At 38.8% G+C, this 288,358-nt stretch overlaps 2 protein-coding genes and 1 long non-coding RNA gene across 7 annotated transcripts in view; 2 read left to right on the top strand and 1 right to left on the bottom strand.

Moving 5' to 3' along the window:
* Window positions 1-47,125: 47,125 nt before the first annotated feature.
* On the bottom strand, window positions 47,126-132,635 carry LOC124163881 (cell death abnormality protein 1-like). 4 transcript variants are annotated; one of them, XM_046540986.1, is made up of 14 exons: window positions 132,499-132,635; window positions 129,612-129,752; window positions 119,495-119,635; window positions 118,789-118,938; window positions 111,906-112,055; window positions 111,314-111,454; window positions 108,847-108,996; window positions 108,255-108,395; window positions 105,788-105,937; window positions 105,196-105,336; window positions 102,730-102,879; window positions 102,267-102,410; window positions 50,667-50,813; window positions 47,126-48,344 (listed from the first exon to the last, which is right to left on the bottom strand). In XM_046540986.1, exons 2-14 carry the CDS (start codon window positions 129,700-129,702, stop codon window positions 48,139-48,141), a joined length of 1,902 nt encoding a protein of 633 aa, XP_046396942.1. In that variant the 5' UTR covers window positions 129,703-129,752; window positions 132,499-132,635; the 3' UTR covers window positions 47,126-48,138. The 4 variants fall into 4 exon arrangements, with proteins under 4 accessions (XP_046396942.1, XP_046396941.1, XP_046396943.1 ...); XM_046540985.1 differs by lacking the exons at window positions 47,126-48,344; window positions 50,667-50,813 and adding exons at window positions 96,412-96,865; window positions 98,810-98,956 and having other exon boundaries at window positions 132,499-132,633; XM_046540987.1 differs by lacking the exons at window positions 47,126-48,344; window positions 50,667-50,813 and adding exons at window positions 96,412-96,865; window positions 98,810-98,956 and having other exon boundaries at window positions 111,906-112,052; window positions 132,499-132,633.
* Window positions 132,636-141,013: 8,378 nt separating this feature from the next.
* On the top strand, window positions 141,014-210,519 carry LOC124164026 (multiple epidermal growth factor-like domains protein 10). 2 transcript variants are annotated; one of them, XM_046541180.1, is made up of 19 exons: window positions 141,014-141,148; window positions 150,995-151,116; window positions 153,571-153,714; window positions 155,459-155,602; window positions 156,784-156,924; window positions 161,680-161,823; window positions 163,525-163,665; window positions 164,100-164,234; window positions 169,568-169,693; window positions 175,949-176,095; window positions 178,717-178,863; window positions 185,128-185,253; window positions 186,980-187,126; window positions 192,631-192,777; window positions 196,588-196,716; window positions 199,537-199,653; window positions 202,002-202,124; window positions 204,530-204,661; window positions 210,014-210,519. In XM_046541180.1, the coding sequence occupies exons 2-19, from the start codon at window positions 151,026-151,028 to the stop codon at window positions 210,076-210,078; spliced, it is 2,346 nt and encodes a 781-aa protein (XP_046397136.1). In that variant the 5' UTR covers window positions 141,014-141,148; window positions 150,995-151,025; the 3' UTR covers window positions 210,079-210,519. The 2 variants fall into 2 exon arrangements, with proteins under 2 accessions (XP_046397136.1, XP_046397137.1); XM_046541181.1 differs by lacking the exons at window positions 178,717-178,863; window positions 185,128-185,253; window positions 186,980-187,126.
* Window positions 210,520-284,925: 74,406 nt separating this feature from the next.
* The window catches only part of LOC124164021, a 4,775-nt gene continuing 1,342 nt past the window's right edge, over window positions 284,926-288,358 (top strand). The window contains exon 1 of the long non-coding RNA XR_006865935.1: window positions 284,926-285,072. This is a non-coding gene — a long non-coding RNA (uncharacterized LOC124164021). The remainder of the gene's footprint in view (window positions 285,073-288,358) is intronic.

The raw sequence follows: 288,358 nt of genomic DNA, 5'->3' as shown, positions 1-288,358 counted from the left end.
CAGCATCTGTCCCTGACTCCTGCCTTTTCCCTATCCTGAAATAATTCTTTAATCAGACTTCTCTTATCAACTTCAGTCGTCAACACCCCACAACCTCGCTATTCTAATCCTCCCTTTTTCCGCTTCCAATTTTTTAACGATTTACTTATTGTTTTTCCCCCACGACCGCCATACTATGGATCTTAGAGTTATTATAGCGCTGTACTATTTAACTATGTATTCTAAGCTACCTACCGTCTGCCATCACCCTACTCCCTCTCCCGCCTGGCCCTCATTTCTCTCCCTTATTCTGGCGATGCCTTCACACACCTTGCTTCACCAGAGGTGCAACCCTCAAGCAAACCAGCTTTCTGATTGAGTCGTAGAGAGAGTGATCAATACTTACTGGGTAACTACTCCCCTGAGAAACCAGGAGAGTTAGGGCGTTTCATTTACTTGGGTATGTCATGCTTGTAAGTAAGATCAATCAATCTGGAAAATCATCAGCGAAATGCAAACTTCTCCTCAATCCGTTATCCTGCTATGTCTTTGATATTCAGGCATGCCAATCCCACCATGCCGTTGAGGAGGCCCTCTTCGCTCGTTAAATTGATATTTAAATGGTATTGTGAGCATAATTCTTAATATGGGTAATATTTATTTGCACACGTCAAATTATCTATGTATTATAAGTTTTGTAGTGTATCAGTCTCTCTAAGCATTTTGCGCAGTCACACCATAGGATCTATCTCAGTCGTACCAAATGCCACAGGGATGGTATTCGGTACGACTAATGGCACAAATTACCCTATTAATCAATTACGAATAAGCAGATTTTCAAGGAATGAACAGGGCTTAAAATAGAATTGTAAAAGGTCCAAATAAATCATTAAGGCGTCTCAGTTATGAAATGCATCGAAATATGTGTTTTTATAGCTTTTCACGGGGCTAGTGGGCAATTACATTTGTGACAGAATTACCTTAAGAGAAAATTGTACCGTAGGATATTTCGAAAAAATTGTAAAATACAAAAAATGACAAATTCTGACTAGGCACGATCATAAACATTTATGAAGGTGATTTTCATATGCAGAAACAAAATAAATTATCTAAATACCTTCTAAATATGTCCAAAATTAACATGTGACGGAAATACTGCCAGGTCAACCTCCTACGTGTCATATTTCAAGCATCTTCAAAACTCTGTCCATCGAAGTATAATTTGAAAACTTTTAATAAGGCTCTGAATAAAGTTTCAAATACATATTTCATAAAATAAAGTTATATAGCTGTAGATTTATCAAGGTAAAATACCTACAGCCTAAATATTAATTTGAGAGATAAAGTTGATATTTTATTGGAAATGCCCTAGTAACAAGCCAAATCATGTTTACGGCGTGAGCCACCAATCTAGGATAAAACCGGCAGTTCACCACGAAAATACTGGCCCGGCAGGAACGATGCATCTACATACATTAAGGCTGTCGCTTGTCAGTCTACCTGCATCTTGTGCAGTCACACTTTAGGATCTATCTAAGTCGTAGCATGTTCTACAGGGATGGGGTTTTGCGTCCTCGACGCAGATTCTCTACAAGCACATTTTAGACTTGGTGCCAACGCTGTAGCTTGACATTGCGTAAAGTTGCGGGCAAAAAAAGTGCAAAAAAGGACAAAAACCGGCTACCTTCTGAACGGCAGACAGACAGTGCAAAGTCATAATTAATTCCTGTCTCCCCACTGCAGTGGTTCTCCTGTGGAAAACTTTATCAATTATTTATGATAAATATTTATTTATGATAACCGTTTTTCAAACAGATTGTCCTTGTCATGTTATCTAAATGGCTTCAACTGAGCAGATCATGAGGGCACAATTATTAGATATTAATTGGAATTTAAACGACCGTAGTCATTAACAAGGAGCTCTCACGCTGTATTTAGCTAGTGAGACGGGCATGTCTTATGCTAATCTTTGCTCCTCAGTGATTGCAATCTAATTTAGGGTTAACATTTGTCTTATGTTTTGGAAAGATACGAAATATCTATGCTTAACACTTTAAAATAATAGTAAATAGTGAAGTCAATAGCATTTGTCACTCCCATTACAGCTAATCTAGCATATTTGTATACCTTATCTTCTCATAAACAAACACTAATTCGAAATCGTCGGCGTACTGCCGCCTTCACGCAGAGAAAATTCGACAGGCTCAGTTTTTCGGCGACGACGCAGCGAGCTGGAGACGTGACGTCATCAATCCTCAAAGACGGGATCTGATTGGCTCGCGAGCCGCGGCGTTAACGCAACGCCGAACTGTGAAGGCACCCTAAGTCTCTGACTTGTTCCCGGCCCTCAAGAGTGTACCTACCCCATGCGGGCCCACCCTGGGTTCCCCGATCCACTGCTAGTAATCATCTTTGACCCGTTATTACCCAGTTTTGCTTCTAAGCAACATCAAATGTGCTTCAGTTTTCAGCTCTATTAAGGAAAGATTTATACTATTTGTTCTTTCTTGCTGCAAATTTTAATGGCCAAGTATTTAGCTGACACAATAATTATGATCGAGGCGACATTTTGCACATTTTTAAAATTGAGAGGCATTGACATTTAATTTATTCCAGAAATATCTCTGAGTTACAAAGGTTTAAAGGAAGGCAATTTTGTCAAACGCAAAAATGCCGAGTGAGTTCCTGCGAATGCTCGGTATGGCCAAGGGAAAGGAAATGTGCTTTACAGTGTGAATGTGTGTTAGTCACACGCTTGGGCCTTTGTCTGAGGTGTGCTCTACCCTCGTCTATCGAAACTAACCGTAAGGTAGAGTCACTGAGTTAGTGATCATTAATAATAATAAAATGCCTTTATTTGGGTGAGGTTGAGACTAAAAAGTCCCCTCTTCCACCTAACCCCTTGATAACGTCATGCAAGCAAAATGGTAGGCAAACATTTACAATACAAAGAATATGCAATATACACTGTTTGTGAAATGTCAAAATATGAACAATTATAATATACAATTTGTGAAATGCATAAAATATAATAAAAACTATATGTGAAAATTTTGTGCAAAAAAGATTTCTATTTGTGGGAAAAACATGGGGATAAGGGTGTAGTATCCTTCAGCGAAAAAACCCACTGCAGGAAAACGCCCACACAAGAAGGGGGGCGTGAAAAACCTGCGAAAACCTACTGAGTGAAAGCTAATGTCATGTTACATGCAAAATACAACATACTTCATGAGGTACATAGAATACACAAATATTACACATCACTGTACCATTGAGCCCTTAAAGTTGGTTATCAATAGCAATAGACGACAATTGAGTGCAATTAACTACCAAAACCTACCTTTATATTATGCACAAATAAATAGGTTTAATTTTATTTGTACGATGACAAAATGAAAATTTTTGCATTGCCGTCTATGGTACGCATTATATACGTGCATTATGTGCATTCGTGCGAGGACAGCATTCGCCGATGAATATCGTCCGCTGTGTGACGCTCAGAAAAAATCGAAGGGGAGGAAGGCCCGCGAATAGTCTTTATCGCCTGCAAATAAGCGCTATCACTCGCGCCTCAGCGTTTTTCGATGATGGAGATGATATTTACTTTGAATGGCGTCGTTCACTCAGTCCAGTATTCGCAAACCATTAAGAGAATTCGTAAGATGGAAGGGAAGGATGAATGATGACAGGTGCAATTCCTCCTCATTCAGCCATTCTCTAATTAATTCAAAATAAAAAGAATGCCAAAGTTTTCGCCCAATTTTCATGAGTTTGTGATGTCACTAGAGTTCTAATTCAGTTACTTTTTCATGGATTAGATTTCATTGATGAAATGAATCGCAAACAAGGCTGTTAACGGTAAATAACGACTTTAGTGTAAAGCACAATCCCGAGGAGTAGCTGGGAAGCGGTGACACTCCCAGAATGATCGCCTGACGTCATCAACTTATCTGTGAAAGGGTTAGAGGCGATGAATTTTGACAGCGGATAGTTCAAGAAGTAGTGAAACGGATCGCAAATGGAAAACTTCTGGTTTATTTATTTTTCAAGCTGTATCAAAATGGACAGTTATGAAAAATGCTCTTTCCTGAGTGACCTTTGTGCGAAAAAGTTGAATATGTGTTAGCGATTTTTCACACTTTTTTGGCTATTTTTCGCGCAAGAAAAAAATTTTCTAAAATTTACGGTTGTATTATGAACCCTCAAAAAATCTCATCCTCAAATCATGTCACGAAATCCTTTTCTTGCCTCACTTGCAGTTTCGCCAGAAGGGATGTGAGATACTACAAATATTCCATTCTTTCCTAGACTTTATCTCGAGCGGGAGGCTTAAAAAACTATCAGACTACGTTGAAATGTATTTGCTGTCAAAAATTAAAGTCACCTCCGCGGAATAGTCCTTGATAAAGAATATCATAAAGATTGTTTCTCCAGATAACCGTTCGCATCGCGAAATATTCTTAGAACTCTTATACCTGCTTCTCAGCCAAGTCCAGCCCAATCAGTTTCGAGAGCAGTTTGGAAACGTTTATTTTCAATTTTAGCTTATCTAATTAGGTGGCGATCTTTCGATAAAAATCTTCTCCTGCCTATGATAACAGACACGTTTGAATTAGTTTTTAATTACTTTAAGCCCCAATTTCCTTGGTCTCTGTGGGCTTATCTCCATACTTTCGCGTCGAGCACTTGATGGAATTAATCTTCCACGGCAGGAAAACCTTTTGGATCGCATGTGACGTTGGGATGAGATGTCATCATCATTTTTCCGAAGATTGGTTTGAATCATCTCTCCATTCACTTATCCTAACGGCTAATCTTTTAGCAAGTTTCACCATGTGTGGCATTTGCCCTAAGATATTGTCGTGTCCTCTCGTGGACAGCTCGACAAGGGGCGACCAAACTAGGGATCTTGACTGACTCTTGAGGGATTCCGGACTGCGGTGGTGGTCCTCTCGGAGGGACAGTATCGGTGAGAAATGAAAGATACGGAGTTTGCCGCTAGGAGTGTATTTGGAGGCAGTTGGTTGTTGAACAAGAATGATCTCCTCCCTCGGCTACTCCGGGTCAATCGTAGAGCTTCCCTTCCACGGCCCTGTGTGCGCCCCCCCTCCGTGCGTTCTAGAACTTTCCACTGGTGCGCCATTCTTTTCTGAAAAGTGCAAACGCATCGGCAATCAAAAATACGATTCCCACTCTCAGCAAAATCAGCATAATACGGGCATCGTGGCTTTCCTTTGATAAAGGCCGTTTTACACGGTACACGGAATTGCGCAATCTGACATACGTGCGAAGGCGCAATCAAAATTGCGTCATGTAAAGCGGTGAATCGCTAGAACACATGCGAGAATGCGTGGATGCGAGACGGCAAAATAGCCCGTTCTAATTTCGTTCATGCATTCGCGCAATTGCGCACCATTTTAGAAATTAATGCAGCTCTAACCTGCGCAATTCCGTGCCCCGTGTAAAACGGCCTAAAAGGGCACACTATCAAAAATGCATTCTCCACTATCAGCACAGCACCGCACAGGCATAAAGGAAAGTTCCAGAGACTCACTTCAGTCAGAGGACGCATAGACCGGAAATGGAATCCACCAAAAGAATAGGCACGCATCAACAAAAAGAGTGTGAGAACTTAATGGAAAGAAAGATGAAGTATGGCTTAGGCGGGATTCAAATCCCGATACGTGTACTACTAGTCAAACCGCCGAGTCATCTTCTTCAAAGGTGAATTCAGACTGGGTTTACCCAGCTAGGCGTTGATCAATTTTAAGCACAATGTTTTAACACTTTCAATATTCTTCTACTCTACATCTTTATTTTCCTGTCCAATGTATCTCTCCCACCAGATGCCTACCTCTGCCATTCTTCCCATTTTCCTATCCTTAAACGGTAATTCCCTAATCCCTGAAGGGATATTTTTTCGCAGCGGAGACGAAACTCTTGGTGTGGATATTTTAAACGTGCCGTGGTTTTACCGGATGAAAATCGCTGAATCAATGAACCGGTTTTATTAACCCTTAATTACATGAATTTTCTAAACAGGCGCCAAATTTTTTAAATAAATTTTTCAAGAAACCCCTCATTTACTACATTTTAATAACTTTTTCTGCTATTTTTTTATTTTTAAGGAAACATTTTCATATTTATCAAATATGATAAAATATGGTAATGTACAACTTTTACATTAAATGATACTTCGACATGTTCCTCGACGAGTTAAATAAAATATAAATATCCCTGGTCGGGCAGAAACACAGGACACAAAAAAGATTTTTAAAAACACTTAACCGAACTAAATTTTTGGTGGCATGCAACCACCGAGGTGGTTGTTTGTGGTTGTTTACCACCGAGAATTTAGTTCGGTAAGTGTTTTTTTTTTCATTTTGTGTCCTGTGTTTCTTCACAACCTGGGATATTTTTATGTTTTTTTTTACATTAAATGAATATATATCAGAGATTTGGCAGCTTTACACGAAAGGTTTTCATTTTGCATACTCATTGATGACTTCTCATTGGCGCCCGTATCTTTGCCAATTAAATATCTATAGATATTTCTCGGATAAATCCTCTTATTTGTCTCTTATGTGGGGAGCTACCTTCCTTCAACATAATTAGAAGCTGATCACCTTTAGATCCGACTCACTGCTTCGGGAATTGCATAGTATAAAGATAGGATGTTTCTGATATACTTTTGATATACATATGTTTCAGATATGTTTCATATCTGATACACCATTCGTTAGAGAGGAAGAAATGTGCCCTTCAGAAATCACTTTCAACGAGTGCAGTGTGTATGATACAAAATGTAGCGAAGGGTTAGGTTCTCAACACATTTTCCTCTTCTTAAGCCTTAAGTTGCACTTACGTTTAAGTATTCAATCGAAATGAAGAACATGTTAGTGGACCGAAAAAAATAATTTTCCTGAGACCACATTTTAAAAATCTCCCTGCAGATGGAAAATATCAAATGAATCATATAAATTATAAGGGACAAACTTCTTTCACACTACCTTCCAGTCGTTATCTCTCTGAGAGATAGTTTTTTTTCTTTCAATAAGATGGCAAGACACATCGCTTCCTTTCACAATGTTCGAGAAAGACTTAAAAGATAGACTGTAGAACAGATTCCGACGAAGTTAGCCATGTCTCACGAACGACAGTATGCTACGGTAGATCAGATCATAAATAAATTAAGAGAGATAGACTGTAGAGCAGATATTTAGAATATGTTATAACGGACATTCAGAATGTGTTATTTCCGCGATTTATAATGGACTATATTGATATCTTTAGGACTTACAAATAAATTAGTTGACCTGTTCTGTAGACTACTAACTTATGTTTCCTTTGATGCATGTTTCTTAATTTTCCTAGTATTTCTAATAGCATGTTTTGCATGTTCTAGCTTCATAGGCCAACTGCCTTCATAAGAAGTTGGCAGGTTTTGCCTTTGCATGGAATGTGCACGTATATTTGGTTAGCATGCGTAGTATTTTTATGACCGTGTGGTGTGCAAGCGCGAATTCTCTTGCGTGCTGTATTCTGGTGATTGATCACCCCCTGCCAAACACTAGAGGTGGCTCATAGGGTGTTATGTAGATGTATATTTAAGTTGAAGAGTGTGTTGTTCATTTGGCATTATCCATCTATACAGGGAGATATTTTTATGTTATTTTTTACCGTTTTGGAAATGTAATTTTTTCAACACAACTGGTCGTTAGAGCTCAATTACCAAAGCTAGTCATCGCTGAAATTGATAATCGTTGAAGTTGCGGAAAATAGCCCCGTGGCAATTCACACCACCAAATTTGTAACATTCATCCTTGTGGTTTATTTTAATTAAGAGGAACAATATAAATATCTCGTTTGACCGATGTACCCTCTCGAGTAGTCCCCACCCGGAGATCCGAATGGGGGACTAGAAGTATTAGATCTCATTGAAGAAAGAAGAAAATACAAGGCTGCGAAAACAGAGGAAGGACAGAATCGTTACAAGAGGATAAGGAACGAAATATGTCGTAAAGCGCGGAAGGCTAGAGAAACGTGGATGAAAAGCATTTGCGAAGACGTGCAAAACAATCTTAAACATGGAAAATTAGAGGCCGCTTATAGGATTGTGAGGAACCACTTTAAGGAATGGGGCGTAAGATGTAATACCCTTAGGGACAAAAACGGAGAACTATTGATTGAAAACGAAGAAAAAGGGAAGAGATGGAAGGAATATCTGGAAGATTTGTACAAAGGAAGTCGCCTCAGAACGAATGCTATCGAAAACGAGAGGGAAGTGGATGCCGATGACATGGGAGCCCCAATTTTAAGATCGGAATTTGATGCGGCTGTAAGAGACCTCAGGATTAATAAAGCGTCTGGCATTGATGACATTCCTGCAGAACTAATAAAAAATTCAGGAGAGAAGACGTTGAACCAGCTATACAAAATCATTAGTGAAATGTATACGACAGGTGAGATACCAAAGGATTTCGAGAGGAACATTATAATCCCTATTCCTAAGAAGAAACGAGCGGAGAAGTGCGAAGATTTTAGGACCATAAGCCTTACTACATGCATCAAAGATACTGACAAGGATCATCTATGGAAGAATAGAACGAAAAGCAGAAGAGTACTTGGATGAGGACCAATTTGGATTCAGAAAAAACAAAGGCACAAGGGAAGCAATATTGGCCCTAAGACTGCTCATAGAAAAGAGAATGGAAAAGAACAAGCCAACATTCGTTGCGTTTGTGGACTTAGAGAAAGCATTTGATAACGTGGATTGGAGCACAATGCTTGGAATCCTAAAGGAAATTGGGGTTCTTCATAATGACAGAAGAATCATCCACAGTTTATACAAAAACCAAGTAGCCGTGAATAAATCAGGGCCCAGCTGTGAAGAAGCAAGATTTGAGAAAGGAGTGCGACAAGGCTGTACATTGTCACCCGTAATTTTCAACGTTTACATTGAAAAAGCCATTAAGGAAATCAAAGAAAAGGCATTGGGAGTGAATATCCATGGAGAAAAAATAAGCATGCTAAGATTTGCCGATGACATAGCCGTTATAGCAGAAACAGAGAAGGGTTTGAAAAATATTCTGGTTAATGGTAGGGTAATGAGTAGATATCAACTGAAAATAAGCACGAAAAAAACCAAAATCTTAGTATGCAGCAGAAGAGAAGAAGTCAAGACCAACATTAAAATAGGGAGGCAAAAACTGATAGAAGTGGATGAATTCTGTTATTTGGGAAGCAAGATAACTAGTGACGGGAGAAGCAAGAAAGAAATTATCAGCAGAATAGCCCAGGCGAAGAGAGCATTCCGCCAAAAGAGAGATCTGCTTACAGCGGGAAACTTAAATATGGATGTAAAGAAGCAATTTATAAGAACCTACATCTGGAGTATGCTCCTATACGGAAGTGGGGCATGGACAATGACCGCAGCGGAGAAAGCAAGGATAGAGGCCTTTGAAATGTGGTGCTACAGAAGAATGATGAAAATCAAATGGATCGACCGAGTTAGTGACGAGGAAGTCCTAAGAAGGGTAGGAGAGAAGAGAAGCCTCATGAAAACCTTAATAAGAAGACGGAACAACCTTATAGGCCACATCTTGAGACATGATGGCCTGATGAAGACAATCGTCGAAGGACAGGTGGAAGGCAAGAATGGAAAAGGAAGACCTCGAACAAAATATATGGAACAAGTAAAGAGAGATGTGAAAGAGAAGAAATACGTAGGAGTGAAAAGATTAGCTGATAGGAGAACTGAGTGGAGAGCTGCGTCAAACCAATCCTAGGATTGTTGACCAGTGATGATGATGATGAATATAAATATTTCCTTACATGGAAATAGAGTCAAGCTATATCAGACTTTAATTATCGCAGGTAAGTATATTGGTCCCCTATTGTAAGCGGAAAAAAACGACACCTTAAATCTAGCGGTTATTCCGTCTATTTCCCTAAACTAATCCTTGAGTTCGTCTCCACCATGAAAATTGAGTTCTATCAAAATAGCCTGAGCACCAGGCGAAAGTATTCTACTTGAAATTTCCTCAAAAGATTTAATCTAAATTTTTCCCTTCGATCGGGTAGACTTTCCCATTGTGAAGTCGTAATTAATTTAGTTACACTACCATTTTTATTGTATCAATCATTAACAAATTTTGCTGTTTCCTCTGTATTCTATGTCCGAAACCATTCCTATTTTTTTAAAATTTGGTTTCTACACCTTTGTTAATATGTTCAGGGTAGATAGAAGTAAACGAGCAGATGACACAACGGAACCTTTACGTGCAAGATTATTGATTCCTTTGACGAATTTTTGTCTGGAAATATCAAAGGGATGACAGCATTTCTTGAAGCATTCCATTTTCACCATTGTATCTTTTATTGTTATTTATCGATATTTTATTAGGAAATTACTGCTCGTTTTACTTCCCCAACGCAATTTTCATTGGCATTGGTTTTACGAAACCTTTGCAAATGCATTCTGAAAAGTGGCAGCAATATAAATGCGTCAGGTAATGATAAATGTAGATATTTGAGAAATCCGCTATCTCCCCAGCTAAGCACCGTAAAACAATTCTCCCTCTTTTTATCTCTTGCAAGGCAATAAAAAGGCTTGCTAATACATTGGTATCTGATGACTAATTTTTCAAATTCCTATCAGTCACAGATGATTTTACCGCTTATTATGATAAAGAAACTTGATCCTTCTCATTCTCAAAGTTATAAGTTTCCAAGTCTCTTATGCTGATCGCACTAGGGGTTGTGCTCGCATAGACGCTTAAATAACGAATTAGGTATACATTTAAAATTTTACAAATACATGCCATAGCCGACGCAGGCCTCTGGAAATATGCACCTAGCAATAGCCAAAAAGTGCAAGCGGATAGAAGGAAAACGAAACCATTCCCTTTACATACGGTTCCTATAAACTAGCGGCGTCCTCTAAAAGAGGTCTGAGAGAATAATATAAATCGATCTTTTTGTTTTCATCGCAGGAAAGAAGGAACAAAAGAGGACCTATAACGCTTCACTTGGGAACTCCTGAGGTAACTTCATTAATATCCGAGCGAACTCCACCCCTACCCTGTGTTCCCGATCTCTTTAGAAATCCTTGATCATATCTATTGCATTATCTACGAGGTATGCTTTCATCTTATAAATCAGTTTTGAATGAGGAACCTTGCACAATGCCTTCTTGAAGCCTAGAATAGGGTGGTTCACAATTTTTTTTTAAATTGCCTAAATCTAAAGATTATTACTCCTGGAGTTCGCATTTCACGCTTTTAGCCTTTAGCTTTAGGAAAAGCCTGTGTGACGTCATTTTGGTTCCGGCTGCCGCTGTGAGGCCACAATGAGCGCCGCTACAATGCAGGCTGCTAGTAGGTAGCAGAGTACCCTGCTAGCAGGTAGCACTTGGCTTAAGTAAGAGTTATTAATACCCTATAAAACGAAGGAAACTTTCCGGCCATAGGCAATTTTAATAAGTGATTATTAAGAGATTTTTCCCTGAGCTCTGTGCTTCGTGCATGCATTGGTTATCTCTGACGATGTAAAACTCCTGACTACTCGTACAGCATCTAGGTCCCTGTGACGTCACGTGGATTGGCATCGCATGGGCACTAACCTGGCCTTTTTCAAATGAGGTTAGAGTTGACCATTAACATTCGTCTAAACTAGGATTTTTCAAACCAAATAATTTGTATATTATGAATATACTGATGGTGGGTAACGAATCGCAATCAATGTCTTTCGTTTTCTTGTATGAAGGAAAATACGCTATTATAGCGTCAACTTGAAAATGTCTTCACCCGCGGCCAATATATCATCAACAAAGAGAGTTTGCTGGGTTTCACAAGACCTCATTTATCTAAATCCGTGCTGTTCTTTTGCTAACACGTTTTTGCTCGCTATAAAATAATATTTTCCAAGATTTTATAAGAAAATTAAGGTCGATGGGCGTGTAATCACTTGGCATTTCGCTATCCACACCATTAAATGCAGTGGTGACGTTCGCTGTTTCCTAAATTTTAGGGACAATCTGTTTAGTTTGGGATTTTTCAAACACTATCTTCTAGTAAGCTACTATCTCTGACGCTGATTCCTAATGTTACCGAGCAGGAATGTTATCAGTGCCTGCAGATATCTTTGGATTAATGGATCATAGTTTTTTTTACCCACTGCGTGAAACTCCGATACTCATTATTTGTTCTTGGTAGTGTGGAGGTAAAGGCGTTGATATGTTCGTCCTGAAATTAGTGTATACACTATGAAAAAAGGAAGTTAAGACATGCGCTTTGTCTCGAGTGTTGGTCACTATGTCTGAAGAGATCGTTACGCTATTTCCCTATACCTCGCTGACGTATGAATAGAACACCTAAGAGTTGTCGTATAAATATTCGCCCAACATTTTAGTTTTGCATTCATTCATTGCGTCCCTAAGAGTTTTCTTTGTCTCTTTTTTCGATTTGTCATACTTTTCTCGCATTTCCTGTATTTTTCTCGCAAGTAAAACTCGCATCTGCATTTTTCATTTAGTGTGCATTGCTCTCTGTCGTGGTAGAGCTTCACGGACTTCAGCTTTAACCTTTTCGGTACAGAATTCATACATTTTAACTCACTTGTTATCGTATCATCCCTGGCCTCTCGTATTATGTTCAAAAACTTTGTTCCATGCATCGTCAGCCCCAAGTTTGAGAATGGCGTCTTTGAAATCAGTGTATGAGGTCTGTAGATACTGCTTTAACCCTGAAACATTCGCATTGAGGAATAAGTAGACCATATTTACCGACGCAGGCTTTCTATCGCACGATATGGGAGTTTTCGGTCGCTGTCTAGTTGTCACTAATACTAGCCACCGCCACGTTGTCCACTGTAGCCATTTCGTCTCAGTGTTTTTACGAGGAGTTTTTTCTCCGACGATATGGACTCGGCGTCGGAGATATCGTAGGCTCGTCGCATTAGTGAGGAAATCACTGAGTGTTTCTGAGCTGGATGATGATGGGAGGCTGCGTGAAGATAGCGATGAGTGTGCGTATTCTTCCTAAAGACAGCGTGTCCCAGTTTTCCGTTTTTCTTCTTTTTGACTAGGAGGTCCAAAAATGGGAGCTGGTTGTTGTCCTGTACTTCCATCGTAAACTTGATTGCAGGATGTTGGGCGTTTAGATGTCGGAGGTAGTCTTGTAGGCATGTCTCTCCATGCGGCCAAATAACAAAGGTGTCATCCACATATCTTAACCACAGTTTAGGTTTTTTACTGTAGCTCTCCAAGGCTTCCGCTTCAAATTTCTCCATAAATAAATTAGCCACAACTGGTGATAGTGGAGAACCCATGCTCGCCCCCTCTCCTTGTTCGTATATTTGCTCGTTCCAGGTGAAGTAAGTGCCACTATTTTTATGAGGTCATTTTCGGCATTAAACACGTTTTTTAAACACATTTTAAACACTTTTTTGTTACTTGAATGGAACCTCTGACCCCATGACTTACTATCCCCATAAAAGTCCTACACAATGTGTTACTTTCTAGCACAAAAAGGCCTACAAGACACGAAGACTCTAAATGCCACACACCTAGCCGTGAAGTGAAGTTATAAAAGTGAACTAAGTGGAAATAGGACCTTCCTTGTGGGTTCAAACACCGTCCTAATTAATAATAATAATAATAACAGTCGGCCGAGTAATAAACTCCGGAGCTTAAAATAACCCCGCCTTTATGACATTGCATAATATTTTTCCTTGCATGAATGTACAGTGAAAAAATGGCCAAATACGGTTCAAATAAATACCGCTAGCGCCATGCAGCACTCCAAACCAATATTATTTTGTGAAGGAGAATTTCAAGGAGACTGTCTTCGCCCTTAGAATGTTTATGCGTCTTAATCCACTGAGTAAATCCCGTATCTCAAGGGCTATGGGTTCAACATTGCAACGACCACAAAAACCAAGAACTCTATCCCGAACCACCTGATATAAATGGACGACCTAATGTTGTATGCAAACTCACCCATTCTACAATAACAACACTATGCTAACAACTATGCGAAGGATATGAGGATGAAATTTTGAATTTGTAAATGCAAATACATTCATTTACAAAGAAGGAAATCAGGAATGGGAAGCCGAGAGAAGAAAAGGAATGAAAAACCGAATCAGCTAAATAAAGCTAGCTAATATAATTTGAATGCCATGAAGGTATCTAATTTGATTGGAAAAATGATATTGTAATTTAAAGGAAAAATAGGAGATTTTCAGCTAAATCATGTTTTATCATAAATATAAGAACTGTAAAAGGAAATGATTGAATGAATAATGAACTTAATTTATTCGGCCATCAAGAAAAAAATCACAGCCCTTCATCTTAATCGGATGCATGTACTTTTAAAGCAAATGATGTAACTGCTTAATTTGGGGCTACCAACCATTTGTTTCAACATGCTATCTGGGCTCCTGGAGCATAGATTTCCAAGCATGGGCCTTTCATTTTTCCCATTCATAAAATTACAGAAAGGCCTACGTTTCGAAACTTTATTTTTCCATCATCGAGGCTGTATGAAAACTTTATATTCATCGATGTAAACAATTTAAAAGGTTTTTATCGAGTTTTTTTTGCTACAGAAATATGAAACAAAATAGATATTTGCTATATTAAATTTTTCAGAAAAAAAACTTTTCGACCCATACCTTGCTTTGAAAGAGTTGCTACGTTTTTTTGCTAAATTTCTTTGCATACAATTAATTGAAACGGGCCATCGGGTCGTCCTACGGCAGTAAATTAGATGCAACAAATTAGCTAGGTCATTAACCTTCTCCTTGAAAAACTGCTTACATTTGCTAACTTTTATGCTTTCAGGTGAAACTATGACGGGGTCCATAAACCTTGGATAAACCTGTGTCCTATTATGTACATTAGGCCGGCCCTTATTTTTCAGAATAACGAAAAGTTATGTTTTCCTAGTCTCAAAAGGATCCAAATGAGGTTTATATTCACGTGTTAAATTTGGTTACTTTAAAATAACGGCAACCCGTGCCCCAAGGGCCCTAAGTACTGAGGACCCTCAATTGAGATTTTTGGGGCAGTAAAGGTACTTTCTTTATGTAAAACGTGAAAGTAAAGGTCTCTTGGGCCGAATTTCCGTTTTTTTTGACGTATCTATAAGCGTTTACGAGATATCGTCCATCGTAACGCAATCCACCCCCCAGGGCGCTACCCCGCACCGCGGCGCCGCTAAGGTACGGCCCGCACCACTTACTAGAGAATTCCCCACCACCCCCTCCCCTCTCTCGGCAAAGCCCTCAAGAAAGTACCTTTACTGCCCCAAAAATCTCAATTGAGGGTCCTCAGTACTTAGGGCCCTTGGGGCACGGGTTGCCATTATTTTAAAGTAACCAAATTTTAACACGTGAATATAAACCTCATTTGGATCATTTTGAGACAAGGAAAACATAACTTTTCGTAATTCTGAAAAATAAGGGCCGGCCTAATGTACATACAGATTGATACAGCTGCTAAGCTGCTAATTTCAGATATATGTCCCTTTCAAACTCACAAACTATTTGTAAAGTAAGTTTCACTAAGTTTGTGCCGTATTATTATAGTATGGTATTAGGAGGAGGCGCTGAGTTCATTCTCGCCGTGGGCAGAAGTGTAGGGAATGATAAGTGGAGAGAAACCCGACGTCGCCATTGTCCTGCTCTCTAAGAAAGGCTCCAAGGGGACCACGCCTTATCATCCTGTGCGACGGACGGTGTGCTGTGATTTAGTACCCTCCGCAAAGCACGTAAGCAGGGATCGGACATTTCGTGAAATATCTCCAACACTGTCGGGAATAGAACCCGGTCTTACTGGGTGGGAAGCCATCGCAATTTTGCCGCCACATCGCCCCAATCAATATATTACGTACATTTGTATTAATTCTTTTCAATCTCTGCGCTATTCCCCTAAGTAAGCCATGGTGCATGATATTTCGCTATTAATGTTCTTTTTATCGTAATTGCAAGTGTGTCTGTGATTGAGAAACTACAGGCTCATCAACTTTTTCAATGTTATCTTAGATTCAGAATCACTCCACGAAATGGTACGGAAACTGAAGGAGGAAAATTCGCTTCATAAATTCATTGACTGATTATTAGTTTGCGAAAGTAACTTCATAGATTTCGTTCGTATCCCTCGCGGACGTCAGAGGTGATCAATGGAATTAAGATTAGGCGACATGTCTGACAGTTTGGTCTCATACACTGGCTGCCACTTGACGCCGATAAAGAAACGTTGGAGAGAATTGGATGACTTAGACTTGACAATCGTCGAGGATAGTCCGTGATAAGAGATATAAAAATGACGAGTCCTCCAGATATCAGCCAGCATCGCAAATGATTCCGGGAAGTCAACTGCCCATCTGGGTCCCACCCACCTCGTTTGGAAGTGGGGACATCCGGCGTTGGCTGATCCGATAAGGCGCTCATGTATTGACAATACTCCTCCCGGGAGGATATCTCTGGAGATATGTTTTTTTAAAGAGATTAATTAATGAGTTGAAAATTCAATTTTCTTTGACCTCTATCTCATCATCTACACTCTAGCAAGATAATGAGTTTTTGCCACGAAACTAAAGCAGTTTTGGAAAGTAAAAATTACCCTCGTAGTAAATGTCATCATTTGTTATAAGGACAAGGCCTGAAGCTAGGTAGCCTGAAGATGCAAATATGTCAAATCTCGGATTGATTGAAAAAATATACCACAATACAGAACAATATATAAGTGCAAATTTTTCATTTTCCATAATTTAAGAGTATCGATGACAAGGGGAAGCTTGAAGTTGTTAGCTATATAAAGCAATTAAATTTGCGTGCAAGATTTGATTGTGCTTTTCTTGTAGTATTCAATCGACTAATTATATTAAATGGGGGCTTTCAATACGTTATTTTCCGGAAATTGCATGCGTAAATCATACTTCAGCGAAATTTTTTTAACGCCGATATTTCTCGAAGAATAGCGAGCATGTTGATTGGTTCTAAAATGTGCTTAACTACCATGGTAAGCTGGCATGAAGTTTTTATACCATGTGAATCGTGGTAATTATATGCCCCTATCAGAAAAAACTGTTTTACTGGAAATAGTCGCGGCACGTCGGTTAAGTCCCAAAATTTATCCAACAAATGTTATTTAAGTGTGTAATTTGATGAAAATGGCGAAAATTTATATTTTTAAAGCACGAAAGATCCGCTGGTAAAAAATCGACTTGTTTTCGTGCTTTAATCACTAGGAAGATTAGGTGAAACAAGATAGGAGCTATTTAAACCGTTATCACTGAAACTTTTCTTTTATTTTCGGCCTCTGCGAAATCATCTGTCTATGCATCATCATCAATTGGTTTTTTACCCACTGTTGTCTCACCTAAGTTGCCTCCACCTCCTACTATCCTCCACCTCCTCCTCTTTGGTTGCCTTGTACCTTATTTCTAACCTCGCTTAATCTGTCATCTTCATCCTTCTTCTTCTCTTTTCTCCTTCCATTGTTACCCCGACTTGTGCGAAAAATCCACAGGGGAAAAATCATTCGCCTTGACCCGGATTCGAACCAGGAACCCTCGATTACCGGTCGAGTGCGTTAGACAGTTAAGCTACTGAGACGTCATTTTCCCCCTGTGGAAATTTGTGGACTATACCGGACAAGGTGGTATGGACTGCCGAGCATAAATTTCTTAACGGGAGAAAGACGCCTCGGTAGCTTAACTGGCTAAAGCACTCGGCCGGAAATCGAGGGATCCGGGTTCGAATCCCGGTGAAGGCGAATGTTTAATTCCTCTGTGGATTTTTAGTACAATTTGTGCATTGCGGGTGACTCCGCAAAAGTTATCACCGCGGCTAGTCCCGGTACACTTAAGTAATTACCCCGACTTTTGTATTCATAAGTCTCTTGCACCTTTCAATATCCCCTATCGATTGCTCTTTTCTCTTCATTAAAATTCTCAGCAATGTTCAATCGTCCCCAACTCTTTCCATGACCTCCTCATTCCTCATTTTATCCACCCACTTCACTCTCTCCAGCCTCCTCCACACTCACATCTCAATACCGTTGATCCTATCCAAATTTTTTCTTCACAAGGCCCACGCTTCGCATTTATACAACACAGCACTCAACACAAATCATTTCACCAGTCTCTTCCTTAGCTTTAAGTCCATGCTGCTACATAACATCTTTCTCTTCTTATTTAAAGCTTCCTTTCCACTGGCTATTCTTATCTTGGTCTCTGTCTCACTCCTCCAGTCTTCCGTCTGCAAGCTTCCTAAATATACCTTCCAACTTGCTCTATATGTACCTTTTTGATCACAATATTCACATTTCGGCCATCATTTATTCTCATAACTTTCGTTTTCTCAACATTTACTTTTATTCCATAGCCTTTCATTCCTTCCTATGAACTTATTATCATTCCTTGAAGTGACCGGCTGTCATCGGCCTACCTGATGCATTACATAATAATACGTCATTACTCGTCTAGACGTTGAAAAAAAGCCAAAAGCTTCGAAAGCACCGGAAATAATTTTTCCTGTTTAAGTGTTCCTTTTACGTGTTTCGTTTTATTATGTGCTTCTGGATTACTTTTTTATTGATGAGACTATCTTTGGCGATTTTTATAAGTACAGTATATATAAGTGGCGATCATGTATCCCTGGCTCGATAATATAATTACGTTACTGTGACAAAATTATGCGGGAGTTGAGGAATTACGAGATTTTGATTATTTCTCTGGGTCAGAAACTGCGTAGCGTGCGGAGGTTCGCTTGTATTGTCATAAAGATTTTATTTTATTTATTGGAATCCAACGGGAAACTGCGTCAACAGTCAATCTGTGGATATAAATCTCTCTTGAATGCTGATCATTTTTTTTCAGTGCGAGCATTCGCTGGTAAAAAATTCTAATGTCGTCTAAGACTATTTATAGGAGAATGAAATTTATAATTACGCTGAAGAAAAAGAAAGATTATTGTAATCCAATAAATTACTGCATGGGTAAAGTTCTTTTTTGTTGAAAGTTGGTGCTGGACATTATTTCTGTTGGCGGAAAATTTAGCACATTCTATAAGTCTACAGGTCACCTTTCACACATTGTTTTCGGAAAGTGTTTTCAAAGTCATTCAATCGCAATATACATATAGTACTGTACTACGCATTGCATTGCTTGTATTCCGCTTACTGAGTGGATGAGAGAAAATGATGAAGACTAAGCATAGACGCAAACTGCTTCGGTGTTTAGATGCGGATGAGTTTGATAAGTAAATGTGTTTGTATTGAATATTATTTCCAAATGGCGGAGGTAAGCCCTGTATGAGACTATCCAAAAGCGTCAAAAAAAATAACGGCCTTAATGCCCTAACCTTGAAGGTACCTCTAGTTTACCTCTCTTATCGCAGTTTTTGTCTCTTATCTGAAATTGGCTCGCTGATGACATGCTGTTACCTTGGACAACTCCCGTCGCATTTTAACTTTTCAATTTTTACTCCTTTCGTGCGGAATTTGAGCAAAAACAATGTTGTGGGCGTTATGCTGAGACGTGGAGACGTGCTTCGCAGCGTATTGACTGAGTTGCCAATGTAATTAATTCCGGTAATTCGGGCATCTGGATTTTGATGTTAGCTGCTTACATGGAACAAGCATTCATTGATAGATGACAATGGAAGTACATCCCTCGAGTTTTCTCCGGTTTATAAGGACAGAAAGATGTTTCAAGGTGGCACGCATTGGTAGCATATACTTGTAGTCCATGAGGAAATGTAACTTTATCACCAACTAATTTCACTCTACATGCAGCTTGCTATTGGATGACCAATTGATTCAATAAATATTTATCACGTTCAATGAACGTACTTCATGCGGAATCGTGTATTTTCCGGGAGCAGATGTGCGAAAAGGATAATTATGCTAAGCCGCTATGATATACAGGGTGGTATCCAAAAGTAGTAGGACTGATTTTTTTATAATTTATTTATTGAACATTTTGATACATCGACACAATACTCTTCAAAATAGGCCCCTTGGGCATCCACACACTTCTTGCAGCGAGTCTTCCAGGTTGTGAAGGCCTTCCGGGAGTCGTCCTCCGGGATGCTGTTCAGCGCCCTCGTCGTCGCCGCTTGGACCGCTTCCACCTCATCAAAACGATGCCCTTTGAGGTGCCTCTTGATCCTGAGGAACAGAAAGAAGTCCTGTGGTGCCACATCAGGGATGTAGGGGGGTTGAGGCAACGTGGAAACGCCGAATTTGGCTAGGAGATCCCTCACAATCCACGCGACGTGGCTCGGTGCATTGTCGTGGTGGAGCTTTCAATTCTCCACCAGGTCTGGTCGCACGCGTGTGATCCAATTTCGCAGCCATGTGAGCACTTCCACGTAAAATCTTGCATTTACAGTATGTCTAGGAGGTACAAACTCCTTATGGACAATTCCACGACGGTCAAAAAATGCAATCAACATCGATTTCACTTTCGATTTCGAGATTGATGGATGCCCAGCGCGTTGGTCATCCTCGACGACCTCCCTGCCCTCCCGAAACAACTTGTGCCACTCAAATGTGGAGGAACTGCTCATAGTATCCTCCGTGTAGGCCTGCGTAAGCATTTTCTTGGTTTCAGTTGCCGAGTTTGTAGCAAAACTTGATGACGTACCGCTGCTCTAAATTTTGTTCCATCGCAACAAACGACGAGGCGTCAAAACAGGAGGTCACGAAAACTGTAGTCCACACTCAACTAATGCACACAGGTGAATGCCACACATCAAAATCTGTTCCCAAGGCTCCCCCCACAACATCCCGTCTTGCAGACCCCCCTCAATCTTTCAGCGCGTGCGGAAAAAAAACAGTCCTACTACTTCTGGATACCACCCTGCATACTCCAGCCACTTACAAGGTTCCAAAAAACATCAGTCGGAAAAGTGCTCCTTTTTAATTTAAATATTCTCCTGAACGAAAAAAATAGAGGTTTCATAGCTTCATTCCAATTATATTGCGATTAAAAAAAAAAACATTTTTTTGCATGTACTTCACTTACCATATCGATGCAGATTTAAGTGTTGGAACCTTTCAGCCAAGCAAAAAAAAAATCACGAAAGAGACAAAAAGATGGTGCAAAGTTTATCGATTATAATTTTACATTTTGTAATTTATCAAACTCATGCAAATTTTTAAGTCTATATGGGTCTAATACCTTTGATGCGTATATGTTTAAATCTATAATTAATTTGAAAGGGCAAACATATACCTTACCCTTTTTCCTGAGTCTGTCTAAAACTAAATAGATGGATAGGTGTTGGAAATACCTTAAGCAGACGTAGTTGGGTCACTTAGGACAAAATATGACAGCCCGTAAGTTGTTACAGTAGTTATAATTGTATGTATCGCCATTGGAATTGCAACTCCATCAATTTTAATGGCTAAATTATTCCACATTTTTACTGCATTACTTGACAGTTGTGTGATGGTCTCTAGAGTGGAAAATCTCGCAGGATGTAGATGTAATTGAAACTGCAGTTCTGTAATTTTACTGATAATTTATTAAAATCAGTAATTTGTACTCGAAATTTATTAATTCTTTTACGAAGAAACTGCAATTGAGCCCAGTTAGTTTTCTCAGTAGATTTACCAAAGCTAATCTCCAACCTGTCATTCCAGTGCATTAGATTACAAAATCCAAGGGGATGTTCTTAGTATTTGGAAATAAAATCTCTTACGAAGATAATAATTCATTTAAAAGCAATCAAGATAGAAAAAAATATGGTATGTTCGGGATGGTGTGGTGTCTAGAGTATTGGCTTCCCAACGTGTGGACTCGGGTTCAAATCTTGGCGGTGGGAGAGAATTTTCAGAGACTGCCCGATCCCTGCTTGAATGTTTCGTGGAGGATATTTCAAGCGCAGCACGCCGACCGTCGGATGGGACGTTAAGCCGTGGCCCCCTTGGCGCCTTTCGCTAAAAGCAGGCTAGTCATTTCGAGTTAGTAGCGCGGTCAGCATTTCGCCATTTTAGTTTGGCTAAGTTTTGTTCTGCAAATGCACTTTCAAGAGGAGTGTCCGAAAACCGCGTCTCAGATTTCAATCGAACTTTGTAGTGTTGCAGTCCTTCGGGCTGTCCACGAAGCTTCCCCCATATAGGGTTATGTAACCAATAGTTTAAGCAAAAAACGAAGCTAAACATTTAAAAGTCCATTATATTCCATTAAATCAAATACCCTTTGCTAGAAGCGGTCGCAAGGAGGTTACGGAATTCGACTCAAACCCGGAGGTTCTAGGTTCGATCCTCGGGTGTGGCACTCTTTTTCATTATTTGTTTCAACCTTTCATTTTGCAAAAGACTGCTTTTCGTCGTTATTTCCATGATTTTCACTGAAATTTTATTTGTCTTCGTGGAAATCCTTTTCTGAAATGCAGCATAGTCGGATGTTTTCCCACTTTTTTTACCGCAGAAGCCTAGTTTAGTACCAGATCACTGTTGACACGCTGCAAGCGCCTAAGATTTTTTTTAGATAAGAATGTCTTAGCTTTCCGCCAAAAGAAACTCAGTCACTGCCCGTTTTTTGGAATGCACCTCCTTTACAAACACCATTTTAGCAGTTCGGTATAGCGCGGTCACCTATAGGAAGTCAATGCAACTATACGAGACTATGCAGGAATGTTTAAGAATGTTCCATAAGAAATTCCAAGTTTTTTCAACCAAAATTGACCACGAAAAAAATGTATTGCATTACTTATTGAACTCATGTCGTTTAATTATACGCGGTAAATTCTCATGGAATAATCATAAAATCTAACAGAAATCGAAAAATAATGAAAAATTTGCAATGATAATGAAACTTCTCCTATTGAGCACCCATGAAGAGTGGAGATACATTATATCACGAAATTTTAGCCCTGGATAGCTGATGCCAGTAGAACCACACTTACCAATGGTGTTGGGATCGCAAATGCACCTTTTTTAAACTACAGAAACTTTTCACTAAGGGCTCCGATTGGCGATGGCGAAGTTAGCCCTGTTGCCGCATGCTCTTAATAACTCATTGCCTTGAATGCTCTGCCTGCCGGAGATGTATCCAAGGAGGCTTACAAAATACCGGAGGGGCCGCCACTGGTTTCAACAGTGGAATGAAGTATTGAAGGAATGGGGGTGATTTGGTGGGATAAGACGCCTACTTTGACCAAAATATGGACAAGTTCATAAGGGTTAATGCGTATTTTTTTTTTACTTTCGGTCATACCTCTGTAATGAATTGAAATAATCTATTGAGCGCAGACGACAAACTTTTCTTTTCTTTCTTACTTTATTGGTAGCCTTTGCGAAGTTATTTCTCGGACGTCTTTTCCTTGGGAAAAATTATTATCTATCACCAAAGATACGTTGTACAACTAGGGTAGTAGACAAAAACACGGTGAGTCGTTGAGCAACCCGAGTTTCATCATCGGCGCTGCGGCAATGGTGAAGAAGTTATTGATGCAGTACGACGATGACTTTCCCATCGACCAGTGGAATGGTACCGTGCAGGTATACAGGTACTCCCTTCAAGGCTGCGGTACTCATAGCATTGAATGGAGATTACGTTGAAACATAGTGCTGGGTAACTAAAAATTGGGTAATGACATGGTGTCTTTGAGTGCTGAATAAAATAACCCCTGTATCAGAAAAAAATGTTTTGTATTACTTATTGAACTAGGATAATAAATTTTCTCCATCCTCTACAACAAACAAGCTCAGGTATTACGCATGGACTGATAAATCCGATCTTTTCATCGGAATCAGTACGGACAATTTACGATAAGTGTATGCTTCTGTTTAATTATGGCTCAATTTCGAGTTTTTTCCTGTTTACTCATCGATATGACATTCATACAATCACGCACAATGTCCCAAGTCACGGAATTAATCGCTGCACGTAGTTGGACAGCTGGTTGCACATTTTTTTAGTTTTCCATTAGCATCTATCTCTTCTCCTTCTCATTGAAAATGCATTTTTTTTTATCTTTTTCCATCTTATCGTATTTGAGTATTGTTTGACCTTTATTTCATCGCAGTTGACCCTTTTTTTGTAGGCCTGCCTCACACGAATGAACTTATTTCACTTAGTTTTGCTTTTCATTTTGAGTGTAGGTGTTTTATGTATCCTTGTGCTCGATGTATCATTGGATGATTAGGTGGAGCTCACAAAGGTGCAGGTCTGACTATTATATTTTTTCTTTCTATAAGCATGAAGGTCGCATATTTTGCTTCGCATCGCTTACAGTGGTGATCACTCAGTCCGTGGCAACAGTGGTGCATTGAGGGGACGGACGTAATTTCTCTAAAAATTGAGAAGATGGTGATATTTAAACGTTCTTATGAACTCGTTTTGTTTTTATTCATCTTGTGCGGGTAAAATTTTGCAACTTAATTTTAACTCACTTAACTTAAAAGTGAGTTAAAATTAAGATTCGAAGAATATTCGATTAGTCATGAAGCTGAAATTCTCAGGATAAGTCAGAATCAGATGAAAATACAATTTTATAACAATTTTATTATGATTTTAACTGTATCTCGATTTTGATCTGAGGTTTCCGCGGCGTTTCTTCACATGAGTCTTGGCTTCCGGGCGTTCCTCCGCGTGTAGATGTCCATAATTGACGACAGTTTCTCCAGTCATCCTGCTGGCGTCTTTCAGACGAAGAAGACGCCAGCAGGATGGCTGGAGAAACTGTCGTCACTTATGGACATCTAAACGCGAAGGAACGCCCGGAAGCCAAGACTCATATGTATCTCGATTGCTATTCTGATTTTAAAATTAAATGTGTAGATAAGTTCAAAAATGCTCACCAAAATGTGATGGCTGCGCTGTGATCATTTAGAGCTGATTTAATAATGTCTGGTTAGCGTTAACCGGAGCATGGTACCGCCAAAACCTTAGCTGGTGAATGTTAGTATGCTAAAGCGAGTAAAAGTAGGTCAAAATAACGTTTCGTTGCACTCATAATCTCAAATGCAAGGATAAGTCAACTCCAGTCTTCATACTCCGCAAAATTTTAACCAGACATTACAAAACTGGCCGTTAATTTGTTCACATCAAAAGTCGATGGAAAAATTGTTGGAACACAAATTTACCAGCTAATGAAGAAGAAGCTAAAATAAAAAGAGGAGACGGATAAGGTAGGAAGTTAAAAATGTAATTTTTGAAAAGTCAAATACTTCATGGCTTGTGTACTACACATGAAAAATTCCACGCTGAATAATTTTAGTATTCCTTACTGTTTGCGATAAAAACGTTGAGTTCAAAAAACATTTTTACTTGGATTATCTATTTTTAGGATTGATCTCCATTGTAAATTTTTATTTCACCAGCTAAGCAATTTTTTAAAAAATTGATTAATATCTTGCAATAAATGATTGTTTTTGCAGTAATAATGAAATTTAAGTACACCGGGACTAGCCAAGATGAAAAATTTACGGAGTAACCCGCAATGCACAATTAGTGCAAAAATTCCACAGAAAAAATCATTCGCCTTGACCGGGGTTTGAACCTGGATCACCCGATTTCGGTTTCCACAGTTTCCGCAGAGCGTTCAAAACGCCTCGGTAGCTAAAGTAGATAAAGCACTCGACCTCAAATCAGGAGATCCGGGTTCGTAATCCCGGTCAAGGCGAAAGATTTTTTTAGTCCATGGAATTTTCAAAGTAATGTTCTTTAAAAATTCGAGACTTGTCCTATTTTCACTCCTCCCCCGATAACTCGAACATTCCCAAACTGAAGTCTACTCAAGTTGACTGTAGTTCCAGTTTGCAGGACTCTACATTATTGGAATCTGGGCATTAAGTAGATGCCATCCTCTCAAACATTGATTCCGTCACAACAATCTGCAGTTAATAAATGGAAAAACAAACAAATTTTAAGTCATATAATTTTTTTTTCATTTATTAACTGCAGATTGCTGTGGCGGAAAAGTGGAGACAAAAATGCTAACAAGAGGCATTGAATTCGATCCAACTAAACCATAGAGTTGAATAATTGTCACCGAACATGCCAACACTTTCGTAAAATAAATCATCACTTCGACGAAAGTTTCCAAACTCTGAAGCGTATCGAATTTATGCAGTTATTTTTACTACACTCTTTCGTACAAATAACCAAATTATGAAATATCGAAATGTTCGATAAAATTCAGCTAGAACGCTTGATAATATAAATCAAGCGCTTTACTACTTGCGTCAAAGTTAAAGTATAATTTTTGTAAATACTCCCGCCTATTTGATGGCTATTGAAAAATCTTTTTTCCGTGCAAGGTGGCTATAATCGCATTTGAAACGAGGCGTAAGCCATCTGAACCTCCCCTCCGTTAGTTCAATCTGTTTTCCGCATGTAGGCTACAAAATTAGCAGCACACGCTGACGATGGAGCGGCAAGCATCTTGTAGATCAAGCAACTTTTTTTTTGTTTGCACTTGAGGAGTGGATACAGGGTGCTGTTTCCACTGAATGTACCTACCCTTTGTTGTTCAGGAGACTGTAAGTGTCATAACTCAATGTCCAGATAATACGAATACAACGGAATAAAATTTCTCCCTCTCCACCGCCATTATCTAAATGAGTGGCCCAAATACGCAGCCGATCGGAGAAGACAATAGTTCGACGTTAATTACTGTGAGATAAATATCTCTAGGAGGAAGTGTCTGCTGACTTATTTACGATTTCTCTTGAAATTCAATTCGGGTGAAGCGCAGATAAGTAGTACCCGAAGCTTGGCTATTTTCAGGAGCAGCCAAACGTTGGCAGAAGTGGGAAGAATAAGTTGCAATTGTATTTTAGATGCGAAATATTTTTTTACTCTGAAAATTTAATTTAATTTTCAAAATATAAGTTACTCTAGAAATAATTTCTTTAAGTACAAAATGCAAATTACTTTCCTGTTGCGGAATTCAAAAATTTCAAGGCCACAAATTAAATTGTTCAATATTTAGCTCCATTCGTTATATTGTGGCGGGCAGGATAAAACTGCGTTCTGCAATAAGGTTTCTGAAGCGAACTCTTGTGCTTCCAGCTCATAGCTTGGTGGGTAACAATTGGTTCATTTGGAATTAGCGAAAAACATTTAAATGACTTAGTTCACTTCTTACTAGGATGCATCTAAAACAAAATAAAAATTTATATTCTAATTTTCGTCCCCTGGAGGGAATTATGAACAGATGGGGAGACGAAAGTAGGAACATATCACTTCCCGTTATGGCGGCTTCCTACACTAGGTGAAGTGAACAATTTACGGAAAAGCGCTCATCATTTGGTTTATAGCTTATCCTAACCATGTATGTAAATAAAGCGAAGTAAATGCATTAAATTAATTTGGAAAGAGCACTTGCAAATAGTGTTTCGACACCTCGCCTTTTCCAAAATCAGAATGAGTTTTCGTTAAGGTGAACGCAGTCGACTGGACGTGTGGGAATTTTCAGTACTAAGTGGTGACCATGAGCACAACTAACGCCAAATATCGCCGATGGCGCCCCTGCCGTCATAACAGAGAATCTTAGGGGGACGAAATTTGGCGCCTTTACCTTAATAGGTTTGTAGTCACACTCATGGGCGTACCCAGCAAGGGTAAGGGTAGGGGTGGGGTATCTGCCCCCCCCCCCCTACTTGAAGCAAAAATCGCAAAAGTCTTTAAGCAAAATCAGTACTGAATTAAAACGAAAGCATTCAACAAATTTTCTGTAAACCCACGCAAAATGATATGTATTAGTATAAGATATGTAACTAAAATGGAACTATTTTTTCAAGGAAATAATCTCATAAATTAATGTCACAACTTGGTTTGCCCCTCCCCCTCTTAACATGGCTTGCCCCCCCCCCCCCCTAGTTATTACCCTGGGTACGCCCTTGGTCACACTTCTGGAACAGCGATCTCTCCATGACTTCAGCCTGCAGAAAGACAAGTCTCTCCATATCTTAATAATTTCGCCCGTAGACTAATACGCCTCACCAATATGTGTAACCCTGGTAAAGTTTCCTTTGTTGGCAGTTTTACTGCCAATCTAAAAAGGACTTTATTGCATGGGTCGCGAGGTATGCATAATATAACTCTGCTACCTGGAAAATTACAAATCAAATGTGGCATATGGCTTAGTAATACCATGCATGTGGGGATTATGTTATAATATTTTGAATTTGGCATTTTTTTATTAATTAATTTTGGATTCCACATGGGTCTCAGTAATTGCCATGCTTGAGTGCTTTATTGGTTACACAGTTCGCATACCTCTGTTCATCCATTAATGACCTACACTCGTTTCTGGGTTTAATGCAATACCCGTTGAAAATATTAAGATAGCTCCTGTGCATTGTTATTATGCGTTTTATTATGCATAACTGAATATTTATAATAAGCCCAGAAATTGCTGATGATCATTATCCCGTAGTTCTTTCTACTAAATGTCTAACTACAGTATGTTAATGAGGTTTCTTTAAAGTCTTAAGATTTTATTCAAGGTGCATTTCCTTTTCTCAATCGCCGAGCCTACGAGGTCTTTCATTTATACCAATTTTTTTTATACGCGAAATATAAATTTTGCAACGCATTCATTTCCCTCAGGTGATATTATTTTTTCCTATTTGATTTTTATTTTTTCTAATTAGGCCGAATTAATAACTTTTTGTTCATCATTTTGATAGGTTCCGATAATCCTGGGCCGTATCAATGGATTACAAATTCTTCCAGCCAGTTTCCTTCATTATTACGCATTTGCATCAATACCTCTCATTCTATCCATTGTTTTGGTGTACACGACATCTATTTCGGCCAAATAAAAACCAATAGCTATTACAAAAACTGAAATAAATCTATAAGCTGTGACAAGTGTCATGCTGCATCGGACGTGACGTAAAAACTAATTAATGAGCAACTACAAATAAATGGCATGTTTTACATTGATGAGTTATCAAGAGTAAAACATTATGCATACTTAAACTTAAAGATCAAATTTTAGAATTAATAAATGTTTCGTACAAGGGTAGGAGTAAAAATTATACATTCTTGTATCACATGTTACATTGGAGAAAGAGTACTATCACAAGCAACATTAGCATTCCTCACCGATATAAACTTGAAGAACACCAGTTAAAACTGTGGTTGAGAGGATAATCTCAGAAATAATAATACGGGAAAATTACTATCTTCATCACCCTTAGTTATATGCTAAGAGTTCCGAAATTCGAAATTGCGTAATTCAAATACATGTATTAATGTATATATGTATTTCATACTGCTCACTTCTGAATGCGTAGGTAAACCAATGCTTCCCATCAGAGTGGTGTGATGTACGATTGTTCGATGCATGTACGTGATTTTGGTGCTATAACGATCTCGATTGAATCGACCACAAAGTTTGCGTTTTCGAGGCACCGTTAATCACTCTTTGCATACGTTGTTTTTTTTAAATTCTGGGTCGGAGTGATCATCCTGGTATTATTGGAATGGTTACTCAATTCTCGTTTTGCAAACTCCAGACTATTCGTATTCGAATTTATTAAGACACTTAGATATGAATTTTAAACACTAACCAGGTATTAAAAAAATGAGATTTTGTTCGTAATGGAACTGATAACCACAACTGGCTGTGTCATTTTTTAGTGCATAAGTTTGCCCATGAAAACTAAAAATCAGCAAAAACCACGCAAAACCTAGAATAAAATTAATGTTGCCTTCCTCTATGCTCATCTTAGGGAGTCAATAGATTATGTGGTTTTCAAGTAGGTAATTGCTTAAAAACTCCCTTTCTTGAGATTATGTCTTTACCAAATTGGAGGACCTTAACATAACCAACGTATTTATTTATACTAAGTACCTACTTGTACCCGTCAGGGTATTATTAAAGTATATTTGCGGTACAGATCGAGTGGTTAACTTATATTTTTGATCTGCAAATGCATATTTTTTCTTAGCGATGTTAATATTCTTTAGGGAACCAATTTTTTCTACGCACATGCAAAAATTATTAAGCATTCAGGAAATACAAATCATATGCAGGAATTTTTATAATTTTTGCTCACTGATAAATTAGTTAAATGTTAAAATTCCGTGTTTTTTATGACCAGAGACAATAAAAAAGCACATTTCATTGTTGCGCCGATCTGTATTTCTTAGGTAGCTATTCCGCGTTATCTCTCACTCATGTTAAATCTGTCATTTTTCGATATAATATAGCGTAGGTACTTATCGTATCACCTTTTTTCTCCTTGGATTCGATCGTTTTTTTTGCGAAACTAAGTCCGATGATTTCTAAAAATAAGGAAAACATTGTCAGCTGGAGATTAGAGTGATTGTTTCAGCAGCGCTCGCTGTCTATCACATTGAGCACAAGGAGAAAAGGAAGACACCATCTCGTACACGGTTGGCGATATCGTTTATAACAATGATAAACCCACGACAGGTAAGGTTTCATTTTTCTTTGATATATTTAAGACTGTTTTTGCTAATCCCGATTGGTTTGTGATGTTGCAATCTCTCGCTTCGATAACGAACGTCATATATAACTCAAAATACTCGAATATGTGATTCCGTTACGATAATGCCCCTATATAAATTGCCGAAGAAGATTAGGCGACGTTGTGAAACCGCGAAGACCTTAGCTCGATATTATTAAGCAACCTGCTTAACCAACAGTGTCCATTAGTATGTATTTGGAAGGTCGATTGACTTCTATGAATTTTACGAGTTTTAAGGATATTATTTGTTGCATACAAGAGTACTGGGCTGTCATTATTCGAACTGCGATCGAGTGCAAATGGACCAGTGAACGAGAGAAACATAAAGGATAAAAAATGCTTATTGCTTCAATTTCGAATTGAGAGGTTAATACGAAGGACGTTTATTTTCAACCTCCGATAGGTCATGAACAGAAGACAAAGTGATTGATTAAAAATTATTTCATAGGTAAACGTTGAGTACACTTGTGGTATTCTTTTGACATAATCGCCTCGGCGATTGAAGTATTGGTCGTGCCTGTGGACAAGCTTAACTTTACCTTCTTCATAGGATGTTGCCGCCAATGACTTCCCTACAAATTTTGCATTTGCCCTGAAGTTCATCGCCCGCTTCAAAACGCTTCCCTCCTAGCCACTTCTTCATTTCAGTGTTAGGATGGAAGTCACTCGGCACGATGACGGCATTGCAAGGCGGGTGATCGAAAATGTCCCATTGACATTGCTCAAGGAGCAGTGGGGCTGCATCAGCGCTGAGATGACGGGCGTTGTCATGGATCGGAACACTTCCAGAAACCAGCATGTCTCTTCATTTGTTTTGAATGGTAATGGAGGTAATTTTTCACACTGTTTCACACTCTAGCCACATTGCATTTCAGAGAAATTCTCTTTTTTTGGCATAAAGGTCAGGACATATCAATGCTGAAGCCATTCGGCGAGTTTTCTGGCTGTTACTCCGCAGTGCACACTTAGCGGGAGAATCAATTCAGGCAGTGTAATTAATAAGATTGCCACTAACATTTAACCAACAAATTAAGGTCTGAAATGACTTGAGGGTGTGGTACGGAGGACGCGCAATTGCACTACCTTCGATGTACCCACCTGTGGTTTGTATGGTGTTTTTGATGAGCGAAATGGGGGTTGAAAAAATAACCTCCTTCTTAGTTTGCAGTGCGATAAACAGTGAATTATGAAAAGAATTTAAGCAAAATATTAATAATGTTACGTAGGCTTCCGCAGTGATTAATTGATAATTATTTTTAGGGTTAATGCCGTGTAGGCTCATTTGGACCCGAAGACGGCAGCTGGAATGCTCCCGAAACTATTGTCCACCAAAAATGAGTCGACACGGCATCAACCCGAAAAAAATTATCAAAGTATTTATTAATAATGTTTCTAATTAGTTGCAATGTTGAGTCAGGAAAATTATTTTTTCAAACTGAGAATCACTTGAGAGGATTTATCCCCTCAAGAAAATATGTTCGCCCTTGCAAACCATAGCTGCTTCTCGGAGAAATTAAATGTCAAGATTTCTCATTTTGAAATTGTGAAATTATCAAACAGTCATATTTACTGTGGCAGTTGCATATTTCACCATTAAAATTTGCAGCACAAAACAACACTTAGTTTTTAACCTTTCATGTATACAGCTGATTATGTGTAAATTTTTGATTCTACTTAGAAACAACATTGAGTTACAATGGGTTAAGTTGACGATATTAAAGCTGCATCACCTTTTTTCGGAGAAGAATCATTTCGGACTGGACTTCTGGCGTGAAGTTCTCTCGGGTTTTTCTCGGTTCAGAAAATTGGTGGCAGCCGACGTTTTTAATTGCAGGAAATATTTGACAATATACAGCTAAATCTTCTTTATGGAATCATTGCAACTTAATAACAAAAGAATTAAAATCTTGGAACTATTCAGTCATTTACAAATAAATGGCAGTTTAGCATCTAAAATGATTATGTTAGTCTTCACATATACTATGTACTTAATACATCAGTCTACGTTAACAATTGGTTGAGAAGTTGAGTAAACATATCCAGTTATGCTTAAAAAGAATTCCATGAAAATATAAAGTCCATCAGGAGAAAGTCCAAAATTAATGCCCGCGCTACGTGTTAAGTATTTGATTGCTGCTGCTGTTCTGCTGAAAGGCGAAAACTCTTTTTTTCAGAGTGACAAACCCCGTGCTGACAATGTTTCCATTTTCGCCCGCACCAGGACTTATGTTTACAAACATATCTTAGCAAAGACATGCGATTAACCCTTTAACTCTGTGCGTTATCGCAGCTATCCGCTAAGAAGTCCTTCTTTTCACCTCTTTGTAACCGTATTCATAGTGCAATATGCCACACGATCCTCTATTAGTCTTTCTCATGCAATAACTGGGCATCTAAAACAAAAAAAACTTTTACTTGTGTTACAACCGTACCCATAGCACTCATCCGCAAAAAAACAAACGCCATGTCGATACAAAATAACTTACTTATTAAAATAGTAATCGCTAACATTAAACAAATAATGTGTATCTTATATTAAGGAAAAATTCTCAACAACTATCTACATTCATGTTACAAAAATTATCAAAAGAAATTGAACAAAAATAGTTACTTTTGACTGTTGAAAACCAACATGTGCCTGTGATAGCGTCCATGGCGCGCGGCGGTAGATACAATACTGTGACTCAGGTTCAGACGTGCAAGCTGCTCCTCTATCCCCTTGCATATTCCGCTATTCCCAATAATTTTGCAGATGAGACGACTCTCACTAACGTATCGTGGCACAACCATTCCACCTTGCATGCAAAAAGTTAGGTGTAGATAGAAAACTGACAAAACAATATGTCAATTGAATAAAAGTCGAAGACATTTTAAGGGACACTTTGCAGAAGAAGGAAAACGGCAAATATTATGAAGAAAAAAGTTACATTAATAAATTTCTATATAACGGCGTTTTGAGTATAATCAAACAAGATATATATGAAATTTGATTCATAAATATAGAGAAAAGTGAGTAAGAACTAATAGTTGGGTGGAGATCACATAAGTAGGTATACTGGATATTTTCGACGCCTTTTCGATAAGTTATAATTTAGGCAGTATTAGATCGTAGATAGAAATTTACTATCTAACTTTGTAATCATTTTCTGAATCGTTTTAAGGTTTTCAATTTAGATTTTTAGCCAAATTATTTCGTCATGTTATGTTCGACGCACTTAAATCAGGTTTAGGCAATATTTAGTTCCATCCATATTTTAACCGTAGCATTTTATTTTTGTCACATTGTATGCTTCGAATTTCGGCTTCCGTGGAGTAACGCCGAATTCTCTTTTCGAATTTTAACGAATTTTTCCTTAATTTCCCTATAGTAAATCCCTACAGGGAAATTCCCTACAGGGAATTGGCAATGGGGATTTTCCCCGCAGAGAATCATTCCCCGCTGGGAATCATTCCCCGCAGGGAATCAATCCCCGCAGGGAATCAATCCCCGCAGGGAATCATTCCCCATAGGGAATAATTCCCCATAAGGAATAGGAAATCCTGGGTACATTGTGTACAAATTGTATTCTAAATTTTCATTGCAGATATAACCGAGAGCAATGGATAAATACCCAATACAAGTATTACATTTCAATGACTTCATTGGAAGTTAATTTCCCTTAACATTCAATCACTCAAGCTTTTTTACATTAGAGGCAACACATACCTTTAAGTACGACTAATAGTGGAATAATTACTCCAAAATTAGTGGGCCAGAACCTGCAGGGAATCATTGAATTTTATAAATTTTAGGCATATCATTAGGCATATCATTTTAGGCCTAGTAAATACAAAAATACAATCAAATAATGAGGAAAATATACTGTAACCTAAGCATGGAATCCTCAAAAACAGAGTAGGATTTATTATAATGTAAAATATTGAGTGCTTTACACTGATTTCCTTCACTTCATTTTCTTAATGCTCTGAACAGTCTGAGGAATAACTACAGGCACTCTCTCAAAATGATTAATCCAAGTTTTCACTGGAGGTACTATCACAAACGTCACATTCAAAATTATTGGCAAGGATGGGTAAAGCAAAACACTTATTTGCAACTTTTATTGGAGAAGTTGCAATTAATCGAGAACAACCACTTCTTTTTTCGTGTTTGATCTTATACTTCATCTAAGTTTGTACCCTCTTTTCTGTAAAAGTGGGAGCCTCACTTGTGTTAGGAATAATGTGGTCCTCTAGCATCAATGGATACGAATTTTCTTCATCAGCCTTCTCGTTACTATTTCCGGGGAAAGCATGGTCCTTTTGCACCTCCTTGGGCTCTTCATGCTCCAGCAGGAGAATTTTTCTCTTCCTAATTACGGGACAGTCTGGAGAGACTGGGATGCTCTCATCCAGGCAATCTTATGCATGAGGCGTCACTGTTTTCTTTATCATCAAAGGACCTTACATCATTTTCCAGTGCATGTAGTTTTCTGCACTCTCTTCCAACTGTAAGGCATTAGTGAAAATTTTACTAAAGACACAAATCAATACCTAAATGATTATGATCAGTGAGAATAATACATGGCTATGGTTTGAACTGCTTATTATTAACTATAAGGCTTCGACATATTCTCCATGGCTATTCATTTTCAAGAAAACCCTTCGTGTACGAGTTGAGACTAATTCTTTATTGTCATAAAGAACTGCTAACAAAGAGGATTCTACTGCGAGAACCCTGCTATTTCAACTCAATCGGCCTGAATTGATTGTACTTTTACTATGCCAGCGAAAGCAATGATAACGCTAAATTGTAATTACAGTGAGAACGTAATAATCAATTCGTAATCTTAAATAATTATTGGATTGAAATTAGGGACTCATTAATAGTATTATTCGTGAAAGAGTAGATACACAAATTTGGTGATTTCTATCGAATAAAGAAAATGTTCCATTTACTTACATTTAAACGGTCAGCACTACAGAGATGGGTTGATGCTGAAAAAGGCACCTTCCTCAAATCTCATCGTGCTTCTTAGAGCCACTTTTTCCGGGAAACTGGCATACAAGAACTTTTTCCGGCGTTGATTTCATGGTGAATGAGACAGTAATCTTCCAATCCCTTTTCCTAGTCTCCACTGCGAAACACATATTATTTTCCTCTTCCACAGCGTAATTCGATGTAAATTTGCTTGTAAAAAACAAGATTTTCCAGCACAGATAGTTTCACTAAGTCACAAAATACAGTAACAACGAATGTAAACACAGTTTCGATAGTTTCGATTTTGTTTCGATAGCGATGGCTAGTAAGATGGCCGCCGGCCGTTCTGGCGGAAGTTTCGAAATACGAATTTTTATCCGTCATATTTAAATAAGTACGAGATATAATGGGCAAAAATTTGTAAATTAGGTGTATTATATGCCAAATATATATTTTCCGTAGTTATCAAAAGTTAGGCAAATACTTGGTTGTCCCTGTTTGCACATTTTGTAGCCTAGAACGATATATGGGTGACCACATACATACGATACATACCATTTTTCGAGTAATTGAATTCAATAATATAAAAATTATATATAAAGTACCCATCGTTAAAATTTAAACGGTAAACTCCTTTGACATAGATAACATTACATCATGGAATATGGATTGAATCCAAATGAATTCCATGGTACATTTCCTTGGTAGTTATGATGGAAACTTCTACATGAAATCCATCTATGATCCATGTGGATTCCATTCCTTATATCCATCATGGATACATCCATCACTTTTCCACCATGTATTCCATGAACGAGTGTTGTCTGGGCAGTAAGGAATTATAATTCCCTGCAGGGATTTCTATTTCCCTGTAGGGAATTCTAATTCCCTGTAGGGATTCCACTATATCATACAGGGAATCGATATTCCCTGCTGGGAATCACAACTCCCCATAGGGAACATCAATTCCCTATAAGGAAAAATAGATCCCTATGGGGAACTAAGAATCCCTGCGGGGAACTACAGGGAATTTCAATTCCCTGCGGGGATCAATGGGGCATTTTCAATAGGGTTCTACTCGCTCTGTAACGATATTACTTTATTATAAACGGAACAAAAATTACTAAGCATTTGAATACGGCTCAAAATATCAACACCACTTAAAAAATACCCTCAATGTCAGCCATTTTGCCCTTCCTATGACAGTATCCTGAAGACACTTTCCAAGCCTTGAATCATGAGCCGTGTCCCAACTCGTTAGCCATTAGGCATCATGTATTTAGCCAGCCAGATTCTGGGCAGCCAACCACAAGGGAGCATGAATTGGGACATCCTTACGCAGGTGCTGCCATCTACTGGGCACTAGGTCAATGCAAAACAAGAGATAATCGGAATGATTTGAACAAATGATGAACAAAACCCACCCTAAATTGTTAAAATCTCAGAGGAAATATATGAAGAGCGCTTGTTTTAGCTGCGCAGTAGCCGGGATGTGAGGACAAGATTGAAACCACGTGACTCCGGGGAAAAGTGCGGGAAATTTGAATACGCTAGAGCTACTTATAACACTACTACGTACGAATATGCATACGATTTAAAATTAAAATATGACGTCAAGTTAGCTCCACGATATTTTAAATGAATGTAGGGTTAAGATATTACGGTGTCCAACGTTTTTTTAACGTAAGATTCTTATCATTAGCATGATTGCTGAAGGATTTTTTCCCAAATGGAAATAAATATTACAGCAATGAAGTCGACGTACGATTGGACAACTCATCCACTCAGAGATATTTATAATTGCAATTTAAGGAACATCGAAAATATCATCACGGTCTTAAGAAGCTGGTATAGTTTTAAAGATGTAAGGTTGTCATGAAATTAAAGGTATTTAACATTTGACACAAGATTAACCCTAATCCGAAAAATATTACATTCAACTCGAAGCATTCAGCCGTTTAAGGACCAGGAAATTTTTAATAAAAATTATTAATTACAAATGAATTACATTAACTACATTAAAGAGAGGAAAAATAATTTCTGCATTGGTAAAAATTAATACGAAAAAGGTCAAGATTGATTTAGATGAATGTAGAAATTGAATAACTATAAGGAAACATTGCAGGGAAAGTGCAATTAACTATTCACAGAAACCTTGTTAAGTTAATCTAGGGAGGCATAATTTTGAAAGAGAACACCAATTAAAACTCATTAAATCATTTATTAAATAGCAATCAATCATCAGAATATAAAACATTAAGCAAGCTATGACCATTTCTTACAGCCACAGAAGCTCAAAAGTAATTTATTCACAGAAAGAATTTCAACTTCATAACTTCATTGACAGCAGCCCTGAAAGCGAACAAATTGAAATATTAAACGAAGTTCGTCATGGATAATCATATGAAGATTATGTTATAAGGATTTTAGAGTATGATGCTGAAGGTTTTATTATTCAAAGCCATTATGATTCATGGCACGTTTATGGAAATTATTCAGCATGGAAATTAAAATGATGAGTCAAAACATGAGCGAGGAAAAACATAACTGGTGAGTAAGTCAGGACAATATACTTGAAAATATATGCAAGAAATTATGCAATAAGCGAATAAATAATTGTCTGCGATATTATATACCTTGTACGGAAGGTATTGAAGAAGAATAATGTACCAAAAAAGGTTCAATTAAAATAAGAAAAATGAAGTTAACAAAAAATGATACTTGATACAAATCATAAAACAATAAAAACACCAAATAAAACCGTTACCAGTCATTGTCCACAGAAATAATCCTCACAGGAATACTGCAATATAAGGAAAGGGATTGAAAACATGAGGACTTGAAACATTAAGCTCAATAACATTACTACAAGGCACCTTAAAATCAAGTGTTATGACCATCCCCAAAGACTCTCAGTACAAAATAAGTAAAAGAAATATGGAAGTAGGCACTTCAGGTTGGATACTAAAAAGTATTTCTATGAGCACTCAAAACAATATTGAAACGCACTTATAAAATCATGAAGCTTCAAAGCAGATATCATGAGCATCAACCAATAACCAGCACTGAAAGAAGCATACTTGAGTCTTCAAGATTTCTAAGCAATATTCACAGGCCCTTATGAATCATATTTAAAATAGAAGCAGGCCCTTAAGTATGGATGGTTAAAAAAGTGTCTTTTAGCACTCAAGAACAAGGGCTAAACACAAATTAAACGAGCAGCTTCAAGCAATTGTCATAATAATCCCCTAATAGCCAGCACTAAAAGAAGCTTATTAAAAATAAGCACTAAAAAACTAAGGCAAAAGCACAAAATAACAAGGCAGCTTCAAAGCAAATGTCATGAGCATACCCCAATGCTATGCACTAAAAGAAGCATATTTAAAATAGAAGCAGGCACTTCAGGATGGATACATAAAAGTGTGTCTCTTAGCACTCAAAAAGAAGGACAAAAGCACAAATTAATCAGATTCTTCAAAGCAAATGTCATGAGCTTCCCCCAATACTCAGCAGTAAAAGAAGCATATTAAAGATATGAACAAGCACTTCAGGATGGATATTTAAGAGAAAATTTCTATCAGCACTCGAAAAAAATCCACAAGCAAGACATAATAAGGCAGCGTCAAAGCCAATGTCATGAGCACCCCAACTACTCAGCACTACAAGAAGCATGTTAAAAATAGAAGATGAACTTCTGGGTGGCTTTTTAGATTAAAAAAGTGTACAAGTATAAAATAATCAGGCAGCTTCAAAGCAAATGTCATGATCATCCACGATAATCAGAGCTAAAATAAGCATATTTAAAATAGAAGAAGGCACTTGAGGATGGATGTATAAGTGTGTCTCTCAGCAGTCAAAAACAAGAGCAGAAGCACAAAATAATCAAGTCTCTTCAAAGCAAATGTCATGAGTATCCCCTAATGCTGAGCACAAAAAGAAGCATGTTGAAAATATAAGCAGGCACTCCAGGATGGAGACATAAGTGTCTTTTAGTCCTCAAAAACAAGGTCAAAAAGCAATAATTAATCCATCAGCTTCAAGCAAATGTCATGAGCATCCCCAATTCTAAACACAAAAAAAAGAATGTTGAAAATAGAAGCAGGACTACAGGATGTACATTAAAAGAATGTCTTTTAGCACTATAAAAAAGGAACATTCAAAAAATAATCCCGGCAGCTTCAAAGCAAATGTCATGAGCAACCTCCCATGATCAGCAGTAAAAGTAGCATATTAAAAATAGAAACAAGCAATAAAGAATGCAAATTTAGGAGAGACAATGTCCATCAGCACTCGGAAACAAATCCACAAGCAAGATATAATAAGGCAGCTTCAAAGCCAATGTCATGAGCAACCCCTAATGCTCATCACTAAAAGAAGCATATTTAAAATAGGAACGGGCATTTTAGCATGGATATTTAAGAAAGAGAATGTCTATTAACACTTAAAAACATAGGCATAAGCAAGATGAGGATCCCCCAATATAAGAGTGTCTCTTAGAACTCAAAAACAAGGGCACGAGCACAAATTAATAGAGCTTCTTCAAAGCAAATGTCATGAGCATGCCCAATTACTCAGCAAAAAAAGAGCATCTATGAGCTCTCAAAAAATTTTTCATATGAACTAATAAAATCATGAAGGTTCAAAGCAAATGCCATGAGCATCCCTCAATACCCAACACTAATAGAAGCAAATGAAAAATAAGCATTCATAAACAAAGGCACAAGAACAATATAATAATGCAGCTTCAAAGCAAATGCCATGAGCATCCTCCAATTCTCAACACTAAAAGAAGTTCGAAGAAATATGGAAGCAGGCACTTCAAGTTGGATATTAAAAAGAGAGCCTATGAGCACTCTAAACAATTTTCACAAGCACAATCATGAACCTTGAAAGCAAAAGTCATTAGCATCCCCCAATACTCAGCAAAAAAAGAAGCAAAAGAGCGTCTATGAGCACTCCAAAAAATTTTCATATGAACTAATAAAATCATGAAGGTTCAAAGCAAATGCCATTAGCATCCCCCAATACCCAGCACTAATAGAAGCAAATGAAAAATGAGCATTCATAAACAAATGCACAAGAACAATATAATATTGCATCTTCAAAGCGATTATGTCATGAGCATCCTCCAATGCTCAGCACTAATAGAACCATGTGAAATAGAAGCACTCAAAAGAAAGGCACAAGAACAATATAATAATGCAGCTTCAAAGCAAATGTCATGGGCATCTCACCCATTTCCAACGTTTCTCACCCACTCCTTCCGTCGCTCCTCATTAGCTGGGAATCTGAAGATAGTGAAAGAGATACACAGCAAATATGTATGGACAAGTACGCAAAAAATCACACATTTGATTTCCCGACTGCGTGAAGATTTTCTTAGACAGAAAGAACTTACCGCATTTCATCGTTCAGCGAGTACGCATTTTTAACACGAGCCATTAATGATATTTACTATTTAAAAAGTATGTGATTTTTAACAGTGGTGGAATCGATTTAAAAATCAGCAACCAAGGATATGGACAGAAGCACACCTGTACATTATTAATCACGTGGTCTTTTCACCAACGTAGCTAAACATTATACTTCAACATATTTGTAGCAGGGTAGTTTAAGCGAATAGAAATAAAACACATGGCACAGATAAAAAAGAAATACTTACGAGTAGAAAGTAATTTTTTCACCTTTCACGTACGATTCCGTACAATTCCAAGCGCAGCAATACATAACCATCTTGCCGGTATATTTGAAGCTAATTTATGCAAAAAATAGGCGATGTATCGGCCCAAAGATTCTTCCGTGATAAAAACAATATCTCTTCTTTAACGTGAGGGCACTAGAATCTTCTTCATAAAAATATTTATGCCGAATTTACTGCAAAATAGCATACCTCGCACAGAAATCCCATGCATTTGAATAGGAGATTCCAGCAAAACGTACCGATAACACGTGACCTCCCCCCACCACGGCCCTTTCGATGTTGTCCGCATGCGCAGAAACCAAAAATCCCTCTCCCCTATCCTTACTCTGAGGTTAAAATGTGATGTGTCAAGTGATTTTGAGTATTAGATGTCGGAGAAGAGTATTTAATCATAATGTTAGTATCTTAGACAACCTTTTTGTAATAGCAAAGTAGCGGTATACTTTCAAATTCGTATTTTTAGTTCCGTATGGTTTTGTTAAAGGGGTTTTAGCTAAGTTTGTGGCGAAATGTTAGCGTACTTATATTCCTTTTAATTGGTTTGTAATATTTCAATCGTCTCTCAACCAAGTACTTTTTCGAATTTCTTATATTTTAGCAATTTAATTTCTAGTTTTGTATTACTTAGAACAGGTCTATTTAGTCTATTCAAACGGTTACCGTCTGACATCGGAATTATTTTCAAAATTGATTTAAAGTATTGTTTACGTGCATAAATCAGGTTTCGGTATCATCTTACAATCACTATAGATTTTAATTTTTATTACTTATTCCGATTCCAATTTCGGGACTTTGTCCAATAACATAATAATAATTGTTTATTCTTACGGGTGTTAACCTAATGTACAAAAAAGTAGAATAAGAATTTAGACGTAGTGTTACATAATTAAGTATATATTGGAAGCATATAAACATCAATAAGCATTATTTAACACGTTAAAAAGGTAAACGGTAGCAAAATATAACATGTGATCGGTATAAAAAGTTATAAAATAACATATACATACATAAGAAGCATATAAACATTAATTAGCATTAAAATTAACGCCGCCTTCTCTTTAACTAATTTCTCCGTAATTCTTACATTTACATTAACGCAATTTCATTATTATAAACAAAATAAAGTTAATAATTATTCGAACAAGTCTCAAAATATCAACACTACTTGCAAACAAGTACTCTTATTGACAGCCATGGTGCCCTTTCTCCTGAAGACGCTTTGCACGCTTTGAATCATGGGAAAAGTGGGGCGAAGGATGCACTCCTCGATGCCTAAATCTGGCGGCCGCGTTAGCTGCCTAAATTCCCTCCCTTATGCTGGCTAACGAGTTGGGACATCCTTCCAAGATGGCGTCATGGCTAAATCCTGGAATTGGCATAGCCAAATGGCCAATTGGGACACGGCTATGGTAAAAGGGTGCTCTCGTAGATGCCCGAATCTGGCGGCCAAGTTGGCAGCCCAAATTATGCCCTTATGCTGCCTAAAGAATTGAGAAATCCTTCCGACATGGAGCTCTGCCCAAATCCTGGGATTGGAAAAGCCAAGTGGCGAATTAAGACGAATGTTTAATTCTTGTCGCCTTTTGTCTTGGGTGAGCTGTGCGCGCAACGTACGCCATCTCGCGAGATATTGCCATAATTGCGTCGTAGATTTCGAAGTTCCATCTGCCCCCCCGAGATGGCGACACCTTATCTCCTCTATCGTGAGTCCTTCACGGTTGCGGTCCAAAGAACGCCACCACGGCTCTGAAGCGCCTCCAACGAGCTCCCAAGCGATCCGTTATTCGCTTTGGAACGCTCACGAATGATACAAAAAGAGATCCTCAAGTCGGCCTCTAAATTTGTTGTCACGTACCGCGCATTTAAATTGGTTTACAAAAGTCGCCCTTCGCGTCGCTGGTGAAGACAGTGATCCGAGTATCACAGGGAAATATGGTATAATTAGGGGTGTTAACCGAAATTTACATACATTATGATGTGTAAAAGTGGATGCAATCGCACTCAGCACTACACTGCGGACATTTTTGAAAACCGATTGAAATGCGATCGAAGTGGCAACAGAACAGCTGTCTGTTGGATGGGATTGGGCCTTCTCTATGCAGTTCCCTTGGGGGTGCTACTGGTTGAGCTGTGACGTCACGGCAAACGTCATACACCCTTTTACAGCCTCGCTCCAGACGCTCCTGTGAAAACTTGGGTCGGGGAAGGAGTGAGTCATTTTTTGGCGGAAATTCGATAGGAGAACACTGAGGAAATGGAGAGATTACTCATGTTGCAGATGCTGGATACCGAATCTGGATGCTTTTTACCATAAAGATGACTCCGGAAATATCGGAGAATGCGCACACAGGTAGGACATAACTGTAATTGTGTTTTAAATAAATATATATAAAGCACTATCTCTCCGTAAACATTCTCCTATCTCCACCAAAAGGAACTCAAATGTCTCTGGAAGCATCCTTTATGTTCATGAGGCAACAAACAAAGTTATTAAAATGGGCATGTATCATAAGAAACGGCTATAAGAACATTCTTCGATACATAAACTCATTCCACAGTTAAAATCTGAAGAAAAGTAGGATATGAAAATGATTGGAACGGATAAATGCTTTATAATAGCCGTTATCAATAATAAGTGAATAAGTTACAAGTGAGTAAACTGTAGAGTACCTTCTTCTTACTTAACTTGGTTAATAGGTTTCATTTTTATGCGGGGGTTGGTGTGAGAAATGCAGTCCAAAGTTGGTGGCTTTACATTGTGGAACCACGATATTGGAAAATAAAACTCATTTTAATATTCGACCATAATCATTGATATTTTATGACCATAATCGCATCAATTTCCAATTAACACCATTTCCTCGCTCTCATTAATACGGTTAGCCTGAAGGCTCGGTATGGTATTTGGAGGAGGCGAATCCTTTATGTTCACGAGGCAACAAACAAAATTATTAAAATGGGCAATTAGTATAAGAAACGATTGTTAAAAAATAAAATCTGAAGAAAAGTAGGATATAAAAATATTCGGATTGGATAAATGCTTTATAATAGTCGTTAGCAAGAATAAGTGTGTAATAATAAGTTAAAAATTATAAGTTACAAGTGAGTAAACTGCAGAGTACCTTCTTTTTACATTACTTGGTTGATAACTCACCCCTCTGTGCGGTATTTTCACGGCTGAATTGATTGCTCTGTGGATAGCCCTTCAGGGAATCCATCAAAATGACACACCTTATGTCATCTGCACTGACTCAATGAGCTCTCTGCAGACCATACACCGTTTCTCTCCTTCGCATCCCATTGCAAACGAAATTCATGTTGCCCTCCACTCCCTCCAAATGAAGGGTGTGAAAATCAGTTTCATGTGGATACCAGGGCATATGGGAATACGCGGAAACGAAAAGGCAGATGGAGCGGCGAAAGAGGCTCTATCCGATATAGAACGCAATACACTGCCAGTACCTGCAGGTGATCTCCAGGTAGCGTGGAAGAGAATCGTTTTAAATCAGTGGAAAGAACGCTCGTGTTCCCAAACGGGGAACAAACTCCGTAGCGTGAAACTGACGTGTCAGAGTGGGCCTCTTCGGTCAGGAATACTCGGAGAGAGGAGGTAGTCATCACACGACTGAGGATAGGGCACTGCGCCATAACTCACTCCTATCTATTCACAGAAGAGAAAATCCCGCCTCATTGTGAGGAATGTGACTCTATAATCAGTGTGAGACATATCCTGACGGAATGTGACCTATATCGGGTATTGCGATATAGGATGAACCTTGTTGGAGGACTAAACGACATGCTTCGTGACGACCCTGAACGTCTTAGTCGGGTAATAAAATTTCTGAAAACTATTGGTCTGCTGAATGAAATCTAACCTCGTTACACAATTTGTATTCACGCACTCACCTTTCTCACCTATTATTTTATATTCCGAGGAAATAAATATCCAGATTCCTTCAGGTTCAAGTTTATGACGTGATCCTCCCACAATGAATTTTTAAGAATGGAATGATGCGGTGCAAAATGACCTAAGATGTCGACGCACCCTAAAAATAACAATAACTAACTAACTAACTTGGTTGATAAATTTAATTTTGAAGTGGAATGTGGGGGTTGGTGTGAGAATTGCAGTCCAGAGTTTCTGGCTTTCCTTTGTGGAACTACAATATTGAAAAATAAAATTCATTTTAATATTCGACCATAATCATTGATATTTTATAACCATAATCGCATCAATTTCCAATTAACACCTTTTCCTCGCTCTCATTATTACGGTTTGCCTAAAGGTCTGGCATGGAATAGCTAAGGAAGGACTGGGAAGGAATGGTATGGTATTTGGAGGAGGCGACCGACAGCTGAGGCCATATGCGCCAAGAGGCAATGGTTTGGAAGGAAGAGTAGAGAGAGAAACCCGGCGTCAGCACAGGGCTACCTCTAGCGAAAGGCGCCAAGGAGACCACGGCTTAACGTCCCATCCGATGGACGGAGTTAAGGCCTTAAAATTTCCTCCACGCAATACTCAAGCAGGGATCGGGCAGTCTCTGAAAATTCTCTTCCACCGCCGGGATTTGAACCCGAGCCCACGCGGTGGTAAGGCAGCGCTCCAGCCACCACACCAACCCGATCCCCTGGATAGCCAACCCTCGTTCATTTCCACCATTTTGACTTCGCTCTTGACCGGTCCGAAAAGAAATTTTCGTAGCAAACGTAGCGTCTGTGGACCGGCACTCTGGAGCACTGCCGTCGGAAGCGTCTTGGAGCGAATGTAACGTTCTTTGGATCGCACCTATAGAGGTGTGCTTAGTACTCCACCCATTTCTTTCTATATCTTCCTCGATTCCTCCTGACGTCAAACTTTGTATTATTCTTCGGAACACAAATTTTTCGCAAGAATAACATTCTCTGGAATTCATGAGGGAAATTTAAAAAATTAAGCATCATAACGTTTCGTAATGGAAGAAAAATATTGTTCAAATCTTTTAAGTAAAACCGCCAATACCAATAAAGTTTTATGTATCGCAGTAAACTTATACACTTCTCAATTTAAATATGATGCCTTTTGTTTGTATTTTTGTTTACGAGCCATTTCTCGTCCGGCATTTGCCGGCCTCGGTGGCGGCGGGGTAACGTTCTCGCCTGCCAAACAAGAGGTCGCGGGTTCGAGTCCCGCCTGGGTAGGTTTCCCCGATTTAGGGCATGGTCGTTTGTGTACGTTTAATTATTACATTTGTTGAACACCCCAGTGTAAAATGGCCAATAAGAGATGTATCCGGTGGTTTGAGAATAAAATAAAATAAAAATAAATTTCTTTGAAGAGTCCTTTGAGTAAATTTTTTTCACGACCAAAATATTTGAATTTTAAAATCAAAATAGAATAAAAAAATAGATAAAAAATATTCGAAAATATAATTATCTAGACGTTGGTAAGGAACCAAACATTTTTAAATGGATCTATTCTGAAGATGGACTAAAAAATATTTTATAATCTCTGTGGAAATCACCAACCCTTTGGAAGCATCGGAAATTACGAAGGAAAATACTATGCAAAAAAGTTGAGTGATTTGGTTCACATTCTATTTGATAATAGCATTATATCCATATGTTTGTATATTTTTCTTCTTCTTACCTATTATTTACGTATACATTTGTTTCAGTTCCATTTTACCACCGAGCGATTGCCTGCTAGTAATCATAAGTAGTTTATGAATAAATAAATTTTGAAGGTATACGAAAATATGATTTAAAATATTATTTTAAGTCACAGCATATGAACGATAAACCATCCCGTATATTTCTGGTAACCTGAAAGGTAGAAAGTGGAATAATTTGATGAGCTACTTTATGAGACTCGAAGGTCTCAATACAATTATCGTCGAAGGACAGGAGAATGGGGATAACATTTCAGGTGGGCCTTGGATGAAATGTATACAGGAGGTGGGAGGTGACGAATGAAGTCCACTTTTTGTGGAGGGACATCGTGGAACAACAGAACTAATGAATGACAAAGATATCGTATCTTTCACAATTTTATTAACAGAGTACTACACGTATTTCAATTTTTATATAATCATCGTCAGGCACTAATAGAAGCTAACAAAAAATTCCATTTCCGACAGATGCAATATAAATTCTGAAATAGTGGGAGGGGGATAAAAGATCAGAAATAAGAATGTGGGGGGGAGGAAAGAGGAAGGGCGCAGGTAAAATTTGGTGGGGGGGGTTTGGAGGAGGCAAAGGAACAAAGCTGAGATATTACATCACACAGACAATCAAAAACTCGGGACTTGCGTTGGGCCACAAGGTGAGGAAGCGGCGTTACATCAGTTGGGGATTACATCAGTTAGGGGATTACGTCTACCTTCGGGGGAGACCACCGAATCTCCCAGTGACCCCAGACCGCCCCTGGGTATCTGTTTAATTTTATTAGATAAATTACAGTTATTTAGAAAATGTAAAAAAAGGAAACCGTTCATTAAAAAAATACCACTGAAGATGGGTCGGTCGTGAGGGACCAGCAGACGTGATCAAATTATTTATGTATATTGGATTGATGAATGGGATCACTACGACGAACGGCACAATACCGCCAATACCAATAAGGTTCACGAGTGTATTCGGTGACCGGTCATTGAAGTCAGTGAGAGTTGTTCGTGACCATGAAAAGATATCCAGTCATTCAGAACCGAGGAGGATCGACCGCGAATGAAATTCTCTAACAAATAAGACACCTCGTACAATGGTGTTTTTTCCTTTGACGGGATTTAGTGACTAATGATGGAGTTCTATTCAGAAAATTATTATATATATTATTCATTTATAGGAAAGAATAAAATAGATGCAGGAATATTAAGTGACCAACGAAGGTGGAAATCTATATAGCTCCTGATTGATTCAGTTAGTGACCGACAATCGACAATTCGCGATTGACCTACGCAAGTGAATAGTGAACGGTGGACGGAATCACTGAATCGTTCGACTTGGCCCGTCTACGAATACAAATACCAGTAGGGATACATATGGGTGTTTCTAAAATTTATCAATTTCAATGTCTATATCTTTTGCTTCCTCAACGTGAACGCGTATGTGAAGGCCGCTGTCCATCCTCTTGCAGATATTCCCGACGGCCTCAAATCCTTCTCGACATTGACAGGTGTAATCTCCCATTTGGTTCATCTTGCACTCAGCAGCCGGATCAAGGCATCCGACAGAAGGGTTGCACGGACTTCCTACATCTGGAACGATAACGTAAAGAGGATATAAATCATTAGTTTGAGCAATGATAGGCGTTAAAACGCCATATACATGGCTAAAAAGAATAAATGAGGTTTCTTAAAAGAAAAAGCGGGATAAATTAATTTTTGTGAACACGCAAAGATCTTCTTATAAGAAGATATTCTTTTCCTATTGTATTTTATATATTGACTCGCAATATAAAAAAACTGGCTTGTTATATTTATTGGTAGTTGCAACTGATTTTTTTACGCTTGATTCTCGTTAAATCCTGGGGTAAATGTAGGATTAATGATGATTATAATGAGAATTTAAATTTCCTTCATACATATTTCTGATATAGATTTGTTTCACCCCTAATATCTCGATAAAATTGAAGTACAGAGATGTCAACTTATCAATTACTGAGATACTAGCAACTAGATATAAGTGATTCAATAGACATCAAATCATTTATATCTATTTGTCTGTAATAACCAGCTGAAAGCACTTTCTTTGGAAGTTTCTGTGGTAGTCAGTGGCGGAGCTGAGGGGGGGGGCTTAGATACTTTGGGGTGCTCCCCTCCCATTGGGCCGAAACATACACTAGATACAATCGAAGTGTTTGGCGGTTACCACTTTGCACAAAAGTGATCAATTATATTTTCCTACATATTTACCTACTTAAACGAATTGAGACACAAATTAGTTCTTAGCTTAGGGCCTATTTCACAAGATTTTGGTCTGTTACAATCCATTGGGGGGCTAGGTAGGGCTATTGCCCCTCCAATTTGGGTATCCAATTTATACTAGATAGAATCGTAATCTTAGCCCCCCCCCTTGTCCCAATCCTGGATCCACCACTGGTGGTGGTATGTGAGAAATGAATTGGAAATTAAGTCGCTGAGACTGGGAAGTTAAACATACTTGCTGCCATGTAAAGTTCTTTTTCATGAGTACCTAGATTTAAGGGCCATTAATAGCATATTTGCGTGCGCCTGTGAATTATTCCAACTCTCCGACATTCAGTACTTCCAATATTTTTTAAACAATTTTTGTTCTTTCCTGGCGAACAATAGAAGTGCAAATAGAAAATGTCTTAAGTTACGGAGAATGATTAAAATCGCTCACAAGGGTATTATGAAAGAACTACACTATCTTGAAACAAGAGACTAAGGAGCCGAAGTGACCCACTCGACATGATTTCATGACGTCATCAACTTATCTACAAAATGGTCGCAGTCGAAAATTTTCTGATGAAGAATATGATCTCAAAGTAGAAAACGAATCAAGATTCAGAAATGTGCTGTTATCTTTACTTTTTTCAAAACTCTATCACAATCAATGATTTAATGAAAATGATGGACCAGCCCATTCATCCAATGGATGGGTATTTGTGAATATTAGTTAGTATGAAGGGTCAAGAGCCATAACGATTATTGTCGTACTTTTAAATGTCATTTTCACAAGGGATTTCATACCCTCCGTTCCTCCATGGGGTATTTAACCTAAGTCATTGATTTTTTTCAACCCATATTCTTTATTAATGGAATATGCCTCAATACTTATAGAATTTCCTTTATTATTGATACCTGCATACATATGATTACATTGACTGTTAACATATTATTAAGATACATTTTTGCATTCAAGGGCGAATCTATCCCAATGCGGAATCTGCTCTCAGGCGGTAAATCTAATTATTCAATCAAGTCATTTACAAAAATTACCTCTCAAAATACCACCTTATATCCTGGGATAATATACAAAATCAAAATGCTACTATTTAAAACTAATTCCAACATAGAGCGCGTTGCTTAAGCCTGAATCACACGATCATTTTTTTTCGTCGCGAAAGTGATCATTATCGCGATCACTGCGCAAAATGATCGTCGCCGGCAATTGTTTTTCACGATCGCGATCGCGATGAGGATTCCCATCGCTATTTTTCATCACTCGTCCGGTCGCTTTTTCCGTCGCTAAAACCGTCACTAAAACCCCATATCAGCCAATCGGAACGCATTCCCCTATGGAGCGATTGCAGCGCAACGTTTGACAATCGTGGGAACGACATAAATAAACAAACACGCTATATGATTTCGTGATGTGGGTCCTATGACAACGAGCTGTGATATTGGAAATGATGCGAAAGGCGACGGCGGGAGTGACCGTGCGATTCAGAAAAATGATCACTAGAGCGATTGCTTTTCGCGACGGGAAAAGTGACCTCGATAGTGATCACTTTCGCGACGAAAAAAAATGGTCGTGTGATTCAGGCTTTAATTCCACATTATCTGTACGCATTATCATTAAATAAAATGTATTTCACCTCCTTCAGCGATTACCTTGTACGCAGTTCCTTCCCTCGCCGTCAGCATGGAAACCGTCGTTACACGTGCATTTCCCTTGGGCGTCGGTACCATTACACTTCAAACCAGGGACTTTTTCACAGCCTAAGTTATGGGTGCATGCACTGCCAATTATAGCATCACCTATAATTAGAAATAAAAATTCAACGTTATGTAACTTTAATTATCATTAGACACCCAAAGGGCTTCAAAATTTGGTTTCATTTAATCATTGCCGCCTTGTGTATAACAAGCGTTTGTCTTTGTTTTGAATTAATTACTTTTTAGGGATAATGAAAGTAAAAGCATATTTTGTGTTTATAATTTTGGCCAAATTTTCGTTATCAAATGCGCCTCAACTTCGGAAGTGAATAGCAATATTTACAACGTTTATTCAGTACAAGAATTTGATAAAGATAAAATAAAATAAAAGTTCATTTGCTTTAAGAATGATAGAAATAGATCAGGGAAAACCAATAAATAATAACTAATTAGGCTCCATAGTATATTTTTCAGGTGATGCAATATAGTTCATCCGCTCAAGTTTAGACTACAGTAATTGCTATAAACTTCAATGAAGGAGTAAAAACCAATGTCGAATATGGATTTTTCTTTTGAAAAATAATCCACTATATATGGTGAAGCAGATGGTAGAGCAGATTAGAAATAAAGACAAATAGAGCGAAGAGATTCACGGAAGTTTGGAACTGCCTTCTAAGATCCATCGTGATAACCTTTCTTCAACACACGATAGATCATTTTTCAAAAGGTAAAATAAAATTTTAAGACTTGTCAAAGCTAAATATTTTTACATACAGAAAAAGCTTTTTTTTCCTCTTTTACTGAAAGCATAAGAATGATCCATTGCTCTGATTACCATCGATATTGGAAAGTTAAAAATAAAATGTGAACATGAACAAAAACTTATTTTTATATATGTAGTTAATAGTATAATTATGGAAACAGAGTATATTTTTTGCGGGGAAATTCTTTATAACAACTCACATGACAGCTTTCATAGACTGAGTATACGGAAACGTAACCAATAGAAATTATGGAAAATTATCTTGATGTGGCGCCCTCACGAAGTGTAAGTTATTTATAAGAAAATGTAGCAAGTGAATCTGAAGCATTTAAAAAATCTATCCAAGGCTGACCTACCATAGCGTTTCTAACCTTCTTACCTGCAGCGCACCTATTATTGTGGTCGCCGCAGGGTTATAGATCCATTACTGCGCTCTGTCTTGCCTTTTATTTCTATGGTAGGTTCCTGATGGTAAACCGTATTAACCGTAAGAGCATTAAGCATTTGTCGTATTGCGGCTATTCAATTACTAATGAAGATTTATTACATAAATTGTGGATCTGATTATAATTCCCAATGGTTATAGCTTTAAGGTATGGGAACGAATTAAAATCGTGAGAAGCCATTGGCGAATATATTTAAACCTTCCAACCTGCTACAAAAGATCTTACTTGAAATACATTTTTAAATCGTTGCTTCATTTGAAAGTTATATTCTTGGTTTATACAATCCAGCGATTTGATCGATGGATTTTTCTTCGTCATAGGAAAACCCACTAAAATCGCTGCCACATTAATTGCGTATGCTTGGTTTCGCTAATAGTAGGGCCCCCTTCGCTTCTATTGCGTTGGGGTGTTTTTCCCTCGTCCCGTCCCTTCCGTCCCTTTCCTTTTCCAGAGGCGTCGACGGGCTCCCATAGCGGCGGCGCCTCTTTCCTTTTTCCTTCCTCTCCAGCCCCTCCCCGGGTGATCGGGCGTATAAGCCACTGGCTTGATTCCCGGCCCCGGTGCGTTGTATCCTTCGAAGGGTTCGCCCTGAACCCTCATACTCTCTTGGTTTATACTTACTAAACAAATTATTTTGCACATGCCACATGAAAAAATACGGAAAACGTCTCAACTGAAATTGTTTTCTAGCATCAACAGTACTCCCGCAAACGAGTCATTGGAGGGTACAAATATGGCCTGACTGGGAATTTTAGGCCGCATTTTTGCCCTTTTTCTCTGGAGTTTTTCCATCCACAACAGCACCGTTGCATTCGTCCGTTTTCTACCATGCGTTAATCTTCCTTCAACTCTTAATGACCTTCGGCCGGGCCCATTGGATCTCACAGGCACAGCGCAAGTTTTTTTTAAATTTCTTCGTGTCACTACGTGGCATAGACTTTGGACGCATACAGTAGCTTTTTTTTTGACAGTTTTCGCATTCATCCCGATAGATCAGTGGTGGATTATTCAGCATAATTAAGCCGTAATAAAGAAACAATAAAGCGATATAAAAGCATACGGCATAGAAAAATAAAAACACTAATCTTATAGAATTCACATGCTAAAATAAATAACATATAATAATACTTTGATGAGCCTAGTGAGCACTTTGAATCGTACCTTGCTGGATCGGTCCGGGGCCATGTGAGGGCATGTAAAGGGGTATGTACATAGCATGAAAGACATCATGAAAGTGTTCAACTACACTAATAATGGTGGATTTAACGTTAAATGTGTCCCCTTCAGCCATGCTAAGAGTTAATAATGTATTTTTTTTTAATTCTGTACCTGTCAGGCACATTGAGCATGAACTCAGCAAATCCAATATTGCGCAATATCTCACATTCCATGCTCACTCTACTTTACAAATCGCGTTAGCATGGTCTTCTTGACATTAATTCTCACACCAAATAATTTCGTCTTTATTTCACAGGTGAAATTAGAACTACATAGTCCTCTCTTGCAACTAACTTGATTCACAATCGCATACATCGGTGTCCTGGGAGGTGGTAAACACACCCATGGCGGCATTCGAACTCGCGAACTCTTGGTTGGCAGTCTGGGACTTTACCCTGGTGCCACAGAGGGCGCCACGGTAGACCATGGTCCTCCCAACTTTTGTGCAAGGCATCCAATTGAGCCTGCAGCCCTCTCGCTGACTGGCTAATCGACGTCTGATCATCTGCGAACCTCGCACATCATTCCTTCCACTTTTTCTCCAGCTTCCAACTCACGCACGCCTCTGTTACCATGTACTTAGCGTGCACGTTAATCAGGAGCGGCGAAAGAGGCCGGCCTTCCTTACGCCTCGCCAATGCTTGACAAATGCGATTCTCCACCTGCTTCGCTCTCTTCATCTACATCTACATCTAAATAATACCCGCAAGCCGCCTAAAAGGCGTGTGGCAGGGGGTGTTAGGACACCAGCCGTTTACAGCTAAAAAAAATTAAGTGCTCTAACGAAGTTGGGACTAGCGTTTATTGAAGTCCTTTATGGATCGGGGGAAAAACGAATTCCGATATCTATCCGTTCGGAAAAACATCTCTTTTAATTTACCGCTTCTGTCGGACCTGGAAATATAATGTGACTCTAATATTATGTTCACTGTGTCGCTCTTAAACATATCCATTCTCAATTGTTCAAGCAATCTAAGCCTATCGCGCAGCTTCCAAGTATCCAGCGGCTCCCAGCCTAATTCTCTTAACATCTGGGTAACACTGTCTGTACGCCCGTAGCAGTTTTTGAGGGAACGCGCAGCCTTCCTTTGTAATTTATTCAGTTCGCGGATTAAATCTTTCTGCACCGGATCCCATACGCTCGCTGCATAATCAAGGTGCGCTTGGACGAGAGCGAAATAGCACCTTTCTTTACTTTCTTTCTTACTTTCTCATCCGAAAATCTTCCCACAAAACGCTTGACGAATCCTAATTTCTTCGGGGCTATGCCGCAAATATTCTTTATATGTGTTCCCCACGTGAGGTTCGAGGTTATCGTGACTCCCAGGTACTTCAATTCGTCTGTTGCCTTTATGTTAATACCATCCACTGCATAAACATGGTTAGAGTTGGACAACTTCCGCAAGAAATGTACCGCCATGCATTTGCTCAGGTTAAGTTCGAGTCCCCACTCTTGGCTCCACAAATAAACGTTGTTTAGGTCAGATGATAGAATTTCATAGTCAGAGTGATCACTAATTACGCGATAGATGACAGCGTCGTCAGCAAATAAACGTATTTTACTGCTAATGCGGGAGCAGAGATCATTAATGTATATAATGAACAACAGGGGGCCGATTACGCTTCCTTGTGGAACACCTGATGTAACTTTTACAACATCAGAGCTAATTCCGTCAAGAACTACTTTTTGTTTACGATCTCTGAGAAAGTCGCGTACCCAGTTTGCAACTGTCCTGTTTAATCCGCATGACTGTAATTTGTATAAAAGTTTGTTGTGAGGTACAGTGTCGAAAGCTTTCTTAAAATCTAGGAATGGTGCGTCAACTTGTCTTATTGATTCGCCAGATTTTAAAACGTCGTGAAGAAAGAGCGCGATCTGAGCTTCGCATGATCTACCTTTTCGGAATCCGTGCTGACAGTCATGGAGGAAGTTACGTCTGTCTAAGAAAGTCATGATATTGCTAACGATGATATGCTCAAGTATCTTGCCTATAATCGATGTTAATTAAATCGGACGGTAGTTGCCTGGGTCATGTCTGTTTCCCTTTTTGAATATGGGTGTAACGCTTGCAATTTTCCAGTCTAGCGGTAACTTCCCTTCGGAGAGTGACTTCTTGAATATGATCTCTAAGTAAGGTGCGATCTGTGGAGCTAACTCCTTGAGGACACGCGCGGGGATTCCCTCCGGACCCGGAGATTTACTATTTTTAATCGATTGTAGTTGTTTAGCTATCCCATCACGTTGTATAGATATTTCTTCCATCGATTCGTCAGTATGTGGGATGTCTAGATTGAATTGAGTATCGTCAGTAGTGTATACACTTTCGAAGTGGGAATTTAAAGAGTTAGCTTTGTCGATATTCTCGGGGACAAGTTTACCATCTTTATCAAATAACGAATCTACGGTTGAATGTTTTCCCTCAAGGTCTCTCGCGTACGACCAAAATGATTTCGGATTTTCTTCGAGTAATTCTCCAAGTACTTTTTTCTTAAACTTTCGCATTGCAGTGCGCATTGATTTCTTGGTTATTGAGCGTTGTGCTGCGTAACTTTCTTTAGCTTCAAGTTCCTTCAATTTATTACGCGTCGTATCGGACTTTCTATACAAGTTGTATAGTTTTCTCTGTTTCCTAAGTTCCCTTCTGATGTCGTTTTTGTACCAACGAGGTTCCTTATTATCAAATTTCAGTTTTTGCGGAATATGTTCGTTGAACCCTTGGCACAGAATGTCTAAGAAGCTTTTCCTTTGTTACGTCTGTGCTTTGGTCCTTTGATGTAACTACGAATTTTTTGTAGGAGTCATTAAGCATTTCAACACAGTGGACGGCGTTAAACTCAGTCAGACGTGGAAAACGATTTTCCGAAAGAGGAGACGGCGAATAAGTTACCAACAAGGTTATTCGCTAGATAAGAAGAGTCCGCTCGCCGCTCAAGGACAGGGGTGAGAGTTCTGCTGACGTCAGCTCCGCCCTCCTCCCCCACTACTCCGGTGGATGGGGGAGGTTGGACGAGTATATTAATTGACCACCAATTTCCGTAATTTCATTCATCGCCTGATGATGCGTCCTGCAACGGTCGCGAAAGCTTGCACGACAAAGCGCAACACGCAGCTGCACGCGGAAGCCGTTAGTGACGAGTCATTAAGCATCTCGCCAAATTTTGTGAAGTTGCATTTTTCAAATAAGTAAATATTGCGTTTTGGTTTTACGGCTGACACTACATCAATTTTTAACGTTGCAAAGATTACTCTGTGGTCGCTCATACCGTCAATAATATCGAGTTGTTTTATCAACTTAGGATGGCTTTCTGTTAAAAGCTCAAATATCTTATTTCCTCTCGTAGGCTTGTCAACTACTTGGGCAAGAGAGTGATTTGCAAGTATGTTGAATAATACTTCGCTGATTTCTCTATTCCTTGAATTCGGTTTAACGGTATAAGTATCCCAATTTATGGATGGAAGATTAAAATCTCCCCCGATTCCTATTACACTTTTACTATCCCTCTGAGTAAATGCGGATATTTGATTTTCTAGAAGGTACATAATATCGACTTCGGAGTTTGGCGGTCTATAAAATGAGCAAACATGAATACTCCTTTTAATTCGTTGTTTAATTGTACACCATACGCTTTCTATTTCGTTGTCAATTATTTCGTGGGCGACGCTGTGTAAATGTGATTTAACTGCTATAAAAACTCCGCCACCTGTTCTATTGCGTCGATCGCATCTGTAAATTTTATATTCTGGAGGAAAAACTTCGCTGTCGCTTGATTCTTCCGTAAGCCAACTCTCTGTCCCCATGACCACGTCTGCGTTCTGAAAAATATGCTCGATTTCGGCGCGCTTGTTTTTTACGCTACGGCAATTAACTACAACAAGGTTAATGTCATACTTTGTAGTTAGAGTTTCGGTTGCTTCTTTTCCAAGGTTTTGTATACTCAGCGAGTGAATTTTATTGGCAGTATTGATAATGTTTGACAAGTTTTCTTTCTCTGGAGCAGGCGTTTTGGGAATAATAACGCTATTTTCCGGCGTAACCGCTTCTAAGCTTACTTTCTTGTATCTTTCGCATTGCGGATTTCCTCGGAGGCTACGTTTAGTTAAATCATTCATAGTCCCGCTAGATGACCTACCCTCTAGTCTAAAAAATACCTACAGTGCTCAAAAATCCTACGAGCCACCCGTTCCGACGCCTCTTTGGAATAATTCACCCCAGACGAATTGAGGGGAGCCTGGGCACAATCTAAGCACCGGCCGAAGATCTACGAACTCTGCCCCAATGGGTATTACAGTTTGTCGATCAATGCTATTTTTCCACAAAGTATTTATCGTTAGGGACAGTATCGAAGGTTTTTTCCAGAAATGTATTTCGCATGAACGGTTTTTTAACAAACATAATGTGCCGGTCCCAGCCATATTCATTGAACTCCGTCATGCACGTCCTTTCACCACAACCCCCTCCCGTGCTTCTCAACATTTTGATCTCTGTACCAGGGAGAGAATTTTTGTGTGGTTGAGTGAATGCTTAGCTTAAAGGGGAGATGAATGCGGTTATTTGATAGAAGGTGTACCGAGTAAAGTAGTCCTGCTCACGGACATCCAGTGTTTCCTTCCTTTTTTTTCTTCAAACCCGGGAAGTTTTTTTGGACGGGTATACAAAGCATGTGACGGAACTAGAGAGAGAAGATTAACTTTGAAAGACCACGTTTGGGAGAGCATACATTTGGGAAGCAGGAAGACAGAAAACTACGGTGTTGTGCATATCACCGAGAGGCAGAAGCAGAAGAAAGTGGTTCGAGAAGGAGAATGCTGGACTCATAAGTTCCTGTTTCCATTAATAAGTTCACAAGGGGAAAATTGAAGCAGCAACCAGGCCTTAGATCCGCGTCCCGCGTTGAGAGGCTGCAGCTATAGGAGAGCCTGCAGCTAGCTCAAATCCCTTCAGCACGTGGAACAGTATCTTAGTTAATTAAATCCTGCGTCTGAGAGTATGACCCTTCAGATAAGAGTCCGAACATATTCCCCGTTCATGTCAGACTTCTTTTGTTCAAGTGGCATTTGTGATCGCCCTGATATCATCATTGATTCACTCCCATTACTTATTACCACCGGTGTAGTATGACATTTGCGAAGAATTAAAAAAATTTCCGCGTAACGGGAAGGACTCTTGTACTTTCCATAGATCCCAAAGAAGACGTGGATCTTCTTCAACTGTTGTAAATTATGATCACATGTTTAAAATGAGTGCCGCTTCACGGTACAATCGATGGGGAGTGTTACTTTAATTTAATTGTTAATGATAGCAATTTAACGATTATTAAACTGTTTATCTTATTTTATTTCGTATCGTTGCTAACGCCTAATAACCTTCAATAATCATTCATCAGGGTTTTATTTTGCTGTGCATTTGTATTTTTCATGTCTCGCTTTCAGAAAAGAAACCGTCAATAATAATGGACAACATGATTACTTTTCTGTAAGTTCTCCTGTTTCCTCGAGATTTACACCCTTTTTATACCAACCTTACCCCTGCCAGTCGCCGAATCATTTACTGTTAACACGAAATAGCTTTATTTAGAGGGGTTAATGGTCAATCAAAGACCTCCAAAAAAATTAACTTCTGAAAAGTCACCCTTCCCGACAGTTGGCCCCGAAAGTACAAGAAAGGATCACCAGTTATCGCAAAGTATTATCTTATCAGAAGATGATATGTGTTTGATATGATTGGAAATAAATTTCATGAAGGAATAAATTTATGTACTGCGGGGGTTATTACACCGTGTCATAAGCAAACGAACACTGAAATCTAAATTTAGAAAGCATGGTGCAGGGTCAAGAAGGGGTTTTGTTTTCCAAAGTTCTAAACTGTGAATTTTCTCACCGCTGACACAGCCGAATGTTTCGTCGGCGTGATATCCGTGCGTGCATGTGCAGAATCCCGCCGCATCCTTGGAGCTACATTCTGTGTTTCCGCTGCATCCAGATCCGGCAGTGCAAATATCTCCGACTTTGGACGCAGGAACTGTAAGAACGAAGAAAATGTTTTTCCTGATTATAATACAGTAAATGAATGATTTGATGACAGTCGCGAAAATAGTTTTATTTGGATCACATTTCTTAACTGACAAGGAGACGTCGCCAAAGTGATGTTCAGGATCTGGATACGAATGTTATTTTCTGTAACTATATAGGTAAGGTAGAAAAGGTATCACGGCTTTCTTTCACGTAGGCCCGGGTTCGAGAGATATTCGCTTGTAAATACTTCGCGCAACATGACATCCCTTGAGTAATCGCCGTGGTAAGGCACAATTCGGAGTTTCGTTTAAAATTCATAAGTTGATATTAAATTTAAAAAATCGCGAAGTTACTAAATAAAACGAAGTGGGATAAAATGTAACAGTGATTTCAAAAATTAGAAGAGAGAAAAACACGGCCGTAGTTAAGAGGTAGCGATTACTCAAGGGAAGTCATGCTGCGCGAAATCTTTACAAGCAAATATCTTTTGAACCCGGCCGATGTGGAAGAATGCCGTGACAATTTTTCTCTCTTACCTATATAGTTTTAGTTAATAACATTCGCATGCAGATCCCGAACATCACTTTGGCTGTGTCTCCTTGTGAGTGGAAATTTTGCATGTTAAGTACTAGTTAGTATTTGGTCATGACACAATGAGGCGGAAAATTATAATTGGACGTGGTTTCAATCCGTACCGTATTTGCCTTCGTATTATATGTGTCATTAGTCTAAAATATCAGTCTGTTGAGGTAATTAAATGAATCCCTTGGCCTGTTAGAGAAAAAAAGAGAAAATCTCTAATTTATTTGATCACGAGTAGATTAAAATCGTGGTGCTTAGAATCGCGTAAGAGGAGATCAATTATGAGATCCTTCTGAATGGAAACCATTTATATTATTGTTATTAATGATGTCAGAAATTCAGATCGTTCCGTTGGGGTACGTAATTATGAAATGTAACTCGCCTTCCGTACAGGTGCTGCCAAAATCTCCTTGAAATCCTGCTGAGCATTTGCATTCTCCTTTGTCATTTGCACTGCTGCATTCGGAATGCGGGAGATGCTCGCACCCTACTCCGTTTTTGCATCGACTTCCGACCACTTCAGCACCTGAAAGAAAAGGAATGTTTTACTTAAAATGCAACTTCGTTTTGCCTTTTTCCTCGGATATTATTTGTCTACTTTCACTGCTGTCATGATAATCGTCATTCACTTTCCGAATCAGCTTAAACAGTGGTCTCCTGAGTACATGAAACGGAAGAAAACTATTGAATCGGGGGCTTCGTTTTATTTCTGAAGACGTCCACATGATGAGCTCGCCAACTTTTCTCGAATATGCGTACAATAATACGTCTGTGAACATTGCCTTCGTGTAACCATAAATGTGATGTAGCGGAAATGAACCAAATGACAACGTTACCCTTTCTACCGAAGAGTCGAAATCTTTCGTATGAAGGTGGATATTTGTTAAGGTAAAGCTTTTACGGCTGTAATTATGCATAGTTATTAATGGTATATCCGTAGCATTAGAATGCACTTCGCCGAGTTCATTGTGAAATTTGGCAATAATTTACGCACTTGTTGATCGTAGTATATTTTTGTTAAGTTTTTGTTGTTGGGGATAGTCACGAAAGTTTGTCAGAGATGTAAAAATCATGTGCATTATTTTTTTAATATCAGGTTTACTTTTCACATATATATGCTTGGGCAAACAAGGCAGAGATATCGTATTGGTTCCTGTGTCATAATACTGAGTGTAACAAGTGCGGCAGTTTGTATGAAAGGGTATTCTAATTGCCATGGGAATGGACGAATGTCATATTCAATTGGTGTGCATGTGTATGGTTTTTATCCTCGCAAATAACATCTCGATATCAATTATGTGAAAGTCCTCTTTTATGGTAGTTGATTGGCAGATATTAGGCTTATGGCAGTAGAATCATCGTGAATCATTTTCACAATCTCCGGAAAAGAAGGGCTTACACGTTATCGTGATGTATTTTCATGTCAGAAGATTGATGTGTGTTGGATAAAAAATCATGAAGGAATAGATTTAAGAACTGCAGGCGTAATTGCACCGTGTCGTAAGCGAACGTGCTCTCAAATCTTGGTGCAGAGTCAACGAGGAGATATGATTTCAAAAGTTCTAAACTGTGAATTTTCTCACCGCTGACACAGCTGAATGTTTCATCGGCGTGAAATCCGTCTGCGCACGTGCAAAAACCCTTCCCGACGTAGAGATTACATTCTGTGCGCTCGTTGCATCCAGCTCCGGCTGTGCATGGATCTCCGACACTTGACTGAGGACCTGTAAGAACGTAGAAAATGGTTTTTCTGATTATAATTGAGTACATGAATGATTTGATGATAGTCGGAAAAATAGTTTTATTTGGATCTTGATTTTTAACTGAGTGGTTATTTGGTAAGAGTGAAGCTAGTAAGTATTCGTTCATCACATGATGGGTCGGATAAGAGAAATGAAATTAGGCTCCAGTCCTAATCATATTTTCCTTTTTCTTATGAGTCCGATGAGAGAAATGGTTGGTCCATGTGCGTCCATCGTCTGAATATTATGCCTGAGGTACCTAATTTGCCTATTAAATTTGTTCGAATTTTGAGTTTTCTGACTCGAATAAAAGTGTCGTTAATTAAACAATACATTTTCTTGTCCCTTAGGCATAAATTTGAACCGTTTCGTCCTGTCTTCCTGCCTTCATCCCGACATGCCGATACGAGAAATATGAGGCTTTTGGCAAGGTAAACTAAATATTTGCTACTGTGATGCCCATGAAGTTCGCTGCATGCCTTCGCAAAACCTACAATTTCGACTTATTTCTGCAGTGGTTTTCGATTCAAAAACAGGAAAATGAATGAATACAGCGTAAATAGTACTTGAAAATTATTTCTGCAACTTGCAAATGCATTTTTATAACCTTTTACCGATATGTTGGATCCCAAATCCGGCCGATTGGGGAAAACTATTTAAGTTCCGATTGCTCGGTTTCTAAGCAAACACATAAGATGAATTTTCAGCTAGCATGGATATATTAAAGCTTCCTGGATGATAAATATATATTTAAAAAATTTCGTTACATAATTTTTTTATTCGCTTAATTATTTACCTGCTCGCTTCTACTCCACACATCGCGATAGTTACGAAGCAATCACTTTTTCAGAAGATCAGCCGCCATGAGGACTTGACCAAAAGTTAACTGTCGTATTATGCCTTCGTAAATCCCTCCTGAGTCAATTTGTCCTTTGAGAAGCTACTACAAAGCTCGACGAGGACGACGACGACTTCGATATTTTGCAAATCAAATAAAGCTCCACCGCTCTACTCTCTCAGCGAAGTAAATGGTGCACTGTGCGATAACGTCAGAATGCGTTTCAGGTCATGTGACTTCAAGCGATTTTCCAGCACTTTTAATCGGCATTTAATGAGGTTTGTGCAATATTAGGAGAGATTTGGCATATATATCTAGACTCGTGTGAAAAATTTCATTTCAATGAGACTTACTAGCATTATGAAAAAATTTCATACATGTTACACTTTGTTGACAGCCTCCCATCGCCAAGTCACGGCATCTTCACTGGTTTAATGTATCATTTAGACGGCCTATATTGCCACTGGATAGACCCATACCCCTTGGAATACCGCCGCTTTTTGTCCACGACTGCTTATTGGACAAGTAAACTCACTTATATCACAGCTAACCTCTATATGTAGAGGTTGACCCACCATCCGCAACCCTGTGGACGCACTCAGTGGCTTAAAGCTCAGCCGCGTGTTTGACGTTCTTATCTCATTCCCTGTTGCACTGAATTGATCGGCACGTTTACTAAAACCTTTCCAAGGGAGGTAGGATTGAACAAAAAAACGCGAAATATAGCGCTATTCCCTCCTGATTGTCATCGATTAGAATTTTCTTTGATGAGTTACATTTTTAATCGAACTATTCCTTTACTTCAGGCAGGCTGAACGATTAGTCTACGTTAGCATCCTTCTAGGATGCCATTGATTATTCAGAATCGCTAGTTGCAAAAAACAAACATCAGAATAAAGTGCCAAAGAGCGAACTCCATGTTATGTGAAAAAGCTGTCTTCAATTATCGAAAAACATGGATGACATGTAATTGTTGTCGTTATTATTATCAATATAGAACCGCAAAGGGTGACCATATGTTTGATGAATTGTTGCAATAAATAGTACAGCGTTTGCAAGGCTGTTGGGGGTCTTCCTTCATGCTGCATTCTGGTGATGGGGCACCCCCTGCCAAGCTCATTGGAGATGCTTTCAGGGTATTATGTTGACGTAGATGTATTTAGGATGAGGGTGGGGGGAAACTATTTGGACAGCCATTAGAGCATCTCTTTCACATTTTTTTCAATGAGGCTGACTTACCGTACAGGGACGTTTTCTTGAGAAAGCTGGAACACTCACCTTCTCGTGCAATTCCCCGGATGGAATAGCCTGATCCCAATTGCAGTGCCAATGCCGAGAAGATGGCAACGAATGCTAAACTTGCGGTCATCTTCATTTTATCCTCAGTTCAATGGCTGGTTCACCCTGTGAAAATGGAGAAGATTGAAGTGGTAAGTGCCACATAATATAAACATTTTTTACATGAAGTTGCATTGTACCTCTCCATCTACATACTCTGCAATCTGCCTAAAAAGACCTGTGGCAGGGGGTGTTACGGAACCAGCCGTTTATTAATAATAGGAAGAGCAAATGCTCAAACACGATAACGACTACCATTTAATAAAGTCCTTTATGGCTCGGGGGAAAACGAATTCCCATATCTATCGGTTCGGAAAAATATCCCTCTTAATTTATCGCTTCTGTCGGACGTGGAAATATAGCGGGGCTCAAAGATGATGTTCCCTATGTATTTCCTAAAGATATCTACTCTCAATCTGCTCAAGCAATCTAAGCATAGGATAAGATAAGTATTTTGTAGGAAACACGCAATTCAGGAAAGTATTCATTTTTAGTTAGCGTAGAAAATAATAAATATTCAGGTCACGTTATTAAAATTCGAGCCGTAAAACTACCATCGTAAATAGATAAAATTTAAATGCTTAAAAATGAATTCCAGTGAGTTCACATAAATCTAGTAAATATAAATATTGTCCACCTGAGCCACTGGCTCGTCTAGAGAAGAAACTTTTTAGATCAAATTCATCAGAAGAGGGATACTTGGATGTGGTAATTGCCAGTATGTGGCCATAGCGGCCATAATGGTTTATCATGTTCTTAAATGACATTTCAGTTGATGATGATGCTATGAGTATAAATCTTGTTTGAAGTATTATATGAATGAAAAACTGACATTCTTTTCATTTCGAAGGACAAGGAAGGAACTACTGATCCAAAAATTCTAAATTTGACTTAATTGTGCCATTAATAAAACAAAACCTGTTGCTTATCATCGTTGTTACTCATAATAAGCGTGATTGCAGTTGCGTCTTTGTTAAACCAGTGCAACGTCATGTATTGTCGGCTATTGACTTAATACATAATTTGTTGGTATTCCGTAAAAACCTAAGCAGATGGCATTAAGCTTACAAAGATCCTGTCATAGTAAGTTTTGACTACAACTGGTGACAGTGCAGTGTTTATCCGCGAAGGAAGTGGACGCATTGCACTGCAACTAATTATCTTCGTTTAGTTAAGAAGGAAAGATTACGAGCGAACTATGAAATAAGTATCATCATATTAATTAAATAGAAATACGTCTAGGTATTGAGCTATGGTCAATGGTTAATAGAATGATGTCTTGGCTGGGTGGTGTGTTAATTTATGATAACTGACTAATTGAACAGAGAATTTTATTGTTAACTGGCATCTAAGAATAGAGAAAAAATTAAAACTTCCAAGTAGAAGACGCCGGCGATAAACCGGTCTCACTGTCCCTCATTTCGCTGTTAAAAATGGCTAAAACAGCTACCTAACCATAGAGGGCGTCGCAGAGGGTTGTTTAGAGAACCTGAAAAACTATTTTTTTTTAATCGAGGTACCATCTGACGTAATGTGAAACATACTATGAAAGCACAATCTGCGATGATTAGGCAGGATATCGAAAATTAGTGTTTCTGTCTGCTGTGTGTTTCTACATTTTTTCCTGCCCTACCCTGAGATTTTGGAGTTCAGTAGCCTACGTATCCGCCTTCGTAAACTCTGCCCTCATCCATTGAAACCAACTACTGTTGAAAGCTTTTGACTGAGTGTGGAGGCGTCTTTCCTCTGCGTCTAGAAGGGTGGAGTTACATACAGTCTCATTATGTTGGGGAAAGTTTCACGTTCGCCTATTTTGAGGAGATGTGGTGGTGGGAGGAATATCTTCTGCCATTTGAGGGCTTATTTAATGCTACCTGAGACGGTCTCAACTTCCATAGTTACATGTTTAAAAATCCTATTTTTAAATGGAGGGCCGACATTTCTTTGGGGAATTGGTAAATGCAAACGTGGGTAATAAGGACATTCTGTGTCTCTCACATTGGGATTGGTGCGTTGTACAGACAGAATGAATGGCCAATGACTGTAATTTCTGCTTCCACTGTAAGTTTATATGATTTGGCGATTATTATAGATAACTGATATCTGCAGGCTTTACTTTGTGAAACTTCTCCATATTGGAAATAAAGAAATAAAACTTTGTAAGGTTCACGATTGTTTAATAATGGGCACGACCCGGGTTTCGTAACTTGGTTACATACTGACTAAGTTTTATTTATTTATTTCCGATTATTATAGAGTTTTAGAAATAAATATACCAGCCGTAACCATATCGTATATAAGTTGATGACGTCACGTGCTAATGTCGAGCGGATAAATAAATAAGAATAGGGAGGACAGATACAGGGCGATAGTTCATTACATCGTCTTTTATGCTGGATTTTAAAATGGGAGTAACAAGTGCTGTTTTCCAGGTTGAAGGAAATGATTCCGCTGAAAAGAATCGGTTGAATAATTTGTGGAGAGTATCAGCGGTTCGGTGCAGAAAGAGTAAGCCGAGGCCGTCGGCTCCAGTGGCTTTGTTGAGATCGCTCAGCCCCCGAGAAAGGCCCTTGGTCTGATTTAACGATGGATGTTATTCGGGCTGATTTCCCCTTCGAGTTCAAGAGTGACGAGACTACCTAGCTTTCTTTCTTGATCAAAGTAGTACCGTTTTCTCATTAGTGTATGTTTCGTCACGTCATATAACTTCTGCGGTTTGACATCCTGCCGGGTAGGCACGCCTCTTGACACTCTCACAGGTGGAAAATCTTAAGGGATACTACGCTTTTCTATTCATCCTCTCGGTGAAAACCTTTTTAGTGGGGTTTGCGTTCATAAGGCAAGTCTTTGCACGTAAATACACACACAACGATCTATGCTGTAGAACGGGGTATAAGCTGATTTAATGTGCGGTACACGAAATCGATAGGTACCTATTTACCATTATCATACCTGTTTTTTTCCTTAAGGTACCGTAAAATCCTGATATATGGCCATGTATTCCAAGTTTCATACTTCTATTGGTAAAATACTCCCATATCAACGCCGGTGGGGTCAAGTAACCTCCGAGGGCCCTATGAATTCCTTGAAATTTCCGATATTTTGTATTCTTAATGCCAAAAGTTATTATTTTTCAAGTAAGCATTACTCTTGACTTGTCAGATTTTATAGTTTCAGCTGTACCCATGCCCTAGTTTCATTGTTGTTGCCGGCTTTAGTGAACAAATTTCATTTGTTTATAAAAATGGATCTAAGTGAGTTTCGTTCGTTGATCAAACACTATTTTTTTAAGGGTTAAATCCTAAATAAATCAAAGCTGAGCTGTATGAAGTTCATGTCACATCTGCTCTTGTGTTTGCAACTCTTTAAAATTGGATAAATGAATTACGTCGCCCGGTGAAGATGTTGACCATCAAAACGATTGACAAAATCCACGATATGGTTTTAAATGTAACACAAATCAAAGTGTGCTAGATAGTTGAAGCCTCTGGTAAATCACACGGCACAATCGTTTCAAGTTTGTGCGAAAAATTTGGCGTGAAAAAAACCTCAGAAATATGGTAATAAACTGGTATTATACTTTTAATCTGCTATCTGAATGATTTTTTTGCACGTTATAACTCGTGAATGAATCACTTATTACGCAAACTTTTCGTTTTTCAATTACTGACTAGTAATTTTATTTGCATGGTAGCATTTTCGTATCCTTAGCACTCTGCTAGTTTCTGGTCTGTCGTTGTCCTGTGTGCTTGGCCTATGTCCGGCGAACGAGTGCGTCTCTGATTAAGGCTAGAGTAAGTGCTGAATTCCTCGTGCCTAATCACTCCGTGCCACACATCCTGGTGGTGGCTTGCACAGCGCCTTGTTGATATGGACGTGGATGAAACTGCTATGGACCGCATGCGTTACTCGCTAGCATCCGTGGAAGATCAGGAATCGCGTTTTCTGTTTACGGCTCGGCGACGAACTGGCTCTCGATAACACAGGGCCATCCTCCAAGATCAGCTTCCGCTCGTACCTTTTCAATGCCTTAGGTCACCTTGGAACCTCACTCCGGTTTTCCCTGCCGCCTCCTGGACGCTTGGATGATCCTGTGCAGTGAACGGGAAGTGCAAGGTTATTCGCCGCGCAAAGAATTCGGATTAATAAGCATTGCTCCTGCGGCGAAGAATAAATAACGTTCATCTCCGCTTATCTCATGCATCACCCCTTCCCCTCCAGCCTCCCTTTCAGGCCTCGCTGCCCAATACCTTATCAGGTGGCCAAGGCCAATACCATATTTAGGGTGGGCCAACAAATTACTTTACTCGGCCTGCCCTAGTTATCAATTATTATTTAAATTACTTTTTTATTTACTTAAATTAATAACTTCACTTATCACCCTAGTTATGAAGCAATTACTTTTTCGGCCCAGCCTTTTCGGCATCAATTTACCGAGGATGGAAAGTTGTGTGATAATATCCGGGTCTTGTGTCCGGAGTTTATTTCTAAATTAGATAATATTAGATGCTATCGTGTTAACCTAATTTTTATAGTTCTGCGGATATTTAGGCGGATTTTTGGGTCACACATTGACAAGGGGGCACCTTTGGAGAAGGAATAATCGCAAATTAGCCCATTTTGGTAAAAGCCAATGATGACTTTAATTTTCGGCATTTTATTTACGGAGGTTAACGTTATCAAAAACAAAATGTGCTGCAACGCGTGAGAATGATCAGCAAATTTCGAGCGTAGGAAACCCGCGTACGACTAAAATACCACCACCTGGCTGCGTGTGTCATCGCTACACATTGCGCGTTTTGGTAGCCGAATGCGCGGTGCGAAAACCGCGTTTTCAATAATTATGATATTATAAGTACATCGCTGATCCTGTTGAAGGAAATAATGCCCAAAATGAAGCCTTAGTAATCGCTAACTTTGAAATTATTTTGCATGATTTGATATTAAAAAAATAATAAGTCGTGTTAAATGCTTTTGCTCGGATGACACGGGTACTTCTCATCATTTCTAATGTGATCCTATAAGAATTATTTAACGTAGTCTTAGAGTAGTCGACATTCAGAGACTCATCATAGTGACGTATTTTATGAAGCTACTTGTCACCCATCTTCAAGACAAGTGCCATGAGTACCTATCTACAACAGCGTAGTAAGATTGTTCTGTCCTCCACATCATAGACAATGATGCAGGGAGGCCGTTTGGTTGATGCAGCGTTCTTAGCTGTATTGCTGTTGGAGGCCGCGTTTGCCCTTTGGAGGGTCTCATTTTCCGCATTTAGTGTTTCTGCAGCCTCCATGTCGTCCACCGGTGGTGCTGCGTTGTCCGCATGGCCATCTTCCATTTCCGCAATGGGAGAAAACCTATTCGTAGCGCTTGGAATGAAGGCTTCATTTGAAGCGCGAATTCTCTTGACGATGGCTTCATCAGATGGCGTGAACGGCCGACGCCGGACGTTCACGCCATCAGCGTCGCGACGCTTCCTACCGATTCCTTCGGCCATTTAGGCGCTTTAATGTAACCACATTGTCTGCCATGATAACGTCTACGTCATAAAATAAAATAAAAATATTTTGATCCATTACACACTTTATTTCAAATAGTACGACCCGGGTCTTTGTCCTTGGAGGCAAATGCTTTCATTGCATGTCTTGATAATGCAGACTTTGATGATTTATTTACACTTGCTACCACTCTCACACTATTGCATTCATCTCAAACCAACTTCACAGCTTCCAGAATCGTAAAATTTGGTAATGGTACCATATCTTCACTTTTTCACTATTACCATTATTGATTACTTATTAGGCATAATTACCTAATACTAAAAATTAAAATGCCTTATGAAATAAAACAAAAAAATAATAGTGCTTGGGAAAGCGTGGAACATTGCCCCATTCCTCCCACATATCTGATTTCCCAGGCCTCCTTTAAGGGTCATTTTGTATTTCACATACGATTTAGGTTTTAAAAAGCATCTTAATGTTATTATAATTATCAGTTATAAACCTAAAGCACATGCGTTTTCATCAGTCCTTCCAGCAAGAGTAAGTCATTATTTAAATAATTGAAATTTAAAGTTAAAGCATCTCACGAAAGTTTCCAAAATTGTTGTGAAAACCAATACCCTCTTCTTATATCACAGTGAGAGATGTGAGCCAGGAGTCATTTAAGGAGGAAGTGCAGCTACTGCTCCTCATATATGTGAGAAAAGTAAGAGCTAAAAAACTTCAATCAAGAGAGAAATTTGAACTGTCCCATACCTCCCTTGTTTCACCTAGTCTCCCTAATAAGCAGTACACGCTGGAGTGGCTTTTATCTTGTAGATTAAACAACTTTTTTGGTTGCGCTTGAAGAGTGGGTACAGGGCGCTGTTTTCACTGAATATACCTAGCCTTTGTTGTTCAAGAGACTGTAAGTGTCATAACTCAATGTCCAGATAATAAAATACAACGAAATAAAATTTCTCTCACTTCACCGCCATTATCAAAACGAGTGGCCCAAATACGAAGTCGATTGGAGAGGACAATGGTGCGAAATTAATCACTGTGAGAAAAATATCTCTAGGAGGAAGTGACAGGTGACTTATTTACGATTTCTTTTAAAATTAAATTCGTGTGAAGCGCAGATAAGTCGTACCCAAAGCTTGACTATTTTCAGGAGCAGACAAACGTTGGCAGAATTGGAAAAAATACGTTGCAATTGTTCTTAAGATGAAAATTATCTTTTACTCCGAAAATTTATTATTATTTGCAAAATTTAAATTATTCTAGAAATAATTTCTTTAAGTAAAAAATACAAATTACTTTACGGTTTTGGAATTAAAAAATTTACAAGGCCACAAATGAAATTTCTCAGTATTTTACTCCATTCGTTACATTGCAACTGAGTAATTCCACATGAATATTTTCACTGTAAACTAAGTTTTGACATAGGATTGAAAAATTAGGTTCATATATTCGAAAAAAAATGACCAATTCTAACTTTAGAAGAAAAATACAAGATGCATGTTAATTTGGCGGCCGAGAGCCTACAAGGAGGCATAGCTATTTTTACAGTTTTTGCCAATTTATCCTAGAGGTCAGTAAAACTAACAAAAATGTTGTAATGATTTTTCATGTGCCTGGCAGTACTTTTCTTCAAGCGTTCTAATTTGTTTTCCCCTATCATGCATCAAATGCAGAGGTTTAAGTTTGGACGTATTTTCTTTATAATTTTATTTTATTTAAGGAATCGCTCACATACAGCATTTCTGCCAATTTATAGTGACGCAGTAACAAACATAAAATTTTAACATAAAAAATTTGGACAGAAAGCAGTGGCATAAGATAGTCGAGATCAAAATAGAAGGCACGAGGAAAGGGAGGTTGAGAGGGAGGTTTATTTATTAGCCGAGGAATGGGACATGGCAAGTTTGATAAATGAGTTTAAGGGCAGAAAAAACGGGTCAATATAGTCTGGTAATGAATTTAGCAAGGAGCCAAGGTGGTGTTGGAGTGAGCGCTTAGCGAGGGATAGTCTAGGGATAGGCGTATGGAGTAAGGAATGTGTACGAGTGGGTCGGCAAGGCACTCTGAAATTAATGGATGAAAGCAAAACAGGACAATCAATGTGTGAATTTAGAATATTGTGAATAAGTTTTAAGTCTGTTTTAATCCTTTGTTGGGAGAGATTAGTCATTAATAGGGAAGATAAGAGTGAGCTGGTGGACATGTCACGTAAGTGGGGAACTCTGCGTCTTACGATTCTGGCGAAGAAGCTTGTTATACTGTCAAGAGAGGTGAGGTTAGAGGGGGCTGCGATGGACCGTATGGGAGAGCAATATCCGGTGACTGGAAGGATAAATGCCGAGAAATATGATTTAAAAGCTGTGGGATCGGCTATTTCTGTGTAGCGGTAGCGGAGACCTAAAAGAAACATGGCTTTGCTCTTGATTGAATGAATGTGTTCCGAGAAGTTAAGTTTGGTGTCAGTAATGACGCCTAAATCCTTCACAGCCGAAACGCGTTGAACAGGCTCGGAATTAATTGAATATTGAAAAATAATAGGGGATTTTTTAAGAGAAATCGAAAGGGAGCATTTACTGAAATTTAAATTTAGGTTCCAAGTATTGCACCATTTTGCAGTCAGGTTTAAGGAATCTTGAAGGACTTTGCAGTCCGAGGCAGTATGAATTTGAATATTGATAAATAGACGTGAAAGTGGAGTATTGGAAGAAAAAAATTGTCATCATTAAAATTTCCCTTCAAAACTTCCAAAGGATCCGAATTTTCGAAAGTGAATAATAGAGCTCCACCCTCCAGTACCGCCAAGTAAAACAGGATGCATGAGAGTGAAATAAGTTGGAAATAATTCTCGTGAAGCTGTATTTCGTTGGTGTCAAATTCCCAGGCAAAAAAAAAACATTTTATTTCGGATTAAATTGCTTGAACGTGAATGGTCGCTGCGAAATCTGGAAAATCAAATAAAGAGTATAATTTTATGTTTATTCAGTATCATAAAATGCTTTGAATAGTGCAGCGCTCTAGAACCTCCGTATTGGTTCAGCTCAATTAAAGGTAGTTGAATCCGTGAAATATCTAGGAGTGAGATTCCAAAATGATTTATCGTGGAATAAACATATTCGGCAAATAACCGGTCAAACAATGTAAAAAGGACTTTATTGCATGAGTCGCGAGGCAAACTTAATATTAATCTATTACCTAGAAAATTAAAAATAAAATTAGGCATATGGCTTAGTATTACAATGCATGTGGGGATTATGTTATAAATTATGTACTTGGATTCTTTAAAATTAAATTTGGATTCCACATGGGTCTCAGTAATTGCCATGCTTGAGTGCTTTATTGGTTACACGGTTCGCATACGTCTGTCTATCCATTAATGACCTACAATTGTATCTGGGTTTAATGCAATACACGTTGAAAATATCAAGATAGCTGCTGTACATACTTATTATGCATGCCTGAGTATTTAGAATAAGCCAAGAATGGCCGATGAATAATATCCCGTAGTTCTTTCAACTAAATTTTTAACTGAAGTATGTTAATGAGGTTTCTTATAGTATTAAGATTTTATTTAAGGTGTATTTCGCCTTCTCCGTCGCCGAGCCTACGGGGTCTTTCATTTGTACCAAGCTTTTTTTTTTACGTGAAATCTAAATTTTTCAACGTGTTCATTTCCCTAAGATGGTATTATTTTTTCCTAATTGATTTTTATTTTTTTCTAATTAGGCCGAATTAATAACTTTCTGTGCATCATTTTGATAGGTTCTGATAATCCTGTGCCGTGTATATACATATATTACAAATTCTTCCAGCGAGTTTCCTTGATTATTTCGCGTTATCATCAATACCTCTCATTCTATCCATTGATTTGGTTTATACCACATCTATTTTGGCCGAATAAAAATCAATAGATATTACAAAAATTGAAATATATCTTTTAGCTGTGACAATTTTAATGCTGATGTGATATAAAAACTAATTATTGAACAACTGCAAATTAATAGTATGTTTTACATTGATGGGTTATCAAGAGCAAACCAATGTACGTACTTAAACTTAAATATCAAATTTTAAAATTAATAAATGCTTCGTACAAGGGTAGGAGTAAAAATTATACATTCTTGTATCACATGTTACATTGGAGAAAGAGTACTATCACAAGCAATATTAGCATTCCTCACCGATATAAACTTGAAGATCGCCAGTTGAAACTGTGGATGAGAGGATAATCTCAGAAATAATAATACGGGAAAATTACTATCTTCATCACCCTTACTTTAATGGTAAGAGTTTGGAAAATCGACATTGCGTAATTCAAATACGTATATAAATGTATATATATTTAATAATGTTCACTTCTGAATGCGTAGGTAAACCAATGCTTCCCATCAGAGTGGTGTGATGTACGATTGTTCGATGTATGTATGTGAGTTTGGTGCTATGACGATCTCGATTGAATCGACCACAAAGTTGGCGTTTTCGAGGCACCGTTAGTCTATCTTTGCATTTCTACGTTTTTTTTTTAAATTCTGGGTTGGAGTGATCATCCTGGTATAATTGGAATGGTTACTCAATTCTCGTTTTGCATACTCCAGACTATTCGTAATAAAAGTTATGAAGAAACCTAGAAATTAATTTCAAACACTGACCAGGTACTTTAATGTGCACGAGGTATAAAAAATGGCATTTAGTCCGTAATTGAACTGATAACCACAATTTACTGTGTGGTTTTTCTGTGCATACGTTTGCCCATGAAAACTTAAAATCAGCAAAAACTCCGCAAATCCTAGAATATAATTACTGTTGCCTTCTTCTATGCACAACTTAAGGAGTCAATAGATTATGTGGTTTTAAAATAGCTTATTGCTTAAATACTCCCTTTCTTGAGATTATGTCTTTACTAAATTAGTGGACCTTAACATAACCAACGTATTTAATTTTTCTTGCCTACTTGAACCCGTCTGGTTATTATTAAAGTATATTTGCGGTAAAGATAGAGTGATTAACTTATATTTTTGATCTTGTGATATAGCAAATGCATAATGTTTCTTAGCGATATTAATATTCTTTAGGGAACCAATTTTTTCTACGCATAGGTAAAATTCTTAAGCATTCAGGAATTAGAAATCATATGCAGGAATTTTTATAATTTTTGCTCATTGCTAAATTGGTTAAATTTAAAAATTCCGTGTTTTTTACGAGCATAGTTAATTAAAAAGCACATTTTATTGTTGCACCGATCTGTATTTATGAAGTAGCTATTCCGCATTATCTCTCCCTCATTTTAAATCTTTCATTTTTCGATATAATATTGGGTAGGTGCTCATAGTATCACCTTTTTCCTCCTTGGATTCGATCGTTTTTTTCGAAACATAGTCCGATGATTTCTAAAACTAAAGAAAACATTGCCAACTGGAGATTAAAGTGATTGTTTCAGCATCGTCCGCTGCCTATCATATGAAGCACAGGGAAAAAAGGAGACATCATCTCGCTCGGGGATGGCTATATCGTTTATAACAACTACGATGGATAAGGCTTAATTTTTCTTTGATATATTTGAGACTGCTTTAGCTAAGCCCGATCGGTTTCTGATGTTTCAATCTCTCGCTTCGATAAAAAACGTCATATATAACTCAAAATATTCTGTTACGATAATGCCCCTATATAAATTGCCGAAGAAGATTATGTGACATTGTGAAACCGCGAAGACCTCAGGTGGATATTATCTGTGGCCCACAATAAGCAACCTGCTTAACCAACTGTGTCGATTAGTATACATTTGGTTTATTGATTGACTTAATGTGGATTTTACGAATTATTTTTGAGAAGAATATTTGTTTCATGATAGAGTACTGAGTTGTCATTATTCGCCGTAGAAAAGCGGTGGAGTTCAAATGGGCCAATGAAAGAGAGAGACTTAAAGAATATAATTTACTGGTAATGTTTATTGCGTTAATTTTGAACTGAGAGGTTAATTGTTTGCAGCGCGATGGACAGTGAATTATAAAAAGAATATAATCAAAATATTTAAAATGTTACGGAGGCCTCCGCTTTGATTAAAATCATACTAATTATTTTTAGGGTTAATGCCGTGTCGGCTCATTTGGACCGAAGATGTCAGCTGAAATGCTCCTGAAACTAGTATTCACCAAAAAGGAGTCGACACGGCATCAACTCAAAAATCAATTATCAAAATATGTATTAATAATGTTACTAATTAGTTGCAATGTTGAGTCAGGAAAATTATTTTTTTAAACTAAGATTCAGATTGATCCCCCCCCCCCCAAAAAAATGTTAGCACTTTCTAACTCATAGCTCTAACTCATTTCTCGGAGAAATTAAATGTCAAGATTTCTTTTTTTTTTAATGTGAAGTTATCTAACAGTCATAATATTTGTGGCAGCTACACATTTCGCCATCAAACTTTGCAGTGCAAAAGAACACGTTGTTTTTAATCTTTTCTGAATGCAACTGAAAATGTACCCATTTTAGATGTTACTTGGGAGCAACATTGGGTTACAATGGCTTAATACGGCTAGATTAAACCTGAATCACCTTTTTTCGAAGAAGAAACATTTCGACTGGACCTCTGGCGTGAAGTTTTCTCGGGTTTTCCGTGGAGTTCAGAAAATTGGTGGCAGCCGGCGTTTCGGGCTCTAACTCGTCGACCGTTGTCAAGGTCACCAAGCGTTCTGAGAAGAGTATTGTGTCCGAGTCTTTAAAGCCTCGTCCCAACTCGATAGACAATAAGGAGCATGGATTTAGACGGTCAGATTTGGGACAGCCAACAACATCAATTGGGACATGGTAACGCAGCTTTTGCCATCTGCTTGGCTCGAAACCAATGGAAAACGAGAGAAATTCGGAATTATAGGATCAACCCGTAGACGCCAACGGGTGCCATATGGTACCCAGTGCAGTGCCGAACCAATACTTTTGAAATGCGTGAATATGTGAATGTGAAATATGTGAATTTTAGCGTACATTTCGGTGCAAATGTTTAGTAGAAGGTTCACTGTTTTGTAGGTGTTCACTGTGTTGAGGTCATATATATCATATTTTATGAAAATGATCTATGTGCAATAAAAAAAAAACTTTTGGCGATCACGGGTGAAAAATTTACCTCACATTCATCATTGTTAACGATTGCAAGTAATTTTGAGTTTTTGGAATTCGGAGATAAGCATTTTCTCATCTAGTCTGACCGGACGGCAATCGCCGAGGGCCCCGAGCGTAGGGAGATTCTACCTTTTTCATTACTTGCTTTGCACTGTATGCATACTCAGTGTCTTAAGATAAAGGAGAACCAGTTGATTTTTTGAAAAGGTTATTCTAAAATTTCATTTCATAGGTTTTTATAAATTTCAGCGCAGTTTCAATGAACAAATTTACAAAATAATGAAACCATAATGCATTATTAAATGGTTTAACCTGTAAAATTCTCACTTTTCATCGTATTTTTCTTCGAAATTTATTTCTCTTTTATATTAACTTTTACCAAGTTTTGTAAGAGCCAGAGTAGCGTCAAAACCAATTTCCGGGCATGTAATTTCCTAACATTTTTTGGGGTAAGGACACCCGAGGGACCCCAACCCCGATCTTTCCTTCCTCTCCAACTTCTACTTGGCCTCATCTCCAACTGGAGGAAAATCCGCTGGACGTTTGAACTCCCTAACAACACGATTCCCTAAAAAATGTTTAAGGCTAAATAGTAGGTTCTTTAAGGTTTCACTCAAAATATATATTAATCTCAAGAGGGCTCCAAATAGATCAAATAAAGCCTGCTAGAATTCTTCATATTATTTTTTGCACTAAAAATGAATGGCATCATCAATTCTTAATTTTAATATCCCTCTCTGAAAATCCCCGTTTAGGGCTCACCAGTAGCCTATAGATTCAAGTTGCATTTGTAATAAAAGCGTTATTTACCGTTAATTTAATGTAAAATTTAATGTAATGCTCTCTGTTCAGATTTTTTATGTTAAAATTTTATGTTTGTTACTGCGTCACTATAAATTGGCAGAAATACTGTATGTGAGCAACTCCTTAAATAAATTAATGAATAAATAAATAAAAAGGTGTATAATAGAATTCCGTTTATTTATATTGAAATATGAAACATTTTTTGAAATTTGTATCGGGACCAAATAGAGTATACCAAATAGCTTGAAAGGAAATAAAAAAACTGTTTACAAGACATTTGCATACTTATCACACTGGCCATCGCATTTTTTACCTGGAAAATTTTAGCAATGAATAACACGACAAAAAATTTTATTGTGCATAAACCCAAAATTGAAATATCTAGCCCGCCCCCAGGTCATAGAGCACAGAATTGACTCTGGTGGATGATGTCGGTGAGGAAAGGTGCTGATCCATGGTGTACATTGCGTTTTCATTGATGAATGGCCGGATATAGGTTGCTGCGAAATCACTGCAACTCAGATTCTCCGTTTTCCCATTAAAGGCCGTTTCTACATCTACTTTCCAATTCAGGCAACCCGTTCATCCAAATACTTGTGTGTGTCTTACTATTTCCATCGCGGCGGAGAGGGTGTCTGTCGGGGATGGATAGTGAATAAAGGGGGTCGTTAAAGAATTTTCAATGCCCGACGGTATCATATATGTCACTGCTAAATTTATACCGTCAGTTTTCTGGAACATTGCTGCTTCTTCCTCCTTCCCTTCATTCATACGTTTCACTTTGCGGTGAATCCCGTAGTCTCCATCTTCATGTGCCTTTCTCGCACAACATCCTGAAACTTAAAACAAATGTCTCAATTACGAAGGCGCTGAGATTTTTCTGGAGTTATTTGAATAAGATAATAAAGTTTACCATTTCAGTGGATAATATTAGGTATTATTGCTCGTATGATGGCGACGCGATAACCTTCGGAGGAGAAGGCATATAAGAAATTGTTTCGGATTGGCCCTGAAGAAATTTCAAATCGTCAAGCGTGAACTGTAAGGGTGGTAAATGTGGAGGGTTAAGGTAAAAGAAGTGCAACTTCACACTCGCCTTGAAACATTTATAATAACTGGGAAGACTATTGGGTCAGGCACAGGAATTTTAAACCATGAACTAACTAAAATTGTAAGAAAAAAGGGTGCTAGCTAACTTTGTGAGTGACAAACCTCAAACAGGAATTTGGCAGAGAGCCGCTAACGACTAGTTACTTCACTTAGATCGTTTGTAGAACAGAATTAAATTACCTGAAAACCACACTATATTTCCAGAATCGACAGAATCATCACTCAAAAGCAAACAAAAATTATATGTAACCTATTCATGTACTGATGAACTTTTTTGAAATAATACACGCCGAAAAATCGTCGTGGGTTCCGCATTTCCAATGTAGGCATGCCGCATATGAAATAAGTACTTATTATTAATATTTTACGATAATTTTGAAATAATAAGTAGATCTCATTTGGATACCCACGGTGTATCGTTGTTAAATTTTCATTCTCAGCAAGTATCAATGCCGTTACAAATTCAAGAAGTAATTAATATAGTATTTTTCTACGAGCAATTAACGTCTAATAGGTATTTAAATAAGGATTTTACCTAATTTATTTCTCTTATAGCAGATTATGATTCCGAAATATATTGCATCCGTTTAGAGACTCGACACGCATACCTACGCGAAAACTCTAACGCGTGTAATATAGTATTTATACTCAACTCATTTTCATTTGAGCATTTCTTCGTAATTGTAAAGGGCATTGCCGAGTAAGAGATTGAAAAGTCCCCCCTCACGGAAATTTCCCAGACGTGGGGCATAGGATTTGGGATCAAATAGGACTAACCTCCCCACACTTCCAGCCCGCTAGAGGCCCACCAGGGCCGGCTAACTCGAAATTTCGATTTCCACTCTTTTTTAAATATCTCGATATAGAAAGCAAAGGTTTCAATTCAATTTGCTCCATTTGATGGATTTTTTAATGGAGCATATGCCCAATTTTTTTCACAACTTTTCAGGGGCATAAGGAGAAATGGCGTCGATTTGAAAATTTCAAACGCTAGTTTTCATAAAATATTTTTGAGAGTGCCACACTTAAAAAATGTGTTTCGAAGGAGTATTTAAATACCTTTCGGCTAATGCAATGAAAAAAGAACATTTAGGTGGTGGAACACCCCGAAAAAAATATGCCATATTGGCCATTTTTTGCTGTTTTTCCCGTGACCTTTGCCCCCTTAACACCCGTTTCATACCATCTTGCACATATTTAGTCCTCTCACTAACGCTCAAACTCATACCAATTGTAATTCCAACCTCAAGGGACAGAGCTTTGTGGATGCTGGTGCCGAAAATGGCTTCAGGGCTCCGAAAACCTCCGAGTAAGCTATTTCAAATCAAAAGATTCCACACACCCTAACCCCTTCCCCACTCCTTCAAAGCTGAGAATAGATTTAATTTGTAAGTGTACGAGATTTATCCTGCGTCCTCGAGGACCTACTAGTCAGATATTCCAAAATGGAAAAACTCCTTGAGACTACTTTTTTTATCTTGATCATTTTTGAATGAAAATATTATAACATGCATTAATGAAGATTCAGAGGATAACGAATAAAATTGTTTAGTGAAAATTCACCAAAAATCGATGTTTGACCAGATGTTGCTTATTTTTCATAAGTTTTTTTGTTATTTGCATGCCAAACAGTAAAAAAGTTGCAAAATTGAACATTTTGTACTCTTCATTTTAGCACGTGCCTTACATTAACCTATGATAAAATCCCAAGGGTTATCGTAGTTGGGGTAGTCTCAAGGAGTTTTCCATTTAGGAATATCTCATTAGAGGACGAAATTTCGAGTTAGCCGGCCCTGGTGGGCCTCTAGCGGGCTGGATGTGTGGGGACGTTAGTTCTATTTGATCCCAAATCCTATGCCCCAAGTGTGGGAAAAATCCGTGAGGGGGGACTATTCAATCTCTTACTCGGCTATGCCCTTTAATATGTCAATAAACAATTTGCCGGTACTTGCAAATACCACCCATGGCAGCAGATTGCCCTTAAAATGCGTTAATACAACTTCAAGAGCTTCTAACTCCCTTCAAATTCTTCTAATGCACTTCAAATGTTTCGAACGTAATTCAAATGGATATAACACACTTAGAATCTGTTTTTAGCCTTGAAATTTATCAATAATTCTTAAAATGTTTGTTGCACACTTCAAGTGAAATAACCTGACATTCTTATAAATCACTTCAAATGATTCTAACACACTTCAATCAACTCAGCTTCGTAGATTTGCTTTCGCGATTTGTAGTTACCGAAGCAAAGTTATCAATGAGTCATTGGCATGCACCTCTTTAGAAGGTATTGAGCTGGAAGGCGATTTGATACCGTAAATACTGTATTGCATCATGCAATATTTATCGTAAATTGCTTAGGCATTAAATGGATTTTTAATTTGGTAAATTTAATGATACCATTGTGATAAGTGCAATTGAATTTTCGAAATGCAGGAAACCCGAAAGAAAACAAGGTGAACGGCAAATATATTTTCACATGGTTTTTTGACGCACATGAGTAGTTATTTAATGTATTTTTTGGAAAAAATTACGAACGATTCAATGAAAATTAAAAATATTTATTCTTATAGAAAAACAACAATGTGGGTTTTAATCAACTTCCCTCTTAGTCTAGGCCATAATCAATTTCCCTCACTCATATTAATTCCATTTTGGTTACGGGGGATCTTTTTTTCCCAAGCCACAGGCCTACAGTGCTGTCATAACCAATAAGAAAATTCAAGATTTGGGAACTCTTTGGCCACCCGCCGCACAGTCCTTACCCTGCACCTACGACTACTTCCTCTTCTTGCACCTGAAACAGTGGCTCGGCGGAAAACATTTTGAAACCGAAGAGAAAATGAACGGCGTTGTAAATTGGTCCAACTCAGAGGCAGCGAGCTTCTATGCAGAGGTGTTAAAGAAGCTAGTGCAGCGATACAAAATATGCTTATAAGTGAACGGCGATTATGTATAGAAGTAAAGTAGGTTGGTAGCCAACTAAAAGTGCCAATAAAATGTGTTTCGCAGGAGTATATTTTTTCCTGTTACTGCATGAATATGCCTCTTATATCCTCTGTACATTTTTCCTCACTTTGTTTGCGTACTCATGCTTTTTTGAAGGGCGTAATATTTTGATTCTCAATGGGCATTGTTTTGCACGTCACATGAATCACACACGGTCAACTTGCATAAGCTGGAAATGTCTCATTGCTCTGTTTGCTCTAACGATTTGATCGTTGGATTGTTCTTCCCCATAGGATAATCCTCCAAAATCGTTAGAACAGCAATGGCTGTTGCCTGGTTTCGCTGGTGGTAGGACCCGCCCGCCTTTGTGACGGTGCGGGATTCCTCGTCCCATCCTTTCCTTCCCTATCCATTTCAAGGAGGCGTCGTCGGGCTCCTATCGTGGCGGCGCCTCCTTCCTTTTTTCCTTCCAGTCCTACCCCTTCTGCAGTGCAGAGGTGACAAGCTAACGCTTCCAGACCCTGCTCCCAAAAGAGTAACCGGCGAGCCCGCCCTAGGGTTTCGTATCAACTGCTGTTTACTTCCTCATACCACACACGCCCTGCAGTCTCCTCATAAGTCACTAGCAGACCACCCGGCGTTGCTTGGGAAGGATAGCACCTTTTTGAGAATTAGGTAACTGAGAACTTGGAATTCATGGTCACATTGCATGATTTTGGGTGAAGGAAAAAAGCAGATATGATGATGGTATACATATGTAACAGCAACCAATGTAAAACAATGATTTTTCGTATATCGCACACGGGATCAAAAAAAAAAAAAAGAGAGGAGAATGGAATGTTATCAGATGTGAAGTCTGAGTTCCAGTCTATTCCATTCTCCTCTTTTCTATGCCTTTATTCCGTAAGACTTTTACAGAAATTGGGGTTCCTTTAAAATTTGACCCCCTATTAAATTAAGTTACAATTGCTTTAATCAAAAGAAAAATAATATGTTAGAGAGAAATTAACAAAATATTTTTTTTTTCCCTTTCTCTTTTTCTTTTAAGTTACAAAATTATTATTTTTGGACATTTTCATTCTTAAGAATGTAAGCGTTTATTATCCATTATCTTCAGCGTCTTCTATCTGGCTCGTCTTCTGTTTTTGGTTTACATGATTTCTGCATCTTCTGTCTTCTCTTCTTACTTGCTTAACAATTTTGACGTCTTCTTCTGTCTTCTTCTTCTTATCTTCTTCCTTCATCCTACCATTGGTCTTCGTCTCCATCTTCATCATCAGCGTCTCCTTGAATGATTTTGCGGTTAAACGCAGTAATAATTTTTGCATTATTGGGTATAAGTTTTCCAATTTCAGTCATTTCTGGTGGCCAATTTTCGAGGATTTTCCGTAGTTCAGCTCTTTCAGCCTGGTACAATGGACAGTAAGTCACTCTATGTTCGAAAGAATCGTCTCCTGTGCTACACTCGCATTCATCGGTCTTGCTTCTACCTATACGTTTTAGATACGTTTTGAAATTTCCGTGTCCGCTTAGAATTTCTGTTATTTGTCTGGATGCTGTTATGTTCATTTTTTGGCGCTCCATGATGCTGGGGAAGAATTTGTACGTTTGCCGTCCTTTTTCGCTCGAATCCCAGTTCTTCTGCCATTCGGTGATTACTAGTTGATTTATCCTCCTTTTTAATTCATACCTAGGTTGCTCTATGCTAATGTCAGTGTTTAGGAATTTCGTGGCTCCGAAGCGTTTTAGTTCGGAATTTGCTTTCCTTTTTGCCACTGCTAGGGCTATCGGAATTATACCAGTGATCACTGTTAGTGCGTCGACACTCATGGTGCTGTATCCTCGGGCAATGCTTAGAAGGCAAGCTCGCTGAGCTTCATTAAGCTTCCTTACAATGCGGGATTGAGTTAGCTTTTCACCCCATATTTCACAACCGTAGGCTAGAACAGGTAATGCCACTGTAGAATAAATTGTTATGAGATGTGAGTGATTAATGTTGTAATTAATTTTGCAAAATCTATGTAACGCATAGAAAATGGTTTTAACCTTTGCTGTCATATTATTAACGTGCGTCTGAAAAGTCATACGCTCATCAAACCATATTCCTAAATATTTAAACGAGCTTACTCGTTGAATGTTTTTCCCTTCTAACTTTATAGTTGGATTCCTAGACAGTCGGGTGTTGCCAAAGCAAACGTATTTAGTTTTTGCAGTGGAAATCTGTAATTTTACTTTGGAACTCCAGGCGTTTATGGTTGCCAAGCATGCATTTGCTTTATTTTCTAGTTCTCTTCTTGAGTTAGCAGGCACTACCACCGCCAAGTCATCAGCGTATGCTGTAATAGTGCAGCCATCCGGTAGGTCCATCTGCAGGAGTTCGTTCATGGTTATGTTCCAGATCAGTGGTCCCAGGATCGATCCCTGCGGTGCCCCCTTGGTAACGGTTTTGCTTACTTCTGCGTGTTTACTTCTTAGCACCGTGGTGCGGTTTGAGAAGTAACTCCTCATTAATCCGATTAAGTTTCTTGGAACTTTCATTCGTTTCAGTTGAAGAATACAATTTGGCCACCAAACCGAGTCAAAAGCAGCAGCAAAGTCTACAAATATGACTACGACGTATTTACCTGGGTAATTATTTATTTCTAATTGTAGCTTTCGTGCGGCATCAATGGTGCTTTTCCCCTTTCTAAATCCGAATAGGTTTGGATTGTAAAGATCCTCTTCAGGAATCCGCTCTTCTATCTTTGATTTGATCACTCTTTCGAAGACTTTTCCTAATTCAGGGAGCAGGGTAAGCGGCCGATAAGCTTTAGGGTCTGCAGGGTCCTTATCCGAGGATTTCAGTATCGTGCAGAGGAGTCCAGTCTTCCAGCAGGTCGGGAAATAGCCGAGACGTAGACAATCTTGAAAGATGCGTGTGAGGAGTGGTGTAACTATTGATTCGGAATGTAGAATCATCTCTCCGGGAAGTTCGTCAATTCCCGGTGCTTTCTTCTTTTTGATTCCATAAATTGCAGTGGCTGTATCTGTTTCATTAATTTCTACACTATCCGAATCTCCGTTTTCTTTCGCCAGTCGGCGGATTTCTATTTGAGCTTCAGTCTCGTTGCTTACTAAATCATTAGGAATGAGCGTTTCTAGTATTTTATTTAAAGTGTTATTCAAATTTTCCATTTCACCGTCTGGATTCATATGTGATACATATGTCGTTGGAATCCTTAATTTGTTACTTGCAAGTTTGTATACAAATCCCCAAGGATTTTGTTCCAAGTCGTTTTTAACAAAGTTTCGCCAACTTTTCTCTTTACTTTTTTTGATTTCATCCTTATATTTAGCGACAGAATCATAGTAAATTCGTTTTAATTCTGCTCGATATTCATTCTTACACCTTTGAAATGCCTTTCTTTGTCCTCTACACTTCGTTTTTAAGTATTGTAGTTTCAGATTCCACCATTTAACTGTGCTCTTTTTAATATTAGTAAGGGGGATTGAAGTTGAGGCAGCATTCCAGTAGTCCGTTATTAGTTGTTGGATTCGATTATCTACATTGGTAGTTGTTGGTTGCCAGAGGAGTTTTTCGGAGCGCCACCAGCTCTCGGTGGCGAAGTTTTCCTGGAAAAGTTTCCAGTTAGCTGCGCCCAGGTTGAATCGTCTTCTGGTATCATCTTCGGTGTTTCTCAATGGACCTCTGACATAGAATGCGATGAGGCGGTGGTCGCTGATACTAACATCTTCTCTCACTTCCCAATTATTAATATTGGGAAGCTTCGGACAGCGTAGTCCGAAGCTTCATGCGTCTACCCGCGAGCTACCCCATCGCCAGGGGAATTGGCACACGGGATCAGCTTATCCCCAGAACTAATTCAGACAATGCCATCTTATCACTTCTTGGTCCGTTGCCCTTTGCATTTGACTAGCCCCGGAGGCCGGCCATTGTTTAAATTTCTACCCAGAAGCTACAAGTATACCATTAAACTCACACAACTTGAGAACTTAGGCATTTTTTGGCATAAACATATACACGTTTTTATAATGAACATATATTTTTAATGCATATGTTTTTTTTTACTTATTCTATACAAGAACAATAACTTGGTCAAACAGTGGAAAATAATTCCGTAGAGGGGAGTGACAAATCATGTAACAAAAGCACGTAAAAATACGTGACCAGACCATTACCGCTGGATGAGGAAACACGTAATTTTACGTGAACGGACCACAGTGTGATATGATATGAAAAAGCCACAATTGTGGTTCTGCAATGAAGGGGGACCCCGCCTGGGGGGCGCTGGCACCCTATATGCATCCGCCATTGCATTGAATGCATAGTTTAAGCATGCAAAAGTGTTTCATGTAAATCGTTTTTATAATAAGACTAATGCCAATAGATAAACTTTTAGTTTATTTTTTGAATGATCAAACTATGCTGGTTTGTTTCTATTTGTTGGTATGCCATTGATTTCATTTTTCACGAAAGTTTTGCATCGTACCGGTAATTGTCAGAAATTTCAGCCACGAGTATCTGAGTCAATGTCACATGAACAACAGAAATGCCTTAGTCAAACCACTTTTGTGCAAATTCTCCGATTAGTATTCTTACCAAGTGTAAATATGTATTTTAACCATTTTTTTAGAGTTACCTCCGCAAGCATACTAGGCTAGCTACGATGCAAATGTCCTTACTTCTATTTCTCAATTACACGATACAGGAAACCCGCTCATATTTTTGCTGCCGAATTGTAACAAATATTTTGCTGAAGATTGCAATAGCTTCCGCTTATTAGTTTATTTGTGAAGACGGTCGAAATAAGCCCACATACTGAATATCACCAAATTATATAGGAAATGGCATAGCATACATTATTTAAATTTCCTTGGATCAAAAATATGCCTGCTCCGAAGCAATGGCGTAACCCTGGGTGTGGGTGAGGGGAAAGATACTCCCACCCCAAAGCCGCAGAGAAATAAAGAAATTAAAATTATTATCTCGTTTTGACATATAGTAACTGCATTTGCTGAAAGTTAAATATTTTAGAGCCAAAATGATGTAAAACGTATTTCCAGGCATGTCATTTTTCAGAAATTTTACCAAACACGTCCCCCCGTTACGTAGGGGTCGGTTGCTCCCACCCCGGGCCATCCCATCCCCCCCTAAGCATATTTCTAGCTACGCCACTGCTCTGAAGGTTCATCATTTCTATCCAGGTCACTCTTAGAAATTAAATCACTCGTAGATTCTGACCTTGGTACCACCCAGTGTGGCTATATGGCCACTGTTCATTCTGAAGGAACAAGCTGATGTCTCACCAAAATATTTCACAGGATTATTAAAGACGCCCGTGGAAGCAAAGTACCTAAATATTTTCAAAATCACTAGCAGAAAATTTTCAGGGCGGAAATAGTTTGGGTCGTTGTTTTTGGGGTTAGTGGAATTTATTTATTTCCGAGTCGCCTTATTGGTATGCAAATCATCTCAGAAACACAGGGTCTGATGTACCTGGACCAGGGGCTTCCAGGATATTATTAAGAGATCGCCAGTTAAAATGATGAAAGAAAACATGAAAAATTGAAATGAATAAGGGGGCAAGCAAGCCTCTCACTTGCAAAATCGAATATTTTGTCCACGAATGTCACAATAGAAGTGTCTCTACTTGGATACTAAATGTGTTTTCACATTTTAATTGCCATGTATTAGTCGCTAGCCGCGTCCCTGAATGGTCTGCATTTTAAGTTGAAATAATGGTACTTATTAAATTAAGCATTATTTAAAAATAATTAGCATTAAATTAATCATTAAAGCACAAAATTGATTAACATGGGTATTTTGCTGGTAGGCACCCCGAAAAAAACCTTGTGTTGGGGTAACCATCAATTTGTGTGCTCGACAGTAATATATTTTCCGGGAGACTGGTTACGGTTTGACAATTTTCATTCGATCGCACTTAGTTCTGTAAATAGGCTATTTAGATAAACAAGGAGTTTTCCTTAATGTAACTTGTCTCCATTGACACATTTGTTAGCTCATAGGAGCAAGTTATAAAAAAATGATAAGTGTCACAACCGACCACACCCAAAGGGCGGTTGTAACAGGTTTCCAAAATACTTTTAAATGGTCTGAAATCATTTTAATTGCAAGAAATATTTGACATAATACAGCTAAATCTTCTTTCTGGAATCATTGCAACTTATTAACAAAAGAAATAAAATCTTGGAACTCTTCAGTAATTTACAAATAATAAGGCAGTTAAGCATCTAAAATTATTATGTCAGTCTTCACATAAACTCTGTACTTAATACATCAGTCTTCGTGAACAATTGGTTGAGAAGTTGAGTAAACATATCCAGTTAAAAAGAATTCCATGAAAATATAAAGTCCATCAGTATAAAGTCCAAAATTAATGCCCGCGCTACGTGTTAAGTATTTGATTGCTGCTGCTGTTCTGCTGAAAGGCGAAAACTCTTTTTTCAGAGCGACAAACCCCGTGCTGATAATGTTTTCATTTTCGCCCGCACCAGGGCTTATTTTAACGAACATATCTTAGCGAGGACATGCGATTAACCCTTTAACTCTGTGCTTTCCGCTAGGAAGTCCTTCTTTTCACTTCTTCGTAACCGTATTCATAGTGCAATATGCCAAACGATCCTCTATTAGTCTTTCTCATGCATATACTGGGCATCTATAACAAAAAACTTTTACTTGTGTTACAACCGTACCCATAGCACTCATCCGAAAAAAAACAAACGCCATGTCGATACAAAATAACTTCCTAAAATAGTAATCGCAAATATTAAACCAATAATGGTTATCTTATACTATGGAATAATTCTCAACAACTAACTATATTCATGTAACAAATATTATCAAAAGAAATCGAACAAAAATACTTAATTTTGACTGTTGGAAACCAGCATGTGCCTGTGATAGCGTCCATGGCGCGCGGCGGTAGATACAATACTGTGACTCAGGTTCAGACGTGCAAGCTGCTCCTCTATTCCCTTGCACATTTCGCTATTCCCATTAATTTTGCTCATAAGACGACTCTCACTAACGTATCCTGGCACAACCATTCCACCCTGCATGCAAAAAGTTAGGTGTAGATAGATAACTGACAAAACTATGTGTCAATTAAAGTCGAAGACATTTTAAGGGGCACTTTGCAGAAGAAGGAAAATGGCGAATATTATGAAGAAAAAAGTTACATTAATAAATTTCGATATAACGGCGTTTTGAGTATAATCAAACAAGATATATATGAAATTTGATTCATAAATATAGAGAAAAGTGAGTAAGAACTAATAGTTGGGTGGAGGTCACATAATTCGGGGTACCCAATCAGAGACTGTTGAATCCGTGAAATATCTAGGAGTTAGACTCAATAATGCTCTATCGTGGAATAAATATATACGAGAAATAACCGGTCAAGCTAATCGTAAAATGGGTTTTGTTAAAAGAATATTAGGAAAGTGTGACGACAAAGTGAGAGAAATTAGCTACTTTTCCCTCGTTAGACCACATTTGGAATACGCTGCCAGTGTTCGGGACCCTCATGAAAAATGCTTAATAACAGAGGTAGAACGCGTGCAAAGATGAGCTGCCAGGTATGTGAAAGGTCGTTACGATAGTCTTGTTAGTGTAACCTACCTCTTAGATCAACTCGGATGGGAATCTCTGTCTGACCGTAGATTGAAAAATAGGCTTAACCTTTTAGATAAATTGAAGAGCAGTAGTTTTTCTAACGAAGTTAACCATATCTTACGGACGCCAACATACTACGAAAGATCAGATCATATAAATAAAATGAGAGAGATAGATTGTGGAACAGACAGATTCCGAATGTCATTTTTTCCACGATCAATAAGAGATTATAACGGCAGCGATGGAACTCATAGGTAGATTGCATGACTTGTAGTGTAGCCTAATAACGTATGTAAAACTTATTGCATGTTTCTCAATTTTATTATTATCTCTAATGGCATATAGTAGTTAATTTGTTAGTATACGTGACATTTTTGGACGGTGTGGTGTGCATGTGGGAGTCCAATTCATGCTGCATGCTGTTGATTGGTCACCCCCTGCCAAACACCCTAGAGGTGGCTAGCAGGGTATTATGTAGATGTAGATGATTTATACTGGATATTTTCGACGCCTTTTCGATAAGTTATATTTAAGGCAGTATTAGATCGTAGATTTAGTTCAATATTGTTACCTAAAAAGGTAGTAGCTCATTTTGTGTCGAAAGTTTAGTGTACATAACTTTTTCTGTACTTGATAGTATTTCAATCGCCTTCTTACCCATTTTACACTTTTTAAATTTCTTCATATTTTAGAAATTTACTATCCAGATTTGTAGTTATTTTTTGAATCGTTTTAAGGTTTTCAATTTAGATTTTTAGCCAATTTATTTTGTCATATTATATTTGACATACATTAATCAGGTTAAGGCAATTTTTAGTTCCATCCATATTATAACCGTAGCATTTTATTTTTGTCTATTTGTATGCTTCGAATTTCGGCTTCTGTGGAGTAACGCCGCATTCTCTTTTCGAGTTTTAACGAATTTCTCCTTCATTTCTACTCGCTCTGTAACCATATTTCATTATTATAAACGGAACAAAAATTACTAAGCATTTAATAGGGCTAAAAATATCAACACCACTTAAAAAAATATCCTCATTGTCAGCCATTTTGCCCCTCCTATGACAGTATCCCGTCAGTATCCTGAAGACACTTTCCAAGCTTTGAATCATGGTAAAAGGGTGCTCTCGTAGATGCCCAAATCTGGTGGCCAAGGTGACTGCCCAAATTCCCTCCCTCATGCTGCCTAACGAATTGAGACATCCTTCCAAGATGGAACTCTGCCCAAATCCTGGGATTGGAAAAGCCAAGTGGCGAATTGGGACCAATCTTTAATTCTTGTCGCGAGTTGTCTTGGGGAAACTATGAGCGCAACGTACGCCATCTCGCGATTGTTGCCATTATTGCGTCGTAAATTTCGAAGTTAAGTTCCATCTGCCCCCCGAGATGGCGACACCTTATCTCCTCTATCGTGAGTCTACGGTTGCGGTCCAAAGAACGCCACCACTGCTCCGGAGCGACTCCAACGACCTCCCAAGCGATCCGTTATTGGCTACGGAACGCTCACGAATATTACAGAACGGGATCCTCAAGTATGCCTCTAAATTTGTGGTCGCGTACCGCGCATTTAAATTGGTTTACAAAAGTCGCCCCTCGCGTCGCTGGCGAAGAAAGTTATCCGAGTTTCTAAAGGTTGAGCTGTGACGTCATGGCAAACGTCATACACCCTCTTCCCGTCTCGCTCCAGACGCTTCTGTGAAAACTTGGGTCGGGGAAGGAGCGAGTCATTTTTTGGCGGAAATTCGAAGGGAATGCACTGAGGTAATGGAGAGATTACTCACGTTGCAGATCTTGGATGCCTAATCTGGATGCCTTTTTCCATAAAGATGACTCTGGAAATATCGGAAAATGCGCACACAGATAGGATATAAATGTAATTGTGTTTTAAATAAATATATATCTAACACTATCTATCCGTAAACATTCTCCTATGTCCACCAAAGAAACTCAAATGTCTCTGGAAGCATCCTTTATGTTCATGAGGCAACAAACAAAATTATTAAAATGGGCATGTAGCATAAGAACGGATTATAAGAACATTCTTCGATACATCAACTCATGCCCCATATTAAAATCTGAAGAAATGTAGGATATACAAATACGGATTGGAACGGATAAATGCTTTATAATAGTCGTTAGCAATAATAAGTGAATAAGTCACAAGTGAGTAAACTGTGGAGTACCTTTCTTTTTACTTTACTTGGTTACGTATAAAATCGTTTGTAATTTTGTAAGGACTCGCCTTTGTTAAGCATTCCCATGATGTCAAAATCCTGACCTTCACTCCGATCCACTCGATGTATGTTTTCGTCCTTCACTCACTTGTTCACCAAAAACCGTTTCCCCTCCCACTCTCCCACACCAATTCCATGTGTCCTCACCTCCTACCGTGGCCTGGGTATATATACCGAGATTGTACTGAAATTTTCACCTTGATAATGACACTTACGTGTTGAAACCATGGTCGGTGCTGAGTTGTAATATTAAAAGTGTGGAAATTACCATTGTGTTCTTCTTTTTATCATGGATTTTACTTGGTTAATTGGTTTTATTTTGAAGTGATATACGGGGGTTGGTGTGAGAAAAGCAGTTCAAAGTTTGTGGCTTTACTTTGTGGAACTACGATATTGGCAAATAAAATTCATTATAATAATCGACCATAGTCATTAATATTTTATAACCATAATCGCGTCAATTTCCAATTAACACCATTTCCTCGTTCTCATTATTACGGTTTGCCTAAAGGACTGGTATGAAATAGCTAAGGAAGAATTGGGAAGGAATAGTATGGTATTTGGAGGAGGCTACCGACAGCTGAGGCCATATGCGCCAAGAGGCAATGGTTTGGAAGGAAGAGTGGAGAGAGAAACCCGGCGTCGGCATAGGCCTACCTCTAGCGAAAGGCGCCAAGGAGACCACGGCTTAACGTCCCATCCGATGGACGAAGTTAAACCCTTAAAATGTCCTCCACGCAATACTCAAGCAGGGATCGGGCAGTCTCTGAAAATTCTCTTCCACCGCCGGGATATGAACCCGAGCCCACGCGGTGGGAAGGCAGCACTCTAGCCACCACACCAACCCGATCCCCTGGGTAGCCCGCACTCGTTCATTTCCGCCATTTTGACTTCGCTCTTGACCGGTCCGAAAATAAATTTGCGTAGCAAACGTAGCGCCTGTGGACCGGTACTCTGGAGCGCTGCCGTCGGAAGCGTCTTGGAGCGAAGATGAAAGCTTCTCGGGTTTCCAACCGGGTCAGGGTCTGCATGGTGTAGGCCGACGTTTCGTTGGGAGACTTTCCCAACATCCTCAGGGCTGATGATGCCGATGTCGCGGTGTTTCGATATATATACCCTCCTCCTTCACCTAGGTGGTCTCTGATTGGTCCGGGATTTTTCCTCCTTCCTCGTCCTATTTAATGCCAGGTTCCAAGCGCTACTTAGTTGCAGTCCTCGATCTCTATTGATATTGTTGGGGTGAAGACGGATCTCGACGGCTTCTTTAGTTATCCGGTCCCAATAGCCTCTCGTTCTTCCAAGTTGGGCCGTTTCTTCCCAGTGGATATTGTGATTTTCTTGGACACAGTGTTCAGCAATGGCCGATTTTTCCAATTGTCCGAGTCGGAGGTGGCGTCGATGCTCCTTCACCCTCGTCTCAATGGTCCTCTCCGTCTCTCCAATATACACTTTACCACATTCACATGGAATGCGGTAAATTCCGGCTGTCTTGAGACCAATAGGGTCCTTGGCTCGGACTAACTGATCCCGGAGTTTGCCAGGAGGGAGGTGAATGCTATGAATATTGTGTTTAGCAAGAATCCTTGTTATCTTCCCCGAGACCGTGGAGACGTAAGGCAGGATGGCTTTTGATGCTGGAGGCCGTTCTTCGTTTTGTTTGTCTCCTTTGTCATGTCTAAAGGCCCTTTTAAGGGCCCTATGGACTTGCAATTGGCTGTATCCGTTGTTTATGAATGTCTTCTTCAGATGCTTCAATTCCCCTCGTAAATTATCTTCGTCGGAGATATTTTTGGCCCTATGAATTAATGAGGATAAGACCGCGTTCTTCTGCGATGGATGATGGTGACTTTGCCCATTTAGGTATAGATCGGTATGAGTTGGCTTCCGATATACCTTGTGCCCCAGGGTACCATCTCCCCTGCGGCGGATGAGGATGTCCAGGAAGGGTAACTCTCCGTTCGTTTCAGTCTCCATGGTGAACCGTATGTTGGGGTGGCGGCTATTCATGTGGTCGACGAAAGAGTGTAGGGTATCCATTCCGTGGGGCCAAATCACGAAAGTATCGTCGACATATCTGAAGAAGCACTTAGGGCGCAGTGGAGCCGAGTTGAGGGCGTGTTCTTCAAAGTCTTCCATAAAGAAATTAGCAATGACAGGCGATAGAGGCGAACCCATAGCCACTCCATCTGTTTGCTCGTAGAAGTCTCCGTTGTATAGGAAGTAGCTGGAAGTTAGGACGTGGCGGAAAAGTTCCACCGTTCTGCGGTCCAATATTCTTCCCAGCAAATTCAGGGTGTCAATAATTGGCACTTTTGTAAATAATGACACCACGTCTAGGCTCAGCATGATATCCGTCGACTGTACGTGGATGTCTTGTAGGGTTTTGACGAATTCCCTGGAGTTCTTCACATGGTGTTCACAACGTCCTACAAATGGTGCAAGTACTCCACTTAAGTATTTAGCCAGGTTGTAGGTTGGGGCTCCAATAGCAGAAACAATGGGCCTTAGCGGCATTCCAATCTTGTGGATCTTTGGTAACCCATATATCCTTGGTGGGGCTGGTGCCTTCGGTCGTAGATTCCTTAGTTCTTCCTCAGGAATGCCAGATCTTTTGATTACTTCAATGGTCTTCCTGGAGACGGCGTCAGTAGGATCACGAGGCATGACTCTGTACGTGTCATCTGTCAGAATGTCCAGAATCTTTTGGTGGTAATCTTCTTTTTTCATGAGGACCGTAGCGTTGCCTTTATCTGCCGGGAGTATCATGATATCCTTGCTGTCCCTTAATGTTTGGAGGGCCAGCCGCTCCTTCCTCGATAGATTTGATTTTGGAGGTATGGCCCTGAAAAGGACCATTGACACTTCATTTCGTATTTCTTCTGCTTCCTCCTCTGGTAGCTTCCGCACCGCCTGCTCTACTGCTCCAATGTATTCCTTGTGCGGAATATTCCTAGGTGCTGGTGCGAAGTTCAGTCCTTTAGAGAGCACTGTCATGGTGGTGTCGTCAATGGCGTGGTCAGTCAAATTCACCACAAGGCGATATTGATTCTTCGGGACACCACGGGTGCGGTTCCCTTGTAGTCGTTGGAATTTCTTCTTCTGCCTCTCAGTGTCTCGCTTGAGGAGCAATTCTGCCGTGGCCGATGTAATGCGGTCTACGAATTCCCAATCCAAGGGAGAGAGAATTGTAGAGAGTTTTAGATGAAGGGGTTTCAATTTCTTGGCGTTGGTATCAAGAACCTTTCTCTTATCGTGGATTCTTTCCCGGAGAAGTGCACGGGATGTCCGATGGAGGATACGGTCAACGGCATGTGACCGAATGGGTGACTTCACTGCGACAAAGGTTGGGATAGTGTCTTCGTCTCGGCATCTCAATAGGAAAGCGAGGCTGCTAAGAAGCTTCGCCTTCTCACTACGCAGCGATGCAAACTTCTGAATGCTGCGATGAGCCTCCTCCCCGTAAAGGCGAGTAATGAAGAATCTGAGCTTTTCCCGGTGAATAGCGTGGATGAAAGCTTCTCGGGTTTCCAACCGGGTCAGGGTCTGCATGGTGTAGGCCGACGTTTCGTTGGGAGACTTTCCCAACATCCTCAGGGCTGATGATGCCGATGTCGTCTTGGAGCGAATGTAACGTTCTTTGGATCGCACCTATAGAGGTGTGCTGAGTACTCCAGCCATTTCTTTCTATCTCTTCCTCGCTTCCTCCTGACGTCAAACTTTGTATTATTCTTCGGAACACAAATTTTTCGCAAGAATGACATCCCTTGGAATTCATGAGGGAAAGTTAAAAAATTAAGCATCATAATGTTTCGTAATGGAAGAAAAATATTGTTCAAATCTTTTAAGTAAAACCGCCAATACCAATAAAGTTTTATGTATCGCAGTAAACTTACTCACTTATCTCAATTTAAATATGATGCCTTTTGTTTGTATTTTTGTTTACGAGCCATTTCTTTGAAGAGTCCTTTGAGTAAATGTTTTCACGACCAAAAATATTTGAATCTTAAATCAAAATAGAATTTAAAAAATTAGATAAAAATATTCTAAAATATAATTATCTAGACGTTGGTAAAGAACCAAACATTCTTTAATGGTTCAATTCTGAAGATGGGCTAAAAAGAATATTATAATCTCTGTGGAAATCACCCACCCTTTGGAAGCATTGGAAATTACGAAGGAAAATATTATGCATAAAAGTTGAGTGATTTGGTTCACATTCCATTTGATAATAGCATTACATCCATATGTTTGTATATTTTTCTTCTTCTTACCTATTATTTACGCATAAATTTGTTTCAGTTCCATTTTACCACCGAGCTATCGCCTACTAGTAATCATAAGTAGTTTATGAATGAATAAATTTTGAAGGTATTTGAAAATTTTGATTTAAAATATTATTTTAAATCACAGCATATGACCGATAAACCATCCCGTATTTTTCTGGTAACCTGAAAGGTATAAAGTGGAATAATTTGTTGAGCTACATAATGAGACTCGAAGGTCTCAATACAATTATCGTCGAAGTACAGGAGGATGGGGATAACATTTGAGGTTGGCCACGGATGAAACGTATGGAGGAGGTGGGAGGTAACGAATGAAGTCAACTTTTTGTGGAGGGACATCGTGGAACAACACAACTAATGAACGACAGAGATATCGTATATTTCATAATTTTATTAACAGAGTACTACTACACGTATTTCAATGTTTATATAATCATCATCAGGCGCTAATAGAAGCTAACAAAAAATTCCATTTCCGACAGCTGCATATAACTTCAAAAATAGTGGGAGGGGGGTAAAAGATCAGAAATAAGAATGTGGGGGAGGGGGGAGGAAAGAGGCTGGTAAAATTGGGGGGAGGGGGTTTGGAGGAGGCAAAGGAACAAAGTTGAGATATTGCATCACACAGACAATCTAAAACTCCGGACTTGCGTTGGGTCACAAGGTGAGGAAGCGGGATTACATCAGTTGGGGATTACATCAGTTAGGGGATTACGTCTACCTTCGGGGGAGGCCACCGAATCTTCCAGTGACCTCAGACCGCCCCTGGATATCTGTTTAATTTTATTAGGTAAATTACAGTTATTTAGAAAATATAATAAAATTAACCGTTCATAGAAAAATACCACTACAGATGGGTCGGTCGTTAGGGACCGACATACGTGATTAAGATATTGTTGTATGATGGATTGATGAATGGGATCACTACGACGAACGGCACAATATCGCCAATACCAATAAGGTTCGCGAGTGTATTCGGTGATCGGTCATTGAAGTCAGTGAGAGTCGTTCGTGACCATGAAAAGATATCCAGTCATTCAGAACCGAGGAGGATCGACCGCGAATGAAATTCTCAAATACAAATAAGACGCCTCGTACAATGGTGTTTTTTCCTTTGACGGGATTTAGTGACTAATTATGGAGTTCTATTCAGAATATGTATAGGAAAGAATAAAATACATGCAGGAATATTAAGTCACCAACGAAGGTGGAAATCTATATAGCTCCTGATTGATCAGTCAGTGACCGACAATCGACCATTCGCGATTCACCTACGCAAGTGAATAGTGAACGGTGGACGAAATCACTGAATCGTTCGACTTGGCCCGTCAACGAGTACAAATACCAGTAGGGATACATGTCGGTGTTTCTAAAATTTATCAATTTCAATGTCTATATCTTTTGCTTCCTCAACGTGAACGCGTATGTGAAGGCCGCTGTCCATCCTCTTGCAGATATTCCCGACGGCCTCAAATCCTTCTCGACATTGACAAGTGTAATCTCCCATTTGGTTCATCTTGCACTCCGCAGCCGGATCAAAGCATCCGACAGAAGGGTTGCACGGACTTCCTACATCTGAAACGAAACCGTAAAGAACATATAAATCATTAGTTTGAGCAATAATTGGCGTTAAAACGCCATATGCATGGCTAAAAAGAGTAGTTGAGGTTTCTTAAAAAAAACGCGGGATAAATGAATTTTTGTGAACACGCGAAGATCTTCTTATAAGAAGATATTCTTTTCCTATTGTATTTTATCTATTGACTCGCAATATAAAAAACTGGCTTGTTGTATTTATTGATAGTTGCAACTGATTGTTTTTACGCTTGATTCTCGTAAAATCCTGGGGTAAATGTAGGATTAATGATGATTAAAATGAGAATTTAAATTTCCTCATACATATTACTGATATAGATTTGTTTTACCCCTACCCCTAATATCTCAATAAAATTGAAGTACAGAGATGTCAACATATCAATCACTGAGATACTAGCAACGAAACGATTTAATTGATATCAAATCATTTATATCTATTTGTCTGTAGTAAACTCAAAACGCCATCATTGCGTGTACATGGCAACCCATAATAGAAAGTTCGGCTTCCTTCTCTATTACTGTTTTGAATAACCAGCTGAAAGCACTTTCTTTGGAAGTTTCTGTGGTAGTCAGTGGCGGAGCTAAGGGGGGGGCTTAGATTCTTTGAGGTGCTCCCCTCCCATTGGGTGGAAACAAACTACTACTAGATACAATGGAAGTGTTTGGCGGTTACCACTTTGCACAAAAGTGATCAATTATAACCTTACCTAACCTACTTTAACGAATTGAGACAAATTAGCTCTAAACTTAGGGCCTATTTCACAAGATTTTGGTATGTTACAACCCATTGGGGAGCTAGGTGGGGCTTATTGCCCCTCCACTTTGGGTATCCAATTTATAGATAGAATCGTAATCTTAGCCACCCCCCCCTTGTCCCAATCCTGGATTCACCACTGGTGGTGGTCATGAGAAATGAATTGGAAATTAAGTCGCTGAGACTGGGAAGTTAAACACACATGCTGCCTTGTAAATTTCTTTTACGGAAGTACCTAGATTTAAGGGCCAGTATTGGCATATTGGCGTGCGGCTGTGAATTATTCCAACTCTTCGACATTCAGTACTTCCAACATTTTTTAAACAATTTTAGTTCTTTCCTGGCGAACAATAGAAGTAAATAGAAATGCAAATAGAAGATATGTCTTAAGTTACGGAGAATGATTAAAATCGCTCACAAGGGTATTATAAAAGAACTACACTATCTTGAAACAAGAGACCGAGGAGCCGAAGTGACCCACTCGACATGATTTCATGACGTCATCAACTTATCTACAAAATGGTCGAAGGCGAAAATTTTCTGATCAAGAATATGATCTAAAAGTAGACAACGAATCAAGATTCAGAAATGTACTGCTATCTTTACTTTTTTCAAAACTCTATCACAATCAATGATTTAATGAAAATGATGGACGATCCTATTCATCGAATGGCTGGGTATTTGTGAATATTAGTTAGTATGAAGGGTTAAAAGCCATATCGATTATTGAAGCGCTTTTAAATCTCCCATTTTCACAAGGGATTTCATACCCTCCGTTCCTCCATGGGGTATTTTAACTACGTCATTGATTTTTTCAACCCATTATTCTTTATTAATGGATCATTGCCTCAATACTTTTAGAATTTCCTTTATTATCGATACCTGCATACATATGATTACATTTACTGTTAACATATTATTGAGATACATTTTTGCATTCAAGGGCGAATCTATTCCAATTCGGAATCTGCTGTCAGGCGGTAAACCTAATTATTCAATCAAGTTATTTACAAAAATTACCTCTGAAAATACCACCTTTTATCCTGGGATAATATACAAAAAAAGCTACTGTTAGAAACTAATTCCAACATAAAGCGCGTTGCTTAATTCCACATTAGCTGTTCGCATTATCATTAAATAAAATCTATTTCACCTCCATCAGCGATTACCTTGTACGCAGTTCCTTCCCTCGCCGTCAGCATGGAAACCGTCGTTACACGTACATTTCCCTTGGTCGTCGGTTCCATTACACTTCAAACCAGGGACTTTTTCACAGCCTAAGTTATGGTTGCATGCACTGCCAATTATTGCATCACCTATAATTAGAAATAAAAATTCAACGTTACGTAACTTAAATAATCATTAGACACCCAAAGGACTTTAAAATTTGGTTTCTTTTCATTATTGCTGCCTTGTGTATAAAAAGCCTTTTTCATTTGTTTTGAATTCATTACGTTTTAGGGATAATGAAAGTAAAAGCATATTTTGTGTCAATAATTTTGGTCAAATTTTCATTATATCAAATGCGCCTCAAGTTCGGAAGTGAATAGCAATATTTACAACGTTTATTCAGTATAAGAATTTGATAAAGATAAAATAAAATTAAAGTTCAGTTCTTTAAGAATGATAGAAATAGATCAGGGCAAACCAATAAATAATAACTAATTTGGCTCCGTAGCATATTCTTCAGGTGATGCAATATAGTTCATCTGCTCAAGTTTAGACTTTAGTAATTGCTATAAACTTCAATGATGGAGTAAAAACCAATGTCGAATAAGGATTTTTCTTTTGAAATAATCCACTATATATGGTGAAGCAGAAGGTAGAGCAGATTAGAAATAAAGACAAAAAAAGCGGAGAGATTCACGTCAGTTTGGAACTGCCTTCTAAGCTCCATCGTGATAACCTTTCTTCAACACACGATAGATCATCTTTGAAAAGGTTAAATAAAATTTTAAGACTTGTCAAAGGTAAATATTTTTACATACAGCAAAAGCTTTTTTTTCATCTTTTACTGCAAGCATAAGAATGATCCATTGCTCTGACTATCATCGATATTGGAAAGTTAAAATTAAGATGTGAACATGAACAAAAACTTATTTTGATACATGTGTTTAATAGTATAATTATGGAACCAGAGTATTTTTTGTGGGTAAATTCTTTATAATAACTCACATGAAAGCTTTCATAGACTGAGTATACGGAAACGTAACCAATAGAAATTATGGAAAATTATGTTGATGTGGCACCCTGATGAAGTGTAAGTTAGTTATAAGAAAATGCAGCAAATGAATCTGAAGTTTTTAAGAAATTATAATCTATCCAAGGCTGATCTACCATAGCGTTTCTAACCTTCTTACCTGCAGCGCACCTATGATTGTGGTCGCCGCAGGCTCTTAACAGGTTATAAATCCATTACTGCGCTCTGTCTTGCCTTTTATTTCTGTGGTAAGTTCCTGATGGTAAACCGTATTAACCGTAAGAGCATTTGTCGTATTGCGGCTATTCAATTACTAATGAATATTTATTACTTTTATAAATTGTGGATCTGATTATAATTCCCAATGGTTAATGCTTTAAGTATGTGAGCGAATTAAAATCGTGAGAAGCTATTTGCGAATATATTTAAACCTTTCAACCTGCTACAAAAGATCTTACTTGAAATACATTTATAATCGTTGCTTCATTTGAAAATAATTGTAGTCTTGGTTTATACTCACTAAAAAAATTATTTTGCACTTGCACATGAAAATTACGGAAAACGTCTCAACTGAAATTTTTTTCTAGTATCAACAATACTCCCGTAAACGTGACATTGGAAGGTACAAATATGGCCTGACTGGGAATTTTAGGCCGCATTTTTTCCCTTTTTCTCTGGAGTTTTCCATCCACAACAGCACCGTTGCTTTCGTCCGTTTTCTACCATGCGTTCATTTTCCTTCAACTCTTAATGGCCTTCCGCCGGGCTCAATGGATCTCACAGACACAGCGCAAGTTTTTAAAAATTTTCTTCGTGTCACTAGGTGGCATAGACTCTTGACGCATACAGTACCTAGCTTTTTTTGACACGCTTGTGTAGCCTTTCACTTTTCGCATCCATCCCGATAGATCAGTGGTGGATTATTCAGCATAATTAAGTAGTAATAAAGACACCATATAGCGATATTGAAGCATATAAGATATAAAAATAAAAACACTAATCTTATAGAATGTACATGCTAAAATACATTACATATAATAATACTTAATTGCCTAGTGAGCACTTTAAATCGTACCTTGCTGGATCGGTCCGGGGCAATGTGTGGGCATGTAAAGGGGTATATACATAACATGAAAGGTACCATGAAAGTGCTCAACTACACTAATAATGGTGGCTTTAACGTTAAAGGTGTCCCCTTAAGCCATGCTAAGAGTTAATTACGTTTATTTTTTTCAATTCTGTGCCTGTCAGGCACATTGAGCATGAACTCAGCAAATCCAATATTGCGCAATATCTCACATTCCATTCTCACCCCACTTTAAAAAACCGCGTAAGCATGGTCTTCTAGATATTATTTCTCACACCATAATAATTTCGTCTTTATTTCACGGGTGAATTTAGAACTACATAGTCCTCTCTTGCAACTAACTTGTTTCACAATTGCATACATCCATGTCCTGGGAGGTGGTAAACAAACCCAGGCGGGATTCGAACTCGCGACCGATAGGTTGGTAGACTGGGACTTTGCCCTGGCGCCACAGAGGGCGCCACGGTAGACCATGGTCCTCCAAAAGTTTGTGCAACGCATCCAATTGAGCCTGCAGCCCTCTCGCCGATTGGCTAATCGACGTCTGATCATCTGCGAACCTCGCACATCATTCCTTCCACTTTTTCTCCAGCTTCGAACTCAGCGCACGCCTCTGTTACCAACTCCTTAGCGTGCACGATAAACAGAAACGGCGAAAGAGGCCGGCCTTCCTTACGCCTCGCCAATGCTTGGCAAATCCGATTCTCCATCTGCTTCCCTCACTTGCGTGGTCTGGGTCACATACAGGCATTCGATGCAGTGAATAGCATATCGATTTGAAAGTTATTTCTTTTTGCAATTATTTCATTTCTATTGAGCGATAATCCTTTTTGCCAATAGATAAAGAAAATTCTCCGTTCGAAATATCTACAGAGGAAAAGTCGCTCAATTTGTGCATTGCGGGTGACTCCGTGAAAGTTATCACCGTGGATAGTACCGGTATGCATAAATGAATAAAATTCTTCGTATTCATTCACATAGCCATATTTCAATGAAATACGGGTGAAAATTTACGGCTCTGCTGAATCATTAAAATCCTTAATTGATATTTTCATTTTTTCGCGGACTTCTCTAGTAATATTGTGGAGAAAATAGTTGATCCCTTTTAGTGCGTTTTTAACACGTTAGTTGTAAATCCGCTTGAAAACACTTTTTACTACAGATTTACAGATGAATATAACCATTTAGTGGGACTTAAAGCACCTATACATCGTTTTCGGTGTGCAAATGATGACAGAACTCAATTAAGGTAGGTAAATATGAAGTTAATGAGATTAGATGATTTCCGAAGTTGAAAACATCGAAATCGATAAATTTATAAATTTTCGATTTTGCTCACCAGCCACACAGTTGAGTGCCCCGTCGGCGTGATATCCTGTCTTGCATGTGCAGAAACCCGGTCCATCTTTGGAATTACATTCTGTGTTTCCGTAGCAGCCACTAGCGTCTGTGCATATGTCACCAAGTTTACTCTCCTCTGGATCTGGTGAAAAATATTTGTGAATTTGTATGACAGTTAGTGTAATCGATTGACTTCGTACATAATGACTGCGGAATTTGTGGGAGTAAGACTTTTCATTTTTTGTTCTCAACATCACGCACTCGTTTGGGATTAGATAGACATTTATTTTTGCTAATTTATTGAAATATTAGATTGAAATCGTGGTAATGAGAATCTGATAATGTGGCGATCATAGATGAGGTTCTTTTGTTAAAAAAACACTCTATGGTATGATTTTCAGTAATGATATCGGAAGATCAAATCATTCCGTTGAGATGCTTCGCTATGAAATGTAACATACCTTGAGTGCACGTTGTGCTGCCATCTTCTCCATGAAATCCTGCCAAGCATTTGCATATCCCTTCTTCAGATGAGCTGCTGCTGCAGTCGGAATTCGGAATATGCTCGCACCCAAATCCGTTTATGCATGGACCGCCCACGACTTCCGCTCCTGAAGGAAAAGTAATTTTATGGTTAAAATCAAACATTGTTTTACCTCTTTCCATATAATTCATTTTCCAGTTTCGATTGGCATCGCGGCGAATTTACTTTCTTTTTTTGAATCAGCCATAATAATGTTCATATTCTCCTTTGTAGATGAAATCGAAACCCTGTAGATGCTACGTCGTGTTAAAGTTGAATGTGTCCATAGGATGGGCTCGGATGATACTCGAGCACTTTCGTAGAATAATGTATCTTCCATCCTTGCCGCAGGGTAAGCATGGATGTGATGCAGCGAAATTAAACCGAATGATAACGTAGGCCTTTCTGCAAAATGGTTGAATTATTTTGTGTGAAGGAAGGAAAAATTTTGTGTGTGTATTGGTTAACATAACTTTGAGTATTTGTTAGCCTATACGCCTGGAAATATGTATAATTCTTCATGTGTAATCGAATTATAAGAATACACTAGCGTCGGGTTTATTATGAAACATGAGCCTAATGTACAGATATTATAGTTTTTCTATCGGTTGTATTTTTACCACGAAGTATTTATTGCTAGAGATAGTCACGAAGGTTTTTTCTAGAAATGTAATGAACATCAACGTTTTCAGTGTAGTTAATGTGCCGGTTTCGGCCCGGTTCTTTGTACTCCGTCACGCACGTCCTTTTACCACACCCCCTCTCGTTTTTCTCTTAATCATGTGCACTGTACCATGGAGAGAGCGTGTGTGTGGTTTAGTGAATACTTAGTTTAGAGTGATGGTGAATGCGGTTATTTGATAGAAGGTGGTATCGAGTGAAGTGTGTCTGCTCGCGAACATCCAGTGTTTCCTCCCTTTTTGCCCTGGTTAAAAAATGTTTACAATATTGTTTGGTACCATGTTTCGTCAATGTTACCATTTATGTATGGCCACCAAACACTGCATCATGAAAGAATTTGTGCCTTCAGGATAGTTAATAAATTTTGATGCATCATGGCGGATATTGGCTCACAATCATGGAATACGATGCCTTAATGTATAACAATATATATATCTTATGTTTGTTTTATCTGAGTCAAGTAAAAACCCAGCGTGGATGTTGATGATGCTGTCTGTGTTAGGAGTCTAGGTGTTACCATTTGCTAAATAGTTTAATTTTCAACACGTTTTATAGGCTGATGTTAGGGATTAAGGATTATGAGAAATATGATACGCATGAACAATATAATTTTTGTTAGTTGCAATATTACAATAAAAAATGTGTACATATATGCATTCATCATAAAATGTACTTAACTTTATTTATATGGTAAAATGATGAGTTAATATGAATATAAGAGTGATATAGAATAATTACCCTGATTTCCAGCAGGAACAGAGATTAATTAAGATACTCATGCTATTTGTGTGATTTGAATGTTGCTGAAAAATTATGGCAATGTTGATGAGTCTATTACATTTTTTTTTTCGAGGATGATAGATGTAATGTGATAGAGAAAATAATTGATTATATTAAAATTAACTCTTTAAATATGTTTGCGTGTTTTTGCGTGCCGAAAGTGACATTCAGGGTCCCCACTCAACCGTGAAGACCGTAAAACGGTGAGTGAACCGTGAATTACGTCTACCGTGAATAAACCTGGAAATAGCCGTGAATTTCGTCGTTAAACCTCAAAAACCTGTCAAGCTTAATTCTAGATCTAGGATTGACGGATCAAAAAAAAATGGATATTTAGATAATTTTTCAAGGACAGCAACACGCGTGCACGGTCCACGCACACGCATATATTCGAAGCGCAAATATTGGTCCGTGTGCCACGAGGATAGATCGACCTTAAGGCTGTGACTGGAAGACCGTAAACCAAAGTGATCATTAACCATGGCGAAAAATCAGGCACTTCTTCACTTCTCTGCCACCCTCCATTTTCCCACTGTCAACCTATGGCCGGACCTGAATTTTGCTAAAGATAGGCGACGTTACTTTCATTGCTTCGTTCGTATTCCCCGCGTTTATCGCGTTTGCTATATTTTTAGTTAACGTGCGGCCAGTGATTGCTATGTGATGGATATTTCCTCCTAAAATGGCTGATCAACGGACCGTGAATTTGACGCAATTTAGACGGTGAAAACCTGGAAAAAACCGTGAATTGTATAATTTAGTTGGAGTGGGAACCATGACATTTAACCACAGACGTAGGAGGAAATAAAAATATTGCGCTAAAGTAAGTTGCCACTAAGGCGTTTTTTGGTAATGCTTGTTAAGAGACCTCATTTAGGGTAGCTTAACGTGAAGCTAATGAGATGAGATATTTTGAAAAGTTGAAAACATCGATTTTGCTCACCTGCAACGCAAATAAGCGTTTCGTCGGCGTGATATCCGTCGATGCATGTGCAGAATCCCGATCCTGTTTTCGAGGTACATTCCATGTTTCCATTGCAGCCACTCCCGTCTATGCATACATCTCCGACTTTGGACTCAGGATCTGTTAGAACGGAGAAAATGGTATTCCCGATTTAAATTGATTACGTGAATGATTTGATGTCAGTCGGCAAATTTAGTTTTATTTGGATCATACCTGTTCACAGGGTGGGTAATTTTCTGTCATGAGGCAATGATTCGGACAAGAGGAATGGAATTGGGGTAAATCCTTCTCATCTTTTCCGTCGTCTTAAAACATGCAGTTTGGCTACAGTATCAATCAAATATCTTCAATCAATAAATCCATTGGTATGTTAGTAGATTGTATGCATAAAATGAGTAAAAGCTTATTTATTGAAATATTAGATTGAAATCGTGGTAATCAGAATCTGATAATGTGGCGATCATAGATGAGGTTCTTTTGTTAAAAAAACACTTTATGGTATGATTTTCAGTAATGATATCGGAATATCAAATCATTCCGTTGAGATGCTTCGTTATGAAATGTAACATACCTTGAGTGCACGTTGTGCCACCATCTTCACCGTGAAATCCTGCCAAGCATTTGCATATCCCTTCTTCAGATGAGCTGCTGCTGCAGTCGGAATTCGGAATATGCTCGCACCCAACTCCGTTTATGCATGGACCGCCCACGACTTCCGCTCCTGAAGGAAAAGTAATTTTATGGTTAAAATCAAACATTGTTTTACCTCTTTCCATATAATTCATTTTCCAGTTTCGATTGGCATCGCGGCGAATTTACTTTCTTTTTTTGAATCAGCCATAATAATGTTCATATTCTCCTTTGTAGATGAAATCGAAACCCTGTAGATGCTACGTCGTGTTAAAGTTGAATGTGTCCATAGGATGGGCTCGGATGATACTCGAGCACTTTCGTAGAATAATGTATCTTCCATCCTTGCCGCAGGGTAAGCATGGATGTGATGCAGCGAAATTAAACCGAATGATAACGTAGGCCTTTCTGCAAAATGGTTGAATTATTTTGTGTGAAGGAAGGAAAAATTTTGTGTGTGTATTGGTTAACATAACTTTGAGTATTTGTTAGCCTATACGCCTGGAAATATGTATAATTCTTCATGTGTAATCGAATTATAAGAATACACTAGCGTCGGGTTTATTATGAAACATGAGCCTAATGTACAGATATTATAGTTTTTCTATCGGTTGTATTTTTACCACGAAGTATTTATTGCTAGAGATAGTCACGAAGGTTTTTTCTAGAAATGTAATGAACATCAACGTTTTCAGTGTAGTTAATGTGCCGGTTTCGGCCCGGTTCTTTGTACTCCGTCACGCACGTCCTTTTACCACACCCCCTCTCGTTTTTCTCTTAATCATGTGCACTGTACCATGGAGAGAGCGTGTGTGTGGTTTAGTGAATACTTAGTTTAGAGTGATGGTGAATGCGGTTATTTGATAGAAGGTGGTATCGAGTGAAGTGTGTCTGCTCACGAACATCCAGTGTTTCCTCCCTTTTTGCCCTGGTTAAAAAATGTTTACAATATTGTTTGGTACCATGTTTCGTCAATGTTACCATTTATGTATGGCCACCAAACACTGCATCATGAAAGAATTTGTGCCTTCAGGATAGTTAATAAATTTTGATGCATCATGGCGGATATTGGCTCACAATCATGGAATACGATGCCTTAATGTATAACAATATATATATCTTATGTTTGTTTTATCTGAGTCAAGTAAAAACCCAGCGTGGATGTTGATGATGCTGTCTGTGTTAGGAGTCTAGGTGTTACCATTTGCTAAATAGTTTAATTTTCAACACGTTTTATAGGCTGATGTTAGGGATTAAGGATTATGAGAAATATGATACGCATGAACAATATAATTTTTGTTAGTTGCAATATTACAATAAAAAATGTGTACATATATGCATTCATCATAAAATGTACTTAACTTTATTTATATGGTAAAATGATGAGTTAATATGAATATAAGAGTGATATAGAATAATTACCCTGATTTCCAGCAGGAACAGAGATTAATTAAGATACTCATGCTATTTGTGTGATTTGAATGTTGCTGAAAAATTATGGCAATGTTGATGAGTCTATTACATTTTTTTTTTTCGAGGATGATAGATGTAATGTGATAGAGAAAATAATTGATTCTATTAAAATTAACTCTTTAAATATGTTTGCGTGTTTTTGCGTGCCGAAAGTGACATTCAGGGTCCCCACTCAACCGTGAAGACCGTAAAACGGTGAGTGAACCGTGAATTACGTCTACCGTGAATAAACCTGGAAATAGCCGTGAATTTCGTCGTTAAACCTCAAAAACCTGTCAAGCTTAATTCTAGATCTAGGATTGACGGATCAAAAAAAAATGGATATTTAGATAATTTTTCAAGGACAGCAACACGCGTGCACGGTCCACGCACACGCATATATTCGAAGCGCAAATATTGGTCCGTGTGCCACGAGGATAGATCGACCTTAAGGCTGTGACTGGAAGACCGTAAACCAAAGTGATCATTAACCATGGCGAAAAATCAGGCACTTCTTCACTTCTCTGCCACCCTCCATTTTCCCACTGTCAACCTATGGCCGGACCTGAATTTTGCTAAAGATAGGCGACGTTACTTTCATTGCTTCGTTCGTATTCCCCGCGTTTATCGCGTTTGCTATATTTTTAGTTAACGTGCGGCCAGTGATTGCTATGTGATGGATATTTCCTCCTAAAATGGCTGATCAACGGACCGTGAATTTGACGCAATTTAGACGGTGAAAACCTGGAAAAAACCGTGAATTGTATAATTTAGTTGGAGTGGGAACCATGACATTTAACCACAGACGTAGGAGGAAATAAAAATATTGCGCTAAAGTAAGTTGCCACTAAGGCGTTTTTTGGTAATGCTTGTTAAGAGACCTCATTTAGGGTAGCTTAACGTGAAGCTAATGAGATGAGATATTTTGAAAAGTTGAAAACATCGATTTTGCTCACCTGCAACGCAAATAAGCGTTTCGTCGGCGTGATATCCGTCGATGCATGTGCAGAATCCCGATCCTGTTTTCGAGGTACATTCCATGTTTCCATTGCAGCCACTCCCGTCTATGCATACATCTCCGACTTTGGACTCAGGATCTGTTAGAACGGAGAAAATGGTATTCCCGATTTAAATTGATTACGTGAATGATTTGATGTCAGTCGGCAAATTTAGTTTTATTTGGATCATACCTGTTCACAGGGTGGGTAATTTTCTGTCATGAGGCAATGATTCGGACAAGAGGAATGGAATTGGGGTAAATCCTTCTCATCTTTTCCGTCGTCTTAAAACATGCAGTTTGGCTACAGTATCAATCAAATATCTTCAATCAATAAATCCATTGGTATGTTAGTAGATTGTATGCATAAAATGAGTAAAAGCTTATTTATTGAAATATTAGATTGAAATCGTGGTAATCAGAATCTGATAATGTGGCGATCATAGATGAGGTTCTTTTGTTAAAAAAACACTTTATGGTATGATTTTCAGTAATGATATCGGAATATCAAATCATTCCGTTGAGATGCTTCGTTATGAAATGTAACATACCTTGAGTGCACGTTGTGCCACCATCTTCACCGTGAAATCCTGCCAAGCATTTGCATATCCCTTCTTCAGATGAGCTGCTGCTGCAGTCGGAATTCGGAATATGCTCGCACCCAACTCCGTTTATGCATGGACCGCCCACGACTTCCGCTCCTGAAGGAAAAGTAATTTTATGGTTAAAATCAAACATTGTTTTACCTCTTTCCATATAATTCATTTTCCAGTTTCGATTGGCATCGCGGCGAATTTACTTTCTTTTTTTGAATCAGCCATAATAATGTTCATATTCTCCTTTGTAGATGAAATCGAAACCCTGTAGATGCTACGTCGTGTTAAAGTTGAATGTGTCCATAGGATGGGCTCGGATGATACTCGAGCACTTTCGTAGAATAATGTATCTTCCATCCTTGCCGCAGGGTAAGCATGGATGTGATGCAGCGAAATTAAACCGAATGATAACGTAGGCCTTTCTGCAAAATGGTTGAATTATTTTGTGTGAAGGAAGGAAAAATTTTGTGTGTGTATTGGTTAACATAACTTTGAGTATTTGTTAGCCTATACGCCTGGAAATATGTATAATTCTTCATGTGTAATCGAATTATAAGAATACACTAGCGTCGGGTTTATTATGAAACATGAGCCTAATGTACAGATATTATAGTTTTTCTATCGGTTGTATTTTTACCACGAAGTATTTATTGCTAGAGATAGTCACGAAGGTTTTTTCTAGAAATGTAATGAACATCAACGTTTTCAGTGTAGTTAATGTGCCGGTTTCGGCCCGGTACTTTGTACTCCGTCACGCACGTCCTTTTACCACACCCCCTCTCGTTTTTCTCTTCATCATGTGCACTGTACCATGGAGAGAGCGTGTGTGTGGTTTAGTGCATACTTAGTTTAGAGTGAAGGTGAATGCGGTTATTTGATAGAAGGTGGTATCGAGTGAAGTGTGTCTGCTCGCGAACATCCAGTGATTCCTCCCTTTTTGCCCTGGTTAAAAAATGTTTACAATATTGTTTGGTACCATGTTTCGTCAATGTTACCATTTATGTATGGCCACCAAACACTGCATCATGAAAGAATTTGTGCCTTCAGGATAGTTAATAAATTTTGATGCATCATGGCGGATATTGGCTCACAATCATGGAATACGATGCCTTAATGTATAACAATATATATATCTTATGTTTGTTTTATCTGAGTCAAGTAAAAACCCAGCGTGGATGTTGATGATGCTGTCTGTGTTAGGAGTCTAGGTGTTACCATTTGCTAAATAGTTTAATTTTCAACACGTTTTATAGGCTGATGTTAGGGATTAAGGATTATGAGAAATATGATACGCATGAACAATATAATTTTTGTTAGTTGCAATATTACAATAAAAAATGTGTACATATATGCATTCATCATAAAATGTACTTAACTTTATTTATATGGTAAAATGATGAGTTAATATGAATATAAGAGTGATATAGAATAATTACCCTGATTTCCAGCAGGAACAGAGATTAATTAAGATACTCATGCTATTTGTGTGATTTGAATGTTGCTGAAAAATTATGGCAATGTTGATGAGTCTATTACATTTTTTTTTTTCGAGGATGATAGATGAATTGTGATAGAGAAAATAATTGATTATATTAAAATTAACTCTTTAAATATGTTTGCGTGTTTTTGCGTGCCGAAAGTGACATTCAGGGTCCCCACTCAACCGTGAAGACCGTAAAACAGTGAGTGAACCGTGAATTACGTCTACCGTGAATAAACCTGGAAATAGCCGTGAATTTCGTCGTTAAACCTCAAAAACCTGTCAAGCTTAATTCTAGATCTAGGATTGACGGATCAAAAAAAAATGGATATTTAGATAATTTTTCAAGGACAGCAACACGCGTGCACGGTCCACGCACACGCATATATTCGAAGCGCAAATATTGGTCCGTGTGCCACGAGGATAGATTGACCTTAAGGCTGTGACTGGAAGACCGTAAACCAAAGTGATCATTAACCATGGCGAAAAATCAGGCACTTCTTCACTTCTCTGCCACCCTCCATTTTCCCACTGTCAACCTATGGCCGGACCTGAATTTTGCTAAAGATAGGCGACGTTACTTTCATTGCTTCGTTCGTATTCCCCGCGTTTATCGCGTTTGCTATATTTTTAGTTAACGTGCGGCCAGTGATTGCTATGTGATGGATATTTCCTCCTAAAATGGCTGATCAACGGACCGTGAATTTGACGCAATTTAGACGGTGAAAACCTGGAAAAAACCGTGAATTGTATAATTTAGTTGGAGTGGGAACCATGACATTTAACCACAGACGTAGGAGGAAATAAAAATATTGCGCTAAAGTAAGTTGCCACTAAGGCGTTTTTTGGTAATGCTTGTTAAGAGACCTCATTTAGGGTAGCTTAACGTGAAGCTAATGAGATGAGATATTTTGAAAAGTTGAAAACATCGATTTTGCTCACCTGCAACGCAAATAAGCGTTTCGTCGGCGTGATATCCGTCGATGCATGTGCAGAATCCCGATCCTGTTTTCGAGGTACATTCCATGTTTCCATTGCAGCCACTCCCGTCTATGCATACATCTCCGACTTTGGACTCAGGATCTGTTAGAACGGAGAAAATGGTATTCCCGATTTAAATTGATTACGTGAATGATTTGATGTCAGTCGGCAAATTTAGTTTTATTTGGATCATACCTGTTCACAGGGTGGGTAATTTTCTGTCATGAGGCAATGATTCGGACAAGAGGAATGGAATTGGGGTAAATCCTTCTCATCTTTTCCGTCGTCTTAAAACATGCAGTTTGGCTACAGTATCAATCAAATATCTTCAATCAATAAATCCATTGGTATGTTAGTAGATTGTATGCATAAAATGAGTAAAAGCTTATTTATTGAAATATTAGATTGAAATCGTGGTAATCAGAATCTGATAATGTGGCGATCATAAATGAGGTTCTTTTGTTAAAAAGACACTTTATGGTATGATTTTCAGTAATGATATCGGAAGATCAAATCATTCCGTTGAGATGCTTCGTTATGAAATGTAACATACCTTGAGTGCACGTTGTGCCGCCATCTTCTCCATGAAATCCTGCCAAGCATATGCATATCCCTACTTCAGATGAGCGGCTGCTGCAGTCGGAATTCGGAATATGCTCGCACCCAAATCCGTTACTGCATGGACCGCCCACGACTTCTGCTGCTGAACGAAAAGTAATGTTATGGTGGGAATTTAACTTTTTTCACCTCTTTCCACATAATTCATTTTTCAATTTCCATTTGCATAGCGATGAATTTATTTCCTTTTTCTGAATCAGCCTAAGTAATGTTCATATTCTCCTGTGTAGATGAAATCGAAACCCTGTAGATGCTACGTCGTGTTAAAGTTGAATGTGTCCATAGGATGGGCTCGGATGATACTCGAGCACTTTCGTAGAATAATGTATCTTCCATCCTTGCCGTAGGGTAAGCATGGATGTGATGCAGTGAAACTAAACCGATTGATAACGTTAGCCTTTCTGCAAAAAAGTTGAATTATTTTGTGTGAAGGAGGTTATTGATTAACATAACTTTGAATATTTGTCAGCCTATACGCCTGGAAATATGTATAATTCTTCATGTGTAATCGAATTATAAGAATACACTAGCGTCGGGTTTATTATGAAACATGAGCTTAATGTACACGTATTACTGCTTTTCAATCGATTGTATTTTTTCCACAAAGTATTTATTGCTAGAGATAGTCACGAAGGTTTTTTCTAGAAATGTAATGAACATCAACGTTTTCAGTGTAGTTAAATCCGGTTACGGCCCGGTTCTTTGTACTCCGTCACGCACGTCCTTTTACCACACCCCCTTTCGTTTTTCTCTTCATCATGATCACTGTACCATGGAGAGAGCGTGTGTGTGGTTTATTGAATACTTAGTTTAAAGTGAATGTGAATGCGGTTATTTAATAGGATTTGATATCTAGTGAAGTAGGCTCACGGAGATCTTGTGTTTCCCCCTTTTTTTCTCCAAACCCGTCCACGGATGACGGGATGTTATGGCGGGCGGGTATAGAAGACGTGTGACGGAACTAGAGAGAGAAGATTATTTTTGAATGACCAAATTTGGGAGAGCATGAATTTGGGATGCAGAATGACAGAAAACTACGTAGGAGTGCGCATCACCGAGAGACGGAAGCAGAAGAAAGTGGTCCGAGAAGAAGATTGCCGGACTCAGGGCTCCTGTTTCCATTAGTATTGTCGCGGCTCCAGCGACCTCCGGGGGTGGGAGGGAGACCCACCCCGGCACACGGGATCGGGTAATAACTGTGGAAGGAAAAACTTGTCGAGGTAAAGTTTAAAACACCCGAGTGTGCGTTTATTGGTTTATTTCCCCTACAAGATTGAGAGTACATGTGGGTAGCAAGTTCCGCGGCGCGGCTACTGCTTCCTCGGGGCTGGGGCCGGATCTGTCCCAAATGGCCTCTCTGGGGATCTCCGTGGATCCTCGAAAGGTCTGGTGGGGATTTCCGGCGTAGGCGGCGGGTCTGCGAGGCGCAGGCGGGATGGCGGCGTCGTTGGTCACATGCCACGTGCTCCGTCTCAGCTCCGATCGTCTGGTTCCGCGGGCAGCATCCTGCTGCGGCGTTGTCCGTGGCATCCGGCCGAAGAAGGACGAAACGTCTTAACCCATTAGGAAGAATGACCGACTAAGGTGTCAATCTGCTTCTTTCCCTAAGGCTCCCTCGGGGCAGAGGACGAAACATCTAAACCATCAGGGAAAAATGGCCGTCGAGTGTGTCAATCGGCTTCTTTCCCAGGAATCGGGCACCGCCTTATATACTCGATCCTGGCCGCCCTCCAGCCTATGAGAGCGCTCCGCTAGGATACGTGGTGACGCGTGTGATGGGAAGGAGCCGGGGTGGGGAAGGTCTCGTTCAGGCGAGGGAGTGGGGGAAATCACATGGTGGCGCGTGTTTTGAAGTGGGTGTTGCCCATGGAACGTTGAAGCACAACAATATGTTCACAAGGGGAAATTTGAAAGAGCATCCAGGCCAAGGATCTGCGTCCCCCGAAGCGTGGAGAGGGCCGCTGCTAGAGGAGAGCCTGCAGCCAGCACAAATCTCTTCAGCACATATAACGGTATCTACCCGGGACCATCAGATTTCGTTAAGTAAATCCTGTGTCTGAGTGTATGACCCCTCAGAGTCCGAGCATATTCCCCGTGCATGTCAGACTTCTTTCGTTCAAGTGGCATTTGTGACCGCCCTGATATCATCAATGATTCGCTCCCATTACTTACTCCCGCTGGTGTTGTGTTATATTCGCGAAGAATTAAAACTTTTCCGCGTAACGGGAAGGACTCTTTTACTTTCCGTTGGTCCTAAAAAAGACGTGGATCATGTTCAACTGTTGTAAATTATGATCACATGTCTAAAATGAGTACCACTTCACGGTGCAATCGATTGAGAAATGTTACTATGATTTTATTTTTAATGATTGCAATATAATGATTTATAAACTGTTTATCTTATTTTCATTCTCATAGTTACTAGTACCTCAAAAATTTCAATCGTTATTCATCAGGGTTTGATTTTGCTGTGAATTAGTATTTTTCATGTTTCGCTTTCAGAATAGAAACCGTAAAATTTTGATGAAATTACACTCTGATTATGCCAACCTTACCCCTGCCAGATGCCGAATCATTTTCTGTTAACTCGGGATCGCTTAATTCATAGAGGTTAGTGTTTAATCAAACACTTCCCAAAAAAATTAACTTCTGATAAGTTACCCTTCCCGACAGTCGGTCCCGATAGTACAAGAAAGGATCACAATTTATCGCAACGTATTTTCGTGTCAGAGGATGATATATGTTTGATATGATTGGAAAAAAAATTCGTGAAGGTATAAATGCATAATAAAATATATAACCCAGTATCCCGACCCTTTCTCGGAGGTACATTCTGTGTTTCCGTTGCAGCCACTTTCGTCCGTGCATGGATCTCCGACTTTGGACTCAAAATCTGTTAGATAGTAAAAAATGGTATTCCCGATTAAAATCTATCGTATGAATGATTAGAGGACTGTCGGGAAAATAGTTTGTTATGCATTATACTTATTCACAGCGTGGTTATGTTGCAAGAGCGATGCGTAGAGTTAACTGTCATGAATCAATGAGTCGGTTTAGATGAATTGAATCGGGATAGAATCTTTATATTCGGGAATATAAATATAATATATAATCGGGATAGAATCCTTCTTATATTTTCCGTTGCCTTGAAACATGTAATTTGAATTGAATTGAATTTAATACTACAAGCTTGAATGTACACTTTTTTAATAGGACAACACAAATGGAGCTTTAGGTAGCTCCAATGGTTAAAAAACAGCATAGGAGCTACCATCTTAAAAATTAATTTCACAGCAGACCAGAAACAAAAGGAAAGTATGTATAATTTTTTTGAAACATTATCACTATGAAACATATATGTGATACAATAACTTACAATAAGCATGAATAAAGTATATGTGGACAGAACAAAATTAATTTCTTTTTCCTCCTTTCACAAAAATATAAAAATAATATATAATAATACTTATATTATTCACAAACATCAAAAAGATCATCCATGTCACCATGGGATAACAACCAATCTTTGGCCTTTTTACAAAACTTATTTATACTCTTTAACTCTTTGATCAAACAAGGTGATTTATTAAAAATCTTCGGCCCCAAGTAAAGAAATGATCTTTTAAATAATGAAAGATTAGGCTTAGGAACTAGAAAATTTACATTCCTAAGTAAGTTATAACCATGCTCGGTTCCAGATATTGCTGGAAAACTACCACTTCGCAAAAAAATAACTTTAAAGTTTTATAAACAAACATGTACCTTAATGGCAATAACTTAAGACTAACAAATAGGGGGTAAGAAGGCTCAAAACGATTTTTGTTGGCAATTATTCTAATTAACTTTTTTTGAAGTATCACTGCAGGGTTCAATGCCGTTTTGTGGGCACCACCCCAACATATCAAACCGTAACTTAACTTAGTGCCAACCAAAGCGTTGTACAATATTACTTGAAAATGGTAAGGACACTTATGTCGAATAAAATACAGCTTCGATACATAATATCGTAAGACTCTTACTAACTAATTTATATGGTGATACCATTTCAAGTATTTATCAAATGTTACTCCTAAATATTTTATGCTGCTGACCTGCTCAATTATTAGACTACTAAAGTTCTGCTTCAGGTAGTCTACATTATGGTAATATAATTTAAGATTGATTGCATAGCAGTTGCTAGGATCAAAAAACATAAATTTGGTTTTTTCACTTAGTTCAAGCCCATTATAATTAAACCATTTACGTATGAAGTACAAGTAATTTGCAATGCTTATTTGGTCGTAACCACTGTAACTCAAGGCGACATCATCAGCAAAAGCTGTCAAAAGACCATTAAATTTAAAACTACACAAATCATTTATATACATTAGGAATAATATAGGTCCTAGTACAGAACCCTGAGGCACACCGGTGTCCACTATTTTAAATTCACTATACTTTAGGCCCACTCTAACACACTGAGTACGTTCAGACAAATAGGATTTAAACCAATTTGATGTTACACCACGGTTACCAGCATCATGCATCTTTTGTATAAGAATGCCATGGTCCAGCGTAGGTATCAAAGGCTTTCTTTATATCAATAAATAATCCTCCCGTGCGTCTATTTTCATTTATTTCGCCGGCCTCGGTAGCGGCGGGGTAACGTTCCCGCCTGCCAAACAAGAGGTCGCGGGTTCGAGTCCCGCCTGGGTAGGTTTCCCCGGTCCAGGGCATGGTCGTTTGTGTACGTTTACTTGTTACATTTGTTGAACACCCCGGTGTAAAATGGCCAATAAGAGCTGTATCCGGTGGTTTGAGAATAAAATTTAAAAAAATTAAAAAAAATAAAAAAAAATAAAATAAAAATAAAATATATATATTAGTCATAAATTTTGTCAAGGCGTCTTCAGTTCCCATATTACGTCTAAACCCATACTGATTAATACTGAAAATAGTTGCCCGAATTAAGAAAGGTAAGCAGCCGGTGCTTAACTAACTTTTCCAAGACTTTTGAGAAGGTTGAAAGCATTGAAATTGGCTGATAGTTTTGGATTTTTGTTCGATCACCTTTTTTAAAAAGAGGTATCGTAACTGCTTTTTAAATATGTTTGGAAATTCGCCTGAGGTGAAACTTAAGTTATATGCATGAGTAAGTACAGGAGCTGTATCATGAATAATCAATTTTAAAACATTGCTATTTATTCCATCAAAGCCACATGATGAACTAGAGCGAAGAGAATTTACCAAATTAATTATTTCCCTTGGGACAATAGGATCGAAATAGAACGACTTTGGGAAAAACATGGATCTTTCATTGGAATACTTTTTCGTGCTTGTTGCCTGATTTTTGCTGATTCAAAAACACTAATAAAATAATTATTAAATTCCTTGCCCAATGTCATGTCGTCCGTTATTACATTATTATCTATAAGAAGCGACAATAATTTTTTGCCAGATGCCTCTTCACCAGACAACTCTTTAAATAATTTCCATTGTTCTCTGGGATTATTACGTAATTTTTCGAATTGATTCGTGTAATAAATCTCTGAAGTTTGTTTCAAGTTCTTTCGCAAATTATTTTTACTTTTAATGCATTCATTTCTTAAACTAACGTTATTTGGATGACGCCTACTTTTGTTAAATAAATAATTTTTTCTGGCAATCTGTGCTAACAGGCTATTAGTCATCCAGGGATTTAATTTTTTGGAGTCTTTAGTAGTGCTGTAAGAAAATCTAGAAAATTCTAAACAAGAAGTAAGCTTCTCAATAATCAATTCGAAACCTTTAGAAGAGTTTTTTTCATTAAACACCACAGTCCAATCAACTCCAGTTACACAATGTTCTAGATAATTGCAATTTATACCATACTTAAGGGGCTCACTCTCACAACCACCTCTGTTTTGACTATGACAATGAATAGGATCAATAGAAAACACAGTCATAGAATGATCACTTATATCTAGGTGGAGTACTTCAGTGAGTAATTGAAATTTATACATATTCGCAATTCTGGCAAAAACATGATCTAAACAAGTCGAAGATGGTCTTGTTATTCTTGTTGGAAGTTTCAGCCGACATTGTAAACCTTGGGAGCACATTAAATTAATATAATCATTAGATATTTGATTATTATCCAAACTATTTATGTTAATATCACCAACTATAACCAGGTTACCACTAACTTTGTGAAAGACCCCTTGTATTTCATTTAAGAAATGATTAGGCTGAATACCGTGATGCCTATATAGACATAACAAGTAAAAATTAATAAAGCCAAAGTGTTAAGTCAACAATCCAAACTTGTTTGCTTGCGATGACACCTTCTATATCTTCTTTAGAAAGAGGGGTATCCAAGCAATTACCATGAAACTTGATTGGCAATCCACACATGACAAACAAACTGAACAGCGTATAGATTTTTTACACAACTTGCACGAGTTCATGTTGGTAGCAGATATACTTCCACAACGTGCACACTTTCACCAATACATGGCCTTGCCTCTAGCTCGGAGCGGGAAATACGTCCGAACGCGCCGGAGGTCTAACCCAGACTGTATCGCTTGTATAACCCAGAATGTATTTGGCAACGGTATCAATCTATCAAGTTCATTTCATAAATCCATTCGTATGTTAGAGATAAAAACCGAACTATGAAAATATCGCTAATGCATTAAAATATTAGTTAGCTTAAAATCGTGGTAATCAGAGTCAGCCATTAATGTGGTCAACGATTAAGTCTTTCTAATAAGAAACTCTTCATGGCGTGATTTTTTTCATGATTATGTCGTAAAATCAGCTCATTCGGTTGATATGCATGATTATGAAATGAAACTTACCTTGATAGCACGTTGTGCTGCCATCTTCTCCCTGAAATCCTGACGAGCATTTGCATTTCCCTACTTCAGTTGAGGTGCTGCTGCATTCGGTATGGTGGATCTGCTCGCACCCAACTCCGCTTCTACATGGACCACCCACGACTTCCGCTCCTGAACGAAAAGCAATATTGTTAACACGGGATCGCTTTATCCGGACATTTTACTGTCTAATGAAGGACCTACAATAATGGAACTAACTAATTATAGGAACGATCCGCATGGCATTTCATTCGGGGATGCCACGATTGGATTGCTATAAACCCAGACTTATATTTCAAATATAATTGCATTGTCAGACAAAGAAAATGAGATTTCTGATTTCCATTTAGATGGAAGGATATTAATTTTAATAGGCATGCATATGTATGGTTTAAAACGGTACTTATAAATAACATCACGATGTAATTAAATGAAAAACCTATTTTATGGCCGTTTATTGGCAGATTGTAAACGTATATAGGTAGAAAAATAATTCCTCAATCTAAGTACAAGAAAGGCTCACACGTCATCGCAATGTATTTTCAGATCAGAAGATTGATTTGAGTTGGATTAACTTCATGAAAAAATACATTGTGGAACTGCAGGAGTAATTACATCGTGTCGTTAGTGAATGGTGCAAAGTCAACGGTGGGAGATAGTGACAAGGTCGTAAACAGAATTTTCTCACCAACGACACAATTCAGGGTATCGTCGGGTTCAAATCCTGCCTTGCATGTGCAGTATCCCGGACCCACATTTGTAGAACATTCTGTGTTTCCGTAGCAGTCACTTCCGTCCGTGCATGGATCTCCGACTTTGGAATCAGGATCTGCAAGAACGTAGAATATGGTGTGCCCGATTAACATTGATTGCATGGATGATTTGATGGCACTCAGGAAAATAGTTTTATTTGGATCATACTCGTTCACAGCGGAGTAGGTTGCAAGAATAATGTCATAAATTTTTCTGTCATGAATCAATGAATCAGTTAAGAAGAATGGAATGTGGGTGGAATCCTTTTAATGTTTTTCTTTGTCTTGAAACATGCCATTTGCCTGCAATATCAATCAATCGCTGTCGTGATGAATCGTCTTTCTTTTCCCGAATCAACTTAAGCAATTATAGCATTCTCCTGAGTTTATGAAATCGAAGAAACCTATAGATGCCATATTATATTTTTGAAGAAGCCAACATGATGATTTCGAATGGACCTCGTGCACTTACTTTGAATATTAGATCTGTTAAAATTGCTGCAGGGTAACAATAAATGTGAGTTAGCGAATTAAACGGAAGGATAACGTAACCCATCTCGTGGAAAAAATGGATTCTTTTGTGTGAGGGAGTATCTCAGTTAAAATAAATTTTAGTATTTGCCAGCCTTTACGCCTGGGAAAATGTATAATACTTGAAGGTGTATGAGACGTATAAAGATGTACGAACGTCGAGATGACTACGAAATGTGACATGTTTTACCGTTTGTCGGTCAATGGTATTATTTTCCACAAATTATTTATAGCGGGTAGTCGCGCAGATTTGTCAGAAAAGTAAATAATATGAGCGTTTTTTTAGCATATATTCAGAGTCCATATTTAAAATATGTATGCATACAGAAGATAGGTTGTATTTTTGAAGAAGTTATATGATGAACTCGGTAGATACTCGAGCTCTGGCGTAGAATAATAGACCTGTTAAGAATGCAGCAGGATGGTATTGAGGTAGTGAATCAAACGGAATGATCACGCGGCAGGGTTTGCAATATTACACATACAGCTTTGCGCGGCTTTAGCGCAGGTTTGAGGCTCTCAAGCTTCTTAGAAGTTCTTTCTCCCTCGCGTTGCCATCCTTGATGGACCGCGAGGGCCTAGCACCTAGTGCCATGAGGCTCGTTATAATTGCCATGGGAATAAAGAACCAGGGTAGCGTAGTGGTCTGCGCATTGGCCCGGAAAGTCAGAGGTCCGTGGTTCGATTCCCGGTCCAGGGGAATTTTTTTCTCATGGCAATCATTGTATATTTCACCGCCGTTCACGCGGCAGGGTTTGAAATATTACACCTAGTATGCATGGTCAGAAAAGGCAAAGGAATCGGTTTTGCTCGCGTCATAACATTCACGGAGGATAAAAGTATGTCAGCGGGTTGGAATGTGTAATCTGATAGCCATTTGAATGGAAGGATCTTCAATTTGATAAGTAAGCATATGTATGGTTGAAATCCTTGTAAAGAACATAAGGATGTATATTCTGTGAAACACCTCTTTTATGGTTGTATTCGGCACTGTGTGAACGTGTATAGGTAGAGAAGGAGTAACTTCTTTACTCATTCTCATTACAAGAAAGGTTCACATGCTGCCGATATGGATTTGCTTATCAGAAGATTCAAATGTTCGGGAAAATTCGTCAAACAGTGCAATGTGTAAAAATACAAAGGAAGGCTGCGCGTTTCGTCAAAAACTGCTACGGGCTTAAAGACAGTGTTACCCAGATGTTAAGCGAATTAGGCTGGGAGCCGTTGGAGACTCGGAGGCTGCGCGCTAGGCTTAGATTGCTTGAACAATTGAGAATGGATATCTTTAAGAGCGACACAGAGAACAAAAAATTAGAACCACATTATATTTTCCGGTCCAATAGAAGCGATAAATTAAGAGAGATGTTTTGCCGAACGGATAGATATGGGAATTCGTTTCTCCCCCGAACCATAAAGGACTTTAAAGCAATGCCAACGAGGGGTCTCTATAGGGAGGTTTCTAAAGTTATAAACTCTGAATTTTATCGCCGCTGACACAGATGAGGTCGTCGTTGGGTTTAAATCCTGTCTTTCATGTGCAGTATCCCGGCCCCTAATTGGAGGAACATTCTGTGTTTCCGTTGCAGCCACTTTTGTATGTGCACGGATCTCCGACTTTGGAATTTGTTAGAGAAAGTAGAAAATGTAGAAACGTAGAAAATGGTATTCCCGATTAAAATCGATCACATGAAGGATTTGGTGACAGCCGGGAAAATAGTTTTACTAGGATCATTATTGTTCACTGAGTGGTTATTTTCCTAGAGAAGTGATAGTTATTATTCTGTTTTTAAAAAATGAGTCTGATAAGAAAAATGGAATGGGGGTTGAATCCGTATCATATGTTCTTTTCTAGAAACATTTAATTTGGCTACAATTCCAATAAATTGAGTCTGTTTAATAAATCCATTGGTATATTAGAGATAAAATCTTAGACCATATAAGAACTAGACCCGCCATTCCCCACCCCTACCCATGTCTCGCCGTGTGGCCAACATCTCCCCTCCATTCCCTTCCTTCCCCACCCACTTTTAAAGCGACGTGACGTCACGGTTGGGACGCTCATCGTCGTAGCGCATGGCTACGAATGGGGATTCACTGTATCACTGCGGTATTCTGACCATTTTCTTCGCGATTTTTCAATTAAAAGTACTAATATTTATTGCTTTATGTACGAGAAGTATTCTCTCAGCCATGGTTGGATTGGTGAACTTACAATTAATGAACAGTGGCATTTTTCGGCATTGGCAGCGACGAAAAAATATTGTGGCAGTAAAATGAAGACAAAGCCCTTTGTAAACTTCCGCAGATTTTTTTCTTATCTCGTTAGTGATCTAGTATCATTCGGAACATCGTCATAAAAACATGAAATCTTGCACAAAAGTTGTAAACGGGGGGAATTTTAGAGAGGAAAAGGGTCATGGTGTAAAGAATTTGCCGGTCGTCCACCAAGTAACGCGGCAACGCCTTCGCATATAGTAATTTTTAACGGTCAATTATGCGATGCAAATTGAACTGCGCGCTAGCGCTACTAAAAATGTCAACAAATCAGAATTCATATTATTTAGGTAAGTAATTTAGTTATTTCATAGATGCATAATTTTTTACTTAGCAGACAGCTCTCGTGTTATTTATATTTTGCGATGGTGGAAAAAGGTCTAGCGCCGGCTTTGCAAGTGACACATACAATTTATGTACGCTACGGAAAATTCTGGGAATAAATAATACCTATTGACATATTTATAATTAGAAAGAAAGAGAGGATTGGATTAAAATAATTTTAAAGATAAATTTGCTTTAAAACAATCAAAAATATTTAATGCATTGAATAACTTAATAAATATATTGTTGTAATTTTGTACGTATGTACTTACCGAGTTTTCAATGAAATTTTTTAAAACTATTTATGACATGATTTTATTTTTTAGATTTTTGTCATAATGCGTAACAAATGAGGATGCAAATTCAAAGATCATCTAAGAAGTGATTCTCATTTTATTAAAAAAATCCAGGAGCGATTACTTTGTCTAATGTGTGAAATGTAACGGGTAATTTTCTATTTTTCACGGCAGTGGGAATGATATTTCGAAGCACTTGGAGACGCAAGAGCATAAAAGATATTTAAATACTTCTGCATCTTCCTCCAAAATACAGAAATTTATAATAAAAACGAAGAAAAGAAACTTGCGTCAGCGGAAGGATGTCTTTCCATGCCATTTTTCATAGTCATTCCTTCAGATCTAAGGCCTGTACATCACAAGTTATCAAATCGGTTTTGCAGCGCACATGATACACAACGCCGTTCAAACAGCTGCTGTTTTGTTGCCCGCAGATGTGGAAAATATTGTCATTAAAATATATTTCTATTTCTACATTACACTGTGCGTCTTCAAATGCTGAAAGAATTTTGTTAAACTGCGGAAGTCGCATGTATAAGAAAATACTTGGTTACTGTAAAACGCGCTAGTTACCTCTTTCGTCAGCTGTAGATAGAATTTTTAAATTATACCACACCATGAATTCCTACTTTCTATATCAGTCTTGATGTCCTAGAATTGTAGAAGAGTGTTTTGAAAAAGAATCCTCAAATTTAGCTAGAGTTTAAAAACAATCAATCACCTTTTTTTAAAATGCTATTGAAGTTATTGAGGGTGATAAAATTTTGGTAATCGAAGTAACGAATGAAGTTTAAAATATCTGAATCAAAAGCGGTCAGAAAGTCAAAGCGGTCGACTAAAATCTCTATGACTTTGACCCCCATTATGACTTTCGGAGGTCAAAATAAATTGTTGTACGGATGAATGAACTGCGTAACCGACTTTGGCACCCTTCAAAACCTATGGTTGGACACGTTGGTTATCATGATGGCCAGACATTTAACTCTATGACCTTTGACCCCCATTGAGACCTCGGTGGTCAAAAAATCAACAATATGGATCTATTAACTGAAATATCGACTTCGGCACCCTTCAAAACATATGGTTCGAAACCTGGGTGTCACGATGGCCGGACGTTTACCTCTATGGCCTTTGACCTCCGTATTAACCTTGGAGGTCAATTAGTGAATAATACGGGTATTCGGACAATACCAATGACTTGGGTGCCCTATAAAATCCATGGATCTACACCTTTGTTGGTATGCTATTCTTTTTGCCACCCTTATGACCTTGACGGTGACCTTAGTGGGCCAACGGTTGAATTTTCGTAAATTAAAGTGCTTTTTTTCGGGTTTCTTGTGTCCGAAAACCCAAGAATTGACATTTTGGTCAATGAAATTCGGACATTTTTCAATCTCGATTTTTTACATTAAAACCACATAAGGCAAATTAAAATATTTGGTTTGGACCCACATTGTGAGGTCAAAAGGTCAAAATTGTAAAATTTAGCTTAAACTCAACAAAACTTAGGACCTTTCCCCGTATAAGTGTGCCAATTTTCATGAATATTGCTCGATGCAAAGTTACTAAAATTACGGTTTAAAAATGACACACGACCGTTGGGACAGTCTTAATATTCATTTTCTAGGAATGTCACCGTTAGGTTAAACTTCTAGTAATAAGTAATACTTCTAAAATAATTTTGCCTTTTTATGGACCCCTCCCTTCATCCTTTGCGAGATATAGTGGAATTTTGCTCCACGCCTTCTTTCTAACCTCACGTAGGATTTTTCAAAATACGTATTTTCAGTGTAAATACGTTAATCTATGCTTCATTGTGCTGGGCTCATAAATAAAACGATTTGTTTAATTATTTTTATTAAAGATTACCGAGATCGCAATAAACTGGTTTTTGCGGAAAAAAGTACGAGATACTTTCCTGAACCCTTTCTTTTTACCTAGAGGGGGTGAAGCCATGGTCTAGGGGGAGGAAAGCCATGGTCTAGGGGGGGAAGCCACGATCTAGAAGGGGGGGGCAAGCCAAGTTGTGACATTTTAGCATGGAAAAGATGAATGAAACCAACGTTATAAGAACATTATAACAGCGCTTTATTAGTTTATGAGATTATTTCATTGAAAACATTTTTTTATTTCAGTTACTTAACTTATACTAATACATATCATTTTTCGTTGGTTTGAAGAAAATTTGTTGAATACTTTCGTTTCAATTCAGTACTGATTTTGCTTAAAACTTTTGCGATTTTAGCTCCTAGGGGGATAGCTGCTCCCCCTGCCCTTCGCTGGGTACGCCCATGTTTACATATGACATTCTTAATCAATTTATTTAATACGATCGCTTCTCGCTTTATCTTGATTCATTTAGCTTTTTTCGCACAGTAAAAGGCTATAAAATGCCTTAGTTCATCGTAAAAATATATTTATTAAGTGTATAATCATTTTGCGTGCCCAATATCGTCGCTTTTCAGCGACTTTGCAGCGGATGAGCGTTAAAATATCTCAAGCGCAAATACGGAATATCGTCTGCATTCCCAACCGTGACGTCACGCTCCCTCATCCCACTCACTGCCACGCCGTGCGATATTGACCACAGCGTTCCGCCCGAACGGCAGGTCTACTTACTTAAATGGTCTAAGGATAAAATGAAAAACATGAGACAATCGTTAATTTATTGAAACATTAGTTAGGTTAAAATCGTGGCAATCAGAGTCTGCTGATGCGATGATCAATGATTAGCTTCTTCTAAAAGGAAAACCTAAATGATATGATTTTTAATAAATATGTCGGCAACAATCAATGGACTCCGAAGAGTCAGAAAAGATCACCCCCTACTCACCCAAGGCGTTGGAAGTATGGCCAGTTTTTGTGTGGCTCCCCCCGAGGAGGTTGTACTATACTGGAGGGGGCACCACTGGTTCCGAGCGTTGAGCGAAGTGTGGCAGGAATGGGGGTGCTTGGGTAGGATTTGCCACGCCCACTTTGACCAAAACATTTGGTCGACTCTTACAATTTGGTGAAAATTTTCGTCATAACTCGTTAATACATTAAACACAAACTGTGGTGCACATATCGTAAACCTTTTTTTCTTACTTCATTGGTAGGCTTCTTGGAGTTATGTCTCAAACATCTTTTCCCAGGGAAAAATTAATTTCAATCACCACGGTTACGTTCTACAACCAGTTGAGCTGAAAGTAAATTTTACGAGTGTAAAATAATCATTTCCCTGCGCTTAAACTGGTATTTAATTTTATTATACTCAATGTAAACCTAGTAATTACAGTACAAAAGTATATTTTCAAGGATATCTTCACGAATAAAATGGCTAACAGGACACAGAGCTTATACATTAACAGAATTATCGCGAATCATGAGATAACCCCTATGATAATCACCGCCTAGGTACTTATGATTATGAATGCATTTTTCACTAAATTTATCGCACTTGCAGCGCACTTTGCCACCTCGAAATATATAAGTGAGAAACAAAGTCCAAAAATAGTAAGAAACAAAGATGGCGTAACAATGACCATGTTATAGACTAGGAAACACTACCTCCAGATATTCCAACTCCCTTGGTACCCCCCAAACGCCACATGAAGAATATTATCAATGAAGAGATTTTATTCTTGCGATTGCAACAATGACCATTCGTTGTGTCATCTTCATTTTTTGGCTTAAATTTCAAGTACCTATTCTCATTTCAATGATGAGGTGCATCAGGGTGTTTTGACCATGCCTTGAATTATAGTATTTGCTCGAGTGTTGCCATTTTCTTAGCAAGAAAGTACTTCCAGTAAGCCGCCGAAAATTAACTAAAACTTTCCCTCATATACAGGTGATTATTTCCTTTTCACTTTTTTTGAGGGATTAACATTCGTGATTGTTGCATAGTTGAAATGTGCATTAAAGATGAAGTGAAGCAGTTACTTAAACAAAATTACAAGTATCTAAAGGTGATAATTTATTTAGTTTAATCGTGGACATTAAATACCTTGCGGAAATCGAATCAGGCACAAAATATGAAAAGACAGGTAAATGGCTGCATGGTGCAGCATATGTATGTGCTTTAGAGAAGAGGGGAATTATGCAGGATTTGATAAAGAAAGCTAGCATCAAAGATCGGATTAGATATTTAAAAAAACATTCAGTTTGAATAAGAGCAAACATATTAAAGGACCAATAGATTGATTAAGCCTGAAATTCACGAGGGAAAATATATATGAGCCCATGAGATATATACACATCTGTATAGGCGTTTAGCTCGGAAAATATTAATATAATTCGATTATCAAGGAGAAAATTTTTAGAAAATAAGTCATTTTCTCCTTATTACTCAAACATAGAGTCGATTTCATTAAAGTCCCTTTCCACCCATTCAAATTTCTGTAATATTTACGGTTTAATAAATAACTTGGCAGTAGATTTAAATTATAATTTATACTTTTATGATTATCTTCTTGTGTCAGTTTACAGAATAAAAAAAAACATTTAAAGCTGACTTCAGATACAACTATTTTAATGAAGATCTAATTTTCTATTAATGTTTTTAATAAAATATGCGTTCGAGGGATCATCTATGTGGTTATATACCAAGTTTCAAAGAAATGAGGTCACAAACGTCTATTTACACCTCTCATTTTAACATGAGAGCAAATGGTTGATGACCAAATTGATCATTTGCTTTGGATATCTACATAAAAGACATCATTTAAGTTTCAAATGGACATCAAATTTTCCGTAACCTATATCAATGCACCGCATTCTCTTCTTTTTATATTGCAAAGCATTAAGTTGTTCCAATGCAAGCCTCGGGAAACTATTATTGGACCTAGAATATTGACCAAAGCATTGCAATACTGAGTTGAAAAGACGACTGATTTGTCGGAAGTATCAAGGTGGCTCAAAAATATACTTTCATTTTGCTTTGAGGAACTCTAGAAGTTTTCCCTTGAACGAGTGAAGAAGCGTAGGCTGTGATACATGGCACATGCAGCTTATGTTGTAAGCCTTGTAGCGGGTCTGGACGACGCAGAAAAGGTAGTCAAAATTCACTCCACAGTCAACTGCCCTAATGATCGTGAAAGATAAGAGTTGAATTTCAACAAATTAATTTAAGGGCGTAGAATTCAATAGCTATGATAAATCCTCTGGACCTCGTGGTAGGTTTTTTGCGAAGCTTTAAGATCAGAAAAATGTCTACAGTGCTTGTGCAGCATCAAATCATTCATCATTAAGATTTAATCCGTGGAACTTCTGTTCGTTACATGATATATTATCCACAACGCCACCGAAACCATTTTGCCCTAAGGCAGTTTCAAAGCCCAATATGTTAGCTGTGTTCGCAGATGTCCCGACGGGAGTTAACTCCATTGTAGGTGAGTCGTGGGCGAAACATGCTTAGGGAAATATGGGGAAGAAAGCGTAGCAGGATCTTTTACGAGTTCTCATACTGCGACGGATATGATTATTTCCCCGATGTAAGGGGCATACTGCTTAAAAATTCCCGGTTGCATGAGAGCATTACGAGGGAAAAATTCAGGGAGGTAATTTATGTCCTTCCCGTTTTTTTCTTTATTCACTCGGCTCACACCAAAGATGCCAATGACTTAGTTCGCACGTTCTCCGGGACAGGGGGTATTGATTATTAAATGCTAGAGCTGTGGGTGAAGCAGCAGGCAAGGGTATCTATTGAATATCTGTCTGCGACAATCTTACGTGACCGCCGGACGGCGCGTGCGGTTCCTGAGATATCACAGCCTCGGCTCTTCCGAAACATTGGAAAATCCGAAAAAATCAGTTTCTGTTTCCTTTTTCATTTAAAACAACTCAAATATCGCTAATTTCAATGACTTAAGTTAATTATTATCCTATTTTATTAAAAGTATTAAACAGGAAACATGTCAATTGCGATAATTAATAGAAATTGAATGTTTTGCTATTTTAGCGTGGTCATTTTCGTCTGTTTATATGCTTGTTAATAACATAATCATTTGGAGAATTCATGTCGCTCAGAAAGATTTCCATCCTCAATTGTTCAAGAAATCTAAGCTTATCCTGCAGCCTCATAAGTCTCTAGTCACTCCCATCATAAATCGTTTAAAACCTGTGTAACGCTTTCTGTACGGCCGCAGTAGTTTCGGAAGAATCGCGCAGCTTTCCCTAGTATACTATTAAGTTCAGGGAATAAGTCTTTCTGCGCCGGATCCCGTACGCTCGCTGCTTATGGAAGGTAATGCTGTAGGAGTGCGAAATAGCACCTCGCTTTTCTATTTTTTTTTCATCCGAATATCTTTCCACAACACGCTTGACGTATCCTAGATTATCCAGGGATCTGTCTTAAAATATTTCTAATCAATGTTACCATCATTACGACCATGTTCATAATGAACACATTCTTGGAGCAACTATTGTTTGCATAATCAAGGAGTGGCCGGACGAGTGCGAAAAACATATTTTTTAATTTTTTAGCTAAGCTCGCGGTGCTTAAACTTGCGCTTTTTTTTATTTTATAACCTCCCGTAAACCCTCATTATACTCTCTCAGGCCGGTTGGAAACACGTGAAGATTTTATCCAGGTGATTCGCCAGATGAGCAGCAGATCTTTCTTCTCGTTGGTAGCGTTAGTTCTTACCGTGTTCTCTGCTAATGACATGTCCTGATGCGAGGTAAGTCGCAATTGTCAAGACGAGGATGCTCGCGATGCGACTTCTAGAGACCATCATTTTCTTTCCTTAGAGAAACCGTCACTTCACATAAAGTACCACTGTCCACACTGTAGAGAGAAAGAAAACCTGATGAATATGTCGCCATTTGTGATCGTAGAGATTTTCAAGGGTTTCACGAAAGATGCGCAGAGGTAACACTTATGGGGTTGCAAAATGAATCCAGCCCTTGTCTTCTCAGAAATAAGGAAAGTCAAACTATTAACCCATCCATTTTCTTCCTTAAATCCCTATGTGCGCATCCGATACAATGTGCTGTAGGCTTACCCTTGTCAGTAGTTATGACTTCCATAAATAAACCATCTAGAATACTGTATAGAATTAAATATTCAAAACATTAAGTAAACTAGTAACTATAAATTTAATCCTGGTGAGTTTAAAACGCTAAAACAGACGATTGATGCCTATGAAGTGACCTGGAGGACCACCACAACAGTAATGACACATATACGGTGGATGAGGTGGTGCGGATGCTTGGTAGGACCTGAACTATTGCATTACGTGTCGGTTCGAAGATTTTCGCGGCGTTGATCAGATGATTTCTGCATTCTCTTCGGGGTTTCACCGCGTCCGTTGGCTTTTGTCGACAACAGTTTGACCTTCGAGATGAAGGCGCTGACTGCAATTGTCAGCGAAAATGTTGTCGCCAACAGCCAAAGGACGCGGTGAAAACTCGAAGAGAATGCAGAGATCATCTATTGCATCACTTGATGACATTTCTGATGGGTGGGTGGCTAGGAGGAATGTACCTCAGCTATCGTATCGCTTGATGACTCAACTCCAAGTTTAGATTTCCTGATGACGTAACCCCCTCCCTAAACTGTCACGTTGGCCCTTGTGGGCTTTCTTCGCACATATCTATGTCTCGCGCTTTTTTCGCTTATAATCGATTTTCTGGCCGGAACGCACAACAGTCGAGCCGGTCGGATTTGCCGTGTGACAAACCAAAGTTCTTGCATTACATGCGACAATTCTACGGATAAGTAAATCACTCACCTGGACCGTGAATGGAACCCGGGTCTCCCGAATTCCGCTGAAGTGGTTTAGTACCAGTTAAGCTGTGAGGTGTCTCTCCCGTCAATGAAAATACTTGGAATATACGGGAAAAATTTCTGGACTGCTGAGCATACTTTGCGACTAGCAGTTGAAGCCTTGCGCAGTACGACACTACCGGATAGCAAACTTCCAATTTTGAACACTGAGAGGTGTTCGCTCTTGACTAATTTGAGTATACCGGGACCAGCCACGGTGATAACTTTACGGAGTCACCCGCAATGCAAAAATTGTGTGAACATTCCACATAGATAAAAATCATTTGCCTTGACCTGGATTCGAACCTGATCTCACGATTTCCGGTCGATTGCTTTAACTAGTTAGGCTACCGTGGAATCTTTTGCCTCTGCTCTCCGTCTGTGGCACAGTGTGGACGACTTGTTCTGTCAGTCACATAACATGGTCAGAAGTCAGGACCATTCTGTCGGATATAGACTATGAATTTCCCTTGAGGGGAATGATGTCTCGGTAAGTTAAGTGACAAAAGCAATCGAACGTAAATCGGGAGATACGGGTTCGAAATCCGATTATGTTAAATGATTTTTTTCTATGTGGAATTGTCACACTATTTGTGCATTGCGGAGCACTACGTAAAGTTTTCACCATGACCAGTCCCTGTATCCTTAAATTATTTACATAAAGCTCGCACTGACAGAGGTAACAACTAGCGTTCCGTTCACACTTTCCCGATATACTATCGTATCTCATTGCTGACCTCAGTGTAAAATATTATCATTAAACAAGTTAGAGGTGCCATGCCCACTCACATTATTGTTTGTGTATTTAAATAATTAACTACTTTCCCTGGAGTTTATGCAGCGAATAAACCTGCTGAAATTATATTCCTTTACTTTGCGGCGCGGAGGGATATTTCATCTTCAACGGACAGAAATATTCACCCCGCAATAGCCCGCTGCTCCAGCCGCTTTCAGTGTTGTGAACATAAGTATTCCTTCACACATTTTATGAAATCATAACGACAATACATAGGAACCCTTTAGTAGTATCGTGAGATATAGTTAGGTAACTATTCCCTTCGGGTCAAATTGACGCAGAGTTTAAAACTTTAAAGTAATAATAGTCATATTATTTATTTTAATTTTATTTATTCTCACACCACCAAAAACAGCACCCTCGGCTTTTACAAGTTTTTTTTACAAATTTAAAAATTACACGTGCAAGAACGGTCATGCCCTGAATAAGTGCAAACTACCCAAACGGGAATTGAACCCGCGACCACTTGCTTGGCAGGCGAGGATTTTACCACCGAGGATAGCAAAATCTCATGGACATGATTGGAAATAAATCTCGCTTTAAGTAAAAAAAACTCATGAAACGTTTGAGATTTTTTTTCCACAAGGTTCTGTTGTCCAACTCATAGTTTTACAGATACTTTGCAAGTGCAGTCGTTATTCATGTGCTGTATCAAATTTTAAATGCGCTCACGACTTGCTCACGAAGAGTCGTAGAGAGGTATTTTTCTAGACGCAAAAACTCGGGTCGGGTCAAAACGATAAATTACGAAACATAATGCATGTATTCGGGCACAAAATGGCATGGACAGAAAGGGAAAAAGTTCGTTACGAGATTACATAGAACCCAAATTGCTAAAATATTTTTAACTGATTTAAACTTCTTTCATTAAAAAAACTCTCGGGTCATATAGATCCGACGTGACTACTTAAGGGTTGACCCTTATATGTCATAAAAATATGAATAATCCTTAAAATCACTCAGACGTACCTTGAGAAATTTCTAGGGGCACTGTATCGCTGATTACTTCCTGACCTAGGCAGAACCAATACGGTCTTGAGTTATAATTCTCGTTCCGCAGCAAACTCAGCTTGACTGAGATCACTTGCGTTCACCAAGAGTTATATATATGTACGCATAACTTTCAAATCTTTCTTAATCTTCTCGCTTCGTTCCTCCCTCCGCACCTCATCTTTCATTATTTTTTCCATTTAATGATAGCGCATAATCATTTTGAGAAATAAATAAGCTCACCAATTGTTTTCAGAAAATTATCTGAAGCGTTAATCCACCTCACCGCCTCTTGCTAATTAAATTTTCAAGTGTATACATACACCAGTCTTCATCCAGTCACTCTGATAGGAGTGTTGAGTCTTCCCAACGTAAATATTGGCTTTCAACTGTTGAAGTGGGAACGATCAAATCTTTTAGCGTTTGCAGGTAATTTTTTCTGTAGCTATAGGCCAATTAATAATCCAATTAAGTCGCATAGCCCCATCCACCCGTGTCACCAGATGCGATTGTTTACATATAGAACGGAGTAATCAAATATCAGCGGACGGCGGAAACTTATATTTGCTTATCTATATCGCTAATAAAGCACGTAGCGATCGGTAGGGCTGGAATTTTCACCTGCTTAAAAGAAGCTAGCTAAGGATGGCACTATCATTAAAAAAATTTCATCACTATGCCAGGCGTAGCCAATCAAAGGTTATCGTGGAAACATAAACGACTGTCAATACTCCAGTTGAATTAATTGAACGCATACTTCATGGTGTTTAATGACAAGGAAACCGTAAGTAATATGAGATAATGGGTCCAATTTAAGGTAGGTACATGGTATGAGTGTTAACGTATGTTATATTAGGGTGGTCCTTATTTTAAAAGTTTTCGAATTTCTTTTAAGACGCCCCCCCAGTTCTGTTCCATTTGGAGAGAAAATACATCGTGAAAATTATTTTTGCAATTGGATACCGGGAAAACGTGCCTCATGGCACTTAAAGTTTTGAATGTTGATATTTTTGGGTGTTTTTTGGACATAAGTGAAGATGACGTCACTCTCGGACTATTCTATCCCTTTTTTGGCTTCTACAACGACTTTTTAGACATTTACAGAGTTTGCCTCAAATTTATTTAATTTCTTCCTGTTTTGTATGATCTTAGATTCGGAAGATCCCCTGAGGATGATCAGCAAGTCGCAGATCGAAACGTCGGGAGACATGGACGACATCAACCGGTGGAAAACCCGAGAAACCTTTCTTCTTCCTGTTTGTTTCCCGAGATATCGCACCGAGAGTGAGCGCGCGTCCCCCCAGTCAGACACTTTTGGTGGCACGCGAGTTGCATACTCTCATTTTTTGCTGATCTTTCTCACTCGTCGTAAAAGGATTAAAATTCTTTAGATAAACTTTAAACTTCGTCAATATAACGTCGTTGTATAAGTCAAAAAAGGGATAGAATAGTCCGAGAGTGACATCATCTTCACGTATGTCCGAAGAAAAACTCACGTATGTCCTTTACTCCGCCGGCCTCGGTGGCGGCGGGGTAAAGTTCTCGCCTGCCAACAAGAGGTCGCGGGTTCGAGTCCCGCCTGGGTAGGTTTCCCCGGTCCAGGGCATGGTCGTTTGTGTACGTTTACTTGTTACATTTGTTGAACACCCCGGTGTAAAATGGCCAATAAGAGATGTATCCGGTGGTTTGAGAATAAAATAAAAATAAAAAAAACACCCAAAAATACCAAAATTTCTTAACTTTAAGTACCATGCGGCACGTTTCTCCGGTATCGGATTGCAAAAATAATTTTCATGATTTATTTTCCCACCAAATGGAACAAAACTGGGGGGGCGTCCCAAAAGAAATTCGAAAACTTTTAAAATAAGGACCACCCTAATGTTATATATATATATCGAGGTAGAGTGAGGACTCAAGATATTTTGTCAGGTTCTGAAAAGCGGCCCTAAGCAAGGGGTGTCATGCGTTCGGAACGAAGGGGCCAGTTACTTTCCCTGGGGCTCGTCGCACCTCGAGGATATTCGTACGGGATATGTTTTCTTGCAGACACTGGCTCTGACTTGAGTGTTCATCCCCGACAGTATCTGAGAGGCCTGAGAGAAAAAGTTAAATACCAGTTGTACGCCGCAAATAATTCCGAGATTTCCACGTACGGCAGAATCACCTTGCCACTAAATTTAGCTTGGGACGAGACTTTTTTTGGCGTTACGTCAAAGCAGATGTGTCTAAATCCATAACAGGCGCCGATTTCCTAAAATTTTATAGTTTACTTGTGGAATTAAGGAACCAAAGACTTAAAGACGCCGTCGCTTTAATTTCTGTCCCATTGGAGTTGTCAAATCCATTTCCAGCGCATGTCAAAGCGTTGGTCGGCCACTCGCGATACCATGAATTACTGAGCGAATACTCGGACATCACCAGGCCCTCCGGAGTCCCTCTGAAGATTCCCCTCTCCACAGTACATCACATCCGTACCACGTCGGGACCTCCGATCGCATGCAAACCCCGTCGGTTGGCACCTGACTCGCTGGCCCTCGCTAAACGGGAATTCGTCACCATGCTCAGTTTAGGCATCGTTCGCCGCTCTGCAAGTAGCTGGTCATCACCTCTCCACTTGCTGACGAAGAAATCTGGTGAGTGGCGCTTATAGGTCACTTAAAGAACGGACCTTACCGGACAGATACTCCGTTCCTAATAGTCAATATTTTATCTCAATCCCTGTGTGTTAAATTGGTGTTTTCGAGATTGGACCTTGTGCGCGGATACCATCAGATCCCTGTCAATCCTGAAGTAGTGCAGAAAACCGCCTTGATTACACCTTGTGGCTCATTTGAATTCCCGTTTATGTCTTTCGGACTCAAAGACGCAGATTGTTCATCCGAATCCAAACTTTAACCTCGCTGTGGTAGTCGACGCATCGAACTTCGCCATCTGTGCGGCTCTGCAACAATGTTCCGGTGATGAATGGCAGCCATTGGGATTTTTCTCCGCAAAATTGTATCCTGCGGAACGCAACTGCAGTGCGTACGACCGCGAGTTGCTGGCCGCATACAGAGCAGTGAAATACTTCAGATATATGGTCAAAGGCAAGGAGTCCTCAACTTTTACTGAACACAAGCCACTAACCTTTTCATTAAAAAAAGTGAACAATGCTCTCCCGGACAAATCCGTCACCTACATTTCATATCTCAGTTTACCACGGATGTTCGCCGTATATCCGGCGTCAGTAATGTCGTCGCCGACGCCCTCTCGCGTTGCGCCGAGGTCTCGCCGTCCATCAGTCATGAGCTGTTGGCCGAGGCGCAAGAGACTGACCCGGAGATCCAGGAACTTCTCAATTGAAACTCGTGCCTTCGCCTGGTCAAAGTGCCGATTCCGGGATTGCAGGTGAGCGTGTACTGTGACACTTTCGCGGAGGCCGCGCGCCCCTTTGGGCCAACAACGCGTGACTACCGAGCTGCATTGGTAAGTATCCGACTATTGGTATTGGTAAGTATAAGTAACGACTAACTACCACGCTACCGGATAAGTATCCGACAAAGGCTTTTGGTGATGTTTTTTGGGTGTATTTGTTCGTTTTTCTGCAGGTTATCCTGACGAGTATTGGCATATACACGCACCAGATGCTGTGCTGCACTCTGAATTAGCTAGACGTTTGCACTCAACTCCATTTTTTTCATGTGCTGCCCACTGTTTTCTCTCCTGAAGAAAGTAAAGTTGATATTAAAAATAATATTTTTTATGAGATAAATTGCTGGCCAACTACAGGGAATCTATAAGTAAACAAGCATATAAATGAGCTCCGGCAATGATATTCTCCTCCTCAGCATAGGAAATCGCTAATACCTCTTGTTCCGCAGGAAAAGACGCTTTTGAAAGGAATCCATAAGATTAGCTTCTGTGCTAGTACTGGAGTTGTGTAAAAAATTATCATTAGTATATTTTACCTTACTTCCATTAATTTTATAGCATTGTGAAAAACAGATTCCTTCGAAATAATTGCCTTTGAAAAATATTATTTCTAGTCTACTTTACTATCAGGTATTGCTGTAAAAAGGCGGATTGAGAGTTTCGCTCGCAATTCACTTTTTCGGTTAATTTTAGCATTATACTTCTCGCAGCGTTGTTAGCTAATCACAGTATGATATACTAATCGCTGGTTAATATACTACTCGCAGGAAAAAACTGATCTATATAAAAGAAAATCCGCTGTATATAACTCATTGCAGTGAGTACTGATCTATTTTTTTACGTTTGTGCTTCCATTGTATTTTTATGTATGTTTGTTTTTCCATGCACATAGCAATGGCCATTTTTATGCATGAGATTCCTCCGGAAGTCGTTCCCCACCAACTCTCATCTCGCGTCCCACATTCCTGACACGCAGCGTCTTACAAATCGGCATAAGTATGGTCATCATGTTAATAAGCATCATTCCTTGCTCCTCGAATCGCTACTCTTACGCATCACTAGAGCCTACTGCCATCTTCCTGACTGGCTAATCTTAACGCCTTATCTTCCGCGAAACTCGCACATCATTCCTCCCGCATTTATTCAAGTTTCCAACTCACCGCACGCCCATCCACTCAGCTTTCTCGACGGAAAGCTGCGACCAAAGACTTCGTTGCGCCTCGATAATCCGTGACCACTCATATTCCCTATCTGGTACCCTGTATTGCGCAGTCTGGGTGATATGCAGATGATGAATGAGTCGTCAATCTTTCAAACACACTTTTATTTCCATCAGAGTTATCCATTTACTTCACCCACTCCATTCCAGCAAACACTATTTCAAATCCACGGAAGAGGCATAAAGTTTCGGATCAATTTCTCGGTTCCTTTCCACCAGGAGCCTCGTTGTGGCTATATAATCACCAGGTGAACCTCCCATTATGAATTCCATACTCATCTGCGCCGCCCGAATACTCCTGTGCTCTCGCCTCCATTCGTCTATATAATATTCTCAGCACCACATTCGCCGCGTGCGATATGAGGGCGATCCCCGCATTCTACTTTTTCGGTAACGGAATGAAAACTGTTTTCCTTACGCCTTGACAATGCTTGCCCATTCAGTTTCTCCATCTTCTACCCTCACTTGCGCAGTCTGGGTAATATGGAGATAAGAAATGAGCGTTGAACCCCTCCTATATTCCCCCAATATCCCTTCTAATAGCCTTGGAAAAAGTCAAATGTAACCCCCATTTTGAAGTCTGCCCCTAGGGACATAGTTGAAAGCTATGGACCCATTTCAATATTACCAGTTTTATCTATTATCGTTGAACGTATTATCTATAACCACATACTTCATTTCACTCTCCCTTACATGTCGCCTTCTCAGCATGACTTTCTTCCTGGTGGGTCCTGCTTCACTAATCTCTCTATACTGCACCATCATATAATTTCTGGCTTCGAAAAAAGATCCCAGCTGGATGTCTGTTACATTGACTTTTCTAAAGCTTTTGATTCCGTTAATCATACCCTGCTCATCCACAAACTCCAGTCGCGTTATAATATCAATTCACTCACTTATGTTTAGTCCCTAATTTCTTGACTTCCCGCAGCCAAAGAGTTCTAATAGAAGGTATTTCGTCGAATTACTTACCTGTTTCTTTTGGCGTGCCTCAAGGAGTGTATTAGGCCCACTTCTGTTTATTCTCTACGTTGACGACATTGTTGATGACATTCTTCCCTCTAGCTGTGTTGTTCTCCAATTACCGACGATTGTTAAATATTTAAAAGGCTTAACAACACCTCGGCAGTATCCTGCTTTTACAAACTACTCTTCAAGCAGTGGAGAAATGGTGCAATAAATGGCAGTTGTGTGTGAATCCTGGAAAATCCACTGCGGTGTCTTTCTCGCTGAGGAATAGCACTATCACCCCACTCATACTTTAAATAATCAACCCAGTCCCTCTGTCATTTCCCACTCAGATTTAGGTGTCACGTTTGACCAAAAAATTAACCTTCTACGAACATATAAAAACCATTGTTAACAAGGCTATTGCAGTGGTTGGGACCCTATATCGTCTGAACGAGATATCCGAACCGAGTGCCTTAAAATCCGTCTTCATTGGATGTGTGCAACCCATCCTAGAATATTGCTCTCCCATTCGGTCAACTGCTTCTCCCACCACACTAAAACTACTCAACCGTCCACTCAATTTCTTCTAAGCAATAGTTCGACATCGTATACCTCACCTCAGACTCTCTTCACGTGCCGAAATACTTAATTCACCTGAATTATTACACCCCACCCTCCGCCGATTGACATCCGACATCAAATTTCTTTGCTGCATCATGAATGGGTCCTTCCGATGCATTGATCTCCTAACGTTCTTTTCACTCCGCATTCTTTTCAGCTCGCAAAACCCGCAATACTGAAGCTCCACACCAGCCCAATTTCCGTTTGGCAATGTTCCATGGATCCCTCTTTTACAGCTTACCTTCTATTTTGAATTCCATCTCAAATGCTTATACTTTTCACGACCTTTATTGCCTCCCGCACCAATTTTAATAACCAATTGAAATGACTTTCTTTTTGACACACACCTCTTTGTATGTATTTTATGTGTTGAAAATTGTTGTTATTTATGAGATTATTTTTATACATGTCTTATTATATTTACATGATTATTTTGTTTGTAAACCCAATGTAAAGGCCTTAGTGCTGTTTTTGGTGTTAATTAAATAATTTTTTTTAAATTTCCTCGTGAAATTACATTAACTTTACCCAGTTCACTCCAACAAAAGTTTTTTTTTTCAAAATACACGGAGAAATCTCTTGATTATATTCCAGGTTGAAGGTTTCTAGTTCATTATCGGTTGGAATAATGCGTTTCCCTGACGCTAAATATTCATTCGCCTCTGTTTTATTATTTACTAGCTAACCCAGCTCACTTCGTATGTGTAACGATTTCTTTTCTTATTACTTTTGATTCGATCATCTAGTAAAAACCATGGATTTTATTGACAATTTTTAGCGTTACGACTTCTTTCGGGCGTATGTTGGTACCATCACAACAGATTTGAGTGAACCACTTCTTCACCATTGCAGTTGACGATGCAGAGTTTCCATAGTCTTTATCAAGGCTTTCCTTGGTTTCTGTGACAGTTTTTTAAGCAAGAAATAATATTTAGCTATCACACTAAATTCACTTTTATCCATTTCTGTTCAAATACACATGGTTGTATGTTTTAAATGACTGTCAAATACACACTAAACGATTTGACTGTGTCAATATTTCGCGGCTATTAACTAACGGGAGTATTGCTGTGATTATAATGACTACGCGGGAAATTAAAAAAATGTCTCGGACTTATCAAACAAACCTCGTAGGTCCACCTGTTGGGACTTTAACATGAAATTTTTAATGAATATTCATGAAAATTTTAAAACTATTGCTTCGGCATTTTTTGTGAAAGAACCATTTATGTGTATAATTAAAATAATTTTCAAAGATAATGTTAGCTAATTCATTCATCGTTTATTTGTTTAGCTACCTTATTAAGGACTATAGGTACGGAAAAAATGAATGAGTACGTACAATTAAAGTAATGTTGGTATGACTGCATAAAATATATTTCATTAAATACGATATCGACACTAAGGAATATAACTTATTTTATTACAAGAGTTTGTGTTCTTTTGTGATTACTTAGGGTCCTTCAATTACATTTACATACAGCATATCTGCTCCTAATCTTCTCAATTGGCGTTTATTGAAAACTATTATCATCGTCATATCAACGAAATATGATCAAAAGGGATCGATAGTTTCTGTAACATAGCAGAATCAGGTAGAGCATAATCTTAATCAGAGATATCATCACCTTACGAAAATAGTGAAGATAAAACTCCAAATGCAGTAAAAAAGCATATCACGACGATTTTCTTTATTTAATTACAATGAAATTTATACTGTTTGAGGGAAAAATGGGCGATAAACATGATGCGTTGTATGTTGTGATCTTTATTAGAGGAATAGCCGATGTCACAGATTTTTTTGACTCCCTATTTATTCATTTCATGAATTACCTAGTTACGATTCTATTGGGCTTATTATCATGTGGAGAAAGATACATGGCTGCAGAACCAGAATAATGGAAAAATATAACATGAATAGAAATTACCGTTCAATACTCCCAGAGACACAGAGCTGTGCTTTAGTGCCCTCCAGAAAGCACTCAAGTAGGGATAGGGCAGTCTCTGAAAAATCCGTCTCCGCTGGGATATGAAACCCGGACCTAAGGGTTGGTGAGGCAAAAGTAGCCACCACATCAACCTTAGTCCTACTTAAGCCGTTTCAACAGAAACTAATCAGTTGACGTAGATCGTTCTCTTCAACCGTGACGTCAATTTTCTAATCATTGCGCTGTCGCCATAACATTCACTGGAAGTTCCACAGTTATCAGTGGTATTGACAAAATAATTGTTAGAGGGCTTTTTTTCCGTCGCCGATGGAGATAAGGAAGATAACACAGTATTTCTCCGCCGCAGATGACCAGAGGGTTGACGGTCAGACTGTTTCACTAAGCGTAAATTCATCCTTGTGCACGTACCTTATTAAGTCTTGAAGGATAACCGCTCCAGGGGCCCGTGCTGACCTCAGACACTTATTAATAACATCAGGTTAGTAAGAGGAAGTTAGACCTCAATAAATACTTTTACTCATTGGCATTATTTTAAAACTGCAGAAACTTTCACGCGGCGTCGTACACGGCGAAATCACGGCTGTCGAAGGCGAGATTATCATGTTTCGAGGGATTCCTCTAAATGGCGTTGAATGCCACCTTTGTTTCGTAATGTCGAGTATACATTAAATTTTTTCAGTGTTTACGACTTAAGATGGGTTGTATAAATTTTTTACTTGTAGAAGAGAAGAATTTTTTACGAGTAACATCAATTGACGGTAGAAATTAGTTTGCAATTTTATATTTGAATTTGCTCAGTAGCTTATGCTGGTGAATCATCATTATCTTAAGTCAACATTCCTTCGATTGCTTTGACGCAGCTGCCCATTCCTCCCTCCTATCCGCTAGCATTTATATAGCGACATATTTGGCTCTTGAACATCCTTTATAACCTGTCCTATGTTACTAATAACCTTTCTTAACCTTACCTTTCTTAACCTTTCATAACCTTAACCCTTCCTCCCTTCCACCTGTTCTTCCACGATTGTCTTCATCAGGCCATATGCCCCAAAATAGGGCCAACTACGTGGTCCCGTCTTCTGCTTAAGGTTTTTAGGAGGTTTCTATTTTCTCCCACTCTTCTTAGCACTTCCTCGTTACTTACACGGTCGATCCATTTTACCTTCATCATTATTCGGTAGCACCACATTTCAAATGCTTCCACTCTTGACTTCTCTGCTGCTTTCAACCTCCAAGCCTCGCTCCATTTGAGAGAAAAGCTCCATATGTAGCATCTGATAAACGGTTTCCTTCCTTCATTGTTGTATTCTCAGCTGTAAGAAAATTATCCTTTCTGCAGAAAGCCCTCTTCGACCGCTCTATTCTGCTGACTATATCTTTCTTGCTTTCTTGGTTCGTCCAATGTTGATTATTCGGCTTCCAAGGTAACGATACTTTTTTATCTCTTCATGATTTTGTTTTCCATGTTGTGATATATTTAATGATATGAATACTGGAATTTTGGACAGGAATAGCTTATAGTAGGCCTAATATTTTTCATTTTACCAACGTACAAGCTGTCAATTATAAGTTCCTTTTGGAATGAGTCTTCTTGGGGAAAACTGTAGATGACGGCGGTTGCAACGATGCCGGTTACGGTACTGCAGTATGTTTCCAAATTGTAGCAAGCAATGTAGTTCATTTAGTACTCATGGATGTGTATATCGAATGGTAATATCCCAAGCGGAACAGAAAAGTCAAAAATACCTCAAAATGATGTCAAAATATGGTAATTTCTCAAAAGTCAAAATGATGTCATATGGGGTGCCAATTGTGACTATTTTCTGACTTCATGACTATCATGTGATCATATAATGACTTCATCGTGACCATGCGCATCGATGCGCATGGTCATGATGAAGTCATTTTCACGTCATGAGAAGAGGCGAAGTAAATCTTGACGACAACCTCGTCAACTTGACGTCACCTGAACGTCATTTTGACTTTTGTTTCCGCTTGGGATGGCACTAATCGATGTAGAATGCTACCATGAAGAAGCGAAGATAATAGATGAATGAAGGCTTGAATTTTGCACATCACGTAAATTTTTGGGATGTAGCATCAATGCACACTTTTAAATGACTATCGGTCGACATTGGTTTGCTACAAACAGCCGAAATGCAAGACCTTGATATAATATGCGAGTTTTTCAATCGATTCTTCAAATGTGATGCGTTGCCTGATAGGATATGAGGAGTGTACAGGATAATTAATTGGGGGAGGAGTATGATACATTTTTACGAGGGAAATAGCGAAACCAAACTGGGAGGGAGAAAAGTGATCACCAGTTCGAGAAGAGGTGCTGGTCATCAAGGGCCATAGTTATAAACACTTTTTTCATAAATAGGGCCATACTTGCATGAAACGCTTCAACAGAAAAACTTTTCAAGCCTTATCCAATGATATTTAATATTTTTAAGAAATCTTTCAGGAAATGCAGAGATATATCGTACCTTTTTTACATTGAAACCCTTAAGAAAGAAATTAATTGTTTATTTTTTTTATTTCTGTAACTCTGGGCAATAATACTACTTGTAATCATCTTCATAACAATAACATTAATTGCCATTTGCTAGAATCAAAACTATCTGTTAATGCATTATAAAAAATGGTCTTCCACATGCGTAAGTAGAGCTAGAGGTCAGTCCTGTTTGGAAGGCAAGTTTTCATTAATTATTCACTGTCTCCAACGTTTGAAAAAAAGCTTGGCGTCGCGCATTGAATAAAAACAAAGGATTTGTTTCAGGAAGTTCAAAAAGTGACCGATTACAGTTAGCGTGTAACAGTTAACTTCCACGGGAACTTTTTACGTCCATCGTGATATAGTATTTGCTTCCAGCAATTACTCAATAATTGAAAGATTCTTTTGAATATATAAAAGCTCTTCGAATATTGTCATTCTTATTCGTCACGACAGATTAAACCCCATGGGTAGTAATATATAGTAGTTTGGGCCGAAAAATGACTGTTCTTATGGATCAAATTTTCTCTGTGCTGGAAAGTTGTCGACTTTAATGAGGGTCTCTGATCTGATATTATTTCACAATCGGATATATTCATCCGAAGCCGCCCGAGCCGAAAATTTAGGCTGAATTTCGAGGCAGAATACCAACGGAGAAAAAATAGCTACAATTAGCTCGCTTTACAAATAAACAAGGACGAATACAGCAGTCAAGATCATTTTGACTACATTTAAAGTTTATCTATAGAATCTTCTGGTTTTACGAAGAGTGAGAATGATTGTATGCAACCCGTGTTCCATCCAAAATGCCCGACTGCGTGTCTTATGGAAGACAAATTTGCGGAAAATTAACTACTTTTTAACATATTAAATTCCTTGATGAGCCTTGAGATGAAAATAATTTCCATTGTAGTTAACTGCGAAATTAATGTATAGTTGCATATGCACGGATTCATTCAGGCCAAAAATTATTTTGCTCATTAAATTAGCATATAAAAATCATGAACAACTCTCGCACACCTTGACGTCTCTTCAATAGCTTTCTGGCTAAGTATCCCAGAAATTAGAACGAAGAAGTTGCTAGATTCCTATTGCTATTATGTGCGAGCAATTTTTATACCTCCCGTTCCCAATTCCTTCCAACATCAATCTAAAAAACATGTGAGTGCACGGTAAATCGGTGATTTTGCTTTCATATTCGTTGCACTGCCTTAATTTACTCTCATTCCATAACTTTTGGTTGCGATTCGAGTCATTAAGTATGTGAATGTCAGTGCTGCTTGTCCTGCTTGCGAAATATCACATTGATTATGTAGCAACAGTAATAAATTAACCCTTAACTAGTGACGTGAAATGTTGGTTACACTTCCAGTGACGTGCGGTCTGGGAGACCGCGATAAAACAAAAATTCATAGAACGTTGCAACGGCATTTTTGTTGTTTTGTTTAATTTCTCTTTGTCTTCTCAACTATTATAAGACTTATATTTAATATAATGCATTCCTAATAAGAACCAACTTTTTCAGTACAAATTGTTATTTGAAACAGGATCAAAATATTGATATCAAAAACACTTGAGTTGTTATTATTATCATACTTTTTTAAATTAAGTACTTAATTATCCACATTGTGCAACTAAAAATGCTTCCTTACAAATTATTAATTACAGTAGATTCCGGTTAATAGGGACATATCGGGACTTGTGCACTTTGCCCCAATTAAGCGGCTGCCCCAATTAGGCGAACCACCCTGTATATAGGCTTAAACAAACGTTGAAATGATAGAAAGAAGACCAAAGAATGTTTATAATGCAACATACATTTATTAAACTATTAATTTGATTAATAAATCAGCGAGTTTAGGTAATTTATTATAATTTTTAAGATTTATAACAATTTAGTCAAAAATATTTTTCACAGCCTCGGGCGACGCTGAATGAATGTCTTTCACGAAGTCCTATTAAAGAAAAGTCCTATCCTCTTGCGGATAGTATCACAACAAGAGCTCTCAAAATAGGGCAAAAATAGAAAAATTTCTGAAAAATAAGAGTAAATCAAAGGAGGAAAATATAAAAATGGTAATCTGGAAACAAAACATTTTAATTTCACCACGATTATAGAGTTTATGTCGCCGAGTCATGGCCCAATAAATCGGCATGCTGTCCCAATTAAGCGGAGAATACTCTGGGATATTCCTCTATTGGGTTCTGTTCTTCAAGATCTGCCCCAATTAAGCGGCTGCCCCTAGTAACTGGTGGACCCATTAAACGGAATCTACTGTATTATTATTCTTGAAAAATTACTTGGAATTGTTTTTTAACAACTTAATGAATTATTTCCACCAGCATTACGTTTATTCGTTTTTTTCCAATTTAGTGACGCGAGGTCTCACAGACCGCTACTAAAATTCTGTAGCGAATTTTCAGAAATAAATAATAAGAACGTAACATTTTAAGAGTGCTATCTCATTATAAAACAAAATTATGACGCCCACGAGGATTACAGATATTTTGAAATAGTAATTTTGAAAATATTCATTATTTTAAAAACGCAGTGGTGTCTCAGACCTTGCGACACCGGTTGAGGGTTAAATTATCGTCTTCAGGGGTAGAAGGTGGTGCAAAATTCTTGTTGTAATTTTATTTATTTTATGCTATTTAATTAGACAATAATTAAAATATCAACATGTATTAGGCTCCTCATTCAACCCCTGAATACGATGGCAGACTCAGCCTTCGAAAAAATGGGAAACATTTCCCAAAACCACACGGATGGAATACCCGAGAGTTATTCCTTCAAGTTATACGCCGGGAAAAACTAAAATTCTACATTTAATTTACTATGATAAAAACGCAAACGGTGATTTCCACGCTGTTTAATTCATCACTCAAATTGTGTGGAAATTGAGCGTGAAATTAAATAGTGCGGAAATTACCTTTTGTGTTTTTATCATGGATATTGCAAACTTCCACAAAATCGAGCCTGAAACGATTTTATGCGTTCACTTTACTAGTTTGGGTTAAGTCTTGATTCGTACGTCCATTCCGCTACTCAATTGTGCCAAAGAAGTTAAAGGCGCCAACATCGAAGTTGAGTAATTTTAAATATCTACAGGCTTTCTAATCGACCGTACTATTACTCCCATCTTATCTTAAACTTGAATGGGTATCAGACTTTCCTTGGAAGGGAATAAACATTTTCATTGAGTGATAGCGGGAGGAGATAATATCGTGCGCGATTCAGGCACTTCACAAAATGAATTGCGTTAGTAGAAGGAGGAGGATTAGAGCTTCACTATTGTAGCCTCAGTCATCAATTGAAATACTAATAGCTATGAAAATATATAAAAATGACAAAATGTTTATATATCATCTAGTGTTTGGCCTTGGAAAATTTGTAAATTGCCTAGCCGATGACGGAATTCGGTACTACGAGCGTGATACACCTGCTCCCAGCGGGCTTCCTCCGCTCTTTTCAATGCAGGTCCACAGAGGGATAGGCGCGTATCTAATTTTAAAATGTACAAAAAAGGCAGGGTCTTATGTACAAATTTAATTGGAATGTTCATGTACAAATTGAGGTCAGAGGACCTCTTTAAACACAACATTGGAATTAATTACACTATCCTCTGTAAATACTTGTTTAGCATTTTCCTTAATATTTACAAAAATATTTTGAAAAGATCTTACCTTAGAGAATGCTACATAAAGTTGGCCATGAGAGAATACAGGGTCTGGCAGGAATAAGCCAGCTCTTTGTAAAATCTGACCCTGAGCCTTATTAATAGTCATCGCATAGGAAACCTTAATGGGAAATTGGTTGAGAGTCAAATTAAAAGGCATGGTGGGATCCGACGGTGTTAACTGTATTCTTGGGATGAGGACAATCTTGCCGGAATCTAAACTAAATTGGTATCAATTAAATATACTGAAATAAACCATGGAGCAAGTGCGTGACGTCAAGATGGTGGATTGCCTCATCCCCTAAGAGAAATATCAATGGCCGTTTTTTAAACCAATTTTAGGAAACAATAGCAATATCTAGGAAGTAAGATATGCCGTAGCATGTTCTCTGATAAATTCTGTGCATTTTGGTACCTCATTTGTAGAGTTTGGTTGCGTATAAGTTGAGAAAAATGTATCAATACAGTAGAAATATATTAGGAGATTGAATCGATTGATGTAATACACCATCAATTTTAAACCTACAATAGCGTAGAATTCACAGGGATTGATATCACAGCTTCCAACGCACAAACTCATTCATGATATTCACCCGAAGATAAGAAAATTTTCGGTGAGTAGGCTGCGCGCTCTTTTATTTGAAAGTAAGAAACGCTTTTCTTTTTGTTATTAAAGCACAGAATTAAAACAGTATTTTTTATGTGGAATTTATGTAAATGCATGAATTGAATGCGCTTATCAATAAACTACAGCTATTTGTGCTGCATTATTACTATTTACAAAACATTCTTATTCTTCCTTTTTTACCCACAAGGTAATAATCCCTCAGCCAGGAAAGTTTGAGGGGTACGTACAAAACCGAATATTTAGCATTTTCTAGTGAAAATAACCGCATTGGGAGAATTGTAGAATCTTAGAAATGTATTTTTCAACGATTCATTTATTGCTTGGGACAACAACGATAAATAATACGATGGAAATTAATTGAAGGTTAGCCTTTTGTGTGAGCCGTTACTCGCGCGCCGTCGGCGGGCACTTATTCAACTCCCAAATACTGCCCGAGTGAACAACAAACTCGGAAATATTCTTTCTTCATTCAGAACAGTTACGAAGTTTATCGTTGAAAAACACTTCAGAAAGATTTATTTTAATTTTTTATTTCCATTAAGATTTATTAATAGCTTTAAATGATAGGTTTAACAGAATAGTATGATAACGGAACATTTCTTTAAAAGGATGATAGCAGAAGACGTCATTTATCTGGGGCCTTTATCGGAAATGAATGGCTTTATAACTCTAGTAACATTATCAAAACCCGTCTGAAGCCGTATACCTTTTTAGTGGCTTTAAGTGCTACGATCACAAATTATTTTTTTCCAAAAAATTATATTGAAAGTAATTAATAGTTGGCATTAATTTTGTACCACGTTTTAATGTACTCGCTTTTTTGTTTGTTCTTCCGAGAAAAATCTTGCAACTCCAATTCCGACCTTCTCCTGATCAGCTAGAACACTAAAATTTTCAGTATAGCTCAGAGCTGAATGAAAATACAATGTTCTAACACTAATACTGGAGAAGTACCTCGAGTTATATTCAGAAACAAAAATTAAATACGGATTTCTGAAAATTCGCCATCTAAATCCAATGGAGGCTTTGCAATCACAGTAGGTGCAATAGAGTATCCGTTTTTAAAGCGTTAAGTACCTGTGTATTTTTTCTGTAGTATATCTACAAAGATTTACCATTCCTTTTATGTCTTATTTGTAAAATTTGTACCTTGCTGCGTGGATTTTTTATAACTTAGCACATAACTTTTGCCGTCTCTATGTTTCAATCAAAAATTTAATAAACAAAAGTTTGCTATAAAGCTACTTTGCAGAAAAGAGAAAGTCAGGAACTGCGTAATAATGCAGTACTTATCGTTCTTATGGTCTCAAGAGAGACCACCTAATGCTTTCCTTAATGTCCTTGCGGTCCCTTTAGGCACCACTGAGACACACTTTGTTTAAAATCGGCTTATAATGAGTTTGAATGAGGGTGAAAACAATAGAGGGTGATATAGAGAATGTGATAACCTACAGCTACTTGGGAAATTTGATAAATGAAGACTGGAAAAGTATAGGTGAAATAAAAAGAAGGATAGGAACGGCGAGAGAAGTTTTCATGAAGAAGAAAGGAGCCTTGTGTAACAAGGCACTGGAACTAAAATTGAGGAAGAGATTGGTGAAATGCCATGTGTCGAGTGTGCTTATGTATGGATGTGAGACTTGGACGATGGGGAAGAGAGACAGGGACAGGATTGGGGCGTTTGAGATGTGGGTTTGGAGGGAGATAAAGGGAATACGATGGACGGATCGAGTTAGGAATGAGCGAGTGTTAAATAGGATGGATGAGAAAAGAACGTTGATGGACAAAATAAATCAAAGGAAGGGTAACTGGCTGGGACATTTGATGAGCGGGAATGGAATTTTGAAAGTAGCTATGGAGGGAACGGTGGAAGGGATCAGAAGAAGGAGAAGGCTGGAGTTTATTGACACCGTAAAAGTTGGAGGACATGGAAACTTCAAAGAGATGGCCAGAGTCAGGAGGGAATGGAGACAGCATTGGCGCGGAGGATCTGCCGACGGGCAGAGCACCACAAGATGGTGATGATAATGAGTTTATGAGAGCTATCTGGAGAGCTGCATATATTTTAAACCTAGGCCATTTAAAGGCCCGGCCATACAGTGATACAACTGGGATTTAAACCTGCCCTTTAAAGGTTATGACATCAATTTTACAACATCAAGACAAGGTAGGATGTTAAAATGAACCGTTTAATTAGAATCCATTACGAAACGATTGATGGCTCTTGATGAAACTGTTGCATTAGGTCTTGAGATCTCTTGTCGATTTAAAATAATAGGAATTAAATAAGCCCAAGGAATAAGAAGGTAAAATAGTTGAAGAGCAGGAAATACAGTGAAGTGAAAGAAAGTAAAGAGAAAGTGAGGAGGAGCGCAATATTTCAGAGTACTTTCGCTACTGTCTAGTACTATCGATAGTTGGCAGAAACAGTGGCGTGAACAATCGTAATCATAGACAATGAAACCCAGATAACACCCAAGAAAAGGAAAAAAGGACGCTAATCACACTGGTCTAAAATGAAATATGTAAATGGTGTAGGACACGTCCACTTCTTTAATGTTGACTCTGACGTTTTCTTGTTTTAAAGTTTTTTCTCGCACTGGTGAAAACGTGTCATGTGCCAGGGGCATTAAGGTTGTTTTACACGAGGCACGTCATTGCGCAGGTTATCACTGCAAACATGTTGAAGTTACCAGAACGCGAGCGGGAGATATTTTGCCGTCTCGCATCCACGCAATCTCAAGTGTTTTCTAACAGTTCACCGCTTTGCGCGACGCAATTTTGATTGCGCCTCCGTAAATACGCCTTGCGCAATGACGTGCCACGTGTAAAAACGGCCTTTACGACTAGTTTCGACGCATGCTTGCGTCATCTCTGGGCACTTTTAATGGTTCCAAATGGTGGCTGTGTACATGATCTTGTAAATGTAAAAACGTCCGTTCACTGAGGAGAAGGGTTTGAGAGGTTTTACTACACACTCGCTTCCAAGTCCAAAATGAACTGCCTTTTCTTATGTGCTGCTATACATGGGGCCCAGGCCCTCCTCCCCTCCTTCCCTTACCAGAGGGCCCTCACGCCCCCACTTCCAGGCTCCCCCAACCAAGGGTCTCCGTGAGAAGAATAGGCTGGCAGCCCGCTACGGTGAGCACAAATGGGGGGAAGGGCGGGGAAAAAGGTACTCAAAGATAGAGTAAGAATATCGGGGAAGGAGTTACATAATCAATGTCATTCAACAGTTTTTTTACTCCTTTCTTTCCTTCGGTGATTTTCCACTGCTGGATGGCATCCAATCGCCGTGGTCTTTTCGTTCGCAGTGGGGTATCACATTTCATTTAATATTACTATGTTCCGCAACACAACGTTGATTTCACACTTAGCTAGTTCCCCGAAAACGCGTAAAATTTTGAATTTTTTTATAATCCACCATAATGAAAGACCGATTCTTGCAGTTTTTTTTGCGCTTGGATTCTTAATATCATGTAATTTATTTTTATTATTTTCTATCTTTTCATATAGGGGAGAAAGGCAGCCATAAATTCAACTGGAAATGAAGAGCTCTGCAAGATTACTGGTCGAATTTTACGTCCTAGTCGTGGCAGTGCATTTTGGATTGAGCATCGCGGAAGCTCTTGGTGATGGTATGAATTTATATTGCCAATCACAGTTTGTCATCATTCTCTTGTTCTGCATTCATAAGGCTCCACTCATTAACTTTGTTTATGTTCAACAAAACGATATCAAGGTGAGAGTGTTCACTATTTTCGTTATGTGTATGTCACTATACCATCGTCTTCAAAAGATGACTGTGAAATCAGAGGGTAAAATTACGGCCTAGCTGATGCCCAAACCCAGAAACTTTAGATTCCAGGGGGAATGCTCTTCAGGCTAAGCTACCAGATATTAGAGGGGTTTTATAGAACAGAGAACCCCTTACCTATCACCCTCCAGAGTGACCTATTGATGGCAATGGGGTAGCTCACCACTCACCTAGAAGAGGGCAATAGGACGAGAACACAAGAGTGAAAGCTAAGTTGTCCAAAGCGACGTTGTCTTTGTCTATTTTGTGTTTTATATTCATATGCAGGACTGCTCAAGAGACCGATACACATAGGCTCCGACATCCAGGCTGCTATTCAAGCCCTGACATCCCCCTGGTGCAAGTACAAGATACTGTCTGAATGCGTAGGGAACTCAATACGATTTGCAGACACTACACAGTGGAACTCTTTCGGACATACATGCATAACTAGAAATGAGTTTGCAGGTGAACTGGCTAACACGGGTGCCGACATAAATGCGATTGTTCCGGAACCTCTCATGCCTATTGCACCTTAAACAACAATTTCCGAAATCATAACGTAGGGGTTTTGTCCAGCACTCTGAGAGATCTGGCGAGAAAAACCGGGTCTATGACAGGCCAAAATATTTGTTGGAGGGCCTGAGGCAGGATTCGCAAAAGACTTCTTATGAACAGAGGTCAGCGTAGGACGACTGCTCACAGGAAACTACCATGTGATGAAGCATTTCCATTTGCTGGGAATTACCGCTTCGGCCAGATGAAGATGATGTGATGAAGAAGGGGGAACAACCTACCATGCACTCTGCGAGTGCCCCACTGCTATGAGGACTTGTAACAGACACCTGGGCTCACCATTTTTGGAGCCTACGGAGATCAGAATATTATCTGAGGTATACAAGTTATCCTTCAGCAAGGATATTTGGCTCTATTATTAATCAATCACTGGTGGACAGCACAATTGACCACCTAGGTCTATCTGCTCATGGCGATACAGCGCCACACCATTTTCGGCAATCCGATCTAATCTATACATTCCTACTATTATTCACATCTATTCCATTACTACCATTCCTTCTTTTCTTTACATACACACAGTGGCGTAATTTTAAGGGGGTTGAGGGTATAGTTTCCCCCCAAAGCCTCAGAGAAATAAAATATTATGTAAAACTATTGCCTAGTTTTGACATTTAATAACTGAATCTCCTAAGAGTTCACCATTTTTGTGGCCCACAGAGATCAGAGATTTTACTTGAGATCAAATAGATATCGTTCAGTAAAGATACTGGTCTCTAGGGGAAAACAATCACTCTTGGATAGCACAATGGACCACCTAAGTCTAACTGCTCATGGTGATATAGCTGCCCAACATTTTCAGCAATCCAGTCTAATTTATGTATCCCCACCATTGCCTACATCTTTTTTATTCCCACCTTTCTTTGCACACACATATAGGTCAGTGGGGATCAATGCGTAATTAAGAGATGGTATGTCCTACATTCACACTATATGATAATTCACCTCAGCGAAACCGGTCGTGTGAAATTAAGTGTGAAACTTTACTAAATAATTATAATTTATATGAAGCAATTTCACCAAGTATGACACGAAACTATTGATTTAGTGAAATACAACCGCAAAAAGAAGGAAGGTCATTAATTATTCCCGCATTCATTGAATAATGCGAATAATGTAAATTGCAGGATGCTATGCAGGATGTATTGTCATTTTTCAATATTATATTACAAAATTAACCAGGATTAAAATTTCAATTAGGTATCTTCATTCTTGCCTGTTACTTTAGAACCTGGTACTGAAACCATTACAAGCCTTTATCGATTTCCAACACTTTTTTATACGAAGTGGTGGGAAAAAATCAGTTTCAAACACCAAGAATGAAAACGGAGGTAAATCATAATAAATATGTGTTGACTTTTTTCAAACACAGGAATTCAGTAAAAAAGAGGCCAGATCTAAATATTAGACATCCTCTTTAATATCACCGAATACCATTACCTAGCACATGTTACTCCAAATTGAGGATACACTGTATATTTTATGACGAAATTACCTAGTATATATTCAACTCTGAATATTTCCTTCTTTTCCTTAAAGAGTAGAATGAAGTCCCAAATTTAAGTTTAATTTGGGTTTTCAAGGGATTTTATTATTTTAAAAGTACTATATTATTGATTTTAAATTATGTTGTACCTATTTCAACAAAATTGGGGTGTTGGAGCATTTAATGCGCGGTAATATACTATTTCTTAATGATAGTAACTATTTTTCTTCACAGGTGGGCCACATATTGGTTCCCCTTGCTCCAACGACGTTGACTGCAAAGCTATCACGAATGGAAAATGCAGTGTCTCCTCAGGTCCCGGCGTTTGCATTTGTGATGGATATTTCCATGCTGACGAGAATCTAACTTGTGTCGCTGGTAAGTCATGAGAGTGTTAATTGTTTAAGTATTCCACCGTTTAGTGTAGGTTTACCTCAGTTTACATCAAAGAGAAAGATAGAGGTCTAAGGCTTGTGGGAGAAATGTTACGCCTTTCTTCTTTCTGCTATTCTTCGCTAGATATAAATGACGTTCTCAATAGAGATTCACTGGTTTTTCCCACCCCTACAACTGCGCGAGAAGGGAAATTGGTGCGTTGGGAGAGTTAGGGGAGGCTTTTCAAAAGTATTCCGACTCCCGAGTCCAAATATATAACTTTGATGGCGATTGTCTTCGGCAATTGCTGCGTAGTTAACATTTTCTTACTCAACGTTTCACTCCTCCTATTGGGAGCGTTATACGGGACGCATCAGCATGGAACATTACGCCTCCAGCCCTGGGCATGTAATAATGTTTAACGCTACACGGGTATTGGCGAAGACGGAAGAATATCATCCGCGTCTTATGCGTGAATCCGTCGAGATAGCGAAAAGGCCAAACAACTTCAAAAGGGAGGATGGGTATAACCTCAGCCGTGTATGGAGATGGTTCCTCGCCCAATATAATGACCAACGGCTATCGCCTTCCGTGTAAATTCAAAATATAGATGATGGCGCTGCGCCAATTTTCCACTCTGGTGGCGTAATGGGAACTAACTATGAAACTCAGAAAAGACATCCGATAATTTTCGGCAAGCCGTTGGGGCAACGACTCAAGGTAAACAAACAATCGGCGTCGTCCGCCAGGCCGTGTCTGTACCTTAATTATTGCTACAAATACTCTCATATCGAGCCAGAAGTAGAACCTTATTGTCTTTAAATTACTTCAAAGGCGGCTTGTATGTACTAGAAAGTAATAAGTACGAAGCAAATATGATAATTGACGTGGGAACTTACGTTGCATCATCAAGGTTCGTCATTCGCTTTCACCTTCCGTAGTTAAATTTATTATGTGGCAAATAGTGGGATGAAAAGCCTTTTTTTACGGTTATACGTACGAAGTATTGGTTTCCCAAAAGTATACCAAGTGCCAAACGTGAAAAATATTATTATGTATTCGTAGAAACAAGATGCATGTATACCGCTGTGTTGTTCTTATAAGTTCAGTCAATTTTATAATATATTTAACTTAGTGGCTGCAATGTGGTAGTATTAATACCTTTCTGCTGTGTTTCTGTACATTTTCAAATAGTTCGTGTGAGATCGTCTCGCTTAGTATGCATTACAACGTAGATTTTTTAATCGAAGTGATCAGCAGACGATATTTGGCTGCCATATTTTTGGAGGGTGTAGGACTGGTTCGGGTACCCTAAATCAAGTAGAGCCCGTTTAGTTCCAAAAACGGCCACATGTAGGGCTTGATGTGGGGCGTATGTAGGGCGAGATCGGTTTATGTAGGGGCTGATGACGGCCGATAGGGTCGGCTGGCCCTACAGGGTCGACTAAGAATACGGGCCTAAGTCTGTGACCATCCACTTTAATATTAAGCCCCAAATTCATCGCTCGCGACACTTGGAAAGAGAGTATATACATATAGAGAGAGTGGAGATGAATACTGTCACAAAGTTTTACCCTGGATAGCGGATGCCTGTATAAAATAAAAAATTACTGATGATGTTTTCATTAAAAAGGCACCACTTTTAAACAACAGAAGCTTTGAAAAAAGCAAGAGTCAGATTCCTAATACGATATAAAGAGTGAATGAACGAGACCATAACATGACTCAAATCCGTTCTCATTTCCAGGAAATGCCAACGTTGGTAGCACTTGCTACAATGGGGCTGGCTGCGAATCACTGATGAATGGCAATTGCAGCAGTTCCACATCAAAGGGAAAATGCATCTGCGAACCCGGATTCCACAGTACTGTCAACGGAGACTGCGCAGCAGGTACGCCTTGGCTTTGATTCGAAACGTAGTGGGAATGGTGAACACGAAAGGTTGAATTGGCATAGGATATACCCTGAATAAAATAGCATGGGGTGCAACATAACATGCAGGGTGGACGCTCGCCAGAAAAGTCAACATTTTAAAAGTTATTCAAGTTTTTTATTCGGAAAAGATATGCTTTTTCTCAGGTTATTTTGAATTTTTTCTAAAGCGTTTCATTTTCCTAGTAAATAAGATGATACATAATCTGTAATAGAAGTACCAATAAAAATTACTGAGTTTGCAAATGATTAAAAGGGAAAACAGAGACGGAAAACACGTTTGTGGTGTGTCCAAAACTATGTATCTTTTAGAAGGCAATAGAGTTTTACTATCGCAAAAATATGTATTTGAGGTTGGTAGGCATGTCAATTTAACCGCGGCCAACATTTGAGATACAAAAAACCAAAATAGGTTGCTTTAGTGAAAATTTAAATAACAAGAATAACTCTGGTCCAAAAAGCATTACTTAACCTTGCAGCACTATTGACGAATAATTTCTTTGACAACAGCTTTATAGAAGTTTACTTTTACATAGATTACATGAGGAATATGTTTCAAATAAAATGTACGTCTACAAGTAAAGTTACCATATGAATATGTCAAGGGAGGTTTGAGGACGTTATATATGACCATAAGTATTCATATTTAATTATTGAGGAGCGGTCTGTGAACCATTTGACTGCATGAATGAAAGTCTTTCACTGATGAAGAGAAAACAAAATGGCTTAAACTGTCAAATAAATACCCTGCTTTAGATTTACCCTATTTTACCGTAATTACATTGTGCCTAAAAAGATAGAGCAGTTGTCATCAGGTCGCTCTGAAAAACTTCCTTCAAGTTTTCTCAATAAATATAAGTCTAGCATGATGCCTCTCGAGTCTTTTACAGCACCCAACTAAAAACCTGTGGAAGCTCTGTAAAGCTCTCTATTTGCCTATAGAAGTTTTCCCCGTATCACGCCGCTTTTTTGTTAAGTGAACGGATTTAAGTTATTTTCACAAAATTAGCGATCGACAACCAAGAGTAAGAGTAGAAAAAAGTGAACAAAAATAGAGTGTCGGAGTTTCCACTTTCTTCGCATTCATATCCAAATCTAAATTCGCTAAAGAGTGAAGTTTCTTTTGTTTTTCGTTCACAGCCGCAGTCGTTGGTGATTACTGCACCGATAACGTGGCTTGCAGCAGTCTACAGCATGGACGATGCATCTCATCAAACGGGAAAGGATCTTGTACCTGTAGCGACCATTTTCATGCTAATGAGAGCCTACTTTGTGTCGCAGGTGAGCATTCAAGAGAAATCAAAACCATTTCATAATATTAATACACTGTGTTATTATTCTGGATAGATAACCGGCGAAAGGTTCAAATAATTTGGTACAAATGCTCGTTTTAAATAAATTTTTCAAATTATCATGAATATTTCACCAATAAAACTAATTCTAACCACCAACTCCAACGGAGTTCATTACAGTTTCCTCTGAAATTTTTTATGAGTTGTAGGTACCATTAACAGTTTAAAAAAACTGGCTACCGATACATGTTCAGTTGCAGTTACTTTTCATGAAACTCATTTGAAATGGGCTAAGGAAATATTATATGAGAATTCATTGGGTATTTTTCCTTATAAAGCTACGACTACAACGCACTTTTTTTATTAGTAATTCCTATTGAGTGTAATTTTTCGGTATCCTGGTAAAGCAGTAGCACAAATATTGCATTATTCTTGGCTCATTTATGTTGGTAAGGTTTTTGGTAAACATGAGGTAAGAAACTTATGAGTTTAAGATTAAGGACTCAAAGAAATAAAGGACATAAAAAATAATCGTAACTGGCACTTTTGTTGCTTTAACCCAAATATTCTTCATTTCATGTCCAGAAATTTGTTAAAATATGAAAAAAAAAACTTCTGGAAGCTACTGAAATTATCCCCAAGATGTAGTCCTTTGAATTTTATTTAATTTTGAAAGTGGCATGTCTGTATATAACGTTTTGAATCAATAATTTGTGGTTCAAATAAACGTTTGATGAAGCCTACGTAATAATAGTGTATAATTCTCGAATTTGATTGAATAAAACATGAAATTTCAATGGCTTCAAAATTTGACACCAATAGGCTTCCTCTAAGGAGACGTGAATATCATTATATGCCTAAGATATAAGCAAATTTACTGGAAAGAATAGAATTAAAGGAATGGTCTTTGCGAAAAATACGAAGATATAGTCAGTAGAATAGCGCGGTCGAAGAGAGTTTTCTACAAAAGGAAGAATCTTCTTACAGCTGAGAATACAATAATAGAATCAAGGAAAAAATTCATCAGATGCTACATATGGATCATGTATCTGAAATGAAGCGTAGCGTGGACGTTGTCGGCAGCGGTGAAGTGAAGAGTGGAAGCATTCGATGCGGTGGGACCGGAGGGTAAACATGATGAAATGGATTGACCGATAATGTAATGAGGAGGTACGGAAAGAGTTGGGGAAAAGAGAAGTCTTCAAAAATCTTGAATGAAAAGACGCGACAACTTAGCTGGCCACATTATGAGGGTTCATGGCCTGATGAAAAAAAACATAAATGGACGAGTGGAAGGGAAGGAGAGCTAGGTACGGTCCCGAATGAGACAGGACTGGTTATAAAGGATGTAAAAAGGAAGAAATGCGTCACTATTAAAAGGCTGATGATGATGATGATGATGGACTTTTGTTGAAAGGTAAATAGCCGATACCTAAACTTTCCACTTTCTCTTCAAATCAGAAACAGTCGGAGGTGACGTGACAGCATATCATAGCAAATCAATGCTTAGCAATCCGATTAAAATAGAAAACGATCCCCAATGTTTTCAATTTAAATTTACTCTCTGATCCGACATACGCGCGAGGAACGTACCACAGCACTCAAAATAATAATGCGTAACTTGACCTGTTTTTTCCGTTGCGGCAACTTTTTGTAATGCACATGCTCAGAGTACCACTGTAGTCTGTTCACTTTATATTTGCGGGTGAGCTTTCGTGAGAGACCGAATTCTATCGAAGGCCTTCGCTGATTGCAGAGGGGTAGTACCGAGAGAGAGAGAGGAGGAGCGAACACAACGTTGCCAAATGTATATAGCCTCCCTACTTTGTCACTGAAAACGTGTGAGCCATGGGTGGCCACAGGTATTTTGGCCCCGGCGCCGAGACAATATACCCACTAATTAGGAAGGTATTGAGGGTAATCCCTTCACAGAAGCCCATGACATTGTCAGCTACCACGTTGAGTGCGGCACCGTTGGTGAAAGAAATAATTCAAAACATGCAAGGAGAACTGAAGAGTGAATGATTTTCCGAAGCATTAGGCCACGCCTGCTGACTACCGATTGTCAAAGGCAAAATCACGTGTCGAGAAACTTTCCGTACCGTACCCCCTTTTGCTCTTGCCACAAGCATTTAGACATAGTGTTACAAAATTAAATATAAATAAGAAGTATATAAACATTAACAAGCATTATTTAACACGTTAAAAAAGTAAAGGGCAGCAAAAGATAACTTGTGATCAATATAGAAAGTTATAAAATAACAAATTCATATAAGAGGCATATAAACATTAATTGGCATTAAAATTAACGCCTCCTTCTCTTTACCTAATTTCTCCGTAATTCCTACACTTCTATTAATGCAATTTCATTAGTATAAACAAAATAAAAATTACTAATTATTCGAACAAGCCTCAAAATATCAACACTACTTGCAAACAAGTACTATCCCTTATTGACAGCAATGATGCCCCATGATGCCCTCCCTCTGATTTCTTCCTGAAGACGCTTTGCACGCTTTGAATCATGGGAAAAGAGGGGAGAAGGATGCACTCCTCGGTGCCTAAATCTGGCGGCCGCTTTAGCTAGTGCAGACGTTTCAACGGGTTGACCCGCTATCATCGGTGCCGAAGGTGAACTGCTGCAGGCAGGGGAAATTCCTCCAGTAGTCCTCCTTGGTGGGTGAAGTAGTGGGGGTGGAAGAAGGGGAAGAGGGGGAAGGGATTGGGGATAGGGTTTGCTCTGGTGGTTTATGGGCAATATTTAGCTAGGGCGTTTCAAACACCTTTTCGATCCAGATGTGGGCCATCTCCCTAGTTCTCACCTCGATGGTAGTTGCCATCTCTGGCAGAACTTCGATGAAGGTTAGAAAAAAAAACATTTGTCGAAACAACTGTTGTGTGAGGCAGTGTGAATGGGGATGGGTTCAAGAAAGGGGGGAGTTTTGCAAGAGTGTCTGTGGTTATTCATTCTGATGGATATGGGTGTGGTACATTCTCCTATGTAATACGAGGGGCAAAAATTACAAAACAGTCTGTAAACAACGTTGAAGGAAGTAGAAGATGGTGCGGAGGAGGATCTATTGATGACTGGTGAGGTGGTGGGGCATGGCAGGGAGCAGCACTTACAACGGGGGCGGTTGCATGGACACAGGGAGGAAGGTGGGGGGAGTGTTTGCCGGAGAAGGGGGCGGGTGGATCTTAAAATGTCACCTAAGTTAGGTGCTCTTCTGTAGGCAATGGAAGGGCAGGATGGAAGAAGAGCGGCTGTGGTTTTGCTGTTACTTTTTCTAAATTTTCTTTGTATTTTAACAGCTTGATTTTGCATAATCTAGGCTCATTAGCAAATTGCCTTCATAAGTACGATATAGTGGATAATATGTCGCATAGGTACTTGAAGAATCGTGCATATTGGTGAAAGTAAATCTTAATCCATTGTCGATTGTTGGTGATGGTTCACCCACTGCCAAACACCTCTGTAAGTGGTAGGTGCTTGGTAATATGTAGATGGAGATACCTGTCTCTAAAGACCCATGATATTTCGTGTGCACAAGAGAGGAATCTCAATTGAACGACCTTTCAGATCCATCTACATTTTTATCGATGTAATAAGCTGCGAGCCATCTCTTGGGTGCTCCGAAGGGAGTGATCAATCACCAGCAAGCAGCATGCAAGAGGTCATAATAATATTATGCATAATATCCAAATGTACGTTCACTTTCATGCGAAGGCAAAAACTTCCTACGGTTAATAACTCAAATATCAAATCCATGCAAGGTTCGAAAAATAGAAAAAGAACAATAGGCAATGATAATATGAGAAAAGAACGACATTTTAAATCTCCCAGCTTTGCAGTCTATTTCCTCTATTTTTTCTCGTAACTACGCCTACCACAGTCAACGCCACGGTAGGACAGTTAACGAAGGATATGTTTCACGTCATATGAGGAAAAAGCTTCGCGGAAAGAACTAAGTAAATTTAGCATATACTTTGCTCTACGCTGCTGTAAAGATTCCCATCCTAACTCACCTAACATATTGGAAACGCTGAACATCGCAACAACCCATTCCGACTCTGGCCGTCCTAAGCTGTATTCTATTGATTTTCGCCATAAGATCGACTTCATCAGGGTACCACACGCTGGCAGCATATTCCAAGTGAGGCCTTACTAGAGTCAGTTAACTTATCTCTTTCACCCGTCAATGGCGTTACAGAGAATTAATGTCACAAATAATGTTAATATCACAAATCCCAGTGTATCATGAGGAGAAACTCCGTATATGTGATAAGTATGGGACTGGACTTTTTTAAATAATCCTTAATTGAAGGCTGATGATTTGCAATGACATTTGAGGCAGCTTGACAAGCGTTAACTGCATGAGAATAACGACATTTTTGTCAGCAGATTGGCGTATTTGAACAACTACGGTCTGTTCACACATAAATCAATCGTTGTTTTTTGGAAATTTTGTTCGAACGGTTCACCGTTTACAATATAATGATTAAAGTGGTTAGACTTTGAGTGTTTAGTGGTTAGATCGTACAACTGGCTCAGTCGCACGACTGGAAGTAGCACAAGCGAGAGTAACTTCCAATAGAAATTCGTGTATTTACGCCACACAAACCCACTTTTCGTCTTACAAATGAAGGTCACTCAACAGATGTTCCAATACGAAGGATAAATCAATTGGTAAGGACTACATCCATTGTACCCAGAGTAACCATCGACACATGTTTCCAATTTCAGGTGACGCGAATGTCGGAAGCATTTGCATGAACGGTGTTGGCTGCGAATCACTGGCACATAGCAGTTGCAGCACACTCACGGGAAAGGGGACCTGTACATGCGTAAATGGTACCCACTACGATGGTAATGCGACCTGCGTTACAGGTAAGTGCTCCGAATAGGTACCTAGTAGTGCAGGAAAGTGTAGTTTCCTTTCCAATATCCACATAACGAGAGGAAAATATTAAAAACATATTTTATTTGAAGGTACGAATTTAACCCGACGCTATTCGTCCGTGATTTTCGATCAAGGTTATTCGCGCGGAGTTTTCCTGACACCCATCATCATCTGCAGCTCCACGGTCTGTTGCCTTAGCAACGGCAAAGCAGCACGTATTTGCAATTTTACTTCGGGGTGTTATAACAGATTTAACAATTAAAAATGTGCGAACAACCATGCCCTGGAGATGGACATCCTGCTCAGGCGAGACTCAAACCCGCGACCTCATGTTTGGCGGGTGATAAATATAACATTCAAGGTTATATTTACGAATTCTATAGCATATCTTAAGAAGTTTATCGTTTTACGACGGGTGAGAATAACAAACAAATATTGAGCGGACGCAACCAGGGTGCCATCCTAAATGTTGAACGAGTCGTTGTAAAAAAAAACAAAAAAGCGATAGAACAATCCGAGAGTAACATCATCTTCAGTTATGTCCGTTATGTACTCAAAAACTACAAAATCTCCCAACTTTAATTGCTACCTGGCACATTTCCCGGAATCCGATTGCAAAAATAATTTTCACGATTTATTTTTTTAACGAAATGGAACAAGTCTGGGGAGCGCTCCAAAATAAATTTAAAAAAATAACAACCACCCTAGTATGCATAGATATGCCAAATTTAGAGGCAATTTGAGAGTTTCGGGTAGAATGTGTTTCTTTTCTTCCTTCGAGTGGCCTAAATTTCCAAGAGGTGAGTTGAACAAGTAATACAACACAACTTTTTCACGGTCAATTTGGTTGAAAAACTTCGTATTTATTGTGCCTCGTACGCCTATACGTCTCGTATAGTTGAAATTACCTCCGATAAGTAACTGCGCTTTTGCGCGTTCCAAAAAACGGATAAAAAATGAGTTTTTTTCGCGGAAAACCACTGTATCTCACATAAACATAGGCTTTTGCAGCATGTATACAGTGATCTAGTGGACAAAAGCACGGTAAGTCGTTGGGCATTGCGCGTTTATCATCGCCGTTACAGGGATGATGAAGAAGTTATTGATGCCGTACGTCGTTGGCTCTGACATTGACCAATGGAATGGTGCAGTGTTGTCATGTAGGCCCTCCCTTCAATATGACTTCAAGCCGTAACATTGAGTGAAAAATACGTTGATAAATAGTGTTGCGTAGCTGAAAGATTGGGTAATAACGTGGTTTATCTAAATGCTGAATAAAACAAATCCTGTTTCAGAAAAAATGCATTGCACTACTTATTGAGCTCTCCTCGTATTATCTACCTATATAACGAAAAGCAATACACATTTAAGCTGATGACAATCGTCGAGGGACAACTAGATCGCAAGAATGTATACGGAAGAGCGCGAATAATATATGGAACGGGTAAAATAGGATATGAAATGCGTAGGAGTAAAAAGATTAGCTGATTGAAGAATTGATTGGATAGCTGCGTCAACTTGATCTTAAGATTTCTGACCAGTTATGATAATGTTTTTTTACAGGGATGTTAGGTCGTTATTACATTTCATTCTGATACTTTGATATAAGTATGCGGATAAAGGAATCCTTCATTTTTCAAAAATATCTCGCTTATTAGTTCTCTAATATCTTGAATATTCATTTTTAGCAAAGGTCGGAGATCCATGCTGGGAAAACCGCAAGAAAAATTGTGACACTTTAGTTAATGGAAAGTGCAACTCCGACGGCGATGGATATTGCACCTGCCTGCCAAACTTTCATGCTGATGATAACCTAGACTGTGTTCGTGGTAAGTTGAACTCCCCTTCGTAAAATCATTCATACTTATACTTCTTTGTGATTAATGTAGCGAAAAATAGTTAACGTCTTCGTCGTTTTTTTTATTTTTCAAGCACTTCGTGTTTCAATTTAATATGTATAATTAATATATCGAAGGGCGAACGAAACTCTTAATAAATCGACAAAGCACATTCATGTTAGGACGAAATTGCTCTCAAGTTTTACAGGTTTCCTCGGTATCGTTTCAACTGTGGAAAAGCCAGAGAAGACAACCCGTATACCACATAAGCACCCCACCGAAGCGAAATTTTTGCTACGTGCCCGCATTGTTCCGACTCCTACGCTCCATTTATTGTGATACGTCTACATGAAAGGGCACTCATCTTGCTCACATCCTCCTGAATCGATGGAAAAAAGTTGTTTCAAAATTTTTTTCAATTACAGGACAGGTGAAAGCTGGCGACTCATGCATGAATGGTGCAGGATGTGAAACATTATACAATGGACATTGTAGCAGTTACGATGGCCCCGGGCTTTGCATCTGCGACCACGGATACACCAGTGAAGATTGCCTCCGAGGTTGGTTGAAAAAATATTTTTTCCTAATTTTCGCAGAAAATGGCATGTGGAAGGTATTTTTTCAGTCGATCTTTTACACATCATAAGGTGATCGGGGGGTGACTGTGACCAGGGTATAACTAGGGCATGGGTAGATCATGTGCTTATTTATGGGAATGTGAAGGTTATCAGCTTGGCATACCTGCATCTTCTTTTATTCCTTGAACAACATGCCTTACCTCATTTGGAATCATTTTGTTAGTTTAAGATGCTGTGAAATTTTAGTGTGGAGATATTTCAAAGGAACCTGTGGACCTCAAAGACCTGTCTTAGTGAGATTTGCTGGTTTTCATTGCTACCTATGTTTTGAGAAATTTCAAACTACGTAATAACTACTTTAGGATAAACATTAAGGTTGATTTTATTCTTTTACAGAGCTGTTATCACTCTTAAGCTTCCTGTTGTTTTTGTATTCGGGACGTTTCAGTTATCCCCAAAATTTTTAAAGAAACTTGGGTGACAGGGGTATAGAATTGAAATAACTTGGTCATGACGGTCCCGAATAAGTATCCCAATAGTTAATTTGAATGTAAATTGCTCGAAGGTACTTATTATGTAACTTAACTGAGCTCTTAGTAGCTTTAAATTTTTTTTGGTTTAAACGTATGGCTAAGTTGCAAATAATGGCGTAAAACTAATTGAAGTAAAACTCGGAATGGTGCTGGACTATCCTGCGCGACTGAGACCTTGACAATGCTATGAATTATGTTAAAAATTGGGACAAACTGCCCGTGGATAAGCACTGTTTTTACCGCATTCCCAAGAGTACTGTACAATATTATGTTTGTGGAACTCGCGGGAAAGGACAATTATCTCAAGATCCAAAACCGGAGTTGAAAGCGCTATTAATCAAAATAGTCAACGCAAAATAGGCCCCTTTACAACATCGCTACCGCATTGGAGCACTAAAGCATTGCTTTTTGTTCCTGCTGATGGTAATATTCCTCTTATATAATGTATTTTTAAAGAAAAATATTGAAAAACGATATGGAAAATCTGATTGATAATTACATGCCCCCACAAACACCTGCATCGGTAAGCGAAAGGGGTCGGATGTAGACTAAAGTTTTTCACAATTAGTTCAGAGATTTATTGAAAAACTAAAATCGGCACAGAGAGACCAGCACTCTTATTACACGATGGACGCTTCACTCATATTTCCACAAACCTTATACAGTCCGCTCAAAAAAATGTAACAATAGTAAAATCGCCTCCCCATGCATCATATTTTCTGCAGCCACTACATGGGGAAGTATTTAATGGCCAGGAATATAAATGAAAAAAAGAGCAGTGTAAGTAGCAGAATCCACGTAAGAAGATCCCTTAACAAGACTTTTCATCTCTTTTTACAAACTTTGCTCAAGACGTGTCTCCTATGAGCATCAATAATGAATTTGTTCATGTATACTTAAAATATGAAATTAGAGGACCCAGCAAAAAAGTTATTTCTTAGTCTATCTTTTGTGCTACGGATCTTAAAACGTCTAAGAAACACCTTGCTCTTAAGTCAGTTGGGAGATCCATAGAGGCTGTAACATCAAAAGAAGAGACCGAGTGACCACTAACAGTCGTGCCGCCGTCTACAGCTAATGCTGAGGTGCCACTGATGGAGGAGTCCTAGATGCCTCATACGGATGAACATGAACAGCCATTAGCGGAAAACAATGAACAGCTGAAGTAAGTTATCACAGTGGAACAACTACCTGCACCTGAGCTTGAACAGCCATCAACATCCGAGCAAAAGACTTAGGAAGAGCATTTGCTGGACATTTGTAAAAATAATACTTGACCCATGAGCCCAAAAGAAAAGGTAAAATATTGTCTATACCTGTGAATAAATAACGATAGAAAAATACCCCTTAAGAAATTCAATGAAGAGTCGGAGAAACAACAATGTAACACTATGCTCTGACTAATACCTCTTCTCCAGTTAGGCCAAAGCCAATTTTTCGTAACTTTTATTGCATTTACAATCTCTATTCCTCAGTAGCAGATAAGGAATAAATCACACCTATACCACCACTACTTGAACGTTGAGATATTTGTTTTATCTCATAATAATGTGACAGAGTTTCACCATTTCCTTGGTTTCAAGAATACAAATTCATAGCATAATAGCCTCCACAAAACTAACGTGTGAGATCGCGATTCGGTTCCGCTGCCATCGCACACACAAGCTACAACGCATTTCAAAAATATAGGTAAATCCACAAACGATATAAAAGCGCACACCATAAAAATATATTGGGAAATGGGCAAATACAATCATTAAAACCTGGAAGTCACAACCTTTTTATACTCATCACGTACAAATTGCAAACAAAGAGATGAAAAATATTTATATTATGATGAAAAATACTGCTTATTCACTGATTCAAAGCCCTAAATTTACTCACGCAAGAGGCACAGGTGACTTTTCTCACTGCTATTCTTTGATACGGTTGATATACTAGAAAAACAAACTTCACGTACAATTCTATCTTGGCACCTTGATTGTGAAATGTCATATCTACGGTGAACAACGGAGTTGAACACGCCACTGATAATTTTTAAATTACTTCCAGACATTTATCGATATCGCAATAGCACTTTTTACAATTCAGTCTTGATGGAACATGTAATTACAAATTTTGGCCGTTATTTTTCAACCTTTTCATACTTTGTGCATTAAAACCACTAACAATATGATCCTCAGCAGTAGATTAACAGGAGTGTTCACGTTCATAATAAAACTGTTTGGGCACAAAATATGTTAGAAGAAATCTCCAATCAGCGAGCACAAGATATATTCACTGGTATTCAACGTATAATACAAGCACAGGCAGTCCTGCTCGATAATTATTCCGGTACTTACGAAGAAATTCATGAAGTTATGGTACATATAAGCATAGCGGACATTATAAAGCACCAAAATGTCCTAATTACGTAGATGAATGAGGTGCCGTCGATAACATCAACTTACAATCAACGTATCCATCTCCAAACGCCGTGGTTCAGGCAGCTACAACGATATTACTTACGTCTAATAAAATTTTTGGTTTCACTGCCACAGTTTTATATTTTTATACGCTTACTCAGGTATTAGTATTATAAATAATACAAAATATGAGGGCTTACAAGCCTCTATCGTCGGATATTTTGCTGTAAAATGAAAATAACCAATACGTCTCACAAACGAAGCTCTGACAACTGCTGGCAACTATTGCAAACAATCACAGCAATACACAACGTGGTCTGGAAATGAGTGCCGGACTACCTCCTTTTTTGCCATATCTCCAGCATCAAGGCCCGTTAGCTTAAAAAGGTACTGGTTGAGGATAATCCATTCTTAGACACCCACGACATTGTCAGCTACCACGCTGTATGCGGCACCGTTGGTGAAAGGTATACTTAAAAGCATACAGGGAGAACGCGATAGGTTTGGCAACACTGCTCCACAAGCAGATTCACAATGTTAACGCGACAAGCGTATGACCGCGACTGAATTTCCGAAGTGCTAGGCCGCGGCTGCTGCTTGGCGATTGGCAAAGGGAAAGTCAACTGTCGAGAAATTGTCTCTCCCCTCAACCCCACTTTCTTTTTCCACACCAGCCCACTCGCAAAAATAAATTGAACCGAGTTTAGTATCAGCGTCCATCTTCCGGGTATACGCCGCGTCGGTTGAATTTTCGTTACAAGTTTCGTCCTCTGTATTAGAGACGTCTTCAGGTTGAGTCCAATTCCGTTGCATTCTGGGCGATACATATGTGTACTCGTGGTCTCCTGAAGTTTTTTCCACTCGTGCTTCTAATTGGCTGGTGGCTTCAGCGCAAGTGTTTAGACTGAGGGAGGGTTATATCCGCTTTCACTGTGGAAGTAATGGGGTTTCTTCGCCTTATCGATTGCTTCTGACATCGATCTCGGAAAGTAGCGCTTCACTTCCGCCAACGCTTCCACGCCATCAAAGAGTATTTCATGGCCTGGCTCTGGCCAAGCAACTTCTACGGTGACCGGTTGTCAGAATTCTTTCTTTTCCATTCCTTTCACATCTTCCTTGACTCTGATGGCTTTTCCTGTCTTCCCTATGTCTGACAGCCCACAGTCACATTCCATTTCGTATATACCACTTACAACCATTTGAGGTAGTACACCAATGATGGATTAAGATAGTAATCAAGATGAAAAAGTGTAATTCAAAGGAATTAACCCATTAATCCCCAGCCTTGCGTTAGCGCAACATTTTTGAAATCTAATTCTCAGAACTAGTCTCTACCTCAGAATAATGTTTTTCTTCGGTTTAATGACTTTTTAAAGTATCTCTAATTCTAATTTTGTCATTTCCACAAAAATTTTCATTCATATAATTGTATTTTTATGGCTGATGGCGTTTGGCATAAAAATCGATGCGCACATATGAGACACCCTAGGAAAAACGACATACCCCCAGCATATCTGTTAGGACAGAATGCGGCATTTTCTCCGAAGGAATACTGATAACTCCCGGGAAGATGTCAAATGTACGAACGAAGATAAAAAATAAAAGATGTAGCCTAATTTTTAAAAATTACTTTTTTTGTATTTATTTACCGGAGTATTCCCAGCGTTGCGTATACGCAGCATTTTGAAAATGATATGATGCGATGAAAATATTATTTTTTCCAAAAATTCATCTTAATTTGGCCGAAATAAACCGGAAAATGCGAAAAAACCGAAGATAAAAGCCCGGAATACAGTCTGGGGAATTATGGGTAAATCAAATCCAGAAAACCGCTTTTGAAAGCGGATTAAGTTAAAAAATATATCGCTCAGGAAGAGTGTAATTATAATGAGGATTCCAAGCTATTATATTTCTAGGCCGCCAACGAAGCAGCTATTACTAATACTTAAACCAGAAAAGTTCAAGCAATTAATTTTAACTTGGGAGAGGAAAATTGTGGTAAACATAGCATCACATCATACTGGATACATCTTATGAACAGGGAGGCAGCTAGGAATTGAGGCAAGGGGGGGTTTTAGGCACGACTAATACTGGGGAGTTAGGGGGTACGGAATACCCTGCAGGGGAAGCGGGAGATGCGGGGGCCTTCCCCCAGAAAATTTTAAGATACCTAAATGGTTCAAAATGGTAAGTTTTACGGCCTTCTGAGGGATATTTTAATAATCCTTACATTATCCTATAAGACATATTAGTCCAATTAAGTAAAATAAATTGAACTTTAAAAATTCTCTGAGCTCTGGGGGGGGGGGGTTATCCCCCAAAACCCCCCTCGCTGCACAACTGCTGATAAATAACAACAATATTATTATTTTTCCAGATTCTGAGCTCGGGGATGCCTGCAGCAAATATAAAAATTGCACTGGTAATACAGAGTGTACCTCAGCAGGATTTTGTACCTGCAAGGCCGGATTCTACGCGGGTGACGACCTTATATGTGTTGCAGGTGAGAAAGACAATTTATGCGGACTGAAAATTCAGTTCTCCACGGATGCTATTATTTAAATGGACCAAGATTGCATTCCAATTCAATATGCAAATAGCAAGTGTCAGATATACTTGGGAAGCGAATGCATCCTTTTCGTTATTGGTGTGGTTATTGTAGTTGCCAAATAGAAAAAAACGATAGAGGACAAAAATGCGGGGATAAGGTTGTTGTTGTGGCTAGAGTGATAGCTTCCTACCCCGTGGGCTAGGGTTCGAATCCCGGCTATGGCAGGGAATTTTCAGATCCTGTCTAATATCTGCTTGAATTTTGTGCGGAGGACATTTCATACGACGCAACGCTCCGTCCGTCGGATTGGACGTTTAGCTGTGGTCCCCTTTCGTCAAGAGTAGGCTAATGCCGATTCTGAGCATTCTCCGCTCTTCCTTCCATACCTTTCCCTCATGGGGCAAATGACCTCAGCTGTCCGTCTTCTCCTCCTCAAAATACTATTCAATAAAATATGCATAGCTTCCTTACAGAAACACTCGCAGTTTAATGGTTTGCGATTCTACTAGATTCTAAGATGTAATAGTATATTTTGTGCGTTGAATTTTCATTTTATTGAACATGCGGATAGCCTCCGGGTCATGATCTAGTCTTATTAAATTTCATTGTGAAAATATTTCAATTATAAACTCTTTACAACATAGAAGTGTTTTCAGGGGAATCACAGTACGTTGGAGGCAGGATATAACGAAGCAACTATGACGAAAGGTTCAAAATGATGAAAAATATCTACAGCCCATTTGCATTATCTTCTTATCCTACCTATCCGATCTGCCTTCCAATGATTCCAACAAATTCACACGTTAAATGGGGTATGTTAGGCATATTTAAATAAAAGACGGTAGCACTTTTCCACAATTATATTTTATGTATGTGACAATGTATCCTATTGTTAAAAGGTAGAATAATGTGTTACTATCTTTTTTATAAATAACTTCCTGAGATCGAAATTCTAAAAAGAGAGTGAATTGTTTGACAATTAATAACTTTTCGTATACTGCACCTGTCATTTGGTTACCAAAGAAGTTTTATTAGATACTAATATTCTATTTGCAAAAAAAATGATGGCATGATACCTTTAACACACTTTCCGACATAATTCAATAGTTCAAAAGCTACTCGATTTCAAAGAACAACAGAATTTTAGCGTTATATTTAAAAATTATGAGCGACATTTAAACTCTTTTACCAGAAACCACTCTGCGGAAAGGTGTCCAATGGGAAGTATGGCATTTTTCACGATATCCTCTGCATATATTAAAGCTTTGTTAATAGTTGTTGTTATGTGATACCATACATAAAGTTTAACAAACACTTGAGCTGTTGAAAGCCGGTATGCTGAGAAAATCCCATCAAAATTACTGAGATACGGATAATTAGGTCGTCCGAAATTCCTGAAATAGGTTTTTAGATAGGTTTTTACATACAACATATTCTATTCGCAAAAACAATGGTGGCATGATACCTTTAACACATTTTCCGACTCAATTCAATAGATCAAAAGTTACTCATTTTCAAAGAACATCAGCATTTTAGCATTCTATTTAAAATTATGAACGGCATTTAAACTCTTATATCACGAATGTTAGATTTTAATGGAATAAGTGCAAATGCATATTAGATCACAACTACTGATATTGAGCAAAAATTATTCAAATTAATTTGAAATTTTAGGTGATAAAAGAGTAATTACCATCCGTTGTACAACTTTTTTAAAAATGCATATATTATTATGATACCATACATAAAATCGGAATAGAATAAAAAAGTATTTTCCCGAAATGTAGCCGTTAGCGAACGTGGCAAAACACACTTATCCATATGTCAGATGAAGTCAACTTTGATGTTATTCTCAAGACCAAATAATTCCAACTATTCAAACGGGATGTCCTTCCTTGGGGTCCTTGCACGAAATTTCAACCGCATACGACTTCGCGGTCGTGTGCGAGTCACATGGTAAGGAGGCGAGCGTGTGACTCCAGCCGAAAGCGGGCGGGCGAGTGGTGTATACCCCATCCAGTTATCTTCGTGTTTAAGCCGAGAGGTTTGTCCTCATTATAATGAAGGCATAGTCGTCGCATGTGCTCGCAATCGGAGAGGTAGAAGAGGCGGAAAATGAGGTGCTTGGAATTCCACGAGTTCTCCCGTTTACGAAAAATGCATTTCCATCGACGACTTACGGGGTTTTGTGCGGGAATCGCCAAGATCTTCGGCATTGAAATAGGAAAGTAAGAAAATACTTATAATTTCTTGTAGTATATTGTCTGCACTCCCTTAGCCCTAACTTTGGTATGGGTATTGAGGATAGAGTGAATATCGTTCAGCGAAGCAAAAGACTATTTCTGAATTTTAATCAACATAATTGCGAAGTGTGTTAACGCATAAGGTTTTTTATGGCGCTTTGGTTTATATTTGCTATGCGTCAATCTGCGGTTAGCATATGCACTACCGAAATGACTTATGCCATTAACGCTCATTTAAGTGTCTGGTAGGTCACTTTCCACGTTTTATTGCATTTCTGCGGCAGGGTTCAGTGATTAATTAAAATAGGTCATTAAAAAAATTTAAAAAATTCAGTCAAGGACAGAAGGAATCGCATTCAGCGAAGCGACGATGCATAAATTATTGCCTTTAAAAAGAGTAATTTTCACGAAATTCAGGACAATTTTTTTTGCAGAATCACTAAATCAACCATGATTTCTCAGTTCCAATGGGAAGTTCTCTACTTTTATTTTCAGAAATGCTTAGATTGTGTGGTTTTCAAATTATCCTACTCCTAATTCCAATGTTCTCGAAAGATGCTTACTTAGTTTTACTGCAATAAAATCTTCAGTTTCCAGTGTAAATTTAATTACACAGATATTAATTTCCTAGGTTTTTTGGAGGTTTTCTTCCTTGGCACTATCTGAGCCATTGACTGTACGAAGGAGGCCATTATAGCTCCATGTATGTCAATCCAGTGTGCAGAGAATGGGATTACTATTATCTTTATCATTCTATAAATATGCGACTGGTGAGATATTTTTCCATTTTACTTTTTCAAATGCCCAACTATTCTTGTAATGATTTTAAAATCCATTCAGCTCTTTGTATATCTGTGATGCCGGTATGAAAATAATCTTTGTGGACGTTCACTGTCACAGTGCCACCATATAAACGCTAATTCAGTCATGTGATTGTCACTACAGGAACACTCACAGGTTAAAAGAAAACGCATTCCCACAAACGTGTGTCTGATATTTCGCATGCTGCGAAATATTTCCAGTGAATCATTTAGTGGTTAGCGGTTTCTTAACATTTGAACTTTCATTGAAAGAAAAAAATATATATTTATGCTTTCTATTCCGTGAAAATTCTACGTTGGGCATAAAATATTTTGGTAACAAGGACATGGTTACTCGAGTAAATTATTATTATACTTGTTGCTGCACCATTTAGAGAATTTTTCAATGTATTTATAAGACCATAAATTATGTTGAATATTGATTTTGTATCGGTTCTTTCACTGTGAGTAGTTAATTTCTATTTGAAAGGTTTGCGGAGGACAGTGTCATTCCTATAGAGCCTTGTTACATAATGCGGTTGCTTGAAACGTAACACATAACTTGCCAGAGGAGAGATATTAAGCATAATAGACAGGATAAGAGATAAGAAGCATAATTGACATTTATGAAGATAATGGTTTGCTAAAATTTAGATTCATGTGTCTAAGCAAGCATCATCTTCATAATTACATACCTGAAAAGGCAAGCAGAATGATAAATATGGGTGTTGTTTTGCCTGATATGAGCCTGAGTGTCTAACATACTGCCCGCGTAGCGAAGCTTAGCCCAATAGAAAAAAACAAATTGGATTAACGATAACGAAGATCATTTTCCCAATAAAATGGTCAGGCGATTGCTTAGAGGCAGAATGATTTGTCAGCTTTTCTCGGCTTTATTTTCTAATTACTTAATTATCTAATTATAATAATTTATTTTATTATGTAATTATTCTCTAATTAATCAATTGCTACTCTTTTAAATTTTTTGCGTTATTTAAAACCAGACTGGTTTTTCATAATAATTGTTTCTTTTACAATCAGCACGTGGTGCGAAATGGCCTTAGCTGCCGATGCACCATATGAACTTAATACTACTACCTTCTATTCATAAATATTTCCGTCGTTTTTGTCAGTTTAGTATAACCGTCTTTGATCAATAATCTTAGGGTTGATGTGTCGCATTTTCCTCTCAATAGGGTGGTTTCCAATTGTTTATTGCATAAATCGAAAGAATATTACTCCTGGAGTAAGTGTTTCTCGTTTTTAGATTCTTTAATGACGATATCCATTTTTCGTGATTAAATGAAAAGTGAAAATTTTCAAGTGCGTGAAAACGCGACGGCTAAGTATAAATGCTGTGAAAAACCCGTGCGACGTCATTCTGGTTCCGGCTGCCGCCGTGTGAGGTTTGGTGCGAGGCTGTGTGCGCCGGCACGATGCAAACTGCTAGCTGGTAGCGCTTGGCTTAACCCATTAATCCCCAGCGTTGCGTTAACGCAACATTTTTGAATTCTAATTCTCAGAACTAGTCTCTGCCTCAGAATAATGTTTTTCTTCGATTTAATGACTTTTTAAAGTATCTCTAATTCTAATTTTGTCATTTCCACAAAAATTTTCATTCATATAATTGTATTTTTATGGCTGATGGCGTTTGGCATAAAAATCGATGCGCACATATGAGACACCCTAGGAAAAACGACATACCCCCAGCATATCTGTTAAGACAGAATGCGGCATTTTCTCCGAAGGAATACTGATAACTCCCGGGAAGATGTCAAATGTACGAATGAAGATAAAAAATAAAAGATGTAGCCTAATTTTTAAAAATTACTTTTTTTGTATTTATTTACCGGAGTATTCCCAGCGTTGCGTATACGCAGCATTTTGAAAATGATATGATGCGATGAAAAGATTATTTTTTCCAAAAATTCGTCTTAATTTGGCCGAAATAAACCGGAAAATGCGAAAAAACCGAAGATAAAAGCCCGGAATACAGTCTGGGGAATTATGGGTTAAATGAGGATTATTAATACCATATATCAATTTCAAAACTGGGATTTCAAAACAAAATAATTTGCAAATTATGAATACACTAATGTCGGGTAACGAATCGCAATCAATGCCTTTCGTATTCTTTGATGAAGGAAACTACCCCATTGGATTAATGATTTGCAAATTTTGAAAAGCAATTATTTTTTTCTGATTTTACTCCTACTCGCAGTAACTTTTTATTGACTTTGTGCATCATTCCTTAGCTCTAGCTCCTTTTCGAACGAAGAGCCTCTTTCTTTCTGCCCTTGCGAGACGGCATCTGTAGGAGAGTAAGCAAACTCCAGAAACGCATTTTCCAGGAATAGTATAGACAAAGTTTTAGTGATTCGAATCGAAAACGTGATAGTATCAATCGAATCGGATTGAAGCATTCCTAACAGTCCTACCAGCGAGGTCATTCGTCACATAGTGGAACTGACCATAGAGACGCTGTTTGAAATCAGCGGTTGTTTCCTACTCGAGCGCACGTTTCTGTGACGTCGCATCTCACTCCCCGTCTCACTCGAACGGCAAATGTCGCACAAGGCCCACTTTGTCTCAAACATTCCGTTATCTGCTAAACTTGGCCTACCATTCGACATCATCACTCGCTTCGTTCCCGGGTGCTCGGACAAGTCAAGCTTAGACCCCTTGAGCGTTTATCGCAAATCGTTCATTCGTATCGTTTATCGCAAGAAAAAAATAATCGTACGAGAATGTTATCAATTCCCAGCGTTATCGTTATTTTCTTATGTTACCTACCTTCTACTGTTTGAAATTTCTGGTTCGAGCGTGACAGTCTTCTTTAATTAATATCCCTTCGTGAAGTGCATCACATGCAATTTCTCAAAACATTTCATTTGACTACAAAATTACAACTCAATACTTAGACACAATTCAGTAGAACAGTTGTTTTAAAGTTTTTACTTTCTAGCCAATGAAACAATACAAAATGTTAATATCACTTATGCCAGAAAAATCAATGTTATTAATGTGGGGAATTAAAATTATTCTTTGATGTCAAGTCAATTGCAAAAATATACTTGCTAAGTTTTGTATTTTTGACTTTTGATTGACTTTTTTGATAAAAAATTTGATTTTTGATTGAATTGACTTTTCATTTCCTTTTTCAGGTAACGCAACTATTGGAATTACCTGCACTAACAATGTAGGATGTGAAAAAGTCACAGGTTCGCAGTGCAATGCAGCTATTGGAAAGGGACAGTGTGCTTGCAAGGATGGAATGCATGCTAGCGACGATGGGAAATCTTGCGTAAATGGTAAGCCAGTAAAACTTTGAGAAATGATATGAAAATGAGTCCTCTTTTTAGATCTATATTTGTGGGAATCAAATGCATTCATAGCAAATATAGTACATTTATGTGTAAACTCACACCCTTGAATTATAAACTGAGCCGGATTTCATTACAGTAATGCCATTCTGTTGACTCAATTTCCGGATACGGCCGTGATCTATATGATTGCTGCAAAACTAACATTAAAGACGAATTTGAGTGGTCAATTTCCCTATCTTTTGTTGGTGTGACCAATGAGTTCAACGCATCGATTCCATGGTAAAATAACCCAACCCTGCTCCAGAACCATTAACAGCCATGTTAAGATCATAAATCCATGCAAGGGACATGAGTAGTTCCGAAAAATCAGCATTCAGATTCTGTCTGTCAAGACTAAGGGAGCTACTACGACTTCACTCGAGAGAATGTGCTACATTCATAAATTTTCGTAGGGAAACATTATTGTCGTCTAATTACAGCTAATTACTTAATTTGGTACCTTTGTTACCAGTTAATCGATGTTTATTGGAACATTAGGTTTTTTTTCTTAATAATGATATAATAGAATATACCCAAACTTCGATGATTTTCTAAAAATTGCATGGAGAAGATAGAGATACCACCTTCTAATGCCATTAAGCTAAAATGTTCTTCAAAATTTCGGTTGAAAATAGTAGGTACTACGAAATTCCACATTGTTATTCCACGAGCTTCATTAGAGGCAAGAAGCGACTTCATACAAGCATTCTTTGTTCCCCTAACGATTTCATGGCTCTAATCATGAATGAAAGATATAATTTTTCAAGGTTCCCATTTAAGTGACTATTTCAAATGTGTCCACCACTGAGTGAAAACCAATATTACTCAAATACGACGAAAACGAAAGTTTTTTTTGCAATGAGGGCATTTTGAAGTGTTTCCTTGAGGTATTCTAATTAGGACTAACGTAAATTATATCATTCATCTCCGAGATTCTAAGGACGGAGAATACTGCGACAAACACGAAGTGGGGACGGGGAAAACAGTGTGTGACTCATAAGGATCATGCAGCTGCTAGGCTATAAGCAATGCTGGTGACGACCTGAAATGTGTTAAGGTGATAAGGACCATGGTAGCCTATTTAAACGTTAGTTGCGCATGACACTAAAGCAACATATGGAGCAAGAATATCTACCAATTTGTAATGTTAAACGCCATAACAAAGTTATAATGCGAGATATTTCCTTGAGCGAACCTTATCCATCGTTTTTTGATTGTTTAATTAAGTGATTTGACAAGTGAAATGTTGGGGAAAATGTATTCATACTCAAAATTAGTTCTTGATGGAAATATTCGTGAAAAATGTTTACGATTTGATGGGATGACCTGGAATATTTTCGAATATGATGTTTCCTATGTTTATTGCAGTTGAGCTGTGAAATACCCTAGCAATTGTTGGATATAAATTTTTGTCACTGAAGCCCCATCGGTGTATGATTGTTTAATTAGGGGAACGTAAAAGGCAAGATTTTGGAGGAAAAAACATTCATGTTCATAATAACTTCTTGTTACAAATATTTGTGGGGGAATACGTTTACGATTCGATTAGAACAATTAAAATATTTCCGGTGATGATATTTCAATTTTTCCGTTTTATTGTATATCAAATTAGTCGAAGTATTGCATTTCAAATACATTTCATTATTATGGCTGATTGCAACTTTAACAATTAATTTAAATATAAAATTGATATCAGGATATTCACACTGAATGACAGTATATCAATAATATAGCTGTAAACGAAATTTCATTAATAGTGGTACAGCCGATCATGAATTATAATTGGTGTAGCTGGGACTATTTACGACTATTTTAACTATAAAGATTTAATTTGAAATGTTTAACATTTCATCACCAAAAAAAACTAGTAATGATATCAGGTATGCACAAGTGCGTTGGAAGAAGGATATCACGAAGACGCTCTAGTCTGATTCTCAAGGACACATAGCAATTGTTAGTGCTATCGATAATCGTTATAAATAATTTAAAACGACAATTGTACCTCGTACCTTACAAGGTAATATATTATTGGGAGGAATGTAATTGATTATTTGATCATAAACGTAGATTCCCAGGACTGTATATCTCAAAGTAAGAATTTTTTTTTAATTAGCCTTATACTAAAATTGATAAAAATATTGTGAATTCAGTATATATAATAAAAAAGTTGTAAATGTATATTTTTAACGAATATATATCCAATTACAAATGCGGCTTCAGTGCTTGAACGTAAGTTTGGACAGGAACACTTGCATTTAAATAGTGCACCAAAGGCCGACGTTCTCAAAATAAAATTAATGGAAAGGCTCACCCCGTGTGTGTACGAGTGTGTATCTCCGCAATATGGAAATTTTTCACGACCGATTAAATCGTCCTGTATCTGCGTATTTTCCTCGAAAACTTTATTTTCAAATCGCCAGCCAACATCTGTTTAACACTTCTCAGCACATTTTTTTTGTCACGTACCACATAAACTATTAGGCGCATTGAGCCATATTTTGATGTCAAGTCAAATGCAAAACATTAAGCTGAGTCTCGTTGTTCTGATTTTTCATTTTCAATGACAGGAAAGGCAACTATCGGAAGTCCATGCTTTATGAACACTGGATGTGAAGAAATAAAAAATTCGACGTGCAGCTCAAGTTATGGGAAAGGAGAGTGCAATTGCAACGATGGATACCATGATCAAGGCGATGGAGAAACATGCGCACAAGGTAAACTGTGATGAGTCCAAAATATGTTTCAAAAAGTCAACCTTTTGCCATAATGTTGTTTATAAACCAAAGTTGTTAATAGCCTTTACGATTGGTGTAATGACCAATGGTTCAATTCCTTGATTCCTTGGTTAATTAAACTTACCCTACTCCAAAACAATTACAACCTTAGTCACAATTTTATTCACTAATTTCAACCCACTTTTTATACTCCTTGATGACTAACTCTTCAACCCGAGCAACTCTCCCAATTGATCGATGAAATATTTCAAATCTGGCCCATTGTGTTATTGCTTCTGAGATGATATTACTACGAATTTGAACTCCACATGTGGTAACTTCAACTCAGTACCTTTGCAGTGGTAAATTTTACCCGATCAGAGCAAACAGAGGTGCTAATGCTACCACTAGCAAAACTTGGCTTCTGATGCAAAGTTAGACAGTGAATTCGATCCTGACTTGCGTAATTCATTGAATTCACATCAACGCAAATACAATTGATACCTTACAATAAGAAGGTTCAAATGTGCAATGAAGCCTACACAATTTTATAAATGAATTCTATGAAATACGATTATTAAAAAATATTAATATACCAGAGCGTTACACATAAGGTACGTCTCCATCTGGCTTGGATTCAACACTAATAGAACATTATCTACACTGACCAAAATTATTGGACAACATAATTCATGAGTTGACAAAATAGAGTGAATGATCACAATAGTGGTCAAGGACAAAGTGATCGGCGAATAATAGAATAGGTGAAATTGAATGGAATTTTTATGGAGAGATATGAAGCGTGAGGTTCGTCAAAAGGAACCACGATATCAGGTTACAATGCATGCGAAAATAATTAGAAAATGAGGGACAGTGACATTTAAGTAAATCATAGCAATGTTATTAGCTTCAAAGTAATCAATAAATACACGGATTCGCACATCAAAAGAAAACACAGATTTATTGTTCCCACATCGAGAAAAGTGATAATATTTTTAAAAATTAACGGCTTCCTGTAACTTTTTACGTTCATAATTTAAAACTCTGAATACTTTCCCTCGGAAAAACTCGTTTGACGTACCACATATCCGATAGACATATAGAAACAGCCTCTTGGACCCTTAAATGGCACCGGTATGGTTTCCGAAATAATCAACATTCAGACGGTGGATTTCGCATTTCACTCAAGACAAGGAGCTACGTTCGTAAATTTTCGTAAAGTAGCATAAGTGTGCCCAAAATATCTCCTATTATACAATTCAATGCCTATGTGATCAGTTGAAGGATTTTTGCAAGAAGCCTTCTCTACGATGTCTTACAGAAATTACTACCGAATTCAGAAACACCACGAAAACTAACAATAGTCAGTGGAGAATATAGAGACACCACTTACCTTGACTTGATTTTACAATTATAATTACGATGGGAGAAGATAGTTATCAAAATACAAAAAAAAGGAAATCAAAGTAATTCATCAAATCCAGAAAACAGCTTTTGGGAGCGCATGAGGTTCGCAGAGAGGGTGTGTGACTTATATAAAGTCTTCTCGGGATACCGAATTATGTAAGAGCGCCGACGCACAGTGGGCTAGAATCGAAAAAAGCTGGCCAAAACCTCAAAATCGATTTTTTTGAGCTAGGAAGTTTAAACTTCGCATAAACATTCTCAAACAATTTGTGCATAACTAACCATATTATTTTGGTCCTGTATTTTCACTTTAACAATATATGTGAGGTCAAAGTTGAACAAATTTAGCGAAAAACGACGACCATCGATTTTTTCTGAAAATTGCCGACTTTATCCTCGTGCAGTGGTTTTATAAATAGTTTTATCGACAAAACAATTATACCATCTTAATTGACACTTTTCTTTCATTTGAAGGGTTTTTAAATATTTTGTTTCATCAATAACCATAGATACATAACAAAATGGCGGAGCCTGTTTTCAACCTATTTTTTACATAAACGTAGAAAAAAAGTAGACATTATCACCGGCTTACACTAAGTAACTTATATCATGTCGTTCTTTGAAGCTTCTATATTGTGAATCTAAAGTCAAACCTTGCACCAATTTGCAACCCCGAATTTTAAATCGTTTTTTCGAACGCACGGACGACTCCGGTTCTGGCCGGCGCGGCGACGGCGGAGAGTACGGCGACGCGGCAAGCGGGTGGATGCAATATGGACTCATTCACTTTTATGTGTGGATAACAGATATATTACTGAAATAAAATAATCACCAGAAAGTAAAATTAATAAATATTGCTACGAATGACTCTCATTATGCAATCGCTGGGCACTGCAAGAGGTGCACTGAAAGGTTTCTTTCTTTGAGTGCATTCCATGGAGAATGGACTTAAATCGCGTGCTTAAAGTGAGGAAACGGACCCTTTTATTAACTAACAATCTCTATTTCTAGGCAAGAGCCCTCGATGATGCATGGCCTCCACCTCTTAACCTCCCATACATATTTAAAGGCCATCTGACTACGGTCGTTTTATAGTATTGTTGTAGTGCCGAGCCCTTCGAACTTGTTTGGTTTGAACTCCTGCTAGCTTTAAAAGTTTCGGAAGGCATATTACTCACATCGAAAAATGTAGTCTTTCTGAGTAATACAGTTCATTTTAATCCTTGCCTTATGCTCAATTTAAAGTATTGATTTAAATCTCTTACCTATATATCAACGTCATTATTCTTAAAAAACTGCGCTGCTGACAAAATGGTTCTTTTTCAGAAATATTTTACCATACAAACATAACATAAGCAAAAGCAACACAATTTACACTTTTCCCAACTAACATACTGCAATTAGCACTGTCAGTAATAAAAGGTTTTTCATTTACTATCTGACGAGTTTTTATCACTTTCACTGTCTGAGCTAAAGCATTGTTTTCCTTTTTCAAAAACAGATCCATTATGTTTTTCGGCAAGCTGTGTGTTTCCTCCAGTTTAATTGGCGTAATTTTTGTCATTATCAGTTATGACATTAGGAGTTGTCTTCGGAATAAATCCTTATTTGTGGCCACTCGTGCCTATTTTTCTAGTCAACCGTTCACGGAACTTTCTCACGTCCTTATATCGTGCCTATATTGCTTCCCCTGACAGTTGTCGCAATTAAGAATGGACTCTTTTGCAATATCTGCTCCTTGAATGAAGACCTTATGTACGGTTGGTGGCATACCATAATTGTATTTAAAGCGTCAGTGAGAGAGAGAAAATTAAATTATTTGGAGAGGAAATCTAGAATAATTGTGATGACTTTTGAATACTCGTGCCTGTTTCATGTTTCGCCCAACGAACAGCATTTTTTACCTAAACAAGAAGGCACAAAGGTGCTCACGAGCAATAATTCATGAGACATAGGCCCTCGTTCCCACGTGCAATTATATTTCGCATGTCCTCACTGCTATCAAAGCCGTGTTTGCAAATTAAAGTGCACTTTATATGCGACGCGAAACTTGGATCTGTGGAAATGCACGTTAAGATTCGAGTCGCAGTAAGATGCAGAACCATTTTTGGAAACTTCTTATATAACCTCTGCTACAATAATTTCACTCGGGTAAATGAAATCATATGCTCGCGTCACTCTCTCATCGCTGGGGTTAATATTATATCCATGGCATTTCAGATTTTCTAAGACCCTTGCACCGAAATTTTGTGAGCTGCATGGACACAATTACTTAGAGAGAGGGCCTCTTAATCTGACATAACATAATATTCGGGGTTGCATTTTATCCAGTTGGCAAGAGTTCTTCTTGCTTCCGAGGATGGTCACTGTATCTTCCTTTTGCATTCGTTTTCCTCCTATTCGTTCTCTCGATACAACCCTGAAAACATGAATTGACGTCCATCTGCACTGGCTAAACCAGAGCAACATGTAAATTGTGCTGCATATGGAACAGTTATTAATTGCTTTAAATCAAGAGTATAAACTAAATAACCTTACTGGATAAGAATAATGAACTCTTCAAGCACCAAGACAGTACTTCATTTGGCAAAATTCGGCAAAATCAAGTACTGTATTGGGCCATTTTCCATCACGTTTAAGGAATATATTAATTGTTATTGTTAAAAAGTTTATTAATTAGTAAAAGAGTCCGTTTCCCCACTTTATGCACGCGATTTAAGTCCATTCTCCATGGAATGCACTCAAAGAAAGAAACCTTTCAGTGCACCTCTTGCAGTGCCCAGCGATTGCATAATGAGAGTCATTCGTAGCAATATTTATTAATTTTACTAGCCGCATTATTGATTGCCTAATGTGCGGAATAATTTCAATCATAGTAACCTGACCATTAGTTACCAGGGTTGTTTTTTCCCGTGGTTATTTAACCACACGAAATTACGGATGATACAGTCCGTTACGAGTCTTTAAAACTTATCCTATCTTGGGCAATTGGGCCATCGATATATAATAGCAATGCAAAGTAAAGGGGAAAATCCAAATCCTCCTCAATACGATTCTATTTATGGGAGATGAACGACATTTTGATGGTATAATCCTCATCACGTTGGTCATATTTGTGAATGATTGGCGCTCCAAATAATCAATTTTTCTGCAAGTAACATCAGATCAACTTTCTTTGGATTCGACTTTTCACTCATATTTTTTCATTTCATGAAATGCAAGGCTGAAACTCACATTGAATTTTAATACGTTAAATCTTGCATATAATTTTGATATTTCAAATAAAGTTTTGGACCATAAAGTGGTACCTTTGAAAGCTGCATACAGCAACGACACTATTACGGCTACGGAAATTGAATTCATAAAGGGTAATTCGACAGCAATATATTATTGGTACATATAATTCATTATTACCCATATTGCTCAAATTTTAAGATATAATGATTGAAATATATATCGATACCATCAAATATCTCCTATAATTTTATAGGCACGTATCCTAAACTAACAGATAATTGTGAGGCTGTGAATGTTTAATAAATAATCGTGCATAATACTTTGGACCCCTTTATGAAATGATATAATAACGACACCTATTTTCAGTTTGAAATAAATGGAAATAATGCTGTGATTACTTTACATACGATTTAATTCACATTTTCGATGTGGACTCGGCGGGATGTGATTTTTGAATCCTGGCTATCCAACTCCAATTCACCTAAGCGAAACTAATTCATTATTTGTGTAAATATCGGCTTCCATTTTTACTTTAAACGCAGTTTAAAATAGTCGGGAATCGATATCTAATAAAACTCGCGTAAGGCGTCACGACAAATGTATACCATAACCAAAAATTGAGTTAATTCGGGGCAGACAATTTGCTGTGGACATGTAATGATTATGAAACCGGCGCGACCGGTTGTGAGCCGTGAAAGCCGCTGATTTGCGTTGGTGGCACCATCTATACAGTGACAATAAAAATATATTTTAGAATATCTATTTTCATGTGTATTGTTAATAAAAAAAACTTTCGTGCATGGTGATACTTGTGTGTCCCGATATTTCGCGTTCATATTGCCATCTCCCACCTCACAAATAAGAGCAGGTTATAGAATAGCTAATTTTATGGCTGTGTGTGAAAATAATTTACAGGCCAGGCGATAGCTATCTTTCACATTATTCCGCGCTCATATATTTAAGAATAGATGAACAGTTATGATGTGTATGAATTGTCGAATTTTTATAAATAAACCTCAAGGAATATGCGAATGCTGGATTTTTTAGGACAGAGCGTTTGAGCTTCTCTCAGTTGAAAGGTGGTAACATTTAATAGATCCGCGCTTTTTGGATTTATGTCTTCGAAATTAACTTGACCGGCTGCGTATTGGTGCATTGAATTTGTCTCAGTCCGATAGTAAAAAAAAAAGATGTTATATTTTTTTAAGTACGTTGGGTTCAAACCTTCATAATCAGAAAGAGAAAAGCTACAATTCTAAGACAAGGGTCAAAATACGAAAAATCGGCGATATTTCACGAGTTCATCCGTCATTAATTTTATATTACTCTCCATTACGTAAATATTCTATTCAAAACGGTCTTAACGCTTAAATCATCGTGGTTACTAAGACGACGTTAAGTATTGTTGAGAGCGAAAGAGCGTATCCTCCGTCTATTTCATCTATTAAAACGATATTGTGTTTTCTTTCCCTTTTTAAGCAACTTATGGACCCAATGCTCAAACACACGTGACACAAACATGTTCCCACCCCCCTCTCGAACCCGCTTGATGAACTCAATCGCCTATCGACTCGTTCTGTATATATTTGACGAATAACAACAATATCTTTATTTTTCCAGATTCCAAGCTCGGGGATACCTGCAGCAAATATAAAAATTGCACTGGTAATACAGAGTGTACCTCAGGAGGATTTTGTACCTGCAAGGCCGGATACTACGCGCGCGACGACCTTATATGTGTTGCAGGTGAGAAAGACAATTTAAGCGGATTGAAAATTCAGTTCACCACGGATTAAATTCGTTAAATGGATCAAGATCAATCTATCCGACCTACCTTCCGGTGATTTCAACAATTCAAACGTTATATGGTGTAAGTTCGATAGATTTGAATAAAAGATGGTAGCACTTTTCCACAACTATATTTTATGTATATACCAATGTATCATATTGTTAAAAGTGCTACTATCTTTTTTATAAATAACTTCCTGAGATCGAAATTCTAAAAAGAGAGTGATCTTGTTTGACAATTAATAACTTTTCGTATACTGCACCTGTCATTTGGTTACCAAAGAAGTTTTATTACATACCAATATTCTATTTGCAAAAAAATGATGGCATGATACCTTTAACACACTTTCCGACACAATTTAATAGTTCAATAGCTACTCGATTTCAAAGAACAACAGAATTTTAGCGTTCTATTTAAAAATTATGAACGACATATAAACTCTTTTACCAGAAACCACTCTGCGAAAAGCTGTCCAATAGGAAGTATGGTATTTTTCACAATATCCTCTGCATATGTTAAAGCTTTATTAATAGTTGTTGTTATGTGATACCATACATAAAGTTTAACAAACACTTGAGCTGTTGAAAGCCAGTATGCTGAGAAAATCCCATCAAAATTACTGAGATAGGGATAATTAGGTCGTTCGAAATTCCTGAAATAGGTTTTCAGATAGGAGCATTTTACATAGGAACACCATCAGAAGAGGCTACGTTCCATAAATAAACCACAAATTACAAGTATTTGAGTGCAATGTTCTCAAGATTTATGGTGAGTTCAGTGTCTCAAACGGACTGCTACGCATGTCACGTGTATTGCGGGTCAACGGGCGCGACAACCGCCTGACATCATTTTGCTTTGCAACGAAAATATCGGAGGGGTGCAAGTAGGTGCAAGATTTTTCTATCCTGTCTGATAATATATACTTCAATCTAACTCCCGAAGTAAATATCTAAGGAGCGGCAGGCGGCGGTAACTCCTTTCATACTGGCATTGGGTAAAAATTAACGAAAAACGGTGATAGCTAAAACTAATCATAAAGCTAACAAAAATCAATGTGCGATAACAAAAGTCTGCTCTTAATTAATAAAAAAAATGGAACTATCAGTGAGTATCCTCAAATATTCAGAATTAGCATATGTATTCCATTTCTTGGGGAACAAAGAATGAACTTTTTCGTAAAAATTGCGCAATAAGATTTAATACATTTTTTTTTGTTTTTTTTTCGGCGAGCTATAAAAATTGAACAATGTATTTTGGAAAAAAATAACTTCAGTTTTACAAACCCTGGGCTATCTAAAATCATATTGTTCCCGGGACGAAATAAAAAGTCGATGTTTACATTTTTTGGAAGCTTTTTTCGATTTCAGCTTACTATGCGCTCCTCCTTTGCGGGTAATATGGATAATCTCTGCAATACGGATAGTATTCAGGAGCAATTATACCGCCACTCAATCTGCTTGCTTTAGGCGAAAAGTAAATCGTCGAAACGTCATCATGATATGCATCTGTTTGACTTATGCCAGCGCATTCTTTTGACACATACAAAATTGTTAATCGGTGTTATTGCGTGGTAATGCCTTTCTTTCATAAACTATTAAGCGTGTGAATCATATTTTGGTGTCAAGTTAATTGAAAAATAATTTTCTGAGTTTTCTTGCATTGACTTTTCATTTCCTTATTCAGGAGACGCAACTGTTGGAATTACCTGCAATAACAATATAGGATGTGAAAAAGTCACAGGTTCGCAGTGCAATGCAGCTACTGGAAACGGAAAATGTGCTTGCAAGGATGGAATGCATGCTAACGACGACGGGAAATCTTGCGTAAATGGTAAGACATGATGTGTGCGAAATATGTATCAAAATGAGTCCTTTTTACATATTTGTGGAAATCAATTGCATTCATAATTTTAAAATGTATACAATTTTTGTGTAAACTCACACTTTGTAATTGAGTGGGTGAGAAGCCAAGGGGTACAACTACTATATATTTTACATTATTTATTATTTCTACACAGAGTTAGCTACAGAAATTAGGTATAGAAAACAAACCAAATCAATGACGTGTATAGTCGTGTATTTAATTTTCCAGTCGATGTCAACACAGAACTGAGACTCACTCGTATCACCTGGCAATCAAGGTTTTATGTATTTCTTCTAACAATTAAGTTTACCTAACTCTCGTATGCAGATTTTCACAGCTCCTTTTGTCAATGTTGGTGGTTGGTTACATGGTTTACCAAAAATCCATGCGGAAGGAACACATTTGAGACCTATTGTAAATACGACTGGTTCGCCGACTTATAAATTGGCCTGATATCTTTCAAGAGGAATTCAAGATTTCGTCGGCAGTACGGACTCCATCAAAATTTCGGCGCACTTCATTGAGATCCTGAAAGTCCTTCGAGTGACCGAAAGAGACATTTTAGTCAGCTTTGATGTCACGTCGCTGTTTACGAAAGTACCTGTCCCTGATTCGGCGGAAATTTTAAAAACTCTAACAGGTGATGGACTTCCAAAGGACTACCCAAAATTGGTTGAATTCTGCCTTCGAAACAATTATTTCCTATACAAGGGGATTACATATGAACAAAAAAGTGGTGCGGAAATGGGTGCCCCGCTTTCTCCCGTATTAGCCAATTTATACATGGAGTTTTTTTTTTAGAAGAAGGAACTTGAGACGAGTGAAGAGAAATCATCATGCTGGTAAACATATGTTGATGACACTTTTGTGATCTGGCCGTATGGGAAAGTAAAACTTGAAGCATTCCACGAACATATAAATACAATAAATCCAGACATCAAATTCACAAAGGAACTTGAAGAAGAAGTATGTCTCCCTTTCCTAGATGTCCTGGTTAAAAGAAAAATGGATGGAAGCCTAAGCCATTCAGTGTATAGAAAGAAGACCCACACCGACAGGTATTTAAATTCAACATCGCATCACCACCCACAAAAAAGGCCTGCGTCGTAAAAACGCTTACCCACCGAGCCAAAATCGCGTGTGATGTAGAGCATATCAATGGTGAAATGCTACTTTTTACGTGGGCACTGATAGTTAATGATTTCAGTGCCTCTTTCATAAAAAGAGCAATGAAAGAAAGACACTCGCCTCAAGATGACGACCACATGGGGAAGAAGCTATTAGCATACGTTAAACTTCCATACATATCCGGAGTCACCGATAGAGTAGCTAGAATCCTTCAAAAAGGCAACATCAAGGCTCACTTCTGCACGGTGAAGAAATTTAAAAATATCCTACCTTCACCGAATGATAGCCATCCTCCACTTCAATCCATGGGAGTGTATGAGGTTCCCTGCTGCTGCGGCAGAAGCTACGTGGGACAGAGGAAGCGTTCTATCTCCAAAGGGCTGAAAGAGCATGAAAGAGCGTTAAAACTACATCAGTGGGACGCATCAGCGGTCGCTAAACATTACGCCTCCAGTCCTAGGTATACAATATTGTTAAACGTTACTCGAGTATTGGCGAAGACGGAAAAATATCATCCGCGTCTCATTCGTGAAACCGTCCAGATAGCGAAGAGGCCAAACATCTTCAATAGGGAGGACGGATGTAACCGCAGCCGCATATGGAGAGGGTTCCAGGCCCAATCTAATGGCCAACGGCTATCTCCTTCCGTGAAAATTCAAATCGGGTCAACAATAGGTCAACGAAACCTATATACGACGAGAACGGTTTCCCTCCCATTCTCTTGAAAACGCTCTCAGTAGGAGGTGTGACACGTCGATCAGATAATGTTACCCACGCAGCATTTCCCGAAAGCGACCACCAACATGTAGCTAACTCTGTTGAGGAAAAAAACAATTGCACCCATCGGCTTCTCAACCCCTCAATTATATACTGAGCCGAATTTCATTACAGTAATGCCATTCTGTTGACTTAATTTTTGGATACGGCAGTGATCAATATGTTTGTTGCAAAACAAACATTTAGGACAAATTGGAGTAGCCAATTTCTCTATCTTTTGTTGTTATGACCAATGACTTCAAGCATCGATTCTGTGGTAAATTAAACCAACCCTACTCCAAAACCGTTAACAGCCATGCTCAGCTCATGAATCTCAAATTTCAACTCACTTTTATTGCCACCTGCCGACACAACCTTCAACTGCATCCCATTCACATTTTACGCTATCTACCTGTAAATGGTTTAAACATGGACAATTGAGTTTTAATTATTCAGGGAAAATCATAAAAACTGTGACAATCGATTTGGCTCGGATCATGAATAAGAAAAAAAATAAGAAAAAAATTTATCGTTGTATAAATGTTTTTATGAATGGCTGAATAAACGTTCAGATATGTTTTCTGAGACGGCACCATTCATAAAAAAAAAATGGAATCGACTTTTTACGCTTGAATTCCACGAAACAATACTGGAAGCTTGATTTAATTGCGCCAAAAATAATTTAACAAAACGATGGCTTGAGTCGTGGTATTTTTTTCCTAATGTCTCATGGGAGGAAAGAAATTTATAGTTATCACAATCCAGGAAACATGTTTCAGTTAGAGGCACGATATGTTAAAGAAGTATACCCGAAATATAAGGCTTGATCAAAAAAGACCGGACTGACTCTATTCAGCGCAAAGCATTCAACGGATCGATACGAAACAAAGTACGCCATATTGAAACACATATGCCGACTGAAACGAGAGGTATTGCGTTTGTTTACGTCCAGTGGTTACGCAGCAGCAGGGGTACGCGTCTAATGCCTCATTCACATTACGATAGTTCCAGCCGTCGTCGGAACTATCGTGCATTCACACAACGATGGTTAAAACCTGTGCTGCTCTCTAGTGCTGACATCTAAAGTGAACGGGAAATTGACGGTTAGCAAAGCTGTTGAGGTATGCATGGACAAGATATTAATGTGTTCAACGTGTATTTACCGAATAATTTTTCTTCCGCCCATATTCTTCTTTCCTAGGACAAATCCATGAAAAAATAGAGCTTCACGAGCTTTTCGTCTTTCTCTTGTCGCTCCAGGTTTCCAGTCTCCCAGCGCCTAACTATAGTAAAGTGGCAACGTTCGGAACTACGTCAACTATAGTCAGAACTTGCATTCACACGGCTAGTTCGGTCAACTATCGTTAGGACGACGGCTCGGACGATCGTAATGTGAATGAGGCATTACCCAGTTCAGTGCCACGTGCAACGGCAGCAATGAAGGAGCTAGACGAATAGCGTTTGAGCGTGAAACTTTGTTTCAAACATGGCGGTAGTTCTATGGAGACGTTTGGAATGATTTTAATGCAGCTGCGAGTCGAAGCCAGTGCTCTGAGAGGCAGAGTCGATTTAAATCGGACAGAAACTCGACAGATTCAAGAAAATCTTCCACATCGACAGACCTCAACCATGTCAAAATGGTGAACGATTTGGTGCGAAAAAATCGCCGTTTAAATGTTTGGGAGTTAGCTGAAGAAGTAAGCAATAGTTTTAGTTTCTGCGAGACAATTTTGATAGACATTCTGGGCATAATACTACACTAGGGTGCCTCGTTTGGCCACTTTTTTAGAAGCGGATCATAATACCCGGAAAAAGTTGCGTACCCGGGTGAGTATACAGATATGATTTTTTTTTATCGGTTAATATCTTCAGTTCGCCATTTTGTCTTGAAATTTCGAAATTTTTAACGAAATACGTTAAAAATGTAAATAATTTGAATTTGGTCATAGCAAGCACTCATTTTTTCCATTGGTGTATAACATTGGTCTTTCCTAGATAATTTAGACCAAGTACGTCAGCTCTATTCCTTTTCATTATCGAGAAAATGACCTTTTAACGTTCCCCCCGAAAGCAGAATTTTCGTCAGGCAACCCGCCGCACACGGTCTCATTCTACGCTACGCTATGGTGCGCAACTTTTGCCGGCTATTAGAATTCGCTCCTTAAAAAAATGGCAGAATGAGGCACCCTAATACACACGTCGCATCAAAATTCTTCCCTCATGACGGCGTTTCACCACAATAACGCGCCCGCTCACACATTAATCGAGGCAGAGTTTTTCGCCAAAACCAGAACTTTTGTGATCCCGCAGCCAACCTCCACTTCGGACGTGGCTCGATTATACAGGGTGTTTCAAAAAGGACTTTACAACTTTGAAAATTCATATAAATTTCATTAAACAAGGTACAGAGCTGGTTTTGGTGTTATTTTAAAGGAAAAAACTTCAAGTATTTTAACTTAAACTAAAGATGTTCTATGTGGCTTCCGTTGGTTATTCTGCAGGCATCCCATCTGTAGTCTCACTTTGTCTCACTTGCTCAACGACTTCGTCAGATGTTCTTGGACGACCTGAGGATTTTTTTATGTTTCACTGAGCACCCCGTTTTCACAAAACACCTATGCCACTCATAAATTGTAGGCCTACTAGGAGGATCTTTAGCGTACTTGGTTCGAAAATTTCGCTGAACTGTTGTCGCAGACTTCGATTCTTTAAACCAAAACACACAACTAGCACGCTCCGGTCCAGGGAAGGCAGCCATCTTTAACGTAACTGTCACTAGCGCTTGTGCGGCGCGATTAGGCACTAGCGGACAACGCGAGTCAAAACTTAAACTTTTTTCCTTTAAAACAAAACCACAACCAGCCCTGTACCTTGTTTAATAAAATTTATATGAATTTTCAAAGTTGTAAAGTCCTTTTTGAAACACCCTGTACTTTTTTTTCCAAATTTAAAATCAATCTAACATGGCCACCGATTCGACTCTAATGCGGATATAAAAACTAATTGTACGGCGGACCTGAATAGGTTCCCTAAGACAGCTTACAAGTCAGGGTCGAGAGCAGGAAGAAACGTCGGAAAGAGCGTCTCGTCAGCCAAGGAATGTACTTTGAGGGTGACAAGAGTTCGACTATGCTGTATCTGACGAAATTAAACAGTTATGAAATCAGTCCGGTCTTTTAATGATCACACCTTGCATATGTCCCACGTGAGAGGTTGTTATGCATATCACGTGACCTAAAAAGCGGCCATTCGAACCATGCAAGGGACGGGATAAGGGTTTCCGATAAAGGGGCATCCAGATCCGGTCTGTGGAGACCGAAGAATCGACGAAATTGGCTCAAGAGAAGCAGCTACGTTCGTAAATTTCCGTAGAGAAACATGATAGTGCTCAAAATACCTCTTATTACCTTATTTCGTACATTTGTAACCAGCTGATGGATTTCTATGGGTAAGATAGCTATCTTATCTTAAAAATAATACACTGGAATATATACGTACACTGCCCTTGAATATACGCATGATTGCTCTTTAATTTGGAAAATACTGATCTGAGTTTTTTAGAATTTTCTCCCAATTTTTGCTTTCAGGCAATGCGACAATCGGAAGTTGGTGCAACAACAACGTTGGATGTGAGCAAGTAACAGGTTTGAAGTGCAGTGTAACTGATGGAATGGAATGGTGCACTTGCGACGATGGATTCTATGAGAATGACGATGGAAGAACTTGCTTTAAAGGTAAACGGTGATGAGTGCGACGTATATATCAAAACGATTCATATTTTAGCCAAAATATTATGGAAATCGATCTCATACATTGATAAAATTAGCAATTTCTTTTACAATCTCCCTCATTTGAATAATAAAACGACGAGAATTTCAAATCAGTGGCACCTCCATTTGGGTATAAGGTTTGTGCTTGGCTAATCCATTCAATTGGTACAAAATCATCATTTTAGAGAGACTGAAGTTGTTAATAGCCGTTATGTTTGATGTAATGACCAATGGTTCAAACGTCAAAAAAGCAAACACAATTCCTTGGTAAATTAAAACTGCCCTACTCCAAAACCATCACAACCTCAGTCACAATTTTACTCACTAATTTCAACCCACTTTTTATTTTTGTTATAGACTCAGCCTTAAAATCGAGCTTTTCTTCCAATTGAATTGTAAACCCTTAACCGGTGACGAGCGGTCTGAGAGATCGCTGCGTTTCTAAAATTATGAATATTTTCTAAATTAAGATTTCAAAATATCTATAATTCTCGTTAGCTTCATGTTTTTGCATAACAAGGATATCCCACTCTTAAAATTTATCGTTCCTATTATTAATTTCTGTAAATGTGCAAAAGAACTCGATTAGCAGTCTGTGAGACCGCACGTCACTTTCTAAGAATGCATCAAGAAAAGGAATAAGCGGGATAAATTTCATGGCTACTTACTACTTAGCCTTCCAACTTTAACATTTAAGGCCTTTTTTTTAATCTGGCGAAATATTGATACATTAATATAATAATTATAACTCAAGTGTTTTTGGCATCAGTTTTTTGATCCTGCTTCAAATCACAATTTTTTATGACAAATTGCTTCGTATTGTGAATGTAAAAATTTTAGTATAAGTTTTAAAATAGTTAAGCATTCAAAGAAAAATTAAACAAAACAATAAAAAGGGTGCAGCAATATTTTATGAATTTTTGATTTATTGCGGTCTCTCAGACCGCACGTCACCAATAGTGGTACAAGAATTGCACGTCACTGGTTAAGGGTAAAATATTTCAATTATGGCTTATTGAGATATTGTTGCTGAGACGATGTTACAACATTATATCAGAAAGACCTTATTGTCTCGGAGATAATTTTCGAAAAGATCGAGAAACAAGCCAGAAAGCGCTAAATGAGAAATCAGCATTCACAAACAACTATAAATGAATCGACGTATTTTGCACATGTTCCAAGAAATATATGTGAAGTTTGAGGGTTTTTTTTCATGCATTAAACGACGAAGGGCTCAGTTGTAAGGTTTTCTTTTCTACTTCCTCGTTGAACAGAATAACGTCTGATTTATCTCATTTTAATAATATTTCTTCGGTGAATCTCAGATTTTTAAAGATACTAGTATGTAACCTAAGAGTACAGCAGAAATATACTCCCTGCAAAAGAGGCCATTACTTGTTTCAGGTGACCTAACAGCAATTTTATGCCGACAACTGAGCATAAATTTTCTCATCTGCCAGAGTATCCTTACCATTGACGAAAAACATGTTATATTAGTGGGATTTTGTAATTAACAATAGGGTGGTTTCCTATTATTTTTTTATTGCCTAAATCGAAAGATTATTACTCCTGGAGTACGTATTTCGCGCTTTTAGATTTTTAAATGACGATATCTATTTTTCGCGATTAAATGAAAAGTGAAAAATTTCAAGCGCGCAAAAACGCGACGCGTAAGTAGGAAAGTCCGTACGACGCATTTCTGGTTCCCCCTCTCTCCTTGTGAAGTGACCTTGATCGAGGCTCTGAGCGCTGATAGGACGCAGGATGCTAGCGGATAGCTGAGTACCTTGCTGAATGGTAGCGCTTGGCTTAAAAAAGGTTTATTAATACCTTATCAAACGAAGAAAACTTTCCGACCTTAGCCAGTTTTAATAGGTGATTATTAAGACATGTTTCCCTGAGCTCTGTGCCTCATGAATGCATTGGTAACCTCATACGATGTATAACTCCTATCCTCTCGTGTAGAAACTAGGTCCCTGTGACGTCACGCGGAGTGGAATCGCATGGGCGCCAATCTGGCCTTTTTCAAATGAGGATAAAATTTGACCCTTGCCATTCGTCTAAACCGGTATTTCAAAAACCAAATAATTTGTGTATTATGAATACACTAATGGTGGGTAACGAATCGCAATCAATGCCTATCGTTTTCTTTGATGAAGGAAACTACCCTATTGTTTCACTTATTGTGACCGATGCCTTTAACATATTTGAACCTTCCTATTGTAAACCTAGATCATCCCAAAATCATGAAAAACTATAACCGCCTCAACATCATTTCTTTTATCTCACTTATTAACCTCCAACTACATCAACCTTCAACCCGAAACGATCTCCATTCTGCCTTTCAAACTTGAGTTTTTTTTTTTTAAGCATGTTCCATCACGAAATTCTGGCTCTGATCGTAGTGCTTCAGCGGCGAAACTCTCTTTTGTTCAGGAATGAAAAGTGAAGAATGAGAATGTCGTAAGTCTCATACCGACTATAGCGAGTTGCTCCGCACATGTTCTCTTTGGCATTTCTAGGAAGTTGAATATATAACTCTTGAAGCGAGACAAAGAGCTTAGTTGTGATGTTTTAAGTCCAGCACCAGGTGGAACTTGTGCTAGTGCATTTTATATATAGAGGCCTCTTACTTAAAACGCCTCAGCTTACAAGAGCAAGTTTTATGGATTAAGATTGTAACGTAAATCTTACAGTTTTGATCAAAAGACTTCATTTGGTCGAGAAAACCGTTCCAGAGGACCATCTTCATATCCCCTGAAGAAAACTTGAGTGTAATTATGGCTCAGAGGCATCAGTGTGCTATATGCCTCTAACAATATTGTCATTTCAAATATTTCCATCGGTAAAACGAAAAAGTAAATATTTTAATACGACGGAAACGAATTTTTCACTGAAAAAATTACACTTTGAGTTTTTCTGTAAATGGTTTCAATTCAATATTCTTCCAAAATAATATCCAGAGGTCAAAAATATTGGTAACAAATAGTCCAACTCCCAAAATAGAATTCATGGGTAGTATTCATTTAGTTGATGGCACTACCGAGGTGAAACTCGGTTTTGTTCAGAAATTAAATGTTCAATTACAATGGCTATTGCTATTACGAAAAATTCAAATTTGAACTATGCCAATAGAACCGAGTATTTTCATGATTGTTCCAAGTTGCAATCCTGGAAGGCTGAGCTTATTATGTTTATAACGAAATAAAGAGCACAGTTGTGTCGATTTTTGTTTGATAACTTTGGTATGGAATGAAAGTTGAATAATTTAAATGGAGGCATCACGTGAAACTCTAATCACGGCTGGATAAAAGAGAATAATATGTTCCTAAGGGCCGAAGACCGGGTGCGCTGTTGTTAAGGCAATCATGAAAATTAATAACCTGACCATACATTATTCAAAATACAGATAATTACTGGATTCTTACCATAGCTAATAATAATTACTTTTTGAAACGAATTTTCACAACTTTTATTATGATTTTAAAGTGCTATTGAACATGGCTCGGAAAGGGAATATGTTGTTACGTGCTGTTCATGCTGGGCTTGATAGGATTTGACTCAGGGATGCTATTTCCACTGAAACAGAGCTGCGGTGGCATTTGAGGTTGTCTCTCAGTGGTCATATTTTATATTTTCGACAAGAGGCCGCCTTTACGTGCATCGTGAGGTCTGCCACGTCCCTTAAGGCTTTCGCGGTTGTCCGGCTTTAGCATGTCTCTTTGAGCCTAAATTTAATATTTTTCACTCTAATGATTTCTCTTTCGATTACAGTTATTGGATCCACGTGTGATGATTATTATTATAATCCCTGCGATCATCTACTTGGAAATACAACATGCAAAGGCGGAAAATGTCAGTGTCAATCTGGATACCTAGAAATTTCTAGCATGTGCAAGCCAGGTGAGTACTCACGTCGAATCGTTCGCTTAGCATTCACTTCATTCACATCTACTGTCTAATCCACATCTCTTCAAGGAGGTTCCTTCAGGGGCGCAGCTAAGAATTATGGTTAGGGCGGGTTTTAGGTGCAACTAATACTTTATGGTGTGAGGGTATTGCATACCCGCCAGGGTAAGTGGGAGTTGCGGGGGCCCTCCTCCAGAAAATTTTAAAATTAATGGTTCAAAATGACTAGTTTTACCGCTGTATGAGAGATATTTGATTAATCGTAACACTGTTCTATAAGTAACACTAATCCATTTTATGTTTAATCCATTGAGTCACTTGGTTCCTCTACTAATAAAAGGTTGGATAAAGTAATTTTAAAAATAACGACTTATTTTGCATGACTTATTTAAAATAAACGCCAAATTTAAAATGAAATAAATTCGATATTAAAAAAAAGATAGAAAGGAAGTGCTGGAATAACTCTAAAAGTGCGATTCATAGAGGACACTGAAATTGCTCACTTTAGAAAGTCTCTTTTTGTGGGAAAGTTGGACACTAGCTAAAATGCGTTTCAAAGTCGTCCCAAGGATCTCACTTCATAAAGTGGAACTGTAGCTGCTAAAGTCTCGATCAGGCATTGAAATTTTGAGTGTTGGCAATGAAAGCTGCGAGAAAATGGAGAAAAATTTGACAAACGATATTAATCGCGCACTTGTTTACATATTTCTGGCGACTGGGTAAATGTGTTGTATTTTGCAAATGTTTTATTTAGCTGCATTCTCTCGTTCCCTCATACTGTGTGCAGGTGTAAATTAATGCTGCGTCATTGAAAGCTTTTCCCACTGACTTTGTTTCGCGTTAATGGCTTAGTTGGCTAAATAGAAGCTCAACTTTTAATTAGCTTCGTGCATTGGAAATTCTCTTCGATGTTTCCAGTGAAGTAAATATTCAAATGATTATATTTTCACTTCATTTTATTATCATCTATGTTTAACTGCATACGGATGTTTGGACTACATGTTAGTCGAAGTTTGATCGTGTACGTTCATTAAAGGTGGGTGAAATAGTGAAATTCTCTCGGGTTAACTTGAAACTGCACCCATTAATTTGAAGAATTCTTTTGTGCTTACCAATATTTTAATTCTTGAAATGTATTTGAATTCTTGTACGGGGCTGTACATGCTGGAGAAATAGACACTCAAGAATACCTATCAAAACAAAGAATGCTTGACCACGCAATTAAACATATTGAGTGTGAGAATGGATTTATATCAATAAATATCTCTGCGTGTACTCCAAATGATGCCTCTAAATACGTGAATACCTAACGCCAAGTATCCATTCACGACTTTTGTAGTAAAAAATTAAGTAAAAATGAAGGCTGTGATGCAGAGTTAAGAAAATTTCATAATAATCCTACATCCTCAAGAAAATATTGCTCAGGTGCAGAATGATTGCAGATGTGATTATGAAGGAAAGCATGTTTTATTTTTCATTGCTACCCTTCATGACGACATCCTATAACGTCACTGTAAACATTGAAATACGTAGTCGAAAAACGAAACAAAGACTCTCTGATTTCAAAATGACGGAAATAGGAAAATGTTAAACGTGATATGGAGGCATGTGGAAAGTGTACATTAAGCAATTATGGAATGGAAACTTTGAAAATACAATGCAACTTACAGAAAGTAGCATTTGGCTGACCATACGACATGAAAATCAAGTCTTTGCTTACGAAGATCATTGACGCAAATATAAACACAAAAAACTTGATAAGTTATTTATGTGTTTATTAGGTAAAGGAACTTAATAATAAGCTTGTATTCAAAAGCAGAATAAATTATGCCAAAAAAATGCCAACCTGGTTTACCACTTACTGTGCAGTAATTATCACATAAACATAAAAATTTCCTATGTAATATAACGACCGATGGATTTGAGCTCAACTACGGAATGAGTCATCTCCATGAATATTGATTCGATATATATATTCAGGGAAAAGAGGCATTATGCGTGTCTGGTTATTTCTTAAAACGTGCCTGTCTTCTGCTGTGCTCACCAAAAAATGAAGTCCTTATAACTTCCGTAACCCAAAAATCTTCATATATCGACTTCAACAACAGTCAGTGCGGCCATATTTATTCATGCGTAAAGGACACTTAAGCCCTAAAGTGAGCTCCGGTTGGGCACTTTACGATGAAGTGACGATTCGGCCATTTTTCTTCTAAAGAGGCGTATATGAAACGGAGAAAGCAGACTTTAGCCCGGCAAAGGGATACTTTAGCCTAAAGTGACTTCTATGAATCGCACCCTAACCGGCGATTTGTCGAGAAGAGCTTTTCTTTTGCACTCCTTTACGAGACATTGGATGGAGCATTGTTTTCGTTTGATTTTTTTGGCTGGGATGTTATTGGCCTATTGGTATCAGGTGTGCATATAACGAAGTCTCTCTGCTCTAACATTAACATGCATGAATGAACAAAATTTATCAACAGTGTCCACGAAATACAATTGTTTTTATGAATTGAAACTCAATGAAACTTTCCTATTCCTCGAGGGTCTTCAATCCGAAGGTTGGTCTGAAGAAGGTCTCCAACTCTCCGAAATGCCAACCATAGTCTCATTTGCGTATGCCCTCTTATTCTAATGCTCAATAACTTTTCCTAAGTAACTCATTTTGGGGTCGACCTTGGTCCATTTCCCCCTCTCAACTATCGTCATTATCGGACTATCATTCCTCAGATCACGCACAAATACTTACCCTGAGAGGCATGCTTTTTTTTCTAGCAACAAACAATTTTGACTGAACTATTTCTTTTCATCCATCAGGAGCTGGAGGAAGGTGCAATGGCGACGATGATTGCGTCGTCCAACATGCAACTTGCTTTCATGGCGAATGCGTATGCGAGCAGAATTATAAAGTGAATCAAGGCATCTGTCGGCCAGGTGAGTAATAGAGCCTAATTTAACGAATTTAAATTAGAAAATACAAAGAAGAAATTCTTATGACTTAAAGAAAATTAGAATCCAGACGTAAAGCTCTAGAAATAAGTTAAGCCTATGCAACAAATGAGAATTGATTTAAAGTATTGTAAATCTATTTTTTTTAAAATATGATTTGAGCCTCACTCGTTGCTTGTGAATCAAGAAATCAATTCTTATGTATCTAAAAAAAAAGCGCTTAAAAACTTAAGGCTGATAATTTTGTAACCTCTTTATTGTAGGGGTAAAAAAAAGCGAAATTTACTAGCACTCTGCCCCAAGATGGATATTTATATTGTTTATAACCGATTATAACCCAGTTTTGCTTCTAAGTAACATCGCAAATGTATGCATTTTGGCTATATTCAGGTAAGATGTATACTGCGTGTTCTTTTGTGCATTAAAATTTAATGCCGAAACATGCAGCTTCCATAATAATTATGATTGAGTGGAAACGTTTACATTTTAAAAACCAGAAGTCATGAAATTTATTTCCTCCCAGAAGCAGCTCTGGGTTAGAAAGAGCTAATGCAACAAGCCAATGGAATTGAGATGCTTAACGTTTTAATGACATTTGGCTGGTATATTAACATATTTCTTGAATTGAAACGATGGATACAATACCTCCACACAAACCCCCTGTGGGCATACGTTTTCAACTATTTATCAATGTAATACACAATATTAAAGACCCTTAAAATATGTTTCTGTCGATGGAATGCAAGCCCAAATTCGGCCCGGATGTTGGATCCCTGCATCAGTCTGCCCTGAAGATAACGAGCGACAAGCTTTTCGAAGCAATGGCGACGATAGAACTTTAAAACCCGAGGAATTATCAGTGCTCACATGCACCGAGAAAGTGTATTTTTATACATGCAAGGTGAATACTACAATGGAACATAATAATACTTCCATTGACATTCTAAAATGGGGAATTTCACATTATCCGACGCTGTATTCTCAAGATAAAGATATTAATGATGAATATAAGAGACTGAACTGAAATAATTGCTATTCAGTGGTACGGATCTTTTTACAACCTAGGGAATATGGCAGTGGGGGTGAGGTAAAGCTACCATAAAGAATTTGATAAATTTCGAATTTTATGCTGTCATTGGGAACGTTAACGAAAGTCACGAAAAAAAGATACAGTGTCCGGCGTGATGCGGTGGAATTCTTTGATATTCAGCTTATTAAAACTACTTGTCTGTTTCCACTCTATTTTATTTCCATCGACCATGGTTTCGGTAACCTTGACAATGGCACAAGTTGCCGAAACCATGGTCGGTGAAAAAAATGGTGTGGAAACAGACAAGTTGTTTTAATAAGCTGAAAATCACGAAAATTAGTTCCTTTGACTGATCATTTCTGACGCATAAACACAAAACACCAGACGGTCGCTGGCGTACTAGTGAAGTAAATAAATCTCGATAAAATACAGCCGAAACCGAAAGTATCAAAACGCAGTTCGGCACCGTATAATTGTGTAATAAATCTTATTTTTATGTAGTTTATTTGCCAATGAATATATCATACCATAAAATTTATCCACACTTGCCATTTTTCAGAAGAATTTTTTGGACCACCCTAACGCTTTATCTTACCCTCAGACGGCCATTAATGACACCAATTTATTACATTCAGTAATAACCTACTGTTGATGTAAGTCGATAAGGTAATCATGACTATCCGACCGACGGAGTACTACACTTGTACACACAATACTACCCTTCCAATAATATTCAAGCAGACAGGGCAACGAAATGGAACCTAAAAACTCATCGAACATTATAGTGTTAGGGGTGGCTGCGATCTAGCATGATTCGGGTGAAATTTAGCCACTGCAAGCTGGTATGTGATAATACCTGAAATATCTACGGCCCCGTCGGCCCACAGGATGGACAGACAGCAATCATAATCGACTCACGAACCCGATCCCTATGATCGTTTTCTGGATGTAGTAAAGTTTCAAAGAACGTGCGGGATACGACCTAAAAAGCATTTCAAGCTGTGAAATGAGCGATTTTCAAATGTGGGAATGCAAAGCAAAGAAGTATGAAGTTGAAAATTGTTGCACATTTGTAGGGATAACACTCATGGGATATCCATCAAAACCAATATTGAGGGAGTCATCATTGGAGCCTCATACTATATTAATAGCACATGAGTGTTAAATGGAGAAGAGTGAGGCTTGCACGTATGAGAAGTGAGGAATAAGGGCCTTTCATTTGGAATTCAGGGATATAATCATTAGCACACTACTCTCACTTCCCCACAACAAAGTGCATTAAATATTTGTCTTCCATTCACAGGACTACATGTGAAATGCGACGCTACAGATAACCCATGCATTGACTCAGTAGCTTTTTGTGGCCAAGGCAAGACGTGTCAATGTAAAGACCAATACCAGGAGTATTCATTGAAGTGCCGTGCCCGTGAGTACTTGATTTCAATTAATCAGCGTTTTTTCATTTGCTTCCTAAGTAGCTGATATCTTTAGAGCTAAAATTTTTAACGAAATTCAAACATTAAAAGTTAAGATCTTACAAAACCTTGCATGATTATTGAAGAAATGATTTGAGGAGGCAACGTTCAATTTTCTAAAAGCCGGTTGTCAGAGTTAAAATTACAGTGAGAATGGAAGCAAGATACTTAAAAATGTCTACGTAATATGCAAAAGCTGTGGCTAAAATTGATAGTCTTAAACAAGCTCTTTTTTATGTATCTTGAGAAATGATACGTACACAAGATAGGAAAAGTCTTCTGGGATTTGCAAGTAATATTTATTTGTGTGTAAATTGAGTGATGTAGAGTAAGTATAACATGTTCACTTTAATGTTGACTCGTACAAGTAGTTTTTACGCAGTCATGCGTTATATTCAGGTAATTTTGGAGTGAGTTCAGGTAATGTTGGGCTGTGGGATGTTTTTCTACCTGGCTTAACTATGAACTGACGACGGGGAGTGGGATGCTATTTAAGACTAAGAGGATAGTATCGGGGAATGCTTTTGCTTACAAAAGGTATAAAAACTTGCACAACTCGGAGCCATGCAAAGTACGTGAAGGTGACGCATGAATGCAGCGAAACTAGTTGTGCGAATCGACATTATATTGGTGGACATAATATATATACATTTCATTGTCCATCGGTTTGATCGAAAACATCTCCCCTCTCACCATTGCTATTATTTGTGGGTATTTGATTGACAATTATTTCTCAAATTTCAACAGCTTCTATTGTCAAATGGAAAAGAGAATCCATGTAAGATCTAAGGAGGTACTACTTTTCTCCCATACCAAGATATGTTTCAATAAAAGTGTGACTTTTAATGGTATTTCTGGAAGCCCATTTCTTCAAATATCAAAATTCTACCCACTAAGCTAACGGAGGGGGGGGGGGGTGGGGAAAGAAGCCAAGGGATGCAAGTGAATTTTTTATAAACATAGTTAGGCAAAGAAATTGATTGAAGAAATGTGGAACATATTGGAGGTCAAGGGATACGCGACAGTCTCTGTTCTGTGCTGACATCGAGTAGAAAATCAAATGCAGTGTAAAATAACTGGTTGATCTCGTTTGTTTTCTTTCGTTAATTCATGTATGTAACTCTGATTAGAAAAAAGTGTACTTTTACCCCTCGACTTCTCACCCCTCAATTGTAAAATCTTGACTAATTTGACTATTTAAATCGGCCGAATCAGTTTTGGAAGTAGACTAAATGCAGGTACATTCGCATGATAAGAAACCATGAATCTCCGTGGCGTTGGCATATTTCATGGAAATTGGCCGACTGAAAGATGTCTTTAAATTTTATCCTCATTAAATAGCTCTGTTTAATACAAATAATTACCGCTGAAAAATCCAGTTTTCAATTTAGTTATGAATTGCGAAACAACAATGGGCTCCCGATTAATGCGTTCTCGGCCGGTATCGGCCAAAGAGCGAAATAAAACTGGGAGAAGTACAAATCTCGCAATTCATGAATTGTTTTGATCGATCATGTTTTAAATGAAAATGGTTTATTTATGGGTTATGTATCTGTAGGAGTCATCTATTGAAGATAACTCTTCATAACTTAAGTTAATTATTAAACCTTACGGTCCGGTGCATGACTATAATTTTTTTCTCAAGTAGCTGAGTCCAATCAAAAATATGTATATAATACGTTTAATATAACACCAATTAAATGAGTGGTTAACATAAAATTGCAGCGATTTGCTTTCTTGAACGGATTTCTTGTGGACCTAGAGGGAAACTAACTTTGCGTTAAGCCGGTTGGACAAAATGTTTTGGGAACCAATGTCGGGGGGGAGGGGGTCTCCTGCCCCCTTTGCACCCACCCTGGCTGGCTACGAGTCTGCATTTGGTATGATGGTTCAGGATGTACTAAGAATCTTAAGGATCGAGGTCAGAGCTCTATCTCAAAATTGGGTGGTGCTGCCGATTGGCTGAAATGAAAATTAGAAATGTGTGTCCTAAAGCCAATTTAAAAAGAAATCTTTAAATCTCTCTATTCACGCCGTCCTCGGAAAGGTTAGGTCACATTCTCCTCCCCAATAACGATTGCCTAGCCAACCGAAAAATCGATTTGAGAGAATTTAATTACAATTTAAACTGGCTCTGGGGCATACAATTGTAATTTTCAACCAAAAGTTAAAGCTTATTTGGTCATTCATGCATTACCACAACTGGGCAATACCCAGCTACCCGCTATACAGAGTTGTGGTGGAGGATGGGAGAAATCGGCGACCGGTTTCTCTCACCATTTAGTGTGCTCATTGAGTAGAATTTTGTCGATGTTGGTGACGTATGAAATTTTTACCTCTCCTCTTTTATCCTCAGCATACAATATGACGTGCTCTCCTGATGATGGATGCATCACGAAAAAAGCACGGTGCATCAACACTAATTTTACGGTACCAATGTGCCTATGCCCAGAAGGGCAATACTATGCGGCTTATGACGAATGCTCAGGTGGGTAATAAATTAAATAGTAAATAGTCTTCCCAAACAAATCGTTCAAATAACTAAAAAAAATGACACGGGAGGAGCCGAAGCAAGGCCTAAACAGGCCCTTTTTACGTGGCCCCATTCCGCATATTTTCAATGGCAACATGTGCAAAAGTCGAATGTATGTAGAATGAACCTTGGGGTGCAAAACCTATCCCATGTGATACAAGTCAATTTTATCTACCAAGCGCGAATATTACAAAAGATTATCCTCCCCAGAGGGGAAAGTTTGTGCAGAATTAAGTTTGAAGTACTGCAAAGTATGTGCAGAGTGGCATTAATTCAGGTCGAATGTTTTTAGAACATTCATCGAACGTGCATAGGTCGTTCCTCGTTGCACTAGCTATGAACATGTGCAAGGTGAACATTCTAAGCAAATGCTCTGATCTTAGTTAGGGAACTACGGCAAAGATTAAGTTATTAAAAGTTATTACAGCACATTATATGACTGATATCCGCGGCTTGTACTATCCAAGATGCTGGCGGAGTGCGGAAAAAACATCGTAATTCACATGAAGTTTGAAGATTATTTCATATTCTCCTTCCAAATGTCTACTTAACATGAAAGTGATGTTCGCATGAATACTAATTCCTTCATTACTTATTTCACGGATATTCTGAACGCGAAGTCTTTATATATTTCGTACTGTCATACTAAAGGCTACGTTTTACATTTGTATTTTTTTATCTTTGTAAATAAATTGTTCATTTTTCTTAACGCATTTATCTAAAAGAGGCGGTAGGATTTGAATCCACAACAGGCAAAGCAGATGGTACAGAAGAACAGGAAACACGGAGTTGCGGTTGTAGGAATGCTAGGCTGAGGCCTGCCTGTGAAGCTGACTGGGAAGGTAGGAGAGGAAGAGGGTGAAGATGGGAGAATCCTTAAGCTTGGATAGATAAACCCCTTTACTGTTGGCTACAAGTGGTTTGAACTACCTTAAGAATCACACGTCACCATAAAATCGAAATATTTCGAAGATATATGTGCATCGTGCTTGTTGTTTTAACCTTCAGCAGATGTTCGATTCCTAATCATTAAAAAAGTATTATTATTGTGAGGTGCACCCGATTTCTTTTTGACGAAAGCACAATTCCATGAAGAAATAGTATCCTTCGCGGAAGCATACCCAAGTCAGAGTGCTGCGGCCTGAAGTGCATCTGAGGTGACGCTGAATTGCATTGCTTTCATTCTGTCCCTAACTCGTGGTGCTTGGAGTCGAGAGCTGAGAAGAGCCCCAAGGTACCGAAGCAAAAGAGACCGAGTTGACTACTGGTCAGGTTGGACTAATGACTGCGGCAGTTCCTTCTATAGTTTTTTTTTTAATATTCTCAATCAAAAGAATTATTAAACAACTTTCGGTGTTCCTACTCAAATGAGAGTTGTAGCCTTTCAAAACGTAGCGGGTTGATAGTTTGTTTGAGTTGCAGTGTTTTTGGTAATACTTAATACAGATAGGTAAATATATCTCTTAAGTTTTATAATAATATCCCAAAACACTCGATCCACATGATACACCAGTTCGCACTCTGTGGTCTGACCAGATGACGTATGAGAGAAATAAATGTCGGATGATGATCATGAGTGTGGTAATTCTTTCATAAGTTTTTTAATATCATTCTGGAATTGTAGAATAATTATTTCGAACGATCCAAGTTTGAACTGTATGAAGATGCTTGTGTACTGCGTGATGCACAATCAATTCCAAACTACCACGTCAGATAAAGGTCAACCACCATGTACATCCTATGAAGCAACTCGGAGCCTTCTCGATTTAGGATCTAGCCAGGGGTAGTGCACGATGGATATCCAAAAAACATCCTAAATACCATCTTTGATGAATGTCTACCACCATGCACATCCTACGAATAAACTTAGAACCTTCTTAGACCACCATCGGGCCAAGGGTAGTGCAATATGCATATCCTATTAAGGAACTTTCAAACTTCTTAAAGCACGATTTGGGCGAGGGTAGTGCAAGATTTACTTTCAACGAGATAAAGGCTCAAAGAGATAATATCACGTATACATTGACGCTTACTCGTTGCTTTGCTTCATATATTCCCGAAATACACGATTGAAAATTGGTTTCGTTTCTAATATAAGCTAATCATAAATATCAAGTTATTTATATGCATTAGATCAAACTTAAGAACGGGGTCGATGCATCTCAAATTTAACCCATTAATCCCCAGCGTTGCGTAAACGCAACATTATAGAATCGTAATTATTAGAAAAAATCTTTGAGTCAGGATATTTTTTTCTCTGGTTTTCTGAATTCCTGAAATACCTTTTGTTCTTATTCAGTTATTTTTGGAAAAATTTTCATTAAAATAATAATTTTTATGTTACTTCGAAATTTGCCTATTTCGAAGAGTTGAAGTACTACATATTGCAAATCATTTTTTACAAAGATTTATTGAGTAATCTTACTATAGGTAATGTTTTCTCTTAGTTCGAAGTTTCTTTATTCATCATGGTTATTTTTGTCACAAACTTCCGCCTTTACTGGCATAAATATGGTTGTTGTAAATAATGTTGCGTTTACGCAACGATGGGAATTCTCTGGTAGACCAGAGGGCTTTTCTCAAAGCATAACGAAACTCGTCAGTATGGCTTTTTATCGACAACTTAGTCTTTTAGAGGCAGTTTAGCTGCATTTTTGGCACTCAAAGGTTGTGAGTTTACAAAGAAAAGGTGAATGGCATCTTGAATTCCAAAATGGCCATCGGTACGAATTTTACATTGAACACTGGTACTTCGTGGAGTTAAACTTGCGCGCACATGTGGAACCGATACAGGGAAATGTCACTCCCATGTCGTTGAGTGGAAGGATTACTTAATAGACGTTAAATTCGGCTTCTGATGCATTCAGTTTCAGAGATGGTAGAATGAGAGGGTGAGAAACGTATTAGTTGAAGCAGGATTGTGATGGAAGTGAGTGTTCCTCTATTCACTCATTGTAATTTTCTCCGTGCAATCCTGAGTTACCTATTTTTTCTTTCATCGCTTAGGTGATGTAAGGCTAATAATCTAGCTTCAGCTGGATTCGTACCAGTTAGAAAGTCCTCTGAAATGCATCTTTATCTCTCGTCCAGTAATCCTATCAATAATACCGCAGTAGTTTTTGCTCTGTGTTTTGCAAAATGATTTATCCAGGGGTTTCATTCAGATTTAAATGTGAAGAAAATTTTACCCGTTATTTCTTCGCCTCAGACGTATACTTTAGAAGAACCGTCAAGAAGGTACCTGAAGAATATAAATTAACAGGAGAGGTGATTTATAATATTTTCTAAGCTTTGGAACTACAATGGGGATTACATCTTCTCAGTATTTCAAATATGGATGATTGCAGTAGGCAATTCAAGGCAAATCACAGTTTACTCAAGTAGTGTCTAAAGAAAAATCGTCCAGTTAACGCGCACGCCCAGGCAAAAGATGCAGAGAACAAACAGGTTCATCTAAATGTGAAAAAATAGAATCTACATCCTTAGTAGTCCCAACTTTCTGCGTGAAAAAAGTGATAGAAACACTTGTTACTCAGTATGGAGGCCACTCACCAATCTGTCACTTATTTCTCAGTCGAAAATTACTTGAAATAATTTTGAGCTACTCAAATAACTACGATGAGGAGATAAATAACCATGCATTTACTCAGAGTAAGGCAGATTAAAAAATATAATTGGAATCCTAATGTTGTCGGGATATCATATATTACCGCGCACTAAGTTGTACCTACTTGACAAGCTAAGAGGAGATGTCTGTCGCAATTGTGAGGCAATGTATGACGCGGATTCGGTTTGATGAATTACCTAAATATATACCGACAGCTCTCCGATAATTCTCAACTACACAAAGTGATAAATTTTTGAAAGTCGGATCTGTTCTCAACAGACTAAACGAAAATTCCATTCAGTTAGGAATTTTCCTAACAAATGATTCCATATTTCAGGTGGCACACAGCTAAAATGTTATTGGTTGGGAACAATTCAGAGTAGATTATACATTGTGGTGTCTGGTCTCTTCTACAGGCTATTTTTATCAATATTTGCCATATGGAGAGGCGGAACTTGAAAGTGATATTTCGTGAAAGGTGTTCACGAAGATTCCCGAGGAAAATCGAAATATCATCAACGATTACAATCAGGGAATGGGAGGGGTAGATTTACTCGATAATTATGTTGCATGTTACCATATCCAGATTTAGGGCAAAATACCTCAATTCCGAAAAGGGGTTGATAGTCCAAAGGTGATTCCGTGGTGATTTTACGCCAGTCACGGGCAAAGCAATTCATTTGTTAGAATTTTGGTCTGAGATCGTAAAATTTTACTGAGGCAAGTAATCGTTTCCAATACAATGCTGATGAATATGCTGATTTGGCATAAAAATCGGTGCCCGCTGGCGGGACACCTTAGGAAAAATGACATACCAAGAGATACCCGTGAAGGGAGAATTGGGCATTTCATCCGCAAGTATACTTATAGCTCCCGGCAAAGATGTCGAGTGTGCAAATCAAAGATAAGTTATGTTGTGAAAAGTGCTACGTTTAATTCCACGCTGAATATTATTGAACATTACATCAGAAAAGACGATAAAAATAAAATACGCAACCTAAGTTTTAAAAAGTTATTTTTTGATTTTATTTACCGGGGTTTTCCCAGCGTTGCGTAAACGCAACATTATGTAAATCATATATCATGATGAATATAATATTTTTTTCTGAAAATTAATCTTAATTAGGCCAAAATAAACCGTAAAATACGAAATAACCAAAGGTAAAAGCCCTATATGCAGTCTGGGGAATAATGGGTTAAAGCATAATGTCGTGACTGACTGATTCACTCAACGCACGGCCCAAACAAATAACGCCATGAATGTTTTCTGCGTGTATTACTTGCTGTGTTTTTTACCCCAATAATTTTTAATTTTTGCCCAAATCAAAAGTATTGATTTCGTCGCAGATCTTTATCCTGTGGCCTTTTAAATTACTTCCACTTAATTTTTTTTGGACATTCATACAACTGTTCGGAAAGGGAAATGTTCTATTAAATTCTTTCGTTATTAGTGTATAAACGCTGCACATTCCTCTGAGAATAGCATTTACAGATCCAAATTGATCCCTTAATTTTATCATCAGAAATGAAGCATACACCACGCGTCAACATGCGTTCAAAACATATTTTTATGGAATTGGTTACATTTAAATTGATAACTATGGTTAAGATACTATAATATCTTGTTGAATTGCTAAATTCTAAGCTACTTTATCATAAACAGGTTGATGATTTGCAGTAAAATTGCGCAATATTTCCAGGTTCCATCGCCTCCTTGACTCTTTGGGCCGCCATATTGTCTATATCTTTGAGGTTTATGATGTGATTACACCCGTTGCAGTTAACTCAAGTAGAGTCTCAAATGTCGGCGCAGCTAAAATCATCAGAGTTATTGTCGTCATGTGATGGGTTTCTGCAAACACCTTTCTCTATTTCTCCTAAAGGCTCATGTATAAGTAAACTTAGTTTAATTACATCCCCTTCATGTTAGTACCTGAAAAAGACTGGATGCTCAGCCAGCAATCACCGTAATGGTAGCTGCCTCCAATCTATGACAATAATTGGAAAAGTTGACCACCAGGAAAATACTGAAACGAGCCTTTGGATGAACGGGGCCAATATTATTAACTTAGTAAAGAAATAGTCATTTTTCGTCCGTCGACAAATACAGTAGTGATTCACTTTCCTCAGAAAGTCTGTTTTACATTTATTCTGACATTAATTACCAGCTAAAAAAATGAATGTACTTCAAAATTTCCATACATAAGTATGAGAATAGACAAAATATGGCAATTTTGTGATTACTTTCTTATTGTTCCATGTAATTTTATAACCAATAAAATTTGGGAAAAGAATGAAATTTGTTCTTGACTTTAACTCCCTGCAAGCTTTAATACATGCTTGCTTTAGTATTAACTATATTATCTATTCTACTTTCATATTACTGTGATTTAAAAGATTCCCCGATATTTTGCCCCATTCTATCTGTAGCAGCATTTAAAATTTGAATCATTGTCATCGAATTTCCATATAGCTTTGAATTTTATCCGTCGTATTATAAACCCAGTGGAGAAAATCTATATGGGTTGTTTAATAGACCATAAAACCCAACATGCTGGCAGCATAGGCGAACGGACGTTCCGAAGTACGACAGCAGTAGATGGCCACGAAGGAAATGCAGCCACCGGTATTGGTGCAGTCTTCGGTAGTAGAGGATTGGCCGCGATGGATGGGAGCGCTACAGGGCAGTATCGGGGCTGAGCCGGCAAACGGAAGAAGAGCAGGTCAACATGTTCCTATACGCCATGGGTGAAAAAGCAGACAACCTTCTCCCTGGCTTCATGTTGACGGAGCGACAGCTAGCCTCATATACTAAGGCATTTGAGTGTTTTTCCTCATTTTACAAAGGAGAAATGAATACAGTGTATATGAGGGCGAAGTTTAATCGTAGAGTACAAGGGGAAGACGAGATGATAGACGACTTCATTGCAGAGCTGTATCGTCTGGTGCAGTATTGCAAATTCGGTACTGTGGAGGAAGAATTAATTAGGAATAGCATTGTAGCAGGAGTAAGAGACGAACAGCGATCGCAGGCATTGCAGGTGGATCCCGAATTAACTCTAGAAAAAGCAATGAGAAAAGCGCGGACAGCGGAGGAAATACGCCAACAACACCAGACGGGTCGGAGAGGGACGAACGGCAGGAGTCCACAAGAATTGTCCAGAGTTGAGGCGAAGGCGGTGCATCAACATAAGCAATATATGAATAAGAAAAGGGGTCAAGTAACTAAGCAAACACCAAAAGCGTGTGGCAGATGCGGTAGAGTACCTCAACATGCATTTTCGGCGTGTCCAGCGCGAAATTCTGACTGCAACGGCTGCCATAAAAAGGGCCTCTGGGCGAGGGTATGTCGCCAAAAGAAAAGAGTAGAAACAGTCAAAGAGGAAGAAGACGACGCGCACTTCATGGGTAGAGTTGAAGCAGGAACAGAGACTTGGTGGATTACAATTAACATGGATGGAAAAGAGGTGCAATACAAATTAGACACGGATGCCGATGTAACGGTTATGGGATCGGAAATGGAGAATAAACTTTGGCCGGAGAGGAGGTTAAAACCCACATCTAAGCGGCTAGCGGGTGTGGGGCAAAAGCCATTCCCAGTAAAAGGTTGCTGGTCGGCGAACTTGCGGTGGAACGGCAGACACAACGTAGAAGAAGTGTCTGTCATCGAAGGAGGAGAGGAAGCTCTTCTCGGTCGGCCCGCAATAAAATCCTTAGGCGTAATGACGTGGGTTAATTCTATAACACCAGCGTCAAAAGCAGCGGAAGGAGTATATCCTTCTTTACTGAATGGCCTCGGGAGAATGCCGACACCATACGAGATTCAGCTGAGGGAAGGAGCCAAGGCATTTTCGGTGTCCATCCCCAGGAGGGTTCCGGTCGTGCTATTAGAAAAGGTAAAGGAAGAACTGGAACGAATGCAGAAGGATGGAGTGATCGCGGCAGTCGACGAACCGACGGACTGGTGTGCTCCAATGGTCATGGTTCCGAAGTCGGATGGCTCCGTGAGGATATGTGTGGACTACACGCAATTAAATGCTAGCGTCAAGCGCGAACGCCTCATCTTACCTGCCGTGGACGAAGTATTGGCACGTCTCGCGGTAGCGAAGTATTTCACAGTAACCCGTGAAAAAGGGAGGAATACAACATATTGGCAATTTATACTGCGATTAATATCCAGTTCACTCTTTTCTATTTACAGGTGGTTTTACGTAGTAAAAACAAATTCATTGATTGATTTGTTTGATAAATCTTATGGGAACAATTATGCAATCAAGTCTAATTTTTTAATCAGAGTCAATTTTAATTGTTAACTAAACTTTACATTTATAATGCAAAAAATAATAAATATGCTCGGCAGTCCATCCACCATGTCCGGTATAGTCCACAAATTTCCACAGGGAAGAATGACGCCTCGGTAGCTTAACTGGCTAAAGCACTCGGCCGGAAATCGAGGGATCCGGGTTCGAATCCCGGTCAAGGCGAATGATTTTCTCTGTGGATTTTTCGCACAATTGTGCATTGCGGGTGACTCCCGTAAAGTTATCACCGTGGCTAGTCCCGGTATACTTAAATTCGTCAAGAGAGAACACCCCTTGTGTTCAAAGTTCGGGCTTTACTCTCCGGCTGTGGCGCCATGCGCACGATTTGGACTGCTCGTCGCATAATATGCTCGGCAGTCCATCCACCAAGTCCGGTATAGTCCACAAATTTCCACAGGGAAGAATGACGCCTCGGTAGCTCGGACGGAGTGGACGTGTTTCGGAGCTATCTGTGAGTCAGCGACCGAGGTTTTTTTTCCCGGCGATCGAGCCCTTGATCGCCGGGAACGTGGTTTTTGCGTTCCCGGTGGAGTGCTTTGCCTTTCGGTTGAAGGCAAAAGCTTTGTTTTTTGTGGGTTCGCACCCCTGTACCAGGGGTGTGCGGGCAGTGTTTCGTGTCGGTGTACGCAGAGCGAGCCGTCACAATGCCAGTTGAGAAGAAGAACACTCTCCGTGTCAACATAGAGAGTGTGAGTGAGGCGCCATCAGTCCTTGAGGTCCATCAACTGCTCGGTGGAGACCTCGGGCTGAAGACAGAGGAAATATACGGAATCAGGCTGGGTCCGGCAAGGAAGTCGATCTTCGTTAAAGTCAAGCAAGAGACTACCTTCGAAAGGATTATGGTGAAAGCGGGTGAAAAATTCCAGTTCCCGACCAAGGGCCCCCAAAGGTTCTCTTGGTGGTGCGAGTCTATTTCCGAGAGATATACATACGTTAAAGTGTGTCAACTACCCTTAGAGGTGTCACGTGAGCAAGTGGAAGCTGCATTGTCCAAATATGGAAAAATATTCGCGTATGTGGAAAATAGGTGGGCCGGCGATGGGTTACACCAGGGCACTTTGACGGGCACTAGGACCGTTAAGATGTCCCTCACTGAAAATATACCAAGTGTCATTAGTATTGAAGGTGAACGCGCTGTCATTCATTACGACGGGCAAAAGTTAACGTGCTCAAGATGCGGGAGTGAAGATCATTTGAGGCTACAGTGCCCCAAAACGAAGGCGGGACCGTCATACGCTAATGCACTTAAAAATTCTGGGGGGGGGGAGAAGATGAGAACGACGAGGAGAGGATGGACATCCCAGTAGAAGACAGTAAAAGTAGGTAGTACAAGTGGCGGAGGAGACGCCCAAATCGGTTGAAAGTGGGGGCAATGTTTCGCAAAATAACGGCGAAAGTGCTGTGAGTGCAACAGAGGGGGTGGAAGTGAAGAAAAAGGAGAAAAAGAGAAATAGGCAACGTAAGAAAAATATATCCAACGACATAAACAACGACAGCAATGTGCTTGTTTCCTCAACCGAGACGGACACGGAAGAAGCAGTAGTGTTGGAGAGAAATGTTGTAGTGAAGGGGGGAAAACCCGATAGTAAAATTGTGGAAATCATAAGTGAAGGGGAGGGAGGAAATGTTTTAATGAATGCCTCAGGCACTGTGGTTTCGACCGAAATCATGGATTTGAGGGAGGGAGGTTGTGATGACAATATGAAAGTGCTGGAAGAAGAAAAAACGTCCTCGGCCGTTGGGGGGGTGGGAGGGGAGGGAGTGTTTTCTTCCTTTCTTACACAACCAGGTCCAAGCAGGCTGTGGTCGCAGCGAGACGACGAGGAGATGGGCTCTAGTGATAACGCGGCCCTCACCCCCTCAGAGGATGACGAAACGAATAGAACTGCAGCCGCAGTCGCGAAAAAACTATTTGGGAAGGACCTCACACAGAAAAAGAAAAAGAAGTGGAATGACAGGCTTAGAAAACGAGGCATCAGAATCCAGGGTGGTGAGCACAAAAAGGAATAAAAAAATCGTCCAATTAAAAAAAATAAATAAATATGGATAATAATTCCTCCAAAGTCTTTGTAAATCTAACGTTAATTAATTTAAATAGCTCTTGCTTTGCTTTGATTATATCTATGCATGTAAATTGTCAAATAACCCTTGCTTTGATAATCAGAGTTGTTTTATATGAACCATGCCGAGGGCCAGACTTTACTTTCATTCCTTACTTTATAAATTTGAACATTTTTTCTCTTGAATATTTTTCTTTAAATACCGAAGCTGTCATGCAAACGGTTTATATTTGTTTCCCCAACATTAGAAAGAACTTTTTTCAAATACAACAATGAGTACCTCTCCAAGTAAACGAGAGATAACGGTGGCGTCACTGAATGTGGCCAGTATTACGAATAACTTAAAAATCAATGTTATTAAGAATTTTATGTACAATGATCTAAAAGCAGACGTCATCTTCATCCAAGAATACAAAGAATCGACTGCTTGGCAGAGCAAAAATTACTGTATATTTGGCAATACTGATGGCTCCTCTCTAGGTACAGCAATTTTAACTAAAAAGTCTTTAGAGGTAACGAATGTGCGTCGTCATGCCTCCGGGAGGATAACTGCACTGCAAATCGGGGACACGCACTTTATTAACGTATATGCCCTTGCAGGAGGTGGGATGTGGAAGGACATGCGAGAGTTCCTGGCAAGCGAAATTCTGCCTTACGCATGCCTTTTCAAGGACAAGGCTATAATGGGGGGAGATTTCAACGCTATATATAGGAGGAAGGACAGCTCGGCAAACAATACGCAAATACGATACCCAATAAACAAGACATTTAAAATTCTAGTCAGCAATATGGACGCAATAGACACCGGTAAAAATACAGCTCAAAACAGATTACAATTTACCAGAATAGGTACACACTCGAAAACCAGAATCGACTACATATTTATATCAAAGAAACTAAAAAATGATTTAATTCAATATAGTACGACCCCTATTGCCATTTCAGATCACCACGCAATTCACATTAAAATTAAACTGGACCTTGTTACACAGAGGACATACAATAAGAAGGAACAAATTTGGCGCGTAAATACCAACTTACTAAAAGATGTAACATTCTGTAAAAAGGTTGAATATGAAATATTAAGGTTCTCAAAAGATATTTAAAGCAGGTATTATAAAAAAACTTAAAAAACTAACTAGTGATTATTATAGAGAGAAAAATGAAGGAATAGCATTTTATAGAGAGGTGCTTCAACAGCTGATAGATTCAAATTGCAGGACACCCAGTGTAAATTTCGAAATTAAAGAACTAAAAAAAGAAATTTACAGACGGGAGGTGGAAAAGCTTGCCCCGAGGGAATGGGAGAGAGGGTACGATACGAGTGAATCAGAAGCTCTGACTTTGGAACAAATACGGATATTAATCAAAAATGCGAGTGGAGGTGAAGTGGGAGGGCTAGTTGACTCCGAAAAGCGGCTCGAGGAGGCGACGAGCTTTTACAGTCGACTTTATAATCAGTACGGGGTATGGGAAGACGGAGATGGGCCGCCTATCCCCCCCCTCCCCAAGCTCAACCCCGAAAACACGAAGAGCTTCGAGGCAACGATCACAGTAAACGAAATAGACGATGTGAAGCTAAAGCTGAAAAAGGGAAAGGCTTCAGGGGAGGACGGTCTGCCTAATGAGTTCTATCTCACATTTTGGGAACAAATGAAACCTATTCTATGTGCAGTCTTTAACGCCATCTTAAAAAATGGGGAAATGTGTGAGCGGATGAAAAATGCATTAATCACACTGGTTCCCAAAAAGAGAAACGCGAAGCACCTTACTGAATTTCGGCCAATCTCTCTGTTAAATACAGACTATAAGATATTAGCCCATATTGTCGTCCAAAAAATGACCATGATAATGAATGGCGCAGGCCTAGAGAATCAGTTTGGAGTGGGAGAAGGGAAATCCTCAATTGACGCTTGTATTTTAATCCGGGACATTATTCTAAGTAGCATGCCAGAAGAGGAAAACTCACTATATATTTTAACTATTGACCTAGAAAAGGCTTTTGACAACATCAGAACAGAATGGATTTTTAAGATTATGAGAGAAAAACATTTTCCAGAAGGAATTATAAGCATGATTAAAACGCTTTATCATGAGATTACATCTCAAATTAAAATAGGAAACAAATTACCCGATCATTTTATGATTAAAAACTCAGTCCGGCAGGGGTGTCCGTTGTCTATGTTGCTGTTTTCTTTGGCAATGGAGCCACTTATAATAGACTTGAAACACAGCATCGGAATCAGGAGGTGTGGAAAAAGTTACGCATCCTGTATATATGCCGATGATATCACTGTCTTTGTAAAAAATAATTTAGAACTAGACAGAATAAGTGGAATAATGGAAAAATACACCTCAATAGGCATGAGAATTAACATGTCCAAATCCGCTCTCATCCATGTTAAAGGGATAGAGTTTTCTGATACAAAAGGTTGGAACAAAGTCGATGGCCAAAATATATTAGGGCTATGGTGGGAGAAAGACCTTTCCGCCACCATTAATAAAAATTGGGACATGGCAACCGCAAAAATTCGGAAAACCATATTTGGCTATGCGGAATACAACACGCAGATTACATCAAAAATAAAACTACTCAACGAAGTTCTATTCCCAAACCTATGGTATGTGGCTCACGTCTGGCCAATGCCTGAAAGAGTAAACGCTAGCGTTATAAAGATGACGAACAAATTTATTTGGAGCGGCTTCCTTCAAAAAGTTGCAAGGAAAAGGCTATACGCGCCCCCAAAACTGGGTGGTCTAAACCTAATCAACACAGCAATAAAGGCACGGATAATAGCTATTAAAAATATCGCTAAGATCTTACACGCAGATGATAACGAAAGAAAACGTTTATTGGTTAACTCCATGGAAAAAACAAGGGGGCTGAGGTACTTTAAGAAAATCGTGCACGAAGCAAATAATTTCGGGGACAATTATGCATTTAACAATACTCTGCAGTCCACTAAACAAATATACGAGCGCGTGCTAAAGGAGGAGCTGGAAGCGACTCCTTACACAAGGTCAAGCAGAACCTGGGAAAATTACTCCAGGCTGGGAAGTGGTGTGAGGGAGGCGGGCATAATGTTCAGCATATGTTCGGACTGCCTGGTGACTAATGCCATGAGAAAGAGACTAGGTCTACGAGCAGAGGACGAGTGTCGGGATTGTGGGAGGCATGACGACATACCGCACACTGTTCTTGGTTGTCAAGAAAAGCACGATGTATTTTGGCAAACGTTGAAAAACATACATAAAGAATTCGATGCTTTCGGCACGGGAAGAATTAACGATGAGGATCTATTAAAATTGAATTTCCAACTCTTCCTATGCACGAAGAAAAAGATTTTAACTGAACTTGTGGCTGCTTATGTTTTTAGCAAACACTATAGAGGAGACATCAGGTATAGTTTAATTGAAAAAGTGAGATTTCTAAACAAAACTGTAAATATTACAAAGGAACAGAAGGAGTGGTTGCAAAATGTTTTTTAATTAAAAAAAAAGTAAGTGATCTCTGCTTTGGCTCATTTCTCTCTTTCTTTTTCTTATTATATAGTGCTGCCTATGTATATCTTCACTCTCTTTTTTATATAAATATTTATAAAAATGCATGTATAAAGGTGTGCCATATAACTATTCTAAATATTTGTATAACTGTAAGTGATTTTAAAGCATATTTAAAAATATGTAAATATGTAAATTTTTATATATTGTACTGTGCCAAAGTAAGCAATAAATGCTTTTTAAACGTAGCTGAACTGGCTAAAGCACTCGGCCGGAAATCGAGGGATCCGGGTTCGAATCCCGGTCAAGGCGAATGATTTTCTCTGTGGATTTTTCGCACAATTGTGCATTGCGGGTGACTCCCGTAAAGTTATCACCGTGGCTAGTCCCGGTATACTTAAATTCGTCAAGAGAGAACACCCCTTGTGTTCAAAGTTCGGGCTTTACTCTCCGGCTGTGGCGCCATGCGCACGATTTGGACTGCTCGTCGCATAATATGCTCGGCAGTCCATCCTCCAAGTCCGGTATAGTCCACAAATTTCCACAGGAAAGAATGACGCCTCGGTAGCTGAACTGGCTAAAGCACTCGGCCGGAAATCGAGGGATCCGGGTTCGAATCCCGGTCAAGGCGAATGATTTTCTCTGTGGATTTTTCGCACAAATAATCTAATTAAAATCAATAATTAATTTTCAAGTATGAAAATTGCAAAGACATAGTTGATGATAAAGTCTATAGAAATTAACAAGTTGGCATATTAAAGGAAAAATCGCAAATGCGAAAGTGGAAAATACGTAGGTATTTTTTATTTAAAACACATTAAATAGATTTCACGCAATTTTATTGTATTGTCATGGGTTACAAGTTGTTAACAACGCATCATCTCTTTACCCGTACATCTGGTGAACCCTCCGCCCCCGCCTCCTCCTCTTCACAGCTTCAAACCTGACCTATCAGTGATTTATAACATTCCTCCCCCACAGCCACCCCACGCCAAGGTCCACAAGCGAGTCCATATGTGCGATTCACGCCCAGGGCCTACCGATGAGCCAGCCTCTGCTACCACGGAGGAACCCCAGGAAGAGAGTGTAGTCAACCTTTCTTCCACCCCCCTTTCTCCTGACCAGCTCTCTCTCCTCCACAAAGGGCTTTCTTTCTGCCCCACGCCGAAAGTAAACCCCATTCACATTCTGAAAGATACACTCCAGTTCTGCCGTAAACTTAAGTGGAAATTCTTCTGGGAGACCCATCCTAACCCCACCCAACATTCTTCTACCGTCCATAGTGCACTGACGAGATTTAAGCCTCCTTCTTCGCACGAACCCAAACCTCTTCCCTCCAATCATCCTATTGAAATTTTCAGTAATCTCCTCCTCTCTAAATTTTCGGACAAATCTTTCATTAAATCAATTAAACATAGGGACAATCTTTCGCGAACAGAAAAGTTGGCATTAAATTCCCTCATCCGTAACCCGGAAATCGTCATCACTCCGTCAGACAAAGGGTCTACGGTGGTCGTGATGAATGCGGCTGACTACAACAACGAGGCGCTTAGGCAATTGTCCGACGCTTCGGCGTACCAACCCATCCCTGCTGATCCCAATCCCCAAACCGAGAGAAGATTCTTTCTTTCCTCGAGGAAAACGGACCACATGAAGGACTAACAACCCAAGACATCGCATTACTATCACCTTCCAACCCCCGAAGCCCTCATTTTACATACTACCTAAAATACACAAAGTTAATAATCCCGGCCGTCCGATAGTTTCTTCCATTCAATCTCCCACAGAACGAATTTCCGCTTTTGTTGACCATTACCTCCAACCCATAGTGCACTCTCTTCCCTCATACATTAAAGACACGTATCACTTCCTCCAACGCCTTCACTCGACCACCCTTCCTGGAGACAAAGACGTCATAATGGCGACCATCGACGTCACATCTCTTTACACCTCCATACCGCACACAGAAGGTCTCTCCGCTCTAGAACACTTCCTTGAGCAGCGCTCCACTCCACAGATTCCGAGCACAAAGTTTCTCGTCGACCTCTCCGAGATAATATTGAAACACAATTCATTCTCGTTCAATAACAATCACTACACACAGTCTAGGGGGTGCGCTATGGGGAGCCGGTTCAGTCCGTCCTATGCAAACCTTTTTCTTGGCCGCCTAGAACAGTCTTTTCTCTCCGAATACCCACTCACACCCACCCTTTGGGTCCGATACATAGATGATATCTTCCTTTTGTGGCCACATGGCATGGAATCCCTAATCACTTTCATTTCCTGCCTCAATTCATTTTCATCTGTAAATTTTACTTCATATTCCTCCTCCACTCATGTCACATTCCTCGATGTGGACATATTTCTCACAAAAAATAAATTTCACACATCTGTACACATTAGAAACACAAACAAACAGCAATATCCACACTACAATAGCTGTCATCCGACACATACAAAACGCTCCCTCCCTTTTTCTCTTTCCATCCGTGGTCACAGAATATGTAATAACCCAGACTCCCTTAATAGATTCCTTTCAAATTTACACCATGCTCTCAGGAGAAGGGGTTACCCGGAACCCCTCCTCCGGAATAAGATCCGAAAAAAATCATATGTCCCGAAAAAACTAGGCGGGGACAATTCGTCGCAGTTCCTTTCTCTCTGTACGACCTTTTTTCCGGGCGTGGACGTATTGCGTAGGACCCTAAAAGACCTTTTCCCCATCCTCTCAGAAAACACGGCCACTTCCAGATTTTTCCCGCGATGCCCTTCACTCGTTTTTAAAAGACCACCAAATCTGGCCAGCATCTTAAAAACAACCAAACCACTGCCCAAACAAAGTACCTATATTAAACCACAGCCCTCGCCCTGCAACCGTGCAAGATGCAAAACTTGTCACATCCTCATCACCGAATCCCTTCCCGACCAATTCCTTGCCTTCCCTCTCCCCTCTGTGTCGGAAATTTCTTGCACAACAAAAAACATTGTATATATACTGTTGTGCCAGAAATGCCCCGCTTTTTATATCGGCTTATCCACCACTCCCCTTTACATCCGAATGAACGGGCATCGCTCTTCATGCAATAGCGTTTCTTCTGTTTCTGCTTCCCTTCCAGTCGCCGTTCATGCTTCCTCCCACAAAGCTCTGTTTGACCAATGCTATAAAGTGGGAATATTAGTCTCCCTCCCCCCGTCTACCATCCCCCTAGAACTGAAGGACTTGGAACAGGCATGAACGGAAGGAACTTGGTGCGTTTTCTGGTCCAGGAATCAACCGCGCCCATTAGAAAGAACAACCAATCCCCGTCCACCGTTTTTCCTCCCTCCATCTTAGCCCTCTGCCTTGCACCCTTCCTTATGCCCTTTCCTCACTTTCCCTCCTCTTCTCACTTGAGAAAGATGGGCTGCGTCCCATCGAAAATTTGTAAAAACAACCTTTCCCCGTAAGTTCCTCACTTTTATTTTATTTTTCGTTTTTCTGTCAATTTCTAAGTTTTTTTGTGTGCCCACCCCAGGGCAAGAAGAAGTTCCTTTACATTATTTATATGCGGTTGGGGAGGTTACGTCTGCGCGCACACTCACAATTTTAGCATTTTTTTGTTTAAGGAAGTGCTATACTAGATTTATGTAAAGGGTTTATTATTTGTGTTTATTGTAGTATATTTTTTTATGTATGTGAAATTGTGTGAGAGTGGATTTCCGGGAGAGGCGACGCAGTGGTTCTCTCCCGGAATGCGTTTGAAAACCCGCCTTTCGGCCGGGGAAAAAGAGGGCGTTGTGGTGCACCAGAGGTGATTGTGGGTAGTGCAGAGTTTATAAAAGGGAGAGACGAGAAGGATAGCTCTCTCTCTCCTACGGTCTGACACGAGATAAGTCAAATAGTGGCGTTCAGTGACAAGCAGCAGCAGCCAAGCTACGGCACGTGGTGGAGGCCGATACGCGGACAGCTCTTCAGGGGTGGCGAGAACATCGGATAAAGGAAGTAAGCTTGGAAATTACCAAAGCCCGAATAGATCCTTTTGTGTCCAGATTGTTCCCCCCTTTGAAAGTCCCAAGTGTGCTCCCCACAATAAGGCCCTAGTGAATTTACTGTTAGCTGGTCTTAGTCACGGCCCTGCAAGACTTAGCTCTCTCTCTCCTACCGTCTGACACGAGATAAGTCAAATAGTGGCGTTCAGTGACAAGCAGCAGCAGCCAAGCTACGGCACGTGGTGGAGGCCGATACGCGGACAGCTCTTCAGGGGTGGCGAGAACATCGGATAAAGGAAGTAAGCTTGGAAATTACCAAAGCCCGAATAGATCCTTTTGTGTCCAGATTGTTCCCCCCTTTGAAAGTCCCAAGTGTGCTCCCCACAATAAGGCCCTAGTGAATTTACTGTTAGCTGGTCTTAGTCACGGCCCTGCAAGACTTAGCTCTCTCTCTCCTACCGTCTGACACGAGATAAGTCAAATAGTGGCGTTCAGTGACAAGCAGCAGCAGCCAAGCTACGGCACGTGGTGAAGTTTGAGCATAATATCTGAATGTTAGTGTCACTTGGCGGATCATTGAGCCCGACTTCAAGACGGGTGGCCACGTGACCAGACTAACGCCCAATTTATACTTGATTTGCACGGAAAGTTTTTTTTGGTGTAAGTTTGATGTCACTATTTTTTACGTTGCTTATTCGCCAAAGAGCGTGGGTATATTTTGTTGTTGGAAACATCAATTTTTTATAATCATTGAGAAAGTGCTTTTGTAATTTTGAAGGAGAAGCCGAAGGTGAATATTTCATGTTGGAGGTGACGCCGATGGATTTTGGAACGGGGATTTATTGTATGTGTTTGGGGAATACTTTAGTGTCAGTGTAAATTTTAGAACCTATGGTAGTTCAGTTATTAAAAATCAATTGTAAAAAGGATGTCATTGAAGTTATTTGTTTTGCTATTGCCACGATTTCCTTAAATCCTGTAGTAAGTGAGTGTGCGTGCAGGTACGAACAATTGGGGAACTTGATTTTAAGCCCGGAAACGGTAAGTCTCCGTAGGGGCGATTTTCTATTTTGGGGGAGTGGAGAGTTAACAATCACATGTACGGGGAGATATCGAACGGGAGGCGAGCGGGCGGCTCTCGCGGTTTGAACCGTTACAATACAATGTTTTGGAAAATATGATATGCACGTGGCACGTAATATAAATAGTTCAAGTTAATATCGATAAACACAGAGACACTAAAAAGAAACGCTCACATTGAATAAATAAACTCGTCGAAGCTATCGAAGCACTTCAGGCTTCTTCGTCAGCTGAAGTATGAATGGTGAGAAAAGGAGAGTGTTGGAAAAGGGAAAAGATGGGAGAGGGGGATAGGAAAAGACGTTAGGAAGCGACGTTCAAACCCGGAAAGCTATTGGCTTGTAGGTAAGTGCCAAATGCACGCCAATTCGAGGGTGTGGATATTGAGGGCGGAGACAGTGGGAGGGAGGGAGACAATGACTGCAACTTTTAAGCATTGATTTAAGACGGAGCCGTGCGACAAAGAGTGTGTAGGTACTGGTAGAGATGCGAGGGGGGGATGATGTACAACAGGAGGAGCGGTGATTATTAATTCTGAGATTGAGGGGGGTGGTGCATTGGCCGACATAGAAAGCGGGGCAGAAATTGCAATGGAGGAGGTAAATGATATTGGTGGAAGTACAAGTAGTGGAGGGGAAAATCGGTAGGCATTTAAGTTTGGGGAGAAAAGAGGCAGGGGGTGGAGAGAATATCTTGCAGGTTTTACACCTGGGACGATTGCAAGGTGTGGCGGAGTCAGTGGGCTCTCAATATCCACACCCTCGAATTGGCGTGCATTTGGAACTATAGAAGATATAGGAGAATAGGAGATCAGCGTGTATGCTCCGGACACTGCCAGCTGAGCGGATTCACATTGATGGGCTACTAGATGAGCGGATTTGATTCGGTGGGCGGTTGTTGAGTGTTGTAGAGGTATCGATATGGTCTCCTATTAGCCCGATACGTTCAGTCCAAGGTTTTTCCAATTTCTTCTAAAAAATGGCATTTATGAAGGTCCTCAAAATAGGTGTTCGTTTCAGTGATAACCTCTTGGTTCGGTTCAAATTTCTTACCGTTCAGCCATGTATTCATATTTTTAAACAGTGAATTGTCGCAGGGGGGTAAATCTGAAGAATATGCTGAATGGGGACAGTATATCGTAGCCTAATTCCAAGATTTCTGCATTGGCGACTACTTTGCGCATAAGTGCATTGTCTTCATTGAAGAAAACTTATTTTATCTTCAAGTACGGTCGTATTACCTTATAATCAATATCGAATCTGTAAAAGCTCTGAATAATATTCTCTGTTGATCCTCTTAGCGGTCTCAAGGTAATCCATGTGAATAAAACCGCGTGAATCCTAAAATACTATGACCAAGGCCTTATTGGCCGACAGACCCACCTTAGCTTTCTTTGGTGTACGCTTACCCGCCGAAACCAATGTTCTTGATTGTTCTTTGCTCTGTGGTGTGTGTTGGGAAGGATGTGTTTGTTTTGTCCTACGTTACAAATGGTGCAACTACTCGTTCGGATTGCGACTGAACATCGCCAAACACTCCATTGAAGTGGTTTTGCTCATGGTCGAGTGTGAGTAATCGTGGGACACATCGCGCGGATGGCTTTTTCATGTCCAAATATTCATGTAAAATGTGATGTAAGCGCTTATTTAAAAAGCCTACAACATCAGTTATCTCACATACTTTCATGATTCGATCATCTAGTAACAAACCATGGATTTTATTGACGATTTTTAGCGTATTAGCGTATTACCTCTTTCGGGCGTATGCTGGCACGACCACAACAGATTTGAGTGAACCACTTCTTAACCATTGAAGTTGATGATGAAGAGTTACTATAGTATTTATCGTATTTATTAAGACTTTCCTACACACTAAAATCACTTTTTCCCATTTTCGTTCATATACACATGGTTGTATGCTTTAAAAGGCTGTCAAACACTCAGAAATATAACTAATTTTATTACAAGAGTTTGGGTTCTTTTATGATTACTTTGGGTCCTTCAACTAGATTTACATGCATCATATCTGCTGCTAATCTTCTCATTTGGCGTTTATTGAAAACTATTATCATCGTTATATCAACCAAAAATAATCCAAAAAGATCGATAGTTTCTGTAACATAGCATAATCAGGTGGAGCATAATCTTAATCAGAGATATCATCACCTTACGAAAATAGTGAAGATAAAACTCCAAATGCAGTAAAAAAAGCATATCACGACGATTTTCTTTATTTAATTACAATGAAAGTTATACTGTTTGAGGGAAAATGGGCGATAAACATGATGCGTTGTATGTTGTGACCTTTATTGGAGGAATAGCCGATGTTTCAGGTTTTGCTAACTACCTGTTTATTCATTTCGTGAATGACCTAGTTACGATTCTACTGGACTCATTATCATGTGGAGAATGATGCAAGGCTGCAGAACCAGAATAATGGAAAGAAATATGACATGAAAAGAAATTACAGTTCAATACTTCCAGAGACACAGAGCTGTACTTAAGTGACCTCTAGAAAGCACTTAAGTAGGAATGGGGCAGTCTCTGAAAAATCCGTCTCCGCTGGGATATGAAACCCGGACGTAAGGGTTGGTGATCATCCTTAGTGGGCATCAACCTTAGTCCTACATAAGCCGTTTCATCAGAAACTAATCAGTTGAGGTAGATCGTTCTCTTCAACCGTGACGTCAATTTTCTAATCTTTGCGCTGTCGCCATAACATTTACTGGAAGTTCCAAATTTATCACTGGTATTGACCAAAGAATTGTTTGAGGGCTTTTTTTCCGTCGCCGATGGAGATAAGGAAGATAACACAGTATTTATCCGCCGCAGATGACCAGAGGGTTGGCGGTCAGAGTGTTTCACTAAGCGTAAATTCATCCTTGTGCACGTACCTTGCGCTTATTAAGTTTTGAAGGATAACCGCTCCAGGGGCCCATGCTGACCTGAGACACTTATCAAGAAACATCAGGTTAGTAAGAAGAAGGCAAACCTCAGATATAATACTTCTACTCATTCACATTCTTTAGAAAATGACGCAAAAATGAGCGCAGACCAATGAGTTACGAAAACCGTTCGAGAGATTCATTTTCACTGCGAAAAAGGCAGACTGGTTCTTTTGAAACTGCAGAACTTTCACGCGACGAAGTACGCGGCGAAATCGTGGCAGTTGTAGGAGAGATTATCATGTACCGATAAATTCCTCTAGATGGCTTTTAACGTGATGTTGGTTTCGCAATATCGAAAATGTATTAAACGCTTTCAGAATTTACGATTTGGGATGGGTTGCATACATTTATTTTTTGTAGAAGCGAAGAATTTTCCTCGAGTAAAGTCAATTGACGGTAGAAACAAGTTTGCAATTTTATATTTGAATTTGCTCAATAGTTTATGTTGTTGAATCATCATTATTATAAGTCAACAGTCCTAAGATTGTTTTGAAAGAGCTCTCCATTCGTCGTTTCGATCCACTAGCCTTTTATTAGCGTCGTACTTCTTTTCTTTCACTTCTTTTCTAACATGTCTTATATAACTCATAAACCCTTGCCCTTCTTCTCTTCCACCTATCATTCTACGATTATTTTCATTAAGCCATCATACCTCATTATGTGGCCAACTAAGTTGTCTCCTTAATGTTTTTAGAAGACTTCTCTTTCTCCCACTCTAATGAGAACTTCCTCTTTAATCACTCGGTCGATCCATTTCAATTTCATTATTCGTTGGTTGCACAACATTTCGAATTCTTCCATTTTTGACTTCTTTGCTGTTATTAACCTCCAAGCCTGGCTTCCAAGTAGGAACATGCTCCGTGTGTAGCATCTGATGAATTGTTTCCTCACTTATATGGCTATATTTTCAACTGTCCGAATAATCTTCTTTTTGTAGAAAGCCCTCTTTGACTGCGATATTCTACTATGTCTTACTTACTTCGTCCATGGTTGGTAATTCGGCTTCCAAAGTATCATAAATCTTTCATCCCTCCAACCTTTGTTTTCCATAATGAGGAATATGGAAGTAACATTGGATTTTTAGATCAAACTAGCTTAAAATGTGGTTATAGGCCTGATATTTTGCACTTTACCAAGTTATCATTCATATGCTCCTTTTGGATTGGCTTTTCTTTGGAAAACGGTGTGTATACCGAATGGTAATATTTCACTACTCGATGTGGAATGCTATCATAGAAGAGCGAAGAAAATAGATGAAAGGAGGTGTGATCTTTGCACATTAATGGACAGATACGTAAATGCTTTTGGCATATGGCATCAATGCACCCTTTTAAATGACTAGCAATAAATATTGGTTAATTACAAGCATCCGAAAAGAGATACATACATATATTGACAAAATATGGAAGTTTTTCTATCATTTTTTCAGATGTGATGCGTTCCCTGATAGGATGTGAGAAGAGTGCAGGATAATCGATTGGGGAAAGTATGTGAGACATAGTTACGAAAGAAACAGCCAAACCAAACTGGGAGGGTGAAAAATGATCACCAGTTAGAGAAGAAGTGCCGGCCAGTTAGGACCATATTAAAAAACACTTTCTTCTCAAATAACGCCATTATTGTGAGAAATGCTTTAACAGGTAAACTTTTCAATCCTTAACCAATGAAATTTAATATTTTGAAGAAATCTTTCAGGAAATACGGAGATATATCGGAGATATATATATGGATTTGTACCAGCAAGGAAGAATCTGGGTGGAGGAAAAAATATACGTTAAATAGGTAGTACCTACACGTTGAACATAGTAATATGTTCACCCTACTTACCTCTACAGCTTTGCTAACAGTCAGTTTCTCGTTCACCATCGAAAGGCCATATTTGTGAATATGACCATATGTATTCAGATATGTGGCCTTGCACCGTCGTTTTGTGAATACACGGTAGTTTGTACAATCTCCGACACGACTGCTATCCGGACGAGGCATCGCAGGTCGAGGAAATCGAGATCGGACTTCGAGGTCGAGGAAATCGAGATTCCTATGTTAAATCCTTGGGAAGAGTATGTACAACAAGATGGAGAAAAAAATCTTGCCTATACTTGCCTATCCGACATCTAGAGGGTTTTAAGTTGAGCGGTGCACCGCTCCGCTGAGGGCGGCTGGCCGGGGGCCGGCGGAAGACCGAATGGCATTATCGCTCAAATATTCCTGTATCGGTGGTCGAATTTGCATGGTGTGTACTTAGCATAATTCTACATCCTGTACGATTACATGCATCAACTGCCTCACGCACATCAAGTGTCTAAACCCACCAAGAGTGCGTGCATTTTGCAAGTGCATTTTTTAATAATAACGGAATGAGGATGACGGCCTCCCTCACCAGAGCCATTCGATGGATATGGTGAACATTTCCCACTCATTTTTATTTAATGATTTTCTTAGTGAACAAATGCTGTGCTCCGAACTGTATTAACACGGCTAAATCGAGAAAATTCTCCTATCCAGATAATTAAAGCACTTGGTTTGCCAATGTTTGGCATTATATTTCAGGATACGTTGGAAACTCAGAGGCAAGTCCATATAAGCTTATATATTTCTTACTCAATGTCAACTTATAATTTTCGGTTTATTATTTGTTAAAAATAGAAAACTTTTAGAAATCACATTCATCGCTTCAGCCGTAAATACACCTGTTAAATTTGATTTATGGGTGCCGCAAATTTTTTCGTATCTTGCGGTGTACAATAAAAATACAGAGAGAAAAGAATATTCATAAGCGAAGAAGAAGGAATATGTCGTGGAATATTTGAAAACAAGATTTCGATTGAATTAAATCAAGCATGTTAAAAATATTTTGACGCGTTTTGTGCGAAGAATGTTTTTCCGAAATACCTGAGAAAGTGGAATCAAAGCTCGAGGACAGATGAGCATTACAAAGAGACGTTCAAAAGCTGGTTGCAGAAGGAATTGAAATTGCCTCCAGAAGTATATCAATATCTCCCTCTCGCATCTATTAAGTGCAAATGATTACCGTCTATGCACAGTCGGCGAATGTATGCAGTGTGTAAAAATAATCATTCATTCATCTCAATCGCCACATTTTTAAAAGTGGAGTTTTAATTCAGGATTTCATTACAGACAAGATGAAATTACGTGTAAATATTAGTTATGGGTCGGTTCGATTCCGCGATTCTTCGATTCCTCGATTCTTGACCAAGAACCGGAATCGAAAACGAGTACTTGCCAAAGTGAAAAATCGATTCCGAATCCAGTAGTACTTCAAACCACAAATTTATATACGACCGCGTTTCGAACAGTCATTCGAATTTTCGCGCCACGTAATCGTAATAACAAAACACATATCTTGGGATGTGCGAGTACTCGGTATTCCGAATCGAGTCGAGTAGTTGGTACTCGAGCGTTTCGAGTAGTTGGTACTCGAGCGTTTCGAGTAGTTGGTACTCGACTCGAGCGTTTCGAGTAGCATTACGAATCTCGAGTCGAGTAGTTACGGTTACAGAGCTGTCGAGGCTAGTATGTCCAGCAATCTGCCGACTGGAAGCGCTATCATGAAACTCATGTAATAATGCAGTTATTAAAGCCGATAAGTCATTCTAATGCCTTGGCCTGGTAGTTTCAGCTTGCCGAATACACTATATTAGCCGATGTGGGTGCCGAATACCTTTACGCCAGCCGCGGCGGCCGATCGTCTTCCTACCCGGCGCACACTGGTCCGAAATCGGAAAAAGCTGGAATAAAGTCCAAAATGACCTTTTTTGAGAATAGAGACATAAAAATTAGCTTAAATACTCATAAATCATTACCAGATATAGATTTATATGCCATTTTACATAAATACGACCCTTTAGTGAGATACAGTGGCCCAAACATGACCAATTTTTCAATGCCACGCGAGATATCGTTTTTCCTAAAAAATCTTTGAATTTATCCAGGTGGTTTTGCGTTGATATGAGTTTTATGGAATAAAAAAAACGCAATATTTCTTTGACCTGGTGCTTTGCCTATACTTTCAATGACTTTTGAGGATTTTGGCTCTCATCTGTCTGCTTTTACAACACAAAATGGCCGACCCGTTTTTATGTGAAATTTGACATAAAGTAGACATTATCTTTCGTTTACGAAAAATATAACTCGGAAAATTTGAATCACAATATAAAGTAGAGATTTATAAAGAGTACTAATTAGAAATCTTGGAAAAAAAGTTTGCGACGAAGGAAATGAGAGCGATTTTTCAATCGTGCGTCAAGGCTGAGCTACACGCCGCGGAACTCTGAGGCTCGGTAACTGAGGCCGATTTTTCAAGTTTTTTAAACATTAGTCTTGAAAATCGTCATTTAAAGCATGAATAATCGTCTTCATTGACTTGAAACACTAAACTGAGGATGTTAAAAAGGATTATGTATAGATCGACTGGACCATTTAGCGCATTACTCGAGTGAAAATATTGAGGATTGGATATTTTTCGGTACCATCCCACGCATAAGAAATATGGCTCGGGTATTGAAGTAAAGTGAAGAGATTAAGTCAGCATGCTTAAGAGAGAGAAAAATGAACTGTTTTCGTGAAAGGCAACGACCGATCTTTTTTCCCTTTCGTGAAAGGCACCGACCGTCCTTTTTCCCTTTCCACCTTCGCCGAGGTGAGTCGCGCGGAAGGGGGAGTTTTGACACCACAAGGTTCTTTTAGCCTTTTTTATTACTGCGTCCGTCCGATGTGATATTCATTGGTGCGTTTAGTTTCTTTCTTGAACTTAAAAAAAGCAAGATAAAAAGGAACCTTTGACGTGTGACAGGTATATGGTCAAGATACAGTGATGCATTTGGAAAAGTACCCTAAGTCACCATAGCAAACACTGTTGAAGCTGAAGTGGAAGCTTATTTATCGGAGATGAATGCACCACCAAATTCCTTCCCTGGGAAATACTGGAAGACTTGTATCTCCTATCCAAGGCTGAAAGTATTAGCGAAGAGGTTTCTTGCCATACCGCCATGCACTGTGTTCAGTGAAAGACATTTAGTTCTGCAGGAAAAATATGTGAAGTAAAATGCAACAGGCTTTATGCTGACAGAGGGAAGATGCTTTGCTTTCTGAGCAAAAATTTAGTCTGTAAAAGGAGACTAAATTTGTGAGGCATTATTGATAATGATAAGATATTATCAATAAAAGATACATATTAAAGGAGATACTTTTACTCTAAATTTAAACATGAGTGCTAATATTCTGAAGCAATTCCTATCAGGTAACAACACTTTCAGGCATGTTCCGTTTTGAAATTTAGCTATTATATTTTAATTACATAGTGATGATATGAAAGATGCTTTTGTCAACTGAATCTTTCACAGAGTAATATTTTTTTACGTGGTTTTCTTGTTGCCTGGAATTAAGTGATATTTTTCTTGGAGCCTATGGCATCAGAATCGATGGAATCGGTATCGGTAGAATCGGAATCGAAATGTCAGAATCGGAATCGGGATCGGAATCGATAAAATTCTGGAATCGACCCATCACTAGTAAATATAAAATTATAATATATAAGTAAGAAATATTGGACCCCTTTCCATAATTTTGAAAAAGCTAAGAATATTCAGAAACATGCATAAGTTAGTAGACTACACAACTAGTCATTTAATGTATTTATGAGTTCTAACGCAGTCATTATAGTCTCTTATTGATCGTGGGAAAACGGTATTCTAAATCCATATATTCTGTAGTCTACCTCTATTATTTTATTTTACATATGTGATCTGATCTACCGTAGTGTTATGGCGTTCGTAAGATATGGCTAACTTCATCAAAAAATACACAGCTCTTGAATTTATCTAATAGGTTTAGTCTATTTTTCAGTCTGACAGGAATTCCCATCCGAGTTTATCTAAGAGGTCAGTAACACTAACAAGACTATCATAACTATGTGTGTGTGTACATCTACATTAACCCGAAATAGGTAAGAGTGGATCTCCCCTCAAACTAAGCCTTAGGCGTGTGGATTTAAGACATACAGGCAGTTCCTTTCCCAGGGCCAACTCGCACTTCGATGATTTTGTTTTAGGATCTCCAAAGGGTTTACCCAGGCTTTGAACGCGTGACACCTCGATCAGCAGTAAAGTGGTCTATCCAATAGGCCTCCCACGCTATCTATTTCGGACATACTGAATTATTTAACGTATTACTTAATAGAGTTGGTCCCATGACTTCCAAAATATTATGTTTTTCAAAATCTGTCTGATTCTTAATACGATATAAATATATACGATATATTTCCAGGAAATGCCAACGTTGGTAGCACCTGTTACAATGGGGCTGGCTGCGAATCACTGATGAATGGCAAATGCAGCAGTTCCACATCAAAGGGAACATGCATCTGCGAATCCGGATTCCACGGTGGTGTCAACGGAGACTGCGCAGCAGGTACGCCTTGGCTTTGAATCGAAACGTAGTGGGGATATGAGCACGAAAGGTTGAATTGGCGTTGGATATACCCTGAATAAAATAACATGGGGTGCAACATAACATACAGGGTGGACCCTCGCCACATGAAGTCAACATTTTAAAAATTATTCAAGTTTTCTTCAGTTAAATTTGCTATTTGCTCATGTTATTTTGTAATTATTTCTAAGGCGTTTCATTTTCTTAGTAAATAAGATAGATACAGTATCTGTAATGGAAGTAGCAATGAAAAATTAATGAATTTGCAAATATTTTTTTAAATAGAGACAGAGAACACGTTTTTAGTGTGTCCAGAACTATGTATTTCGTAGGAGGAAGTATAGTTTTAGGGTCAAAAAAATTTGTATTTCAAGGTTGGCAGACATGTAAATTTCACTGCGTCCAACTTTTGAGATGCAAAAATCAAAAATAGGTTACTTAAGTGAAAATAAAAAAAAATTAACTTTGGTCCAAAATGCATTACCTAATCTTACAGAACTAATGAGGAATAATTTCTTTGACATCACCTTTTTAGAAGTTTACTTTTACATAGATTATATGAGGAATATGCTTTGAATAAAAGCTACGTCTACAAAGTAAAGTCACCAAATGAATTGGTCAAGGGAGGTTTGAGGACCTTATATATGACCATAAGTATCCAATTTTAATTATTGAGGAGGGGTGTGTGAACCATTTGACTGCATGAATGAAAGTCTTCCACTGATGAAGAGAAAACAAAATTGCTTCACCTGTCAAAAAAATACCCTACTTATTTTACCGTTTACATTGAGCCTAAAAAGATAAGGCGGTTCTCGTCATGTCGCTCTGAAACATTTCCTTCAGTTAGTGGTAGTTTGTTGGGGCCAACATTCAGCCAGGCATATTGGACCCAAGCAACACTTGATTGCTACACTTTTCGAACCCTTCCTCAAGTTCTCAGAGATTAATCAGGGTCCTCGGGAGACGGTCATCACAACAGGAGCCCACCCATACACATATGGTCTGTAGCAGTATATTTTTCACTTTGCTAATTCCAATTCTTAGACGTAAATGAATACATTTATCACATTCCTTGCGGTTGAGCGAATCCATGCGTCTCTTGGTCGAGGTTCTATGGTGAGAAATGGGTGCTTTTACGAAAAATGATCAAATTTACGCCGACTTTCTCCAGAGAATTGGCAACGCCGAAATTATGAGAGGGAAAGAGAGAAACTCCTTTTTCTTTCCCCACTCCTCTCTTTAACTCGGAAGTATTCGGAATTCTGTATATCTGCATAACTCCATGCGAGCCACCTCTAGGGTGACAAATGACCAGGATCCCCTCAAGTGCGCTCCCCAATGGCACAATGGAAATATACAAAAATGAAACCTACATGTACATAATACCCTGCGAGCCTCCTCCAGGGTGCTTTGCACGGGATGATCTATCTCCAACATTCAGCAGGTAGGAGAACCGCAATATGTACACCACATGGTCATAAAATGTTACAAATAATAATAACAAAATGTATGTGCACATTCATTTTTTTAAATACCTAAGCACAATGCCCAATGCGAAAAGAATGTTGTATCTTGGGTATTGGTGAAAGTATATTTCAGCTGAGACTTAAGCGCATTAGCCCCTTCCCGTATCTAAAGAAACCGCATGATAGATTTCAAATATATCTTAATATAGATTTCAATAAGCCATTAAAAATCTGAATTAATCCGCAAAAGAAGATGTATGTCATGGACGGTATTATCGAGGCTCTCCTAAGGCCTAGGGAGAAAAAAGATTCAAGCCATCATCCACCACAACATATCACTCTGCAGACCACCTCGAGAGGTGATTGGCTGGGGTTGATCTATCACCAGCATGCAGCACGCAGGAGAGGTATGGCTACCTTCGTCGGAAAATAAACTGCACTTGGATTTAAACAATCTGACTGAGATTCCTTTCGAGTTATTGTAAGAGGTCAATTACACTAAGTAGACTATGGTAAAAAATTATCACGTACCTGACAGCTCTTCTTTTTACGTGTTCCAACTCTGTTTTTAAGCCTATTCATGAGAATCACAGCATTGGTACTGCATTCGCATTGGGGTCTAACGGGAGAGAAGTGGCTATTTTGTCGTCAGACTATCCTAGTATCCTTTAAAAAAGACCTAATTTACGATTAGCTTGACCTGTTATTTCTCGAATATGTTTATTCTACGATAGAGCATTATTGAGTGTAACTCATTAATCTTTACGGAGTCTAAAGTCTCAAATTTGGTACCTTGCATGAAATACCTCTATTGCGGGGATGTATTTTTTTTTCAGAAATTTATCACGGCGTATTTTTCTAATTTAGCTCTAACTGCAACGCATCGCAACATGCTTGGAATGCAATAAGGTCGTTCGGGAATTCACCTCTTTCATTACTGCAACGGATTTCCATGGAAACTGCAGCATCATAGGCCAATACTCGAAGTTAACTGTCTACTATTTTACCAATATCGTTGAGATAGAGAAGAAAGAGATTGAGTAGGTATATGATACTACTCTGAGGGACGCCAGAAGTTATTCTAACATCGTCACAGGCTGCTGAGACAATTGAGCTGTGATGCTGTAATTATGCAATGTAGCACGTAGAAATTATGGATGAACTGGAGAATAATGTGGCCATCTAAGTAATCAATTATCATCCATCAACTGAAGATGCACCTACCGCACGCGTGTCTTCTTCGTATTATATCAGATCGGAATTGAAGTAAATTCCAGCACCAAAAACTTTGGTCCCAATATCAAATTAGATTTGAACTATGCATTTCAAAGTACTTAAGATTGGAAATATAATGAATTAGGTTAAAAAGGTGCCCTAAATTCTTTCCTTTACATGGAAATTGAGAAAACTTGCCTAAAATTTGTGAAAAACTTTTTCGTTAGGAAAAGTTTAACAACCGCTGATATGGAAGAATAAGAAAAATGTAAATAATGATGTTGCATTCGTACTTGATGAGGCACAGTCATGTTGTACTGCACATTGTACTTGATAATGGCCTGACGGTCGAAACGCCTCGTACTTTAAAAAATAATAATCCTGCGGAAAAGTCCCATCTCTCTGTTCCTTCAATACTAATAAGACGTCATTCCACTATATCTCGTCTACTTCAGTTAATTTTATTGTGTGGTGTACATGTTGCAGTGCTATCGCATTCTGCATATTGGTGACCGATCATCCTCTGCCAAACAGCCTAGAGGTGGCTCGCAGGGTATTCTGCAGATGTAGATTGCGTGCTTTTATTTCTCCATTGTTCCGTTGGGATCGTGCTTGTAGGTATTCGTTTGCATGCTGCATGCTGGTGATTGCTCACCCCCTGCCAAACGCATTAGAGGTGGCTCGCATGGAGTTATGTAGATGCAGATACGCAAGAAGAATATTAAATAAAATAGTATGCGATGGTTATAACTCTCACTCTGCCAAACACCTTTGCGGCCGTCACCAGATTTTAGGAAACGCATGGACGAACGAAAACGTGGAGTGGGGGAAGAAAAACGAATTTCTTTCTTTCTCTCTCCCCTCGCAAAATTTCGGCGTTGCCATTTCCCTGGAGGATATCGGCGTAAATTTGATCACTTTCCGAAAAAGCACCTATTTCTCATCGTAGAACCTCGACCAAAAGGCGCATTTAATCGCTCAACCGCGAGGAATATAATTAGTTTATTTTTTACCTCTAATTATTGGAATTAGCAAAGTAAAAAATATACTGAAACAGGTCATATGGGTAGTTGTGGTTTCCTGCTGTGATGGCCATTTGCCGAGTACCTGGATTATCTCTTGGAGCCCGAGAAAGGGTTCGAAAAGGGTCGCGCTCGAGCATTGCTTGGATCCAATATACCTGGCCGGATCTTGGCCCACCAAACTACCAATCACCACTTCCGTCATCTGTTCTTAATCTATCTAAGGCTAGCACTGTGCCTCTTGAGTCTTTTGCTGCAGCAAACCAAAAACCTGTGAAAGCTCTGTGAAGCTCCCTGTTTGCCTACTGCAGTTTTTCCCAAATCACGTCGCATTTTTGTCAAGTTCACGGATTTAAGTTATAATTTCACAACGATTTCGACCACCACCAAGAAGTGTGGATGAAAGTGAAAGAAAATAGGGTGATGAAGTTGCAACTTTCTTCGCATTCATATCCAAATCTAGGTTTACAAAAGAGTGAAGTTCCTTTTGACTTTCGTTCACAGACGCAGTGGTTGGTGATTACTGCACCAATAACGGGGATTGCAGCAGTCTACAACATGGACGATGCATCTCATCAAACGGGAAAGGATCTTGTACTTGTAGCGACCATTTTCATGCTGATGAGAGCCTACTTTGTGTCGCAGGTGAGTATTCAAGGCAAGGGAACATAAAGGTAGCATAAGCATTTAGGAATAGGTTAGTAAACTGTTTGTGTACCTTACTAACTTATATCTTACTTAACGCATGTTTCTACATTATTGGTATTTTATCAACATATTTTTGCATGTTCTGTGTTCATAAGTGATCGCCTTCATAAGTAGGATATAGTAGATTATGTGTAATATATAGAATATGTACTTGAAACGTTGTGCATACTGGTGAAAGTAAATTTTAATCCTCTGTCGCATGTTGGCGATGGTTCACCCACTGCCAAACACCTCTGTAAGTGGTAGGTGCTGGGTAATATGTAGATGGAGATACCTGTCTCTAAAGACCCGAGATATTTTGTGTGCACAAGAGAGGAATCTCATTTGAAAGACTCTCCAGATCCATCTACATTTACATCGATGCAATAAATTGCGAGACATCTCTAGGGTGCTCAGAAGGGAGCGATCAATCACCAGCAAGTAGCATGGAACAGGTCATAATAATATTATGCATAATAACCGTCGCGTCACGGGGCCGTTGTGTCCCACCCGAAATGCAAGCAATGCAGGGCCTGAACTTAGCCTTACGTTTACAACGAAATAAAATAAGAAAGAAAAGAAAGAATGAGGGACTGAAAACCAAATCTTGATGTATTGAAATAAGGAAGACATGAAAGGGGTGGAAAAGAAAATAGGGTAGGGAATTCCCGCCTTACCTTGGCTTCCACTAAACTCTGCACCTCGTGTGCTGTCCGTCTTGCCGTCAACGAGTTGTTCCTCGCCCGAGCTTCGGCGAGATAAAAAACAAGGCCTTCCTCTTCGCCTTGGCACAGGCAAACAAATGCGCTGGTGCAAGGCATGAACGAGTTCTACCTGGGCTTCTAGAGCCCTCTATAGGCGAAGAGGATCAAAAGAAACAAAAACCAAGGCAGGCGGGAAAAAAGAAGAAAAGAGGTAAAATCAACTTAAAAGAATAGAAAAACATAAAGCTGTTCCTGAACGATACAATTACCAAATGTGTGCTCACAATCTTCCAAAGAAAAAACTTGCATATGGTTAGTAACTCAAATAGCAAATCCATGCAAGATTCGAAAAATAGAATAAGATCAATATGCAATGACTAGTTAAAGCCATTAATTTTATTAATCAAGACACCCCTGCTTTTCTTAATAGCACGGGGAAAGAATGATATTTTAAATATCTCAGTGTTGCCTCAAATTACGCCTACCATAGTACGTCAGTTAACTATGGTTATGTTTCACGTCATATGAAGAAAAAACTTCTCGGAATGTGCTAAGTAAATGTAGCGTATTCTTTGCTCTACGCTGATGTAAATATGCCCATCGTAACTCGCCTAGCATTATGAAAACGCTGCACTTTTCATCGATATAACTCCTCACGAATCTGGTCGTCCTACGCTTTATTGTGCTGATTTTCGCTATCAGTTCGTCTTCATCAGATTACCACACGCTGGTAGCATATTCCAAGTGAGGCCTTGCTAGAGTAAGTTAACTTCTCTCTTTCACCTTTCAATGGCTTTTTACAGAGAATAAATTTCACAAACACAATTTTATCCTGAGTTAAACTTCGTATATGTGATATAGATATGCATTTAAGTATGGGACTGGACTTTTTAAAAGAATCCTTAATTGAAGGCTGTTGAGTTGCAATTAGATTTTAGGCAGCTCAACATATGTTTACTGTATGTGAATCACGACATTTCTGTCAGCCGCTTGGCAGATTCGCACACACACATTATTTACACATATATCAATCGTAGTTGTTCAAAATGGTGTTAGAACAGTTCAGCGCTTCCTATAAAATGATTAGCGTGGTTACGCTTTTAGCATCGTACAATCGTACGTCTTGAAATCGTAGAATCAAGAGTAACTTTCAATAGAAATTCGTGCATTTAAGCAGCAAAAACCCACCTTTCCTTCTTACAAAGGAAGGTCACTCAACAAATGTTCCAATCCAAAGGATAAATAAAGTTGTAACGATTTCATCCATTGTTTCCGGAGTAACCATCGAATTGTGTATCCATTTTCAGGTGATGCGATTGTCGGAAGCATTTGTATGAACGGTGTTGGCTGCGAATCATTGGCCCACAGCAATTGCAGCACACTCACGGGAAAGGGGACCTGTACATGCGCATATGGTACCCACTACGATGGTAATGCGACCTGCGTAACAGGTAAGTTCAGGAAGGTGTATATTCTTCTCAGTATCCACACAACGAGAGGAAAATATTGAAAGTATATTTCATTTAAAGGAACGATCTTAACCCGACGTCATTCGTTTGTGATTTTCGATCAAGGTTACTCGCGTGAAGTTTTCCTGATAACCATCATCATTTGCAGCATCCGTTTTACAAAGGGTGTTCTAACTAACGGATATAATAAGGCCACTATAGCATTAATGCCGTAATGTCGATGATAATGCCTCCGATTTTTAAAATAAACATCGCGGGAAAAATTGAGCTAGAGTGAAAAATCATAAACGGATAATCCGCAACCCGGATAAACCAAAGCCGAAATATCGCGAATATGCTGTACTTACATCTGTCTGTAACTGAAATATATACTGTACCTGATGATGATTGCGAGCCAATTGAAACCCATGCTGTAGGGATTTGAAAGTAAAAATAAGACTAAAGTGCGATATTTTTGTGAATTTTTCACTATGCATCTGTAAGATATCTTTCCCGAAAACTGACTTCAGTTGCTAATTCGTAACCCGAATTGTTTTTTTTTTTAAACATGGTATCGACCGAAAACGATGTATTTTTGTAGAAAAAGTACACACAGGTGTGCGAAAATTTGACTGAGGGAAAAAGATCATTCTTCTCGATCGGCATTCCAACCCGGATTGGGGATCGGGGGATCTGGGTTTCAAATCCCGAACAAGAAATATAATTTTTTCTCTCTGGAATTTTCGAACAGTATTGTGCATTCCGGATTACTCCGATGTATTTATCCCCGTGGCTAATCCCACTTAAAATAGATACAGGAGACCAAGCTACAGGTACAGCATCCCCTTTTGAGGCTCGTACGAAGGCCATTTACGATATACATATATATACCTGAGGTTTTCGCTGTCAACTGGACTGAAAAATACCGCATTCCAGCTCTAAAGAAAAAAAGTCTGTGTTGTGAAGAAAAATGACACGGTGAAGTATTCGGTGGGGTGTGAAGAACACCCCGCGCGAGAAAATCCACTTTGAATGAGTGCTCACCTTTGAGAGGTGAACACCAAGAGGGACATAAATATAAAACGAACGCAGCCGCGGGGATATCAGGAAATGAATTAGGTCGTTAGAAGGGACCCATAATCGCGGTTAATTAAGGAAATTTGGAAGGAAAACCTTATGTTTACATAATTAATCTACCGAGAAAGGTAATTTTCATGGAGTATTTAACCTTTTCTAACCCAAAGATGTTCCTGGGAGTGATTGAATAGGGTGGACTTCTCATTTTTAAAATGTGCGAACTTTCTGCCAAATCATTTCTAATGTCGCAGCAACATATTTCGCCAATAAACTATACAGCAGAAAAGAACACGTAGCTTAAATACTTCTTGAATAGAGCTGAAAATGGAAACATTTTTATGGTACTTAGAAGCAACATTCGGTTACTATGGGTTAGGAAGTTGTCTGACGATTCCCCCCCCCCCCCCATGTTGGACTTCCCATCGTTTAATTGATAATAAATCGCACCGGGTGAATAATAGACATAATTAAGAAAAAGTCAATGGGTATAAATAAAATAGCTTATGAAAGAAACCTGATTATGCAAAAATAGGTAAATAAACGTTAAGGTTGCATTTATTCGGAAATAAAATAAAGTTTATTTAAAGAAAAGAAGTTGAAAACAACTTCTTTTTGTTGGAAGGAGACATGGATGACCAGACCCGGTGCGAAACTCGAGAAAACTTTAAGGAAATGGTCAGCAGTGAAGCCAAGAATTTCGTTCGGAGGTTTCCAAAACCATGGGAGGAAATTTTCGGCAAAAAGGTTACTATTACATTGGTTTTAAACTTATTTTAACCCTTTTCACCATCGAAAAAATTTTATTTGTTAATAAAAATATTTTGTAAATTCATGATTTATCAGTATTTGGTTTTCTTTGATTAAGGAAAATAATTGTTTTATATTTCGGGGGGCGAGTTCCGGCCCCCCCCCCCCCCGCATCCCCCCTGGCTACGCCAATACCAATGGTTCGCCGGAAAAAACAAAACTTATGGTTATGGTTATATTTTTCACAAGGATGTAAGATCGTTATTACACTTCAATTTGATACTTTGATGTAAGTATGTGGATAAATAAATACGCATAAATCCTTCATTTTTCAAAAATATCTCGCTTATTAGTTCTCTAATATCTTGAATATTCATTTTTAGCAAAGGTCGGAGATCCATGCTGGGAAAACCGCAAGAAAAATTGTGACACTTTGGTTAATGGAAAGTGCAACTCCGACGGCAATGGATATTGCACCTGCCTGCCATACTTTCATGCTGATGATAACCTAGACTGTGTTCCTGGTATGTTGAACTCCCCTTCGTAAAATCATTCATACTTATACTTCTTTGTGATTAATGTAGCAAAAAATAGTTAACGTCTTCGTCGTTTTTTTATTTTTCAAGGTCTTCGTGTTTCCATTTCATATATATAATTAATATAGCTAAAGGCGAACGAAACTCTTAATAAATCGTCAAAACACATTCATATTAGGACGAAACTGCTCTCAAGTTTTCCAAGTTTCCTCGGTATCGTTTCAATTGTGGAAAAGCCAGAGAAGACAACCCGTGTACCACATAAGCACCCCACCGAAGCGAAATTTTTGCTACGTGCTCGCATTGTTCCGACTCCTACGCTCCATTTATTGTGATACGTCTACATGAAAGGGCACTCATCTTGCTCACATCCTCCTGAACCGATGGAAAAGTTGTTTCAAAATGTTTTTCAATTACAGGACAGGTAAAAGCTGGCGACTCATGCAAGAATGGTGCAGGATGTGAAACATTATACAATGGACATTGTAGCAATGACGGAGGGCCCGGGAATTGCATCTGTGACCACGGATACACCAGTGAAGATTGCCTCCCAGGTTGGTTGAAAAAATATTTTTTCCTAATTTTCGCAGAATATGGCATGTGGAAGGCATTTTTTCATTCGATTTTTTACGCATCATAAGGTACTCGGGGGGTGACTGGGACCAGGGGATAACTAGGGCATGGGTAGATCGTGTGCATATTTATGGTAATTTTAAGGTTATTAGCTTGGCACACTGTTTCTTCTTTTATTCCCTGAATAACATGCCTTACCTCATTTGGAATCATTTTGTTAGTTTAAGCTGCTGCGGAATTGATCAGCAAAAATTGAGAGTATGCAACCCGCGTGCCACCCAAAGTGTCTGACTGGGGTGGCGCTCGCTCACTCTCGGTGCGATATCCCGGGAACCGAAGGGCAGTAATGAAATGTATTTGAGGTGATAAACTACAAATGTCTAATGAGTCGTTGTAGACGACAGAAAAGTGATAGAATAATCCGAGAGTGACATCATCTTCAGTTAAGTCCGAAAAACACCCAAAAATACCAAAATTTCAAAACTTTTAGTGCAATGCGGCACGTTTTCTCGGTATCCGATTGCAAAAATAATTTTCCTGATTTGTTTTTTGACCAAATGGAGCAAAACTGGGGGGTGTACCAAAAGAAATTCGAAAACTTTAAAAATAAGGACCACCCTAATATCTTATATGCTTACGGACTCTGGTGGAACGTTGACAAATGTCAAGACTTTCGATAAACGTTTCCAACGGCATTATTGATTTTAATCCGGGCTAGGTATATCTTCCTGCCAATCAAAAAGATAAATAGATAATAACAGACAATAGTAATACAATTGTTTTTTTTTCTTCTTCACTAAATTTTTCTTTGATTCCTCTGCAAAACCTTTTCTCAGTGTATTTAATTTTGGCTACAATTTTGTAAAACCAAACTTCTAAGTTACTGTTATTTTTTGTCTTCCCTAAAATTTTATAACTCAGCTTCATGTGTATTGAAAAAAATGGAAATAAAAATTTATTTAAAAAAAAACAGGCTAAAGCACTCGACCGGAAATCGGGGGATCCGAGTTCGAATACCGGTCAAGGCTGATGATTTTTTTCTCTGTGGATCTTTCGCTCATTTTGTGCATTTCGGGTGACTCCCGTAAAAGTTATCACCGTGGCTAGTCCCGGTATACTGTAAACTGCATAGAAAGGTTGCAAAGGGAAAGGTGACCTTTAATGACGACCAGGTAGCAATATTTTACCTGATAGGACTGCTACTCGATAGGTACGAGGAGTTAGTGAGAGGTCTCGAAGTGGAATAAAATCTGACGACAAAGAATCTGAAGTTGGCATCACTTCTAGAGGGAAAGCAAAAGGGGAGGAATGAAGAGTTTTTAAGTGAATAGGGTAGTTTCCTTCATCAAAGAAAACGAAATGTATTGATTGCGATTCCTTACCCACCATTAGTATTCCCATAATATACAAATTATTTGGTTTTAAAAATCCCAGTTTAGACGAATGGCAACGGTCAATTTTATACACATTTGAATAGGGCCAGATTGGCGCCCATGCGATTCCACTTCACGTGACGTCACAGGGACCTAGTTTCTATACGAGTAGATAGGAGTTTTACTTCGTCTGAGATTACCAATGCATGCATGAGGCACAGAGCTTATGGAAACATGTCTTTATAATCACCTATTAAAATTGGCTAAGGTCGGAAAGTTTTCTTTGTTCGATAAGGTACTAATAATCCTTATTTAAGCCAAGCGCTACCATCTAGCAGGGTACTCAGCTACCTGCTAGCAGCCCTAGTCGTATCAGCGCTCAAGCCTCGCCCCAAGGTCACCTCACAAGGCGGGAGGGGAAACCAGGAATGCGTCACACGGACTTTTTCCCATCATTCCTACTTAGCCGTCGCGTTATCGCGCGCTTGAAATTTTTCACTTTTCGTTTTGTCGCGAAAAATAGATATCGTCATTAAAAAATCTAAAAGCGTGAAATACGTACTCCAGGAGTAATAATCTTTCGATTTAGGCAATAAAAAATACTAGGACACCACCCTATTGTCAATCAAATTGGGTCGACAAAAAAGAAAGTATTGCCGTACACCGAAAGAGTCTTGAAAGGGTAGCGTAGTTTAAATCAAATGGCCGGGATCTTCTCATACAATCAAGGGTTGATGTCGTATAGAAATAGTCTTTGAAACTGTTACAGTGAATTCCATTTAATTGAGGTTCACGGTAAAAAGGTTTATATTGGACTACATGTCGACATGTATAAAAACATGGTGGCTAGCCGCAAACAGAGGATGACACTAGCAGAGTGGCTTAGCAAACCCTATGGCGAGCAGGAGCACGGTTCTGCGCGGAGTACTGTCGTCTCTAGAAGCTAAAGAAGTCCAGTGGCGCCGACCCCATGGGGCCTGAGGGGGCCCGAACCCCCTCAAAAATTCGTTATAGGTGTGAGGAAAACATTTGCCAGGCTCGTCGATTTTCCCCGGAGTGTCCAGATATCGCGATTCGAGTTATCAGGGTTCTAATATTGATCATATGACTCTTCTAAAATGCTTAAAAACCTTAAAACTCGTTACTTGTAAAATATCCCGGAGCAAGATCCCCGGTTTAGGCTCCCCCAATATTTTTTTGCAAGTCGGCACCCCTGAAGAAGTCAAAAGGTAATCCAATCTCTCGATGATAGGTTTACACATCCAAGCCGTGCAAAGAGTTTCTGGAACTTTCCATGGAGTGACACGTGCCACCAAAAAGGTGGGGAGGGTACCTGCACTTAATTCTATGACACGACCTTTTAGGTTGATTCATTAGACACGCGCAGAGAGGATCGATATCCATGACCACGGGGAAAAACATCCTGTGTTCTAAACAGGATTGTGGTGATGAAGACGCGACTTCAAAGCGGCTTCTGACCACATCATGGAAAAATAATTAATTACGAGATTATGTGCTGAAAGCGAAAAACCTTAAAGGAATGCGGTAACGTCCGCAGCTCGTGGTCTCCGTGTAGAACGTCAGAACAATGTGACCTTTTAGAGTTGAAGATTTATAAGTGGCCATATAGTATCCACACGCTTGCCGCGTCGCCGTACTCTTTCGGTTTTTTCGCTGAAGGATATTACACCCTTATCCTCATGTTTTTTTCCCACAAACTTATGTCTTTTTTACACAAAAATTTCACATATAGTTGTTTATATTTTTTGACATTTCACAAACAGTATATATTGTATATTCCTTTGTATTGTAAACGTTTGACTACTATTTTTTAATGTATGCATTGACGTTATCGAGGGGTTAGGTGGAAGAGGGGACTTTTCAGTCTCAACCTCGCCCGAATAAAGGCATTTTATTATTATTATTATTACTCTCAGCCGACGCGCCGTCGCGTCGCTCAGAACCGGGGTCGACCACACGTTCGAAAAAACTATGTAAAGTTCGGGGTTGCAAGTTGGTGCTAGATTTTACTTTACATTCACAATGTGAAATGACCGACGACGGTATATGTCATGAAAAGAACGACGAGGTATATGTTACTTGGCGGAAGTTTCTTCTTTTTCTCTATGTTTATGTAAAAAATTGATTGGCTGAAAACTGGCTCCGACATTTTGTTATATATCTATGATTAATTATAAAGCAAAATCTTTGCAAACCTTTGAAAAAAAAATCTTTGAAAATCTATGAAAAACGGAAGAGAGAGTAATGTTTATTAATATAGCTGTACAGTTTTGTCAATTAAACTATTCGCGAGACCACCGCGCGAGGATAAAGTTGGCATTTTTCAGAAAAAGACGAGGGTGGTCGTTTTTCGCTAAATTTGTTCAACTTTGGCCTCAAATATATTGTTAACGTGGAGAAACAAGAGATAAATAACCAAGTAAGTAGTTAATGCACAATTCGTATGAGAATATGTATGCTTTCAGCGTCAAATGAAAGTGTCAACTTTCTAGCTCAAAAAAATCGATTTTGAGGTTTTGACCACCATTTTTCGATTCTAGCCCACTGTGCGACGGTTCATTGTTACGCTGCGGTTTGCATGAATTCAGGTGTTTTCCCGATAATTTCCGTCGCTAATCTCTCGAAAAGTATTTAGCGTTTTCGGCTGAAACAAAAACAAAACATCGTGGGTATCCATTTCCAATCACCTATCAAAATATAAACGAAATCAGGCGTTGACACTCGAGAGTCTTCTTATGTCAGTATTTGCTCTTAAATTTTTAGACTCCTTTCATGGACGTAACGCGAGGCTAGGTGCTCAAAAGAACTCCTCCTCATCGCATATCGCAAGTAAGCATTTTGCGCCACCTTTAATCTTCTCGTGTCGGGTGGTTACAAGTAAACGAGATTAAAATGTCAAGAGTGATTCTCAATCTAAATATGAAGTTTTTTCCGAGATATTCTTCGTCCGATTCATTTTGCACACAATTTTTCCCTAATTTTACTCTCATGGTAACGCTCCGAGCAAAATAAGTGAAATGTAAAGTGGAAAACAAATCGAAAAAGAAACAGCTACGTATAACACAAAAGATGCGAAAAACTTAGAGCAATAATTAAATCCTTCTTTATACTTAAATTTCCTGAATATTTTTTCCTTTTCAGTTATCGGAAGCAGCTGCACAGAGAATCAGACCTGCACCTCACTCCTTCAATACACGAAGTGTGGTAGTAATTCTACTTGCGAATGCAATCCAGGATACAAAGAAATTAGTTCCATTTGTGCAGCAGGTGAGTAATACTACAGCAGTGTTCATGAGCGGTAACATTCATTCCAAGCCAGCGTAGTTTATCAGTTATAAAAAAAATATAGGATAGTTTCCTATTTCACAAGAATGCATTCCTGTAACAATGAGTCTGTATTTTATAAGGAAGGATCCGATGGGGATTATTATAGCAAAAATATACAAGTAACAGGATTTTTAGGGTAAATTCAGGGGTTTAAAAAAATAGATTTGATGTAAATAAACTTATTTAACTTTTAAATCAATTTGGAAATCATATTGCACTCACGGAGATTCAAGTAAAAATATATAAGTTCTTTATAAGAAGAGGATAATTCCTTCTAATAGTAATTCCTTTGACAAGGAAAATTTACTTCTGAAGCTAATCACATGAATTTTTCTTCCCTCCATAGACTTGACTTCATATTGTGATAAAACTGAAGACTGTGCTGATGATCTCGCAGTGTGCCACGACAGCAAATGTGTGTGTTCAAATTCTTCCAAAGAAATCAATAATGTCTGCTGGGGTGGTGAGTAGAAAGCCTTTCCAAATCTCTGATTCGAGAATTCAAGGAAATCGCTTCATAAACATAAGCCAACATTCATAAGATTGGATTGACGCAGCTCTCCACATTTCTCTCCTATCTGATAACTTCCTATTCCTTCTCTTTTGCTTCCTTAATAACTTGTTCTATAGTCTGTATATAGGTGGCGCACGGGCTCACGAGCTACCTGAGTCGGTCCGCGAGCCACGAGCGCCGGGGAGAGGAATGGGCCGACCGTAAAAACTGTGGGACCGATTCAGATAGCCGGCGGGCCTGTACGCCACCCTGCGGTACATAGACTATATGTAACTAAGCCGAGGACGTCCCTTGCCCTTCTTCCCTTCCACTTGTCCATCAACGATTGTTTTCATCAGGCCATCATGTCTTGTAATGTAGTCCATAAAGTTGTCGCGTCTTCTCTTTGGCGTATTTAGAAGACTTTTCTTTTCTCCTCCTCTTCGTAGCACTTCCTCATTACTTACACGGTCTATTCATTGTATCTTCATCACTCCTCGGTAGCACCCCATCTCGAATTCTTCAACTCCTGACTTCTCCGCGGCTGGTAACGACCAAGCCTCGCGTCCATATAGAATCATGCTCCGTATATATGGAGCATCTGATGCATGTAGATGCAGCATCTGATGAATTGTTTTCTTACTCATACGCTTGTAATGTAAGCTAGGAGAATATTCTTCCTTTTGTTTAAATTTCTTTTCACATGCGCTTTGTTTATAGGGGTAAATTTACGGTAAAAAAATAAAATTATCATACGAGATTACCCCGGTTTCCCCTGAGAGGAGCACCAAAATAGAGTAATTGCGTGCGCGAGACATTTCTAAAAAATTGAATGTGGTCAGTGGTGTGTGGTTTTAAAATATCGATGTCATTCTTACTATAGTAAATTTTTATTTCAACTTTTAATTGGTATTGGTACTGCAACGTTAATACATATTACTTTCCCTTGGGTTGCAACCGTGGAGTAGAAAGTTTTGCGCGTTCCTTTGACCCTTGAAGCCAGTGGCGCAGCGAGGGGGGGTTTTGAGGGTTAATAACCCCCCCCTAGAGCTCAGAGAAGTTTTTAATTTTAATCCAATTTACTTATTTGGATCAGTATTACTCATAGAATAGTGTTAGGATTAATCAAATATCCATCAGAAGGCCGTAAAACTCGCCTTTTTGAACCATTATTCTTAGAATTTTTCTAACGGAGGGCCACAGCAAATCCAGATTACCCTTGTGGGTATGCAATATCCCCATACCCCTAAGTATTATTTGTGCCTAAACCCCCCCCCCCCAGCCTTAATTCTTCGCTGCGCCCCTGAATGGCGCTGCATTGGCAGCATTAATTACACTGGTGTGCAAAATGAAACATTTTTCGCTCCCACGAACGAAAATAGGTGATTCCTATCGGTTTTGATCTTCTGAGTTCGAATTCGTAACCCGTTTTTCTCCAGTTTGCAGGGAGGAGGATTGGGGGATTTGTTTTTCAATATTCGCCGAAATATGCAAATTCTCCATCCATCATAATTTTCACATTATAATTAAAAGTTAATATAAATTAGGCAAATAAAATTACATAAAAAGTTAAAGTTTGAAACTTGCGTGTCACATGGTGTTCCTACTCCTCTTGTAATTACTATAGGATGTCTCGCGTGTCACATTCCAAACAGAAGTCTGCCAACATATTCACACTCCATTATATATATCGCACAGCTTCCCTGCGGAGGATCTAGAAAACTTAATAATTTAATTAACGCTCAATATTTGTTGATCGTTCTCACTCATCCTAAAACCATAACATTATTTAGATAAACTTCAAAATGTTAGAAGCAAAATATCCTTTTTGAGAAGCTGCTCCAATAAGGCCCGTGCGCAATTGAGTCTCCCAATATTGGTCGCAGTTTAATCGCAGCAGAATGCTTGGACATTTCATGTAGGTTCCACTCCTTTAGCATTTGATACACGGCAACGGCTTGATATTTACCACTATCTGATTGTGAAATTGTAACCCCAGGTAGCTTATGCTTAGCTCCCAGTCTGGTGGCTACGACAGGGAGCCTAGCCACTAGTTCTTTGCCCATCAATGCACGAAGCAAATTTTCGTGCCAGTTGATGGTAACTGCATCCAGCTCCTCTAATACGAATCCTCTGTGTGACTTTGCTACGTAATTCTCCCGTAAACGCTCCCCGGTCGTGATGGATAGATGAGCGATTTATGAAAAACTCTTCAATATTTCGATGAAATGCTTCAGCAGCTGCTATCAAAATATGAACAGCTTCCCTGTCCTTCATTCTGCATTTATCGAAAACTGCGACAAGTATCGTAGTGATCAGACCTCTTTTGCACTTCCTCGAAAACATTTGGACCCATTTTATTCGTCATTGCTGTCCTGTGAAGATGTCATGGGGGATGTTTAAACTATATTGAGGAAAAGTTTGCAAAAGGGTCTAGCAGGTGAAGATGGTTAAAAGTGCCCCCTGATGTTTTGAAAAAGAAAAAAAATATACAGGTACATCAAAAATTATGTGTTTCCCCAAGGTTTCAGGCCTTGACAATGGATAATGACCCCAAAAAATTTGAAACACGATTTTTTTGTTTTTTAACCATTTCTCCAATTTTTTTGTAAAATAGTTTTCTTGATTTTAAAATGTAACACAATTATGTTCTACCATCCTGATTTTTTTTTAATTTTTTGACCGAAAGCTAAACTTTAACATAATTATGATATTATCAATATTAAATTTTAAAAATTAGGAAACAATAGACACGCCGAAAAAACTATATGTTGTTACCCCAACATGAAAATATAGTCCTAATTTTTTTCAGATTTTTAAAATTGGTGTAACATGGTCAAAAACACGAATAGCTGCTTTCCGCCATTTGCATCTATGTATTCCAGGAAGATATTTGGTTTGATAGTTGTTAGCAACATTGTTGATCAGTTGCTTTTATTATTGATTAAGAATATATTGTGACGGAACACGACATCACATATAGGGTAGGAAGGAGATCGAGCAAAGGAATGATCACGCCAGAGAAATCATTCTTTAACATATTACACATATATTTTCACCTTCCAAAAAAACACACAAAAAATACCCTGATGATAATGATTACAATGAAACAATAGATTTTTACCCTCCAAAAACACACAAAAAATACCCTGATGATGATGATTACAATGAAACAATATATTTTACTTTCCAAAAACACACAAAAAATACCCTGATGAGAATGATACTACTTTTCTTCAACGAACAGTACTTGAAAATTAAAACTAATTTAATCTTGAATGACAGTGAGAGATTATTGCAAATGAGTTCGTCTTCATAACACGAAGAAAATATGAGAGCATTTATCGCGCACTTGGGGAACACTTTCACGTAGGATTGGAAAGTTTCACTTTGGGAAAAAAAAGGACTGGGGCGTGGTGTGCCTACGCTTCCGTTTTTCCGGTGAGGATAACTTGTAGAGGAACTCTGCAAGAACAAACATCTACTTGCGTTTGTTCATTCGTGGCAAGTCCTCTTTTCTTCCGCTCAAACCGGCGTCGACGTCATCCACTGCCAAAATGGCCCTTTCCCACTTTCCTTCCTATTGTAGGTGTTCTCTCCTCTGCGTCCGCGACCAACTGGGCATGAATCACCCTGCATTGCTCATTCACCACTCACTGTCTCACTTTTTCTCCCTCTCGTCACCTGGGGACGTTTCCCTATATATCCGTCGTCACCTACCCATAATCCCAACCACTTGACGTCGTCTGCACTCGGCACTGGCAGAGCCGACGTAGTGGCCACTATTTGAACTAAGCGAACAACATACACTAAATTTTTTAATACAATGATGAATGAATCAAATATTGCTACAGAACATATTCTTTTATTTTATTTTATTTCTTTTTTTTATCCCCTGCTCGAGTCATCACAATATATTGACATTAACAATGCCTATCACACTTAGATTAATCGTAATTGTATTTTCCGAGGTGCCGTTCAAGCAACCTTCAGGGTTTGTGGAACGTGGTGATTCCATGCCAGGCATGCAGCAGGTGTCTTGCACGGTACCTCGTAGATGTAGATGAAAGAGTGTATTTTTCATGGAAATAGTACCTGTTCACATCCCGTTTCAAAGGTTTTCCTCAGGTGAAAGCGATTTTCGACCCAATGTATTTACATATCTAAACAATTCAATTTTAAAAGTGCAGATTAAAAAAACACAAAACTAATTACTCTGAATTTACACTCCAAATATAATTCTGTTTGTTCTCCAGGATTGGGAGTGCGGTGCAGCTCAGCAAACCCTTGTTTTGCCGATTTTTCGGAATGCGACGCATACGAGTACCATTGCGTTTGCCGGCGTAATTATATCAATAAGTTTGGTATCTGCAAGGGAGGTGAGTTATATATACACACACAAAAAAGTAACGTATTCCATGATTTACTACATTTTTTATATGCCATATTCGAAAGCTTCCGTGTTTATTTTCCCGTGTGTTTCTTTTTTGTGTTTCTATGTTTATTGATATTGACTTTATATTTATATTACGTGCATCTCATTTTCCAAAACATCTTTTTTTGCATCCTGTGATTCTGCCCAACCTGGGCTATTTTTATGTTATTTACCTCGTCGAAGAACATTTCGAATTCCATATATATTTTTTTGTTTTTTACCTAACTCCGAGGAAGGCGGTAATGCCACCGAAAATTCAGTTCTTAATGTGAGTTTTTTATCTTTATATTGTGTCTTCTGGGATTCTGCCCAACCTAGGGTTTTATATTCACAGAAAAACGAAAAATAAAATAAAAGTGAGGAACTTATGGGGAAAGGTTGTTTTTACAAATTTTCGATGGGACGCAGCCCATCTTTCTCAAGTGAGAAGAGGAGGGAAAGTGAGGAAAGGGCATAAGGAAGGGTGCAAGGCAGAGGGCTAAGATGGAGGGAGGAAAAACGGTGGACGGGGATTGGTTGTTCTTTCTAATGGGCGCGGTTGATTCCTGGACCAGAAAACGCACGGAAAGCCCATATGCATGCCTGTTCCAAGTCCTTCAGCTCTAGGGGGTGGTAGACGGGGGGCCCCTGCTCAGGAGGATGTCCCCCCAATAGCTTAGAAATCAGGAGATACGAGTGCGCCGGAAAGTGTCGCATTACTCTCCAAGTACCGCCTACCAACCCCTGAAAGTGGACCGCACATGCACAATCTAAGAAAGCAAAGAAAAAAGGTGAAATTGAAACACGTCAGGTCCCGATAAAGTAATAGTGACCTGCTCTTTCCTTGATGGGGAGGAAAAAAAACTTGGGGCGAGGGCAACATACTTGCCGATTACTCATACCATTCGATATGAGTCTCCTTGCGACAAGGCATGCACACCGGGACGACGCTGGACAATGAAATGACCACCTTCTTGACCGCAGGTCCACGCAATATGAGTTGAAAATAATTTTAAAAATATCGCTTTCACTCGATAACTTTCTTTAATCAAACAATTGCGTGAATGAAAGAAATTATACCCTGATGAGGTGAAGAATGCAATGAAATGAATGGTGAAAATATGAAGAAATGTATGGAATCGCGAAAAAAATTGATGCAGATAACAAAGATTAGCATGAAATACAATTTTGGCTGGATGGATGTTCTCTTGAGTTACATTTGAGCAGTTATATTTGAAAGGGCGACACTTTTCACTTGGCGTATTAATCTGTGCAGGAACGGGATACAGACGGGAGAACGATGGCTACATACTCTCATACGGAGAATATCTCCGAAAATTATGGCACGAACACTCGCGGACAAACCGCTTCAAAAGGGGTTCACCGGTTCGGAATTTTCTGTGCTTACGCATCCCGGCGACATGTCCACGGAAGAACTGCGTCACTCCGTGTAAAGCAGGGTTTGGGAGTTTTTATTTCCTCTCAATACATTCACCTCCTCAAGGAGGAACTCCGAGAGGAAATCTGAGATCCTCCTCCGAGAGGGGAGAATAGGAGAAGGGAGAAAGACCAAAAACTCTCACGCGTTTCTGAAGCCAGAATACTCCCTCCCGATCGAGGAAGAGGACATTTTGTCATGGAGGAAGAGCTATTTTGAGGATTATTTCAGGTAACCAAATGTTCTCCTCTTGTTAGAGCTATGCTGTGAGGACTCTGGGAGGAAATGAAAAGTGGGGCCCAACCGCCATTAGGGTCCCTCGGCGCGAGAGGTCCGACCCTTTCCTATTGTCCGTGTGGGGATTACCGCGGCTCATTCCGGCTCTCAGTGTCCCAGTCAAGGAAGGGGCTCATGGTCACTTATTTGTTTATAAGTTAAAATAACTAAAAACTTTCATGTTGCATATATTGAAAATCAATGCGAGGAATTTCATTCTGTATGTTCTGCTGATTGGTTCCAAATTTTAAACGGAATTCTAGCGTTCATATTAACGGAGTTGATCATCACCTAGAACAATTTTTGGAGACGCTAAGGTAACAGACGTTTGGACCAGGGGGATAAGTTTTCTAAGATACGTCCATACTTTGCGAGCTCAACCAAATATTTCTACGGTTTGACGCAATTTCTCATAAATTATCTTGCTGGACTTGCTGGACTGGTGGTGTAGCTGGCTTCCTTTACACTGTAAAGGAAGCCAGCTACACCAGTCGTTCACATTTGAAGTTCTCCGAGTTCCGAGTATGAAATTCGCAATTAAATAATTCTTCCATTTAAGGTCACCAACTTCACCAAATGTCAATCTAAACTTTTATGACGTAATCTCAAGTTAAGTCCAAGACTGTTCCGTATTACGGTTAATTCTAACGAAGTGTAATACAACCGGCCACTAATGTAAATGTTCCCAAATTTAAAGGTTTGGTTATGGGTTTAAACTGGTGAAAATATGTTGGAATTGTGGGCCAAAGATACCCCAAACTAGTCACTAGTAATATTGGATGACTATTGTTTAAATTTTACCCCACAGGTCTAGGAGAAGCTTGCATGGACAATAATAACTGTGCCACCAATTTCTCAGTATGTAATAATAATGTTTGTGAATGCAAGGAGAATTACACAGAGCACTATTCGGTATGCTCGGCTGGTGAGTAAATTTAAAATTTAATCATTTTTTTCTTTTTTCTCCAATTTCCTTCAATCGCTACCTTTAATCTTGCAATAAAAATTCTTTATATTCTCTTTCAATAATTTTTGTGGAAAAATTTTGCAGACTCCAATTTTTGTGCAAGTAGATAAACAATTAAAAACGATGCCGAAAAATTATGAAAAAAAGGTTTTATGTTTTATTTTAGGACAAAATGTAAATTTAAAAATTTTAACAAGTGTTTTTATCGTACTAATTAGGAAGAAGAACCCGAATTTTAGGTTGTTTGTACGAAGAAACAAACCTGACGCTGATGATGATGATGATATTGATAACAATAATAATATTAATAATAATTCATTTGTTGTTGTTGCATTTGTCCATTAAGAACATAATGTGGATATACAATACGATATAGGTCATAGCAGACAATCAACAAAAAAATATATGGGCAAAATATAGGGGTAGGGCGGATGAATTATTGTGATAATGGCGTGAGAATATTAATGAAAAGAAGTAACAACAGAAGATATGCACTTTCGAGGATTTGGACACAGCGAAAAAATCTTTGTTTGGAGTTAGACAAAGAGACACAATCATTCACTACCTATGGAACACTTCCACAATCTTGCTCTGACAGCTGAGAAAGATTTTTCCTAAATGATCTGTTCAGTGCTGGGGGGTTATGAGAAAATTAGGAGACATCTTTCGTAATTGCATCAATCAACTCATTCTTATGGCAATGGTAGTAAATCTGCCAATCATCAGCATAGAGTAGGTATGCATTTACAGAGTTCAATACGCTTCGAGAGGTCAAGGATATGTATAGACAGAAAATTAAAGATGGCCAAAAACTCTGGTACTCCGTAACGAAGATAAGCCTAATTCATTGTATTCCCAATAGGGTCCTTGACTACTTGTTTTCGCCCGTTTAAGAATAGAATCAGGTAATTCTGGAGCAGGGAAAAATAATGTCTTTCATTTTGTGGAAGAGAAGGGCAGGATTCACAACACCACAAGCATTTGTAAAGTCAAATAGGACAGGGATAATAATCATTTGTTGTTCAATCGCATGGCGGATTTGTATGGTGGGGTCCAAAGAACGCCACCAGTGCTTCGGAGCGCTAACGAGTTCCCAAGCGGCACATTAGGATGCCTTCACAGTTCGGCGTTGCGTTGATGTCGCGACTCGCGAGCCAATCAGAGCCCGTCTTTGGGAATTGATGACGTCATGTTGCCAGCCCGCTGCGTTTTCGCAGAAAAATCTGATCGTGTCCGATTTTCGCTGCGTGAAGGCCGCAGTTCACCGGCGATTTCGAATTGGTGTTTGTTTATGGGAAGCTTAGGTACACAGATATGCATAAGTGGCTATAATTGGGGTGAAGAATGCTATTAATTTTATTATTCACCATTATGTTGAAGTTTTAAGGAGAGATATTTCGTATCTTTCCTGAACGTAAGACAAATGTTAACACTAGACTAGATTATGATCACTGAGGAACATAAATTAACATAGCATATACTCGTTAATAGTATCACAAGCTAAATAGAGCGTAAGAGCTTCTTGCTAGTGATTACAGTCGTTTGAATGCCATTTTATAATTTATAATTGTGTCCTCATAATCTGCTCAGTTGAAGATATTTAGATAACATAGCTGGGACAATCTGTTTGAACAACAGTTATCATAAATAAATGTTCCTCATAACTTTTCAGCTTACTCATGTTCACTGAATGATAGTTTTTAGTTAATTTAGTATATTCCGAGTTAGGAAATAAAACTTAAAAGGTCATAATATTGCATAGGCAAGGGTCATCAATACATACATAATTATTGACTTTTTGGTCGCCATATTAACTTCCAATGCTATTTATAGTTAAGAAGAATATTTTTAGTATAGAAATGGCGGAAAAATGCACAAAACAACAAATATATAGTGCGTTTGGCTCGAAATCATGAGATGATATGCTCTCGGGCTGATTTTTAGGAGCCGACGCTTTTCGCCTTTCATTTGTTTTCGCAACGCAGAGCTGTGAAGGGCAAAATTTGCTGGTGGGGTGGTAGCTCTCGGGCGTCGACGCAACGCAGAACTGTGAGGGCACCCTATTCGCTACAGAGCGCTACAGGTTAAGATGTAACGTTACGGCAAACGTCATACACCCGTTTCCCGCTTCGCTCCAGACGCTCCTGTGAAAACTTGGGTCAGCGGAGGAGCGAGTCATTTTTTGGCAGAAATTCGAAGGGAGTGCACTGAGGCAATGGGGAGATTAGGTACTCAAGTTGCAGCTGTTGGACGCTGAATCTGAACGTCTTTTAACAATAAAGGTGGCTCCGAAGTAGCGGAGTAGGCGTACATAGGTAGGATGTAAATTTAACTTTGATTTAAATAAATATGTAGCAAGCGCAATATCTCCGTATACATACATTCTGCTATCTCCCCCAAAATGAACTCAAATGAATTGGATGGATGAGGCAGATACTTTGTGGAGATCCATTATTAGATATGAAGTGAAACACTTTGCACTTTCCACATAAAAATTTATTAAAATACAGTCGACATGTTTCGCTGCACTGCAGCATTATCAAGACAAGACTCATGTCTAGATAATGCTGCAGTGCAGCGAAACATGTCGACTCTAGTTTAATAACTTTTTATGTGGAAAGTGCAAAGTGTTTCACTTCATATCTCATGAACTCAAATGTCTCTGGAAGCAGCCTTTACATTCAAAAGGCAACAAAAAATTATTAAAATGGTCATGCAGTGTAAGAAACGGTCTTAAGAACATATGAATGGACACATCAACTCATGCCATTGATTAAAATCTGAAGAAAAGTAGGATATAAAAATAATTGGAATGGGTTAATGTTTTACAGTAGTCGATAGCCGTATTATGTGAATATGTTTCAATTGAGTAAACGGAAGAGTACCTACTTTTACTTTACTAGGATGATAAGTTTCATATAGGAGTAGGTGTATGAAATACAGTCCAAAGTTTCTTGCTTCACTTTTTGAAACTCGATATTGGAAATTAAAATTAATTTTAATGGAACTCGAAAATAATCATTAATATTCAATGACCATAATCGCCTCAATTCGCATTTAAAACCATCTCTTCGATCTTATAATCCCAGTTAGCCCGCCCTCGTTCATTTCCGCCATTTTGACTTCGCTCCAGACCGGTCCGAGAAGTAATTCTCGAAGCGCCTATGGACTCCGGAGCACACGCCTGTGGCATCTTATAGCGAATGTAGCGTTCTTTGGACCGCACCCTTAGTAGCGCTGACTGCGTGGAGAAATGTTTCCGAAAGCCAGATTCATATAACTCATGAATCGCTGATAAGTTGGTCAATTGCGATCCAAATTGGGTATTTGCAGCTTACTTACTTACCGAGAGGGCGGTCAATTTAAACCAGAATACAAGAACATGAACTCGCCATGGAAAAGACTTAGAACCTGCCGAAGTTGAAGCAGGTTAGAAAAGATATCTAATGTGTACCGGATTTGCATTTCGTGATATAGTATTTGAGAAAAGAAAGAAATGACGGAAGCGATCCAAAAATATTTGCATCTCCTGTTTTTCGCGAGAAAAATAAATTAAATATTGGCCCTCGCAAACGATAAATTGAAAACATAAAATGTTAACTTCACCCTTTACCGATAGACATAATACAGCGTAAGCTGTCGGCGATTCATTCGCAACCATCGATGCGAACTTCGTTGAAACTTGAACTACGAGGGTTTCCCAGGAAGTAATGCAAGTCGCAATGGGCATAGCATAGCGTATCAGATATAGGCATATTAGGCACATCGTTGCATAGCATCAGGCATAGCGTACCATGTCAGGCCAAGACTTCACCTGGAATTGTTAGTGAAATTCCATTAGATGGAATTAAACATCGTCTTCAACCAGAAGTGTCCTCAGTTGAACTTTACTCCGAAGTACAGTGATGCCTTGCAAAAGATAATTGCTCTGTGAGCAATTATCTTTTGCAAGGCATCGCGCGTCGTAAACATTAAACTAACAGTGGAAAAGTGCAATCACGTTTTATTTCACTTGTCAAATATATTTTTTAAGTCTAACTTCCACTGTATCTCGTCTGAATCGGTTTAATTTACAGTACAAAGTGATTTACGAAATTCAATTACTTTTAAAGTTGAATCACGAATCCTAAGGAAGTTATGCATTACAGTTGTTTTCTCAACCGACAACAATGGCGCGAAGTCGAAACGTCATATATGCAATTACCTGAAGTTTCATTAGGCCCCGCGCAAAATTTCTGGCTCCTATGATAAATATCGTAGCTGCAGGACCGTTACAAAATAGAGTCTGTGAGTGATTTATTTTGCAATATACGTGACGTCATTGAATTTCTCACTACAGAGAAACAATGTCTACAATTTGTTTCATTCATTACAATGTTTAAGAAGTATTTTAAAACGTTTTTGAAAAGACTAAGGGGTATCTGCTGTCAACAACTAGTGGCTGGGCTCATAAGACGAGGGTATGAAGAAGTCATCGCAGAGTTGTGAAGCTTAACCTTTAGCTTAACAGTTACAGTATCAAAAGTCGACAAAGAGAAGCCGTTAGGCCTTTTTCATACGGACGTTTAGCCGATCATACTCTGAAGGTAAAAGTTTTTTTGATACGGTTAGTAAATACAGCTAAAACGGTAAAACTTTATGTGATAGTTAGGCGATATTTGGAGGAGAGGTCCAGTAATGAGTGGATCAAAAATAGTGTTTTGTACATTCTCGGTTCTCTATGTAAAATTGATTGCTGGGAAAGCGGAAGACGAAAAACAGATAGCTATAGACTGCCGGACGTTTTAACCCTTAACTACATGGATTTCGAAATACGTGCCATAAAAAAATATTAACGCTTCAATAACCACTTTTTTTTTAACGTTTTCTCCTTTTTTTAATTCATTAGCAAACATTTATAATATTTTTCACATGTGATACTTACGGCTGTTGGCAAAATTTACATTAAATATATACGTCAAGTCTACAAAAAGTCTGTTCAGCACATCTTGGCAGTGGCAGCCCAGATCAACATAACAAACCAGATCAACTAAATATGAGACATTGCATTTGATTTTCCGCCCTTTTGCCAACACAAAACGGTTATCCCCAAGTTTTTGTGTATTTGTATTGTCAATGTCTGTACCCAACTCAGTTTGGATAAAACTTCACTTCTACCCATTGACTTCTTAACCCCTCAAATATGCTACAAAATCCAGCGAAGGGTTAAGGTCTTAAACTTTAAGAGGGACAAAATAAAGTTCAGAGTTTAAGGGAAGGTGCAATTGGTTACAGTGCAGGAGATCTATTCTATAGGAATTTTCAGTCCTTTGATATAAGGAGGAGATTTCAAGAGATGATTTGAAGGAGGAAATGAAATTTCCGAGTGGAATATATAACGCACGTGGGAAACACGGTGATTAACAATATTTTTTTTAGGATTCCAAGGATTTTTATCGAAAAGTAATTTAAATGGTTACGATAACTTTTGCAGGATATGGCGAGGTGTGTCAGTATGAATGCTGGGGACATATGACCGAATGTGTGGAGGAATCCGATGGCATTCATAGATGCAAATGCTATAGTGGGCTACATTACAATCCAAAACATGGCGATTGCACAAATTCAGGTGAGTAATGAATGTGACATCATGCATTGTTTCGTTACAATTACATAAGTTATTCTTCCGGCTACCGCTTTTAAGGCCGTTTTCGGAATCGACAATAATGCAGCTAACTTGATTTCGACCTAAGTTGACCAAAAAGAACAACTATCTCCAGTGACAATTTACGGAGTGCCATTAATGGAAGGGACATCTATCGGTCATCGCCGCGTTAACACTAGAACCGCTGAACTTTCTAACCCCACCAAAACCGCAGCATGGGACTTTTTTGTCCCATTGACAAAATACGTTGATCCTGTCATGTTTAAGTATAATTGACGGTTTTCTGTGGTTTTTGTGAGCAAAACACGTGTTTAGGTAATTCTTAAAACGTTTTATTAAGTACAACTAGGCATGCAGTAAACTTATTTTGACAGCAAAAGTGTTGTTGACAGCAAGCTCGGACCTGCAGACGCGCCGGGCAGAGGTGACGCGGCCGGCGCAGTGCACGGATTATTCCCTTCTGCGCTCCTAACTGGCAGAATAACGGTAATGTGCATCGATCTCCTTCGTGTACAAAAAAAACTGAAATTGTATGTTTTCCCCATATGGGGCAAAAAGTCCCATCCCGCGGTTCTAGGTAAATCGCCGTTTTTCTCGCGAACCAAACATCGTACAATATGTTCAATACAACTATTCGCAAAAACATAAAAAATGAGTAAAATTCAGTAAATTTCAAAGGGATCAAACCACTAGTACATGAATGGCAAATATCTGCAAAGGGTGATGGGACAAAAAAGTCCCGTCCGCGGTTCTAGTGTTAAAGACTTCAGTGCTGAGGGTTATACGGCATATTCGATGGTCATTTATTTAAATTCGGCAATGACCGCTAGATGTCTTTTCTGTAAGGGGTAGCCGTAAATTGCGAGATCGTTGATCTTCGTCATCATGCTGACTGAAAAAATTAAGCTGAACAATGGAACTTTTCAACTCTCCCTCGCTCTGTAACCGCCTCCTCTGACGCCTTATTATACCTCAGGAACATAAATTATTCCACGTGCGCAAAATGCTGTTGTGTACCGTTATTCTCCGTCATCAAGTAAACTTGAAATTAAGTTAACCTATTCAGTGGAGCTTTCGGAAGCGATCAAAATATGGCGATGAATTTAAGTTGTTTGCGACATCTATATATACGAGGTACCGCGCAAGACTTTCGATCTTGCGGGGTACCGTAGATCTTTGGGACGGCCCCGTGTTCTGGAAATCAAGTACGTCTCTGAGCCGCAAACAGTAAGCGCCATTCTTTATATTGCACGGAAAATAGCTAGTAAAGCATTTGGTTCATAGTATCATTATAGTTGCATCTCTATTATATACAGCCCTTGGGGTATCTACATCTACAAAGTAATGCGCAAGCTACCACCAGGTTGGGCGGTACGAGGTGATTCCACACCAGGTATGCAGCACTTGGGTGATCCTTATTTTAAAAGTTTTTAAAAACTTCATTTGGGATGCCCCCTAGTTTTGCTCCATTTGGTCAGAAAACAAATCAGGAAAATTATTTTTACAATCGGATACCGGGAAAACATGCCGCATCGCACTAAAAGTTATGAAATTGTGGTATTTTTGGGTGTTTTTCGGACTTAACTGAAGATAAAGTCACTCTCGGATCATTCTATCACTTTTATGTCGTCTACAACGACTCATTAGACATTTGTAGTTTATCACCTCCAATACATTTCATTACTGCCCTTTGGTTCCCGGGATATCGCACCGAGAGTGAGCGCGCGCCACCCCAGTCAGACAATTTGGGTGGCACGCGGGTTGCATACTCTAAATATGTATTGAACATTCTCACTCATCGTAAAAGCATAAAATTCTTTTGGTAAACTTCAAACTTCATCAAAATAACCTTGAATTCTATGTTTGTCACTGTTTATTGCCAAAAAGGGCTTAGTATCAGTGGTTTATACTCCATATCTAAAACTTAGCACTCATCGTAGCCTTGATCAGAAACGCGCTCGTACGACTGTCGCACAACAACGACACACAGTAACACCAGAAACGAGGATACTGATAAGGACACGAACATGCTACCATGCAAGTAATAATTATTATGAATCGAAAAGTTAGCTTAGTAAGAAGTTCATGCATGAGGTACAATATGCCAAGAAATCCTTGCAGATAGTATCGACAATTATAATACAGTAAAACCTTGGATAACGACCACAATCCGTTTTCCAGAAAGCTGGTTGTTATCCGAAATGTTCGCTATCCGAAACTAATTTCCGCATAAGAAATAAAGTTAATAGTAATAATTGGTTCCTAGCTCCCATCGACTCGCTATTATATGAAAGTTACAGGGTATATAGGTACCGTATTACATTGTATTACTTGTAGGCTTACTATTATAGACATTGTATTACTTTTTATCCATTTGAGATGGCACAGCCCCGAACGCAAACATGGCCGCTACACTTCTGTTCGCTAACCGAAATTCTGTTCGCTAACCGAGGCAAACTTTTTTGGGAAATTTTTGGTCGTTATCCGAACCGTTCGTTATCGGAGGCGTTCGCTAACCGAGGTTTCACTGTATTGCAATACTGGTGAGCCTTGGCTCATCCCAACCAGCCAGTTTAAAATAAACAATTTAAAAAATAGCACGTGTGCATCGCTGTTGGTGTTAAGTGTAGTCTGTGTGAAATAGAAACTTAAAACTACAATTTTTCAAGCAATAAAAATGTTATATATTAAAAATTAACAAAGTTTTTCTTTTAATTGGAAATGTTTTTAAATTACCATTCTGGTAATACTAAGTAATTTTTGTTTATTATGATTATTATCACATTATTATTATTTTGTGATTATTATTACTATAATTAAATTCACAGAATTATTAACCATTTGTAGAATATTATCTTTTTTCTTTATCCATTTTTTATATTTATAATTGTTATTGTTTTTTTGTTTTATATAATGAATTCAACTATAATTTGATAAAAACCCTTGACCTGAAGGAGAGAAAGACATCAAAAAGGCTCATAGAAGAGTAACTTGATGAGGCAGAGTATGTGTAGTTGGGATACTTGGAATGTAATCCCAGATATCTGGGATAACAATATTATTTGCGCCCTTCAGCCGGGACTTGAAGTTTAGAACTAGGCGGGAAATGGAATTATTTATGGTGGGGAGGTTGTGGACTGAAAGGAAATCTGAAAGTTTGACTTACGATGGCCTGTATGAAGAAGGTATCTGATGGATTTATTTTGAAATATTTCTAATTTGCAGAGAGTAGTTATATTTTTGGCAAAAATCTCGCAAAATGATGGGGTGATAAATGTGTCTCTCGTAACAAAATTATGTCTGTGTTTTTATCAGTGGCATTGTGAAAGAGTTCGCGTTTTTCAATTGAAAAAACCGTTTCAATTCCATGACATGGCGTCAAGCGTCGTTTTATTCATGGTGTGTGTGTTCATGTTTCGGTTGGCAGGAGTAGCGGTTGGTTAAGGAGGAAGGATTTTTTCTCAGTAACTGAGTTTGGAGAGGAAAAAACGGAATAACTATTTGAAAACCAAGAAAGAGTTTCTGGATTCCCATCATGGAAGAGGAAGGCACTGAAGGAGTGGGTTTAGGCGGGTTACACACTGGTGTCGTAGACATTATGTCTACGACAAATCTCGTGTCCGAGGCATGTCGCACGTGAAACCAACCTGTGTTGTCAGATCAGAGCTTTCGCAGGTGTCTGAAGAATCATTTGTGTATCGGAAAGGTGTCGCACGGAACCGATTTGCCGGTGTTTGGTAAGACATGTCGCGCGAGACCTCACCCCGCGCATGCGCCTCTGCCACGGCCAGCACTCCCCGCTCAGGATGTGGCGGCGCCTTAGCAGCAGTACAACGTGATTTTAGCAACAGTACAACGTGAGTTTTGTTTCTTTAGTACACATTGTGATTTTTTGAACCCTCAACATTGGCAGTCCAGTAGGGGTGGGTCCAATATCGACGGAGTGTGTGAAACCTACGCCGACGACGTCTTCGTCTCACAACTCCAAGTAATAACATCACTTCATCCTCCTCGGATGACATTTTGCACTCGACTGACAACAACTACCGACAAATACGGCCATGCAACAAACGACAGAGACAAGTACAAAAGACATGCATGTCTCATGAAATTTGATCAGACACGACACGTGTCTTACGATACCAGTGTGTAACCCGCCTTAGGTTGACAGGAAAGGGAGGGTAGCTCATTGTTGACTCTGGCGGCGAACGATCTAGTAAGAGGGAGCGGGGGGGAAACAGAATTCGATGTTGAGATTGTATGCTTGACGACACGCCATGCGGCCGTGAGTTCTTTCAGCGTTAATGCCGCTTTACACGGCCAATGATCATTCGAAATATATTTCGAAAGGTCATTCGAATGACCATCATTCACCGTGTATAACGGAAATTTCCTGCATTCGAATGATCATTCGAATGAAACTTCAGGCCTGTTCTAATTTGCTTGAATGATTTCCGTGAATGAACTGAGCGCACGGCGTCCATCTTGCCATTGGCATCCACCTCGAAATTTTAATATCATATATAAAAACTTTGGAAGTATAGTTACCAATGAAATAGCTCAAATAATTAATATGTACTTATATTATTAATTAATATGAGAGAACATAAATTCACAAACATCAATTGTCAAGAGTGGGTAATTCGGAAATGTCATTTGGGATATTTAATGAATGAAAACGTCGTTTTTCTCCTCCATCGCGTCTATATTCTGTTTAATTTACAATTATTAAAGTATGTTTCATGATTTGAGCGCTAAAGTTTGGGGTGAGAGTCACAAATATTGGCACAATCTCTGTTTATTCGGTGAACACAGTAGAACGAAAACGAGCCGCTACGTTATCTTGGCTCCCCTATGAAATCACATTGTTGCCTATCTCTTATAATTCAAGGAACACACCCGAATGAAATTTCGAGCATGTCCTAATTTGCTTGAATGATTCCGTGAATGATATGAACGCCATCTTGCCATTGGCACCACCTCGAAATTTTAAGATCATATATAAAAACTTTGAAAGCATAGCAACCCATGCGATAGCTCAAATAATTAATATTTACTTTTTCACAAACATCAATTCACTAAATAGGGTAATTCGGAAAAAGCATTCCAGATTTTTAAAGTTCAAAAACGTCGTTTTTCTCCTCGATTGCGTCTATATTTCGTTTGAATTTACAATTACCAAACTATATTTAATTATTTGAACGCTAAAGTTTGGGGTGAGACTCCCAACAACATCTCTGTTTATTCGGTGAACACATTCCAACCAAAAACGAGCCGTGATATCATATTGGCCCACCTACGAAGTCACAATCTCATAGAATTGCCTGCAAGTCAATGGCAAACCCCGTAAACTAGTCCATGAATGTCACAGTCCACTTTCTTCCCCAGCATCGACATTAAAAGTACAGTGAATTCTCTGTGGTGTGTAATTTAGGTACTCATAAACCTTTAGCTATAATTGCGCGCAATATTCCACAAGATATCTTGAGAGAATTCGTAGCCTCGCGGTAATGGGGAAGTAGCAAACAATGAGATAACACAGAGCCAACTTCATTGTAGAAAGTATGAGGCTGCTGAAGCGCACTCCTTCGAAAATAGAGCAGGTCCCTTCCTTTTTTCTCTTCCCGGTACCTTCCTTCTCTCGCACAGAAATGGCCTTTGCTTCACTGCATTGTGAAGGCCGTGTACCCGAAAGGACCCCAAACATAAGAACACATTGTCGACCCGCCTTCATCCTGGTGGAGCCTTAGCTTTAAGCTTATTGTGTTCCTTTTATTGGAGCTGGGCGCTACGGCGTCAATACGGGACTTGTCTCCATAAGGTAGGATTTTTCTGAGCGAGAAACAACCCGCAGTTTTGCCCCACATTTTTTTCACTTACTGAATAATTTAATGTATCGGAAGGGAAAAGATTTAGGGTAGCCATTTGAAGATTAAGTTTCCTTATGATCATGATCAAGAGCGCACTATCTAGAAGCATAATCATCGTTGCTCTGCAGCGAAAATAACCAATTATGTAATTCGTTACGGGGTCACAAAACGTACGATTTATTAAAGTGGTTTTCCGCTTTCACTTAGTACCGTTCTAATTCCTCTCATTACTTAGTGCGTCATACCCCACCGAAACTCAAAGCAATACAGAAGTATACTGAAGCGCACGTGTGAACGAAGAATTCCGTCGTCTGTGACTTCCAAAACAAATCATGTGGTCAGAAACGGTTGGAAATATCGTTAGAATCGAAATACATTATCGATAGTCGCACCAATGCGCATCATTTCTGCGCAGAAAATTCGCAGAAATCATCCACCGAAATCATTCACCGTGTATAGTGGTACCGGCGAATGAATTTAAAAGAAGTCGAGTCATTTGAAAGATCTTTCGAAAGATCTTTCAAATGACTCGGCCCTCTAAAGGCCGTGTAAAGCGGCCTTTAGAGGGCCGAGACATTATGCAATTAGTTGAGAGCACGGAAAAAACCTTTATTTTTCAGTTCGTTTGAGATCTGGTCGTCAGCCACTGACGGGAGGGTACCACCACGCAGAGCAATTCCCTACGACGATTCTCGGGCGGCTGATCCGTTTTATAAGGAACCGGTATCTTGGCCGGGTGGACTTAAGAAAACTGTACGCATTCAGCCGCACTTAGGTCGACGATTACGTGATTATGACGCAAAGGTCAACTCTTGTGAGAGAGAACCGAATTAAACGAGCCGTGATTTTCTATTGTTTCCCTCCATTCTCCCCTCTCCTCCGTGGTGAAGAGGTGGGCGAAGATTATCTCGCTCACACGACGTTGATCATTGCGTGCGCAATCCTCCTACTCGTGTTCAAGCAAGACAAAAATATACGCGAAATTTTGTAGTGCAGAATTGGCGACCAAGTTCCGGCGAGCGAATTTCCGATTTACGCCGTGATACTTTGCAGCTTCATTAATTCCAATGTTGCGATTTGCTGCTGTCATTTGTTTCTATATATCGACCTTTCAACCGATCCAATCAACGAATATGTATTTACGTCACATAATTTTGCAAACTTTCGAAGATTTGTTCACGTAGACACTTCAAAATCTTGGCTTGGCTTCAAAATAATTTTATTTTATATAAAAGAAACTAATTTGCTGCTGAGTAAACATTCAATGTAACTATTAGTGACATTAAATATGGAACAAATCTGCGTGACATGCAACGACGCGCCTTCAATTTCGATGCAAATGCAGTGTACATTATAAGGTAATTATAAAACAAATTATGCAGCACTGGCATGCAGTAATTGAAACAAGGATTTATAATATTTTATAAATATGCGAAATTGCGACGAAAAAGTGAAAGAAATTAGCTACTTCTCCCTCGTTGAACCCCATTTAGAACACGCTGCCAGTGTTTGGGACCCTCATGAAATAGGCTTAATAATAGAGTCAGAACGCGTGCAAAAAAGAGGTTTCAGGTAAGTGAAAAGTCGTTACCATAGTCCTTTTTGTGTAACTGACCTCTTTAATAAAACCGGATGAGAATCCTATAATAAACCTATTAGATTTTTCAAGAGCAGTGCCTTTTCTGAAGAAGTGAACCGTATATTTACATTCAACGCTACGGTAATAATGCTATATTCACTGACGCTGCCACCGAAATGATTATCTACCGTCACTTTTTCCTGTTTGGACCCGGGCGAAACGTTTTACCATCGTAAAATGGCAATGATAGGAACTACGAGTTACGCGCGTAAGGATATGTGTTCACACGACTTTCTTTGGGTTAAACTCGTAGCGTAATGATAGCGTTCTCTGAAAGAGGTATCGCTAAACCGGTGAGCGATCAGTACCGTGTCGTTACGTGAAGCAGTACCAAAAACGTAGCTAGGAGGGAGCACTTCGTCCCCCTTGAAATTTTTACCATTGTGAAGACTTCCCACATACAATTTAACTACTTTAGATCCAATTAGTGCTGGGATACTTTGCCCCTGTCTGAGAGCATATCATTTTATGATTCCGAGCCAAACGCACATTACATATGTTGTTTTGTGCATTTTCACGCCATTTCATGTCTTAAAATACTCATCTTAACTATAAATAGCATTGGAAGATAATATGGCTACTGTAGAGTCGCTAATCATGCATGTAGTGATGGCACTTGCCAATGCAATATTATGACCTTTTAAGTTTTTTTTCCTAACTCGGAATATACTAAATTAACTAAAAACATTCATTCAGTGAACATGAGTGAGCTTAAAACTTATGAGGAACATTTATTTATAATAACTGTTTTTCAAACAGATAGTCCCAGCCATGTTATCTAAATATCTTCAACTGAGCAGATTATGAGGGCACAATTATAAATTATGAATTGGCATTTAAACGACTGTAATCACTAGTAAGAAGCTCTCACGCTGTATTTAGCTTTTGATACTATTGACGAGTATATGCTATGTTAATTTATGTACCTCAGTGATTGTAATCTAGTCTAGTGTTAACATTTGTCTTACGTTCAGGAAAGATACAAAATATCTATCCTTAAAACTTCAACATAATGGTAAAATTAATAGCATTCTTCACCCCCATTATAGCCACTTATGCATATTTGTGTACCTAAGCTTCCCATTCGAAATCGCTGGCGAACTGCGGAATTTACGCGGCGAAAATCCGACACAATCAGATTTTTCTGCGGCAACGCAGCGAGCTGGCGATGTCATCAATTCTCAAAGACGGGTTCTGATTGGCTCGCAAGCCGCGGCGTCAACGCAACACTAAACTGTGAGGGCACCCTAATGAGCTCATTTTGTTGCATTTTATTCCATAGGAAACTCATGCTGTTTTAGTAATAATATCATCACATCACACAATCGGATTGGGTTGTGCTTCTTTTACACCAATTACTAGGATTAAATCCTAAAAGGCATTTTATTCATCTCACTAATAACTAAGGCGCGTATCAAAAGTATAGGGACTCGAGTTTGACCGCAAATAAAAACTATACCCTTTCAGATATCATCATGATATTGTTGCCATTACTTTTCTTGCTGTATTGCTCGTTGATTAATGTGGTTGTTAACATTTTACCCAATTAGTTAAATGAAGATATCAGTGCATTAACTAAGAAATTAAGGTTCTTTAAGCCTTTCCTAGTAAACCTCATTAAGCATTTAAGATTGGTTAACTGAACCCAAAAATACAAATGCAATTTTTCAAGTTGCGGGAGACGTCTGAAACTCAAAATTTATGCAAAAAGAACCTTACGCAAAAACATATATAACTTCGATAAAGTTAATAACGCACGATTAACGTTGGCCAATTTTTTAAGTTAAGGTTTATTTAGAAAGGCTTTAAAAAAAACCGATACTTGTTTTTACGTTTTTGCCCTCAAACCCAGGTTTAACTTGCAGGATGAAATTTTTAAACCAAATCAATCAACGTGCAGTAGGTATGATAAGAAAAGTGATGGTGTCAATATCATGAATATAATTTAAAGGGTATGGTTTTTATGGCGTTCAAACACGAGTCTCTTTTTTCGGAATGGACAGTAACTACGTATCCGAAATTCAGTGTTTTTCATTAAAAATTTATTTCTCTCGGCGATGTTGTGAGGAAACTAGTGCGCATCGGCACTCTGCAGAACAAAGAAATCGACTACAGGAATAACTAATTTGCATTTGGATATGGACCTTGCTCTTCCTGAGATGTAGAGGAGTAACTATGGGGATACGGGGGAATTTGAGATTGATCCGCCCAAATCCAAAAATGGCCATTTTCAATTCTAATACGATTAAATATAAGGACATAGATCAAGGAAGTCTTTATTTTTCCGCTCAGAAGATCGTTTAGTCTAATTAGAGCATTTTTGAGATTTATTACGAAACTAACGGGCCGCCCGGCGTTGCATGTGGAAGATATCACCCAGTGAGGTGGGAAACTTGGAAATCATGGTCCCATAGCAAGACTTATAGGTAAAGGAACAAAATATGTTTGGTGACATTCATAAAGTAGGAAAGAAAGGGATAGGAACATCTAATGGAAATAGGACGAGGACAACGGTGCTGTGGTCGATGGAAAAAGCCAGAAACCAGAGTGTAAAAATGCGGCCCTACTAGGACTCGAGCCCAGAATATCCCGTTCACCCTCCCGTTCATTTTTACTCTCTAATTTCTGGCTTTTCTCATCCCCAGCACCGTTATCCGCGTCCTTTTTTCACTTAATGTCCCTATCCCTTTCCTTCCTTGTCTAAGAATTTACATAATTATATATAGGAACCCTGGGTGGAACGGGGTAAACGGTTTTAAAGCGCAAAAAGCTATTTTTAAGCGGCAATTACTACAACTTGTCTATAGGTTAGTGCTGCTTGACTTATGAGCAACACCAACCTTAAGTAGTTGCCCAGTAAAAAATAAAAATATTTTGCCGCTTAAAAATAGCTTTTTCGCGCTTAAAAATAAATCTTTGTTTTTTTTTACGGTACCTCCTTTTTTCTAGCATCCATCTCCTCTTTATCACTGTGGGCTGCCATACTGCTCCTGGCCTCAAAGTTCACCCTCTGATATATATCTGCAAGGGCGTGGGAAACCTAACCTCTTCTATCAACGCTCTTGATGTGACCGGAATCTGCGCTACGGAGAACAAAAACTTCGAAATTATACTTCCATCTTTTTTTCCCCTCAGCGCCATTCCTCCAATTTTATCGGTGGAAGCCAACCATCAAAACACACCGCTGAACACTCAAAATGAAGAGAAATAATGTTCGGGAAATTCAGGAGCTGATATACAAACGTCCACCGACCAACCTACCAGTTATTGCAGAATGATGACAATTCTTCGATACAACACTCATTTACACAGCGTAACACCAAATATTGCAAATGTTTTCGTTGTTAACAACTTGTAACACATGACTATACAATAAAATTGCGTGGAATCTATTTTATGTGTTTTAAATAAAAAAATACCTACGTATTTTTCACTTTCGTATTTGCGATTTTTCCTTAAATATGCCAACTTGTTAATATCTATTGACTTTAGCATCAACTATGGCTTTGCAATTTTCATACTTGAAAATTAATTATTGATTTTAATTAGATTATATTTTGCATTATAAATGTAAAGTTTAGTTAACAATTAAAATTGACTCTGATTAAAAAATTATACTTGATTGCATAATTGTTCCCATAAGATTTAACAAACAAATCAATCAATGAATTGCTTTTACCACGTAAAACTACCTAAAAATAGACAACGGTGAACTGGATATTAACCGCAGTATAAATTGCCAATATGTTATATTCCTCCCTTTATTATAGGCTACCTGACGTTTTCAGCAATTTAATTGACTATAATATATGTATTCATGGGAGCAAAAAATATGATAATATATTCCTAAAAAGTGTACAAAATATAATTGAACAATAGGAAATGAAGAAAATGGTATACATGTGTGGTAACACAATGAATTTGTCCCTAAAACTTTTTCTTTTATCACATCCCAGTGGGGAAATTTTGAGCAAAATTTAGTTTGAAGTACTTCAAAGTATAGGCAGAGCTTTAATTAATTGAGATTGAATGTTCTTAAAAAATTCAGAGAAAGAGCAGTGGTCGTTCCTCGCTGCACTAACTACAAACATGTCCATGGTGAACATTATAAGCATATGCTTTGAACTAAGTTAGGGAAGATCGGCAGAGTTACGTATCACATTATTTGACTGATGTCTGCGGGTCTCGTATCTGACAATATTTCATCACTTCTCTCTCTAAAAGTTGGTAACATCGATTTGTTTAACGCCGATGAGGCGCATAATAACGGACAAGTCGTCTCACTACGCATCCTTTTTTACCTTCTACCATCCTCCGAATTATATAATAAAAGATGAACGTCCTCCCAGCATCACAAACGGGATTAATTTTTCTGTATTTGAGGCGTGGGAGGGGGAGAAGCTAGCGGGAAGGGGACGGAAGCGGCCTACTCGCTCATGTATCCGCGACACTGGGTGGGTTTAGGAATATTTATTTAACGGACGCAGACTCAATTTGGTATTTTATGGCTAAATGGTGTCAGATACGTCTAAATTCACGAAATTTATGTCTTTCTAGATCGGCAACTCGGAAAATCTATAGCGTATGAACATTAAATATTACTTTTTTCGAATTTTGACACGCAATTATCGAAAAAAGGCGGTAGGATTAGAATCAACACCAGGCGAAGCTGATGGTACAGAAGGCACAGGACGGAGGCCTTTGGATGAATGTGATTGGAGTGGTAGTAGGGGATGAGGGTGAAAAGGGGAGAATCCTTGTCCTTCGATAGGAAAGCCCCTTTACCGTCGGCTACACGTGGTTTGAACTATCTTAAGAATCACACGTCAGCGTAAAAACGGAATAGTTCGAAGTTATATGTGCTTTGTGCTTGTTTTTTTAACGCTCAGCAGATGATTGATCCCTAATTACTTAAGTAAATATTATTATTGTGAGGTAGCCCCTATTTATTTCAGACTAAAGCACAATTTTATGTATTTAGTATGCGGCACCGCTGATGAAATCTTTACTTAAAGACATTCAAGGAGAACGGGAGAGGTTTGGCAACACTGCTCCGCAAGCAGATTCACGATATTAACGCAACGAAGGTCTGACAGATATTGAACTTCCGATGCGCTAGGCCACGCCTGCTATCTGTCGATTGGCAAAGTAAAGTCACTTGTCGAAAACTTTTCTCTCTTCTCAGACTCACTTTCTTTAGACACACCAGCTCACCCGCAAAAAAATGGAACCGAGTTTAGTATCAGCGTCCATCTTCCGGGTATCAGCCGCGTCGTTTGAATTTTCGTGCCAACAGTTTCGTCCCTCGTCCTAAAGAAGTCTTCAGGTTGAGTCGAATGTCATTGCATTCCGGGAGATACATATGTATACTTGTGGCAAGCAGAAGTTTTTCCGCCCTTTCCTCTGATTGGCTGGTCGCCTCAGCGCATGTTTCGACGCTGAGGAAAGGTTATACCCGCATTCACGAGGAAGTAATTTGGTTTCTGCACTATATCGATTGCTTTTCCATTCAATCTCGCAAAGTAACGCTTATCTCCTGCAAACAATTACCACGCCATTTAAGAGTATTTCATGGCGAAGCATGTTCTGCAATGACCTATTGTCGGAATCGTTTCTTTTCCGTTCCCATTAGATGATCTTTGACGACTCTTCTCGTCTTTCCTATTTGTAATAGAGTGTTTGCATGGGTGAGGAATAAGCATGAAACCCTTTCCATTTAGTGCATACATGTTTGAAGTTCTCATATGTTCAATGAAAATTCCATGTGTTTTGTTATTAATTTATTATTTAAGTTTTAATAACCTTTGTTTTAGCATCGAAATTCTGGAGGGTAAAACGACCTGTAATTGGCTATTCGTTACGTGACGTCATCTCCCATATTATAGTTGCAAGCAGACGGGAGCATTGACGAATAACTTATATTTCACGTATTTTACGCGATATTTCTTCATTTTTCTGCAAGTAAATTTGCAAAATGGAACCTGGTTTCGTTAAGGCTTCTTCAAATAACCTCACAGACGTTGACTCCTTCGTGATCGGTGTATACCTAGGGCCTATCTTCGTTTTTGTAAGGTCTGTAACTTCATTTTCTCCCGAGTTGGGAGAAAATAGACTCGTGAAGCGTTTCATCCAACAATTAAGTCTCTAACTCGATTGCATATAGACGATGAAGTAAAGAGTGAAGTGAGTTGTGAATGTAACATCTTCGAGGAATTTATTTCTTCCATGCTGGTTCAACCAACCGTATGTAGTATCATGACCGTATGCATTTCGATCAAAGGTATCTGACTATTGCGAAGGGGATGTTTCATATTTGGACTAGTTGTGCTTTAGGGATACATCGAACGCGTATTAATTTGCATTCGTTTGTTCGCTTCTAAGTTCTGTTTGATTTTATTACGTATTAAACCTATTGCCAATTCATTTTGAGATTTAGTGTTTACATTTCACGCATATTCGTTGCGCTTTTGTTCGTTATTGTTTTGGTCATATTTTGGTTACGGTAGGAGTGATAGTGAAATTCTAAGTTTTTTGATGTTACAATAACTGGTTTAGTAGGTAATTTGTTTCAGACTATTCATTTAATTGTCTTTGCAATGTTAACGTGAAATAACGTAAACTGATTCTAAGTTGTTAGTGATGTGTGGGAAGTGAGATGTGAAGAATCCTTACGAATTTCAAGGAGTGCAAATTCTTTTAGTGTGGTGTGCAGAGTGATTGGAAAACCGATAATTATGCTTTATTAGTGTTACATAATAGTGTTTTATATTTATTGTGAGCCAAGTTCTTCATTGAAACAGTTGATTCGGCATATACTGATTATAAGTATTAAAAAGACAGCTCGTGAAATGTGTGCGTGGTAGTGCTATTTGTGATATGATGAGCAATAAATAAGTACAAGTAAGGGTAATTTTGCATAGTTTTTTATTCATTAACACCTCTATTAAACTATTTTTCCCTATGTTTCCGCACTTTTATGCTGTCAATATTTGAAAATTTAAATGTAGGGAGGCAGGTTGTTGTGTTTCCTCAACTATAACATTTTAGGAGTAAACATATGTTACTAATTGCTCGCATGTAGGTATTTGCAATGCATCAAATTTGTACCATTTATACATTTACCGTAACGTTATTTTCTTTACGATTCTTTACTGCATTGTAAATTCTTTAAATTTTCCTTTTCCACTCCAACATTGTTTATATCTGCTTTTCGAGTATAAATGCTTAAAATACTGACGTTACCAATTATGTTTTTCCATAGTCATCAAGCATACATAATGAAAGTAAGCATCCGAAGTGAAAAAATATGCAATGTATATCATCAATGAATACACGGCCGTTTGTATACAAGAGTAACTGCATCTCAAACATACATATGCTTCAGTATTACGCATTAGTCTCTCCTTTCTGAATGGAATAATAAACTCTTTTGTGTGTAATAATGGCATCGACTTAAGATCCCTCCGGGCTGCCAATAACCATTTCCGTCGTAGTTCAGGCTTATCGGGAACATCCACAAAAATCTTGTTCGGTGTAGAAACACGGGTGCTCCCACGTATCGGAACAAAACAATATTCATTCCGGAATTTTGTCCCACAAGCCATTAATCTATCTTCGCTCATGGCTACGAACTTAAAGAATTGTTGTACGAAATATACCACTAATTTATAGTAGGACAGATGGTTTATTCCGTCAGATTCACCTCAGTGTTCGTAAACAACAATAAACAAGGTTTCCATCAATCGCAGATGATCGGAGGAACTGCAGTCAGTTGAGTATGGGGATTGACGTCACAAGCCGTCTGGCATGGCGGCGTAGTGTTTTAAGCGCAACATTGATTTTGGAATGTTTATTTGTTAATAACAAATTCGCCCATGGTCGTACGACTGTAGGAGTTGGAATTTTGCTTAATTAAACCAAACTGATATTTTTAACAGGCCTCACCAAAAACGTGCAAATACTCTATTGCCCGCAGTCATCTGTCCTTGCCGAATATCAGGGACGCGTTCCTTCGGTTCATCATCATCATCATCAATGGTCAACAATCCTAGGATTGGTTTGACGCAGCTCTCCACTCTATTCTCCTATCAGCTAATCTTTTCACACCTACGTATTTCTTCTCTTTCACATCTCTCTTCACTTGTTCCATATATTTTGTTCGAGGTCTTTCTTTTCCATTCTTACCTTCCACTTGTCCTTCGACGATTGTCTTCATCAGGCCATCATGTCTCAGGATGTGGCCTATAAGGTTGTTCCGTCTTCTTATTAAGGTTTTCATGAGGCTTCTCTTCTCTCCTACTCTTCTTGGGACTTCATCGTTACTAACTCGGTCGATCCATTTGATTTTCATCATTCTACTGTAGCACCACATTTCGAAGGCCTCTATCCTTGCTTTCTCCGCGCGTATTGTTCCGTTACCCGCCGACATGATCGGTCCGAGGCCGCTGATCGGTCCCTTTGTTTACGTATTTTTTTTCATTTTATTATAACCCCCCTTACGTTTAAAAAGCATTTATTGCTTACTTTGGCACAGTACAATATATAAAAATTTACATATTTACATATTTTTTCAATATTCTTTAAAATCACCTACAGCTATACAAATATTTAGGATAGTTATATGGCACACCTTTATACATGCATTTTTATAAATATTTATATAAAAAGAGAGTGAAGGTATACATAGGCAGCACTATATAATAAAAAAAGAAAGAGAGAAATGAGCCAAAGCAGAGATCACTTACTTTTTTTTTATTAAAAAACATTTTGCAACCACTCCTTCTGTTCCTTTGTAATATTTACAGTTTTGTTTAGAAATCTCACTTTTTCAATTAAACTATACCTGATGTCTCCTCTATAGTGTTTGCTAAAAACATAAGCAGCCACAAGTTCAGTTAAAATCTTTTTCTTCGTGCATGGGAAGAGTTGGACCACCCAGTTTTGGGGGCGCGTATAGCCTTTTCCTTGCAACTTTTTGAAGGAAGCCGCTCCAAATAAATTTGTTCGTCATCTTTATAACGCTAGCGTTTACTCTTTCAGGCATTGGCCAGACGTGAGCCACATACCATAGGTTTGGGAATAGAACTTCGTTGAGTAGTTTTATTTTTGATGTAATCTGCGTGTTGTATTCCGCATAGCCAAATATGGTTTTCCGAATTTTTGCGGTTGCCATGTCCCAATTTTTATTAATGGTGGCGGCAAGGTCTTTCTCCCACCATAGCCCTAATATATTTTGGCCATCGACTTTGTTCCAACCTTTTGTATCAGAAAACTCTATCCCTTTAACATGTATGAGAGCGGATTTGGACATGTTAATTCTCATGCCTATTGAGGTGTATTTTTTCATTATTCCATTTATTCTGTCTAGTTCTAAATTATTTTTTACAAATACAGTGATATCATCGGCATATATACAGGATGCGTAACTTTTTCCACACCTCCTGATTCCGATTCTGTGTTTCAAGTCTATTATAAGTGGCTCCATTGCCAAAGAAAATAGCAACATAGACAACGGACACCCCTGCCGGACTGAGTTTTTAATCATAAAATGATCGGATAATTTGTTTCCTATTTTAATTTGAGATGTAATCTCATGATAAAGCGTTTTAATCATACTTATAATTCCTTCTGGAAAATGTTTTTCTCTCATAATCTTAAAAATCCATTCTGTTCTGATGTTGTCAAAAGCCTTTTCTAGGTCAATAGTTAAAATATATAGCGAGTTTTCCTCTTCTGGCATGCTACTTAGAATAATGTCCCGGATTAAAATACAAGCGTCAATTGAGGATTTCCCTTCTCCCACTCCAAACTGATTCTCTAGGCCTGCGCCATTCATTATCATGGTCATTTTTTGGACGACAATATGGGCTAATATCTTATAGTCTGTATTTATCAGAGAGATTGGCCGAAATTCAGTAAGGTGCTTCGCGTTTCTCTTTTTTGGAACCAGTGTGATTAATGCATTTTTCATCCGCTCACACATTTCCCCATTATTTAAGGTGGCGTTAAAGACTGCACATAGAGGGTGCTTTCCATTCGTCGACGCAAGTTGACATGCGTCGACACAAGTCGTGTTTTTTGCTTTCCATTCGTTGGAGTTGCCGACACAGGCGGACTCACACCGACTCTGACGAAAATCTGAGTTTGAGACAGCGGACAGATGAATTGCGCATGCAAAGTTGTTTTGGCGCCTTTCACCTGCATTGGAACTGGAGTTGAAACATGTTTTAAATTAGTTATTGGCAAGTGTGCGATATGTTCAAGGTATGACGTTTTAAATAAATAGCTTATATGCAGAGATAATAATGCATTTTTTTTTAAATTTGCAGTAGTTATTATAGATACAATTGTGAGATGATTCTTATTGCTATTTTAAAATTTTGTGAATTTGAGTGATATTATTTTTAAATACACCTGCCATGCCTATGACTAAGTCGAATTATTTGCGTAAATTGCATCATTGTTTTCACCGTAAAAAGTCTACCCATTTTATGAGGAGTAAATTCCTTTAAAGGAAAGTAATTAGTTTTTACTTGTGCTTTACTAATTTGTTGGATTCGATTCGGAATCATCACTGCCACTGCTACTATGTATTTCTTCCATTACATAGGCTATAAACTGCTCTTCGTTCATCTAAAATAAAAGACAATTTTCAACACAAGTTTTACTTAAAACGGTCAAGAGAACAATCCAAATCACCAATGATCAGAATCCAACATTGGTCTATTATATAAATAAAAAACATTCCAGATATTCACTCTGAATCACTTACATCGTTCTCCTTGGATAAATTTCCCGGTGTTCCAAACTCGTGTTCTACCAAGTTCTACGCGCATCAACTACTGCGCATACGGTGCTTTCCATTCGTGGCTGGCTAGGAGTTGACCAGAGTTAACACAAGGTGACACATGAGTCGCTCGAATGGAAAGCACCCAGTATAGGTGGAGTGAAGGCTCCAGATATTACGTCAGGCTCGGCAAAGCGGCCCCTTAGCAAAGTTAGTCACGCGTTCTGCGTTAGGGGTAAGTTGATTTCTCTGGGCTCCGTCGCACCTCGAGAATTTTTGTACGAGATGTGTCAGACTACCTGATGAGAATCCGACAATAGTTGTTGGTGATGTTTTTCGGGTGTGCCACGCGTATTCATTCGGTTTTTGCGCGACGTTTCGTGGCCATTGCTGGTCACTTTTTCATATGGAATGAGGATTGTGTTTCTGTGGAGAGTATTTATATGGAAAGTGGTTGAGAGGGTAGGTAGAGTAGGAGTTGTCATTTTATTTTTGCAAAATTTCAGAGCAGGAACCCACGTGTTGCTGATTTTTAAACCCCTGCTGTCTGTTCGTATTTCTTTACCTCTAATGCCTTTCAAATAAGCCGGAGTTTGTAGTTAGTCCCTTTGGCGATTACTTCCGCATTATTTTAGTCAATCGCGTGTCACGAGGTTGCATGCTCCGTCACTGCCGACTAGCAAGATTGTGCCAGTCGAATGGCACGCTTGTGTTCAGGGGAACATAATAAGGTTCGATCGAAGGCCTATGTTGTTGAAGCCCGGCTTTTGGAGGAGAGTGGCGAAAGCAAAGTAGCGACTCTTTCGTGTAAGGATTGCACAGCCAGTTTGGGCACGTAAGACTTTACTCTTATGTATGTAGTATTGTATCTTTATTATTTGGCATTTAAGGTTAAACAATTTTTTCCGTTATTTATTCGTGTAGAACAACCTGATGAAATTTTTAAGTGGTGAAATCTCCGGTTTAATAGACCTAACAATTTGTATTTCCCGAAGTGTGGAAAATATAATATAGAACTTCTTCGAAGTATGTAGCCCACTTGCTCAAAATTTCACTTCTAAGTAATTTAATGGGATAAAAAATTCCCCTTTTTCGGTTGCTGTTCCTTACATTCTTTACCTACAGCAAAAATATAGGAGATAAAACTATCCGCTTATTATTATTACATTTGTTACCTATCAAAGAGCTCTAGGGTTCTAAGGTGCCTATTCATTTGGTTTTGTAAGTATATATATTGGAGTTACTCTAACATCGTTAACTTCAGTCTTTCTCTAGTTTCAAGAGAGAATTACTTCAGTTCATGATATTAGAGTTTTCGTAGTAAGTAGCAATAAATCAAGAAACTTAAATTCGTCGGCACTTTTTCATCCAAACAGTTCGTCGTTCACCGTCTTGGGGGACCGTATGAAAATACTTATTTGAGGCATTTCCACTAGTATTACTGCACATTCGCACAATGAAGTACTTATAGCTGCGCTTCGACATATCAACAAAATACGTACGACAACAAAAACGGCGTAATATCCACAATATCACTAATTCTTCACCTCCTCTACAGCAATGCGCACGGGCTATTGTATGAGCTGACTTCATTCAAGATGGCAGTGGTGCAAATTACGTTCTTCTTGCATGGCAAGTGGCAGCTACTTTAAATGCTCGAAATAAAAAAAATGCAAGATTATATGGCCAAAGCGTTACACCAGTTAGCTTAATATTTGCACGTATCTACTTTTCAGGAAGGTCTTAATCTTGATAGGTGTCCAGAGGTCTATTCCCAGAGGAGCGCATGCGAGGTTCTTCTGGAACTCGTTCCTGAGCACGCTATAGCGGTTGGTTACTGGTAAAACAATTTCAGTTTTCCGTCCGTCCGTCAACAAATAAAACATGCACGAATGGGCTGACATCAATCCCTAAGGATTGCATATCAAAGGTCTTCCCATTCACCTAAAATTACAGTGTGTTGTGCATTTTTCCTGGGTCATTCTCCCTAAATCGTACAAAATTATGCAACGCAGATTTAAAAATAGATTTTTGTTATGTTTACATTATTTACTAAGTAATTTATTATAAAATCTACCATGAAACAAGTTTCAACAACATAAACATTCCAAAATATAGTTTCCGGCCTGATTTTCTTTCATAATATTTATTACAAAATAAAAAACATCTCTGCTACCCAACAAAGTAATGTCCGTGGACAAGCAGGCAAAAGGGGGAATTATCCATCGGAGATGGTGGCAGCCCTGAGCGACCAATCTGTAGAGAGGGAGATTGGGTTGTTTGAATTTCTAATAGGGTGGTTTCCTATTATTTTTTTATTGCCTTAATCGAAAGATTATTACTCCTGGAATACGTATTTCACGCTTTTAGATTTTTAAATGACGATATCTATTTTTCGCGATTAAATGAAAAGTGAAAATTTTCAAGAGCGCGAAAACGCGACGCTTAAGTATGACTGCCGGGAAATATCTCCGTACGTCGTATTTCTGGTTCCCCTCCCGCCCGGTGAGGTGACCTTGAGTCGAGGCTTAGCGCTGATGCGTCGCAGGCTGCTAGGGGGTAGCTGAGTACCCTGCTATCATGTAGCGCTTGGCTTAAATAAGGATTATTATTTCCCTGTCAAACGAAGGAAACTTTCCGAACTTAGGTATTTTTAATGTGTGATTATTATGAGATGTTTCCCTGTGCTCCGTGCCTCATGCATGCATTGGTAATCTCAGGCCATGTAAAACTCATATCTACTCGTATATAAACTAGGACCCTGTGACGTCACGTGGAGTGGAATCGCATGGGCGCCAACCTGGCCTTTTTCAAATGAGGTTAAAATTGACCATTGCCATTCGTCTAAACCGGTATTTCCAAAACCAAATAATTTGTGTATTGTAAGTTGCCGGGCGCTGTCGTCCTCGTCATCCGCAGAAGGATAAGGAAAGTCGCGCAGAAAGAAAGGAGAAGTCACATGTCGGGGAGAATCACACTTTATTCTGCCTTGGTTTCCTTACAACCGTCGACTGCCCCGAACTGCCCCGCAAACTGCCGTCTCCCTCTCGTCAGCGTTTTTCCGTTGTTTCCCAGGTGCGTTGCAGGCTCACGTTCTTAAGAAAAGATCTCTTACCTTACGTGGCCATGCGAGCGCTTCCTGTCTGCGTTGAGTGGTAGGGGAATATCGAGAGCGAAAGGAAGGGATTTTATAGCTGAGCTGGTCTGGGAAGAGGAAATGAGGCAAGGGAAACGGCAGTCGCCTCTTACAGTATTATGAATACACTAATGGTGGGTAACGAATCGCAATCAATGCCTTTCGTTTTCTTTGATGAAGGAAACTACCCTATTGATTTCGTGAATATTTTAATGCTGAAAAAAGCTGTTTATTTCAGTTAGTGGAAAGAGCCAAGATCATCAGTCATTTCCGCAAACAAGTCAAAAGAGGTAACTCTGCACCGTTTATTACTCACAATTACGATTTCTTTTACGGCTGTAAGATGCTAGTTCAATGCAGTAAGAACAGAGTCTAAGAAAAGTGTAAGAACAATGTCTATCCTAACCCGTGGACATAATTTCCGTAAACTCTGCAGCCCACGGGCATGGAAGATGGTAACGGACATGACGATACACTATGACTAGTTACAAACGTCTAATGACAAATAAAAGAAACTTTTCTCGTGAGTAAACATATAATATTCCTCCTCTGTCCAATCCGTGGGCATTTTTATCATGTTTGCAGACGCATATACCATGTTCGTAGACATCACAAAAGTAAAAAGTAAAAAAGTGCAAATAGATCTAACGATTGAAGGAATTCTTTTCGGGTTTTCCACCGATTGAGGCTTGAATTCAACTGCCCTGATGAGGATGCTCGAGTCGAGCCTCGAAACGTCGGCCATGGAAAGCCTCAACCGGTGGAAAACCCGAGAAGAATTCCTTCAACTTGTTCGCCATGAAAAACATCGATCCTATTTCAGATCTAACGATCTCTGCCACTCAATTCAAAAGATTTCATAAACAACAAACTGTATTTACACAATTTTGGTTCTTTTTATAAACAAAAATTATTATTTTTTATTTATTTTGCCCGTTGTAAATGTACGTTTTTGTGAGAATGGCACTTCTCGGCTGGAAGTGTGGGTCCATGGATCTTTGGTGACAATGAAGTCACAGGAACAGTGAACGCAAATCGGCATGTAAAACCTTACACGAATATTTTTTTTCCGCGGCCAGACTTAGGGGTGAAATTCAATAGGTAAATTTGCAAAACACGGCGGTCGGTGTTAAATACCGTATTTATGTGAACGGCCGTAGGACCCTGCGAGCTTTGAAATGCAACATGCCTCCAGGATGAAATTGCTAGCATAACCCTTGCTACGCTGCCGAAAGTCATGACAAACGCCACTAACCTGTTTACTCAGTGCTTGGAGAATGGGGAACGTCACCTTCCTGGTTTGATCTTAAAATAGATCGGCATAGAATTTTATATATGAGCCCACATAATAAAAAAACGAATGAAAAAATCTCGATTCATACGATGGTTTTTAGTGAGTTATGAAGAAAGGAAGCTATGATGCAACGCTCTGTTTGAGAATTCAAATCTTAAGGTAATGGGTATTATTCTCCTTGGGGGAGAAAGACAGATCTGATTATATAAAAGGAATTTCTCTGTGAGGCCAGATTGGCGCCCATGCGATTCCACTCCACGTGACGTCACAGGGACCTATTTTCTATTCGCGTAGATAGGAGTTTTACTTCGTCTGAGATTACCAATGCATGCATGAGGCACAGAGCTCAGGGAAACATCTCTTAATAATCACCCATTAAAATTACCGAAGGTCGGAAAGTTTCCTTCGCTCGATAGGGTATTGATAATCCTAATTTAAGCCAAGCGCTACCAGCTAGCAGGGTACTCTGCTACCTGCTAGCATCCTGCGTCGTATCAGCGCTCAAAGCCTCGCCTTAAGGTCACATCACTTGCGGCATCGGGAACCAGAACGAAGTCACTCGGAGTTTTCCCGGCATTCATACATGGCCGTCGCGTTTTCGCGCGCTTGAAAATTTTCACTTTTCGTTTAATCGCGAAAAATAGATATCGTCATTTAAAAATCTAAAAGCGTGAAATACGTACTCCAGGAGTAAAAATCTTTCGATTAAGGCATTAAAAAGTAATAGGAAACCACCCCATTAACCCTTTCTAACCCAGAAGTGCTTCTGATAGAAATCAAATTTCAAGATTTTTCATTTTTAAATCTTGTAAATTTGGCACTCTATCATTATTATCGTGGTAGCTAAATATTTTTTCATTGTGATTTACGCCACAAAATAATGCGTAGTTAGATGTTTCCTAAATGGAGCAGAAAATTTATTCATTTTTTATGTTGATAAGAAGCAACATCGGCTTATTATGGGTTAACTGTGGCATTATTGATTAGACTTTACCCGTTGGCGTATCTGTAGAAGGCGGTATGTTTTAGGATAGTTGGGTTCAGAGTCCTCTATATTGCCATATAATAACTACGAAGTTGAGTCGTCGCAGTCGGCCATCTTCACTCTCATCATTAATGGCGGTCTGTGTTGTAGCATAGGCGTAACGTCGAGTTGGTGCAGTTTTTTACATTTTTGTAATTGATAAATAAGAGAGATGGGCGGTTCTTCTGCACCAAACTGTTCCATTAGTTGTAGGGATGTGTACCGCGCTTTTGTTTTTCCTTGTAATCCTCAGGTAAGGGCTAAATGGCTACAAATGTGGGGGATGGATGAGTGGCAACCATAGCCGTCTTCCACTATTTGTGAGGTGAGTTAGAAGTTGATGTAATTCAATGTATTGGGTAAGTATTCATATGAAGATCAAGTTCTTACTTAGTTACGGCATAATTTGATGAAAGGCTGTGATTTACTTCAAAGATTAATACCTTTGCCAATCAGTTTTACGTTGTATACGTAATGTAAACAGAAAAGAGTGCATAATAATTCCTGCTATTGTTGAGAGTTTTTCATGTATAGGTTTAAGGTTATTTGTGTCAATGGTTTTTAAACTTTGATAGTGTCGTAATACTGATACAATTAACCCGTGCTACATTCAATTAATTAATTTAAACAATAAACTAGAATTCGCAACTTATTCACACAATGGAATGTGGTAAGTTGTTATTATTTCGTCGCGTGAAAGTTACACTTGTAAGTGTCCTTGAAAGTTATACCTGTAACATATAAGTGCTTTCACGTTTGAAATATCGTGAGGAACTTTACGTGTGATACAATCAATGATACCAGTTTTCATTAAAGACTTACTGAAATCATGTAATATTCATGTCCCTTTTGGAACTATATGCTGTTGGTAACGAATGTTTGTAGGTAATTGCATTCGAATCCATTTTGGATTTTACACCTTGTAATTACATACGATTTATATAAGCCGCGAAACCTTCCTTAATTAATATTATAGTCAACATATATTACATGCATGTATTTATTTAGCCATTTAATCATTATGAAAACATTTTCCTGCGAGTTTTCCTTGCCACAGGTGCACTTATACGAATCAAAATTTGAATCCGCTCGGAAGAGAGGCTGGAAAATATTAAAAGCCCAATGATGTTCCGACGATTTTCGGCGTCGCGAAACGTCTGAAGCCTGTTACACCATGAGAAGACCTCTAATATTCGATTGCCGGTCTTGAATTGAAAGTCTTTTCCTTTGCTGAAGTTGAAGAGCCATCGAGTGTGGTATGTACGTATTAAGGTTGTTCTGTTATTCATACTATTGGCATTTGCTGAGAGAGTGTGTTTATGATGTTATCAGTGTCAGTGCATTGTGATGAACGGTATTATTATTGGTGATAACGAAGTATTGTGGCACCGTTCAATTGGGTTATTGTCTATCAGTCATCTGGTTGTTGGGCTTTGTTTTCTTTTGTTCATCTTGAGTAGCATTTTCAATTCCATCGTCCTTTGCTGTAACCCACATACCTACGCTCAACAGATAGCACAAGTTTCACTGCCCACTTATCTCTTCTTATGACGATTAACTTATGAAATTATTCAAAAGTAGCGCGAACGGCTGTCCTGTTTAGATTATTAACCAGCCTGAGAGACAATTACCCATTAGCTCTAGGCTGTAAAAATATGATTGTACAAGTACTATCGATCCCTTTATAAATGGGTTCATTGGAAATGTTTCTTACAAAAAACTGGTGGATTGATAGTGATGCCAGGGCATTTATTAGGGAATGGCATCAACAAAGCATTTATGTATCCTCATCGTCCATTCAATAGTTTAGGTTCTCGGTGTCAGGCGCTGCCTGAAGTATTATTATTAAAAGGAAGTGGTAATTAAACATACTCTTTAATTATTGGTTCAAGTTTGTACAAAGTAAGAAGTGGCAAGCATGCACAAGCAAGTGATATCTCTACTTTCCCTTCTTAGCTTCATTGTATTCTTGGGGTCTGTGAACTAATTTACAAATCAAAAACATTGCTGATATTGACAATTCAAATGATTTTGAAACTACCTTCATTTTGTGATACCATATTTGAACTTACTGCGGCTAAAGGAAGAAAATAAAGAGGACTTTTTAGTAATTAATTAAGAAGTACCTCATTGCTATTTTCATTGTTAAAGTCCTATTTGTTTACTTCTTTGAGAGAGTACTTCAATGCTATATTAAAATGTGAAATGATGCGAATTTTTTGTTTGAAACCAAAATCATTGACCAGTGGTTTCTCGATAGTTTTCCTTGGAAAAAATCATCTGTGTGTAATTCATGTTTGGCATAGTCGAAGGCTGGATGAATCCAAGGTCTTGTTTCTAGGATAGGTTAAGTGTTTTTTGAAGACTACATGCAGTCTTATGGGCTGGAGATATTGAGCATGTCTTTATTTGTGTGTTTATTCATGTCATAAGCACCTATATTACCCTGAGTCATGGACTTCTAAAATCTCTTGTACATAGTTTGTCTGTTTCTATTATGCCTCATTTTATTGTCTTTAGGTGGTGTAAGTCAATTCTTTCCTATCTTCCATACATGTCACCTGGACTTGGTATTTTGCTGAGATATGACTACTCAAGTAAAAATTTCTCCCTTGAGACTTGACTGAAACTGGGCTGAAACTACCTTGAAACTCACTGCCTTGCTTCTATGCTGAAACTGCATTGAAATTGAAACAAACCAGTGGAGTTTGGAAGAGGGATGGCAGTGCAGTAGCAGTGCAATTAAGAACTCCAGCTACTCCAATGAAACTCCCTTGGCCGACTAAACTGAAACTCCCTTGGCTAGCTACACTGAAACTCCCTTGGCCACTAACTAGACTGAAACTTCCTTGGCTACCAGCTAGACTGAAACTCCCTTGGCCAGCTAGACTGAAACTCCATTGGATAGCTAGGCTGAAACTCCCTTGTATGCCAGGCTGAAACTCCCTTGTTTGGCTGAATACATTTCCTCTACCCAATCCATTAAAATTCCCTCGTCAAATCATATGAATACAGTAAATTAACAACTTGCGCAACCCAGCCAACAGTGGATGATCACATAACAGATTTCTCCCACAATTTTGCATGCATGATAAGAGATAAAGGGTGGATAGGTGATTGCGATCAACAATAGTTATTATAACTGCAATGCCACAACATTTTTCAAGACACAATTTATTAGAACATGAAAATACATCAATAAATTAATAGCTGTTAAAAGCACATACAAAAATATTCCAAATGAAAGAAGTCATGGAAGTTAGATGCTCCTGAAAAAGAGAAGAAACATGACTGATGAGAGACCCAAACGACTTAACTCAAAATCAAATTAGCAAAATTGCACATGAAAAACTCTCCTTTACTTGGCTTATTAGTTATATGGTGCATTAATGTGAACCATTCAAATTATAGAAAGCAAAACTTAAATTATCACCGAGGAAGCATGCGCTTTGCATCATAGTTAAATGAAAAACGAAGCGATGACTCGTTACTTAGGCTATGTGTGAACTCCAAACGAAAACCACGTAAGATTCCAAAACATTCAGCAGTAACTAATAAGTATAAGCAGTAAATATACATTGCACTATAGCGAAACATACCCGCATTCCTTATTTCTTCGAAAGCCCGCTCGAGCTCACTGAGTCCGGTCCTCCGCAGGATGACTAACGGACGGCGCGGCATCCGCGGCATTGATGCCCGGTCGGTGTATTATCCTCCTCGTACGGGGCAGTCCGGGGTATCCATGAGGCAGGAAAAGTGGACGGCAGTCGCCAACGCGTCGAAAGAAGAATTCGTTATTGGCTGCATGACCCCCGAAAAAGGAGCTTGAAATCCTAAAACGTGCCTGGATTAAAACACGTATTCAATGTCAACGTTCTCACGGCTAAACATGGAAGGAATAAACATGCCATCAGAGAAGTTAAAACGCTTACCTCCAGTTATGACTGCAGTCACCACCACCGACCTCGTTCTCCCCTTCACCTTAATTTCGATTAATTCTTGCCGTTAACAAACGTCGAAGTACCGGGAAAATATTCATGCCATCAATCTTTTCATGCCAAAACCCACGCTCATCACTCGTCTTTCGCTCCTAGCAACTTGAGAGAAATAACGGCAACCGACAGCTTGACGCGCGGGAAAAGATGTACGTGTTGCCAAAAGCTAAATTTAAAAAATTCATTGCCGCTGAAAACAGGGGTCGCGTATATGTCCGGTAGAAGGGTTCCGTATGTTGGCAAAACTTAAAGTGGGTAGCACACGCGCAGCAAGGGAGAAGCAGTTCAAATTCATGAGGGAGAGGGGATACCCAAATGCTGCAGCAGCTCTGTGGCAGGGCAGTAAAGGCATACGGCAAGAGAGATTCAGTGGAGTTATTAAGTTGGCCTGGCCTATGAACCTACCGTCCAGTTCAGTGTCAGTGGAGCTCATGTGCAGCAAGGGAGAAGCAGTTCAAATTCATGAGGGAGAGGGGATACCCAAATGCTGCAGCAGCTCTGTGGCAGGGCAGTAAAGGCATACGGCAAGAGAGATTCAGTGGAGTTA

This window comes from Ischnura elegans, chromosome 8, assembly GCF_921293095.1.
Source record: "Ischnura elegans chromosome 8, ioIscEleg1.1, whole genome shotgun sequence".
Lineage (NCBI taxonomy): Eukaryota > Metazoa > Arthropoda > Insecta > Odonata > Coenagrionidae > Ischnura > Ischnura elegans.
The sequence above is the reverse complement of the archived record's forward strand: the minus strand, read 5'-3'. Positions and strand labels throughout refer to the sequence as shown.

Bases quoted from the DNA above. Each gene is read 5' to 3' on its own strand.
- LOC124163881 (XM_046540986.1), bottom strand. From the start codon at position 129,702: ATGATGGTCTCTAGAAGTCGCATCGCGAGCATCCTCGTCTTGACAATT. The intron at 105,938-108,254 runs GTGAGCAAAATC...CTTTTCCTTCAG, and splicing joins AACGCTTATTTGCGTTGCAG to GAGCGGAAGTCGTGGGCGGT. The intron at 105,337-105,787 runs GTATGTTACATT...CCGTTCTAACAG, and splicing joins TGGCACAACGTGCACTCAAG to ATCCTGAGTCCAAAGTCGGA.
- LOC124164026 (XM_046541180.1), top strand. From the start codon at position 151,026: ATGAAGAGCTCTGCAAGATTACTGGTCGAATTTTACGTCCTAGTCGTG. The intron at 156,925-161,679 runs GTGAGCATTCAA...TTCCAATTTCAG, and splicing joins GAGCCTACTTTGTGTCGCAG to GTGACGCGAATGTCGGAAGC. The intron at 202,125-204,529 runs GTGAGTACTTGA...TTTTATCCTCAG, and splicing joins TTCATTGAAGTGCCGTGCCC to CATACAATATGACGTGCTCT.